This window comes from Dermacentor andersoni, chromosome 9 (assembly GCF_023375885.2).
Source record: "Dermacentor andersoni chromosome 9, qqDerAnde1_hic_scaffold, whole genome shotgun sequence".
Taxonomy (NCBI): Eukaryota; Metazoa; Arthropoda; class Arachnida; order Ixodida; family Ixodidae; genus Dermacentor; species Dermacentor andersoni.
In genome coordinates this window covers 35001833-35289300 of record NC_092822.1, presented here as the reverse complement: position 1 = coordinate 35289300, position 287468 = coordinate 35001833, and the positions used below count along the sequence as shown (strand labels likewise).

The 287468-nt window shown below is 45.5% G+C and overlaps 12 protein-coding genes and 1 long non-coding RNA gene across 38 annotated transcripts in view; 6 read left to right on the top strand and 7 right to left on the bottom strand.

Moving 5' to 3' along the window:
• LOC126527588 (uncharacterized) overlaps positions 1-42345 on the bottom strand; it is a 45757-nt gene extending 3412 nt beyond the window's left edge. The window contains exons 1-6 of one of the 2 annotated variants that reach the window (XM_050175375.3): positions 39760-42345; positions 35883-36038; positions 31805-31894; positions 26397-26588; positions 21773-21865; positions 1-10405 (exon numbers count right to left, since the gene is read on the bottom strand). The exon at positions 1-10405 is cut by the window's left edge and continues 3412 nt beyond it. In XM_050175375.3, the coding sequence (XP_050031332.2) occupies positions 9906-10405; positions 21773-21865; positions 26397-26588; positions 31805-31894; positions 35883-36038; positions 39760-40222 (1494 nt within the window). In that variant the 5' untranslated portion in view covers positions 40223-42345 and the 3' untranslated portion in view covers positions 1-9905. The remainder of the gene's footprint in view (positions 10406-21772; positions 21866-26396; positions 26589-31804; positions 31895-35882; positions 36039-39759) is intronic. The other variant, XM_055068808.2, reaches the window with a different exon arrangement.
• A 2720-nt stretch (positions 42346-45065) lies between these two features.
• Positions 45066-88633, bottom strand: Ddx1 (ATP-dependent RNA helicase Ddx1). The gene is made up of 29 exons (XM_050175488.3): positions 88551-88633; positions 88135-88186; positions 87672-87735; positions 85027-85156; positions 82791-82835; positions 81961-82047; positions 80661-80744; positions 80427-80503; positions 77701-77773; positions 75451-75527; positions 73701-73754; positions 73539-73599; positions 70446-70504; positions 70246-70322; positions 69154-69214; positions 67690-67761; positions 66769-66795; positions 65217-65306; positions 62962-63012; positions 61935-62009; positions 59377-59436; positions 57800-57998; positions 57263-57354; positions 55037-55109; positions 51800-51872; positions 51080-51122; positions 47744-47842; positions 47371-47491; positions 45066-45291 (listed from the first exon to the last, which is right to left on the bottom strand). The coding sequence occupies exons 1-29, from the start codon at positions 88564-88566 to the stop codon at positions 45164-45166; spliced, it is 2220 nt and encodes a 739-aa protein (XP_050031445.1). The 5' UTR covers positions 88567-88633; the 3' UTR covers positions 45066-45163.
• A 250-nt stretch (positions 88634-88883) lies between these two features.
• Vamp7 (Vesicle-associated membrane protein 7) lies at positions 88884-100245 on the top strand. 2 transcript variants are annotated; one of them, XM_055068810.2, is made up of 9 exons: positions 88884-89121; positions 92297-92480; positions 94020-94077; positions 94374-94423; positions 95793-95880; positions 95944-96037; positions 97438-97505; positions 97634-97726; positions 99384-100245. In XM_055068810.2, exons 2-9 carry the CDS (start codon positions 92335-92337, stop codon positions 99444-99446), a joined length of 660 nt encoding a protein of 219 aa, XP_054924785.1. In that variant the 5' UTR covers positions 88884-89121; positions 92297-92334; the 3' UTR covers positions 99447-100245. The 2 variants fall into 2 exon arrangements, with proteins under 2 accessions (XP_054924785.1, XP_050031377.1); XM_050175420.3 differs by having other exon boundaries at positions 92277-92480.
• A 4901-nt stretch (positions 100246-105146) lies between these two features.
• LOC126527665 (DNA mismatch repair protein Mlh1-like) lies at positions 105147-107530 on the bottom strand. The gene has a single exon (XM_050175489.3). It carries the CDS (start codon positions 107235-107237, stop codon positions 105213-105215), a length of 2025 nt encoding a protein of 674 aa, XP_050031446.1. The 5' UTR covers positions 107238-107530; the 3' UTR covers positions 105147-105212.
• Positions 107531-107690: 160 nt separating this feature from the next.
• Positions 107691-127205, top strand: LOC126527599 (threonylcarbamoyladenosine tRNA methylthiotransferase). 2 transcript variants are annotated; one of them, XM_050175393.3, is made up of 11 exons: positions 107691-108076; positions 108675-108776; positions 112024-112254; positions 113137-113257; positions 115242-115345; positions 117612-117778; positions 120679-120824; positions 120970-121030; positions 122922-123041; positions 123987-124133; positions 126057-127205. In XM_050175393.3, exons 1-11 carry the CDS (start codon positions 107920-107922, stop codon positions 126372-126374), a joined length of 1674 nt encoding a protein of 557 aa, XP_050031350.2. In that variant the 5' UTR covers positions 107691-107919; the 3' UTR covers positions 126375-127205. The 2 variants fall into 2 exon arrangements, with proteins under 2 accessions (XP_050031350.2, XP_054924786.2); XM_055068811.2 differs by lacking the exon at positions 107691-108076 and adding an exon at positions 108101-108169.
• Positions 120727-134479, bottom strand: LOC126527672 (transcription factor MafK-like). 2 transcript variants are annotated; one of them, XM_055068879.2, is made up of 3 exons: positions 134304-134479; positions 133312-133624; positions 120727-120813 (listed from the first exon to the last, which is right to left on the bottom strand). In XM_055068879.2, exons 1-3 carry the CDS (start codon positions 134317-134319, stop codon positions 120810-120812), a joined length of 333 nt encoding a protein of 110 aa, XP_054924854.1. In that variant the 5' UTR covers positions 134320-134479; the 3' UTR covers positions 120727-120809. The 2 variants fall into 2 exon arrangements, with proteins under 2 accessions (XP_054924854.1, XP_050031487.2); XM_050175530.3 differs by lacking the exon at positions 120727-120813 and adding an exon at positions 128002-128406 and having other exon boundaries at positions 134304-134470.
• Positions 134480-135163: 684 nt separating this feature from the next.
• Positions 135164-161270, top strand: LOC126527671 (uncharacterized). The gene is made up of 2 exons (XM_050175528.3): positions 135164-135668; positions 157126-161270. The coding sequence occupies exons 1-2, from the start codon at positions 135384-135386 to the stop codon at positions 158374-158376; spliced, it is 1536 nt and encodes a 511-aa protein (XP_050031485.1). The 5' UTR covers positions 135164-135383; the 3' UTR covers positions 158377-161270.
• Positions 161271-163222: 1952 nt separating this feature from the next.
• On the bottom strand, positions 163223-171510 carry LOC129383886 (chitin deacetylase 8-like). Its single transcript, XM_055068878.2, has 4 exons — positions 171386-171510; positions 170426-170738; positions 165604-165855; positions 163223-163730 (listed from the first exon to the last, which is right to left on the bottom strand). Exons 1-4 carry the CDS (start codon positions 171399-171401, stop codon positions 163373-163375), a joined length of 939 nt encoding a protein of 312 aa, XP_054924853.1. The 5' UTR covers positions 171402-171510; the 3' UTR covers positions 163223-163372.
• Positions 171511-171638: 128 nt separating this feature from the next.
• LOC129382269 (uncharacterized) lies at positions 171639-183603 on the top strand. The gene is made up of 2 exons (XM_055065964.2): positions 171639-172752; positions 182281-183603. Exons 1-2 carry the CDS (start codon positions 172471-172473, stop codon positions 183502-183504), a joined length of 1506 nt encoding a protein of 501 aa, XP_054921939.2. The 5' UTR covers positions 171639-172470; the 3' UTR covers positions 183505-183603.
• Positions 183604-185791: 2188 nt separating this feature from the next.
• On the bottom strand, positions 185792-206094 carry LOC126527666 (chitin deacetylase 8-like). Of its 21 annotated transcripts, none has more exons than XM_055068856.2 (18): positions 205899-206094; positions 203056-203184; positions 202896-202994; positions 202736-202834; positions 202576-202674; positions 202407-202505; positions 202247-202345; positions 202087-202176; positions 201918-202016; positions 201749-201847; positions 201580-201678; positions 201420-201509; positions 201251-201349; positions 201091-201189; positions 198114-198423; positions 194789-194974; positions 189419-189670; positions 185792-187511 (listed from the first exon to the last, which is right to left on the bottom strand). In XM_055068856.2, the coding sequence occupies exons 1-18, from the start codon at positions 206020-206022 to the stop codon at positions 187154-187156; spliced, it is 2529 nt and encodes an 842-aa protein (XP_054924831.1). In that variant the 5' UTR covers positions 206023-206094; the 3' UTR covers positions 185792-187153. The 21 variants fall into 21 exon arrangements, with proteins under 21 accessions (XP_054924831.1, XP_054924832.1, XP_054924841.1 ...); XM_055068857.2 differs by having other exon boundaries at positions 201091-201180; XM_055068866.2 differs by having other exon boundaries at positions 201251-201340.
• A 5470-nt stretch (positions 206095-211564) lies between these two features.
• Positions 211565-223677, top strand: LOC129383884 (uncharacterized). The gene is made up of 3 exons (XR_011890297.1): positions 211565-212081; positions 215808-215865; positions 221543-223677. It is a non-coding gene; the product is annotated as an uncharacterized lncRNA (long non-coding RNA).
• A 1651-nt stretch (positions 223678-225328) lies between these two features.
• On the bottom strand, positions 225329-261504 carry Src64B (Tyrosine-protein kinase Src64B). Of its 2 annotated transcripts, XM_050175487.3 has the most exons (12): positions 261192-261504; positions 255720-255844; positions 247919-248242; positions 247553-247646; positions 246348-246446; positions 245247-245350; positions 242969-243118; positions 242050-242214; positions 238239-238498; positions 235350-235503; positions 234531-234662; positions 225329-234070 (listed from the first exon to the last, which is right to left on the bottom strand). In XM_050175487.3, the coding sequence occupies exons 3-12, from the start codon at positions 248196-248198 to the stop codon at positions 233856-233858; spliced, it is 1653 nt and encodes a 550-aa protein (XP_050031444.1). In that variant the 5' UTR covers positions 248199-248242; positions 255720-255844; positions 261192-261504; the 3' UTR covers positions 225329-233855. The 2 variants fall into 2 exon arrangements, with proteins under 2 accessions (XP_050031444.1, XP_054924830.1); XM_055068855.2 differs by lacking the exons at positions 255720-255844; positions 261192-261504 and adding an exon at positions 252941-253250.
• A 397-nt stretch (positions 261505-261901) lies between these two features.
• LOC126527603 (histone deacetylase 1-like) lies at positions 261902-286760 on the top strand. Its single transcript, XM_050175403.3, has 13 exons — positions 261902-261978; positions 264272-264384; positions 265460-265577; positions 267493-267567; positions 272744-272882; positions 275672-275813; positions 276156-276248; positions 276950-277199; positions 278749-278857; positions 280449-280507; positions 282377-282751; positions 284078-284140; positions 286126-286760. The coding sequence occupies exons 1-12, from the start codon at positions 261930-261932 to the stop codon at positions 284131-284133; spliced, it is 1578 nt and encodes a 525-aa protein (XP_050031360.1). The 5' UTR covers positions 261902-261929; the 3' UTR covers positions 284134-284140; positions 286126-286760.
• Positions 286761-287468: the final 708 nt, after the last annotated feature.

The window sequence follows — 287468 nt, the reverse complement described above, 5'->3', positions numbered from 1 at the left end:
TCTGGCACACAGCTGTGCTTAAAGAGACACTAAAACCAAAAATTGTCTAGCTAGAGCGATACATCAATCCTCAAAATATCTCATTGTTTGTCCCTTGCCATGGCAATGGCCATTCCATAGGTTGCACTCTGCTGGATATTATGGCAAGGCTTCAAGACTGAGGCCTAAACACAGAGGTTGGCACACTCGGGCAAAGAGCACCGAAGGAGAAGTTTGAACAGGTAGCATCAGCAAGTTGATCTGTAGGAAATCTAAAAGACTGACCAAAGCGCATTTTCTTTTCTGGTTCAAGTGTGATCAGTTTCATTATTTGAGAGCTTTATCCTGTTCGTAAATGAATTACAATTCACAATGTACCAGAATACTGGAGGTATCGACAGCAGCAGCAGGGCTGGTAGCGCAATCTTGTCATGCTTTCTTCAGCTACAATGCCTTACAAACATTTATTTTTTTTAATGTTTCATCTTTATTCTAGCAAGAGAGGCAGAAAGAAAATGAAATCCAGCAAACGCAAACAATGGTTGCTAACAATCTGTTTGCACAAGCAGACGTGTAGAACATGGTTGCTCTAGTTGATGTCTGCACTACAAGATGGCACTACCGGTGCTGCCACGCCTTCTGTCTCCTTGACGTTCTGGCGTTTCATCAACTGCATACGTTTACGCAAGAAGCTAACACTGTCCATTACTACCGGTTGTTTGCTATTTACCTGTTAAATATATAACGTGTTTGCCCAAGCAGACGTGTAGAACATGGTTGCTCTAGTTGATGTCTCCACCACAAGATGGCATCACCAGTGCTGCCACGCCTTCTATCTTTTTGGCATTCTGGCACTTCATCAACTGCATACGTTTATAGAAGAAGCTAACACTGTCCTTACCAATGGTTGTTTACTATTTACCTGTTATAAGGAGGTCACCAGCCGTCACCAAAAGCTAGTTTCGTACATCACAAACATTGGTGCAACTGCTAGTCCTACGTTTACACCATTTTCTTAAAAGTTCTCTTCTTTGTAAGAATGCCAGTTTGCACATTTAAGCACATCGATCCATCACCTTGGCTTCCCTTAACGCTTGCCTTTAGGATCGCTTAAAAGAGAAACACAGCAGCATGGTGACTGCAATGCAAGGTTCAACACAGTGCCGAGTTAGCAGATGAACAGTCCCGTGCAATGACGAATTAGCACACCAAAGTGTTCCCACAAATACAGGCCACATGTCCAACGGTATTCACCAGCATGCTATATTCTTGATTGTGAGAGTGCACGATGAAGCTCGAACAGACATAACAACATGTGGCAAACATTGATGTCACACATTGCCAAAGTCGATATCTCATGTTTTAAACACCCATCAGAAGTGAGCATGGCAAAGCTTATTTACAGTTTCATACACAAATGTACATAATAATTGTAAGCTGCATTTGTGTGCTAAAGATCCATAAAGCAGAGAACACAACCCCACTCATCTATTACAAAAAAAAAGGAAAAAGAATAGAATCTGGCTCAAAGAGTCTAAGTTTTGTACTGCGACAAAAAAAATGTTCACTAAATTGCAAGGTAACAAAAACGGCGACAAGGTAAAAACTGTCATGAGCACATCTGAACTGTTTGATTAGTCGTGCAAGAACACAAAACAATAACAAAACATGCCACCCTTCCACCTTCCATAACAACTTCAGGTTTCATGAACAAAAACGTGTGTAAAAGAAAGAAAGAGCTGCACAATGATCAATCATTAAATTAATCTTTGATGTTGTTTCCTGCCATGGCAGGTTACCGGTCCCTGTATTGCTGCTGTGGTCGAACCGAACGTGCGGGCTTCAAAATAGAAAACAGCCACAAATCCCAGCTGGCCGGAATAAGCCCGATACACAAGCTGTAGCAAGAACAACTAGAAGGGCATCGACGAAGTGCGCCAACATATACTGAAGCAGCGAAAACATTTGCAGCTGGTGACCGCAAATGTCGTCAACCAGTGGCTTTGAAGCAACTACAAGCCACCAATATCAATCCAAGGTAGAGTGTGTAGGACAGCAATTGTAGAGGTTAAAATTCTGTGCGACAGCTTGCAGTGCAAAGCTTTAAGTATGCCCTTCTCGCGAAATGAATCAAGTTAAGCACCAAATTCCGACAGGAGACAGCAGAAACGGCTGTTAAAAGACAGAATACTGTAGAGGTGCCGTTCCGCCATGGCTAGCTACAAATCAGCAGCTGCTGATGTGATCTCTGACGATGAGCACCGTCGATATCGCCAGCCTTTGAGCAGGCGTGCATCTGGCAACCAACTGCTTAGAAGCAGATGGCCCGGCACCCCTCCTAATGAGTGAGCAAAAACACCGGCACGACAATGCATGTACGATGGGCCGGGACTGGTCGGTTTGACCGTGACGCATGGAAACGGCGTGTTCCGTGCATGGCGTGTAGGCTCACAGGCATGAGAATTAAGCCTAGTTTCTCCATCAGTCGCTTTACAGGACATTTTCAGTCCCTGTGCGACAATGCAACATCCAGTGGAATGCCTGACTGGAGTTGCGGCCATCCTGCCAAACGCACTCCAGATCTACGCCATGTGTGAAAACAATGCAGGTGACATGTCTGCTGTTCCTTTCGTCCAGATGTTCACCGCTTTAACCGATCAACATGCCCTGAAGGTGAGATTCCCGAAAGCAGCCAATCGAGATGCGACCCTCGATCACAGCCGGACCTGTCGGCAAAATGTAAGTGCCCGCACAACACTTCATGTTTCAGAACACTGCAAGCCATGAGGCTAATGTTGCGGGCCAAGTCTGTTTTTCTCTATTCTGCTTTCGGGTTTTCGTACGTGTCTCTTTCTGAAGCCCACTATAACGAGACGCCATTAAAGAAACAACACAGTGCTCATCTTCACTTCCTCAACCACTGAACAATGCAAAGGCATACAGAATGCTGCAGCCGAATACAAGGGCCGTCAAAGCGGAGTTGAAGATTCAAGTGCACACCCCCATTTCCAACCCACTCTCACTACTGTGCGACCCACCCCACACCCATGAAGACGTCCATGCAAAACTATTTTGCACCGGTAACTTGGCAGCTTTTCACCTTTGGCTAAATCTCAACAAGCATACAACAAATGCACATTGTGCCATACATTATTCTCTTCACAACCCAAGGCCCCTTACAGTATCCGTTTTGGATAACTTCTTGACGCACACGCAGACACAACGCATCCACATGCTCGCGTCTCATCACAGCAGCAAGGCCCCTTTCGAAAAGGCATTCGGATATCTTTTTTTTTTTTTCACTCACACAAATGCACACGTCCATACACTGGTCTCACCAGACTCCAAGGCCTCTATCCACAAGGTTGTCTTGCATGCACACGCAAGCACACAAGTCCACACTCTGCTCTCATCACAACCCAAGGCCACTATCCATTTGGATACCATCGTCTCATACATACAGGTCCACACACATTTTTTATCACAACCCAAGGCCCCTATCCATTTGGATATCATCGTCTCATACATACAGGTCCACACACATTTCTTATCACAACCCAAGGCCCCTATCCATTTGGATATCATCGTCTCATACATACAGGTTCACACACATTTCTTATCACAACCCAAGGCCACTATCCATTTGGATACCTCCTTTCACACATGCGTCAGCCGAGGCTGCTGCACAACAATATGAAGCTTCTCATCATACCGAATGTTGCATTGTTTGGAGAGCCAGGTGCAAAACAACTCCCACGGTTAGCTCCCTTCACTCGCTCATGCAACCAGTTTTTGAACATAAACATCCTCTGGTGGTCCCTCATGAGCAGTGCCCTCTTCTGGTGCAATACTTGTCTGTTTTATCTCAAAAATAATTGCAAGTAGGCACCACATGTGGCAGCATAGTAACCAAAAATGTCTATTTCCCAACAACAGTGGTCGTTGCTATGACAATGAACTGCCCATGCCAGAATTTATTAAATGTACAGTACTTTCCCTCTCCCTACATAACATTTCTGTATATGCTCCCACAGAAGAGTTGCACATTTGCTTTCCATTCGCTGCTCATGGTCACGTGGTTCAAAAAAATGCAAACGTGCAGAGCAGAGAAGCGCCACTAAGGCAGAGAGAAACTGAGTCTGTGATGGCAGCACCAGCGCATCACCACAGTTCAGTGCCTTCTTTGATGGCCGATTCCCAGACAACCTCCTACAAAATTTGCCTGCCTTGCTGTCTTTTCTTTGAACACAAAAATTGCATGTTAAACATTCATAGTATCTTGTGCTCACTAACAATTCCTGATTGGCATGTCTTTAAGCAGATGGTGCCGCTGCACAGTGTGCAGCAAAGGTTCCTGCACCAGTTTACGTTTCAGCTCATGCAATGGGATATTTCTATTAATTTAGAAGAAAGTGAATGACTATCATAGCTCACATGTGTTTAGCTTGCATCATAGCAGTCATTGAGTATCCCAGCTTATGCGTCGGTGAGGAAGACATCGTTGCAGACAGCGTCTGTGTTGTCCCTTTTGTGTACATATCTTCTGTGCCTAACCTATCGAATCATGAATCCTTACCAAGCTATCGTTCCAACTCTGAAAAAAATAATAATAATAAAACAGGCAACCACTGCACCCAAAAGTGTCGGTAAACAAAACCCACCACCAAACGCCGCCATGTCCACGAAAAATGAGCGCGAGCGAGCCAGTCCGAGCAAGAAGTCTACGCCTGCCGCGCTGAGCAATGCAACATTCTGTACACCAAGGCCCGTACTTTGACTATGGTAACTGCCAGGCCCGTCTCCCGGCCACACAAGAAACGAAAAATCGAAGCAGAAGCAATGGGGCCGATTCCACTGTGAGGCAAAGCAGTGGCGAACGGCTGATTAATAACCCTGATGTGTCCTGTGACACTCCTATGAAAAGGAGTGCACTCACTCGTCAATGCCTCTGGACATGCGTAGCTTAACATTTTGCACGCGTGGTGATCTTCAGTCGCAGCATAGGCATTCCACAATTAGAACAGACGGTGAAATATTTCTCTTTTTTCTTTTGTTTTCGTTTTGCAAATATAAATTTCTTGCTGGCTCAACACAATTTTTGGTGCTGTTAAATAAATGTAGCCCCATTACAAGGTGTCACTGCAGTTTTTGTACTTACAGTGGCCGTAAAGATTTGATTTTGATTGCAAACAGGAGTCACTGCGAGATGAACTTAGTAACATGTTTTCAGGTTGCCCTGCGTAAGCTTTAGCAGGCTGCAACTGCTTACCACCACGGTTGGCATGGATGGGCTGGACTTCTCGCCGCAGTCAAGCCGGCCCCACAACTACCGCTGCTTCGGCCAATAAGCACTCGTGGCCAAGGGACAGTCTCGAACAGAGACCAGTCAGAATACGAGCCCAGCAACAAGGGCCATGTTTCTGACTGTGGTCGTAGTCGTCGACGAGTTTTCTGGTCAGTGAACATAGGCGTGCGCTTCAGCCAAGTGGAAAACGCAAGCCGGCATTTATCACGGCAGTACGGTATGAAGCAACTGCTACGACCACAGTATGAGAACACCAGCGCGATCACAATCATCAAAAACCGAGGAATGCCTGCGGGAGCAGGCTGTACAATATCACAAGTTACCACTGCACACTCCTGGCCTGTTAAAAAGCAATACCGGGAACGCAGGCTCAAACCCAACGCCTTCAAGAACACGACAAAACGAGTGCATCGTTAAGCACCCAACTGGATGGATGTCAGAGGAAGAACAAAAAAAAAAAGAGCATTACGTGTATTAATGCAGTTGACTGACGTCGATTAACTTGTAAGAACAACATACCTTTTGTCTGAATTATTAGTAGCCTGGAGCACCCAAAATTGAACAGAGTACCATCAAAAACAGATTCATGGGCAATAACCAGCTCAATTAGACACACACGGCTGCGCACAAACATGTACATGGCCAGAACAGGAGTACGAAAAGACACACAGAACATGATTCCGTTTGCGGGCAACCACAACCAGTATTCTCAGTACATCACTTTTAGGGACAGCTTGACTTCTCTGTGAAGTTAACAACCAGCACTGGGACTCGGCGAAAAAATGGGCGCCCTGCCTGCTGGCTCAAGTCAGTTACCTCATGCTGGTTGTGATGTGCCTGAAAGTGATCCATCAAGAATACGACCCCCGATCGACGATGCCATTTCATAGGGGCATGCCCGTCACAATATACAGTGACCACAAAACATCAAATGCGGGCACGTTTCTGAGCAATCGTGCCTTGTGAACGTTCCCTCGTTGGCTGTTTTCCGATGCATGCCTCTGCCCCTACCAGTTGAATTGACTGAAATCCTGGTTGCGTGCATTTGAATTGAGCGGGCTTCAAAATGCACCGAAAATGTTGCAATCAAGCCAGACCGAAAACTTTAGACTAGGTAGAATTGCCTTGATTTTCGAATGATTGAAGTTTGAACTATCGCGAGTCTGATGTACCAGTGGCTGCTAACTCTGTTCCACGGTCCCATCTACCATCATCCCCCATTGGTACTATCACGCCAGAACGAAACTGCAAAGAAGAAGAAATGAGCTTACGTACCAGTTCTTGCGCTTGCCCAATTACTTAAAAACTGCGAAGTGTGATCATGACATAACTGGACACTAAATCCACTTAAGCCCCAAAACTAGGCATCTGTGGAGGTATCACCTGAACGTCATGCAGTCAGGCAAAAAATGAAACGGGCTGTTCCAACTTGTTTTCCCACAATCTCCTTCGGTTCTGGCGTGACAAGTGGGAGCAGTGCAGCGACATAGAATGTGACGAAGCAGGCTGACTGAAGGCAGGTTCCTTACAAGTGCCACGGTGCTCACCTTATATTAGGGGAGGACCACACTCTTACAACAATTTTTCTTTTTGTTCGAACACTTGTGAGCATGAATTGATTAAACTTGCACTCCTTGTGTATCCTGACCTGCTGAACCGAAATTGGTGGTGACATTGTGAGCATCTTTATTTAGACTGAAATTTGGCATCCCGTTTTCTACATCAGAAAAAATAAAATGTGTTCTTTATTTTTTCATTTGTAATATGCAGTTAAGTGTTAAGAGTTTCACTTGGTTCACTCGGAGGAGAGCCAACAAAAGCAAAAAAAATTTGCACATCAGAATTTCCATAAGTATGAAGTGAATGTTCCAGACCTTGAAATATTTGGGAGCAATACTTCTTTGGGGCACTTTAGAGAAGGCGTCTGGTAAAAGAAAACGTTGTATTAGTAGCAACGAACATCTTTGTCTTCTATAACCTTTCAAATGTTCATCTTTCAAACAGCAAAATAACTGCAGCAGTATCAGTAGTAGTAACAGAGCTGTAGATAATGCTCCTTCAAAAATGGACAGTCACCACAATTAAGGCTACGATAAAGAAAGTGCAAATTTCATCAAAGTTTATTTATAAATTTAAAAAAATGTTCTAAGAGCAGGGTCCTCACGCTTCAACAAAACCTTGGCAACGTGGACCGTGTTAAAGAACTTGTGACACTGTGACTTTCGCAGCTGAGTTGCAATGCAGTAATGGGCAGCCAGAATACGTCTGCCAAACAGCAAATACTCTACTGGTGTCCCGTGCCCCACGAACAACCAAACATTTCTGTTGATGGGGCTCACGGCCAAGACACTTACGTACTACTCCAACAACATTGCCACTTACACGCGCACTTCATGGAGCAGACAGCTTTTTGAGCAACGACGCCCACCGTCAGGGAGCGTGCATTCATGAGTTCATTGTGCGGCTATGTAGGTGCTGAAAGATGGGTGTAGATGGACAGGCGTAGACGGACAGGTGCTGGCTGTGGAAGAAGAAAAATAAACTAAGGAGAGGCCCCAGCCAGACCGGCTTGCGTTGGGAAAAGTGTGGTGGAAGTTGTGTGTCCTTTGTTTTTGCAAAAGAGAACTGGTGTTGGTGATCCAAACAGCAATGTTGTCATGGCAACTGTGCCTTGGTCCCCTGTGGTCTTGTGAGCGAATGTAATGTGGGCGGCTTGCAAAATCGTTAGCACACGTGCGCACATTCGCAGCACTTTTACTCGATCGCTACTTTCTGCAATCCTGCCAACGTAAGCTTGACTGCAAAGCGTGCCATGGGAAAGGGCATGGCAAAAAGAGTAAAAAAAAGAGGAGGAAGATGGCTCACCAAGGCAGAGGAGCATTCATATTTGGCTTCAAAGAATTTACATCAGAGCCTCTCCTAGTTTGTTTCTTTCCTCTACGAGTGCAGACAGATGGGTGTACGTATGCAGGTTATTCTGGATGGAAGCAGACAATCAGGTGCACACGAATGAATGCAGACGAATGGGTGTGGACAGATGGATGCATGGATGACTTAATGTGTAGAAAACACAGGTGTTCGTGCAGAAAATAACGGGTAAGACGTAGTGGTCAGAGGAGAGACAATAATGAGTGCGGGTGACGTACAGTACAACCTAGTTCAGACGCTTTTCCCCAATACGTACGAAAAAGCGCACCAACTGGGAAAAGGTGTGATCCAAAGTCACAGGACAATACAGCAGAATCAACCATAGTTGACGTCTATGCAATCCGAAGTGTAGTATGCAGACCTGGTGGCCGATCTGACGGGGCTGGAGCGGCCTGAGACACGCACTGGCGTTTTTGGGGTTTCAGCAAGCTTACATACAGGCTCCTCGAATTCAGCTTGAGTCAGCAGCTTTCAGTCAAAGCATTTTGGTGGGAAGTTTTGGTGTGCCCACTAAATTACTGTAACACAGGAAGCTGACACGCGTCAAGCTCGTGGGGCCTAAGCAACCCGAGATGCGCAATGTTGTTTTTAAGACGGCGATGGGAGACGGAAACGCAATGCTACAATGCCACCAGAGCGAAACAAGACGAACACTTCGTGCCGCCTAAGGTAGAAAACGGCCACCCATTTCGGTTATTGCCTATTAAAAGCCTCCAGTACACTTCGTCAGCCATGCGCTCTATGAAACAGATAGGTGAAGATACTGCTCGCAAAGGGTAGGCGGTGATAGCCGTGAATGGCAATGTCTGATGACCCGTGAGGGGATTTTCAGGAACCGGAATATGAAACTGAGTGCGTGGAAGAATTTTCACGTGGCACACGTAGGCATTGGTCAGAAGTTCACGCAGAGTGCTGCAGAAGTGCGCTGCACAAGCGAGTGTTCATTTCGCTGTCTGCACTATGTGGCCCAGTTTCGGTTACACTGGGAGATTATAGTGAAGTGGTGTACAACGGTGAGCATTTGAGGTATATTGCCTGGCAAAACATGTTCAAGTGCCCGGTTCGAGAGGAAGTGCATGCTAGAAAATCATAGCCACACTCAATGAGCAACGCTGCCAACTCAACTTCACGAGCACAGAAAGGAAACCATGCGCTGCAGAAGCATACCAGCAGCAGATCGGCAAAGCCAGCCACATAAAATATTTGAAACAGAAAAGCCCTGTCAAGGCAGCCAGTATGTTTTGGACCTTGCAGGGAATAACCACAAATTCAGAGGATTGCTGCGAGATCCTAATGACACAAGGTTGCACAAGCGTTACCTGCCTTTCTATGTTGACATCATTGATGTCCTATTTTGTACCATGGCAATGTCTAAAAAAGCCTCACCCCCTTGTGGAAAAACTATGCACTTATTAAGTCAGATAAGTAGTCTTAAGGCAGTACAGCTAACTGCTTTGTGTCGATGTGATCTACATCCTATTCTGTATGGTGGCAATGCCCGAGTAGTTCTTTGTTTCTTTTTTGGTGGAAATTCTTTCCTCTTCCTCAAAGGTGAGTTTAGACACTTCAGCCAGCCTGCTAAGTACTCACATTTCAAATTGACAAGTAAGACGCTCGCAAGAACTCAATGCAATAGCTTAAAAGGTGACACCAAGGCCACATCATAGAAAAGAAGCGAGCCCGTTCCACCAAGCTATCTCCACCCCGCAGAGAGGATTCTGTTGTCGAGGGGCCACATGTCGCTGCCTTCCTGCTTGACCGGCTGGTGCATCGAGTGTGGTGGCGGTGGCTGCATCGCGGTTCCATCACCGCCGTGGACCATGCCGGGCACCGGACTGTCCATCCCGTGCATCCTGTGCCGCACGCCGTCCTGCCCGAGCCCCATCGGGGGCGGCGGAGGCACCGGCTGGTACGGCGCGGGCACGTGCGTGACGGCGCTCTCAAGGTCTGCGCTCCACGACATCCCACTGTCGGGAAGCACCTCGCGGTCGTACGAGCCGGCAGTGGCCGTCTCGAAGTCCAGCGGCTCCTCCTTGATTGTCGTCTGCATGCCGCCGTTGTGGTGGTGGTGGTGCGGATGGTGCGCCTGGTGGTGTGGCTGTATGGGCATGTCCGAGCTCCACAGTGAGCGGCCCCCCACGTTATTACTCACGGTATTGCCATAGTTTGGCGGTGACTGGGTGAACGTGTCAGCTGCAGGAAGAACGGAGGTTCAGGTTCAACAAGCTTGTGCCACCAGAAGCATGCAAAGCAGGGATAATTGTTTCACACAGAGCAACCACTCGATGATCATGATGTGTGAGGTTTAAGTTCGCAATGGTCAGGTCTGGTCAATGAGCACCAAGCAAGCAAATCACGAGTTTTCAGAGGAGCAGTGAATTGCGAAGGGTAGATGTAACATGGCTGTCCAGAGGCCTAAGAAACAGTCGCTGTAACGAGTGTAGAACATATCATATATATATATATATAGAGCCAACTTCTGTTAATTCGATCGTGATAGGTTTGATGAAACTGGCTTAGTCAAACAAAAGGCAGAAACAATGCTGAAACACACCTTTCATTCACTTGGCAGTATTTGACTCAAGTTAGCTCCAGCGCAATACAGCCGTGTTATCAGGTGAAGCATACCAAACAAAAAAAAAAAGGGCTCGCAGCTAAGAGTTTTAGCACGAGTTCTTTAATTTGCACACACACATGCGCCACCTCCGGTCACCATACAAGCACCAAGTCTCCTAACAAACTCACACACCAGGCATTCAGAGTCTTAGAAGGACCCCAGCCCTTTCGTTGCCTTTAAACGTCCCCTTGACTTTCGGAATTTTTAAAATCTTTCCATTTTCCTTCTCGCTAGCTTTCCCAAAACCCAGATGGCTTTTCTTTTTGGTGCACGGCACGTGTAAGTAAGGAGTGCGTACTAGGCCCTGTTAATGGTCTCCTATAAGAGACACCCATGGTAGGCAAAACGAGGGCTCAAATCACCACAGCAACGTCAAACAGCTCTGAATGGCTACCAGTATGCTTATTAGGCGTCTAGGTGCTAGTATTGTGACCGAAGGTGGCGCGTGCACGTCTGCATAATTAAGGAACACGTACCATGTTCTGTGACAGAGGCCCCTTTCCATTCTTGATATGCTTCCTGGCAATAAATTAAGTATGCTTATCCGCATAGCACGGCTGTATTGCAGCAAACCTGACTAGTGAAGTTCGGATTATCCGGCGACGGCCAATTTTTAGATCGAAATAACGGAAGTTTGGGCCCATAGGAACGTACGGGCATCGGCCTGGACATTTTGTCGGAGTTGAATTCACCAAAAAATTGAATTAACCGTTGTCAAATTATTGGAAGTGTACTGCATTAAAATTATGATGACTAGTGTGATGTGTTACAAACATAAAAGAAACACTATGTAAGGGGTGACACAATAAATTAATATAGCACTAGCATTAGTGTCTCACCAGGGCCCTTGAATGCAAGGACATAGAGGCATGTGCCATACAAAACGCTACTAACAGCAGCAGCTTCTCGTAAGAGGAATTGCTAGCGCTGATAACGTGTAATAAAGAGCAATCAGTCGAGCACAGCAAAACAAGACACAGGGAACAAATCTAAGAGGACAAACAGGCGCTAAATTCTACCCTTCTACCCACATTTATTTTTCGATTGAAGCAATGACTGGCACCTAGCCAGTTACTGCTAAGTGCACGGATGCAGACCTCTGTTTAAAAAGTTTGTTGTATTACAACGACGTCCTTGTCAGCTTTACACACTGATCATAGAAGCAGAAAGTATTTTAAAGAATAGGGGGTGAAATGGTGTCGGCTGACCTTCAACTGACTACATTGGAAAAGAGTGCACCTCGACTCTGCTGATGGTTAGAAAAAGACTGCTGATAGGGCTAGGCTTCAGGGAATCAGCTGTGCACGAACAATTTTCTTAATCATTTGCGTACATTATAGCGAACGCAGGCAAAGTAAACTAGGAAGTTAGCAGCTGTGTGTCTTGTCAATTTTCCACTCATTTTTCCTTTTTCCTGCAATAACGTGCTTGCTATTTACGGATTAACTATTTCACCCAAAGACCGTGCCCACAAGCGAGCAGAACATCACAACATTCTCGTGTTCAAAATTAAATTTAAATTCTGGAGTTTCATGTGCCGAAACCACCAACTGATCATCAGGCATGCCATAGTGGGGGATTCATTTCTAACCACCTGTGGTTCAATAATGTGCCCCTCAATTTAGTCATGGGTGCTCTGGGCCTCACTCCGACTAACTTGGTCATCAGCTAAGCTGCTACTCATTGCGCAGCTCGTTGTAGCAGCACAACAGATGATTGAGCAAGCTAGAGTGAATGTCAAGATGTGATGTCTTGCTCCCATGTGACCACCTTCTGTATCATGACCCATTAGACAGCAAAACCGAAATTCGTTCGTAGAAAAGCCATTAGACAGCTTTAGAATAGGGACCCCAACCAAAAACGTTTGGGGCCCCAAAGAAATAGCGTCGAAGTCACTGCATATGCGCGAGATGCAAATGCGTTTGGGTTTTGCGTCGGGCACACTATTTCACTTATTTAGCGGGAGCCCCAAAAGCTGCCCCTAAAGATTTGCATAAACAAGCATGTCGGCACCCATCGAAGCGATGGCTCTAACCTAGCATCAAACTGGGCTCGATTCGTATTAATGCGTGGTTTGCAAGCTAGAAGTGACTGCGGTTATCGCTTTCTCTCAACTAGAGCATGTTATGAAGATTGATTCATTAGACGCCGCTGATTCCAAATTCGATTCTTGATTTCATGGCTCATAGTCCGAACACGGCTTAACTTGGCTGGTGAAGACACGTAAGGTTGGTTACTCAAAACTAAGCACAGCTAATAGAATAACCTCTAAATTGTAATTAAATGCGGAAACATGAATGTCAAAATTACTCTTATCATAAAATGGCATATTTTATTTAATTACTTATAACAGATTTTCTTTGACGCTGCACTGGTGCTGCAAACGCAAGATGATATCCACAAATGCAAAGCCCTATTCTAAAACTCTTCACTCCTGCATGCCCCAATGCTAACACCTGCAAAGCTCTTTGGGGACACAAATGTTCGAGGTCCCTATTCTACAACTCTTAATTATGTAAATTACTCAGGGTTCTTCGAGGCTTGCCAATACATTACTGGAGGTGCGATATCAGTTCGTCAACCATTAGTGTTGTCAGAATGCCGTACAGTTCAACTGCGATGTAAAAAAAAAATATGCCAAATACAAGTTTTTTTACTGCACCAAATGTGATCAAACTTTGCCAGCTTGCTGTGACACGGAATGGTTTAATAAGCAATGCATAATTGAAGCTAAATAATTTGGTGTCGTGGCCCCCCTAACAAATCCAGGACATACGTAATTAAAGAAGCTGATTTTCTTTCTGAACACTTCGGCGACAGAGTGTGTGATGCAGCCAACCTTATGGCATTGAGGTTTGTCACTAGTCAAACTGTGCAGCCACTCAACTTGCTGGAGTGGCACCATAGTCCAAACCCTCCTGTTCAATTTTTGTTGTGCCAGTTTGCGTATCAAGAAAGGCATCAGGCAAGGAGACACAATCTCTCCAATGCTGCTCACTGCACGCTTAGTAGTATTCATGGTATTATACTGGGAAGTATTAGTAGTAAGGATCAATGGCGAATATCTCAGCAAGCTGCACTTTGCAGATGACAATGTCGTGTTCAGCAACACGGGATGAATTACAACAAATGATTCAGGACCTCAGCCGAGAGAGCATAAGAGTATGGTTGAAGACTAATATACAGAAGATAACAGTAATATTCAATAGCCTAGCAAGAGAAGAATAATTTGTGATCGTCTGCCAGCCTGTAGTATCAGTGCAAAAGTATGTTTCTCTAGGTCAATCGCTTACAGAGGACCCTGATCATGAGAAGGAAAATTATAGAAGTATAAAATTGGGTTGCAGCACATATGGCAAGCATTACCAAATTATGGCCATGAGCTTACCGCTATCGTTGGGAAGAACAAGTGCACAATCATTGCACTTCACCAGTACTAACATATGGAGTAGAAACTTGGAGGTTAACAAAGAAGCTTGAGAAGAAGTTAAGGACCGCGCAACGTGGGTAGTTGATAGGGGTAGTTGATAGTCTACTTCACATTAGGAGAATAAAAATTGAGCTGGCCAGGCCCATAATGAATGGGTAACACAGTTAACCGATGTCCTATCAGAGATACAGAATGGGTGCCAAGAGAAGGGATGCAGAGTCGAGGACAGCAGAGAATCAGGTGGAGTGATCAAATCAGGAAATTTGCAGGCATAAGCTCGGCTTTGCTAACGCAAGACAGGGGAGACTGGAAATTGCTGGAAGAGGCTTTCGCCCTGTAGGGGACATAAAACATGGGCTTGCGCTTCATGTGCACGCCGCAGCTGAGTGACAACACCATTACATGCGTTCGTTGCAAAACAACAAGTCAGCCATCAGGGATGACTAAGAAACTTAGTCATCCCTGATGGCTGACTAAGTTTCTTCATTGTATAGGCAAATTTGCTGTAATGGTCTTCACTGTGGAGACACATGGAGTTCGTTGTAAAAGGCGTGCAACTGCACACAAATACTCAAGGTAGCGGAAGGTCGGAGAGCGTCTGTTGTAGCTGCTGTTGGAATCGTACCGCTGGCACGAGTTGTTGGGGTCTCGGTGCTGACGCCCGTTATTGCCAATGGGTCGCAAGCCCCAAGGGTAGCGTTGGCCTGGCGGCCTGGGGCACTGGAAGCATCCGAAGGTCCCGGCAAAGCAAGAGAAGACTGGTAACAGAACAACTTGTTTATTCTAACATAGCAAAAGAGCGGCCGGTCAGGTCGACCGAAGTGGAGAGACGGGAGAGCACGTAACTCAACAGTACAAATCGGAGCCTCTCTCCTGGCGTCCGGGGGCAGCTGCTCTTATACCCTCGGCGTCGCGGTCCAAAAGAGAAGGTCGCGGGATGAAGGTCACGGGATGAAGGTCACGGGACGGCAGAGCATGACCCCACGACGGCGCGAACTGTCGAGCCGAGAGACCTGCTGAACCGAGTGTAGTGACGCATCGCCAACCTTCACTTGGGGAGCTCCGCTCCCCTGATGCCGCGCTTTGACAAGCGTGGGCACACACACACACACACACACGAAGACACGTGGCACTGAAACACGCCTGGACACGCTTGGCGGGTAGGCGTTGCGGCGGCGTCGGACGGGCCAAAATGTCCGCCGCTTTGAACAAAGCCCCGGCGTCCGTTGCATCCGCGCCGGCATTACCGCGCGTTGTAGGCGAAACGTAACAGACCGCCCCGCCGGGGGAAGGAGATCCCGATGGTCAGGGGACTGCATCCGCTGTCCGGAGGGATGTCGCTCGATGATGCTCATAACCGAAGTTGGGCGTCCTTGGGCGTTTCTTGAGCGCAGCGCACAGAGAAGGCCTCGTTCTCACGTTCAGGTGCACACAGGACACTGCAAAGCGACTTCGGGAGAGTTGACATTTTTGTTCTCGTTTCCGGCAAGCGTTAGAACCACGCCAAAAGTCAACCGCTCAGTCAGCAAGCACGGCACAACCCTCACTAAGCCCTGCCAGGCTCTTTCCCCTTTTTTTTTACTGCTGCCTAGTTCCTTACAGTAGTTTAGCAGCACTCAGAACGCGTCCACAAATCGGAAAATTGCACTAGAAAGCGCATCATCACTTTGAAACACTACACAAAAGCAATAGGTTAAAAATCCTGCCTCAGGAAGAAAAACATCAGTAACAAGCAATTTTGAGGCTGATTCCCACGTTAGGGGCTTCGACTTAAGCCATCGGCGTTACCGTTGAGACTCCCCTTTTTGTAACGCACCTCAAAGGAATATTGTTGCAAAGCGAGGCTCCAGCGCAGGAGGCGGCCATTTTTGGGAGAGATGGTCTGCAGCCATTGGAGAGGGCAGTGATCCGTCTCAATGATAAACCTCGAGCCAGCTAGGTAACATGACAATTTCTGAACGGCCCACACGATACACGCACACTCTTTCTCGGTGGCGCTATACGCCTGCTCACGACTGGTCAGCTTACGACTAGCATACAGGACGGGGTGTTCTACTTCTCCATTTTCCCGTTGGCACAGTACAACGCCCATGCCTCGCTCACTAGCATCACACTGAACAACGAACCCTTTTGTGTAGTCGGGCGATCGTAGCACAGGCTGGCTTGTTAGGGCGCTCTTTAGGGCGCTAAAAGCTCTTTCCTTCGTCTCATCCCAGACGACTGTTTGCGGCTCTGTCTTTCTTAGAGCATCCGTCAAGGGAGCCGCGATATCAGAGTACCTGGGGATGTACCTCTGATAGTAGCCGGCGACACCTAAGAACGACCGAATATCGGTCTTCGTGCGCGGTTGCGGGAAGTCTCGCACAGCGGCCACCTTTATTTCAGAGGGGCGGCGACGACCCCGACCAATCACGTGTCCGAGGTAGACAACCTCGGCCTGTGCTAACTGGCACTTGGGAGCCTTGACTGTCAAGCCCGCATCGCGCAGGCGGGTTAGCACTGCCCGCAAGTGCGCCATATGCTCAGGCCAGGATGCGGAGAATATCGCTACGTCGTCTAGATACGGTAAAGCGAATTCTTGCTGTCCCCGCAACACTTTATCCATGAGGCTTGAAAAGCAGTATGGCGCGTTCTTCAAACCAAAACTCAAAACTTTAGGACGGAATGTCCCCATTGGTGAAATGAACGCCGCATACCTACTAGCCTCTTCTGTAAGTGGAACCTGCCAATAACCCCTGACAAGATCTAGGGTGGAAATAAACTGAGCGCTACTCACTCTCTCAAGGCGCTCCTCGATGTTAGGGATCGGATAAATTTGATCCTTAGTGATGGAATTAAGCCTGCGGTAGTCGACGCAAGGACGAGGTTCCTTGCCCGGTACCTCAACTAAAATCAAAGGGGAGGTATAATCACTCTCACCCGCTTCAATAACACCGAGCTGTAGCATTTTCTTTACCTCAGCCTCCATAATATCGCTCTGGCGGGGTGACACCCGGTACGCCTTGGATCGTACTGGCTCTGGGGAGGTAAGTTCTATGTCATGAGTAAGGACAGAAGTCCTACCAGGCCTCTCAGAGAACAGACCTTGAAACTCTTGTAAGAGCTGGTGTAGTTTGGTTTTCTGCTCAGGCGACAGCGATGCTTTACTTATTAAGTCACTAATGACTTGATCGGTGTCTTTCCTGTTCGTCACTGAGCCTAGTCCCGGAAGCTCGACCGGAAGCTCTTCTAACTTTCCCGCATCGGGAATTTCCTCTCCAGTATCTGGTGCCTTTAACGCTACAGGCTCAACTTTATCCCGTTCGGGCGTGCTCTGAATACCAGCTTGCTGCGCCTCTGACCCTTTTTCATCGTTCAACAACGTCGGCCCCGCAACTACCGCCTTTGCAGCGAGCTCCCGAACCTTCGATCTGGTTAAGGCCTGAACGCTAGCCTCACCAAACAAAAGCCCCTTCTCGCGCAGGAGGTGATCGGACCTGTTCGAAAATAGGTACGGGTACTGGGGGGGCAGCATAGATGACACTGCGGCCTCCGTCTCAAGTGCTCCGAAAGGTCCTTCAATAAGCACTTTTGCTACCGGCAGACACACGCTATGAGCTTCCACTGCTTGCTTGATCCATGCGCACTCGCCCGTGAACATATCGGGTTCTACGTAAGAGGGGTGAACTACATCCATTGTAGCTGCGGAATCGCGAAGCACTCGGCACTCTTTCCCGTTCACGAGGAGGTCTCGCATGTAAGGCTCGAGAAGCTTCATGTTCTCGTCAGTGCTGCATATAGACAAAAACACGACTTGTGTTTTTGTTTCTGGACACTGCGCCGAAAAGTGACCCGGCTTCTGGCACGTATAACAAACGCGCGCTTGCCTCATCTCGAACCGCTTTCTGCGTTCGGCTTCGGTTGCCGCCGTCTCCTTACGTTCGGTCGGACTGCTTTCACTCGCATCCGCACTACGTGTGTCCCCCTTTGCTCTCATGGGCGTGAACTTTGGCCTCTCAAACTTGGAGCCAAATTCACCCTTTTGACCGTCCTTAGCTCCACGAGCCCGACGCGTCACAAACTCCTCGGCTAACTCAGCGGCTCTAGCCACCGTACTAACGTCTGGCCTATCCAAGACCCAGTACCGCACGTTCTCAGGTAACCGACTATAAAACTGTTCTAGCCCGAAACACTGCAGAACTTTCTCGTGGTCACCAAACGCTTTCTCTTCTTTGAGCCACTCCTGCATGTTTGACATAAGCCTGTACGCAAACTCTGTATATGACTCACTTCTGCCTTTCTCATTTTCCCGAAACTTCCGACGGAACGCCTCCGCTGACAGCCGGTACTTTTTTAGCAGACTCGATTTCACTTTGTCGAAATCCTCTGCCTCCTCTCTCTCCAAGCGAGCGACTACGTCGGCCGCCTCGCCGGGTAGCAAAGTGAGCAAGCGCTGTGGCCACGTTTCCCGAGAGAACCCCTGCTTCTCGCACGTTCGCTCAAAGTTAACCAGGAACAAACCAATGTCCTCTCCAAGCTTAAACGGCCGCATCAGGTCAGTCATTTTGAACAATACTCGTTCTCCTGCACCGTGTGCCTGACTTCCATTACGAGCGCGTTCCATCTGTAACTCGAGACGCTTCATTTCCAAAGCGTGTTGACGGTCGCGCTCTCTTTCTTTCTCTTGTTGCTCTTTACGTTCGCGCTCATCTTTCTCTTTCTGTTCTTTAAGTTCGCGCTCCTGTTTCTCTTTTTGTTCTTTAAGTTCGCGCTCCTGTTTCTCTTTTTGCTCCTCCCTCTCCTCAATGGTCTCAAGGCATTCCGACAGCTCGTCATCCTCAGCTTCTAACTCAAGAATAGCCCTTAGCAGTTCTGGTTTTCTGAGTTTGTCTGAGACATCCAGACCCAACTCTCTCGCAAGCTCCAGCAATTTCGGTTTGCGCAACGACTTCAAATCCATGGCTGCTCTGAATGCTGCTTTCTCTACTGCCTACTATTGTCTTGCCGCAAACTAACCCGGTAGCAACGACAACCACAATTACCAGCTCTGTTTCTAACACTAACAAAAGCCTGGCAAAACTCAGAAGAAGAAAGTCCCGCACTCACCAAACCTCGCAGCCAAGACTTCAGCGCAGTCGTTCCGCTGCAGGCAACCAGTCATCACACAGGGCTCGTTGCACTGCTCCCGGATGGTCGTTGTGCTGCTCAGCATACAGTCAACCGCATCTCTTCGCTGCTGGCCTCCGTTGTCGCGATCTCACCGCTGGCAACCAGATGTTGGAATCGTACCGCTGGCACGAGTTGTTGGGGTCTCGGTGCTGACGCCCGTTATTGCCAATGGGTCGCAAGCCCCAAGGGTAGCGTTGGCCTGGCGGCCTGGGGCACTGGAAGCATCCGAAGGTCCCGGCAAAGCAAGAGAAGACTGGTAACAGAACAACTTGTTTATTCTAACATAGCAAAAGAGCGGCCGGTCAGGTCGACCGAAGTGGAGAGACGGGAGAGCACGTAACTCAACAGTACAAATCGGAGCCTCTCTCCTGGCGTCCGGGGGCAGCTGCTCTTATACCCTCGGCGTCGCGGTCCAAAAGAGAAGGTCGCGGGATGAAGGTCACGGGATGAAGGTCACGGGACGGCGGAGCATGACCCCACGACGGCGCGAACTGTCGAGCCGAGAGACCTGCTGAACCGAGTGTAGTGACGCATCGCCAACCTTCACTTGGGGAGCTCCGCTCCCCTGATGCCGCGCTTTGACAAGCGTGGGCACACACACACACACACACACGAAGACACGTGGCACTGAAACACGCCTGGACACGCTTGGCGGGTAGGCGTTGCGGCGGCGTCGGACGGGCCAAAATGTCCGCCGCTTTGAACAAACCCCCGGCGTCCGTTGCATCCGCGCCGGCATTACCGCGCGTTGTAGGCGAAACGTAACACTGCCTTATTGGTGGACCATTTCATGCACTGTGTGGAAGCTGCACGTACAACTCCCACCGGTGGCAAGTTGCCATTTCTTCCAACAATACCTTGATTTGGGCGAGCAGGTTCATCTTGAGAGTTTTCATAAAAAAGCGCTAAAGACGATGACGACGTCGAAGACTTACGACAGGACTGACGCTACTTCCAACTGGCGTTTATTACAAACGGTCATCTATTTATGCTCTGCGCATCACATACATCATGCACTCATTATCATACACACAAAGATTGAAATGAATCATATCATACATACGATTGTATGGTCAATCAGTTCAAGTGTCTAGATATTTCCTTTAGTGTCTAGACGTTTCTGTCGAGATACCTAGACACTTGAACTGATTGGCCATACAATCGTATGTATGATATGATTCATTTCAATCTTCGTGTGTATGATAATGAGTGCATGATGCATGTGATGCGCAGAGCATAAATAGATGACCGTTTGTAATAAACACCAGTTGGAAGTAGCGTCAGTCGTGTCGTATCTGTTCCTTCGACTTCGTCTTCGTCTTTAGTGCTTTTTCCTGAAAACTGTCATTTCTTCCACTTTCTATTTCCCCTTTCGACCATATTTCTATGTTCAACTTTTATTTTGTTAAGTGCGCAGTTAGTTTCCTCTATGCTTTTCTTGGCTACACTGTCTGCTGGCTTCGTACATTTGTAACTAACAACAACAAAAAAAATCGAGCCTCTTGGTTACTATTCTTCTTACCCAATGCAGCGACAGCGTAGAAAATGTACCGATTATTGCCTATCTTTTCCTCCAACGATAAAAAAGCTGTTCTCAATGCTTCACCACTGGCAAAACTCTACTGTGTTCCTTCTCCCAACAGGCTTCAAGGCGTCGATAAATGTACAACTGACCACTGGTGAATCACCCAAAACAGTATTTCTGGCTGGACTAAATGAATGTGCATGCATTCTTTAAATTGCTCAAGTTGAAGTTAACGTAAGCTGAATGTGTGGCTACCACTTTTAAAATGGTTAACCTCCTCAGACCCAAAAGGAATTCTAGTGACACAGCACCTTTTAAAATTGATTCTTATTGTCAACCAGTCTGTTGTATTTCTGAAAAAGTACTTGCATGATCAGGTGGCAAAGGCTCATGCTCGTATCAGCACCTCCACTGAGTATCCAGTACTCCAGTTTGTTCACATAAACGTGTATTTTGTTTTCCTAAACACATAGATACAGGTTCCACCCCACATGGTGGTTCCTCGCCTTCCCTTTTCAACCTGGGTTACTGCAGCATCCGGATAGCATTTGAAATGCACAACACATTCATTTTCCGCCAACATCAGTGATTATGCAGCAGCATGTCCCACACAGAAGTATCAATTTTCTAAAAAAATAGCTTACCCCTCGTGGTTTAACTATGAAAAAGATGGAAGCCGTTCTCCACGGGGGGGTGAACACGGGGTCCAAAGAGGTTAAAATCCAACTTAAGTCGTTACAGTGCTGTAGTAATATTGCTAAAAAAGAACCAACGGAGATGCAATATGTGACTTTCACAGCGTAGGTAACAGCGACGTGCGGATGTAGGCGTGGAACGTACGTGTCTGGACTGAGCGGTGGAATTCCCTCTTGCGCCTGTTGGCAAACCAGTTGCTCACGTTGGTTATTGTCATGAAGCCGCACCGGCTTGAGCCTGCAATCAGACAGCCACGCAGAATGAAACACCCCTGATGCACTTCCACTTTCTGCAACGAGGTCCAGGAAAAAGAAACATAATTACTTTGTTACCACATCAATCATTATGGTACTGGGAGAAGCACACTCATTGAAGGTAGCTTAGCGGCCGTGGCATTTGCCCTGCTAAAGGGACACTAAAGGCAAATACGAAGTCAAGGCTAAAGTGGCAGAGTAGTGCTCGGGAATCTCTAAGGCGTCAATATTATCGAGAACAGAGCCCTAATAATTGAGAAATTTAGGTAAATGCAGGACAAGGTTAGAGACTCGCCTGGGACATTCAAGTACTTGCCCAATGACGAGAGCACTCTTAAGTTCAATTCTGTCACTAGTACTCAACCATTCGTTGCAAAAAACGTAGTTGTGTTGTATTATAAGATGAAACAAAATGCTACTTGTCTGGTTCTATTTTATTTTTAGAAGAAAGAACTCATTGAAATTACCCTTCACAACGACGCAGGTGGTCGAAAGGTTTCATTTCCGCTGGACTCTGCGCCAACCGCGCTTTCGCACTTCCCTAGTTTTGGTATCGCGTAGTGCTGTGCTGGTTTTGCTGGCTCACAAAACTCACACAAACTGCACGTAGCAGAGAATTCAACTTCTATGTGACGTCGCGGGATGCCCGAACAGCCTACGCCACTTTACCAAAAAGCAGCTGCAGTGGCGAATCCACCGCTATGTCTTGGCTCGGTACCGCCATCTGTCGGGCACCGTTTTACTCACCGATAGCAGCAAAGTGCAATGATGGCGTATGCAACATCACCACTCCCCAGATGGCTGGCAGGAGAGCTGAATTTCGAAAAAGGTGTTCGGACCCTTCAGATGCAATTTTCTCGTACACTAACTCTTTTCCTGGCGCGAAACAAGCGCTACGAGGTTTCTGGAATGGCATTTAAACAGTGCACATCGACTTAGCATTTGCCTTTAGTGTCCCTTTAATCTCGACGTCGCGTGTTCCATCCTGGCCATGGCCGCCGCGTTTTGACGGGGGCAGAATGCTCTTGCACCATGCTTTGAGCACACGTTAATGGACAACATGAAAAAATCAATCCAGTCGCCCACTATGGAGGTCCTCATAATCAGATAGTGGTTCTGGCACGTAAAACCCCAGAAATTAAGTTGAATTATCTTAACGGTCACAATGAAGTGAAATTCCTTCAAGGATACCTGACCCAATCTACTTTTGTCAAATTTTAAGACCATTTTTCAGCACTGATGCTGTCCAAGAAATGAACGGGGATCATCACTACAGTGTATGGTAACTTGCATGGCAGGCACTACACCGCTACGCAACTCTGCAGCTAATGTAAGCAAATGGGTCGATAATAACTGCTGCCGTTTTGCATCCCAAATCCCAAGTCTGTTTATGAAGGATGGCTCTACACAAGAATGACCACAGAAAAAATGTGTTTTCGTTGTTTTCTGCGGCTCTCTATATACTGAACTGCTGAACTGGGCAAACTGGAACTGCGAATCTGTTTATATCATCGTGAATCTGTTTGATCTGTTGCATATCTGTTTATATACCTTGACCAGTATAGCCAACAAACTGCCTTTTACAAGACAACGTAGACAACTGTTTGCCTATATTTTGGCAGCGGGAGGTTCCAGCTCTTCTAGTGATAGTCCGAAAACTCAAGCAAGACTACAGTGAAAGCCCAGTCTAGATCAGTTAAGAGCAATGGGACAATCGCATGGCCCACAGAACCAGTCTCACTGATGGCCGCCAAAACAAGATATATGTGAAATACTGGAAGCCGGCTTTTCCACATTGTTAAGTTGCCCTAAATAAGATGGCCGACATTCTGCTCACTGCATTATTAAGTCTAAGGCAGGCTTACAAACAGTGGATGCGTAGAAAAAAAAGTAAATCGGTGGCAAGGGCAACGGCACTTGCTTGCACACTCCCACCTTTACCCATCTAGAGCGACGTCCGCCGCCATGTTCGGTTAAAACGAGATATATGGGGAAGTGCATACACAGAATTCCATATATCCCTTGTTACCACTGTTACCACAAAATCGAGATGCCTGTTCCCAGGCGGTACCCACGTTGAGAAAGTTAGGAGTAGTGTTTTTTTTTTTGTGACGTGGCTTGATCCTGGTCCATAGGACGACAACGATGATGAAGCTAAAAGTGCAAGCCACTGCTTACGCGGGCCGCAGCGCTTAGTTCACTAGGCCTAACCAGTGATGCTTTACCAGTAGCCAGTGACCACAGCTGCTGTTTTGTGCCTAGTTGACATGACAAGAACTTTGTTCATAACCAGCACGTTTGCGACATCGCGTGCACAGGTCGTGCCCGAAACAATGTGCAGCATCCGAAATTTCAGTTATTCCCGCTATATACTGGTGCTAAGGGGTAGGTGGCAGCGCTGCAGACAAGTCGCATAATGGGCAGGTTAAAAATATTAGACCACTGAAAAACCTATTGGCGGCTGTATTTTACATTTTTTTCTGGCACAATATATATTTTGAGGCACATGCAAAAAAATAACAAAAATTGCTTCACTTATAACCAATGCAATGTCATATCCCATGTTATCAAATTCATTACCACAGGAAAAATACCCAATGATCACCAAATTTTAGATTTACCTCCTTATATCCGATAATTTGTTATATACATGTTCGATACAAGCTTCGACTGTATTCACAAAACAAAGGATCATCACCACTGAAATTGTGCATTTGCTTTCACATTGTAAGGTGACAAATCCAGCGTGGTTCGATATAACATGGGTAATCAGACTTTCACAGCACCAAAACACACTTGGTCCAGGTTATGCCAGCAAATGTAATACCTTTCTATGATCAGGAGAGGAGAAATAAAAAAATTTTAATCTGGAGTTTTATGTAACAAAACCACAATCTGATTGTGAGGCATGCCATAGTTATGAGGCATGCCGTCTACATGTGTGAATTTAGCCACTGCCAAAGCAATTAATTGTTTTTACTTTTTAAATGCAAATTAAATGTCTGTACAGCAGCACTGCAACTCTGGATTCATTTTGATGACTTGGGGTTCCTTAATGTGCACTCAATCCACGGCAAACAGGCATTTTTGCATTTCGCCCTCATCGTAAACCAGCTGCCGTGGCAGAAAGATAACTCCGCGACACGCTCTTAGTCATGCTAAAGCAGCGATGGCAATTACATGCCACACCATACAGCCAATTTTGGGCACCTATATGTACCTTTTGAATGACAAAGTGCATTGTAGAATGTGATGTTTAAAGCAGCTTTTTGAACTTTGGAGTCTCTAAAATTGTTCTGTTATGCTGCTATTCCCTCCAGGTGCCAATTAACTCTGTCCACTGCAAATTTGGTTTCACTAGATTTCTTGCATCCTCACAATCATGAAATGTGTACAGCTACAGACTGCATTGGGGAGTTTCAATATTTAAGCACATTTTGTCAAGCTTACAGGATTTTCGCTCCCTTCAAGAAGTACTGACAGAAATTTCCGACATGAGAACATAGACTATATAATGTCTAGTGTACTCGAAAAGCACCTACCTATCCAGCCACTTGAAGAATATGCACGGTGTTAAACACCATGAAAATATGGAAGAGGTAAACCCACTACATGATGGCACAGAAAACCAAAAGCAAACACCTTACTGTCTACCTTCCATCTCGTTTTAATGAAGTAGTGCACACATATTATTCAAATTTGCAGTACAGGTCCAATTAAAAGTGTTTCAAGATGAATGCAACAATTTTGAAATAGTATTTTCAGCTATGGTTTCGCTTCTGACAGGCTATCTTGTGCACATGGTGCCTTATAGGGACATGCAACTTTAGCGCAACTCTAGCGTCTGAAGGGGGCATAGCTTTGGATCTAGTTGCAGGTGATGCGGCCTTCGTGCCCAGAGGACCAAGGGCCCCCAAATTATTGTACGGTCGCATGACTCACCTTAAATGAACCTTTATTACATCGATAACAGAAAGCAGCTATTTTCAAACTTATAAGTTCGCTCATCACATCACACCCCTCCCAAACCAAGAAATTGAGTTTTATTTTAAATTTCATAAATTGACTACAGCATATATTCTCATGACTTCTTAGTATTACAGACATTAGATCTAATTTGAGACTGTAGCACTATTTTACTGGATGTGTAAGTGGGGAAATTAATTTTAAAGAATACGCTGAACCGAAAAAGTGAAAATGAGCTTGCGTAACCTTGCCGAGAGATTCCTACGTAATGCTGTCTTAAAATTAACTAACGAGCGGATACCATCAAAACCCATGAAGTCATGGCGATTTAGTGCCAGAACGTCAGGCGCCTTCGCCACCCACCTTTCGCTTTTGCGTCTTTTCAGTCTTACCAAGCATCTTTTCACAGTAAGAGAGGTTATCCTAGCATTGGTAGAAGGGTAAGTTACTAATGCAGTTCAAATAGTTTTTTTTCTTTTTGGCATCCCTTTAACCGATCGGAGCGGGTGTACAGCAAGCAATGATAGAAAGCAACGAGAGCGACGGACCACTCTCCATGGAGTAAGCGTTGCACTCCTCCACGACCCTCTCCTTGTCGTTCTGGCTAGGGTAAGGGTTCCGCTGGTAGTGCCTCTCCAAGATTTCCAGGTGGCCCTTGACAAAGGTGAAGCGCTCGCGCTGCTTGGTAAGCCGCTTCAGCGCGTCCTGGGGCAGCCTTGTCATGTCAGTGCTCGGGGTGGCTGCAACACACGAGAGAGCGTCGCACATTGCACAAAGTGCTGTTTCACGGCAATGGCTGTCGCAAGTTTCTTTTTAACCGGCTTGTTATAGTGTCTAGGTACTGGCATCTATCTTAACATGTTGCACAGATTTCCTTAACACTTTGACTGTCAATTTTATTTTCCCACTGCTCCTCAGACTCTGCCAGGTCTTATTATTTTTTTGCTTCAGTGGACTTTTCACACTATAAAAAAAACCTAGTTCTTCGTTGTCATTGTGTCCAATTTCAGAAATTATAAAACGTTCATACAGTGTGAATATACCTGCGACAATGGCTCACTATGGCTTCCCAGTCAATATTCAGCTCCTGCTGGGTTTTTCTCGCATGTTGGTTCAGTGGAGATGTTATGCTAAACAGCAGAGGTTTGTTCATCACTGCTTTCTCTGAATTCAGAATTCATCAACAGTTTATAAATTATTTCATCTGCCAAAGTGCGGACGGACTTGCCAACTGGTTTGCCGCAGCAGCCCTATTGAGTCGGAGCGACAGGGCACAGAGACATACCTTCCACCTGCTATCAGAAAATTACCTTATGAGTTACGTGTGTTTAGATGTCTTCTTTATAGATGGCACAACAGGCACACACGGCTATTTTTTGCAGGAGTTGAATCGGGGGAGGCGGGAACTGCACTGAAAACACAAAGCGAGTGTACTCGGGAGAAGCAGTACCCATGCAAGGATGGGTTCACAAGTTACCTTCAAGGTGGCAGTCAAGGGGATAACAGAACAGCAGTTTTGTGAGACTATCACATCACAATGCATACGGGCCTGCAATGGTACATATAATATACAGTAGAACACCGTTGACAAATGTTTAAAGGGACCGTGGGAAAAAAATGTACCAGCTGAGAAAACGTAGCCGTGAGCAAGGGCGCAAGCCACCACAGCACAATGTCAGAAGCAGTCCGAGTGGCTGCCAGTGCAGTTAGCTTTCTCGGTTCTCATACTGTGACAAGGAACGACACGTCCGAGTGGCTGCCAGTGCAGTTAGCTTTCCCAGTTCTCGTACTGTGAGAAGGAACGACTCGTCCACGCGAGTATAACTAAGGGACACATATGGTGTTCCGTGACAGTGGCCCCTACCGCAGTATTTTGTGTGTGCTTCAATGCATAACACTGTGCTAAAGCTTGTGAGGTTTCGGGCTCTCGCGGTGGTTGTGTAGGGGGCCATTGCATTGTGTTGTCAGGGGGGCTCCGTGTCCCTCTCCTCCTTGTCTGGACAGTGTGGCAGTGGGTCATAAAACACTGTCGCTCTGCTGTCATCCCGCCCACGGGAAGGTCAACAAGCTTTCCCTATTGGCCGACATTTTGGCGGGATTCGGGCCCTGCTTGCGTGCACTCCGGGTACGCGCGCGCAAAACAGGACCCGAGGAGACCACATCGGGGTGTCTGAAGGTGCGTACGTGTTCCTCTCTGCCGGTGGCAGCCCCCTTTGTCCGCCACCGGCCGATGGTTACTTCGGCTCGTCGGGGTCCCGGCCTCGGCGGGAGCGCGCACTCTTCCGTCGTCTCGATGTCCTGAGGCAGCGTCTTCCGATCGTGCCCCCTTCTGTTGTTTCTTTCTATTTCCATTTTCTCTGCTGTGGGGCCCGTGATGGCAGGCGCTGACCAAAGGATAGGCAGCCTCTTACTGCTGGGTTCTTTGTTTCTCTCTCTGTCGCGGTGCGCCATTAGCGGCCACCGGCGACCATTTGGCCATGTTTTGTGTCTTAATTAGCTTCAGAATCGGACGTGATGTACAAATGTGTGTTTGTATTGAGTCCCAGCTTAATAAATATTTTTTGTGGCTTCTAGAGAGCTTCGCCTAGGGTCTCCCTTGCTGCGTGCGCGGTCTCACCTTCCCCTAAGCTGGGGCCGGCGGGGCCGGCAGATGGAGCGGGCCGGAGCAGGCGCAAACGCGGTGCCCTGCACGCATGGCATCTCGGGGTGCTTGAACCCACAGTGGTCGTCCGGCGCGCACGATACCAGAGCATTCACGCCGTGAGCGTAGTGAGGCAACCACAAGCTGAGTAAAGAAAACTGGCAAATGTGAAATGCAAATAAGACCCTTGCAGGCCCCCAAGTAAATGTAGCCCAGCACTTGTTCCCGGGCAGTTTTAATCTAAGTGCACTTTATCTGGTTAAAATCTAAGCCCACTTTTTCAGATGCTTCACCAACTGCACTGTGCACGCTTTCTCCCAATGCTTGTGCAGCGCCTAGCTTGTGCAACTTTGGTCGTATATTGCAAACTTCTGTCGCTTGTTGCAACGAATTGGTAGCTTGTTGCAACATAAGGAAGCTGATTTCTCCCTGCACTGTTATATGTACGTGATGGCCACTTCCAAATGCAACATAATATGTGGGAACATAACTGGATGGCACTGTATCAAATGGGGACATAATACATAGGAGTCAATGGCATTTCGGTCGGGACCACAAAAACATAACGTAGCAGCCAAGAAAACGCAACAGAGAGGAATGTTGATGAGTGTGAATTTTTGCACATGCCATAGAGCCATACAGTTTTCCACGATAGTACCTAGAGGGAAATCTGGGCACCATCATCTATGGAAACATCCTAGCAGGTGCTGCACCACTGTGGGAATGGTGAGGCACCACCGAGCCTCCAGGTGGGCGTTTATTTGACTACGCATGCTAAAAATGCGTAGCTTCTGCCGAGCAGCACACTGCTCGGCGGAATTTTAAGCCGCCCCTACCCATATGACGGAAATCACCCATATGACGTCAGTGGGTCGAGCTATCCGACTGGCTGAGCAGAGCACGTGATCGATAATTTTTTCAACTTTATGGCAAACAAATGATGTTCGTAACAGTTGGAATGTTAGTTAATTTGTTTTCATAGAAAGAAAGTAACATAAAGAGAATACACAAAAACAATTTTTCAGTACGCTTAAGCACTTCCGGCACACAACAAGTATCATCTGCTTGTGTTACAACATGCTCCGTCTTTGACGAGAGCTCCGCCGTCAGTGTCAGTCTGTCTTTTCGCGAGCGCTATGATTCAACTTTGTTGTGTAGTGGACTGCAAACGTAGCGACTGGCAATATGTCAAGCCACGACATTGTGTCCCTCTGCAAGCAAGTAGATGAGCAGACTGGCTGCAGCGCATCGGACTGCCGCCATTTTACACCGGAAGATTACTAACGCAATAGCATTTCGCGAGTCCGGTATTAGGGCAAACGCAAGCTCAAGGGGACAGGGCCTGGCCGTGTCCCCTTGCGTGTCGTTTCAGGGGATGAACAGAAGCGCAAATGTGAATGGTCTGCATGGTGCAGCCACCTGGTGGCATAGAGCTCAACCACACACAGTAGCAGTAACAAAATGTATTCTTCTTTGCTGCTGGTGTAAATTTTTCGCAGGAGTGTAATCATAGACGATCCAGTTCCCAAACAAACACATGGAGTTGGTCACATATGCACGATAGCTGCTGTTCAGTAAGCTTCTCTCACCTTCGGTAGCTAACGAATTCACTGTCACTACTTAGAACGAAGTAATTTACAATCTGGGCAATCTCACCGTGTTTCGATTCCTTTGAATTGATGTGCAGTGCTGTACACTGCCCTAAGCTCCTTCAGCGAGCACTATGCACTCTACTCGTGAACTCAGTGACCTGCTATTCCTTTCTCTCACTACTATCATTGACATCGTGCACCAGATGTGATCATATTTTCCTTTGTGTCTCACTTACAAGTTTCTCAATTTTTGTTTAAATTATGGGGTTTTATGTGTCAAAACCCCGATCTGATTATGAGGCACGCCATAGTGGTGGACTCTGAAAATTTTGACCACCTGGTGTTTTTTAATGTGCACCTAAATCTAAGCACATGGGTGTTTTTGCCTAGCACTCTTGCCTAGCAAATGTGGCTGCCGTGGCCGAGATTCGAGCCCGTGACCTTATGTTTAGCAGCCCAACACTATAGCCACTAAGCAACCTCGGTGGATTGCTTCTTGGTTGACCTGCCATCCTACTGTTAACAACAAAAAAAAAAGTCATGTGTTTCAAACACTGTAAACAAGCCTTTTGTTGCCGAAGAGACCACACAAAACTTCTCATTTCTATTTCATTTTTTTTAGAAATTGGAAATAATCAATATATGGTTCATTAATTAGAGGCCATAATTCTCGAGTATTTGTATTCAATTTAAGAATTTCACAATTTCCACCGCCCTAAAGATATAAGAAAGCATTAAATATCAAACTCCCAAAAAGGATACACATAGAATAGCACAAACCATATGTGATTAGTATCTAATACCTCAAATTTCTCACACCAGTACATAGATGCAATTTTTGTTTAATTCTGTTCTTTGGTTTACCAATGTGTCATAAGAGTATATCAGTGTAAGCACAATATTACCAAGGCTCTTACAGCATCTTTTAAAGAATGGCACTAGGTGTGAGACCGAGTTCTAAATGTAGACTGGCCCCATTATAGGGGCTCGGAATCACTTTTTGGACATGGCAACAAAATGTTGCCGATCTAACGTAGAGGCTGCTGTTAACATCTGAGCCAAATATTACTGCCCTGCATGCGGTAGAGAATGTACAATCTCCTTTCAAACCCAGCTGGAAACCACTTGCCCTCACTTCTACGATGCCGTCATACAGCGTCACCGAAAGCAGCTAGGCCTATAGATGCTATTGGCTGATTTTGTGACCGCAAGAGCATTCTCAGTAATACATGATTGCTAATTTTGAGCTAGATAAGTTAAAAATATATATGTCTGCAATCTCAAAAAGACAAATAAATAATTTAAACTTTGTGCTGTGCATAGCTGCCTCTGCTGCGCATGGCCTCAGAGATGGCAGCGGCGTGCTGTGTGGCGCAGTCCACCGCAGCCACAACGGGGTGTCACGATGAGCCCTTTCGTTGCAACTTTTGACCAGGGATTTGCCCTTTTTGATTCACTGTGTAGTTTACAGCGGGCTAGCAGAGACAAAAAGAGAACGAACGTAGGGTATCGGTGCAACAACTCCACTTATAGTTGAAAAGATTTGAAAAATGTTTACGGCGCGAGACTTGTGAGATGGCATCCTTTAATATGAACGTCCATTATATTATTAGTTAGATAAGTGTTCCAGGCCTTCTTCTGCAGTGGCCAGGAGACAATCATGCTCAGGTACACCAGCTTTCTAGCGCTTACAAAAGAAATGAAAACTGCAGCAGGTGCTCACAGTGCTTCAGCAGCTTGCTGGCATCCTTTCGACGATTGCAGAACCAGTTGTTCACCATGCTGGCGGTCACATCTGTGGGAACTGGTTCGCCTGAAACGACAGCAATAAAATTAGAAGAAGAGGTGAGTGCATGCTCCAATGTCTTCGTACCAACCACCCCTGTCAGATTTCTTGAGGTTCTATGCAGGAAACAGTTCTGGAAAAAAATATATATATTGCGGAGGGCTACCTAAAGGAAAGCATAAAAGCGCCACTAACAACTATAGCTTTGCTACTGAGAGCAATAACGGATAAACTTTTTCTTTTCTAGCAGCTTTTTTGCCAAGGATGCACCATGTTGGAACCATCTTTTGATTCTTCCTGTAACATCCACTTGCACATGGTGCATTCGCTGACATGCGTAAGTGCAGCTGTTTTTTAAATTAGGATTCCTGCACATTTACGACACTATTCCAAGCATGTTCAATGCCAACTTACACCTTTCGCGTAGAATAGCAGATTGGAATGATACCACACAAGCAAGCCTGCCAATGCCATTTTTGCACGCCGTCTACATGTATGAATTTAGCCACTGCCAAAGCAATTAATTGTTCGTGTTTTTTACATGCAAATTAAATGTCTGTACAGCAGCACTGCATTATTTTGTTGTTCTTTGAACGCTTTCATTCGAACAAGTGGAGACACCTATCTTCAGTATCATAGAACCTCAACAAATATTTTATTAAAGAATAAAGTAAGACTGCACAATAAACCACCCTGCAACCAGCACAGAAGCTTCCAGGTAAACGCCTGCCAACAAGCTCACTTGTCAAGGCCATTTAGTCGTCCAACAAGTTCCGAACTGTGGCACTACATATCGCTGCGCAAGAATCTGTGCTCACTGATTGCACAGCCTTGACTCTGCTGCACGGTACTGCTGCAACAGAGTATGTGTAACATCAACAGCTACACTGTGAAAGAAAAAGACAGGAAATGGAAGAAAATGGATCAGAAGGTGATGCCATCTATCAATAGAGGCAGTTGTGGCATTGAAACTTGACAACAAATTTAGAGCTCGGGAATTGTCAAGGTCATCGGCAAGGCAGAGTCAGAGTGACTACAACAGTTCAGAAGCAACGCTGCCTTCCGCATTCAGAAGTTGACGTGGAGTTGATGACACTGCATGTGTCAGCTACGTAAGGCATTAGGTCTGCGAGATTGGCTGCTGCATCTCTACTTTCATTGTACACATACATTGGTATCACGAGTGCTCACCCTATTACAATGAGTCAATAACAAAACCAGCGGCCAAGACCAGTTTTACTCCTGGTGTGGGGTCACTGATGAGGCACGTTTTCGTGTACCAGCTGTTACAACTTGCCCTATGACAAAAACAAGTTTGGTGCATGACTCCTTTCTTGCATATTTGGGTGTGATGTGATACCCCGCTGACAAAGATTGCTGCACCATTGCGGGATCCTCTAAATTGCTTATGGTCTCCCGAAAGAAAGGAATGGTCTCATGACGACACTGGGCAAGTGACTGACCAACTCACCCACCCAGAATAAAGGAAACGTACGGCCTTATGGTGGCCACGGCAAGGAAAAGATTGCCTCGCCCACCGTAGGAAGACAAACCCTTGACCCCTACCAAACAATGGACCTGTCTTAGACATCTGGGAGAACAATGCGAGTTCTCAGCCTAGGGAACTAGGGACCATCTGGGAACCTCGAGGCTACATAAGAGGCCCCAAACATACACATTGTAGACTCCCTTCCCTCGTCATGTAAATAACCTATCAATATACGTTCTTGGTCAACATGACGCCAGCCTTCATCGTTGCCTCCTTTGTCCTGCAGTGAAGTGCACCTCACTTAGCCGAGAACGTATCAACCTCTAACTTGCCCTATTAGACGTCACTCACCCAAATAACACAGGCGGAGGATAGGTCATAGAAGAAACAGAAAACGTCCACAAGAGGAGCGCAAAGAATTATCAGGAGCGACCAGGAACCAACATGCTTCGTAAGCGTCCGCTAGCAACCCATGCTTGCCACCCATCATTGCCATACATATGCAACAACAAAATGCTGCCCATGGCGACTGCAAGCACCTCATTTGCAAGCATAAGCGACTGCATGGTCCGAGGGGCTTTTCACAACAGTCATCAATTTCCCATTGCGTTTTGTGAAATGGTAAAGGGGAGGTAATAAAACATTTAGCTTGTTCATAAACAAACACCAGTTCCATGAAATACCGGGTTTACCAGAGAAAGAGACAAGGGCAGCCATGCTGGTGGTGCCATCTCAAGGCACAGAGTTCAACCAGAGAGAATGCAAAGCAATTATAGCAGTGATCAACCACATTCAGCTTAGTTGCTTAAGTGCCTGCAAGCTAGATAACCATAAAAATGCAGCTCTTATTTATTCTTCTCTGACAAGAACAACTATGCTAAGCAAAAACGTTTCTAAAAGACGCTGTTTTTAGACAACACGTTACAAGACGTCACCACCGCCACTGTTACTGCCATCCACGTCTCCGGTAACCTAATACTCTGTGAAAATGTACTCCTCTCCAATGATGGACTGTTGATCAATAGGTCTAAGTTGCACAATTTTATTCCAAGGCAGCGTAGGCTCAACTGAAAGACAATCAAGGTGGTAGGATGACGCTCAACACATTTCCTCGTGAGTCTCTATAAATTACACAGTAATTAGACCACTGGCTACCAAAGCCAGTGAACCGCGGAGCCCCACAGCAGGGGCCATATTGCCAAAGCTGGCGAATCGCCGGGTTGGATGCTGGAGGCATAGTCATTAATACACGTCACTACTCGTTCACTACAACATAGGGTGGATTCTTTTTCTTCTTTTTACTACCTGGTATTTGGCGGAATTTGGCACAGTGCCTAGAGGCGGAAAAAATAATCGGCACGGAGGGTTCTGCGGCGTGAATAATATTTGGTAGCCTATGGGTTATCTAGTATTACCTAATTTATGGAACGACAAGTTTCATTGATTTTATATATGCAAGAAGAATTCAGTAACAGGCTTAAAACATGTTCGTTACTTACATTTTGCCTGCAGCTGTTAAGAGAAGAGAAACTATTCTTTCGCCATTACTGAGGGAACGTAACCGCTCAAAACAATCCATTAAATATGTGGCAGTGCCCTCAACAAAGCAGTCACGTGTAGCCATACTCGGCACAGTGAAGTCCAACGGAAGGACACTCAGCACATGTAGAGGATTCAATTTACGCAAAGCTCAATGTCCGTGGTTCTTTCCTTGCCAAGCACTGGACACAAATGGGCAAAAACAATTTGCATACACAAATGCGTACACGACGACTGAAGCAGATATGCATACAGACAAGCCAAAGCTCTCTAGTGACTGAGAATATCCCGGTAGCCTCTATGTGGATATATATGTGCATATCACCCATTTCTTTTTGTCCTTGGCAACGTAAATGCGTAGACAGCATTATGTCACGACGTCAAATGCGAGTACCTTATCTGCATAATTTTATCGTGCACCTTTTTTGAATAAAAGGTGCGTTCAAATTAGCGTGCGTGTTACAATGGTAACTAAGTCTACTAAAGATTGAAAATGAAGGTATCTGTTACTGAAAAAAAAAAAAAAAAAGAAGAAGCTCAATGGAAGGTAGCTAGCCACACTGACATCGAACGGGTCGCCTGAAGAGGGTGACACTCAGAGGCATCTCAAGGTGCGTGGAATGCCCTCCCGCAGACGGCGGTTGCATGGGCCTTCAAAAAGTGTAACATTTCTAATGCATTACATGGAACTGAAGATGACTTTCTGTGGTCGGTAGATAGTGAAAAGGATGTGTCGTCAGAATCTGAGAGCGACTAGCCACTAAGATCCAGCTGTGTGCGTGTCTGTGTGCCTTTGTTATGTCCCATAAAATCATTTAAACATGGTACGCGTCGACTCGGGTTTCATCACTTGATGTGTGCTGTAATGGGCACCAAGTTGCTTCTTCTTATATTTGGGCGGTAGTGTCGCGGTAGAATTGTGCAAGAACAGTAGCTTGCCACAAAATGACAGAAAACTTCAAAGGACGACCGAGACCGACAGCGTACCAGAATTGAGAGCACTGAGGTTGCATTCAGTGGCGATGGCATCCCTCTCGTCCGCCTCGGGATAGGGGTTGACCTCAAATGCCCTCCGCAGCACCTGTAGCTGGGAGTCGGTGAAGCGGAAGTGGTGCCGCCGTGGGAATGCCAGGCCTTGAACGCCTGCGGGGATTCAATGGAGGGGCCAAGAGTGACTTCCTGGGGCAACTTTTACACTAGAAACAACGCAGTCGGCCATCGCGAATTCTACCCGAGTTGAGTTCAAGTTTTCGCTTAACCCTCTCCATACCGACAGGACATCGGGAAAAAAACTAACCGATACCCTGAATGTTCTCCACGTATAACGCCAAGTTATCACTTAACCCTTCCTGTGCCGACAGGACATTGGGAAAAAAGCTAATTGAAATGCTGAATGTTCTTTTTTTTTTCCGAGGGGTTGCTGAGGTTAACAGCAACGAGGACCTATTTCTTCAAAGCTCATCCTACAAGTATTCTCACACTATACATCAGCAAGCCTACAGCCATGGACAACCAATGGGGGTCTCATCACTGCAAAGCCAGGTAAAGTGTCAACGATAACTTGTCTTCTTCATCTCGTCAAAAATGGACTGACGAGGTGGACTAGAAGTTGGTTCACTACTTCTCAAGGATGCCAACAACCACTTGCAATGTTTACATACAGAAAAAAAAAACTCACTAATTCAACCATGGAATCATGTGTCAGCTAATTCAGCACACAAAAAATATTGGTGGAAAGTCGGGTAGAAGTGCAGTGCCTTTGCCAAAGGAGTGCACAGTCAAATTTTCTTTCGAAATGCATAGTTATACAGCAGCAGCAATGAACAACATGCCAGTGTGTGCACAGGGCATTTTGACTGATCAACAGCGTGAAAACTGATGCGGACTCTGAAAAGAAGCGAACGTGAGGAACTCTGCGTGTCCCGAGCATTCTTGTTCCTCGCTCGTCCTTGTCATGCCCATTTGCATCCTTTATTGCACTGTTGATCAGTCGCCATGCAATTCTACCAACATGCCCAACTGACGGGGCGATTTTTCAGCCGGCCAACGCTGCAGCAACCTACACATGCAAAGTGTGTGGGCCACAATGCCCTCTCGCACGCTCCCTTGCATAGAACTTAGTGCTGAAATATCAGTCTCCCCATGCCTTCACCTCCCTTGGCAGCCATTCTAGAAATCAGCCTCTAAACTTAGTTTACTACCTATCAGGAGCATGGTAAGACCACACAGAAACACAGCTCAATTTGAAGGGATTGTTTGTTCAGCATTCATAGCACAGGTCACTACAGCGAGTTAGTTTGAATTAATAAAACCACAGTTTGACGAAAACCTAAAAAGTCACTTTTACATTGGTGTTCAGGTAATGCAAGTATGCCCTGCATAGTCCCACCAAGGTAGAATCGACCGTACCAACATAGGAAACTCACCCAACTATATGAATGGATATACCATGGTCATGGCTGCCAAACTTAACATTCACAAAAATGCCAAAAGAGAAAGGTAAAAGAATACATCTTTTTTTTATGACTGAAGATGTAGAGCGTTTACTAAAACAATTCAGGTGTTCATTCTGTACAGACACTGAGAATGGGAACTATGCTCTAAGTCGCACCTAGAATTATCCACACCACAAGCACAATGGAAATGTTCGCAAAATAATCCATGCAACAGCAGCCAACGCTTTAGCGGCTGTTGTACAACGATTTTATGGAATATCTGACAGTGCTGCGGTTGGCCCGAATAATCGGAAGGTCCGAAAAGTCAGGCTTTGAAAATATTCCGTCACCTGTATTTGTGTGCTTTCGAAATCAATATTGCCCTATAGCAGATGCAAATCAAAAACCTTGGAATTACTGGTGTCATTACGACAATCTTAAATAAGCTCTGAAGAATGGACATTTCACGATAGAATTGTAAATGTTGGCAGGTGTGTATGGTATATATGGCTGCCAATTCATTTAGAACACGGCAACTGTCTTCCACAGCTGCGTTGCAGTCGGCAAATAGCACATCCTCTGCTGTTTCTGCAAACAAAGCGCAACTCCTGTGACCTCAAAAGTAAATGTGACTGTGAAGCAACAGTGCGTGAAGGACAAAAGCTACTATAATAACTGAAGCAATACGCTCCTGCATCCATTGTACTCCACGTTCCGCTACTTCGATATGCCGAACAAACTAGCACATCAACTTGTACCAAGTAAATGTGACTGAAACCACAATTTTGGGACACGGTACAACATAGGCTCACGACGCAGCTTTCCAGGAAACACCAGTGCAGCTGGGTGTAATCAACTGTGCATGGCTTACGAAACGAGTTGCTAAACATTTGCAGGAGTTGACGCAATACACCTTAACTTCAGCCGATCCTTTATAGGGACACAGTAGGTGCGGCTGTAGAGGTCATTGACCGCCATAGCATCAATTCATTTCGTAATTACAACATGTTTAAATGGCGCACACGACAAGTTAGGCCAGATATGTACACTGCCTAACGACTCCTTGTGACTACCTACTCCTTTTCATACTTCCTACGTTGTACCACGTAACAATGACATAGCCGCAACCTGTAATAAATGACATGCTACCTGTATGCAAACGTCATGAAGAGAAAGCACCCAGTGTAATACGGGGACATAAAAGAAATGTAAAAAGAAAAAAAAGAGTGCGGATGAAAATGTGCGTTTCACACAATGCAGTCTCTGTTGACGTTGACACTCGGGACTACAGGTGCAATTACAATTGCTACCTCTCTAAAGGCTAAAAACCACAGAACCACTGAGCGAAATACACACATACATGTAGGGGGCTGATGTGTGCTTTTTTTAAAATGTCAGATTAGATCTTTCACGGCATTGCCGAGACCCACAATCGTAAGCAGTCACATTGAAAAATACCTAGGTATGAAAAAAAAAAAAAAAAAATCGCGCGACCTCTGAGGATTCGCTCGAGTACTTAGATGTAACAAAAACATCGCCTTCTTTGAAAAAAAAAAAAATTGATGTACTCCCAGAAAATGCTAAGCATGTCAAGCTTATCCCAAAGAAAAAGCTGCTGTGCATGAAACTAGATATTCTCTCAATAGAATGACCAGAAACCGGCGTAACGTGAGAGCTCTGCCATCTCTCTATCAAGTCATCAGGCTGATAGACCCGCGAGAAGTAAGTTTAGCCGGTAAAACTGATTCCTGCATTGCTGCAAAAGGCAAGTGGCGAGCACGGCAACTGCCGGAAGAGCTAGAAGCAACAATCACAAACTGCTTGCGCAAGGATTTCAGGCTGCCGGGACCTCCGTTACAGCGGGGGCAAAAATACTTATAAACAACGATAGATTCAAGACTTACTCGGCTAAATGATTCCACGATATCACGGCAAACCGAGAGCAACGTGCTCGAGGAACTGCGACCTAGGGGCAGGGAGGTCAACCCGCCTCGCTGAAGCCGCAAAAGGTGTTGCATTCGCGCGCCGCATTGAGCAACCGATAGACCGCGGTCAAAAGAAAAAAAGAGCCTGTTAAAAGCGTGCCGTCGGACGCAGTTCGAAGACGCTTCCGCGAAGCATTCGAAAGTGTCCAAACTCGCACCGCTAAGGCTTCCCATCAGCTGATCTACTTCCGATGCGCTCCAACGCGCCCGCTCGCCGCTGTGTGTTTTTGTGTTTGTTTGCTTTTTCTACGCAAAACCTTCTGCTCGAAGCTCAGCGTTCGAGCTCCCGAAATATGCGTCTCGCTTCTCCTGCGAAGGGTCACGAAATCCGAGTTTGCGCAGCGCGCAGAGGCGCCAATCAGCTGATAATGTTTAGTACGCACCGCCGAGCTGCGGCCATGCTGTATACAGTGGGGGGCCACTGAAGCGGCGTGCGAAACTCACCTCGGGGCACAACAGCGTTCGAATGTCCCTGCGAGGCGTCCGGCGGTGCAGTCGCCGACCTCTGACACCCGTCTGCAACTGCAGCGACGGCGCAGTCCTGCTGTTGAAAGCCATTCTGCTGCTGCTGCTGCTGGTTCGCCGGCGACTCGGTCGACGAGCTCTCCGAACTCGACGTGCACTCGTCCTCTTCGTTCCTCGGCGCCGCTTGCTCGGACGGCGGCTGCGTCGGCACGCTCGCTACGGTCGTCGGAGGCGTCGCGACTCCGTTCGGTGCCGTAAATCCACCGCCGTTAGCACCGACGTAGTGCTGGGGAGGCGAGCGGCGCTGGTCGGCGCCCCTGCGGATGGTGCGCTCCAGCCGCTCCAACTTGAAGTATATGAGGCCGATCTCCTTCATCGTGATACCGGTGTCTTTTAGCCGGCGAACCAGGTCGATCTGTTCGACCGTAAACTTGAGCACCATCGTCGTCCCGGAGGCTTGGTAAGGTCTCCGGAGATTGGTTTTGTAAGGTTGTTGCAGGCGTTGAGAGAGGCATTCGGTTATCCGCTAATAGTTAGCTTACTAACCGTGCTGGTTAGGTGAGGTTTCGCTCGGCTTAACTAGGTCCTCCGGGGTGGGGACGCGAAGTCGTCGGCTCGCTCGCCGCATTCGGCGTCTCTCGTGCGCAGGGGCATGCCTCGGTAACGTGCCAACGAAGGCATGTTGCGCAAGGTGCACGCTAACGATAACTAAACCAACCAACTAACCCTAACTTAAACGTTACATGTTTCTCATGTGCGCCGGGGGAGGGCGCCACTTGCTTGATTGCGCACTCTAGTGGCTGTAACCAGAACTGTTGGAGACCATGAAGCATTTCTTTTCATTATAAAAACCAATGTTGGTATTATCATTGCTTGTAAGAAATAAAAGTCTACACATAAAGGTTGTTTAATAGGTGAATATATCTATTGTTACCCAGCTAAACCATAGCGCACAAGAAAAATAAAAAAAGAAGCTACACTTAAAAACATGCCGTACATAAAAGCATAAAGTTGTTATAACTAACTGTATGCTTGTAGCGGCTCGGAAAGAGAACCGTTATAACATGGGTTACGAGTGGTTACAAGATCGCGTCTCTTGTTTTATAGCCTTCGAGATCGGATTTTATTACACGCTACCGCGAAGTGCTCTAGGCGCACTACACCGAGAAAACAGTCGCTGGATGGTGCAACTTAGAAACATATGTCAACCAGTAATTTTTTTTTTTTTTTTTGTAGTGGTGCTTATGGTGTCTAAATTGTACCCTCCATCAACGGCTTTCTCAGAGTACCAAAGGTGGTCTCGAAGGTCATGCTTTTGCACACTGCAGCCGTCGGAAGCGGTTGCAGCAGGAAATCGTGGCAACCAATTTTAACCAACGTGCGTTAATTCTCTGGATATGCTTAAATGCAGGTAAAAGAGCTGTAATCTAAACTCTATGGTCGAAACCGTGGTCGAATCTTCAATAAAGTGGCCCATACGCGCTCACACGTTTCGCGGAAAATTTGAATCTGCCGATATCCGCAGCAAAACACAACACCGATCGTTCTTAACTGCTAGCGTACGTTAAAGCTCAAAATAATCTTTAAATCAACCGATGATATCGATGTGTAACTCCGATTATGCCCTTTCTAATGGGCGTAAACATTATTATTGCTTTTTTGTTGCTATGCTTCAGGATGGCAAATGCGCCATATGAAAACATGAAAATCTTTTCCGGCTGTGATCGAGTAAAAAAAAAACAACAACAACAAATGCGAGAGAAATACGTTAACATTACATCGCACCTATTTGGGGTCCCCGACCCATGATTTGAACTATGTTCATCACATAAAATCATGACAGAATGTTGCTCAGTGTCCACTCGACACACGTACTCCTGCCTCTTCGAGGGGCGAAGCATTTTGGTTTCTTGTATATATTTTCTTGTATTATGGAAGTAATGGCCGTCTGATCGATTAATTGAGATCAAGGGTTAGATTTACACTATTTTTTGCCACAGGCAAATAAAAAGAATGGGCCAAGTAAAAAAAAAAAAACACCCCATTGTAGTTTTTATTCGTAGGCTATCTACGCCTATACGTACTCTACCTACTCATAGGCTACCTACTCTGACTGCAGTCAGAGTCTGGCCTTCATCAAGAGAAACATCGAAATTAAATGTTTCTTTCATGCTTTTCTATATGCGCCAGCATTTCTTTCAATTTACTAAAACACCAAATCTGAAGTACTTCTTCCTTCACACACACACACACGCACACATTTTACAGCCTAAATAACACTCCTGCTTCCTGCAGTCAGTATAAAGGATGGAAGGAGAAAATAATGTTTTCTTCTGCCATCCTAGAATGTGTCATAGCTTTTAATTCTTCAATTCTTTCCTTTCTGTTTCATACTACTTTCTGCAGCAAGTTTACGTCATAGCGACTCAATGAAAGACTTCTGCCTTCAATAAAATGGGACTTTTCATCCCCATCACTGCAGCCACAGTACAGCAGACGTCGGGCTTTCATTGAAGCAAATCTTCTTAAAAGAAACACGAAATAGATCGCAACACCACGGCGGCTTGGGCTGGTCGGTACATACTCGACAGGGGAACAGCTCGAAAAGCCGAAGGAAAAGAGGAACACAAACACATGTGTGTTTCTTTTCTTGTCCTTCGTCTTCTTGTACTGTTCCCCTGTCGAAGAAGTAGATAACATGCACTGCTAGACACCAAATTGGACTTCCCTTTTTTTGCGTACTGGGTCCACTTCTGTAAGAATGCAGCCACTGTGTCCAGGATCGAACCCACCTCGTGATCTGCTGCTCGACACCATATAACCACTAGCTGTTACGACACGGCGAGCGATGATGTATATATATATATATATATATATCCATGCAACTGTCTGTATGTTTCGCAATTGGATCCAATTGGAGATCGTTGGCATTAGGGCTTAATATGCCAATAAATTGGCCCCAATTGGGAATTTCAGTGGATGAAAATAGTTAATAATAATAGCATAAATATATAGTGCATCGTCAAATAAAATATTTTTATATATTTGTTGTGATCAATGGAGAGAAGCATTTACCTTTTTGTGAAGTTAAAAATCTCGCTTCAAACATTGCTAATTTCTCTTGAACCACTGGCACCACTTGGTCAACCAAATTTTGCTTACATGTATAGAGCACCTGACAGAGATCTCTCGTGGTGAAGCTGTGAATGGTTACGCTTTTCGAATGGAGTTTCTAGTATATCCGTGTCGTACCATGCAGTGTTAAGACCCATACGCATCTGCCTCGTGTGCAGGCAGTACGTGCAGGGTTCGAACACCGATGCTGTCGGAAACCCATAAGTTTTTTTATGGGTACATATCGGTTTTATATATGTGTCCCCCGGCCTGGCGCTCGGCTACTTAATTGTGGGGGGTTCGCATTTCAAGAGGGGGCCCATAGAGATCTCTAGGCGTGGTCTCCGGGTGCCCCGTGTCCAACCACAGACAGCAATCATACGCTGTGGCTCTAGGAGGCAGACGAGTGCTGCTGCCGGGCACCTAGCAGTAAAATAGGTACAGGCCGTGCTCGTGACCAGGTGATCAGCCATTTTGGGACCTCAACACTTGGAAAGGGGCGTTTCTCCTCAACCCAAGGGCGCCCACACATAATAGATTGGGATACCACATGGGAATTTGCCGCCATGGGAACAGCCCAGACCCTCTTTTTTCAGACTTTTGTTCCCGGCTCCTGAATTTTAGCTTAATTGTTGCACACACATCTCTATGCAGCAGTAGCAGACGGCAGTGACATCGCTTCCACTCGGAACCGGAAGCTGGGGCAATGCAAGTTCGTTTGACCAACGCCTCCTATATAGGAGGCGTTGGTTTGACACTGGAAACTGAGGGGACGAACAATGGAGGTGCTCGGATAAGAAGGGTAGGTTGGCGGTACTTAATCTGGTCGGCAGACACATGTATGGAGGGGTTTTACTCCCAAGCGATCTTAGTTACCACTGACCAACGTCACGAAGCTGCAGCCTATGCCTGCAGATTTTCTAATTTCATCATGCCATCTGCTGGATTTGTGCAGTAGGCAGAGGCCAGTTAAAATGCCAGATTGGCCAATTCCTCTCCTGCTGAGGAAGCACCTTCTGTCATATATAAGCAGGCCACCAAGTGTAGCCGCAGTTCAGTCACAGGTCCTAACGACTAAGTTGCATTCGACGCAAAAATGCCTTCATTATATTTGACATTAATTACAAGCATATACTTGTTACACGATGATATCAGCAAGAAACATCAAACTTACTCGGTTATACAGTCAACGTCTGATCTTTCGGACTTCCTAGAGGCCGCGAAAATGTCCGAAATACGGGCAGTCCGAAAAAACAGATGCTTGCCTTTTACTGGCCCCAAGGACTCAAATCGCCGCAGGCACGTCCGAAATAGCTCTGAAGGCCTGCCAGTACACTTATTAGGCGTATCAGTGCTCGTACTGTGACAGGAGATGGCGAGTTCATGCGCATATAATTAAGGAGTACAGTGTCCCGTAGTAATTGCCTCTTCCTCTCTTGGTATGCTTCACCGCCAATACTTCGCGTATACTTGACCGCGTACCAGTACTGTATTGAGACAAAGCTGACTTTCGGGAACCGGCATTATGCAACACCTCGTTGCTTTCCGAGCTTCGAAGGCATTGGCGATGATTACAAAGGCGGGGCCAACGCCATTGCTAACAGCGGCGAATTGTTTTAATAGAAACACGGCACCGAACAGCAAGAAGCTTGGTAGTGAACGTCTAAGTAGCTAGGCCTAGCGTTGCCGTGGTGGTGGCTACAGCTGCCAGTGGACGCGTGCGAGAGCGCCTGTTCGAGGCGGCGAGATAATCAAAATGGCGGCGGCGGTTGCTTCGACCAATGCCGTTTCAGACCTGCAGTCGTGGCAAAACGTCTGGAAAATCGGACGGCGAAGGGTTTTTGCGTCCGAAATTTCAGACGTTCTTATACATTGACTCTATGGGGTACTCTGGCGGTGCCGTGAAGGCGTCCGAATTATCAGGCATGTCCGAAAAATCGGGCGTTGACTGTACCCGATAATTCGTTATATATATATCTCCGCTATGTTATGGCTCGACTTATACACACTGCTTTCACACGATGCCCCAATGGAATATGTCAGAAATATCTCTCACATTTGTTGTTTGCAATCCTGCAAGCAATCAAAAATGGCTGAAAACATAAGTGCTCGAATGTGGCCATGAACACATTTTTTCAGATGTCTCACAGAAAGCGAAAAAGCATCCAGTGAAGCCAGACAAGTTAATTTATTTGACAATGAACACGCACACGACAAACAAAAAACAAAAAGACCCTCAAACTGCAAAAGCCGTTTCACGAGTGGGTTCCTATCTCAGAAACGACTGATCCTTGAGATAGTAACGCTGGATGAAGATGGACTGCGACTTCTTTTCCAATTGAGCCAGCTCCTGTACAGCTGGTGCCATCTGTGCTGTGTGCGTAGCATAGTTGCTCCCTACAGGAAGAAGAAGAAAAAAGATGAGACGACTCAACAAGGTAAATAGTTGTCAAAGCAACATTTGCCAGGCCCAATAGAGAATTGTTTGCGCACTGGAACTTGTAAAGTGTCATCCAGGGAGCATTCTTCCACAATAATTTTTAAATAGGGCTTAGTAGCAGCCGCGGTAGAAACAAATTAAATGTTACAAGTCAGTGGTGTGAGAAGGTGGGCTACCCTCTCCACTGCAAAGGCTCTCTCCCACAGCCCCTGATATATGGCCCCTGCCTTCTCTCATATGAGAGCCGAGGGACATTTATGTCCCATGACCCCCTCTTTCCCCCTTTTCTCAACTTTATTTTTCCTCTCCCTTCTTTTCATGCTGTGCAGCCCATTTCCATACGTGCAGCGCAGGTATGCAAATTTTCTATGCTGCAGGCAGTACACATAGACATGCAAACTTGCACATTTGGCATTTCCATGCACTTGGGCCGTTTTCCGTGCCTAGTCTTTGGAAGTTGTTGGCATCAGTCTCTACTCACGTCCGGATGCTGCACAATCTGTCTTTACTGGTAACCATTTAACAAGCACTGAGTGTAAGCTGCCAAAATTTGTGACATCACTGGGAGACAGAACAGGACCTTCAAGGTAGTACTTCCATCCTTCTTTTTTTTGTGTGTGTGTGTTCTTTTCGGTTTGTGAAGCCTCCGCACAAGGTAAAGGCTCGTTTATAATCTGTACATTTTTACGTTTATAGTTCGTACATACAGTCCATATATAGGCTGGCTAAAAACTGCCCCATCAGGCACATTCACACTGTGAACTGCGGGCAAATTTTCATAGTCTAACGCTGCCCATCCGTGAACGTTGTCGAGAATTCAGCGATGGATGGGCAGATGCACTGCACACTCTTTTTCATCAGGGTGCCAGTGCGTGAGCATGCTGGTATATTTTTTAACCATATTTATTAGAATATAGGCTGACTTCTTTTTTGTTTTTTGCTAACTATGTTGTCCAAAATGAGCTATCGAACTATATTCATGAACAACGCTAACAAAAATACAAGGCTACTGAAGTTCCTTCATTATGCAGGCCCTAAAGTGAGCCTGGAGATTATCTGGACTGGCGTTAAGAAATGCTGCATATGCAATGCACTCGACGGCAACGAGAACGACACCATTTGCTGCTTCTGCCACTGCAGCTTCATCTACGCTCTGCTGCACGCAAATGTTGTTGGTCATGTGAGCAGAGCACAGCGGGTAAGGCGAGCATTGTAGTCTTCTGGCGATCTCTACGTCGATAGCACCGGCAAGCGCCAGTGCATGCCGGTCATGCTATGGTGACATACTTAGCCATGGCGACATACCGAACTGTAGAGCAGTCACCTCCACACAGTGTAATTTAATGTGCGCACGTGCGCATGACTATTACTTTGGACTATAGACGACCCTTAAGACAGGTTTAATGCTATTCCAGAGACCCAATCCACGAATTTATTGCACTAAACATTTACTTTTGCCGTCCTTTCTGGCTTATGAAGGCTCTACTCATGGTAAGAGTAAACTAATTGCTCTTCCAGAAGTCTAATGTAAGAATTTATCATTAGCGTCTGTTTCGACTGCTTACCGATTCCTTGCTAGTGGTAAGTCTTCTATGCATGTTAAAAAATTCTTGCACGAGTGCCAATTTCAGCAGGTCAGTACATTTGGCAAATTGAGAAATAGAGTCCAAATACAGGAAGAATGATGCGGACGAATGAAACACTTCGTTTGTACACCTGGTTCATTCTTTTCTCATGCCATGTTCCCACTCTACTCATGGTAAGACTAAACTAATTGCTCTTCCAGAAGTCTAGTGTAAGAATTTATCATTAGCGTCTGTTTGAACTGCTTACCGATTGCTTGCTAGCGTGGCAAGTCTTCTATGCATGTTAAAAAATTCTTGCACAACTGCCAATTTCAGCAGGTCAGTACATTAGGAAAACCGAGAAATAGAGTCCAAAAACAGGAAGAATGATGGGGACGAATGAAACACTTCGTCTGCCAACCTTGTTCATTCTTTTCTGACTTTTCAAAATAGGCCCCATTCAGCACTCACCCATCTCCCGGCGCTTCTGCCCGTAGACCACCTTGCCATCAAACTCATCGGCAGGGATCTTGAGGTCAGGCTCTACTTGTTGAATTGTGACATTAAGATGGTCCTCGATATCTGCCAGGTACTACAGCAGAAAAACGAGCAGAACGTGTATCATATTAACGTATAATCCCTTAAGTTGCCACTTTCCCTTGACAAATGCAGAAATGAAACATCTGCCATTCAAAAACTAATTCAAATTAGAGCAAATACCAAAGGATGCACAGAAAAACACAGAGAATGCAGGAATGATGCTACTGCAGGTGGGTACAATGAAAGCCGTCACTTAAAGTGCGCTATAAAATCTCAACGGTTGCTCTGTTGTGCATTGACTGACCTGCGGCTCATTGTACCAGATGCAGCAGCCACCGCGGTCTGTCAGGTTTGTGTTGAAGCAGTTGCGACCCTTGCTTGAACAGTTGGAGTGGTACCACACCTGCAAACCATGGCAGAAGACACAAGTTAAAGAAACAACAGAAAGACAAAGAGAGAGGGAGAGAGAGGGGGGGAGAGAGAGAGAGAGAGGGAGAGTGGAAGACTGTGGACACACGCAAACAGACATAATCACTGTCCAATAAGCAAAGGTCGACACACTCACTCACAAGCACATTGACTTTTACTCACTCCACGCTCATTTAACAGGCACGACATAGAGTGTTAGTGAGTCACGATTGATTTGAGTGTACGCGAGTAGTATAAAAATGAGTGAATGCCTGTGAATTTGACTGAATACGAGCAGGCATGAATTTCGGTGACAGGGAGTTTAGGTGCGCACAAGTACAGAAATAATCAAGGAATACAGGAAGCATACATGAATATCTTGGGAAATAGCTATAAAGATTCCACAGCTACGTTGGTTCTCCACAAGAAAACTAGAAAGTCTCCTGTCAGGAAAGGAGTCAGGCAAGGAGACATAATCTCTCCAATGCTATTCACTGCATGCTTAGGAGAACTATTCAAGGTATTAGACTGGGAAGGCTTAGGAGTGAGGGTCAACGGTGAACATGTCAGCAACCTTCAGTTTTGCAGATGACACTGTCCTGTTCAGCAACAATGGGGACGAATTATAACAAATGATGGAGGACATTAACCGAGGAAGTGTAAGAGTGGGGCTGAAGATTAATATGCAGAAAGCAAAGATAATGTTCAATATCCTTGCAAGGGAACCAGTATTCAGGATCGCCAGCCAGCTTCTGAAGTCTGTACAGGAGTATGTTTCTCTAGGTGAATTGCTCACAGGGAATACATTGTTTAGCGCAAAACGACAGAGACAAGAAAGATGACAGGACAAGGTGCTACTCTCAACTGACATCATTTTATTGCGTCACTCCTTTATAGACCGCTCAAACCAGAGGAACATGCGCAGTGAGCACCATGCGGTGGAGCCACCAACATCCGATCCTTAGTTATCAATCCGAGAGTTATCGGAAGCTTTTTTCATTCAGTCATTGGGGTCACAGTGCATTAGTGTGCCTTCCTTAACCTTGTACAGCGCTGAATTTGGTTTTTTGGATTCTGTCGCATGAGTGCGCTCTTGGGATCGGATGTTGGTGGCTCCACCGCATGGTGCTCACTGCGCATGTTCCTCTGGTTTGAGCGGTCTATAAAGGAGTGACGCAATAAAATGATGTCAGTTGAGAGTAGCGCCTTGTCCTGTCGTCTTTCTTGTCTCTGTCGTTTTGCGCTAAACAAAGTATTCATGGATTCGCACCAACTAGCCCGCCAACGCACTGTGCTGCTCACAGGGAACCCTGACCATGAGAAGGAAATTTACAGAAGCATATAAATGAGTTGGAGTGCATACAGCAAGCATTACCAAGTCCTGACTGTGAGCTTACCACTGTCATTGAAAAGGAAAGTGTACAATCATCACATTCTACTGGTGCAATCATATGGGGCAGAAACTTGGAGGTTAACAAAGAAGCTAAAGAACAAGTTAAGGACCGCGCAAAGAGCGGTGCAATGATAAATGTTAGGCATAACATGAAAATATGGGAAGAGAGCAGTGCGGATAGCCGGTATTCCAGCTGACATTAAGAGAAAAAAAATGAAGCTGGGCTGGCCATGTAATGCATAGGGTAGATAACTAGCGGACCATTAGAGTTACAGAATGGCTACCAAGGGAAGGTTTGTGCATTTGAGGATGCCAGAAGACTAGGTGGAGTGATGAAACTAGGAAATTTGCAGCTGTAAGTTGGAATCAGCTAGCGCAAGACAGGGGGTAATCGCAGAGAGAGGCCTTGTCCTGCAATGGACATAAAAAGGAGGATGGCGATGATGATGATGAGTAAAGACGTGAACGACTGTCGGCGAGCGTGAGTGGACGTGAGTATGTATGTGAATGCCAGTGGGTCAGTGTTGACGCTAGTATGAGAGTGAGTGGGTGCTGGTAAGTATGAACTATGAATGTGACTATTAAGACTGACTATGAAGATTTCTACGAATGCAAGTCAGTTCTGGTGAGCCAGAGTAATAATGTGAGTGAGTGCGCATTAGTATAACTGAGCACATAGTGTGCAAGTATAGTGGTTAGTGAGTACAAGTGATGATCCACGTATTCTGCCAACCTATGCATCACCTGGCGCACACGCATAGCAAGGCCATAGGAAGCATTATCCTGACCACAGGAATGCGTTGCCATTTTATAGAAACTTATTAAACTTAAAGAAAAAAAATTCAGTGGTGCCTCGTGTTGCCATAAAGATGGGTCTAAAGCTTTTCACGTTAGTTCAGCCGACCTCAGCGATTCTGTCTGCTTGATCTTTCCCGTGGGTTGTGGCTCCCAAAGGTGGTCACAAGCTTTTAAACTATTTTTTTTTTAGCAATAGTAGAAGCATCATTCATTCGGAATTTGCTGCAGCTCTGATTTGTTATGAACGTGTGTTGGCAATTCAGCATGAAGGCAGCAGAGAAGTGGATGCGTTACATCTGCCAGGCTGCACGGTGCTACATTTTGCAGACCTACACTTCAGGCAGTATCACGGGAAATGAAGAACTGTTGTTTAAGGATTCTGAGCCACAGAGGGGCATCCGCAGTGTTCCACAGCTTCTGGAGTAACACAACATTTGTCTATATATCTTTTATACTTCCCGTTCAAAACGAGCGTCAGGCACAGCGTGGCTTCAGACGTGAGAAAGGAGACTTATCGCATCACCTAAAGCAGATGTGGAAGGTATACTATCACAAATAACTCAAGAGCGAACCAGTCAGACCAGTGCTGTAGTTGAAGCCCATATAACGAATGTATTGCGCAAAGCTGCCAAACTGGTCCATTCAATAGTACGGTTCTCCCCCTTGGAAACGCAGGTGAAAACCGCTCTCCCCTTTTGTCCTGTAAAATGCTGAATGAACTCGGCTTTTGGTAGCATGGCATGTGTGCACGCATGTGTGCATCCATGTCAGTGGTATCTGGTATTGCTAGACCGCCACAACAGGTTACGCTATGTGACAAGTCTCCGTTCTCACGGCCGAATCCGCACTACACGTCACGGGTTTCCCACTGGTCTTATTAAAAGCTAAAGTAGTCAAATACTAGCTGTGCTCTCAAAGAGTCTAAGCTCTAAAGTGTAATTACTGGGTCACCAGTTATCCAATAAACAAGTAAAATTTACGCAAAACTTTTCTGGCGGTACTCCTAAAAAATAATAATAAAAACAGTGTAAACGCACTTACCTTCTCAGGAATAGCTGCAACAAGAGAAATGGCTAAACCCATCCTGGCAGGAGAGAACAACAATATTGAATTGAGTAAAATTGATGAGAGCGACTAGTCATCATAATCATTTTCACTATGAAGCAGAACCTTAATACGTGTAGCTTATAATTGCAGAACACACGGTAGCAAACATTTGTGAAGTGGCTGGTGCCTATGGGCTGTCATGCCAGCTACGATGTCATTGACGAGGCATATTGGAGGTCATAAACAATTGCCGAATAGCTGGCGTCTATGGGCAAAAGATTAACACACGGTTATAATAAACAATCGTGCAATGGCTGGTGTCTGTGGGGGTGTCACGCCAGCTATGAAGTCCTTGACAGGGGCACAATAGAGGGGGGGAGGGGGCCTCGAGAGCCACAGGAGACAGCGAGCAATCTTTTATGAGAGGTTATGCACTCGCTGCTGCTTGCAGCTCAACAATATTTAGCTCATGTGTTCGTAAAGGCATGGCTTACAGAGATCACTAACATTTTCCTAGCATGCTTAAAAAGTGACACAGTGCCCCTTTATTGTGCACACAAATATACGTACATTAGCATTTTCGCATTCCACCTCCATCAGAATGTGGACGCCATGGCAAGGAATCAAATATGTAACCTCAAGCTAAGCAGCCAAATGCTACAGCAATTGGGCCACAGTAGAAAGCTGCCCATTAAGAGCAAAACTGAGACCAACCTTTCAGCTCGTCCAACCCTGCCAATGCGATGAACATAGTTTGACTTCTCATCCGGCAGGGTCACATTGATCACTGAAAATAGCACAAAAATTTAGACATCATGTGTATTTTCTTTCTTGGCAATTAAGCTTCTTATGTTCATGTCAGACAGGTACCTTCAGGTAGGCTTGTGTCTATACTTCATTTCATAAGAAGCAGGCAATTCTATGAAGGTAGCCTTTTCTAACTGCCCGCATTTGCGACCAACAAATAGTGCCTTGTATATGAAAGAAAGATTAAGGTTTGCATCATGTAATTCGACGTAGCCTTAACCTCATACCTTTGTCACAAAATATGATGTAATTACAGTAAAACCGAGATATACTGAACCTGGGTACACTGAATTATTGTTCAATATCAAACACACAAATTATCCTGTAGAATATCCTGTATAATGGCATACAGCGCCGTACACTTTCATTGAACAGAACTCCTGCATTCAATATATTGTTATGAAGCCAACACAATCCGTGAGAGACATTCTGCCTGGAGCAGACGACAAAGAAGACAGGTCTGTTGAGTGTGCAGGCTGTCCACCATCTTGATTGCTACTGTGTACCTCAGTGCAAATACATTGTAAATAGTCACGCCTTGCGTTGTTTCATGTAACACCTTTGTGGTGGAGGTGCTGAGTACAGGGAACAACCACCAACACCACAAAGATGTTTTACGTCGTTTTACATAACAATATTGCATGCTGCACCTCGCCGCACCCCTGCAAGCACACTTCTCCTAACAGGGAAACAATCGCCTTTTCATGCCATCGAAAATATTTCATGCCAAAGAATACCAAGCAGCATTGTCTTGGCATATGCTGTCAAACAAAACATTGACTCTGAAGGGCAGTACACACCACAGCACGCCGCATCTGCGCTTCGCGGAGATACCATCGCGGAAGCGCAAAAGACTCATCGCTGTGGGATGAGTGAACCAGCTGAATTTGTTTCGTTCACGCTCGCAGGGTTACATGTGAGTGGGATTGGACTCTGGATTGTTCTGCAAGCTGAAAGTTACTTTAAAATCTAACAGCATTTGTGTAGTGTTGGTGGGCACCGATGCGGCGCAGCCGCAAGGGAAGTGCCGCGAACTATGAGACCGCGAGGCCTCGAGCGTGGACTGCACGAGTAGTGAGGACGACTGGTTCCAAAGGGAAGTTGGTTGGACTCGAAATCCGACATAACTGTGTCTGCCAACTGTGTCAGCCAGCTGCTGATTGGCCAGATCGTGCTTTAAATGGTGTATTGTAAGGGACATGCGGCCAGGCATGTTCACTGCATGATTCGCAGTACAAGTGTGCCGATGGCAGCAATGCGCATATCTACACAGACAGGTTTGCTTCCGTGCTGCGTTCATTTCTATTTTATTCGGAATAAAAATGTGCAACAAGAACTTTGACATATGTGAGGCGCACCGCGGTCTCACACCTGAGTGATGCAGGCTTTTAGGGTTAGTGCTGCGATTAGTATATCAAAGACCATTCCCAGTGCGAGCGACTTGGGGCATTTGTATGTAAAACAAGTTAGCAAACTTTTGTGTTTTCAACATGCCTTTGGAGAAGCAAATCGGTAAATTCCCGTTTTCCACTATCTCTGGAAACTATGCGAGACATGCGGAGTTTCAGGTAGGCATAATTTATATTTTGAGTTATCAATAGTATATAGAACAATTTCGCAGTCCCAGTGGAGTTCGATACTATATCCGGGCTTGACAGTATCACACAGAGTGCGTTGCAGACCTGAACTTATTTACCAATGAACGGGCGGAGTGACAGCTTTTTGCGACCAGCGGCCAAAGGGCACTGCTTGCACTTGCAACCAAAACAAAGTGTGTCGCATACTCGAATCACAAAGGTGCACAAATAACACGCGACGTGACGTAACCTTGAGTTCACATGGTGTAGTGATGATATGTGAACCAGCTGTCCTGCAGAAACTGCGGCAGTTCCAAAACAATCACACTGTGAAACGTGCGCATTGAGACTTCTATTAATCTCACTACTAGCATAGCTTTCCCTCAGCAGACAGACAGTTACAATCAGCAAACCGTACTGCACAATTAGCTGACAAGCAGCTACAGGTAAGCACCCCACTACCAGCACTTGTGCTACAGTCGAACCCATTTACAACGAACGAGGCGTATGCAATAATGATTACTCGATATGTCGGGTAATTCTGTATACCCAAACACGCCCGAAACGAATTCAACTTTTGTGATACATTCATTACAAACGTATTTGTTCCAGTGTAGAAAAGAAGCAAGAATGGAACCTATTTATTAAAAACACAACTACGCCTATAGCTAGTAGACAGACATTTTTGCCTGCACATGCCTTGAACTAGTATTTCTCAGAATCACTAGGAGTGGCATTCTCGATGCACAAAGATTGCACAGGAGATTGCATAGGATTGCAGTACTGTGCCAATGTTGGCACAGTACTGGCGCAGCACATTAACTTTTACAAATAAATAAATAAATAAATAAATAAATAAATAAATAAATGTAGGAAGTGTGACCATCACACAAAAACACATCTTCTGAAAGCTGCGTTTGCGGCATGCAAGCGGCCTTGCGGAACTAGCAGCAGATGCCACAGTGCTATATGCATTCTCCCGCTCATTATGAGCGCGCTCTTTTACATGATTATAGGCCCAGCACATTTCATGTGTTTATATCAACGATAATTCGCACTACCGGAGCACGTTATATTTGGGTTTAGTGTAAACTAATTTATTGAAACTAATGCGTTTTGCATGCCCCTGACTAGACCCCTAGAGGGCTTGATGACTGACTTACTCACAATCCTAACAAAAGGTTCACAAGAGGAAAAAAAAAATTGTCATCCACCTGACTGTAGCACAAAGCTACAGAGAAAACCCATACAGCTTTCTCAGAAAGCTTTGCAGATGAAGAAACATTCGGCCTGGTCTGAGGATCAAACCAGAGAGCAATGCCTTTTCGGGTCTGTCGTTCTGCCATCTGAGCTAACCAGAAGGCTATCAGATCGCAGAGTGAGGGCGAATTAATTGACAGCTCGAAGCAAAGGGATACTGGAGATGGCAAACCAGTCATGTTCAATCCTCAAGGCGGAGGAAGGTTCATGATAAGAAAAAAGTGTCATTTATCTGAGTGTAGCATGACACTACAAAGGAAACTCTTACAGGGTTATCGAAGGAAATAAAAAATTATGTGCAGCTTACCAAACGGCACACCTGAAATGTCGATACCACGAGCAGCCACATCAGTGCAGATAAGGAACTTGGCGCCACCCCTCTGCAGCAAATGAAGAAGCAAAGAAGTGAATTAACAAATAAAAGAAGAGACGGCAGGCAGGCTTGCAAGCACTGATAGTCGCTTGTCATCTTGTAATGAATTCAATGCATAGCATCGGCAATTGTAGTTAACTGCCTGACTCGTGGGTACATTAGCCCTTTGAGGGTAGAATCTTTTTCACAAGAACTGTGCTCCTGTGGTCAAGCTTTTTTATCGCAGTTTCCAGTAGTAGGACATGATTCAAAACTCATGAATATGGAACAAATTTATTGCAAGCAATATTTTGTCTCAAGGACGCTTTACTCGCACTAATAGTATATGCACACACAAATACGTTGTACAGAAGAGAGGGAGAAAGGTGCCTAGCAAAATTTATGGCTATCAATATGTTGCCACTAAAACACATTTTATCAGAAGAAATGCTTGGGCAGTTACCACGAGACAAGACACTGAACGTGGCAATAGCACGCACCTCAGGGAATACGTGAATCGCAACCAAGAGGGGAACCGCAACGAAAGAAAAAAAGAAAACTGATTAGTACCTCTGAATTTTGGTCATGCCAGGCTTTCAGAAATGCGATAGCGGTGGCCATACAAAAATGGCAGCATCTCCTCCACGCATCCCTTGGAGGTAGCAGACGATGTGCGCGGGACCATGTGATTAAGCGCTCAGAGGTAAACAAGTCTACTTGTACGCTCCGGCGAGCACAAGCACAATTTCAAGTGACTTTAGGCGACTCCACAGAGATGGCAACACCTCTCAACAAGTGGTGTCGAATACGCATGAAATGTTAAACACAAGATTATTGGCACCAAACATGTGCTTCAAAAACCATGCGGGAGGAATCACCAATGCTGTACATGTACAGCAAAAACCCTCGAATGGTTAGATATTGTCATACGTATATTCTCAAATTTTGTACTGTTTTTCACCGGTGAAGTCCTGCCATAAAGCCATATGTGGTTACCAAACGAGAACACTGCAATCTTCACAGAGGAGATGACTCGCCTGTTTCACCACGTCAACCTCAGAAAAAAAGAAATTTTTCTAAAATGTATGCAAGCACCAGCGATTACGCTGGGGTATACAATGAGTCATATGTAAACAGCGGATGCATCTGACCCACGGGATGACGACAACCGTCGTGCAGTCCTACGGGTAGCCTCCACATCCTTCTGCACTGTGTACGGGTGTGTACGCATTCTCTCCATACGGATGTGCTGTGCACTGTACTCCAAAAGGTGCTAGGCTGTCTGCTATGGATACAGTGGGTGCTCAATGCAAGTGCAGTAGTCTGCTTCTGATGGCCTCTAAGCGAGGCCAAACAGCGGAAGAATCATGTAAACATTGTCACACGTAAGATAAAAGCAAGACAAAAACGTGAGTGTGCTTTCACCAGTGTCGCAAGTACCAAGGAGTGAAAACATCAGTTGCGAACGAGGCGACAATGCCTCCAAAAACATTGTATCAAATGTGCGCCACTTCGAGCGTTGCTAATCAGACAAATGCGTATTGACTTTAACAAGGTTTGACACTCATATTTCAAGCATCGCTTAAGTGTGTGTCTGAAGCTGTGCCGTGAAGTTTCAACAGTTGAAAAGCCCCGTAAAAACCCGCAAACATCAACACGAGCAAGCAGACAGGCAATTAGTATACACATGAGTCAAGTCCACAAGAAACAAAGATTTTTAAACATTCAATCCCGCGTGTTGTGTGAATGAATGCATTGCATTAACACAAGATTCCCACATCGTATGAAATCGTTTAAATTCTTTTTCTTCACCGCAATCTTTTCTTTCGCCTCTTGTCATCTACGGTACCTGGAGTAGTATGCCAAGTCTGTCACCTGAGGAAACCACACTGGTTATGGTCAAGCTTTCTTTCTCTCTCACGTGTGTGGCTTTCGTGACATACTGTTCGGTCATCCGGTCTACTTAAGGTTCATTTTGAGACCATGCAAGTTGCGCAGACAGGCTACGTCGTGCCAATAATGTGCCAGTGAGGGATCAAGAGTCTAGCGTCCAAAGCTAACGATCTGAGATGACGCCAGTGCCACCTTTATGAGCAGTTAAAACTCTCGAGATCGAAATTGCAAAATATTGTCCACCGCTGTACATGCTGGCGGCAAGCGTGAAAGGTGTATGCAACTCACCTTGAACGTTTCCAGGTTGGCCTTCCGTTCCTGTGGTTTCCGGTCACCATGGAGGCAAACGCAGGAGAATGGGTTGTCCTTACCACGGGATCCTGCAAGATCAGCACAGGTGATAGCATGTGCTAGTTAAAGTGTTATAGTAAACGTTGTTGGAATTCAGACAGCTGGGGGTCTGCTCTCGGTGTCAACATGTCGCCATAAGATGGGTTCACTTTTTTAGATAGGTGCTTTCCAAGTGTGCTAGATATGGAATTGTCAATATTTTTATATCTCGCACTTCTCTGTAGAGTTCTCAAATGGATCCCACATTCTATGAACTCCAAAAGCTCGCTGAAGAACTGAAAAATTCTGAATCCATTCTGCAGATGTACGCTTTTCGTGATTTTGAAGATGCAAGAAATGCGTGTGAAGTAGCACTCTCAATCGACAAAATGAACTGTCAGCTGACGCGGATGCACAGTAGACACCTCCATTCATTATCTTGAGGCTCAGCTGCACCAGTTACCATGCCTGCTGAGGCGCTCCCTTGACACCTACCCTTGCTCAGGTGGTTGAGGTAATTCTCGAGGTTGTCGCAGTCCAGCTTGGTGCGGCAGAAGATGATGCCCTGGTCCATGTTCTGCTGCTGGATGGCACGCACCGTGTACTCCCCCTTCAGGATTTTCACAGCCTCTGACAGGGTCTCGGGGGTGTTGGCACCGGGTCGCACATTGTCTCGCTCATGGACTCCATCCGTCTGGCAATGTCACAGAAGGCACAGGGCACTAGCTTTCTTTTTTTTTTTTTAAATCTTGCCAACGGAACCTCTCTAACGCACTACAGTCAGCACTTCATAAACTCCTCTTGCACTGAATTTCGTTTCTGAAGTAAGAAAGGCTTATTCTGAGTAACTGAAGGAGAAAAAAAATATGTACATACGATGCAGATCTATCGCTTCAAGAAAGCGAGTAGTGAACGAAATGCTGTACAAGTGTTAATCTTCTGCAACACATTTTGCAGCATACAGTGATTACGTGGCTGCTCGCCAAATCAGCAAAGGCTCAGCAAACCCCCCCCCCCCCCCCCCCCCCTATTCGACACAAGTGATTCACGTGACCACAGATTACACCGTCTCCAGAATCGGCCTAGTTTACTATTGCACTATTTTAAGGTTATTGCAACCCTAATTACTCAGCCAGAAGCCGACCAAGCAGAGGTGTCGAAACCCAGGAAAGAAGGCACAGAAAGCTTCAACTTGTGCGTTTGAACACGTATGCTTGTTGCAATGAGCATATTCAGGGTACAGTGTGTTGTTTTAGTAGTGCGTAACTCCGTAAGGAACAGATCTGGCAGTTGTGCTGGATTCCAGGTACAAAGTAAATAAAAAGTCAGTGGCCGGGAAATGGAAACACGGCGAAAACAAATTTAAGATTTTATTTATTTACCTATTTCAACATCTAACGGCTGACACAGGTATGATAAACAATGGAGTTGGAGGCCCTGGATTTATCTCCTATAATGTGCTTAAACCAAGTACGATACACGACTAAAAGGAACACCATACTAGAACACCAGTGCTGATTAGAGATTACATTTCGCATGAAAACCCGTGAAACAATCTTCCATCAACGGATGCAAGTCTAAACTTTCACATCATCCACTTTCTTTGCAAAAAAGTTGAAGAAGTGAATGTTATATTCTATTGTTACTAGCTGTCCCTTTAACAGTGGATGATAGTGTACAGTCCACAGAAAAAGTTTGCGAGATGCGGTTTCCCCTTCAAATGTGAATTCCTGCACTGTTAAAGCATGCCACTTCGTATTTAATGAATCACTGCATAGGTGGCGAAGGCTACTACATGCTGTAACATTTAATTTAAGACTGTGTGACTACGCTTCGCGAGAATTCAGCTTCTTGGCAGATCCTGCGTCCCGTAAACTTTTTCAGTTGACTGTACATGAGAATCTTAGCATATGGTGATTTTCATGTATAACCATAGTCCGATTTCACCACAAATCTGCTAGCAGCATTGAAGAATGCATCATCTTGATGGCAGCATTTCAAGCACGAAAGAGAAGTGTGCACAAATGACAACTAGGAGCAAAAGAATGTCAAACGTTTGACAAGGTACGCACCACAACATGCCTGCTCACATTCATCCAAGAGGTGTCCTTTCTCGGGTCCACAACGCACACCTGATCAAGAAAATCAATGATACACAAGAAAAAAGCACTGGCATTTAGAAGTTGCTCACAAAGTCGTAGCAATTGAACAGCCAAGAAAATCTAGGGAGAAGCTATGAACAAATCAAATCGAATCAAATTGTGGTGTTCAACATCATTGTTAGTCAAGCTTGTCAGTATGACAACACCATACGGTAAACAGCGTAAGAATGGGACTAAGATAGCAGATGCTTGCCTGTGTTGTCCATGTCTCCCGTGTTAGTCCTGTTCTTTTATTATTTTGTGTTAATATATTATGTTGTCTTAAACAATTATGCTGCGTTTAACATCCCAAAGCTAATCAGAGGCTATGAGGTGTGCAGTAATAGGGTCTGCAGATTTTATTTCGATGACCTGGAGTCCTTTAATTTCACCATGAATTTAAGTGTACAAGCGTTTTATAGGAAAGCTGTTTAAGGGGAGTTTCGCAGCTATCTATGAGCAACGAAGGCAAATGTGGAGCAGCGTGCCCGGTATCAATCAGCAGTGCAACCTGCGTCGAAGTCCCGAATTTTTTCACTTGGAGACGTAATTATCAATGATTATACCAACATAAAAGTTACCTTGCATACACCTCACACGAATAGGCAACACCTTCCGTGTGCACTTATTTCAGTCAGTAATTGATAACATTTGTTTCTCACATCTCGTTTTACCGGCTTCATGTTGGAGGTCAACTAGGAGTCTGTATGGCTGCAGTGGTAAAGAGCGCCAGCAAGCGCAGGCCTGCATGGGAGCCACGAAGTGGTTGTATGACCAGGGCGTCGGTCACAACAGGCAGGCGGCGTCAGTAATGAATCATCACTAAGAACAGCCAGCTAATAGACCCACAGTACTTCTGAAGTGTGCGACAACTAGCTTGTACGGTTTCGCTGTGTCTGATCTCTGTTGCTCAAATCGGCATACATCTGCGAAGGATCTTTTCTTTTTTCCATTCGTGCTCCATCAGGATGAAGCCACTACAGCTGAAAATTGAACCTGCAACCTTATGCTCGGCCACAGAATGCCACAGCCACCGAGTTACTGTAGTGTGTTGGCTGCATTCTGCCATGCCAACGTGCCACGACAGCTGAAAGCAAGCAGTACAGTTGCAGTTGCAACATGTGCACGTCCCTTAACCAGGCACTGAACAGTGTGTGTGCTTTGTGGCTGATTCCTGTTATGTTGACTAAAAAAAAAAGCCAAGACAGATGAAAGAGTGTTCTTGCTAAGAAAGTCAGCTCTAAACTTATACTAGTACAGTAACTGCTGAATGTCAGCATTTAATATAGCTTGTACCACGCTCACGGAATGAAACACTAAATGCCGGCCATTTAACACATCATGCACAGAGGGGGCCCACTGCTGAAAGGAACACTTGAGTGCAGAGCATGTCTGGAGTTTCCTCTCTTGCCATAGTATGATCGCCTTGATTTGCAGCAGATAACTTGCGGTTGGTCGCTCCGACTTCTTTCGACACACCTGTGCAGTGCAGTGACATTGCTTCCAGAGCCACTTGCAGCTGGAATGCCAGCAAAGTGAGAGGTGCACATTCGAGTGCTACCTTTAACAGCCGACTGCACTGCGCAATGCTCATGGATGAAACGTGGGAGGGAAACTTGCAGCAGAATGCTCCATATGTGCAATTACTTGAGAGCACCCTATCATGTCGCTATGAATCTGGTCACTAACGGTCATGCAGGCTCTGATCTAAGTGTACGAGCCAAAATTATGCCAATGTCACATTAACTGCTGACAGTGTAAAACAAAGTATGCACATTAGTCAGCCATAAACTGACATGTTTCATTCTGTGAGTACATTACATAAATAAAACAGTGTTTTAACAGTAAATCTTTAGTACCAGTTCAGTGTTTGTTTTGTCTGTATCTGTTTGTCAGTCTACAAGTGTGCTGCTCCTTACAACAATGGCCAACCAACTAGCCCACTATTATCTCCTTGCCAAGTCCATAGCACAGTAACCTGTTCAGTTTACGAAACGTGACATGATAAGTTTCAGGATATGTACAGCTTGTGCCATGTCATGCAACGTTCTCACTCATGCTTGCTTGCCCGTTTGTCCTGTCTCCCAAAACTATGCAGCACTGTTTACCTCCAGCATTCTCGCACCTGCCACAGTGGTGTGGTTCGCGTGCACGTTTGCAGACACTTCCACTGGCAACAATTATGCCGGAATTTGGCATTGACATTTTCAACCAGTTGTTACAGGCGCACAACTTGTTGTATACCTGTAAAAATTTGTACAAGTTGTACAAATGCTTGTACAATGCCTGTGGTTGCGGACAGTGAAGTGACAGAACACTTTGTGAAAAGTCAGGCAAAAATGTCTGCAATAGCTTGCACAGTAACGCTAATAATGCCTTACGCTAGCAACATTTTTTGAAGAGTCATTCATGCACGCTAGAAACAGCTCAACAGTGCTCACATGTTGATGAAACATTCTCTACATGCAAAATTGATGAACATTACTCACCACATGGTGCACTGTTTCTGGAACGCTGTCCTCGCCCTTCAGATCCACCCAGGTAGGAAAGTGCATCAGGCGCTCCTACATCACGTATAGAACATTTAACAAGCACATTGCTTCATCACTGAACTTGAGAGATTTACATGCAAGATAGACACCATGACCACACAAAGACGCTACTAGAGGCTTTAAGCCAAAAGACAAAATTGTACAATGTTAGCCAAATATTGCAATGACTTATTTTATAGTAAGGTATGTAAAGTGGCTCACCAACTTCTCATGAACGGTTGACATGTAAGATAGACATCACTACCACGCAGAGACACTAGTAGAGGCTTAGGAAGCCTTAGGGCCCAAGGACACTTGCATACTTCTAGCCAAGCAATGTAATGACTGATCTTACATAAAGTATAACAAGTGGCTCATCAACTTCTCAATCTTATCTCCCTCTACACCTGTTCGTTGAAGCTCATATTTGACTCAAACAACTCAGTGCAGTTTGCCAGTCATATCCAGTCATATCCACTACTGATTTCATTATCCCCCATGCTACAACACAGGTAGTTCTGAGAAGATCACTTGCTGCTGATTAGCATAATAGTAATAAAAATAACTTAACCTCCGCTAGTTTAGGCTATTAACAGTTCGTTGTGCAAACTTATGTGATGATATTGTATCAGTAAACCAAATGAATAAAAAAAATAAGCAAGACAACCCAATTCTCACTTCACATTTGCCTTTCTGTGCCTTTCCCATACTTTCAGTATGCCTCGTCCAAAGCTTCAGTTCAAATCCAAAATCCCAAAGATTGTACCACACCATAAGTACATGGTCATGTGACTTTGTAAACATGGTCATGTGCCCTCAGAATTATGCTCAAGCAGATATCAATGAAAGTCGGAGGGCTGGTGGACGTATCGTTGGCAATAACTTCGTAATTTGCACACGCAACACATCCACACTCACATACACATGCAAACACTACACACGCGCACCCACAGAAGCTCTGAGCAAGAGACAGCATAATACTCACGGCAAGTTTCTTGACTTCAAAAGAATGAAGGGTCGCCGAACACACCACCATCTGAGAGAAGGTAAAAAAAATGCTGGTCAGGCTCGTGGACAGAGGCTTCCTTGCAGGTTTTAGCTGACTGCAAGCCAAGCATAACTCTATCCCACAGAGGCGTTCAAGTAATCTCACAGACACGCTTCACCGAGCTGCCTTGCGTGCTGCCATGTTTAATCATGTGTGGACACTTCCACTGCTTGCCTCAGCCAGTTTCGGCTGCCTCTGTTTACGATGGCCGTAAACGGTGCTAGTCCAGTGCAGGAAGTTGCCGTTTTGGTGGCTGTCATCGACAGTGACCAGGTCAATGATGCAAATTTTCAGCCAAAGCTTCAGAGGACATGCAAATCTTGCATATGTCTTTCCAAGCTCATTACGGCCAGTCCAAATGGTGTGGCGACTGCCATATTGTGTGTGCAAGAACACAGGGCTAGAAACTGTGTTCCAACATGCAGTGGTGCATACTTTTCACCCCAGAATTAAATCAGGATCACTGTCCTTTGTTCTTCTTTTTATTCTTTATCTGACAATCACTTTGAAACCCCAGCTTGTCATGTCTTTGGTTCAGTGACTTTCGGTGCGATGCCATTTGACTGATCATTATCTATGCAATCACTCGCGAATGTATCCAGCTGCTTTAGGTTTGTTCATGCAGTGTTCTGGGCTTTTAACATACATGTTTTTAAGTTTTGTAGTAACTTGCAGAAAAAACTTAATATTGCTTGTCGCTTGTTTACACTGTGGCTTGTGACAAAACATTCAGCTTTGAACATTCGCATGTAAGCGATTTAAGGTACCCATTGGAAGGTATACTCAATAATGAGTGGACTAATATTTAATACATGAACAACTGAGTGGGTGGGGATGGACGTTAGCGGATACTAAAAGAAAAAAAACAGACGCATGTGTGTGTGTGTGCACGTGCGTGCGTGGTTTATATTATAAAATAAATATGTATCGATATATAAAGAGACTGCTGTGAGAATTCACTGTACTCTTGAAAAAGGTTGTTCCACCGACCAAGACTGTTGAGTAAATAAACCAAAGATAACTGCGAAGGTGTGCTTCTCATCTTTCTAAATATGCTTGGCCCATTGAAAAAGCTAGTTACTATATATCTGTAGATATATATACACGAGCATGAGTGAGCGCCCACTTATTCTGCATAGCTATCTGGCAACCATATTTTTTCTTAAATTTTGCCTTTGATAAAAAAGAATGATAACAATACTCCCAGTAGCACAATCTAGGCTTGAAGTATATGATGGTTCTTTGTTCCAGGTTTGTTGCGCTAAGATACAAGGTCAAAGGACATGTAGCAGGGCAGAAGTTCCAGTCAATCGGAGTGGGCAAAACATCATTCACGAGTGGTCACGAGTGGTACAGCCTTCGTCAAAAATAGACGAGTCATGCTCCACACTTTCACATTATGTGTTGTTTGGCTATGTGGTGCATTTCCTTTGGTGCTCAAGACACTCCAGACCACTCCATGGAGAGCATGAGCGTTCTTGTAATGTTCCAGGGTGTTGGAACTTGTGGCGCACCACAAGCCTGTAGACAGCCTGGCGGTCACAGGCAACATGACACGTATATACTTCTGACAAAAAAAGTGTACGTCTTTTATCAATGCTTCTTCACTGTCATCACAAAACACTGTGAGCTGACCAGTTTTTGACACAAAGATCTAAGTGACAATGCCGCAGCTGTCAGTCCACTAACCATGAAGCAGCCTTGCTCAAGTATGTACATACTGCACATTTAGCAGATTACTTTTAGCGCATTTATGTATACAGACATCGTTTAGGTTTGAACTATCAGGATGCAAACTGACTAGTAGGGCTGCCACCTAGAAGTATTCTCTGCACTGTAATCTTACAGCAAAGCTGCTAAAGAGAATTTTGCAGATGTTTTTGTGTGGAGGTAAAGGACAGTGAATAGTTAAAATGCATTCTGTTATTATTTTTTTAATATAGAACAGTTTCACCATCTTTTTCACAACTACAAATCTTGGAACCACATATCACACACTGGAAGCTTCAGAAAAGAAATTTCACAAACCAGTGCAAACATTAGGTTTACCTTGCTGTTGCAACTTTGATTACCCTTCCTTTCTTTCCTTTTCTCTCTATCACAAGTAATAAAACAAAACATGACGGCAGAATTGAAAGCCATCAAGCAAGGTTTGACACCCTAGCTGCACTGCTCCATGACGTGAGGCCCACCTGCAGACGCCTTCCTTCGGCTGTTATCTGGGGTATCTGCCGGTGGATCCGGTTGATCAAGTCATTGTTCCCTTGGTTCAGCAGGCCGTCCTGTAATAAAAAAAGCAAGCAAGACATGGACAAAACGTTAAGCATGGTGCAGGCACCAGATGGCGCTTTCACTTCGGGCTGATCCACATAACAGACAAAACTGCAGGTTTCAGTACAGGCAGTGCATCAAACGACTAGAATGTTTATTGCATCATCATCATCGTCAGCCTATGTATGTCCACTGCAGAATGCAGGCCTCTTTCAGCGAAATCGAATTACTCGTCTTGCACTAGCTGATTCCATGTTGTGAATTCAAATTTCCTAGCTTCCTCACACCATCTAATAGTACGCTGCTGCTCTCGATTGTGCTTCCGTTCCCATAGCACCTATTCTGTAGCCCCAATAGCCCACGGGTTATCTGCCCTACGTATTACATGGACTGCCCAGCTCCATTTTGTCATCTTAAAGTCAACTAGAATATCGGCTACCTCCATTTGCTGTCTAACTCGCACCATTACCTTCCCCCACTGGCACTTTACACCTGCCATTTTCCTTTCATCGCTCACTGCAGGGTGCTTACCTTCTCAAACTTAGCCTCCAGGTTTCTGCCCCATATGTTAGTACCAGTGAGATCCAATGATTGTATACTTGCCTTTTCAAGACTAGTGATAAGTTGCTAGTCATGACCTGGTAATGCCTGCCATATATGCTTCAGTAAACTTGTATTCTTCAGTAAATTTCCTTCTTGTAAGATTAAAAATGGTTTGAAGCACCTAACGCAGCTCAACTGAGGCTGAAGGCACGTGAAACGGGAAATCTCCATCCCTGGATTCTCTGTCACCTGCTTTTTGGTGAGCTTCCTATTGAGGGGTGTGAAAGGCCACACCCAACTTCTATAGAACCACATGGTACCACATTCTACATGGAGAGCTGTTCTGTAGCATGCTATATAAAGCCAGTCTAATGCTTGTCGTCACGTGATGTTTTTGCCACACAGGTGCATCTGGTATTTACATGGAGTGTGTTGAGCACGTCCAGGTCCTTTTGTGCGACAAGCACTCTCTAGGTTATAATTTTTGCAGTGTTTGAGCATAAGCTTACAAGGCAACAACCTTGAGTACCTTGCACTGCATACACACTAATGAGCCCTACGGGGTCAAAATTCATCCGGAGTCCTCCACTGCAGTAAGTCTCATGGTCAGATCACGATCTTGGCACTAAAACCCCAGAACTTAGTTAAAGCAACGTCTTTGTCAATGAAAACTTCGATGGTACTTGTACAAAGACCTCAACTTTCTTGTGCTAGCAGTAAACAACTAGACAGGCAAATGTAGGCATTTTCTACCAAATAATGTCCTGCTGCTTATATAAAAATCATCATCAGCCAAACAAATTTATCTGTTTGCCATAAGAACAGTTCCTTCTTTAATGAAGCAAGAAATAAAATTTTTCTGCTGAGAGAAAGATCCTTTGTGACGTTCTGAACACATATATATCAGAGTAAAAATGAGTGTTCACGTACCGCTTCATCAAGGACGAAGAACCGCACCTGAAACAAGCAACAGAATCAGTTACTTTTTGTTTACTTGTTTCCTTGGTTCTTTCTTTTTATTTGCAGATGCTGCCATTCCTGTACGCAGCATAGCAGGAATGCATACGTAGAGCTTCCTACATAAATCACCAGAGGAAATTGTGGCAGTAGTGTCTATGACAGCTGCAGGGATGGTGATTTAGTCAGCATGTGGATTTGCCTAAACTTCGTCCTTCTGCCTTCAAATATCTTTGCGACTTTGCAAATTAACCATTAACCAACAAGATATTGTGTTAAAAATGAAACAATTTACAATGTTTATGCATGTGCGCGGAAACTTATTGCCTTCACTCATTCAGTAAAATGGGGTTTCACCGAAATTTAGAAAAATTAAGTTTAGTAAAACAAGGCTACAAGGACATCTGAAGCCACAAGCCTAAAGATTACACAAATCCATTGAACTACGCTACAGTCCCACAATAGCTGAACAATTGAAGACCAGAATTCCATCACGTAATTTATGTGGGAAGATCTGTGCATGGACACACAAATAACTATAGTAGAGCAGATCATACAGTAAAAAAAAAAAAAAAGAAAGTTACCAGTTGGAAAATGGTAAGGTATTTATTTGGCAAACCTTCTGAATGACAGATTATGCAGTGAATTGCATGAGACATACCAGAGATAAGAGCAAAAACGAAAACTTGTCAAAAAAACCATCGGGCGATGATGACGAAGCTATTGACGAACTTCGTCGTGCACGTTTCCCCGAACATTACTTATTTTCGTAAAAGCTTGACGCATTGTTCATAACATCACAAAACGAGATCAAATTCTAAACTCTACTGACAATTCAGGAGAATGTGCAAGTATGTGGCTCTGAAACTGGCACAGTTTTTTTAGTAGCCATACCTGGGTAAGGCTAAGCTCCCCCGTGCTGATCAGGTCTTCAAGACGACCAGGCGTTCCGACCACGATGTCAACCTGAAACCAACCAGCATCAGATAAAGCAAGGAAATCAGTCCAACTGACATGACCAGCAAGAAATTAGACAAGATTAGAATCAAGCTATAGCCTCCTCAGACCCAATATAGTCTTAGTGACACATTTACATAACATTTACAGTGGTTCACATTGTCAACAAGGCTCTCACAAACTAGAAAATTTAGCTGTTAGATGAGATTACATGGACACATATGCACTACAGCCCTATCAAAATATATATATTCAGATATGATAAGAGAGCACGTTCTGTTTTTTATAAATGCATACATTATGCTCGAACATGACCTGTTGGTTTGTTACCTTTACTTTTCAATCTGGATTGCCACAGCATCTCATGACATTTGCAATGTACTACAACCATTCCTTTTTTGTCATCTGTGAGGATGCAGTAGTTCATCTTTCAATATACACATTTTTTTTAAAAGCAATGGAACATAACGACTAAGCGCTTGATATAAACTGTTACCTGCATCTAGCTTCAGGTTGCACCAGAATTTATATTTTCGTTTTTCTTCTGGCCTAATAACGAAAAAGATAAAAGTAGATGTATACGAGCATGAACAGCGGGCCTGAGGAGTATTGAAGGTGTAAAGCTTCCTACTCAAATTACTAGAGGGAACTCTGGCGCTGAACTCTGGCGCTAGTGCCTACGGGAGCTGCGGGTGCTGTGTTTCAGCCACCATGGGAATGTTGAGTAGTCTATGGATTTGCCTAAACTTCATCCTTCTGGCTTCAAATGGCTTGTTTTTACTTTGCAAGTTGATCACATTGAACAAAATACTGCATTATAAATGCAGTGATTCACAATGACTATCACTGTACGCAGAGTCCTACTGTTTAAAATTCATTCTTATGCATTCAAATGACCCATTGATCCATTGATGCATTGACCCATTGACGCATTCAAATTACTCAATGACCCAAATTGATCACATTCAACAAAATATTGCACTATAAATGCAGCGATTATGTGATTATGCATGTATGCAGAGTCAGGCTGCCTGAACTTCATTCTTCTGGATTCAAGTGGCTTTTCTGAATTCTTAAGTTGATCAGATTCAACAAAATACATATTGTGTTATAGATGCAGCATTTCTCAATGATTGCACGTGTTTGTAAGAGTCATACAATACCTTCATGGATTTAAGAAAACATGACTGCTTGAAAATGTAGGCCAATAGAGGCAGATAAGGCGTATTGAATAATGTCACACGAACGTCTGACGCCACAATCACAAAGGTTAGAAACCACACACAAACCATCATTTCTGTGGTAGGTAGACAATTGTAGTGCCAGAATTCCCTCTAGTAAATTTTATAGTAAAATCCAAGATAGGAAAAGGTCTTGACTGGCAGGATGCCAATGTCATACCCCATTCCTCAGCGTTTCGATCTGCTCCTTTGCAGCGACACCTCCAATGACAAGCAGCTCCCTGCGTCATCAAGGTCAGACCAATGATGTGATTGACCATTTGAAGGGAGCGACAATAAAAAGAGGCAATAAACCAATTCAGATCGGTAAAACTTTGTTTCAACATGCCGGTTTCATTAATGTCGAAATAAGAGGTTCATTACTAGAAGCAAAAACAAAGGCCAAAGCTTCCGTTCTTTAATTCCGTGCCTGGATTGCGGCAGCAATATGCTGACGTGAGCTCACAGGTTTCAATGAGCGAGATGAATTAGAGAAACCAAAGGGCTTAGTTTGTTTATTTATTAAAGCGGTAGCTTTCTTTAGATATTTCGGCCAGTTTGTATGGTTTGACAATATGGCACAGTAAACAGTGCACATACCCAGTGACACAAGTTGTATAAAAGGTTGGGCCACTAGGTGCGTGCTGGCTGCTCTACTACCGAGCATACAATATGGGTTGCTGGGTATGCACCCAAAAGGCACTTTCCTGTTTGTGCACATCGCTTTCCTAAGCATGCGTATTCTGTTTTGCCTAAGCAGCCCTCCTGCTTACAGTTTCACACACCATCCACATCCATAGGTCTTCAACACAATGGTAAGTCTTGCTAATCGAGCCTGGTACATCTGACTCCATTCAGCTGCTCCTCATAACAGCACTTGTCTATGTCGTCTGCTTGTTAGACGGACAGCAAGGTAGTCTGCATCATTGCAGACTTCGATGCTGTCTCCTGCAAGCTGCCTTCTTTGCCATCTACGTCAGGGTTGAAAGAGGACTAAAGATGGCGGCTGTTCAGCGAAGACGGCAGTGTAGTTGTCTATGCATTGATTGGAACACACCCTAAGTTATATCTGAAAACGAGCTAGGCTGAGTGTAGAAGCTAACGAGGGTTCAAGAGAAGGAACTTCGAGACAGTGTCACCCCTTGCCTTATGTCTTCAGAATGAAGTGATAAAGAATTCCATCTCTTCCAAAAAAAGAACTTGGCTTGCTAAATGAAAACAGGATCAACACAATGAAGAAGTAAACAAGAACGAGAGTGAATGAATTCTTTACCTGATGACAGGATCCTTCAGGTGCTTCTTAAAGCTTGTGATGCACTTCAGCGTCTGCTCGGCAAGCTCTCGAGAGGGCTAAATAAAATGTCAGAACAGGGCAACATACTGCTTTGAAAAAGAAGGATAAAAGCACAACAACAGTAATTAAAAAGCAGCACACAGTATCCTTGAGGGCAGAAATATTGCAAAAGCTCTCACCTCAATGATTATTGCTTGGGGCGCATTCTTGACACTCTTGGGAGCACCAACAGACGCTCCTGAAGTCGGACATGGGAGTGCAAAATGAGGACTTTTCATGCCTTAAGCACACAATCCTTCACCATAATGAAATCGCACTTCACACAGTAATTTAACAAATGGAGAGCAATCACCGGCAAAGAAATAGAAAGTAACACTGTAGCTGTTTCTCTAATACAGTATTACAAAAACATACTATATTCTGTAACAGATACCGTAATACCATATGCTGTATTACAGAAATGAAATTGGCATGATTTATTTGGTTTGAGTGGTTTGTGGGGTTTAATGTCCCAAAGCAATCCTGGGGCTATGGATTAAGGGCTCCAGATTAATTTTGACTACGTGACCATCACCATGTGACCATCACCGCAAATATGCACAATCACTACACGTGGCTGCCACCAGGAACAACCACCATCAACACAATGTGATAATATACTGTATTTATTCGATTACAAGGTTGTCACAGTCATAAGGCAAGAATGCCCAGTTGGGGCACCCAAGAAAAAGAACTTGAGTATGCACACTTATATATAGCAACATAGAGTAGCTGATGGATTATTCAGATTCAGCGGGAATTGCTCGAAATGTAAAATAACTGGAAGCCTCCAGAATAATTGGATCATCGGTGTGGGTAATAAATGAATTTTGGCTTGAAGCCACATCCTAAGCGAAACTCACACTGCTGTGAAGTCACACCTCAAGAACACTTCACAGCTGCGCAAATTTCGCATATGGTGTGGCTTTAAGGCCCCAAGTAATGTTTGTGCTGCTGTGAAATCATAGCTCAAGAAGAAAGTCGCATAAAATTCAACTTTTTTTGATTATCAGAGTGAGTTGTTTGAGTGAAAAATATGGTACTGCCTCACCTGTCAAGGCTTATTATTAGTTGTTAGGATTTTCACTGCAATGTAAAATCTGGATCGCCAGAAATGTGGCGCTGCTGTTGCCATATTGAAATAGTAACCGAATCTGTCAGCCTAGCATATAGGAAGGAGAATACCAATTATCGGAAAAAAAACCTCGCCTTATATTCGAATAAATACCATATGTACGAATGTCTTTCCAGTTCACCCCCATTTAAATGCTGCCGCTACAGCTAGTAATCGGAACCATGACCTTAAGCGCAACAGGACGATGCTATAACCACTAAGCCATCAAAGCGGCACAAAAAGGTACGTCACAATTGTCTAGATACATGAAAATCTGACATGTCGTCATCAAATCAATGGCTTATATTTCATCGCAAGGCATAGCAATGCATGCAAGACCTCGTACTACACTGGGGCCATATTCTGAAACGATCCACTTCGGCGAAAGTTCACCGTCAGGCACACACCGATTGGCTGGTTGAGCAAAATCGGATGACGTAGCTGACTGTCACCGAAGTGGATCATTTCAGAATTGCCCTTGCATTACGTATCAGCAATTGCAGATGCACACCGTGATAAGAAAGGAATACAGCACAGAGAAAAATGTTACCTCACGTTCGCCTTGAGTACACTCGTGCCATTTCTCATGTGCCTGTGGGCTGTGTCTGTGTCTTTTTTTATTTCTGTCCTTGTCTTAGCATGCTCTCAAGTTCCTTATAGTAGACGGCTTTTTTTTTTTTTTGTAAACATAAAATTTTAAAAGATTGCCTGTGGCTGTAGCACAATTCTAACCCTTGAGCTGGATTGCTTGAATAGATGAGCACTACTTACATGAGAAATCAAATTGCATAACTGATTACTTAACAAAATTTCACTAATCAAGTTATTACCTGAGCCCTTTACAACATACAGTGCAATTTATGAACAGTAGGCGGTGAGTTTGCAAGGCATATTCATTTGTAACGAATTCTGAGGATGACACCAATTTCAAGACATGAACAGTCAAATTTGCAGCAAAATGTACTGTTCCACTTACAAAACAAATCCCTTTTTATGCATTGCAAGACCATAATAATGCAACAGTGCATTTTGTCACACACTATGGGAGTGAATGTCTCAAAATGGTCCCATTCTCAGAATTCTTCCCAGGTGAATCGTCTTACGAACTCATCGGCTAGAATTAATCAATTGCAATATGTGCCATGAGGTAATTAGTTTAATTTTGTGAAATTATGTTAATTACTGGATTATATGTTTCAATTTCTTGTGCAAATAATGCCTGCCTCTTCCAGTAATCCAGCTGAAGGAATAATTGTGCAATCTGCCAAAAACAATTATTTAAAATTATCTTCAGTCTTAAAAAGACTTTAAAAAAGACAGCCAGTATAATTTTATATTTTCACCTCTCTGTGACACTTTGCTGAGGACGACGCACCCTACTGCTTCAGTCTTGTCGTCCAGTCTTTGGAAGTAATGTCCAGTGGAGATAATGCCTGTCACACAATGCTATCTGACGACCTGCTTGCGCGGGTCATTTCTAATCAATGTTTCCAAGCAGCTTCCCGCTCCCTTTCTTCACCTTTTGCTTCACGCCTTCAAACACATTACCTTAACTGATGACCTGTTCCCAATGGCACCAGTGGGCATCATCTGGGCCATTTTGGAGTAATCTACATTATGGTTATAGTGACTTAAAGGGGGCCCTTCAAAAAAGGTGAGGTAGAATTTGCAAAGGCAACAGGAGCATGAAGGCACCTCATCGTTTTAGGGTTTCCACTAAGCAATGTAAAACGGTGCAACTGTCAACTTTCGCTGAAAACGTTCTACGGCAACTGCGCTGTTTGTACTGAACTAGAAGACACCGTGGAGGAATTTCTTCATGAGCATTGCGCACGAGTTGACCTGGTAATGACAGATTCGACTCATTGCTAAGGCAGTTGAATTCACTTGTAAGCATGCAGCAGCCAACTTATCACCGGAAGGGTTGTTAATGGTTTCTGATCAGACCACGGCAGAACAACAACTGTGTTGCCATTTTTCGCTCGTTTTGAAGGGCAAGTCCACATATACCAAACTACTGAAATAAGGACCACTTTTTGAATAACTATAAAGTTTGTTACAAAAGAGTTTGGCTGAAGTAGAACGCGATGAGTGAAGCAGAGCGTGTGAGGCCGCTGACCTGTGACTGTGGACTCGGCGACGCACTCTTTTGGTGCAGACGAAACTGCCACGTAGCCATCCTGGTAAAAGAGGTGGATAGAAAAAAGAAAGAGCAAAATCAGGAGAGTGAACAGGTAGTCTTCCCCAGCTGTGAGAGCCACCAAAACGCCTCCACACTTACAAGCGGCATATACTTGAAAGGTGTGGCACCAAAGTTGAACTCCATTTCGGCATTCTGAAAACAAAGACAGAAAACAGGGAGGAAACAAGCCATGCATACACCACTTAACATACGGCGTGCCTAAAATGCAAATTTACTTTTCTTGGTGAACTGATTTCACAATGATTTTCGCTACGCTCCCCCGCTGCTTCAACGCATGCCGGCAGTCGTTCTCAGCAGACTGAGAGGCAACTATGGTAAGATGTGTCTCATGTTTGTGACATTTGATATTTTATGTTATTTATGCAAATGATCTGCAGCACCTAACGAAAGGCAAACCATCTTAGCCCTCTAGATCAAAAGGCAGGAAGGCGAGAATAAAGATTACACAATAGGTGTGGGGCCGAGGAGATGCACCCCCCTCACCCCCCTGCAACTTCCTTTTAAATTCACTGGAACAAACCACAATGGCATTGTCTTTGGCATACCCCTCAATGTCACCTTGCACCCAAGTACATACCACAGCAAAAAAAAAAAAAAAAAGTGCGCAGCTTGCCCTAGTAGTGCAAGGCTGGAGTTAACAGCGGAGCTTGTGATCACCTAGCTTTTACATGGCTTGCCTACCTAAGTTGTTTGTAGGTTTTGTGAGGTTATGCTAGGTTTTTCTAAGTTGTTGGTAGGCTTGGCTAAATTGTTTCTAGGTATTGCAAGGTTATGCTAGGTTTTGCTAAGTCGTTGTCTCGGTGGGCTTGACGCTGGAAGTTTTCGAGCAGCCACAGACCAGGATCGCTTTCTTGGCGACATCGAGTGTTCAGGCGTCAACTCTCGCATTCCCTGGACTGAAACTCGGGATCCTCGACTCGGTGTCGCCTCTTCTCAGCCGCAGCTCCGGCGCGGTGTTCCAGATCAGCTTGACAGTGACGCATCGCTTCTCGCTTGGCAGTACGACGCTCTTCCTGGTACGCCGCTTCTTCGGGCGTCCGGACTTTCTCTGGTCTTCCCATGGCAGCAGCACATACGCACGAAGCAGAGGAGGTGAAAGGTGTGTCGCCACGCCAGCTGTTCCGAGGCATGTGACGTCACAGCTCCATCTTACACACATGAAGTGCGAGAAGGCTATGTGGTTCGGTGCTCTCGCAGGTGGTTGCTAGGCAACGCGAGGCGGCGCACAGCTGGGTTGAGTTTTCTGGTAACGCTCCACGGTGGAGCAAAAGCTTAAACAGCTCCGCTGTTAAAAAGTGGAGAGGACTACTTTTCTCACCCTAGAAGCATCATGGCTACTGCACATATGCTCTGAATGCGATCAAATCATTGATCCATCAATATAAAAAAGAAGCTAAGGTGAAAGTCAAGTCAAGGGTCATTTTTTGTAACGATCCATTTCATTTTTCAAACTTTTCTTACTGTCTGCTGCACCAAGTGGCCAACCAGAGCAATATTGACATCCAAGCCAATGGCAATAGGGCAGAAAGAATTTTCTAAAAATTTAACTGAATCATTACAAACTACTGACCCAAGCTTTAATCACTGCGGTTGTAAGCTAAATTGAGGAGGTTATAAGTTCCATGACTGGATGTTGCGCTATGAGCGATGCCACAGCAAAATGCCTTGGGCTATTGATCATATGAGGCGGTCAAGAAAAGGTCAATATTCCATGTGCACATTCCTGTGCACATTTTGGTTTCAGCCAGTAAAATTGCGGCCACAACAACTGGGAGTTAAACCCTTGCTAGCAGGCTAATAAATAATGTTCCATGCTTAAGTGACATACCTTGAGGACAACAGATGGAAATATGGGGCACCGCTTCAGGTTTTGTGGTATCTGGAAAGCTTCCTCAAAGACGGTACCTGCATGACGATTCAGATCATGTTAATTACGTAATTCAAATTAAGTCCAGCTTCTTTGAACCTAAATGGCTGAAACAAAATAAAGCATCTCGTAGCTCAAGCAGAATAGTCTTGTGGCCATTCCCTTTTCTTGCTTTTACTGTTCTTATACTGTTATTATTATTCTCAGCAGCAACAGTGTTCGAAGCATAACAGTAGTGCTAACAATAATAATGGTGGTCGTTATGATATGAAGAAGAGAATACAAAAAACATGGATAGGTAAACGACACCGGAGGAATTAAAGCTTGCACTCAAACTTTACAAACACAAAAAATAATGCGTTAGCACTAAAATAAGCGTTACACGTGGATGCAAAAAGTTTTAAAGATGAATATTTCTTTCACTGCTCCTGATTACAATGTGTGTTGTAGCGTACAAAAATACAGATGCTAAGCCCAAGGAGATGAAGTGGCTAGAATAGATGCCAGTGGTCATCATAACTTGGCTACATTCTTGACTAGATTTCTCATCACTGGCCAAAGTTGTCCAATGTTTGGCTGCTATTGGAAACTTCGTGGCTGCTATTCAGTACCTGGAACCTGGCATCCACGACTGAAAGAGCAAGCAAAAAGCCCAAATTAAAAAAAAAAAAAAAAATACTACAAGCTCCAACTGTAGGCAAGCGCAGGAAGACAGTGTGCACGAAGCCACCAGCCATGTTGGCTTGCCCTCGCATGCCCACTCTTGCATTCCCTCGCACACTTGGCAGATGACGTTCAACATAGGGTGTGTTCCAATTCTGGCCAACATCAGAGACAGTATACATGGACAGCTAAGAAGACAGCTTCAAGCCCAGCTAATGAAACCCTTCTGAAACCGTCTGGAAGACGTCTGCGCGACGTGATGCCCTCTTGCATTGACAAGAACAAGCAACGAAAAGCACATATCACAGCTTTACTTAGTTAAAACATTGATGTGCAAACCTACGAAAAAACACAACGTTGCTTACATTAAGCACACAGGAAAACACGACTACATTTTCCTGTAAGCAGACAACCTTGCTGTTGAGCTTTCAAGCCTTCGGCTCAGATGACGTCTCGTTTGGACAGCAAAGTAGCCTGCATCATTTTTTACTTCCATACTGACTTCTCGAAGCTATCCATTTTGCTGGCTTTGTCAGAATTGGAATCAATGAGACTTAAAGGGGCACTAAAGGCAAATATTAAGCCAAGCTAGATTGAAAGATTGTGCTTCTGCAATAACGAATTCTTCATTCGTCATAAAAACAGAGCTTTTGCTAGCGAGAAAATGACGAAAATTGAAAATTGGAGTAGTGTCACTTGTTGTCGACTATGATACCTTTTACGTGTAGCGTCAGCACCTCCGATTCACTGAGAGTGGCCGCGACCCGCCACTGCAAACGGCATCGCTATTCTCAGTTTACAACGGCCAAGGCGGCAACGTATGGCAATTGACCACCCTGCCGGCTCCGGGCAGTAGAGGCTCAAGTGACCGTAACATCGTAACCTGAACCTAAGCAGAGCCACAGAGTGATTCAAGCAAACTGAGCACCTATACCCATTAAGCAGTACACTTTGTATATAGAGCTAAATGAAGTCTACAAAACACATTACAATGGCATAGAGGGCCGTCATCACGTGGAGGTGACGTCAAGTCCTCCGCATTGGAGTGGGCAGTTCAAATTGAGAAGCAGTAGCAGGACCTTCTACCACAATATCCTAGGCAAAGAAATGTTATACTGGCATGCAGAAATTGATTGACTTCTAGATCTTAGCTCGACTTAACACCTTCCTTTGGTGTCCCTTTTAAGATGGCCGTTGTTCCCTTGGCTGCCAATTCAGCCACCTGTGGTGTACGTGCATAGTCGTGAAGGTTGCCACGGGCAGCCACAACGGGGTTAGGGGAAGAGACTCTTCTTGATCCCAAGCCTGGCCTTGAGGCAGCGCGACATGTGACTTCCAAGACCGGGTAGTGTGGGAAGACCACATGCATCAAGCCTACATCTTTCTCAACTCATTCTCACACCAGCAGTGAGCGTCTTCCTTTTCCTCACACTTTGAACTTTATATGGGACAACAAAGTGGCAGCGGCAACGGCAGTGAAAATACGGCACGAGTATTTCTACAATTACCATCGGAATAATAAAATGCAAGTTTATTCTCTACACGTACCATTCTTGGAAAACTTGATGCTCCCGTTGTCCAGGTCGAGGTAGCACCCAATCACGTCATGCATTCCAAAAGGCTGCACAGGAGATGAAAACCACACACACAAACAATGTTTTTGTTTTTCAGCTGCAAGTTGAGCACTCTTCTCGCCAAACGAAAGCCACAACTTCCTAACTCTGAATAGCCGGCCAGTAGAGGCAATAGAATGAGACCTCAAATTCACTTATATGCTCAAAGGTTTCATGACAAGTACAAAAAAATGTTACAAAGGCATTGTTGAGCCTCCCAAAGCATGCCTAGAAATGTACCATACATTCCTGCACCACAAATTCAAGACATTTAACCTGTCCAAACAAAACCCACTTTTATCTATTGACAGATTTCTTTTGCGCACTCTTCACATTATTAAGGTGCCATTCAGAGCAGATGACAGAAGACCAGAGCTAAGTTTCATCATTTTCACAAGTGTACGATTAGTACAGTATAGTTAAACGTTGATATAACGAACTTCAATACAACGAGATTCTCAATATAACAAAGTATCTAACTTTTTCATAACCTCTTATTCATAGAACACCAAGTATTTAGAACCTCAATTTAAGGAAGTGTGTTTGTACGCAATTGAAAATTGCGTACGTAAAGCCCGTGCACGAGCCATATTGAAGAAAGTTAGAGATGATAGAGACTCCGCGGTCTTTGTCGATGCGCCGCAGTACGGGAACAGGAGAGTGTTCACGTTGTCGGTTGTAGACGGGCGGGGGTGCTTCACTCCTCGGCCTCGGTCAGAGCGGCCACCGCGGGTATAGCAGAGCAAATTGCGGTTGCGCTGGCCTTGTGTGACCCAGAGCGTTCCTACATTTACACCGACTCGAGAGACCCAATCAGAGCTTTCGAGTCGGGTAACCTCGCACGAGAAGCGGCCCCTATTTTAGAGAAAAGGGCTTGCCCCGGTTTTCATTATATCATGTGGTTCCCCGCACACATGCGGACGAACGTTCTCGAGGGCTTCCCAAACCTCAACGAGCTTGCCCACAACCGTGCGCGAGAACTCGCGTGCCGCGACGGTCTGGAGGCTCCGGAGGGGCAGGAAGGGACTCAGCAGAACGATCCACTCCTCACATTTAATGAAATTACTAAACATTACCAACTTGGTCGGAGAATTTATCCTCTGCCTCACCCGAACCTCAGTAGAGGTCAGTCAGCTACACTTAGAACGCTGCAGACGGGATCTTTCCCGTTGCGGGGATTCCTCAGTAGGATGTACTCGGATGTGGACCCTATTTGTCCCGACTGCACTGAAACCTTTTGCTCAATGGCTCACGTGCTCTGGCGATGTCCCGCGTTGCCTAACGACTTCCTCTCCAGCGAAGTCAAATGGGAGGAGGCCATCAGAAGCACGGTACTCCGAAAGCAAGCCCAGGCTATCCAGAGGGCCCAGGAAAGAGCGGAGCGTCACGGCGTTCTGTCCTTTACGTGGGCGCGGCCAGCGGCTACAATGGCCTCCCGTTAGGAGGTCCTGACAGTAGCTCCTCAGGATTAAATAAAGTTCGTTGTCTGTCTGTCTGTCTGTCTGTCTGTCTGCCACAAAGGAATGCCAAGACAACAAATGGAAACTTCCGTGGATGCAGATGGCCAGATGATTAATTACAGGCGGATGCCCGCAAACGCAAAATCGCATGTGGCGCTATAAGTGCAACCACCAAAGTGGAGCCACATCGTGTTCTGTATAAAGTCCAAGTGCGATAGGGGTCCTATCGCGCCACACGCACTTTGCGCTTTAGGTGCCAGTGAAAGTGTGTGACGGTGAGGCAGGAAAGACGGTGGCTTCTCGAGTGCCACCTTCCTGTGCGATCAAGCGCGTGCGAGAGGGGTGGGAGAAGGGAAAGTTAGCACACATCTCGGCCACGGCTGCGCATGGCTGTAAACACGGCTGAGTGCATATGAATCCGTGCACCCTGCTTTAGAGGCAACCTGCCTTGTGTGTAAAGAGTGGGTGCTCCAAGATGTGGCATCATGTAAGCTGTCTTACCGCGCATTTAGTATTGGAGGTTGTGTAATCTTGAGTGTCGGTGACCCGTTGGAGTGAGAGGCAGATGAAGCATTCGCTCCCAGCTGCCGGTGCTTTTCATGATGGCGTCGTCTCAGTGCGGGCAGCACTATCAGCTGCGGGAGTGGAGTGCATGCGAAAGCGTGGCTGACTTCACTTAATTCATACCACCGATGTGAAGACATCGTGATGTGCATGGCATGAAACTATCATTCGTCGCCGACTGCCGAATTCATCCAAAATGATTTGTTTTCTCATTCAAATTTGCTTTTTTTTACTGCCCAATAATTCGGAAAATTCTGCGGACCCTTTCTGTGCAAGAAAAATTGTTTAACGACTGTACTTATTTGCATAAAAGGTCGAATTTCAATACAACAAAATTTCGATATAACGAAGCAAATTGTCAATTTTACCTACTTCATTATACTGAGATTTAACTGTACACTGAAACGTGACGGCTGTGCAATTTAACCCAGCAATAAATGACAACCTCTCTGGAGCTTGGGTTTGTACTAATAACAGTGTGGAAATGTTCTTGCAGAAATGTGAGGGTTGTTTAGCACACTTATTTGATGAGCTTATCCGCCAATACGCAAGCCTTGACAAGTTGGCCGCAGAAGTCATGTCCAGCAACAAAAAGTCCACTGCAAAAATGAAAACCCGGTCCGACGCAGTCACTCACCTCCCCGTACGAGTCGAACTGCTTTCCGAAGGACTTTTTTCCAGTGCCGCCAAATCCAAAGCCTTGTTTGTCGGTTCCTGAGTGAAGAAGTGAAATTACAATAATGTAATGGTTTGGAAGGTAGCTCTAATTGCCGAGACTTTAGTGAACATCAGCCTGCGCTATGTCTAATACACATAAACTAAAGAAAAAGACACCGAACAACTTTTTAAAACGAAGGGAACCTCTCCTCACCAAGATCAAGAGATGCAGCCTGCGTAGACCACCCCACACGGCAGAGGCCTTCATCAGTGACCTTGGCTTCGTAATAGTACTTTCCTGGAGTGCAGACAATCAATCAATCAATCAATCAATCAATCAATCAATCAATCAATCAATCAATCAATCAATCAATCAATCAATCAATCCCTGCTGTATGCAAGTATAACAATCACATGTACGCACATAATGGCACAAAAGCACTAATAACGTGCAAGAAATCCAATATCCAGGTCCTGTATCTATATGCAGAAGTGAAATATATGTAGAAGCCAGACTTGTACACGTTACAGAAAAAAAAAAGTAACTGATTACAATTACAATTACTTGACTTGCACGCAGAGTATCCGGATATGATTCCGGCTGGAACGTAGGAACATTTCTTTTTCTTTTACACTAGACGATAGCTGCTATGGACACTGGTGGACATCGCCACCAAAAACGGCTATAGGCCTCGTGCCCTGCTGTTTCGAATTGGACATTCAGCGCCACTGTGGCAAGTGCTGGTGAAAAAACCTGTGTTCCCTGCTTGTCGCCACGCAGAGGTGAGAACGGTCGCTAGCAATGCGAACATGTGTTTGCAGTGAAAGGAAGATTTTACTTCTGTCTACTGTTGCGTGCATAGATGTCTCAATGGCTTTAGATACATTGCCCGGAAGCTGGCGAAAGTGGAATTTCATCAGTTTCTCTAGAAATGGTATGAGGCAGACTTCATTTAATTTGTTATGTACAAGTCTGGTAGAAGTTACAGGCATGATAATAAAAATTTTAAAAAAGAAACAGCTTTACAATTTCAACCTGCGGAACCTGTAGAAGTCGAGGGAACCTGTGGGATTAAAAGATTACAGCCAATAACTTGCAATCACAAGAACAAAAGCAAGCTTGCCATTAAAATTATGGGGTTTTGCATGCTGAAACCATCATCTGATTATGAGGCACGCCGTGGTGGGGGACTTTGGATTAATTTGGACCACCTGGGGTTCTTTAACGTGCATCTAAGTCGAAGTACACAGGTGTTTTCTGCATTTCGCCCCCATCGACATGCAGCTGCCGTGGCCAGGATAAGATCCCGCGACCTCGTGCTTAGCAGCCCATTACCATAACCACTAAGCAACCACTGTGGGTTGATGCTTGCCATGACTCAATGCTTTAACATATATCTATACATAATAAGGCACAGGACTGATGCAGGCAGTAAGGAATTGAATATTACTCATGACACAAGACCAGAAAAATTTTCACCAAAGGGTATTTATCAAGGAACGGCACAGCCTACCTCTGTACTGGACTCCCTTGGTGCAACGGCATCCATGCCAGCCTTTCTGGTCCCGGCTCTGAGTCGTCAGACCATCAGGGCTCACGGCTACAAGGGATGCACATAGCTTGAAAACTCTGTCTACATAAATCGCTGCGCTTACTCAAGAGAGCATTTAGCATAAAGTTATAAACGCAAGAAATAAGAGAATGCGATGAAAGTGTGAAAAAAAAGAAGGGGGGAAGCGGCAAGATAAAAAAAAAAAAGGCACCAGAACTTAACAAATTCGTAACTTTACAACAAAAACAGGTATTGCAGTTCTGTAAACTGCATCTGTTGGAGCATTTAAAGCTGTCAAATTTGATATATAAATTTACAGCTCACATTAATTTGTGACAATGTTGACGAGAGTTTTGCAAAAGCCTTACTCACAAATTAGTGGTATGTTTCAGGTCAGTGTATAATGCATCAACTTTGTACGCTTTAGGTATATTGCTAGGTGCATTTGACAGAATTGTGATATTATTTTTCATTGCTGAGCTAGAGTTGTAAACTTGATACCTGCATTTTTTTAATTAGCAGTTTTCAAGGATTTTCCTAAAAAAATTATGGCACAAACTGAAAATCCAGTTTCTAGAGTTATAAGATTTTGCTTCTTTTATTTTAATTAAACCATTCTGACAAATATTAGTACAGTGGTTGCCGAGAAACACTATCTCTCCATTCCTATATATTCAATCGGAACTTCAGAGCTAAAGCTTCCTCTTAATGCTCAAACTCGGCTCCCGAGGAGATCATTGCTCTGCGCAGTGCATGAAAACCAACATTGAAATAGTAAAGATCTTTCTTACCGAGCGCCGATCCCCGGTCGAAGAAACTCATGGCCCATTTTGTGGCTGGAGGAAAGTGAAAACCAAAAGGAACTATCAGCAGGCCATTAAAATGCCACACGAAAAGGAATGCTCAAAGTGCAAACAAATTTTTCACCACTGTCACACTGCCGACCCATCTCTCACGAGAAGAGACTGATACCAGCCCCACCACAAAGACTTGCATAAAACAAAGAATTTCTTAAGGACCTGCTTCTAAGTAAAAAATTTGTCACACACACAGGTCATCCAAGTTTTGAATCTGCATCAATAAGCAACTAAATGTAATTTAGTACTAAATCAAACTAAGGGGATTACTTACTCTTCCAAAAGTGTGTTTGCACTTCCTAAGCAGAGAAATGTTGCTTAAGGGGGCACTTGAACACTATTCCCATCTCAAGTTACTTGCAGCAGTTGGAAGCTGCAGGACTCATTGCAGGTCAAATGCCCCTCGAGATGTGTTCATCTGTGTTGCGTCGCCTGATCACAGCCACAGTAAGTCGTGGTATGTGACATCATGTGCAAAGGTCCTGACATGTCGCGTATGGCTGTAACGTATCATGTTCAAAGTGTTCCAAGCAAACATAAAGCCCTTTAATCCTGCCAATAATGAGACAATTGCGCCCGGAACTGTATTCTGCTGTATTAAGATATTACCACAGCAAACCTAGTACCTTTGGCAGTGCTGCAAACGACTTCAAGTTAACTTAGTCTGCTAATTTTTCTGTTTTATGACTGGATTTGCATTTATTCGGGAAAATAAGACGGATTACTAGGGGAGTTAATGAAGGTCATAATATCATCCATGATCCACAAGCTACGATGTCAATGTGACATCACATATTTCAAAGTATTCCTGCATGTACGGGCCTGTTCATATGAAGAAAAAGAAAAGTTCTCAAAGTCTGTCAAGTTGAGTGTTTGGTTTCTCTAGAAGGGAATGCAGATCGGGTTCACCAGTAAGCTATAAGCTAGTCTAGAAAAGACATTGCCAAAATATCATGATGTCACGAGGAGCTGGCACAGGAACTTAATTTGCATCTTTTTTGGTTTACCAAGGCTCTGCACAGGCTAAGACTCACATTTCTGGTATTCCAGGCTACATTATGGTATATGTAATGGTAAATAAGATTGCCTTGCCAAATGTGTGGAACAAAGTTCTTTTGCTTTCTTATTTCACCTTGATTAATCAGTTTTAGTTTGAGGTAATGTTCCATAACCTAAACATGTGAAAAGTTTAGGTTCAACAGAACTTGGTTTAATATTATTCAAGTTTGACCACATAAACAGCCACATCAAGTTGCAAACATACACAACGCTGAGTACGGTTTAGCTGGAACAAAAGTGCAGACTCAACTTTGCATGCTGCTAACAGCCAAGCACCCTGCATGCTCTAGATCCGTAGATTCAAGTGGCCGCTCGATGTTTCAATGATGCAGGCCACAGGAATGGAGTTGTCTACTTATGTGCCCAAAAATAGCATACAATGTGCCTTCTAGTTTGGTGCCAATTGGAGTGGTCTGCTAAAAGCATAGATGATTGACTGTGCTATTTATTTAAAACAAAAATTGGAACAGCGCACTAGTTGATGCTTTAGTCTGTGGGGTGTTTCAATTTTTGTGCTAGAGATAGTGCAGTAAGTCATCTACGATGAACAACCAACTTGTACCGGTTTCAGCACTAATGCTAAAACTGCCTCATGCTAAGAGACATGATTTGGGTACTTGTAACCCCCCTCCCCTTCCCTGATTTGTCTTACAAAAACGCTTATTTACTGTAGTTGATGACAGGCTAACCAGTTCCCCACCCACAAGCACAACATTTCGGCCAGAGATACCAACAAAGTTGTTGTGCCAATGAATGACTGACAGCACACACTACAAGTGCATGCAGATTTTTTTTTTTTTTTTACTGGACACCCAGCAAAATGAATGAAGATGCTCAAACCACATTTTTTTCTTCTTTGTACCTTCCTGACACGAGCATCCAGCCTGCACAGTTATGGCATGAATTTTAATATTTAATTATTATGATTATTACACTTAGTACACTTGCAGTTCAATATTTGGAGGCGTTCTGCATTTTTGTTTAAATTTTTTGTCTTTTTTCTCTCACACGAGTGCACACTCGTGCCAACACAGGACATTTTCGTTGCTGAACGTTCGGCAGTATGTATGCCACCGAAAGATCTTATTACAGCAAACGCAGGAAAACTCACAGGCACTGGCCGGTTTGTCTGCGCTGCCCTTCTTGCCTCGGCCAAGCTCGTCGTCTTTCAGTGTCTCCCACACTATTTGCAGGATCGGCAAACAGAAGGCACCCGTCTTTCCACTACCTGTTTCAGCAGCCTGCACGACAAAATGTCACGAAGCCTATCACTTGCATACTCACACCGGACATGCCTCGTTAGTGACTAGTTACCAGTCATTCTCCTTATTCCGTGCAGACTGGAGCAGCAATTGCGCAACTAGGCAGAGACTACACTGCGTACGGTGGCTAGTGATAAATATTAACACAAAAGATTGGTGAAACTGTGGTATGCGGTGCTGCAGCTGACATGATGATACTGCCGAGAAGTGTAGGAATGAGGTGACCATGAAACCATCAATTACTGTCCAAAACCATGCAATTCGTTTTACCCTTTCCAGTTACCCCTGTACTTGTGAATGTGAATTCTACGAAACTCCACCTCGACTTCCCTGACCTTCCTTGCAGTAGGATGAAAGGGTGCACGTTTTGTTCTATTTCGCAAGATCTGCCACACGAACTGTGATCTCAAGAAGGTGTTGTTCTGGGAGCCCTACTACGCCTAACTTTGTGTCAACCCCAAAATCAACGTCCATGTCCCAAGCTCTCATACAAAGGATTGAAAATCGGGCGAGTTGGAACCTATCTATTCCTGGGCAGCGCACACATAAACGAAACACAAGAAGACAGGACAAACGTTTGAGTGTACACTGCCCAAGAATAAACTGTCATAGAAACCTTCGTTCAAACTCCTTCATGCCAAGGTCAGCATCCAGCAGGAACTACCTCCATTGCCAGCAATACCGATTCAACCGTGACACCTACTGAATGTTCCTATATCTACTTGTTCCAGTAACATCCCACGTGGCATTTATTTATAATGTGTAATTTACACATTACAGTGGGGGAGGAGGCATTACATAACAAAGTGAAACAAACTAGAGCACTACGTATTAAACACTTTGTACAACATAGACAAACAAAAAACGAACAAATGTAATAATCTAATACATTAAAATAGTAATGCACATTTCCAACAAAAAAGAAAAATCAGAGATGTGCCTAAAAGCTCTTGTAAAGCAAAAGTGGCATCACGCAACAATACACGGACACTATTCAAATATACAGTGATTTCTACAATACATTACAAGAAAAACGTCAACCGCAGTCGAAGTCAGAAATAAGGAAAACTTAACTCACTTAAATAGCAGTAGCAGAAGCTTCTTTGTCAACTATGCTAACTGTAGCAGGCAGCCACTCAGAAATGGTCTTGGGGGAAAAAAAGTACTTTTGAAATGGTCTGTTCTGCAATTACATTTCCTCACCTTGAGCTCGTGATCTATTCATCTGGATACATGATGTGGCTGGGATATGTACTTTTTGCAGTCAATTCCAGTCTGGGCATGAAATAGGTTATGAAAAAGCTCTTAAGTGTAAAGTCTGTCTTCTTTTTTTCTACGAGCTTCCATCCTAATGTTTGCTTTGCAGCAGTAATACTAATGTTTCTTGTGTAACTATCTATTACATACGCGCTTCTCTGCTCTGGACTCTCTCAATTTTTTTTCCCAGCCATTGCCCCAACGGTGGGTTCCATACACGTGCACCCACACTCTAACAATGGCCTGACGTGGCTTTTGCACAGATCACAGCCTTGCTGAGGGAATAGCTTCGCGTTTCAATGCAAAAAAATCCAAAACCTAACACTTCGCATTGTTTTGTTGTAATGAAATTGACATGCCTGTGCTAATTCGTAGATGGTGTAAGAAATATGTTTAGGTAACTATGTTAGGAAAAAGTTTGCAGTGGAGAGTTACTTACTTTATATGTTGTTGCTGGCACATCCTTCTTTCTTGTGAACGTTTTTTTGTGAGTTTATTTGCATACGCGATTCCATACACCAGTTTTCTATTTTAGCTAAATCATTTTGTAAAATAATGGTATCAATATCACTCGTAATTTCTCCATATATTGTTAGATCACTAGCAAACATTCTCATGGAAGAAGTGACGGTGTCCAGAAGGTTATCTATAAATAACAAAAAATGCAACGAGCCTAATACCGAGCCCTGAGGGACACCGGATGTTACGGCAACAACATCAGATTTTGCACCAATATCACAACATACTGGGACAGCAAGGAAGGGTATTCCTGAATCCATGCGATTACTTGTTCGCTGAAACGTAACTTGTGAGTAAGTAATTTGCGATCTACGACGTCAAACGCTTTTCTAAAATAATAACATTTAAAGAACACAGACACAACACAAGAACCCCTGGTCAATACTTGCCCCATTGAGGGACACCGGATGTTACGGCAACAACATCAGATTTCGCACCAATATCACAACATACTGGGACAGCAAGGAAGGGTATTCCTGAATCCATGTGATTACTTGTTCGCTGAAACGTAACTTGTGTATAAGTAATTTGCGATCTACGACGTCAAACGCTTTTCTAAAATAATAAAATTTAAAGAACAGAGACACAACACAAGAACCCCTGTTCAATACTTGCCCCATACTGCACGTGCATTTACATGCTCACACGTATGAGCGGCCTAACACGTAGAAATTGGACAGCATCATAATGACATGACACATGGGAAACCACTTTATACCATAAGAACGTCGCCACCTCCGAGAATGAGCGGTACAGCTTCAGCCTGCACGTCAGTCGGGAGTCTGGAAGCAAGAAATGACAAATTGTACCTAGAGTATTCTCACAGCAAACATTAATTTGACAACTACGCCAAAAAACATTAAATGATGCTCAAAACCTAATGAGATTTGTATGTGATGCTTCGAGATTCTGGTTGAGTTTCGCTTGCGGAACCAAATGCATACAAACTCAATGCACGCACGCAAAAGGCTGCAGAAGTGAAAACAGACACCTGTCAACAAGCTACCTGCACAATTTTTTACTAAAGTGCTCGCGTGAACTTCATAGCTTTAAAAGACGCTTTCAAAGCGTCAACAAAGTTACAGTGGTCGTACTGTTGAGATTGGCAGGGGTAGGTCTGAGACTCTCACGATCACGAACTTTTAGCTAAAAAGGAAACAGTTAGAACAAGTAAAACTCACGTCCACTCCATGTCCTCGACTGCCCGCGCGATTTCGGGCAAGACGCCCATCTCTGCAAGTAAAATAACGCGAGAAACAATTGTGAGTAGATCATGCCGGCACATCCAATATGACAGCAACCCCACACGCCGTTCCCTAACAGTAAACTTATATTGAACAGTGGAAACACGTAAATAAATTAATCTCAGAAATTGAAAACTGAGAAAGTCACTGGCTTAAGCCACTGACTTAATTATATGTACGACAAACTTTAGGGACTCCCGAAATGCCAACGTGGGCGATCGCTGCCGCTACCGGCGATTCAAACTGCAAGCTAACACGTTCAGTAGATCGTGACATTAGATTTCACAACCACATGCTTAAAGAAAAGTCCAACGCTACTTTCAATTAACACCAATTGTGACTTGAAATATCACCTTCAAACGCAGTCATAATTACTTCCAAGCCACGCTTGCGTTACTGCCGACGCAAAAACGAAAACAACAGCGCTAGCGGATTGACTTGGAGTCGATGCAAGTATGCAAGCCGAAACTATGGTACAAAACCGAAACTGGCGTTTTCGGCTTCAAGGCAAATTGAGGAAAGAGCCAGCCACTAACTGGATTGCGATTGAGGGCCTTTATTGCACGACTGATTATGTCCGTTGCATTGGTAGATTATGGTATTTAACATTAAAAGATCGGTACGCGTGACTCATCCCAGGTCATTCCTCGGAAAGGGCGACCACAGCAGTTTCCGTTCGTCAACACTACTGTCCACGAGGGTTCGTTGGTCGGTTCGTGTTTCTCCTTTCGTGTCGCCGTGATAAAAATTGATAAAATGCCCAGATTCGACGATCGCTTGTGCTTGTTCACGTGATTGTGCGGGCTTGTGGTGATGCGCGGTGACTTGCGGCGCTAGCGAACGCTGGTTCCTCGCGCCGAGCACAGCAGAAGTCGACGTTTGTTGTGGGGTCCCGTGTCCCCTGCCGTAGTGAAAAAGTGGGAGGTGAGTGACTCGCTGTGGTCATGAGTATGCTGCCTTGCTACAGCGACGACACTACTGCGTGTTCGCGCCCGTACCCTCCCACAAAGTGCGTAGCGCGTCGCAAGTGTGTGTGTGTGAGTGTTTGTTTTTGTTTCCGTGCTTCTCGTTATCGATGGACGCGTTTGGGGACCACTTTCTGTCTCCCGTGACGCCGGCGAACTTCTAGAATCGCCAGCGTCGAAGTTGGTTTAGCCGGACATTATCAGTTATCGTGAAGTGGAGCAGCGCTGAGCATTCGCATTGTAGTTGCATCATATTTCTGCAGTCATTGTGTCAAACGTTGATCGGGCTGTGTTGCCCTGTAGCAGACGGTTGTTTCGTGTGAGGATTGTGACGTAACGGCCAGCCCTTGCACGGCACGGCGATTAGTCACAGAAACGGTTCTGGTATTGGGTAGGGGTGTGGACGCTCACTGTATTCTTTTCGGAGACGCCAGCGACGTTCTGATGACGAGCATGTGATCACTTTCTTCATCCGTGACCTGCACGTTGTTCGATAAGTTCGGATCAAAGCAGGGAAATGGGTTCCATCGCACGCAGTCTTCGTGAGGTGTTTTACTTTTTATACCGAGTAACTCTCGCGTACTACGCACAGCTGTTGTGTACTGCACGAAACCTCCCTTCTCGTCTACATTTCGCTCTTTCTTTTCTTTTTCTCCAGAAAGGGACATGAAACAGTTTACATTTGACGTCGCAAACCTCTGGATTCCGCGTTTTGCGAAACCGTTGTCTCTTGCCACGAGTTTTGTTTTGTTTTGCCGTGCGACTCCCGTAACACCTGCGGAATTAGCTTGAGCAGTCGTGCATGCAATATGCAAGTGTGTGGCCTGTGAAAAGGTCGGTGGAGGCCGCCGACATATGTCGTAATGCGATGCTCCGCCGGTGAGTGTTTGTTTTTCTTGAAATTCTTCGTCAAAGGATCGGTGCCTTTACAGGTCTAGGCAGCAGCTGCTGCGAAAAGCATATTTTTTTTATTTTGTGTGTGTGTGTGTATGTGGCAACGCAACAGAATAGTTGCGTGAGTTTGGTTATCTTGGTAATGGCGCTGTTGTGTGAACATCCATTCGGCGTTGCCAGTGAATTATTAGTAGCTCTGGCAGTTGGTGCATTCCTTTCTGTACAGTAGTGCTGTTTTGCTCTGCTTGATTTAAATGCCTTTCACACGTGCTGTAGAGGTTACTGACTTTTTTTTTTTTTTAACACAGACCGAATGTTGACTGTTCTACCACGTTAGAAGTTCAGAAAAACCTTGACAAGCTGTTGCAAAGCGTGCCTTCATTTACATCCACACCATTGTTCAGCTTTCATCGGGGATTCACTTTTCTTCCTGCCTGGTGGCACTTGGCAATGGCTGAGTGGAACAACCCATGTAATACATTTTATGCCATGTGCGCCTGCTCATTGCATGGTTGCAGGTAATATTTTAGTCCAGAGCAGCTGTGTTCTGATGACAGAATGCAAAAAGAAAAGTTCGTGCGCACAGGTCGGGGTATAAATAGAAAAAGTCAAGGTTAAATTGTTGACCGTTATTAAGGCATCTTTCGTAAAGCAGTATGCAGGTTTGAAACGCTAAAGCTCAATGCTTTTATTATTACTAACCGGATTAATGGAAATGTTGCTGAAGTGCTAGCAGGAAGTAAAGTTTGCTGTTGATTGGGAGCAATGCATCGCCTCTGACTGCAAAATGAAGACTAAATTTTCAACATTCTGCCATTTTTGAGCCCTGTATAAAGCTGTAAATTCAAGCTTACATCGGAGTTGAGTATCAGAAGGGCAGTAATGCCACATTTATTTCTCCTTACAGACTTCAGCGGTTTGATCAACAGCAGATGAACAATGGTAGTCTGAGCTGCAGAGTCAACGTTTTCGCAAGGATACTTGCCTTTAACATCTTGGTAAAAACAAGTGCCCTTGCTGAAACGCTGACTTGAGGGCTGCTACTAGCTTCATTTTCCTGCTGTTGATCAACTTTTTTTCCATGTTCATTTTCCCCTTAGTAAGGCTTGTTGCAGTTTTAGTTGATTCATTGTATATTCTGATATTCTTGTATTGAACAGCTGTCGTGGTTTTTTGTCTAAAACAATGGAACGCTGTGCTGCTGATTGAAGAATTGCATATTTGAGGGTAGATTTTGAATTTGAGAGATGGTGCTAGAGCTTGGGGAAACTCGCACGAACCTGCAAACCAACCGTATATCTTTAAGCATCGTGTTTTCACGTTGTAGTGACAGTGAAGGACCAGTCAGCACCAAAACTGCGAGTCATGAGCCTAAAGACTTATTGGGTGAATTTGTGCCCACAGCTAGTAACTTTCAAAGCATAACTATTGTGGCATGCACTCACGTCGGTTGTATAAATCTGGTCTATGGGCCAAGTGCACTGGCTATTTGTACATGACTCGTCATACATTCCAGCACACACTTGCAACAGTGGTTAGCTGGAAAAAAAGCAGGTGACCACAATAATTAAAAAAAAAAGGATTCGTGTCAGTATTGTGAATCTAGAAACTGCTGCGAGATTACGCTTTTTCTTTACAGCGCACTGCTGCAGTGCTCTTGACAGTCATGATAGAGGATGTATTCATCCTATTGAACTCGCCATGCTCTACTTGTGCTGTTTGTATACTGCCCTTCCCTACGTAATACGGTTGGAATAGAGGGGAGAAAAATGAGGGGATCCAGAGGACTCGTCTTTTTTTTTTTTTTCATCATAGCCATATAAAAAAAGCATACAATGAAACCAAAGAAAGCACAGGAGAAATCAGTTATTGCATTCATTTAAGATGTAAAGACAATAAAAAAAGTGGGGGAAGTGGACGAAATGACAGCTTATCGCAGGTTGGAGCAGAACCCGCACCTTCCCCGTTACGCGTGCAGTGCTTGAGTGGGCCTATTACTGTGAAAGCAACGAAAGTGCTTCAAGAATACTTTATTAATCTAAACTGATTCCGTGTTTCTCTTTAGTGTCCCTCTAACATCGCTGGTGTCTTGTTTTTGAGGAAGAAGCAGCGGAGAAATGCTTTCGTGGCAAGGGGTACCTGTGTGTTCCATTGTCTGACCTTATCTCTTTTGCTCCGCATCTTTCTTTCCTCTGACCTCCCTGTCCTGTTTGACTGCAGTGATATTTGAATTGTGGCAGGCCTTGACAGTGTGCCCTAAATAAGGAGGAGCACCGCCATGCCACTGCTGTACTGTGTGGTGGCACGAGGCAGCACGGTGCTGTCTCGGTATGCCAGCTGCGCAGGCAATTTCTCCGAGGTCACTGAACAGATCCTGGGCAAGATCTCGCCAGAAGTTCCCAAGCTTACCTACTCCCACGGAAGGTAAGTAGGATGCAACTCTCGTGCGTTTCAATTTGAAAAGAAACTTGAACTTTGGCTAGTTAATGTCCGTTCCAGAATTGAGGCACATTTCATTATCGCTAAAAAGACAGTTACAACAGCAGTGAGAAGCACAGGGGACATGACACTAATCTTTACTTTGTTGAAATTTAGAATTTATGAGCGCACAGGTTCTTTGAAACTGCACGGTGCGTGAGCACCTATAGCATTGGTCAGCCAGATGGGCAGCAGCTGCTGCAGCCACTTCAGTTAAAGTCCAGCTTCATGGATCAGCTGATGAATGCCACAAATCTTTGACCATTTAACTTGGAAACATTTGTTCTAGTTCTTCATGACCTTTTTCTGCTGATGATACTGCTGGCTGCAATATAGTTTTGGTGTGTCATTGTCCTCTGTGATCTCTTATGTGAGATCTGGAGACCCACCTGCATAATGTTGAGTGCAACAGTTTTCTCTTGGTTGTTTTAGTATACACTGACTTATTTGGCAGCAGCGTGTGTTATGATAGCTTAGCTCATCATAGCATTAATTTAGGAATGTGCTTAAGACACTCTTCTCTCAATGTGTGCATACGTGCATGCATGTGTCATAGCAATGGTGCAGCAAGTAATTTGTGTTCTTTAGCTTGAACAAGCTGGTTCCCACCAAGTGGACCACTTTGCTGTTTTTCCAGTGCATGCTTTGATGCCTGCAAACCTTCACTCCTCTTTTCTGTGTAACTTATGAACGAACTCGTAGTATCAAGATAAAAGTATCACCCCATCATGCATGCTTTATCTAAAGTGGTTTAGCACAGAGCCATGCACTAGTCAAGAGCTGTGTAATAAATGTGCCAAGTTTGGTCATTTTTAGTTAGACTGTAGGTCTGTTCAATTTGCCTGCGCCACCTGAACCAGTTCACGGGGTACTGCACCTTGCCATTCGTGTCGGAAGGTGCAGGGCTGGTTCCCAATTTTGTTGCACCCTCTCAACTGTCTTTGCTGACTTGGTGCAGATGTACAGGTGCAAAGCAGCAGTGGGACACATGGGTGCAAGCGTCATTAAAATCTCGCTTGCACACGTCTGCTGTGTCTACACAAGTGCAGGGTGTATTTGTCTCGGAAGCCAGTCATACCTGCAGTTTGGGACTCTCAAACTTGCACACTCGATGCACATTAGTTGGACGAAACATGACACCCGCACCACGTCTTCACCTCGGCATTCGTTTCGAGTGTTGCGTTGTGCCTGCACCACAAAAATTAAGCTGCACAATTTCGAAACTTTTCATGTGCTGCTGTTAACTGGTTCATACTGGTGCAGGCAAATTGAATGGGCCTTAAGTGTCATTAGCTGTTCAGCATGCAAGTGTCGCTGTGTCACCTCCTAATGGTCAGAAGTTCTTTTGGCCTTAAATATATCTGAAAAGTAGTTAAGCAGAACTAATAGAAGCCCATCTTAACTTAGTGTCATGTCTTCAGTCCAACTTTCTTTGAACTTTGACTATTATGACTATGTTCCCAAGTTTTTCTTTCTCCTTTGCAGCTACTTGTTCCACTACATCCTTGAAGATGGCATTACCTATCTCTGCATTACTGACGATGTAAGAATGTTTTTTTTTTAGTAGTTGTAGGCATCATTTTGGCTGCATGTTGGCTAGTTGTGGCTGCTCGAGAAGTCATAGCACTGTACAATTGTACTTTGTCAGAGGTGTTGTCATGAACACCACATTCAAGTGGGTAGGTGACTACTTAGGCAGCGGTGCTTGTTTTCTTCAGTTAAGTTTCCCGATGTTGTCAGTGCTATTTGTTTGTGTGTTGTTGTGCAAAGGCATTGCTGCATGCATTCTTGCACTGCTCTGGTTTATTTCACTGATTTCTGCACAATCGTCTGTTACAGGAATTTGAAAGGGTAACAGCATTCCAGTTCTTGGTGGACATTCAGGGCAGGTGAGTAAATGTAGCATGAAATGATCCACTGCTGGGTACCTTAGATGTGGTTAATACATTAATCACTGCTGCTATAGAACAGCTTCAATGATGGCAGTTGGAAAAAAAAATAGAGACGACTGCGTTTGGTCTGCAAGCGCTTATCAGTCTAGCAAGTATTTCCTCTGCGAGTGCCACATGCTCTTAACCCTTCAAGCACCACTGATTTACTGGTGCATTTTCGCATTTGTGTCCCGCCATGTTCTTTTCGACATTCCTTTGGCGAGGACCACACCAAGAGATCATTTACAGGAATTACCAAGATACTATTTTGTTTACATTGTCGGTCATACTTACAAACATTAGGAAAGATATCGCATAGTACTGTATAATTAGGAATTACTAACACGCTACATTGTTTATTTTCCGTACTTCATTGTCATGCTTCCCGTTTTCCCACTCCCCTCTGTAATGCCTTCGGGCCTTGGGGACACCATAAATAAATAAATAAATAAATAAATTTGCCATTATACATGTTATTTCCTTTTTTTTTTCATTTCTGCACAACCAAAATAAATCGCTGTGTTCATTTGATAATATGAGGAAAAAAATACCCGCTGGGAGTGAGTCGCCTCCGAAAATATGCGACACTGAAAGGGTTCAAGGGACACCCGAGGACAATTAATAATACCATACACTTCTGAAATATGAAGGAAAAAGAAAAAGCACTTTTAGCACGAGAGGACACTTGATGCAAGATAACAGTTCGCCCTGATTTCGTGGGCTTCAATGGCATCAGCTCCGGCCTAATTATTTTATTGCTAAAGGCGGACTGCATTGAATTCTAAGTCAAAAGAATTAACTTGACGAGTTCTAAGAACACTCACTGCACCACAGTGGCTTAAATGCAAGAAATGTGCAATGTCACAGTGATGCACAGCTGATTGAGTTGTGGCACAAAGTTAAAAAATAATGATAGTAATAGTTAATAAATAAATAAAGGGGGGGGGGGTAGGCCTCACCTTTATTTCTTCTCGTTGACATCATGCCATGAAATTAATTGAAACCTTAAGCTTCGACTATTCACGCCTGTCTATGGCTTTTGAGATAATACCGCATTTCTTAAATGCATTGCCGTCTAGTGAACTTGAGGAGCAAGCACAAAGCTACTGGAGCTCCCATAGCTGCAGTGACATGTGGCTTATATTTCAGAAATTCTTTTAATGCCAATGATTAGCTTGTCAGTAATGCAGTTTTTGTTTCAGACGTTACCTGCACGTTATATTCAACGCGCACATAATTTCCGAGTACATTTAGTTAGAATCGAGTAAATGTGGCAACAATTTCCTTTGAACGTTTTTCTGACTTGATTATTGACTTTCGATTGCAGGTTCCAAGCCAGTTATGGCCGTCAAGCTCATTCAGCGCTTGCCTATGCAATGAACAGTGAATTTTCGCGGGTACTGGCAAATCAAATGGTGAGCTCGTACTCTTGCTGGAAGCATACACTCTGCTAATATCTGTAATTTGCCACATTCCAGAAACACTATTCTGGCATTGGAAAGGATGGTGACAACATAACCAAAGTTCAAGAGGAAATCGACGAACTCAAGGGCATCATGGTGAAGAACATTGGTGAGTTGGCTGAGCCATTGAAGCCTTCAATTTAAAACACCAGCTCTCGGTTGTTGCATAGAAGAGCTGTGGGTCAATTTCATGTTGCAGTTTATGCATATAAAATAATGAGGGGTGCAAAAAATACTTAAAATGTTCAAATTGTGAATCGAATATTGCCTTAATTCAGTCCTTGAATCGAATAGTTAGTTTGCAAGTGCAAGTTACCTCTCCATTTTCAAATCCTTCACATTGCCAGCTGTGCATGATCGAACATGAAAGTGAGGCAAGTTTCACTCTGCCACAGTAGAGCTAAAGAACGGGAAGCTACGTAGAGTACGCCATGTTGCTCATAAGCTACACATGGAAATTCAGCAATAGGTATAGCTTGACACTGCTTATTGAAGCTGCAACTGTGTGTTCTATTAGAATGAAATCTGAATACGTTAGATCGCAACACTTCACTTTATAGTTTCCCAATTTACAGCAACCATTCCCACGAGAGAAAAAAGTGGCTTCTTCACTCTGCCATTGTGGCAATCAAGGCAAATTTGCGCTTTCCTCTCGGAGGTAATCGCAGGTGCTGAAGGACTGACAAGGCAGTCTTGGAACTAATTCACAACCAAAGAAGTTCTGAAGAACCCTGCTTGTTTGTTGCATCCTCGGTGGCTGTAATAGCGCTGGCAGATGTCAGTTTTGCGAAGATTGCTTAGCAGTGCATGTTATTGTAAGGCCTAAAATGTATATTTTATGGCCCTTTAGTTTACTTCCACTCCGAAAACACCTACATCTCTAATTACATTGGCTTGTGGGCATCAAGCCATAAAATGTGCAGTAATTGAAAACATGTTTTATGACTGATTTAGATAAATTCCATGTTTGCTGTGCCAACTCCATCAGCACCTTTAATGTTAATTACACAGGACATACATCTTGCGTTAATCCTGTATTTATACTCTTAGCTAGACTCTGTACGCCTTTTATTTTTTTTTTGCACTGTATATCATCCTATTTTAAGCTATCTCCCTAATCTTTGCATTGGATAAATGTGCAGTTTTGGTGGTCTTTGGTCAGAAAACCTTGTCATCATTCATAATGAGCTGTATAATGACAGAAACTTGCTAATGTAGTGAATGCTGGAATGTCAGCATCATTGTTTTATTTTAATGGTGAGAACAGCTGTTCGATTCATATTTCATTAGGTCTCAAAAATTTCTACTATTTGCACACTCCTAAAGATAAGTAGCTTGCTTTTAGTGAAAGAAGACATTTCATATGTGCTGCAATTGCATTCTGTTCAGACATTAAATTCAATGCGCTTTCTGTGCCCTCTTGGGCATGAATTGGAAAATGTGTGTGTAGGGGGGCAGCTGGAGTGTCATTTAAATTGACTTCATGCGTTGTTTTGAACGCATGTGCAGATACGGTAACGTCAAGAGGCGAAAGGCTGGAACTGCTGGTCAACAAAACTGAAGCCTTATCAAGCACGGTCAGTCATCTGCTGGTTTAGATTTTATCTTGTGGTCTGCTATTGCTCTGCGCCCTTATAGTGAAGGTCCGAGCAAACATTTTGTACATGGTGGCTATCTTCCTGCACCCTTCCTGTGATGTTTGCAGTCTGTGACGTTCCGCAAGAGCAGTCGCAACCTCGCCCGGTCCATGATGATCAAGAACATCAAGATAGCCATCATTATTGCGGTCATAGTTTTGGTGAGTACTTCACTGCACAGCTTCACTGTAGAAGGATCATTGAGGGGACAATTTAAGCTTTTTCAGTGAATTGTGCTTCTAGGATACCAACAAACACACTCTTACTGTGAGAGGACGCACAATAAGCCAGAAACATGGAAGATTGTGCCACCGCCTTGACGCTACTACACCAGGGGTGCCATCTGGGATCGTTGATCGAAACGTGCATTCAGTTTGCGTTCAGTTTCGCCTCGCACGAGTGGCCTAGGCCAGGCCTTGTCATCAGACGCGCCCGGCAGCTGACAACTTGGCAAGGCCTAACCCAATCGTGCAAGGATAAACTGAACGTGCGTTTCAAACAACGATCTCCAGAGCACTTCAATTTTGTGGATTTTGATGATATCTTGTGTGTCCTAGTTACTTCTTCTTTATTCTTAAAGATGGGGCTAAACTGTTGCCTAAATAAGTGGAAGATTGAACTTGGGAAGCTTTGAGAACATTTTCTTTGCCACAGTGACCAGAAATACGAGAAAATAAATGAAAATTTGACATTGCCCTGATGGCACTGATGCTAAGGTTTTGGTGCAACATCCAAGAAATGGAAGTTTGGTCATCATTTTATCTTCTAACTCTTGCTGCAAAATTATTGAAAATCTGGAGGCAATTTGTAAATGGATCCAGGGAGCACCTGGCTCATCGCTTTCTTTATGCTGTGTGTTTTCCAGAGTTGGTATACACTTGTTGTAACACAGTTATTATCCAAGGTAAATCTGGTGTTATTTATCAGAATTAAAGATACCTTATCAAATTCATTATGGGAATTGGTGTTCTTTAAAATTTTGAATAGCGTAATAACTGTATGCTGAACAAATGAATAATTGCAAAGATTTAATATTTGCAAGGAAGTGAAAGGGGTGTTGGTGCAGATATAACTAAACTCAGTAACCAGATACCTTGATCTTGTAAATGTCATAATGGGATTAAGTTGATGGGATAGGAGTGTCCTCACAACATGTAGTATGTGAAACGGCTTTGTATGAAGCTATACTACAATGCCAGTAATGTGAGTTGTATTATCGCCATGATCCTGCTATGGTTCTTATGCTGTTGGCAGTTTCTTTGTGCATTGCAATGCATCTAGAAGCTGTTGCTTTGTTTTTCGTGTGGTCCCGCAATACGGCACTTCAGCTAGTCCAAAGATGTACTGTATTGCCATTTGCGGAATACTAGGTTACCAGATGTATAAATGTGAGCATTTGGTTGATGGCACGTAGTTAACCAGCGATGACAGAGCTGTTGGTATATCAGTAACCAACTGTGTTCTACTTGGCTGCTGGTTGTAGTAAAGTGTTAGCAGTAACTATTTAACATGCAGCAACACGACAAGAACTCATCTTCGACAAGAACAGCCATGTGTGCATGAAAATATGCCTAATCTGTGCTTACTTAACCACTGCTGTAAAGTGCCAGCACCGACATGACCATGAACATAAAGGTTCCCCCCGACAACAGCCATATACTAACATGAAAATGATTCTGGTTGCGGTTGGACAAAGCACCGCAAGATGTCGCTAACAGCACGGTTGCTGCAGTGCACATCTCCAGTGTTCCGCGAAGGATAACACGTTTAGGGACAGGCTGAAGCTCTCTGATAACTGCAACGCTTCCCGTGTTACAGGTGGTAATCTACATCATCGTCTCGTCGGCATGCGGTGGGCTGAGCTGGCCGAGCTGCGTCTGAGGGTCGTCGCCATCACTGCTACCGCCAGACGTGGCTTCGCCCTGCACGTGTTTAGCTTCGTTTACCCTACACGCGTACACCTCAACACACGTTTTCGTCTATCATTGGTTACAAACTTTGCGTGCATGTAGTGTTGGGCTAACTTCGTCACCCGCCATCGCAGTGTCGAATGTGCGAATGGCGAGGGTTGTTTTCAACGTCCCGGCTTCTGGCAAGCTGGTGAATAATGATTGTACAGAGCGTTTTTGTTTTCCTGCAATTACATTGTATGATATTTTGCCACATCTTTAAATTCTTATTATATATATATATATACAGTATGTGTCTATGAATACACACAACCCAACTGAAGATGCACAGTGGTTTACCTTAGGATAATGGAATTTACGTGCAGCTCAGTTTGTCGTCGAGCTCGCGTCTCAATGCCTGCGCACTTTTTTCTGCGACTGCACGGAAGAAATGATTGTGTAATTTTAAGAACTCGTGTAACTGTGTATTGTACTCAATGTTACTCGGTACAATGTTTTCTGAGCTTGTGTCTGTAGTGTAGAATTCAGTGCAACCTCAGTCGCATTTCTTTTTTTTACATTTATACTAGGTACTAATTTCGGATGCCGATTGCCGGAAAAAGCGAATTGATCTGCCTGCATAAACAGAGTGCTTGAATGAAGTGCCAGAAATGAAATTGTTATGCATTGCCTGCAGTGTTGTATATAGCCAAATGGGAACAGTGAGTTTTTCTCTGTACTGTGTATTCGCAATACTTGAAGGGAGTAATAAATATTAGCACTTAATCAGAGTTGCAAAAGCGTGTTTGTTCCTTTTCTTCCTTTCTTTTTTTCGTTCTAGCTGGTGGCATTCTCATTTACCTTGCTGGAACCTTCTACTAGCTAAAACCAACACGCACTGCTTCCATTGCACCGGCTGTTCTTGTGACATAATTTAAGACAAAACCGTGTAAAAGTCGGATGGGAATTTTCAAAAAAGCACTGCCCCTGGTTACTCGAGATGCGACTACAGAGAGAGGTCTACATTGCTCGGGTTGTCCCACTGTACATCTCCATTCTTAAAAAAGATTTCTTGCATGTTGCAATAAGATGATCCCGACCATCATGAATATTGCCTGTTTAGACTAGGTACAGACCTCTAAATTACGACTGCCACCAAAAAACAAGATTATGTCGGTAAGACTTCACAGCACAGATAGAAACTGGGAATGTCTGTTGCTCTGCAATATCTACGTTCCCAAAAATAACAGCTAAAGTTAAGGCAGATGCTCGACTCTCGCACGTCCCATGATGCTGTTTTACCCGCTTGACTCTTGTCTCCTGTAATCCAGCCTTCCCGCGTAGCTAAGCGCCGGCGGTGTGGTGCAGATTGGTATGAGAGGTGGCACAAGTGATGGGATGCTAATGCCACCTAATGGGTTTACTCGGGCGCAAAAGGGAATAGCCTGTTTTTCTTTGGCTTGGGGTCGGTGAGCGGCATGGACATGTCGCGTGCTCGCCTACTATTCGCTTGACCATCCCGAGAAAGGCTTATCAGCATGACACCTGAATGAATGAACAGGATCATTCGAACAGGTCCACAGTTCGTGTGACCGTACGTGAGAATGATTACGCGTTGAAGCCCTGAATGGGAGCCAACATATTTACTCACTATACGGTTGCAGTGAGTCGGGCTTCCTCGATATGTCGCGTGCCCATATGGGTAGTGATTCAGCTGGCAGGCATTGGTGTATAAAAGGTGCAATAAATGCCCTTGTGATTTTTTGCACTATACTCTGTTGTCATTCTTTTGTAACCAAGAGCACATGTGAGAGCTTGCAACATATACGGAACTAACTCTGATCTTTGCAAGTGCCTGGAATACAAATTGCAGCTCAAATTACTTGACCACACATTTCTTTGCTTGGACGACTGCCCACTTTCAGAGCAGATTTTGAGAGCCTGGTTAGAGGAAGAGTACGAGGTGTGGTAGGAGTCTGGTCCGGAACATATTTGTGCAAATGGCCTTGACTGTAGACTGCACTGCTTTGCATGTTTCAACACTGTTCGAGATTTGCTTGTCTAGTAGTACAAGGCTCTCTACATTAGTCTTCACTGCCTCATTACTTTACTGGCGTGCAACTATCGCAGCATACTTATAGCACAAGACATAAGGAAAGTCAGTCTGCGTGTGTCTTGCTTCCTTTGTCTTTTCTGTAATCCCAGCTCATCTCATCGGCTCTCCGTACTTATCCTCACTGCCTAGCTGTACTTGTATTCATACTTGGTAGTCAATGCTACGCGAGTAGCACGGCCACAGAAGTCTCGCTCTGTGCGTCCTGCAGTGCAGTTTTCAAGACTGCAACACTTTCTGGGGAAAAAAATACTTCACGCACTTCAACTACAATATATAGATACAAGTTTATGTCCAATTTCATGTTTGTGCCCCTTTGTGCTTCCGGTATACGACATACTACGCCTTTGTCACAAGTGCAAGCGGTGCACTGCAGCTGCAGGTTGCGAACACGTACCACTGCCAATCTAAACGTTAGATTGGCGTACCACGCCAATCTAAACCTATTTACCACTGGGTGGTAAATAGGTTTAGATTGGCGACACCTTTTATGTGATATAGTCAGACTCATAATTCGGACAGCTCAGTGGCACCATCACTAACCCCATAGACTTAATTTATAAGGACGATAAAAATTTCAGTTGTCTTGTAGGTGTGCTGTGATAATTCAGACTCCAACTGCATGTTTGTGTGTTAATTTGGCCACTGAGTCAAGCAGAAATGGCAATATTTTCGTTTTGATATGTCATCAGCCATGCCGCTGGCGCCTTCTCGAAACCGAAACTAGCGAAGCCTAGTCGACCAAGCAGCCGCCGATAATTCAGTGCATGCATTGACTGCACTTTCATAGCTGTAGTGACAGCGTGACAATGGTCGAGATAGGGGCAGCGATTTTGTAGCGATGCTTTCCACTCAATTCTATGGCACTCTTGTCATCCCGTTCATGGCTGGCTGATCCTGTTGATTATGCGTGTGGAGCGTCGCTCTGACCACCGACAAAACACGAAAAGAACTAGCATAAAAGGCGCTGCTAGAAAATCGCGGCCACAGGTGAGCACGTGTGCTCGTAGCAACGTGTTGACAAACTTAGGCTGTAGTCCTTGATGGTCACTTTTGAAGGTACTCTCATTTTTACGATATTTTGCATGACTAGCAGCAGACATGTCAACAGAGGGCAATGTTTCTGCACTGTGCAATAGATTGCATGCTTAGCGCTGAGCCAAGAATGCTGCAACTCGTAGACGACACCAATGCGTCTTGTGCTAGTGAAGTGAAATTGAAGGTGTACCCTGAAACTGATGATACAAGAATAAGGCACCTTCTTTTGCCGCTTGTGGAATAAAGTTGCTTATTTTCTGGCTAATCCGGTATTTCGGGCTCCCGATTATTCAGACCTCTTGGTGGTCCCTGTCGGGCCCAAATTATTGGCCAGAAGCTTATCTCGCATCTTGCGACATGAAAGTATGAGACTTACTGCATTATCGAATTACATGACACATGTAATTCGACCTGTACCCTTGTTTCGTATGCGAGCAGTAAGAGAAGTCTGTCTAACCTTCGTCGCATTACCTGCCATCTATGAAACACAGTATAGTTGAATGCCTTTGCAACAATATTACTATTATAACAAAAGACTTACTATGTCCCGGTCAAATTTCTTTTTATATGTATGTATTGTGAACGCCTCTATAACGAAGACTACAACAACAAATCTGCCTGTACAATGAAGGAATTTAGGCAGTTGATGACGACGTGATCAAAGTCTAGGGTGGAAAGGATGCGAATGTCAATGAAGGCAACATTGATGAAGAGCCTGTGAATGAACCATGAATTACGACAGTAAGGAAGGCAATAGTGGCATATTTGACAATCTCCAGTTTTACCTTCATGTCGCTTTCCCGTTCTGCTGTGGAGCATGCCGTGAATGTCGGTGCACTTGCATATTCCATCGTACGAAGTTTGCCCCAAAAGAATTAGCATTATATTTCACTTGCTCTGTCTTGGACTTGTGTTAAACAAAGGCTTTGTTTTGTTGAACGTGCTTAGCCTGAACTTGCGTGAGCAGTACGATGCAGGACCTTTACAGGAAAGTGGCCTGTATAACGAAGCATTTTGGAGGTCTCAAGCACTTTGTTATAAAAGCAGTGTACAACCTCAAGTTAAGAGCAAGAGATTCAAGGCACATATTCGGCTTTTTTTGTGCCATCTGTGACAGCTGCCATCTTTTCCTTCTTGCCCTCTCCCTCTATATGGAGTCAGACTTGGCTCCTCAGGACAACCTCTCAACCTCTTTTTCATGCAAAAGGTTCTTTCCCAATTTTACGGCAAAACCTTGGCTTCCCGACAGATTTCAAAGAAAGCAAGAAAAGACCTACTATTACAATAAGATAACGAATGGAGGCCTCATGTGTCGCCCCAAACAGTATTAGTGGCAGCTATTCTCAGTTAACTTTTGGGATACTATATGTCAGTTTAGAACAGGATGTCCCATCTCCAACGATACTGCACACACTAGATGTCACATCGTGTAAAAGCATTATTACAGAAAGTACTCGACCAACCTTAATGCATACCTTCCAATTTTCCCGAATTCCTCATTTAGTTTACAAACGCTACATCAAGTTTTACAAAAAGTAAATGATGTTTCCAAGAAGTTTTAGAGGTGTTGAATGATTAGTCAGTGCAAAATTGCAAGATATGCGTAAGAACAAAACTGTGATGGTATCTGTGCTGCCCTATCATGGCAGCTCAAGGCACCAAACACCATAAAGGTACTTGTTTCAAGCTACTTTATTCAGACAATTTCCTTAAGCAGGGGAAATTGCCAGTGAAATGACTGAAATATCACTGATATAAAAGCAGCATTACTTGTTAGTCTCTGCTGTTCCAAGTTTGCTGCTGCTTCTGGGTTGCATCTAAAGGTAAATAATTGTAACAGAGTGCTTATGTATCACACAAACGAAAGGTGTGAACTCAAGCTAAACGCTAAAAACAATGGGTGCCATACACCGCTGTCATGTCCATGGAATTTTTAGGAAAGCTTAAGTTTGCATGTTGACAGGTATCTAAATCTACAGGCAAGGACAAAATGTTATTTCTTCAGCTCAAATGATGGAGATTACAGGATGCACAGAAACGACAGAACCATGTGCTGAAATTTGTGACCATGAGAGTGTGCGGCAAAATAGTTACTGTAAATATGGCTCCCCTTTGAAGAGCCGTGCTCCTGTTATGCAAGCCAGCGACACCTAATGGCAGGCACCTGGTGCCGAGACCAGCATTTGCGTACTCACAAGGGTGGCAGTTATCGAACTTCTGGCTGCCACATTTCCAACGGAGATTGTAGCAAGGCGCACCTGTGGCGTGTTTGTTAAACAGTTAAATGATAAAAGACGGTGTCGCTTTTCACAGGGCACACATTCAAGGGTACTTTGGCTGCATGCAGGAAGTAATCTGTGCACTGCCTCTGGCTCCTCACACTTGCTCTGGAACATGTGCATCATGAAAAGTGATAGCATTGTTATCTCATTGCTTACACTGTTTAAAAGACTTGCCACTTGTGGCATATGTGCTGCAGCGCTCGCATGACACTAACTGTATTCACACACACATGTGACTACAAACACTTGACACATCCTGCATTGTGGCAAAACAATATATTCAACTGCTAATCATAACGCACCTCCCCCTACCCTCAAAGAAAAATCAACACCTTTCAAACACTTTGTATAGGTTCGGCAAACTCGCCACTTGCAACACGCAAGAGTTCTCCATGTACTCAACAGGCAGTCTAAGCGTTTGCTTCGCTGCCGGAAACACAACATGCTCAGTCACCCATTTCCAGCCATTCGGGTCGTCGGCCTGACCGACGTCTATCGTGGGACCCGCGTAAAACCGTGCCGTCTCTCGGCAGAATGTTTCAAAACACTCCTGCTCTTTCTCCCACTCGACTTCCGTCGCAAGCCGCAAAGCGTACATGGGAAGCCCTTCTACCGGTGGTGTGTGGTCGTTGAGAATTATGGGCAGGGAAGTGATCTCTCCCGACTCGTTGATGCCCAACGAAAAGTAGTCCTCAAGCATCTCGGCCTTTGATGTGAGGAACGTCGACATGTAGCGCGCAAGTTCCTCCTTGGGGCCGTCCGCTTCCGTCCACCCACATTCTTCGAGGCCTAGAGCCATCATTGCGAGATCATAGATCGGAGCGGGCTCAGACAGCTGGTACAGGCCAAAGCGGCCAAAGTTTTTGAGCATTAGCTGGTAGAAGAGTTCTTCGGACACTCTTCGCGTGTTGATGATGTACAACTCGGTCTTGTGTTGAACAAGGGAATATCGTTGGTTGACGCAGCCAACGAATGTGTGATTCCGGAACAGTTCCCGGAGACCTGCATGGCTGTTTTTGATGACTGCCTCCCAGAGATTCGTGACACTCTGCAACTTGACTTGAGGTCGCTCTGCGGCTGAGTCATCGTCGCTGTTGTCATCCGGCTCATCAGGGCGCGCAGGCTGGCTCGAGTTTTTCTTTCCGGCCTGTGGCGAGGGCTTTTTGAGGAAGGCATCCAGTTTCTGCATCTGGGAGTCTGTCCGGACCATGTGCCTCTCGTCGACCGAAGTGGACGTGCCTGCCTTGTCCGCTTTCTTGGCTGCGGCCGAGACAGACTTAGTCGGCACGATGCGCGGAAGGCATGCCTGCGTGAGGAAGGTCCGCGACGAGTTGCAGGACAGGAGTGCGGAGTCGACTGCCTTCTGGATGCTCTCCAGGATGAGTTCCTCGTGCAGGAAGTGCACCTCCCTTTTGGTCGGGTGGACGTTGACGTCCACGTTGGCCGGGTGTATCTCGAGCGACAGGTAGAGCCAGGGGTGCGCGTTCTTGGGCAGGTACGACGCGTAGACAGACTCGATAGCCTTGCGGAGCGTGGCGCTCTCGACGAGCCGGTGGTTGATGAAGAGCAGCATCGTGCACTTCTTGTACGAGCAGTTGGCGTTCGACACGAGGCCCGTCATCTTGAACTTGAGGTTGGCCTCGGCGCACTCGACGGCCAGCAGCTCGCGGCTGACGTTCTTGCCGTAGATGCACTCAATGTTCTGCAGAGCGCTCGCTTCGCTCGCCGTGTTCACGTCCGTCGACGAGTCGTCGGCCTGCCTGACGGACATGGCGATGCCCGCGTTGTGGACCGCGTAGCGGCTCACCATGTCCACGATGCGCCTGTACTCTTCGCCGGGGCTCTTGAAGGCGTTCTTCCTCGTGGGAACGTTGTAGAAGAGGTCCTCGACGACGATCAGCGTGCCTCGGTTCCCGGCGCACGGCCTGGCGGGCCCCGTGGGCTTGCCGTTCAGGTACGACAGCTTGTACGCGCACTTCGAGTCCTCCGTCTTGGTGGTGATGCTGACTCGGGCCACGTAGCTGATGCTGGCCAGGGCTTCGCCCCGGAAACCGTACGTGGCGATGGAGCCGAGGTCCTCGAACTTGACCAGCTTGCTGGTGGTGAAGCGCTCGCAGACGATGTCCAGGTCCTCCTTGCGGATGCCGCATCCGTTGTCCTTGATCTGCAGGAGTTTGAGTCCGCCGCTCTTGGCCACCACTTGGATGCTCGTGGACTTGGCGTCGATGCTGTTCTCGAGCATCTCCTTGAGCGCGTTAACGGGTCGCTGGACCACTTCTCCGGCAGCGATGCGGTTCGTGACGGTTTCGTCGAGTCGACGAATCTTGCCGGGTTCCAAAGTCGCCGTCATTCTTTTTTTCTTGCTATTGACTGCTGACAAAAATGACGCGAACTGCCCTTCTAGCGAAGCTCTACGTTATTCGAGCGACACGCAGGCGTAAGACACACATCCAAACACGTCCCAACGCTTCGGAAACTCTTTCCAACTTACTGCGTCGACGTATCGAATCGAAAAGTCGTGCTTTCTCATTTTTCGTACTTGGCCGCCTTCTTGCAACAGCAGCCGATGCGCGCCATTTTCGCGTGGTAACGCGGCGCCCTTCAGCGGTGTTCGACAATTTGTACGTCAATGGTATGCCAAAGCCTATCAAACCTAAAACGTAACATACAGCGCATAGTTTCCGTGAAAACGTAAAATCTAACTTTTGTTATGTATTTTATTTAATATTGAAAGCACGGCTTTAAATTAAAGGAAATAGTATTGCCGAAAATCATGCCAAATAAAGACGTCTGGCGGCCTGGCATTTGGCTATGTGTACAAGATGGCGGCGCCCATGCTTTGCGCGAGCTGATACAAAACTGCGATGCGCTTTCGATAACAATCGTCACAGTTGGTCTTTATTTAAATGACGTACGCTTGCAAAACATCGCTCATTGTTCGGACAGGTCTCGCAGCTGGGCCACGCGCCCGATCGCGCTCCGTGATAATCGGCTGAAACGTGGGACTGTGTCCGACGCCGCACACATCGGCGATGCCCGAGATTTGCCCGAGCGGTTTCGTCGAAGACATCGAGGACGTCGTCCGATCGGCCGAAGATGTCGTCTCTCCGACAGCACGTCGAGAGGTGGTCCCTCGCGTCAGGAGGCGAAAGGGCCAGCCTGAAGCCTGCGGCGACAGTTTCCTGCCTGGTAAGGGAGTCAAATGTGGTCGTCGAATCGGCGCAGTTTGTGTTCCGTTCCTCATCAGCTTCTAGTACACTTGAAGGAAAAGGAACACAGAAGGTACGAGTCAAAAACGAGCGCCAACTTCCAACTGACCTTCATAACGGAGTACGTTCTATTGAAATTGACGCGAAAGGCAAGACAGACAGAAGGTGACCTTCTCTTCTCGTCCGTGTTCAATTGTGCGCTGGAACGATGTTTCATAATGCCAATCACATCCAGCTAGCCCAGCTGTCCATACTTAGTGATAATTGCGCCGGAAGTGGAAATGATCTGAACTTGTGCAGGAGGTCGTGCGCAACGCATAAGCCGTCACGTACCAGCTCACTAAAAGTCGAGAAATAGCAGTTCTTTGCTCGGTAACGCATTAGGTGGGTGTTAACAAAAAAAAAATCAAATCGCATATTACGAATTATTGGGTACAACGAAGTTTTCTTGCCGTTGTCAGCATGTAACGAATACACGCTTATAAGGAATACTGGATATAACGAAGTTATTTTCGTGTAGGACGCGGCTTCGTTGTAACGAGATCTGACTGGACTTTGTACTTCATTTTCACATGCAGGCACCCACAAGATTCACGTGAAGACATGGGGCTGTGCCCACAACAGTTCGGACAGCGAGTACATGGCCGGACAGCTGGCAGCCAAGGGATACACTATCGTTGGTGAGGACATGAGGTGGCAAGCACAGTGGCTGTGCTCTTTATGGTAACAAGCGACAAAACAGTAACACGTGGCGAAATTTCCGCACGAGGTTGTTTTGCTGGTACTATCAGTTCATTTGTGACATAACAGGCTTGCCTGGAATGTGAGTGTGCGCTTACTGCATTAGCTCTTACTGGCAAGCTAAACCCGCGGTGAGAATAGCACTCTTCACCGATAGTGCATATGTATACTGCCAGCGTCAAATGAAATGTGAACAGCAGCGCGCCCGATACTACCTTGCATAAGTTGTTTTTTTCTGCACACGAGGCATCTCCATCAAGACTGCGAAGGCCAAAACGACAGACGTGCACAGATCTTTTGCAATGCACTTTTGCACCAGTTATACTGTATCTAGCTTTACTGCAAGGACAAGACAGCTATGAGTGGCATCTTGCAAGCTATCTAGTCTAGCCCTGCACCCTACTACCGCAACACTCCATTGTGTTCTTATTAGCACTGCCTGATTGGTGGTATGCACTATGGTGCTAGCAATCAACTGTTAGCCCTCCCACCCCCTTTTTTCTTCTTTTTTTCAACACTTGCATATTCTCTTTTCAGTACATATGCTGATGTAATGCCGTGTTTGTTCGAACATAATGCAAGTTAATATTTTTCTTCTTAGAATTACCAGCTTGAGATGAGATGAGCTCGGCCATTAAGCTGTGTGGGGAAACCAATCTCTCAGTGGCAGGATATGTGGGTTGGCAAATTAAGACAGTAAAGAAAGCTGGCGTACAGGAACTTAGGTCCAGGAGTCGAAATACATTGAAGCACTGCTCACCTATGTCGCCTCCGTGCACTGAAGCTGTGGTCTTGGCACACTTTGCATGCGTAACTACCGTGTTTGTGTAAATACAATGTGTTATCTCCTGCTTACTCATAAACATAAAGAGCGTGTGCATAGATAATAGAAAAAGGACATACAGTTACTCTAAAATATCAGTTACGTCATTATTTTTTTCTGTAACGTCTTTTTTATTGCCTTTATTGGCAACAGGAGTCATGCACCTGTAGTGTTAGACAGTGAGACATACTATGAAATAGTGATACCTTAATTCACAGGCAATGGTTAGGAATTCATCTTGTGATTTGTGCAGCGCTCTCGAAGGACGAATTGACAGAAGAGCAAGCGCACAGGCCCTGTGCTCACTCGCAACTACGAACTGTTAGAAGAACGCTAACGTATACGGGGTGATCATTTTGTAAGTTTTCCGGAGTTTTTAAAGATCGCCTGTGGCTGGTGGCATAATTCTTGTCCTTGAGCTGGATTATTCGAAGACGCGGACATTAATAGCAAGAGAAATCAAAACAAATATTGAACTAACTAACAAAAATTCACTAGTTAACTTCTAATTTAAACACGTTATGGCACATATTGCAGTTTACGAATTGTAGCTGCTGAGCTTGCAAGACGTATCCACTTGAAACGAATCTCCAGGATGACACCAGTTTCGTGATATTATTTGCCAAAGTGTGGGATGAAGTACATTAACGTTCCAGTTACTTCTGTGCTTCAATGCCTAAAAGAGTGTTTCGTTAAAAAGTAAGTAGAGAAGCAGTGCATTTTTATGCCAAGTTTGATGGCACATATCTCCAAATCGGTGTCATTCTGGTAATTAATTCCAGGTGGATACACCTTGCAAGCTCACTGGCTACAATTCGTAAATTGCAATATGTGCCACAAAGCAATTAATTAAGAAGTTAATTAGTGAATTTTTAACATTTGGTTCAGAATGCATTCCAATTTATCATAAAAGCAATGTCTGCCTTTCTGAATAATCCAGCTCAAGGACAAGAATTATGTTATTCGCAACAGACGATCTTTAAAAATTCTGGAAAACTAACTTATGATCACCCTTATATGTTAGCTTTCTTCTAGTCGATCTTAGTTGTGAGCCGGTGCGTGTTCTGTGTACTTCCTTTTCTGTCGTTTTGTGTTTGGTGGGCACTACACAAATCACGAGATGAATACATACCATGTGCTCAGTTTTCAGTCCTAGTAGAATCTCTTTGATGTGTTCCCGTTATGTATGTTTTCCCTGCGCCAATGTTTGCAATCGAGAGCACAAATAATGACTTACTGGAGTTACACTCAATTTTTATCGGTTCATACATTCCCGGAAAACACGATTTTTCGGCCCCAACATTCAGTACGTCGCCAAACTGCAATCATATGAACGTTCAGTACGTCCCCAAACTGCGATCGTATGATACGTTTCCCAGCCGCTAGATCCCATGTAAACAAGAAAATGCACGAGGCGCGCACGATTGCAGCTTCACCACAATACTCGCCCGCCCATGTCACATGAAAACGCCACCGTGCGCTCAGAGAGATTTAGGTTAGGCTACGCAAGCGGCTTGTGCACGCAAGAACTAGGGGCAACGGTACCGCGCATGCGCAGACGCCTATGTCTGGGTGCACGCATGTGCAGTACCGTCGCCCCTAGTTCTTGCATGCGCAAGCCGCTTCCATAGCCTAACCTAAAACTCTCTAATTTCTTATTTTGGTACCAGCAAATCTCCTCCAGGGTCGTCACCTGCAGCATTCACAGCTATCACTGCCAAACCTATTGCGATAAGCATATTCGCCTGTCTGTTTCACAGTGCATGGTGCCGTTGGAAGCGTAGCGCACGCTTTTAATAAGCGATAACCAAAACTCGCTGCTTATCCCTTCTGCAGACTGCGATCGTATATGCTTTCCGGCCGTTGGATCCCATGTGAACAAGAAAAGGCGTGCACAATCGAGAACAGTATATAGCCACCCGTATCGCGTGAGAACGACATGAAGCGTTGTACCTGCCCAAGAATGTGCACCCTTGGCTCTACCTGTTGCTCGAGATACACCTGGCCAACATAGATGTCAACAATCGTTGAGTCTGTTAAATTTTGTTAGTTACTTCGGATCGTACGTTTTCCTGGTTAGTACATTTATTCTCAATCTTCTTTTTTTCAAAGCGTGTTAATGAGGTTCTAATGTAAATGGTTACGAAGTCCAAAGATATAAAGTTAGCAGTAGTCTTTCTGGTGCCAAGTGCCCATGGGCAGTTTTGGACAATCATCACTTCCTGTAAATTTTTGTACTGATTAAGGAGGGCATTTTCTGCGTAGGCGAGTGCTTGTTTTACTTTTGAATTGGATCTAAATTTAAGTCTAAGGTCAGTGCTTTTAAAATTTGAGTCCATCCTTGGGCGTTGCTGTCGATGCAGACGATGCGAACAGTGCTGACCTGTGGCTGCTCAACAGCTGCACGGTGAAGAACCCTGCCGAGGACCACTTTCGCACCGCCATCGAAGGGGGCCTGCACCAGGGCAAGAGGGTTGTGGTGGCCGGATGCGTCGCCCAGGCTACCCCCAATGTGGGCTACCTCCGCGGTCTCAGCATTGTGGGAGTCCAGCAGACTGATCGTGTCGTGGAAGTAGTCGAGGAGACTCTCAAAGGTGCCCAAGTCTTCCTCCACATTCTGTTTCTTAGCTGGCTTTGACATCGTTGTCATTGTCATACCATTGTCTTACCACCATTATCAGTGTCATAGTACACTAAACTAAATGTAGTCGGTCTACTGTTGCCAGTTGTTGTGGTCGGTGGCCAAACTTTCTCTGCAATTGCAAAACAGAGTGGTGAGACGCATTCATTGCCGAAGGCCAACTGGTTCTTTGTAATGCGTGTACTGTCATTCGAGAGCTTTGTGGAGGCTGATGGTTTAGATGCTTTGGTTTGTCGTAGCACCTGTATTGCATTTTCTCACCACCTGGGCCATTGACTGCGAGGCGTGTTTGTTGCCAAAATCCGATGCATGTCTCTTTGTCGAGATGCACCATTTCACCTTGCGAGCTTACTAGAGCTCCGTCTAGACCAAGTTCTGCAGTGCATGAGGTCTACATGATATTAAAGCGAAGGGTGGGAGTACCTGGCCTCCTTGGAATAAACGAGTGGTGAAGAAAGTGCAGATGCCATGCCATCGTTGTCATTCCATCGTTGACAAGTTGCCGTAATGTCGCCATTGTTTTCACATTGTCGTCATACCTTGTCACGTTGCTGTTGTTGTCACACTGTCATAATCACTACTGTCGTCACACTGTCACACCATTTACCAAAGCATATTGACGACAATTTGTGCCATCATCATCAGAGACTGTTATCAATGTCAGCAGCATACTTCCAAAGTATTGCTAGTGCATCCACTTGATTCCTGCAGTTTGCAAAAGCTGTTCGCTTAATTTGACCACTATCTTCGATTATTTCAGGAACAATTTGTTTAGAGCAACAATTTCAGCAGTGTTCACAATGTGCAGGGGATTGAGGGAATGCGTTTCTTGCAGGCAACTCTGTGCGGCTTCTAGGTTCCAAGAAGGAGGGCCGACGGAAAGCTGGCGGTGCCCCGCTGACCCTGCCAAAGATTCGACGCAACCCTCTCATCGAGATTATAGCCATCAACACGGGGTACTCGGAGGCACTTTCACTTATTACAGTCGCCTAGCATTGAATCAAACGACTGGGGACCACAGATTTTGCTTGAATTATTTGAAGTTGTATGTATACAAGATGGTCCTAAACAGAATTACCGATTATTACAGGTACTATTATGGACAAAGAAACCATGAGCAAGTTAGGGATAAGTGTACTTCGTTTTATACATAGCAGGCAATAATATGAAGGTTAGAGACGCTTCTCTAACTACTCGCATTTGCAACCAAAAAATAACATGTCACATATGAAAGAAAGATAAATGTACGTGTAATTTAATTCAGTGTAACATTAAAAGTCACACTTTTATGTTACGAGATATGACATACTGTATTCACTCATGTAAGGCCCGCACTTATATATTTTTTTAACGCTTTTGCTTGTTGTCAGCCTTACACGAGGCGGGCTTATCGCTACTTACTGAAGCCTCGAACTGTGCTCAGACTGCTATTCAAGTAATTGCAGCCACCGGTGGACAACTATGAACATATTTACAGTCGCCGACCAATTTTTCGGTCACAAACTGGCGCCATCTTGTAGCGGTTTGAGGGAATTCCCCAGCGCACAAGTATGTGCGTGACACTTGGCAAAGCTTTTTTTCCAAATTTTTGCTCTCCAGAGTAAGGGTGCAGGCCTTACACAAGTAAATACGGTAATTATTACAGGAGGTACCGAGTGACACATGTCTTTGACCAGCTGTCACAGCGCTGCAAAACGCCCCGAGGGAGACTTTTATGACCGCACCACCTGCACAGCATCCACAGCATTGCCTGCTATGTATGATAATGGAGTACTATAGAACATTCAGTTACACTTTGATCGCTTGATGTAATGTCAGTACAATTTCAGCTCCCGCGCCACGTCTGGGGCTTCCAGCATCTTTGGTGGTCTTATACACAGTGGTGTGAATTTGCACTTACTTTATTGTTTGCATTTCTTGTCCGCGATAGCACTGAGACTTAAATACACGTCCCCCCCTGCTTGTTCCCAGTAGCTCCGATGTTCTTTCTGCTCTTGTGCATTAGGTTGCAGGTTTCTTGAAAACACGAAAATATTTATGTAGCAAGCATTAGGCACACATTCCAGTACAGTGTGTGCAGAAACCCGATGTGGGTTTCTCAGAAAGAAAGCCTCATAGCTTAAGAAAAATATGTCTTGATCCGGGGATTGAACCCGGCACATTTACCTTTCTGGGGCAGTCAGTCTACCATCTGAGCTAACCAAGAGGAAAGCAGATCACAGAGCGAGGCGGAATTAATTGACCACTCAAAGCACAGGGATATTGAATGTGGCAAATGGGTTTCCTTATACATACGTAGCTTTGTGCTACAGTCAGATGGATGACATTTTTTCCCTTCCATGGAACTGAATTGCCAAAATGTGAAACTAAGCGATCAACCTAGATAAACTACACATGGTCAAAAATTGATCTGGAGTCCATGGCTGTGATGTTTCTCATAGCCCATAGTGCACTTTTGTAGTGCAACACTGCATCAGCGTTTGTTTCACCTAGGTTTGTTTAGTTATTGCAGTTGACATACTCAGTGCCTGTTGTTCGAACCACATTACTGCAGTAATGTCTTTTCTCTACGGCCTTGTTTCTTATACGAGTACAGTCATGCCTCATTATATCCAGTATTCATTATGCGCATGTATTCGTTGCGTGCTGATGCTGGCGGGAAACCTTTTAGATTTAATTCGCGACGACAACGTAAGGCTGCATCACGAGTCAGGACACTCCACCATTTCCTTTGCCGCAGTCATAGATGCGTTTCATAGGTAAATGCCTTAGATACACAAAGCACTTCACATTGCAATTAGGAAAAAAAAGCCTGGAATCGGTGGGGGTGACCACTGTCCAATGACAAGTTTACAGTTTTTTTGGTTCTTTTTTTAATGTTTGCGAGGCGCAAAAGAAGTGGAGTTAATGAGATGGTATTAAGTGCCGCCCTGTTTCCAGCTGCCTCAACCGCTGCACGTACTGCAAAACCAAGCACGCCCGCGGGGACCTGGGCAGCTATCCGATCGATGAACTTGTGGCACGGGCCAGGCAGGCATTTGAAGGTAAAGCTGCTCCCATTACCGTACACATTTAGACCCAGACGCAGGCATTTGCTGCATAAAAAGCAAAGGCTGTGGTGAATGCAGTGTTGCCCTGTCCTTGCTTTAACCGACTTGTATTGTTTTCTTTGTGATGAAAGTCGCAGTACTGGTATGTACTGTGACTGTACTGGTAGTAAGTCTGTACTGGTAGTAAAACTATACTTAAAAAGGAAATGTATTCAGTTTTTCATGAGATAGCATCACATAAAGTGTGCCGATCCCAAAGACATTATAATCCAAGGTGAGAAATAGGCCAATCCTGATGACAATACGCAATTTATGTGTCCTTGAAAGTGCGTGTAGAAGCGGCTTCTAAGTGGGGCTGATCCTGCATGCAGTCTAACCTGAGGTCTGGGTCGGCTTATCCTCGTAACAGTGCGTGACGCATGTCCACACAAGCGTGGAGCTTCCCACAAGAATTACTAGAGGGAACCCTGGTGTTGTAATGGTTCAGCTACCATGAGAATTATTGGTCGCACATGCATTTGTCTAATTGTTGTGCTCATGGCTTTAGACATATTCTAGCGGCGTTATGACAGGGGTACTGACATGGTACTTTCAACTAGTCATTCTTTTTTTGTGTTATACGAAGGTCCTAGACTTAGAAAAATAGTGACAAGCAAGAGAGTGCCGTAAATAATTGAAGTAATAGCTTTCCTGCACCCACTTTCAATTTCGTTTCCAAGGAGGATACTGCATTGCGACATCACAACGCAGTATATGGCCACATGAGAACAGGACATTGCAACATTTTGACGCTTGCATCGACTCACCTGGCACCTCATACGCTGCTACTCGTTGTGAGGACTAATGTAGCAGCATAGCAGACAAATGAGCGAGCCGGAGCGAGTGTCAAAACATTGCAATGTCCTGCTCTCGTGTGACCATATACTGTGTCGTGATGTCACAACACAGTAGAACTATAACTGGCTGTAGAACGAGCTGTCATATTAAATTATTTAGGGTTCTCTGAGCCTTGCCAGTATAATTTCTAGGGTTTAGAAGCACTGACCCTTCGTTTAAAGTAAGAAAAATAAGGCTAGAAAATATTCTGTCAGTAGTCTTCCAAGTATTCTTTTTTTTTTTACCCCTCCCGGGTTTGGCATGTATGCTGCTGCTGCTGTCTGCTAACTGCTGTCCGCTGCTGGGCCAGTCAGTATTTGTGACTATTTCATCATCAGCCTATTTATGTCCACTGCAGTATGAAGGCTTCTCTCTGTGATCTCCGATTGCCTCAATCTTGAGCCAACCGATTACACCTTATGCCTATGAATTTCATTTCATCACACCGCCTAATTAATTCTTCTGGAGTCCACGCCTACGCTTTCCTTCCCTTGGCTCCCATTCGGTAGCTCTAGTATAGACCACTGGTTACCTGCCCTGCATATTACCTACCCAGCTCCATTTTTTTCCTCTTAATGTACCGGCTACCCCGTTTGCTCTTTAATCGACACCGCTGTCTCCCTGTCTCATAACGTTACATCCCACATTCTTTGTTCCATCACTCTTCGCATGGTCCTGAACTTCTCAAATTTCTTTTTAACCTCCAAGTTTCTGCCCCTTTTGTTAGTACCGGTAGAATGGAGCGATTGTACACTTTTTCTTTTCAAGGATAGTGGTGAGCTGTCAATTATGACTTAGTAATGCCTGCGTTGTGCACTCCAACCCCTTTTTATTCTTTTGAGAATTTCCTTCTCGCGATCAGGGTCCCTTGCGAGTGCCCTTTGTGATGCCGCCAGGTATGGTACATACCTTTGAAATAGGTACGTGTGTGCTCATGGCCAGGTGTTCAGCCAATATGGGACATCAATGCTTGGGAAGGGCTCCTACCTTTTGGGAAATTGCCGGCATGGCACTGGGAGGCATCCTTTCAAGTGTTGGTGTGGTAATTTGTTTGTCTTATTTATTTGTTGTACAGCAAGCATTGTGGTTTGTGCGAAGCCTCTCCCAAGCAATGCATTCCTGAAAATGCGGACCTCTGGCTTGGGGAGCTGCTTATACCCATCTTGTAGTGTGTCTTGTCAGCATTTTTTCAGGGGTTCACAGGTCTAGGACCTCCAATTACCGTGGGAACAAAATAAAATAAAATGAAATGGACAGTTGAAAATACTATGTCACTATTCCTTGAATTCCCGCTTTACAACTGGTGTTCTTAAGTGGAACTACTTTCAAGGTCAAAATTAATAAGTTAATATGCGGCTGCTCGGGGCCCTCATTAAACCTGCAGAGGGCGTGCGTGAGATTTGGCTGACCTCTGAGGACACAGGGGCTTACGGTCGGGACATCGGGGTCACGTTGCCCGACCTGCTGCGGGAGATGGTGGAGGTCATTCCCGAGGGCTGCATGCTGCGGCTTGGCATGACCAACCCACCATACATTCTCGACCACCTGGAGGTGAGGGGGCCCATTTTCCATCCCTCTGCCAGTTTCTTTTTTTATTTTTCTAAAGCTATACCTGTGAATGTTAGTAAATGTTCAATGGGTTCCATTTCTACTTAAAACAGTTTGTGAGGATTCTCATAATCAGAGACCAGAACTTCAGGCAATATGCCTATCCTTTCCTTACATTCTTATACTGTCTATTTAACATGTAAGCACGATAAATGGGTGTCGAAACATCTTAGTGGTACTTGTATTGGTGCATATAAACACCTATTTTGATGTTGGTGCTTATATTGGATTTTCAGAGCCTAAAAATGCCTTTTTCGTTGTTTTGTCCTAGCCTTATTCTGTTTATTATATTGTCAACTGCTGGGGAGTTTGACTGAAGGCAGCTGATTATTACCGCAAACACTTTTCAGACGCAAATGCTGTTATTAACAACTTTGCAATAGACAAGGGCATCGCTGTGAGAAGGGCTCAACTGTGCTACATGACAGTATATTTAAAGGTGACGTAGCATACTTGTGCACTCAGTTTGCAATATTAGCCTACATCATTGAGAAATTTGAATGCTCGGGCGCAACCCTTACTCGGAATGTGGGGCTCATTTAGGACCTTCAGGAAAGATTTGCCACTGTTCCCAATGGACCTCTTGCTGATAAGAGTCAGTTCAAAACTTCAGTGGCCTCAAACTAAAGTCTCGGCTTTTTCGTACTGAAATAACTGCCAAGAGTTCCAGAAAGTGTTGAATTATCAAAAGTTCCGTAGTACAAATATATGCCCCTAACTTTACTGGATGTTGAGTGTTCCTTTTCTGTTTGTAAACCAATATTCAGTGAAAAAAGGCACGACACGAAACTCGTAAATATTGAGAAGATGCTTTTTTGTCACTGCTTCCACAACTTTTCTTGTGGTGTATACCTATGCAACCTGCTTTATGCCGTTTTATCGAGAAAATAAAGTGAATTTCACTGAATGCGGGCTTAGTGGGCAGTGTTCTGTAGAAAATTATAATTTGTCGTCAATTGCACTGTGGAAATTTTTATTCAAGCTTGTACATACTTAAACCTTGGACAGTATTTGGCACCTATACATGCCTTCAATGACAGTTATAGTGCCTGTTAGGTGCCTAAGACAGTAATTTTTAGCGCCTAAACATCCTGTCTCCATCATAAGTCTGTGTGTTTTTCCTAATGTTTGTACAGGAAACAAATGATACTCGCTCTGTAATACATACATATATATATATATATATATATATATATATATATATATATATATATATATATATATATATATATATATATATATATATATGTACAGTATGGTCCACTCTTAGAGGGAACACGTGAGCGCTTGGCCGGCAGTCCGTGGAACGCTAACTGCTGGCAAGCTTTGGAAGCACAGAGCAAATGCATAGATTCGTAAGGGTGGGGCGTGCTTCATGTCGTGTGCTACTTCTCCGTTCCAGTGCTCTGTATGCACTAGCGAGCGGTGGCCCTACCGGCTTCCTTCTTTATTTTTTTTTCCGCAGTGTCAAGCAACTGATACCAACTGTGCCTCCTGCTTGTTGAATAGGCAGACACTTTATGGTTGGAAAGGCAAGCTTTGTATGCTTGCTACGTCGGGTTTCAGTTGCCTTGTCTGTTATCAAAAGTGGCCAGTTGCTGCAACCAGTATGTGAAAACATATGACTATAGGTTATTGGGGAAAAAAAACAAAAACATTTTTCTCTGCTTGCTGATTACCCGACGAGCAGTAGGTAGAGTGGTGGCTAGATAAATCGCACTGCAGGAAAACTGAAGCACTCTCCAGCGCTTTTTGGGTGCAGGGGTGGGGAAGTACCAGACGAAGTGGGGTACGCATTGCCCTTATGACTCTATGTGCATGCGCCATGTTTACATATCTCGCCACCAGTTAGCGCCACACAGACCACCGGCCACGTGTTCCAAGAGTGGACCGTAGTATTGTATGTACTGTAACAAATAAGAGCTGCCGGTTCTGACTGCTGCACTGAGTTCAACTTCTCGCTCCTTACGTACCTGATCAATAAACACCTCGACAATTTTACTATACATTTTATTTCCATAAATACAAGAGTTCTGGTGGGAACCATTGGCTATAAGCTTTTGCACACAGCTTGACTAAGCTGATGGCCTGTATTAGTGCATACATAACAATACGATAACAGAACTATGTCATATTTCCTGTAGTATATGATACAATTCTTAGATCAAAGAAGCAAACATTGCTTAGATTGGATATCAGAATGCATAATTGAGTAAACACAAAATTTGAATAATTACATAATCACATTAGGGAACGTGTTGCAGTCTACAAATTGGAACCAGTGAGTTTTCAAGGCGCATCCACTTTGAAATTTCTTCCAAAGATGACACCGGTTCGAAGACATGCATTCTGAAATTCTGCCATTGAATGCATTCTTGTGTCCATTAAATTTGTCCAGCCATGCTTAGGGAGGCATTTCGTTCGAGTATTAAGCGGGACAACAGCACATTCTGCCTCAAATCTGAGGGCACATATTTCAAAACTGGGGCTTATTTCAAAAGTTTTCCCCAGCATACATGCCTTGGGAACTCTCTAGCCTCAACTCATCCATTATAGCATGTGCCCTAAAGTTATTAGCTAAAGATAAATGAAAGTGTGCTTACTGGTTGAGTAGTTACTGTGATCTCTCATGCAATTAATTATTTCTGCCTCCACGAGCGGTCCACACCAGACAGTAGAATTGTGCTATCTGCAATAAGCAACTTAAAAGGAAAATTTTTTAATGTGATTAAAATTAGAAAAATGCCTGGTATATGCAACAAGTACTGTGGCCACAGTGTGGACGCTTGCAGAGGGTCTCACTCTGCTTAGGAATTTGAGCGAATCGTGCTCTTTCTCGACAGGACATGGCCGAAATCTTGAACCACCCTCGCGTCTACTCCTTCCTGCACGTCCCAGTGCAATCTGGGAGTGACCCGGTGCTGACTGAAATGCGTCGAGAGTACACCATTGCGCAGTTCCGCAGCGTAGTGGATCACCTGCGGAAAGCGTAGGTATTGCCAGAGCCTGCTTGAGGTATTCCAACTGCTTTGTGGATTATTTTAATGGAGCAAGGACGTGACGTTTTTCACTTGTCATTTTTCATGTGCCAACTCTTTCTTCCTCCCTGTTCTTTCTTTCTTTGTTTCTTTCAGTGTTTCAGGAATCACAATTGCTACAGACATCATATGCGGCTTTCCCACAGAAACTGAAGAAGTGAGTTGAAAGCACCGTAGTATGCTGCGGCTATACTGGACCACAAAATAATCTTCGTCATTGAAATCAAACTCCGTAGCTGTGTAAACCTAAAGCCTATCATTCTTGTTTCTCATTATAAAGCATGTTTCACCTAACAATAATCCACTACCATGAGCTTTTTAGCATGAGCGATGACAAAATGCAGGACTTTTCATTGCCTAGGCTTATTGTTATTTATACCTCTATCATTTCATATTTTCACCGTTACACCTGCCTCCTTTGCATTTTGCATTCTGCCACATTTTCTTGGCTCTTTGAGTGCACCAGTAGTAGACAGCTGCTCTTGGGCACTGTGGTAAACATTTGATTGATTGATTGATTCATTCATTCATTGATCGGCTTGCTTGTCTTAAATTGTAATAATATGGATCTGTTATAGGCAAAGGCTTGCTTGCTTTTAGTTACGTGGAAGGTGCCATGATTGAGTCAGACAGATCATTCACTTACCCTTGAGAGATTGGCAGCTTGATTTACAGTCCACAGCAAAAGTTTGTGGACTACACGAGCCCATGCCAAACTGCCTCTCCACACCATCTACCGTTACAACATTATTAATTGTGGACCTGCCATTGAGAGCAGCTCTAGGCTGGAAATGTATCCTGTTGTCTGCTGATATGTCAGATTTTTTTTTTTTTTTTTTTTTTTAGCTTGGCGCCTCTCTACTTCCTCATTCTCACACAAGGCGCTCAAGTGTTATGTGGCTGATATAAATTCCGATGACACTGCTTTTGAAACAGAAGCATGTTGCCATGGCTACCGAAGAGCATGTTGTGCGAGAAAGAGAAAATACAAAAGCCTCTTGTCGAGCTATGAAAGTGACATGCCAGCGAAGAACAAGAGGACACATCTCCAGCCTAGCATTTCTCGTGATAGCAGCTGACACACCAGAAGTGTCACAAAGAGACTGTTTGGCACCCACTCGCGTGGTCTCCAAAATTTTGCTGTAGACTGTAATAGTCTGTACACCCTATTTTAGCTCGTGCGTAGGTGTGACAAATAAAGTGTCTATGCAGTTTAGTGCTGTGTACGTGTTACTATTTGGACATATCTTGTAAACAGTCTATTTCATTTTTCCTTTACCGTCACCCTTCATCACTGGCTTGGTTTGGCCGTTTCTCACTCTTGATCATTGGCTAGGTTCTGCCTCTTAGTACAATGGATGACAACAAAAGAAGAATGAAAAATGAAAGTGGCCAATCCAAGCCATTGAGAAAGAGCAAAAAGAACTACAAATGGAATAGACTATTACAAAATATGGCTGCCAGCCTCCTTCACTATTTGCCTATTATTGACACAACGTTTTTCACCTTAAATGAAGGTCCTTGTCATTGATACCTTGAAAAATAGACCGGCGAGCCTCGGAGCACCCGAAATAATTTACTATAATAGCTTTTCTATGAACCAGTTTCGGTTTTGTTTCTCGGAAGGTGCATGTGTTGCGACGTGACGCACAAGGTGGTCACATGTGGAGCAGGACATTGTGACGTTTTGACACTTGTGCCGGCTCACTCTGTTACCTCCTATGCTGCGACTTGTTGCGCTACCCAAGATAGCAGTGTATTAAGCCATCAGGCGAGCAGGAATGGGTGCCCAAAACTTCACAATGCCCTGCTCCCGTGTGACCACCTTCTGCGTCACAACGTCGCAACACATGCACTTCCTAAAAAAATAAACCAGGAGTGGCTCATAAAAAAGCTATTATAGTTAACTGTTCAGTGTATTCTGAGGCTTATCAGTATATCTTCTAAGGTATCGATGATGAGAAGCTTCACGTTAAGCAAAAAATGATGTCGAGAATTTCATGTCAATGCTCCTCTAATGTGTCTTGGTGCACATGGTTCTTGCCCAGGATTTCGAGGAAACGATGCAGCTTGTCCGAGACTATCAGTTCCCATCGCTCTTCATCAACCAGTTCTACCCAAGGCCCGGCACCCCTGCGGCCAACATGAAACGAATTCCTACGCACATTGTGAGTTGCTTGATGAGGAAAATTAGTGCAACAAAAAGACAATGCGCATAGAAAGGAAAGGCCAACTAGCCCGACAATTAATTGTTGTTATGAGTCGATAATGATGAACTTGCGTGAACCCTGATAGGGTGTTTATGTTCCACAAACAGCGTCCATGTGCCCCCTCTTGTAAGAGCCATAATCAATAAAGCATGGGCAATTGTGCACACAATTTAGGACCTCCAGGCATCAAGACAGCATAAAAATACATTACTGCAGTGATGTGTCATATCATCTGCTGTTGAAACACAAAAATTTTTAAATCTTTATTCTTTGAGGTATGCTGCTGAAAACTTGTGCTACATGTAACATTATGCACTTGTTTCTAATAAGAGGTCTATTTTTGTTTACCTCCTTTGGTTCTAATTTTATGCAAGCTTCGGTTAATTTTCTAGAAAGATTTGCAATGTACAAGTTCCTCAGATTTTGATAAACAGGGTATCAATGGCTTCTGTATGATTCGAGGAATGTCGTTAAGACTATCCTAGAACAAGAGTTGCGAGACTTCGAAGTTAAGCTTCAGAAGAACACTCCCTCAAGATTAAATTTTGCAGGTGACCCTATTATCACACCAATCATGCCATTATCATGGCATCGTGTTCATGGCTGGAACGGTTACATGTCACAGTGTTTGACAGTGAGACGGCAGCAATGTAGAAAGCAATGTCTCGTGTGACCCGTTACTTGCGGCAGGCATGGAGGCGACTCCGTTGGCAGTTTGTGTTGCCCGATACATGATGCCACATTCGCACTTCTTTCAGGGAGACAAAATTTGAAATTTGTCTTTGACAATGCTTTTACAATGAATATCAAGTATAACAAAGGTATTTTAGTTGTGGATGTCCCTTCTGTCTCATGCTCATGTCTCATCCGTTTGTGTATGTGTGTCGATACTGCCACCTACAGGTTAAGGAGAGGACTAAACGACTGTCAGAACTGTTCCAGTCATACATGCCCTACAGCCATCGAGTTGGCGAGCGACATATGGTCCTCGTGACCGACGTGGCCCATGACCAGAAGCACCTAGTCGGTCACAACAAGTTCTACGAGCAGGTGAGTCAATCCAAGCACATTTATCAGTGCTTTTTCGGATCACTTGAAAAACCTTGCCTTATTCCCTTTAGGCACTTGAGTGAGCAGTCATACAAGCGAAGATGCATCGAAGTTGGACCAACCAAGTAAAATAATGGCATGTAAAATGTGCTGCTTATGTTTTCACGATTGGTCCTGCAGTGAAAAGTCGATAATATGCTCAGCGGGTGGCCACAGAAAACAGGAACGCTGATGTCTGGGCATATGACTTCGGCACCACTGTGTGTTACAGTAGTGCATTGGCTTCTTTTAGTCTTTTCAACGATAATGATTTACAACAGGCAAATTTAGCCAGCCACTGCTTGTTCTTCAAGTACACTTGCAAGTGAAATTAAACTGAATCATAGGGTTTAACTTTCTGGAACTCCACAATGGGTTATGACGGAGAGCACCAAAATAATTTTCACTAACTGTGGTTTTTTAACATGCACCCAAAACATATAGCACAAGTGTTTTTGCATTCCGCCTTCGTGTGAACGTGGCCGTTGCTGCTGGAAATGGAACCCACCACTGTGGCGGGTCACTTGCATGTGAATTGGTCAGCTGTGCTTCCGTAGTTGAAGCGTGTTTGAGAACCGTGGCGTAGACGTTCACACTTGTGTACACAGCAAAACTCGCTGAAAAATTCAGATTCTCAAAAGGATGCTAAAGAGCAAAATAGAGATATATGTTAGTAAATTATGCTTTTACAACACAAAAACAGCCACTCTTTCTGTGAGAAGTAGATCTAAAAGGCAGAAAAGGCATAAGAACGGGCCCGCCGCCCTTAACTTCCCACACTATCTAACCGTGACGTCAAGTAGTTCGATGATGTCTACTCAGGCCTAGTTAATTTTTCATGGGTAAAGATGGTCTACACTGAATTTTAATAGAGCCAAAGACTGAATTTAAAGGGGCGCTGAACCACTTTTTATTGAAGTGGAGAAAGACATCTGAGGTGAAAATAGGCTATTTCAGAACCACTTTGCCACAAAAAGTACTTCAATGCGTTCAGCAGAAGCAGAGTTACCGGCAATCAAACACGGCCTCAGCTGTGCTCCCCTTCCTCTTCCAATGCCTTGCACTGCGAAGGCTACGGCGGAGACGTTACCATGGCGCGCAGTTCAAATTTCCAATTTGGTGCCTTTGCCGCGCTAAACGTAAGCGAAACGCGGCTGTCCTCAGAGAGCCGCAGTGCGCTTATTCACGGGTCTAGTGGGATTCCCGGCCCGTAATGGGTTTCCACAGGTGCCACTACACTGCCCGTATAGAGTGGTGCCAGTGAAATTACGTCACTTTCAGATTGGGAGCGCTAATATTGTTTTACGCTTCTTAATAATTTGAGAAGATTTAAGATAAAAAGCACGTGCTGTAAATGAAATGTATCGTGATGTGCGGTGCAATTCTAAAAAATTCTGAGAAATAATTCAGTCCAGAAGATAAGACCTGGTTTGAGCAACTACTGCGGTTGGATGGTATAGCATGTAACTTGCCTCTACAACATAGGTAAACATACAGCATACATATACATATATATATATAGGACATCATGATGATGACGACAGCAAAAATCTGTCTGGAGTGTTCATATATAATTGCTATCGCAATAATAAGAATGCTTTCTGAAGTGTTGCCTGCTGATACGTTCACTAGTGGACCTTTAAATGACGCACTATTTCCTCACCATAAAAAAAAATTCGGTGTGTGTGTGTGCGTGCGTGTGTGTGTACAAGCACTGAGAGAAGTGTCTAGCTGTAGCATCGCCTGTTATGTATAATTCAGAGTATTCGTGCTTAGTCATGAATATCGGAGCATTCCTGTCGCAGACCGAGCCAAGACAATTGCGTGTATATCTCTAACAATGCCTGCAACAGAGTTTGAAAAGCAGATTTCCCTCCTCCGCAGATCTTGCTTCCCATGGATGACCAGTACATGGGGAAGTTAGTCGACGTCGAGATCACCAGTGTGGGAAAGCACTTCATGCACTGCAACGTCATCGGGATCAACACGTCAATGGACCGAACACTTCCTAAGCCACTCCCCAAAGGTCAGGTCTCGGGCGTCAAGCCAAGCCAAGCTGCCATCCAAAGCAAGCAAGCACAAAGATCGTATGGGGCGAGCTCGGAACACTACTTGACCGTTATTGTGACAGCCATGTTAGTAGCCATTGTTGGCGTTGTCTTAGAATTCTCTATAGGCACAAAAATGCTTGTTTTCAAATAAAAGCAAGACGCATGGTTGTTCATAGCAGCACCATTGGTCGTTGCTGGTTGTATCATATTAGAGGATTACCGACACGAACATTCTCTATCCACTTTTTTGCTTTTTTTACAAAACTGTAGACTTAATAACAGCAGTGTGAAGACACAGTTGTTTGAAAGTGCCACATATAAGCAATTATAAATTTCAGTTGACCAGTTCAAAACGTGCGCCAAGTGCACGGCAGCTTTAGACATGAAGCAGAAGACTATCCACGTCGTTGAAACTGAAGGTAATGGTCACATGGCAAGACAAATACTCATAGGTGCAACATACGAGACTCATACGTGTGCCAGTTAACTTGGTGCAGTGGTTGTGGTTGAAGGCCATACAATAACAGTGTTGCCTAAGGCTGCTAAAGTGACCTTACCAAGTGTGCGAGTCTCTTGGAAATGCATAGAAACCATAGAGTGCTGAAAAGATTCCACTTTCAGTAGCACTGTCACAGTATGTGTTTACACATCTACTTTGGTTTAGGTGCACAGCGAAGAACCCCAGGTGGCTCTCACAATCATATTGTGGTTTTGTCACATAAAACCTAGAATTTATTTTATTTGCATATGCGGCTTCACATCCGAAGCTACGCTGAACTTGGCACGTGTTTTAAACTGGTCGCATTATAAGGTATCGTAATAACTCGCATTTGTTGTGCTCTCTAGAAACTGAACTGCCACAACGTAACTGCTTGATCAAGAGCTACACAATTAAAGCAGTAAAAGTGAGACAAAAAATGTTTGTGTCAGTACTCCTTTAGAGAGGCATTAAAAATAATAAAAAATAAAGTGATTGCCTTCACCGAGAGCCTTGTTTCTTTTCTGCCTAGAGAAAATCGCCGAGAAAAGTGCAACTGAAGGCTGCACGTCTTTTGAGGACAGCAGATTGCAGAAGATGGGCTGGATACAAGTCATCCAAACGTAGGCACAGCACAGGATTGCTGTGCTAGCAATTTCTGATGCCATGCTCTGTAGTGCACTATTGCCTCTTATGAGTCAGGCCACCCTACACAGAGGAAGACACATTCCCGATTCCCGCATGTAGTGCAATGGAGAGGCGATAGCATCAGTGAGTCCTTCTCTATAAAAAGTGTTACAATTCATCAATATATACACTGTCTTTTACATTTGTATACAACATACAGTTATCATTTTAGTGTCAATCTAGCATAGAATCAGTTCAATTGTCATTCTCATGAAGCAAACACTCCAAAGTTGTGCAAGTTAGACTGACTTCACAGAGTGAGAGAGGGAAGTTATTTTGAAGAAAGCCCAGCATATGGATGCGCTAACTAATATGTAATAGCACTAAGAAAACATATTGCAGAGTATAATTTATTATTATTGTGACCACTGAAAACCCATAACTTGACAAAGTTAACAGGGGCAGGATTATGAGCATTCACAATCCCCTATTGAGTGCTCTTCTACTGCCTTCAAGGTGCACTGTTTAAGTTAGCGCTGCCATACAACATGGCAGTCATCTGGCGAAAGTGTTTTATGTGACTCGTGCACCTATCAAGCCACCATAGTGGAACATCAAAGACAGAAAATATACCATATAAGGATGTTGCCAAAGAACTCTGATAAGTGCAATATACAGAACCAGTAAAACTTGGCTATATTTTGGCCACAACTCAAACCACATCATCTGAGCATTGACAATCTTAAAGCTGTGCTCTGCTCAGACTGATGTGTTCTTCGCTCACAACCAAAACAAACAAAAAGATGGCAAAAAAGAAGAAAGCCACTGAGATCGAGTGCTGTTGCCGTCCGCAAGAGCAGTCTACTTTGATTCTTGCCGAGGGCTCTTGAACGACTGGACCTCTTCGGCAGTTAGCATATGGTGTTCAGCACACCAAGTGAGAAGCCCAGTAAAGTCCCGTTGGATGCGCGCAACCTCTGTAGCCAGTTCGCCGTTGTCGGCCTCCAGAGCCTCAATGTGTGCACGGATGATTTCCTTCTGCTCTTCCAAGTAGCTGCGCTGCTCAACTCTGCGTGTCCTATGTTGCAGAGAAATCCCAACACATTCAGCGAATTGAAATGTAGACGCTGGAGCATGGAAGCTTAAGTGCACCGAAGAGCTACTGCCACAGATGTTAAACAGAGAGTGTGTGCACTGGCGCCAAAACCATGCAGTAATGTGTTCAGTCAAAGAGCACGAAACTGCTACTGGAATGAGTGAACATTATTACAATGTGTGAGCTTGTAAGGACTATAGACTGGATATAGTATTACTGAATGACTGCATACAATCATGGTAATTGCAAAAGTATTGGTCGTTTGTTAACTTGAAATCAAGCGGCACAGCACAAAAACTTTCCTGGCATGCCTTGGTTAGTCACATTGCCACAAGATGTCGCCACTGAAACAGCTGTTCTCTATTACCTTCTCCGATATTCTAGTATTTATAAACTGATGAGGGTTTAGCAACCAACTGCAAAAAAGTTTTGTAATGTGTAAAAGGCCTAGTTTCAGATAGTGTAGACATAGAATCGTCTCTGTGCAATATTTTACGTTTGAAATTATGAGTGGGTGCATCACTGAAAGCTTGCAATAATAGACGTTTCTGATACCGAAACTAGACACACTGATTACTACTAGCCAGAAACGATGCACAACTCGGAAAATCGAGAACCAATGCAACTTATCTGCATGATTTCCAAAAATAGGCGGTGCCCGTGGTGCATTAAAATTATCAAAGGTGACGTGCTGGGATTTGCATTATATCCACTAACAACCAGGTGCATGCATCAGTAGAGATGAAATATACACAATACAATAGAGATGAAAGGCAGGTAGGTTAACCAGAGTAAATGTCTGGAGCTTTGCCAAAATTGCATGTAGTATACACCACTAATTTATAACCAATTGATACAAAGTGAAATATTGTTGCAGTTGGCCCATCCCAAAGCACAGCACAGTAGCAATGAGCGAGTGACACTGTAGTGGAGCACCCTGGATTTATTTCTATCACCCAAGTTCTTTTAATGTGCACCGGAAACTTGGTGCATTTGTGCTTTTGCCTTGCACCCCTGCCAGAATACAGCCTCTGAAGCCAGGAACCCACATGCTCACTAACAGGACACCATAGCCAGCCACTGAGTCCTTGTGTACATCTCTCTATTATGCTAAAATTGCCTGTTATCATCATTACTGCACGCTACACTCCATTGCTTACATAGCAAACAACAATGCAAAAGCTAAACGAGTAGTGCAGTCATAGATGTCTCAGTCCCCGTGTTTTGTGGTGCAGTTCTTTTAAGGGCCCCTCACCAGGTTCGGTCATTTTAAACAGACGGAAGTCAGTGTATACATAATGTGCTTGCCACCATGCCTGCAAAGTATTACAGCAATGTACTTCGCGAGAACAGATTAAATTATCAAACCAAATGCTGCGTGCCCTAGCTCTTGAAGAAGCTGCGCTCACGGCCAGAGAGTCACAGTAACATGCACAAATGCCTCTATGGAAATGCACTGCTAGCAATGTCGCTCACCATGAGAAGTGACTTTGGCAAATCATCCAATGCGGAATGTGCAAGCAATCACTTAAAGTGCTCTGCTCAGAAAATAAAATAACAGAAGGAAAAAGGAGACGGGGCTCATCATGCGACGCAGTCACTCGGCTCCAGTGCGAGAGAGAGCAATGTAATGTATGCATTGCATTTAGTTTTACAGCATTCAAGTAACTGCTTCACGTAAGCTTTGCTTCACAGAGGTTCCAACATGTGCGTTAGATCTGTGCAATTTTTCATTTGCAGAAACCTCTATGGAATACATACTTCAAGTAACTACCACGTGTGGATGCAAGATTAGGTCAAATCACATATTGGTGTATCTTTGCGACTCTAGTATGCACTGCAATTGCGCTTCTCATTGTGAGCGGAGGCAAGGTACTGTGAGCACTGGTTGCAGAAACATGCCGCTCCGTTCGTTCAATAGTAAACAGGTTAAATCTGTGATGCCTTCCATATAACAATGAAATTGTATTTTGTGACATACATATAACTGAACGTTACATTGAATTACGTGACACATATATCATTCTTCAATATGTAACAGACTACTTTTAGGTTGCAAATGCGAGCAGTAAGGGCAGTCTTTGCAGCACTGCCTGCTGTGTATGAATTGGAGTACAGTTTCACACATTCGACTCCTTTTCTGCAGCAACACTGTCTACGCGTGGTGATGCAACTTGCCTTTGCTTACAATGGCCAATGGTGCAGAATGGAATTTGCACGCTCTGCTAACAAAAAGTACTACACAAAACATATTAGCATGGAAAATTTTCCCCAACCAGCATCATTTTAAAAGAGATGCTGCTGTGACGGGCGCAAGCATTGACGTTTTCTAGTGCGGTCAATGCACGACACAAGTATAACAGGATTGAAGTCAAATACACTTGGAAAGTGTGTTGAAAGTGAAACGCAGCAATGCTTACTTAGCCTGTATTCCGGCACAGACTCGAGTGTGCTCGAGAGCGCCTGTGTGACTAGGGATATAAAGTCTCGTTTCGCATTTAAAAACACCCATGAGAGATCATTGGCCTGCACTCCTGTTTTCAATTAAGATTCTGCTATACTCCTTGATAAAACAGCACAGCACCATTGACACTGCTGATGAAAGGAGGTCCCACAAAATATGGAGACCTATGTTTCGTTTCCCTAAAACTCCAAATCTGTCCCAAGTGACAGTATTCACATTTTGCAACATGACCTTGTGACACTGTGCAGAGGTTGCACATTTCTTTCTCTAGTTTTAGACTTATCTCGAACATGTTCACCTTTACAAGCCTTGATTTTTTTTTTTTTACAACCCTGAGAGCTTGCTAGTAGCCATAACGCACCTTCGAGGCTTGCAAGAGAAAAGAAACAAAGTTCTTTATTTAAAGAGAAAGCTTCCAAATAAAGCAACATATTCTGAGTGTACACAGTATAATAAGAGCACTCTTGCCTGATTAATCAGTACATTTTAAATGGTGAACTAATCAATTAATTGGATTTGTAGATTTACATACATAAGTGGAAAAAGTCTGTGCCATTGATTTTGTGCAATACTTACTTTTAGAGGAAAGAAAAAAAGATATATGCTGTATGAATCGACAGGTGCCTTTAATATTACTTGAACGAAACTCTGCGCAAATGTACATTCAAGCATGTCAAACTTGGTGAAATGCAACTGCAGATCCAGCTGCGGAGGCAAAGAAGCTTGTTAATGTTATCTCAAAGTTTTTTGGCAGTTTGTCAGTTTTTGGCAGCAGCTTGTTGACATTCTCAGGCAGATTTAGGTCATTTGAGCTTAACCAACTAATTGCAATAAAAAATTTGTTGCAATTAAAATTTTTGTCAATTAATTCGAAGGGTAAGCGATCCATTGGTCAGCCATAATGATTACAATTAAAAGTGCAAAGAATCACACCTGGAGAGCAGCGGAGAGGAGGACAGCGCCAATTTTAAATTGATTAATTTCTTTTCGAATTATGACATGCATGTTTCATGCACAATGAATAATAAGTTAGCCGGAGGCGAGGACTATCCTTGTCTCTATTAGCCAAGTTTGTTCTTCATAGCAGAAATTACTTGCAGCAGAGAGTACAAGGATGCAGACAAATTATACTCCGTTTCATACATCAGGTGCAACACTGTGGAAGCTAGAGATACTTTTTGCAGTGGCTGCGTTTGCACTTAGAAATAGCTCGGTGTTTCTTGACCCGATTTTCGTGAAAATTTTCTTTATGTAAGCTGTTTTGAATGAAGGAAAGAAAGAATTTACTCTTAGAAACAAACAAACAGTGTACTCATATGGCTGATAACACGTTGTTTTAAATAAATTTGCGTTTCATAGTTTCTTTTCGTTAGCCGTAGCGGCAGCCTCACGTGCATGCTTGGACAAGCAAACGCCTCCTGGCGCGCAGTGAAGCATGGATGGGAATGCGCAGAGTGATCAATTTTGGTGACCAGACTTCTTGCGTAGCTTCCACAGCGTTGCACCTGATGTATGAAACGGGGTATAGCTAGACACACGACGTCTGTACAATAATTTTGATAACGCATTCACTCAAAAATGCACAACACAAATAAGAGAGACGCACAAGCAGGTATACAGGACAAAGCTTGAATGAATGAATTGTGCGGTTTTATGTGCCAACGCAACAGTTTTATTATTAGGCATGCCGCAGTGGGGGACTCCAGATTAATTTTGACTAGCAGGGGATCTTTAATGTGCCCCCAATGCACGGGTGACAAGTGTTTTTGCATTTTGCTCCCATTAAAACGCGGCCGCCTCGGCCGGGATTTGATCCCGCGACCTCGTGCTTAGCCATAGCCACCACGGCAGGTAAGACAAAGTGTGACTAGCAACTAAGCTGCACTTTGTCCTATATATTTGTGCATTGGTCTGTTAATTTGTGTTGCGCTTCCAAGAGTATGTTTTCAAAATGTAACATATAACCTGGGTAGCCCGATTTATTGTATGTCTGTAAATTTAAACTGTCTTACGGCATTCCTCTGTACGTGTTCATCTCAACCTACATCTTTGTCTTTTGAGCTGCAAATATATATATATATATATATATATATATATATATATATATATATAAAGGAGGAAAAGAGAGAATTGAAATCTATGTTCTTCATGCTGTATACCGAGTCGACTAAACAGGCATTCAGCATACCTGCAGATCGCTGTGGTTGCTTAGAGGCTATAATGTAGGGGTGGCCAAGCACAAAGTCAAAATGCCAAATGCGAAAACACCCGTGTACTTTTATTTAGATGCACGTTAAAGAACCCCCAGGTGGTCCACAATTTCCGGAGTCCCTCACTACGGCGTGCCTCATAATCAGATCGTGGTTGTGACACGTAAAACCCCATAATATAAAAGTATATATATTTTTTTAAATTTAGCATACCTGCAGATCGCCGCGTAGCCCCGGTTCTTGAGCATGCGCCGTAGGTGCTTGACGGCGCGGGTCTGATGGACGCCGAGATTGGCCGTGCGCACCCGGACGTTCAGCTGCCGCACCGACATGCTGACGAGCTCGCTTCTGGAGAGGCCCAGGGCTTGGCAAATGGCGAACGCGTCGCTCACAAGTGCGCCGCTTCCGTCCGTCTGAGCCTGCGAACGCAGACCCACTCCGACGGGCTGCTCCGGCTCTCTGCGACCGTCGCGGGCCTCGGCGGCTGATGCGGCGTCGTTCGAACCGAACTTTGCCACGTCGGGATCTGCGTGACAGCGTCGAGGGAACTCAAAGGGCGGCTCGTACCGTTTACGTGCGGTCGCCAAGTCGACGTATCTATCTTTTCGTTGAACTGCACGACAAACAGTGCGGACACGGGACAGACAGACGTGCTCGGTCATTTGCTCCCGTCGTCTGTTGTTCTCTTGTCCCGCCGTCTGCACTGCTCGCCATGCTCTGAACAAATGCGTAACTAGTCCAGCTCAGAACTTGCGCGCGTCGTTCTCAGATACAGATCTGTTCACCGCCCTTCAAAAAAGTGTTGTGTACTAGTTTCAAACTGCTTTCGGAACAACCTACTCTGCGTGCGAGCAGTTGGTCATCTAGGGTGAACTGAAAAGAAAAAAAAATTGATTAAAGCATGTGGTAAAACGAGCGGTGGTGGCCAGCTGGTGGCCGTCTAGTCGACAGAAGCGGGAGTGAAATCATAGAATAAAGAACAAACTTGTGAAATGAAGATGGAAGCTGTCTGCAACAACGGACAAAACAAATATCAACTGAACTCCTAGTTGTCAAGCGCTTCAAGAACCGCACGCTAGCTATATTGCTAACACTTCTCCAATTATACAGCACTTTTAACTTTATTATACTAACACCCTGTCAAACTTTCACTGCAGATAGACAACAGAAACCGAAGGCGACATTCCGAAACCTAAACTACTCACTAGTTATAGGGTTCATGACACTCGACGTACGGTCAGGATAGGCGAATGGCGTTTTGCAGTCTTGCTAAAAATTGCCGTGTACCGCCACTCGACCTTTAACTTCTGTAAAACCGGAGTCCGCCGGCGCGACCAGCTGCTGCTGCTGCTGCTGACCAGCACCATGCCAGCACATGCCAGCACGAAGACGTGCAGTTACAGTCGCACCAGCCGCACGGTGCGCCACTTTCGCAGCCCCTGTTCAGGTAAAGAAATTAATCATTCGCTTACAGCAACTTTTGAAGCTTCCTTACGCTTCCGATAAAGCGACAACCATATAACATCTGATTTGCTGCAAGTTATACTCGGACAGTTTTGATTTTGTTCTTTGTCTCATTTACCTTTTCATTTTTTCATTCGTCCGCTCGCTGTGACACCGAAATTCGTGAAAAGAATACAAGTGTGGACTAAAGTTTACCAGGAATCTCTTCAACTGAATGTGAAAAGACTGGAGCAGTGCTAGGAAGTCATTCGTACAATATGTAGTATTTCGCAACACAACGCACTAGCATCAATGTGTTATTATATTTCTGAAGGAACAAATAATACGAACGCGAGTCTTGCAGCGCACGAACAAGTTCTCCGGGCTGCATAAAGGTATTCCTGCGACTTACTGCAACCATGTTTATGACTCACGTTTACGGGCATCATCATGAGCCCCGTAACAACCCAGGACAGCTGTATCTCTGTTTAAAAAGAATTGCAATCTCTCTTAATTGTATCATCAAATGAACTGTGCTTTCTGGGGGGACTTTGCTGTGAAGATCGAAAACGAAACTGCCAAGCTATCGCACGCCGGCCCAACGTACTGAGGGGTCGCCACAATATAATTTTCGACGCCATTTGCGGGAAAACGCGGGGTTGAAACGTTAAAAACTTTGGAAGCTCCAAAACCATGCGGTACACGGACGTGGCGATCTAAGGCGGAGTTCGAGCCTTCGGTTTATTTTCCGTCATTCGCCATTTTAGACGTTCACCTACCAGTGACGAGAGACTTCAACGATTCGTGTGAAAAAGACGGTGCGGCCGTTCTCTTATACGGATATGCCGGGGTATGCGTATCGCCTCTGTGGCTTCGCCAGCGGAGTCGATGGGAGACCTGTCAACTTCAAAGAACCCCTGCCCCACGCCCGTGTCTGCGGTTTGTGCGGCTTCGTGCCTATGGAACTAGCAGTGCTACCTTGCCTTCACCTCTTGTGTCGTTCTTGCCTTGGAGGCTGTGCACAGGGCGACGGCGCTGCCTGCTGCCCCATGGACAACACGTCCTTCCAGGTGGACAAAGAAGTCCAGCTTCTGTCGCCCCCTCGCGTCCACTTGGCGAAACAGCTGGTAGGTGCGAGTGCCCTAACGCCGGTATCATTTTCTTACGTCTCCCTCGGATTCGCTTAGACTTGAAAACGTGAGTCAAACGCTACAAGGCCTCCTGTCACAAACCGCGAAGAACTCTGCTGGGTTCAGCCAGAGCTCGCAAAATTGTGTTCTGCTAATGTGCAAGCGTAAAAATATCGTAGGTGACAAAGGGCGTAGTAGCTACCAGTGGCCTAAGCAGAAATTTATTTCGCGGGGTGAGGGGGGGGCGTTCTCCGCCGAGCATGGCCCCCCATTCTCTCTCTCTCTCTCTCTCTCTCTCTCTCTATATATATATATATATATATATATATATATATATATATATATATATATATATATATATATGTGTGTGTGTGTGTGTGTGTGTGTGTGTGTTTGTCTGTCTGTCTGTGTGCGCGCGCGCGCGTCGAGGTCGTACACCACGCAGACACTCATAGCACTCCCCAGACAAGAATGCTTTAAAACAAGGATGTGCACGTTTTTGCATTGCCGAAACAACACTTCTAACAAATTTTTTTAATTGCTAGAGCATGCAGCCACTTCGCATCAAATTATGCTATCATCCTAATGCTATATATAAAAATGATAGTTAAAAAAACTAAAATTAACTTTGCTAATTGATGCATTTCTATAATGTATTTCCGTGACTGAGCTGGTACATGACTTGGAAAACAAAACCGCTAAAACGGGACCAAATGAAAATAAGGCGGCGCACCATCATGTCTCTTCTTGTTTGCAGGTGAGACTTGTTTGCAAGTCGCCTATCACTCAATTGCGCTTTCGGCGTTGTGGGCATGCTATATTCTATACATATATAGACTTAAAGATACAGGAATGAAGCCTCGTGCTAGAACTTCGATAGTATTTTATGATGCAAGTTTCACTCACTTTCAGTGACATGCTGTCCGACTTGTGAAGAAGAAGCTCGAAGCGTGCAGACGTGCTTTGCATTGGCTCCGTGATTTCAAATTTTCCAAGCGTCCAAAATCTCCTGTTACCACTGGGATCAGCAGAATATATTTCTAAACATCAAGGTGATTCTACGGAACCGAACTTCGGTGAGCCGCAGTTTTAAGACCAACGAGAGCCCTATTCGTATGGCCACGCCGACGGTAGGGTTAGCCCTGACACCGAACGCTGGCGCGCGGGAGCTCGGAGACCCGCAAGCAGCCACCGTGTCTACGGTGAACTGTGGGGGCGACCCAGCCCGCAACGCTACGATCGTGGGAAACCCAGGCACCATTGACCACCAACCCACCGACACCGAAACCATGGAAGTTGTATCCGAAAGTCACCCGAGACCCCTGCCTGACGAGGCCTTGCCTGGGCCGTCTCCCGTCCTCGGAGCAGCTCCACAATCAAGAATCTCAGTGGCAAATGGTCGTTTCCCTTCATCGGAAACGCCGTCTTCAAAAACAGCAATCCACTGGTGAGGAAGACCCAGTCGGGCAAACACCGCCATCGAAAGCCACACCGTTAGGGCTAGCTTTAACCCAGGCACCAGCCGCCGCCGCGAAAGCCATGTCGCAAGCTACCTGCGAAGAGCGCGAAGCCGGAACAGCTATTTCTGAAGACGCGGCTGCAAGGAGCAGGCCTCGCCGACGCGCGCCTCCACTCCCGCGCACTGACATAAAAATCATTATCCGCCCGACCCCGGGCCTCATAGTTCGAAAACTACAGACCCACCAGGTGGCCAAGGCGATCGTCCAAGCCACCGGAGGTGCGCCGACCTGCAAGGGGGATGATTTCATCGTCCGCCTGCGACACGGCTCGAACATCATCATCGTGAGCACCCCTCACGAGGCCACGGCGGCCACCCTCATGAAAATTGTAAGCCTCACCTTTCATGGACGATCACACCCTGTGAAGGTGTATTTATCAACACCGGAGGGCCTGCTTAAAGGTGTCGTACACGGCATCAACGCAGGTACCGGCGAAGAAGAGCTTATGGCGAATCTTCGGGTCCGCACACATGGAGTCCGCATCGTGTGGGCTCGTATGCTCGGACAATCCCAGACAGCCCTACTCCACTTCGAGGGACCCCAGGTACCTAGATTTGTGTAGTACTACGGCGGGGAGATGCCTTGTCGAGACTACCAGCCGACAAGGCAGTTCTGCTCCATCTGTAGAATCACCGGACACTGACCAAACGTCTGCCCCAACCCAACGGTTCGTGCGTGCAACGTTTGCAACCACATTAACCCAGACACCGGACACACTTGTATTCCGAAATGCGCCCTGTGTGGAGGGGCCCATCTCACGGCCGCAACAGAGTGCAACAACAAGCTCAAGCGCATTCCACCCAGATGGAAGCCTGCCTCCACCACCACACCCAAAACCCAACGACAGCCCCGCCCGGTCACTCAGTCGACCAAGGCGGCTGACCTTCGCCCGCGATGGTTCAGCTCCGAGCGGGAAGACTCCGACTGCCCGGAATCTTCGAGCATCTACGGATCCCGGTCCGGTTCCAACCCAAGGTCCAGGTCCCGCTCCTGCTCTCGCCCCCGGTCTCACTTTCGGTCGCCCAGACGGCGATCTCGGTCGACGCCCAAACAAGGACAGCAGGCAGCACCAGCCACCGCAGCACTCAAAGACAAGGGGCCCCAGCAACACCACCGAAAGACCAAGGAAGCCTCACTCACGAGGACTACCACCAAAGAACACGAGGTAAGCTGGGCAGCAGTAGCCTTCCCCTCGTATAAAGAACCACAGACGCCACCATCTGTTAAATTGGAACAGGAACTCGCCACCATGCGCTCACAGATACAAACACTCACACAAGAAAACAGACAACTCAAACAAGTGATACAGCTCACACAAATACCACAAGAAATGGCTTCACACAAGGACATCATTGACCTACAAACCCATGTCGATGCCATCCGCACCCAGATGCAAGCCTTCATGGACGCTACACGCGCCCAGTTGGAACAAATAACACAGCCTGCAATACAACGCACAGATGCAGCAATAAAACACATGGAAGCCACTGTAGACAGCAAGCTTAGGAACCAGCTTCACTCCACAAAACTACGAAAGACGCTACGACAGAACCTTTACAAGGCCACACCTGTGGCAGCACCGAACCAAATCATAACATCACTGACCACAACGTCCAACAATGCCTAGACCATACAGGCAAGTCAAAGAAAACTTAGAAATTTGGCAATGGAACTGCCGTGGGTACTGGAGGAAGAAAGGGCTGCTGACACAATTGATCGCCCATTCCTCAAAGCCACCGGGGGTCATAGCCCTACAAGAGCCCGGTACCCGACCAACACTACATGGCTACGAGGAATACCACACAAGTCAAGACGACAAGTGGAAGGTAGCCACACTAGTAGACAGAAACATCACAACCATACAACACAAACTCATAGACGACGTGGACATATTACATGTACTTCTCGAAATAATATACAAAGGCAACCAGAAACAGAGCGCCTTCATCCTCAACATTTATTTCCCCCCCAGCCAAAGGCGGGCAAACAGGAAAACTCTTTGGGGACACCCTCTGCCTCGCTAAAAACAGTCCCTTGGTAATCATAGGCAACTTCAACGCTCAGAACACGCCATGGGGGTACCAGAGGCAGGATTGGAAGGGTCTCCAGCTACAAACACTAATTGAACAGTGTCACCTCACACTCATCACAGACCCGAACATACCGACGAGGGAAGGGAACAGCGTAACACGCGACACCACTCCCGACCTCGCCTTCATCGCTCAAACCACGCGAGCCGAATGGCTCAACAGACTCGAAAACCTAGGCAGCGATCACTACATACTAAACATAACACTACAGACTGGACGCCTATGCAGGCAGATCGGCACAGATAAATTCACTGACTGGAGAAAAATCAGGGAAGCCCAAGAACAGGACGCCGACACAATCACGAACCTGGAAGACTGGTGCAACAACCTCCGTCGACATAAACAACGCCACACAAAGGAAATCGCCAGAACGGAAGAGACCCCAGAGGTGGATCCCCACTTACTACACCTGTGGGATGCCAAACGGGGCCTTACGCGCCGCTGGAAAAAACAAATATAACAGGAAACTGAAGACGCGCATAGCACAAATAACAGCGGAAGCAGAAGAATATGCCATGCAACTCGCCTCAGCGAACTGGTATAGATTCTATGACTCCTTCGGTGGCACGCTGGACACGGCCAAGACGTGGCACATCCTCAAAGCCATCCTGGACCCCACCAAAACCAAAGGAGAAGGACACAGGGCTCTGGAACGGTTACTACACACCTACCCAGGCAGCCAACAAGACCTCATCGATGCTATCAAGACCAAGTGCTATGGAGATCCCACTCCCACACAACCATGTAGGACACCCTACACAGGACAACCCAACCCACCAATGCATGAACCTATCACCGAAAACGAATTGAGAGCAGTCATCGCAGCCACCACCCGTAACACAGCAGCGGGCACGGACCAAATCACAAATTCGATGATCAGAAACCTGAGCGACAAGTCTATCTCCGCGCTCACGGCTTTTCTCAACCAACGCTGGGAACAAGGTACGGTACCGGCGATGTGGAAACACGCACGAATAATTATGATCCCTAAACCGGGCAAGAAATTGGCAGTTGAAAACCTCAGACCGATATCGCTCACGTCCTGCCTCGGCAAGGTGTACGAAAAAATTATAAACACGAGACTACAGAGACACTTGGAAGATAAGAAACACCTGCCGGACACCATGTTCGGTTTCCGCGCAGGCCTGTCCACACAAGATGTACTACTCCAAATCAAGGAAGAAGTCCTCAGTAACGTTTCCCGCAGCGGCGAACACGTCCTTCTAGCAATCGACATAAAAGGGGCTTTCGACAACGTCAGCCACCAAGGAATCCTAGAAGGGCTGGCCAACACCAACTGCGGCGAGCGAACGTACAAGTATGTTCAGAGCTTCCTGAGCCACCGCACGGCGGAGCTGAAGATGGGAGAGATCCAACAAGGGCACACCACCAGGTGCTGTCATCTCTCCCATGCTGTTCAACGTCGCCATGATCGGTCTCGCAAGCAAACTGCAGGACGTAGCAGGTCTTCGGCACGCAATCTACGCAGACGATATAACACTCTGGACCACAACAGGGTCCCTCATTGAAAAAGAAGAACGGCTGCAAACTGCAGCAAATCTCATCCAAGATTACGTCAGCCAACGGCGTCTACAATGCTCCCCCGAGAAATCTGAGCTCCTACGAGCCTGGCGAGGCCGGGGTAACCACACAGTCCCCACAGACCCAACAAGAAGAGTCGAGGTACACCTCAACGGGGGCCTCATACCAGAGAAGCCATTGCTGAGCGTGCTGGGCATGTGGCTGCAGTCCAACCAGCGCGCCACACACACCCTTACCCTCCTCAAAAGCAGTGTCAAGGCGATATCGCGCATGATCTCCCGCGTAGCATCCAAGAACAGAGGCATGAAGGAAAGGGACACCTTCCGACTGGTCAGTAGCCTGGTGGTGAGCAGAATAACATACAGCCTGCCTTACTACCACCTCACACAGTCCGAGACAAAGCAGGCCGACACACTTTTGAGGATGGCTTTGAAGACCGCTGTCTGCCTGCCGATGAGCACATCGACTGAAAAATGATTGGCGCTAGGGTTGCACAACACCCTCAGCGAACTGACAGAAGCCCATTACGTCTCGCAACAACAGACTTGCGCGGACTCGCACGGGCGGGCAGGTCCTACAAACCTTGGGGTTCCCAGCAATAACAACATGAACCCAAGAAACCTGCTTGATTCCTCGTCACGTCCAGGACAGGTTTCACGTTGCCCCGATACCACGCAACATGGACCCTAACCTACACTCCGGCAGGAGGAGAGCAAGGGCCCAGTACATGGAGAAAGCGTTCAGGTTCAATACAACGGCCCGTTTTACGGACGCCACCATGTATGGGATGAACAACAAGGGCACAGTTGCAGTGGCATGCGACCACCGAGGCCACGTTACCTCCGCGGCATCGACCCGCCCCTGCACGATTATGGAAGCTGAAGAGCTGGCCATTGCGTTAGCCATCCGCGAGAGCCTACACGCAAACCAACCACTGACGATCCTCACAGATTCCCAGCAGGCCTGCCGCAACTTCCTACAGGGTAGAATTGGAAGACCTGCTGCACAAGTCCTAGCCGGAATACTCAAGGAGGACTCTGAGGACTTCACCACCCAAATCATCATCTGGATACCGGGCCACAGTGGCGTCACGGGCAACCTGCAAGCCGACAGAGCAGCTCGAGGATTTGTACATAACCGAGCACTCATCATGCCGGCTGCAGAAGACCTGGACCCTGTCGACCTCGAGTATTCAGCCATTGTGAACTACCACAGAGGGCGTCGTTTGCGATATCCACCACCCCATCGAAACCTAAAGACAGAAGATGTGCCTGGCGTAGGCTCCAGACAGGCACTGACACGAACCTACACATATTACATCGGATGCACCCCACAGCCTACAGGGACGAATGCCCATGGTGTGGGGCCACACCAACCCTATACCACATTGCGTGGGAGTGCACACTACACAACATAGAACACCCAGACACGAACACCACGAGGGAACAATGGGAGACACTGCTGTCCAGTTCGGCCCTCGACGACCAGCTCAAGCTGATAAAGAGAGCTGAGAAGATGGCAAGAGCCAGCGGAGCCCTGGACTAAGGGCCTCGACCATTAGTGGTTTTTCTGATTATTCTTTTAATAAAGTTTATCTATCTATCTATCCATCCGACTTGTTTGAAGAAATGTATGGAAGTAACTTGTGATCATGGTATTGTAGTCATCACGTGATGCATATCGTTATTTGACCACACTCGGGAATTGATGAGGCACACAGTATGAAGCAGGGTTGCTTCCTCTTTAGAAGCCTTGGTGAAAATTATGGCATCTATAGTTCGCAGTAAAATAAGGGCCAGCTGGTAGCTCCCAGAGATTTGAATGCGTTGTCTCCTGACATCTGTCAATTCTGAAAATGGCAGGACGTTTAGTTAGGATGAGCTCCCCACAGCAAGCAGCACATGTTATGACTCGGTAGGTGTGCCTCAGCTAGGCAACTGGCCACGGCCGTATGGTGTTGAGCGATCGGGCAGTGACGAGATGCTCTATGTACATAATTATCCACCAGCTTCATTCTTGACAACCTTCATGCGCGTCCCCCCTCCTCCTCGTATCCATTACCCCCCCCTTCTTAAAATTCTTTTCTGTTGGTCATTGTCACACTCCTCAACATTCACTGGGTTGTTGAATGGCATGGCAGCTGCTAAGATTCCTATATTTCGGTTTCTGCATGGACTTTTAGGGCATTCACCTACCTGCCCTGCCACCTGTTTGTTGCAGCAGTTTCTTAGCTTCCCTGGCCCAGCACCTCCCCTCCTTGATATAGTTTGCCTTGCACAAATCAGCATTCTGTGGGTTTTCCTTTCTTATCCTGATTCTTGCCCTGTTCTAAAGCAAAGCTTCCTTTGCCTCTTTGACTTTCCCACTGCTGCTGGCGTGGCTGTCTGGCACACCATGTCGTGGGGTGGTTCAGAGCATGTGTATACATGACAGGAGTGCGGCAGAGAGGAAAGGTGATGCGAGAAACTCGTTTGAACCTTTGCGCTGCGTCGAATATACACAATGCCCTCCGGAGCTCTCTGGTCATAGCCACATTAGCCTCTTGACAGCTGTAATTATCCGTGACCCCCTCGCAAAAGCATTGATGAAATTGCAGTGCTCACCTTTCTACTAGCGTGCAAGCCTATAGGGAAACTTGATAAAATGATAGAGAGGAGGGGAGAGAAAGCAGAGAATCGGTATAACCAGTCTCAAATATATGCAGTTTCGAAACGAGTCAATAACAGCCTTGCCACTCTTCGCTTGCAGTTCCCATAAAGGGGGGGAGGCGATGACGTGAGAAGGCAAAGAAACGCTGCTACTTACACACGACAGCGGTTGCAGGCAAACAAGATAAATTTAAGTTCAAGGTACGGTACGGTGCGTTTCTGCCATTTTTGAAAAATAAACACTGTGCAAATTTGTCAAGTGGACAGCTTGTGCTGTGCATGCAGAAGCAGAGCTGCATTAAAGTGCACTGTAGTGTCTAGACGACCCTCCTGAAGTGGTCACACATCAAATCAGTACTTCAGTACATCAAATCAGTGCCTGCCGTGGTAGCTTTGAGGCTATGGCATTGCTGGAGGTTGCGAGTTTGATCCCGACCGCAGCAGCCGCATTTTGACAGGGGCAAAATAAAAAACACTCATGCACTTAGATTCAGAGACTTGTTAAATAACATCACGGTGTCAGAATTCATCCGGAGACTGCCACTATGGTGTGCCTCATAATCTGATTGTAGTTATAGCACGTATAGGCTCATAATCCAATTCAAGTTTAATACTTCTACCACGATGCAAGGTGCCATGTGAGGTAATAAATAAGCTAAACCCTCTCAGAAGTTATGACTATGGTGCACAACGCCTCCAGCAAACACCTCTCCCTGTGTGTTCCGTGTATTATGCAGATGAACAGCAGTGGTGCACACAAGGTAATGTTTAACATCAACTCGCCACTCTCATGTTGGAGTAAACATTGAATAAATTATGTTTGCCATCATCACTGCTAATTATCATCAATCAAAGCAAACAGCACAGAAAGCTTCACTTACATCGATTCCCACAGTGCATGGGATCCGCATATTTTTTTCATCCTTAACAGCGTGTACAGACTTGCCTAACAGCAAGCTCTTCTCAAGTTTATTAACTTAATGAAAGTCAGAGATATGCGGAAGAAAAAGCCGAAAAAAGGAGGGTGCTTATTATGCGTATCCTAGACAAGCAAGTCGCATTATTTTTGGAATGCTTTTTTTCTGTGCATTGTGGTCGACTATTTGGTCAAATTCCAGAAATTAGAAGCTCTTCGATGACACGACGGACTGGTGGTTGAGGGCATTCCTCAAGTTTTATGCACGTGCTCATCCCACCTTTATCTGTGTGTGGAATATTCAGCACTGATTCACCCTCAGCAGTTATGGTTAAGACGATCTGGGATGAGTTGGAGGCGCACCATGAGTGGGGCCGCAATGTTCTGTACATTCAGAGCACGTCGAACCACAGCCGGCCTGAAGTGCACGCATACGTTCTGTGCATGTACCCCAGACCGGCCGTGTTCAGACTTGTCACTAATTTTTGGTGCAAACACATGGCTTGAAAATTTATCTGAGTGGCTTGATGCTAATCGATTAGTTTTACACATATTCAAAACAAAATACATTGTTTTCTTTTGTATTAACAAGCCAGTGAACAGTTTTTGCAGTTGAACATCATTAAGTCAGATTGTACAGCATGTTTCTGAACGTAAGGTTCTTGGAGTACTGTTCCATGAGAACCTGAAATGGACATCACTCATTAATCACCTTAGAAGTAAAACTGCACAGGCGATTCTTTTTTTTTAACAGATATTTCACATTGTTGCCAAAGCATCTAAAATGACAACATTTTTCAGTACCATTAATTCCCAGTTGAATTGTTTTTTAGTCTTGGGCCTGTCATCTGCAGCTGCATCGCACAGCTTGTACATAACATAAAGAAAGGCATTCGATTTAATGAAAATTTTTTTAGGTATGTCCATATTCAGAAATCTTAAGAGCTCCACTGTACTTTATCTGTTCAAGCTTTATATAGCCTATGCTTGTCAGAAGTAATATTTGCCCAAATAAAGAGTAGTAACCAAATAGTTTTTTTTCATATTGACACGTTGTAGTGATGGTGAATAACACAGCAGCAATAAAAATTGGGCCCCTCGGCTAACCCCCTTTCTTCTCGTGTACAGCAGCAAAAATGTATCGCGAGGCTGACTCTTATTGGGCAAATTTGTGCCCCTAAAAGCAAGCACAACGATAGCTGCGAGCATAGTTGGCAATGGTCAAAAATCCGATCTGCGGCTCAAGCAAGTTACATGTACGCATGGTAACAAAACTCCCATAGAAGCCCATACATCCTGCAAGGGAAGCTTGATAATGATGATGATTTGTTGGTGTCTTTGAAACGGGGCAGAGACAGATCGTCGCCTAGCCTCCTTGAGCCATTCAGGCAATCAATGCTTCTCCTTATAGCATTCTTGCATACATCTCTTTAATCACTATCTACCTTGTACAGCTTCCTACGCTTGTAATGGATCCGGTCATATCAGTCTCTTCCCTGCTTTTTTTACACCAGTACTCTAAATGTCTCTTGCTTACCTCAACTGCCGACTGGTTGATACGTCTGTCTGCTTTAAATCCAAGCGCTTCAGGAAGTTGTACGTTATGTACCGGTCTCACTGGGTGAATGCCTTCGCATTACATTAGGATGTGCTGAGTGGTCTCCGGATTTTCGCTGTAGCAGACGCATGCCTAATCTAATTTCGAATATTTGCTCCGGTATGTTTTTGTCCTTAGGCTATCAGTTCGAGCCTCAAATAGCAAGGTGGTGTTGCTGTGAGGCTCTAAAGTCCTAGGGTCACTTTGCAAAAAAGCTGCTCCGCATGTGCAAGCGTACTGCTTGCGTGCGCCCCCTATATAGTTGGAAAGCTAGCAGACGTCTCCTTGCCTGGCTGGGCATCCTGGCATGCTCAGGCAAGCTCCCGTGTCCGCGTTTCTGAATGCCATGCCAGCACAGTGCGTTGCGTATGGATGTATGAACTATCACAGCAAGAATAATGTCGGTATTTATTGTTTTCGGTCTGAGTAGCGGTACCCCCTAACAACGTCATGGGGTGAATGCCATAAAGTGATCGAATGCGGACTCAGTACGGCAGGCACACGTGCAGTCAAGGATTTGCAGCGAGCACTTCATGACAGGTATACGTCATGAATTTTGGTCTGTATTGAGTCCTCTGTATTAATATTTTCCCTTCTTCAATTTTAGGCCAGCCTTCAAACTTTGCTAGCCACCCTGACTACATACAAACTGTTTTCGCAGGCACCCGAACTTCCAGACAGGCTGCAGTGCAGCGGTACGGTCGTTCGATAAAGAGGCATGCAGCAACATGTAAATGGCAGCAAAATAGAATTTTGGTGTGGCATGCGTGCGACGGTATCGGCTGTTGGTTTCAAAGCATGCTCTCGCACTCGGTATATGAGCTCGTAGCTCTCGACATCTGAACACAGGCATGCGCTGTTGACGTCTTGCCGGCTTAATACGCACGGCAGCTTCGGCTAATGGTCACAGAGTGTGCTCTTCGCTCGCTGTACGCTCATGCTCTCTGCATGCGGGCTCATCCGTCAGCTTACACCGAGTGCATTTGTGCACACCAGCTAACGTGCATTTTTATTGCGAGAGGAAATGAAAACCAAGGGCTGTACTTGCTAACAATTATTTTTAAAAATAAGCATGTCCTGCCGTCTCGCAGACCTCTATACGTCCAATAGCAGATAGATTGGCTACTTGATGCGACAAGTTATATGACAAATGCAATCTGTTGGAAAAAATGGTGCAAAGTCCACAATCATTCTATGCTACCTCTCAAAGTGCGAGATGAGTGAGTGATAAGAAGCAAAGGCTAGCCGACAGAATGCAGCCTGCTCCGACAGCTGGCGATGCGACAGGTTGCGTCTATCCAAGCCACTCCATTTGATCGCTGGGCTTCATTTTAGCTTTGTTTTTATAAATACACGTACGTTTTGCACAGGAATAAATGCGATTGTAATGCAGGTTGTTCAGCTTCTACAACACTGCAGGAAGAGAAAAGCAAGAGTCAATATACAGACGTCAAATCCAATGGGGCTGCAAGCTGCCCAAACAAAACCTACTTGCGGGTCACTAGCCCTCGGATTGAGCATAACATTTTTCATACAACCATCTTGTTTAAATACCCAACCACCATGGGCCTGACAGATGGTTGCGGTTGTTGAGTGCAGATAGCTCAACACATGGGCACTGGTGATCAAGCATCACAAAAAGTCACAAGTCCATCCCATGTCCATAAAAAATAGAATACAGCCTTCCTCCATTATTTTGACGTAAAATGACTAAACAAACAACGTAAGCCGAAATTCATGCAGTCAAACTCTGTCGCATAGGTAGCAACAAGGCGACGACGGGGAATGTTTTCCACACAAATACTCTCGCACCCAGCATCCCGAACACTTCCTCAGGCCTATGGCAGGGGCGCTCACTTTTTTGCAAAGTAAGAGGCGATTGGAAGATTGCCGGAAAAAAAGAAGTAGGGAAGCGACAAAAACAGAGACGTGCAAAAACAAATTTCCCAATAAGGGGTCAGAAAATTTAGTTATGGGAATTCATCGCGTGTTTCTTTTTCCTTTTTTTTTAAACCTAGGTATGACATTAGGCAGTAACAAGATCACGGGACCATGGCCTCGCATGTCGCAGCTACAAAAGGCCACAAAAGCACTGCTGCGATATTTGGATTGAGTCAGCGTCTGTGATCCGGACTGAATGACTGAACGATATCCCCAGTGGACTTTCTCTTCTTCTTTTAATCTTTCCGTTCCCTTTCCCCAGTGTAGGGTAGCCAACCGGGTTCAGTCGTGGTTAACCTCCCTACCTTTCATTTATCATTTGCTCTCTCTATAATAGAAATATCTTGGTGGCACAACCTACTGCCTCGTTTCAAAGGGGACGCTCATCCATCCATCCATCCACCCAGTAGAGTGAATTTAATTTATAAAGGTTAGGGGGAGAAAGATTGAATTCACTCGTATAGACCGTTGACTATTACATCGGTAATATACAGATTAGAAATGCAGACAAATAAGTTAAAGCTGTGAGCATGGGTAGAGAATAATGGCATTTTGGGAGGACTTCAGAATGGCTTCAGAATAGGTAGGTGTTTGGATAATATCTTATTCGTCCCTACTCAGTCTATTGAAATATCCAGAGTAGAAAAGAGACCGTTATATGTGGCCTTTTTAGACATTAGCTGAGCGTATGACAATGTAGCCCGCAACGTTTTGTGGGATATTCTGGAAGTGGAAGGCTTGGGCGACAATTGTATGCAGCTTTTGACAGAGATTTACCTAGAAAATACCGTTTGCATTGAAGGGGAAGGGATGAGGAGCGAGGAGTAAGTTGATATCAACAAGGGACTGAGCCAGAGGTGCCCTTTATCCCTACTGCTATTTATGATGTACATGGTGAGGGTGGAAAGGGCACTAAAAGGAAGTAATGTGTTTAATCGCTCATACAAACAGGCGGGTACAGTAGTAGAGCAGCAGCTTCCAGGTTTGTTTTATGTGGACGACATTGTGTTGCTAGCTAACAAGCAAAGTGATTTGCAACGTCTGGCTAACATCTGGACTGGAAGGCAAGAATTTAGGTTTGAAATTTAGTGTTAGAAAATCAGGTGTTATGGTGTTCAATGAAAACAGTGAACAGACAGTTGCAATACAGGGCCAGGAAATACCTTGGGCACGAGAATATAAATACCTTGGTATATGGATAAATGAAGGCAATAAATATATGGATGAAGGAAAAAAACCAGTCAAAAAACACAAAGGACAAGAAAAGATGCTCACAGATGTGAACATCTCTTCTTGTCCTTTGTGTTTTTTGACTGGTTTTTTCCTTCCACTATGTACCAACTGGCCTGGATTTCAGCCCTTCTGCAAAGATATATGGAAACAGGAAAAAATGATAACAGTAAAGGGGAAGAGAAATGCAGCCATAATGAAGCACAGAGCACTATGGGAATACAATAGGTACGAGGTGCTCCGGGGTATGTGGAAAGGGTTCCAGGACTTACTTTTGGAAATGCGGTTGTTTGCTTTAAATCAGGAGTACAATCAGGACTCGATCGGAAACAAAGGTCAATGGGATGCCTTGCATTGGGTGCTCATGCTCACGGGAAGACAACAAATGAAGCTGTGCAGGGTGATATGGGTTGGACTAGGTAGTTTTGAAGTTAGGGAAGATCACAGTAAAATTCATTATGAAGAACGACTGAGGAATACGAAAGGAAGTAAATCGGCTGGGAGAGTGTTGAGGTATCTGTACAGGGAAACATTGATTCACAGTGGAGGAAAAGAACTAGGAAGCTTACCAACAAGTATGTGGCCTGTATGGTGAGCAACATGGCAACAAAGAACATCAAGCAGAAAGTCAGAAAGACTGAGGTAATCTCATGGGTGACGGCAATGGAAAAGAAACCTGCTATGAGTAACCACTCAAGAGGAAAAACCAAATAAGGAAAGAAACAATTTATGGTAACTCAAAGGGAAGCACATTACTTTTCGAAGCGAGATCAGGATGCCTTAGAGCACACACTTATAAAGCGACATACAAGAAGGAAGAAGCATGTGCTTGCTGCGATAAAGCAAGGGAAACAATGGAGCATGTTTCATTAGAATGTGAAGATATCTGCCCAGCGGTCGATTTAGGCATCTCTCACCTCCTAGAAGCCCTTGGGTTCTGTGAGAGCAGGGGGAAAGTAAACATATCCACAGTAGATCTTACACTCTAAGAACAGTTTACACCCTTTGGAGTGCCCCTTCTGCCACACAACAATAATCGTCATCTGCCCTGATGGGTTTGCTTTCTTTAACGCTGCGAGCCCGGAACTTTCCAGTAAGGGGCACTCCAAAGGGTGTAAACTGTTCTATGCTGATAACGCGCATGCCGTTCGTTATTGGAAAGTTCCGGACCCGCAGCGTTAAAGAAAGGAAACGCATCAAGGCAGATGACGATTATCGTTGTGTGGCAGAAGGGGCACTCCAAAGGGTGTAAACTGTTCTTAAGAGTGTAGTAAGCTGCTGTTGGAAGATTGGTGGAAGTAGGAAAACGACAAACTACGGAGGCGTGCACAACAGAAGTTCAGAATAGGGATTCAAAAAGTTTGGTTATGGGAATTCGTCGTGGTTACTTTTTTTTTTTTCGTTTTTAACGTAGGTAGGACATTAGGCAATGTAATAAGAGCTTGGTGGCACAACCCACCACCCCGTTTCAAAGGCGACGCTTATAGCATCCATCCAACGAGTATCCAGTGCGATAGTACATAGAGTTTCTCACTACATTACATAGAGGGAAATCTGGCGCTGCTGCGCTGTGGTATGCATGGGAATGCCGGTATATTGTGGATTCGGATTGGCATCGTTCTTGTAGAGACAGGACACCTTGAAGACGCGCTTGTCAAGTACCGTTCCGTCTGTCACAATGATTCATTTTCTACTAGAACAGCACGTGAAAAGCTGTTTTAGCTTTATTATTACGCGAAAACATGTTTTGTTTAACTATGAGAACTTGTTATTGTGTGTACGACTACATGTTACGTAAAAAGTATCAGCGGGCCGCTAAAGTTGGAGGACAGACGACAAGGTTCGCGCTCGCTTTGAAACAGTTGGTCGTCTGTTCTTGATTTTCTTCGCTTGGTCATGCATCGTGGGTGAGTAAAGATGTAATATGCGTGAATGGAAACATTTTATGAAGATTTTACTTTGAAAACGTGTTATTTGCGTAGCCATATCCACGTTTTAGACGAAGCCTCTTACAACACCAGCCAACACGAGCCTCGCAGACACATATACCGTCATTCCCATGACGGCACGGTGCCCCCTTAAGAAACTCCCATAGACGGTGGCGCCAGATTACCCTCTAGGTGTTATAGTGAGAAACTCTATGCGACAGTATGCTATCGCGCCCCGCACGCCAGATGTTGTAGTTGAGAGAGGAAGCGTGCGAGGTTGAGGGTAAGCCGAGAAGGATGGTGGCTTGATGCGCGCGCGTGCGTGAGAGATCACTTGATAAATCGCACGCACACGGGTTCAGGGAGGCGGGGGGGGGGCAGGCGTTTCCACTAGTCCGGCCACAGAACACCTATGGTCCGGCTGTTCGCCAGCCGCACCCTCCTTTAGAAGTGATCCCCGGCGGGCCGAGATTGCAAACGGCTGCATGTTCATAGCTGTGTTCGCGCGCGCCTGGCGCTGGAGGTCGCGTGATCTCAAGTTGCGGTGACGTGTTGGAAGTGAGAGACAGCAGACGCGGCCGTTTTACGCTCTTCCCGCCAACATCGGAAGAGCGAGTGTTCGTGGTCTTAATTCCACTGAGATGTGTTCTTGTTTGCTCCTGCGCACGTGACATCCATGCGTGCTTTACTGTAATTACTGTAAGCGAATGTTTACTGTAATTTATACGAATACAACGAAGGCGCCAAATAAAACAACGGACGAAGGAAGGCGACACGGGACAACCATTAACATCTGGGCGTCTTAATTAGTTCTTGACACAGGATTAAATAGTTGCTGCCAAGGACCAGAACAACAAGAAGAAAAAAAAAACAGAGCAGTCATCTGTATCGTACAACGAAAACACGATACAGGGCAGCTTATATATAATTGCCGCTCCCAAGATACGTCAGTTCCTTTGTCGATAGAGAAACTGAGGGTTCACTGATACAAGCATCACCACGCTTCTTGATCTCAAGCGCTTCCAATATCTCCCTTATCAGTTGATCATCTGCTCTGTTCAAAACACGGGTTCCATTAAAATCTGGAATGCACTTGTGAGCCCTGCAATGCGCACTAATGTGACCGGAGAGCTGGTTTTCCATCCTATATCGATGCTCATACAATCTGTCATTTAGACATCTGCCCGTTTGGCTTACGTGTTTTCGTTGTGCGATGCAGATGATGGCACTGTTTTTTTCTCGTTGTTTTGATCCTTGGTAGCAACTATTTATTCCTGTGTCAAGAAATAAAATGTTGAGTTAGTGCGCCAACGCGGTTGTCCGGTGACGCCTTCCTTCGTCTGTTGTTTTATTTGGCGCCTTCGTTTTAATCATGTATAACCAACTCGCCCACCAGCACGTGCTCAGTGTAATTTATGCAGCCTATGAAAGTACGAAGCTTGCTTCGTGTACCTATGTATACTTTGCTATCACTATCGATGCTACTTTTGGGCGAAACAGGAACTCTTTTCCTTCCTCCACGATTTCAGGTAATGTTTCATAATTGTATTTTGACCGAATTTATTGTCACGTGGTAGTGACGAAGAAAGCAACAAAACTGTGAATGGCGAAACTAGTGTCTTATTGGGCGAACCTGTGCCCTCAAAGACAGGCTACACACTAAAAGAACAACGGTAGCGGCAAACACAGTCGGCGATGGTCGAAAATCTGATCTGCCGTTCAAGCGTGTCGGCTTTTATACATGAGTCACCAAATGTTGCAGAGTCCCACATGTAATCAGATTACACAAGCTTCGGTGACAACAGAACCATCGATAACATTCGAGAAACATCCGATACATGCGGGCACGTCCCGCGCTGAGCGATAACATTTGTTAAGCGGTGAAAAGCGCTCCCCCGTAAAATATATTTTTTTTTATCACAGTACCTACCGCGCCAGTTTGGCATTACGGGGGTGGGGGGGAGGGAGCAGTTAATACAGAACACATGAAGATAAAAATTGCAGTTCAGGGCAAATCGCTGACGCAAAATAAAAGATAAGCAGACCATAATTGTACATGCGTAAAGCGAAACAGAGCAGTTCTGGTGACTCAAGCACAAAGTGCAAAAAAGAAACACAAGATAAGTGCACGTGTCAATATGACGCTCTGCTCTTTGCTCGCGGGTGTGGGCAGGGTACGTTGTCACCCTAGCTTCCACAGCGTTGCACCGTAAGTACAAAACGGGACTAATGTGTTCGCTCACCTCCGAGGTGCTATCTGAACACCCTTTAATTCCGCCGTGTTGTCGAATTCGATCAGCGATGGTGGCATTTTAAGCCAATCGGAGAGGCCACGCAGCAGCCCTCTGGACCAATCGGAGATGACAAGATGGGCCGGAATTTGACATTATGGCAAGATTAGCAACCCTGCGACTTCATTAGAAAATTACGGCAAACTATGTAGCACTTTTTCTCTTGCGCTGTGACGAATTCGTATAATATCAATACAATTTCGTCTTGTACGTGCGGTGCGCTTTGCGCGAGGCATAGACCACCTTTGGCGACCGAGTAAGTGGCGGTGCTACATCGCGCAATCGAGTTACTATTTGGGAAATGCATTAATTGTAATTCTCATCCCACCTATATCCGCAATTGTACGCTCTATTTATTCGTGCTTTCCAAGAATTGGCGTGTAGATATGCCAAAAATTATGTTAACAGGTTCGGCGCTTAGGTTGGCGTGTATACTAGATTAGGGGTATTACATAATTCCATCCTTGCCTGCTTTTGTGCTATTTGTCCAGTGCGTGAATTTCGAGCGCCTTTAGGTGGTCGCCATGTTTTTATTATGATGATGATGACGGTGAAGGGGACTGTCGGCCACAGCGCCTTTGCCGTTATCAGTCGCCTGTGGTGGCTGGTTGCGAAAACGCTGCAGCTGTCTTGTCTTTGAATGCCGGTAAGATCACAAAAATCTACCACGGAGATAGTTCAGCGGCAGCTCCCTGCGGCATAGCATCATCTACTTCAACAGAGCTACAGCGTCGTCTGCTTCACTGCAGTTGCATCATTCAGTTGGCCAAGATTTTTTTTTTCTGCGAGATCTGCCGAACTATACATGTCTTTTAGGGCTTGAGGCATTGTATTAAAAATACTAGACATCTGGTGCGCTAACCCTGCTCTCTCTCCCACTCACATTTTTTTTTCATGACGTGTATCATATTTGTGCCACGCGCGTCACCACCGTGTAATGTCTACGCTCGTTACAACGAACCCGCGTACAGTAGACTTTTTGATATAACGGACCATATTTCAACCTTAGTTTGCTCTAGCTACCTATTTTATTTATGCAACGAAAGAAGTTCACTTTTAACAGACCGTGCTACAACGAACTATTGGCTACAGCGGACGAAATTAGCGGCAATGTTTGTCAAAATCGGGCGTTTAAAACGGACTTTTGCCCTCTCGACAGGGGCTGACAACTGACTTGCGAGGGTCAGCCGACGATCGCGGCAATGCGCCGCGCTGTCCTTCGCGTGCGAGGCACCGGGGAGGGGGGAGGGTATAGGTGAGAGAGAGCGGGGTTCGGCTGCTGTTTACGGCGCAGGCGCCGTATCTTGAAAGCGATCTGCAATGTGGACAAAGTGTGCCCAGTGCCGGTAGCTTCGTATGCGCTGTGCTTTCGACATTTAGAAGCGAGAGACAGCACGAAGGTCAATTCTCTCGCATGCTGCTACCGCGCTTCCCCACTCCAACGACAGCAACTTTCCGCGGTCATCGAGCGAGATGCGTTCATGTTTACCTGTGGGCGCGCGACACCGTGTTTGTTCATTTAGTTCAGCTTTATACGGCCGATGAAGCTATCCCTACTTCGCATAGCTGTCTACTAATTTGCTATCGCAATCGATGCTTCAGGTCTCGGGTGAAACTGCTACTCTTTTTTCTTTTTTTTTCCTTTGGACATTCATCGCTCACTCTTTTCACTAAGGTTGTTACAAATAGCAACCAGTTTCGGGTGTGAAGCGTTTCAGATATTATGGACTTCGGATAAAACAGACATTTTTTTATCGGATTATCAGCGTCCGTTGTAACGAGAGTGGACTGTACTATGCTGCATTTTTGCCCTGCTTTGTAATCTGGATCGTCGTGTGATTTTAGCAAACCATGATCAATATGAGCGCAATAAAGTTATTCTCTATGTTTGGCAAGCTGCATGCAGTCGTTCGGGAAGCTTTAGCTCCTATGTGTTTACGTAAGACTTCGACATGAAGCAAGCATGAGCAGCATTTCACGCTGACAACGAACACACTCAGCAAAATAACCAATTACTAGTCCAGTGCAGTGTGCACGAGATAAAGCATTAAATATTATGTCGCATATGTAGCCAGTTACAGGCGCTTCATTAATAATTTTCTCCCTCGCAGCAAGTAGTAGGGAACACACTATTATTTGCGTATCCATTTACCACGTCGCTCAAAGGAGCACCACCTCTGTTAGGAACGGCTGAATATGCTTCTCACGGGGCTGACTGTGGGCATCGCACACTTAAGCAGTTCAAGCACCCATATATCGTGCGAAAGAAGAAAAAAATTCAAGCGAGGAATTGACGCGTGCGCAGCCCCGTTTTCGTGCACACTAGCCAAATGCTGTGTTGTCTTTTCGAGGTCACGAGTACTCGAATGCGGCTCATTTGATCATGTGCCTGAATAACACACGGCACGAAAACCGTCAAGTTCCGTGCAGTCTTGTTTATTTGCCATAACCTCTTCAGTCACGGCGTACACATTTGTGGACGCGACTTATTTTTGCCATTACTGTGCCGTGGTTGCAAGGAATAGACAACGAACATTAAGCATTGAGTAAATTGAACGTTCTGCTTTCCTCAAGTGCACCCCCTTCACTTCTGAGAGAAATTTATCGCTTTTGACGACTGCTTCGGTGAAGGCAATACCGTGTTTCACGGGACGTTTGAAATGGGGTGTTTCGGTAGTATTTTCGAAAGGTGTTTTTCCCTTGTTGCAATGCTTGTGCCAAATAATTAACCTGTGCATGTAATTTGAGCGGGTGATTAAATTTTTTTAATAAAGAGACGTAGCATTACTGACTGTACAATAAATGAATATATAATTACCAAGTAATTATAGCAGCTCTCTATAAAATGCACCATCATTCTCGTCCCGCCTTGACTTGGTTTCTATGGAGCCTCCAGCCCCTTGGCATAAAATTATGTAAATTTTACATGTTTATCGACAGCCGAACATAATTCGTGACTTAAGGGGATAATAGAACATTCGCTGCTCAAGTTGTGAATTCGACATGCGCACCCGAAAGCTTTCTGCTTACGTTTCTTTCGTATCCAAAACTCAGTTTTTGGTAAGGGTTGATCTCCATGGGCTTTTCGTTCTGAAAGTGATTTGAGCAGACTCAAAACAGACTGCCGAAACATCGTAGACGGCACTGTTTTATGCGTTTATCGCAGGCCCGCAGCACAGGTGCTCTAAAGGCACACTACCGCGTAGTTCACGATAAAATCAATATGCAACCAAGTAAGGTTGATGGGCACTAAGTCTCTTCTATGTAAAGCCACTAACCTATAGTTTCGTTTCTCAGGCACAGCAGGACCCTTGTATTCACTTCACACCACACCTTCACATCAACTTCACACCAACTTCTTGTGTCTTCCGTGAACGTTGAATGAGGGGTTCTTGCATGAACAGCTTCCTCGCTTTCTCATTGTTGGTGCAGTCAGCGACAGCACACTGCTGCTCGGATGGTTAACCTTGGTACATCCCGCTCAGAAGATGCGGCAAGAACACATCCAAAGCAGTAATAAGCAGATGCGGAAGTAATACGTCTGAAACACTACATCCATACATCCGAACATGCACTGCAAGTACAGCCAATTTCTCCTGTGTCCCACAGTTCTCACCATAGGGCAGCACCTGGTGCCAAGAGTAGCGGCGTGGCTGAGACTGGCAATGTGAGGCTATAAAACAATTTGGCCTATATGATGTGCAAGTGATCTCCCCCTTCCCCCTCCTTTTTTTCCATTTCCCTGTTATAGGTGAGCTGTTGGAACGCCAGCAATGGCTGTGGCTTCGAGGGTCCTGTCGGAGAACTGCTGGAACACTTTGAGAAGCACTGCTCCTTCCATGCCACCACCTGTCCCCGCTGCCAGGAGACTGTGACGCGCGGCAACCTGCCAAGTCACTACGTTGCTGGATGCGACGTCGTCTCCAAGCCGCGCATAGACGGCGGAGGCGACACGGCTGTCCTGACGCAGACGGACGAACTGCTGAGCCAAAAGGCAGGTCAATGCTCGTACCACGACTTGCTAACTTCCATACAGAGCCAAATCAACGAGCTGGCGGAGGCGCTCACTGGCTTCAACGCTGCGATCGTGGAGCGCGACCATCGGGAACTAGAGCTTCTTCCCGGCGCCACCACTGAACAAGGAGCACAGCTGGGCACAGATCTAGACACCATCCTGGCGGCGTTTACAAAAACTAGCGCTGCACTTACTGAGCGTTTCGACAGTATGAACTGCTCTCTGCTTCAGGAAGTGGCCTCGGCCCTTACGCGGGCCCCGGGTGGCGAGACACTCTGTGGTAGTCCCACTAGAGTAGCAGTGTGGGAGCAACAGGGATGCGGGGATTCTGGCGTGATTAGTGGCGCTGTGTCGGGCGTAGACGTGGGTGCCCTGCTGGCGGCGTTAAGCGAGAAGATTACGCAGCGCCTAGACAACTTGAGCCACTTTCTTTGCCATGAGGGGACGATCTCGCGGTTGCCAGCAGACGGAGCTAAAAGCAAAACGGTCGCGGCTAAAAGTGTACAGACTTGCCCGGACGAGAGTGCGTTGTCACCAGCCGTATTCAGCAACAGCAGTGGCCCCAACAAGGAACTCGTGGCTCTCGTTGTAGTTCTGGATAAGTGGCAAAACGATCCTCTCTGCTATCAAATGACGAGTGGCATTGATGTCGTTATTGGCAACATTAGTGCTAAAGTGGAGGTGTCATTTTATGTGTTGAGAGGGGCAAACCTGGTTGCGGTGTACGCAAAATTCTACGGGAGGGACGTGGACAAAGTGTACAGAAACGTGCCGCTTATACGTAAACTTTGCTCTAACGACCGCCACTCACCTCATGTCAAGGCATGGATTATGCGACGGGCATATTACCAAACTGGATGTCCAAATTTCAATTCGATGAATGGGGTTCTCCTGTTTGTGTGCAACCTGATGGAGCCTGGAGAGAGTGATGAAAAGGGAAAGATAGAATTCATCATCGAATATGATTTAACCACTGAAGAACAATGAACCACCATTTATCATTCGGATGTCTCATGCCTTTTCAAGGAATAAAGCAAATACAAAGCTAATAAAGGAAATATAAGACCAGCCTATTATAAGTGGTTATTGCTCTACTGCCGTTAGGAATCTTACAAAATGTTTCTTCCTATAAAGCCTTTTCAAACGACAAAGCTAATGCAAACAAGTTTAGCTTTCGATGCAAAGTGGAGGTTTGATCTAAGGGCCAGGATTCTGTGTAGTGTTCTCAATTATTTGAAAGTGTGCAGAGAATTGTGATCAACGGGCAGTTCATTTCTTTGTGGAAATCTTTATTTGCAATAGAACACCATCTCATGTAGCTTCTTCTCCCCCCCCCCCCACCCACACACATACATCACTCACCTTTTTATGTATTGTGCGAAATATTCATTCACTAAATTTTCCGAATGGGATTGGCAACACTTCAATCAGCCTGAAACGCAGGCAGGATTTCAAAAGGCGTATTCAGGAAGAAATAGCAATCAAGTAATAAATTAGGTGTTAGATTCAGCAGAGATACAAGCAGTCATAGAGACAATGCTTAGTCAAGGAGTAGATCTATCTTATCTTATACTGATCTGTATAGCTATCTCAGTACCTATAAAGATTTCATGTACAATTACCTTATTTCTCCTGAAGAAAATCAGGTAAAATAAGGATGTCGGGCAAGGGGACAAAACGTCTTCATTGCTGTTCTTGGACTCCAATGATATGTTATTCAACTTATCTTCTTGCGGTGAATGAAGGTCCCACACCTCTTAATTCCAGAAAAAATGCTGACAAGCCTCAGAGCAGGCCTAATAAGTTAGCTTTCCTGCAGCCAATTTTGGCTTCGTTTCTATTATGTCACATAGCGACTTGGAAGTTAGCCTCGTTGGAGTAGGAGACTGCACCATTCAGACACTGCGGGGTGCTCATTGGCCACCTATATGCTGCTGCTCACTGGGAGGGCTGATGCAGCAGCATAGCAGACTGATTGAACATTCATGAGCCAACTGCCAGCATTGATAAGGGTGCATGAAGTATATTCTAGACCAGCTCCCAGCATATGTTGATCATAAGATATCCTAGCGATTGCTGTGATGTCACTGTATTCTCAGAACCACCTCAAAGCATAAATCTCGGGATATAAGCCTAGAGTTGGCATCATTGAATCAAGGATCCCCGTGAATCGAGCTGTGTTATGTTCATTCTCTCGCAGTATAACGGGAATTATGTAAATGATGTAGACCATGTTGTGTTACAAGACTTGGTAAGATGGCGACGTCTGCTAAGAGAAAAGTTCACTGTGTACAGGACTGTTTATTCTATGTTTTGCCCTGCTATCTGCGTTCCTAATTTATAACGTGATCTTATGTGCGCACACAAGTGTTTCTTGCATTTAGGTCATCTTTCATCACTTCAGTGAATTTCCGATCCGGATGATACTTGGCTGGACTGCATTGAAGAATTACCGGCATATTTCCGACTATTCACATTTCGCGCTAGCAAAGACAAGAGATTCTCTTAACCCTAGATAATGTACTGGCAAGCTTATCAGAGCACCAGATATAGTTTCATAGCTTTTCTACAGCCTGTTTCGGTTTCATTTCTAGTGCAGAAGGTAGTTGCGTGGCGAGCAGGACATTGGCAGGATGTCAACATGCGCTCCCGTTCACCATAGGAGTCAAGCGAGGGATTTGGTGTGAGTGTAAATACCCCGCAACGTTGAATTGAATTCTGAGGTTTTGTGCCGAAACCACAATTTCATTATGAGGCACACCGTATATAGTGGAGGACTCCGGATAACTTTGACCACCAGGGGTTTTTAACGTGTCCGCAATGCACGGTGCATGGGCGTTTCAGCATTTTGCCCTCATCGAAATGCGGCCGCGGCCACCGGGATTTGATCCCGCGACCTTGTGCTTAGCAGCGCGACACCATAGCCGCTAAGCCACCACGGCGGGTGCTTCGCAATGTCCTTCTCCCATGTATGTGTTTACCTCCTGCGTCATGATCGCCAAACCCTAGAAAAAACACTGGCAAACATAATTTAATGTAATACTTTCTCTGCAGCTAATTTTGGTTTCGTTTCCCTGGAGGTCATTACAAAAAAAAAAAAAAAAAGCCATTCCACTCTGTGAAGGCGGTTGACCAGGCAAGCTGTTTAGCATATGACACGGAGGTGACACATAATTTTGAAGAAAGGAACGAACTGATTTATTGTCTACATGGGTGGCCATCGTGACGAAAGGTATGCACACTAATTTATTGTCTTGCTCCTTGGTCATTATTTCACTCGCAACTGCAATCGCATTTTTTGATAATGTCAAATCAGTTGCAAGTACGCCGCTGGGTGGTCGGTTGGGCCGGATCTGTGTGGCATCGCAAATGATGTCTGCAACACGGAATGCCTAAACCGCTCCATTTTCAATGTGACGACAGTTTTCGAGATGCTGTTCTGTATGTTGTATGTGTGATGAAATATGATTTAAGCACTTTTCACTTCACTTTTCTGAGCGCTTGTAGCCTCTGCCTTACAGGGCAATGAGCCATTGCATTTTTTGCTTACATAAGGGAGCATGAATGGTTACGGGGTTATGACTCATTGATGATGATAGTTTTTGTTCGCACAGAACAAAAATGTACGTAACCCTAGCCGTGTGCAGCTTTGCTGTAAAACAGGGAATTTGTTGCTGCCTGTCCAATCTGGTGTTGTGACCGACCGCATACATGAACGCTAATTGAATGCATAGTAAGATCACTTGCGGATGCAGATAGACGGCAAGACGTCACATTGCCGTAATTTGCGACATATAAGCCTAAGTTGACCAATGTATTTCGTGATCTTTCTACAGGCATCCATTAAAGCACCTCCAGGACGTTTTCTGCCTACCACTTGGCGAAGTTGTGTGGATCAAGGGGCTTTTAGCATTTGTGTTTTTGTCACGCCTCATAGTGTGATGCGTGCCAAAATTGTAAATGATGTATGACGCTTGGAAGCAGTCAGTGGTTCAACTGGAACTTTCTTCTAAAACATGTACACGAATGCAACGCCGACTTCTTAAAAGGTCTTTACTGAGTGCAGATTGATATGGGGGTTTGTGGGATCTGGATATATGGCCACTTTCATTTCAGTTTGAGGCCTTCTGGTGTATTATAAGGAAATTTCCATCAGCCAGTCTCGAAGCGCTAGTTGCCGTAACAATTAATTCCTGAATTTTTGGATATATCTCACGGGAGCCACTTCGCGATGCAAAGTCCCCTAAAGTGTGTCCACGAAAATGGTGAAGAGTGAAACTGCTACGAACTGCCGAAACTGCTAGAGCTGTAGTTCAGAGGAGGCATGGAGACATGGAGGAAGAAATGCAAAGCACACTGTTTGTGGACGATGATAATTCCTTCTTCCAAAGAAATATGTATGAGCTGCATATTCGCGACACGTGAGTCACAAACTGCTGTCAAGAAAATTGAAGCTTTTGTAAAGAAAAAAAAAAGCTAACGAAGAAAAGTGCTAAAAACGCGCCACCCGCCAGAGCACAAGTTTCCCCGCTAGGCAGTGCAGAAAACCGCTACATTTGGTGGGACAACCGCTAAATTAGCAACACTGGTTGCAATGCTTGTCAGGGCAGGCACAAGGCTATATAGCATAAATCCTGCTGTTTGGCATCAAGGAACTATCAAGTCAATCAATCAAGTCAATTTTATTTTAGCATTTCTTTTGTACAAACAGAAGAATGCTAGGACAAGCACTAAAGGCTGCTAAGCTGCAGCTTGACTGGGTGCCTGCCTCATTACTTGGCAGAAACAAGAGACAGAAAATACATGAGTGGAAAAAAAATATTTACAGATTTCAAATGGTCGTGTAAAGGTATGGGAAAAAAAGACCCAAAGCACATCATATAAAATACTCAAAAATATGTAGCGACTGCTCTTTTATAGTATGTTACTGAAAAATGTATAATGAACAGCAGCCCACAGAACAGCAGTCTACAGAAAACGCTAAGCACATGACGTAAAATAATTAGAAACCTCTCTACAAGAAAATTGAACAGACTTACAACATAAATATTTCAATTCGATGAAGTAGTCTAATCATACAGTCAACGAACAGTCTATATGTATTTAAGAGCACCAGCGATTTAGTAGAAAAGTTTCCCATTTTTTTCGGGTTAAGTTATCTATGTCGATATTGTCTTTCTCCAGGTCACCTAAAAGGGTAGCTATGCGCGATTTTACCCTGTTTCTTCCATGACATGTTCTTGAAAAGGGAGTCAGCCAAGTGCTTCTATTTCTGAGTGTATAGGGTATGTCGGTTGGTTTTGTTAAGGTGCACAAAGCAAGAAAGGTGGTTTCGTTTTGCTTAAGACTGTCCTTGTATTTCAATAGTAGTAATCACAGCATCCTTTAAAACGTTCACCAGGATAATTTAGGTATATCTTGATGTCGCTATGCTTCGAACACAGCAAAGAGCTCCCCAAAGAAACTGCAGAAGAAAAGGCAGTATTGGCTTTGAGTAATTTTGTTTTAATTCGAACAACTTCCCCATTAACACCTATGGATATCGAAATGAAATTGCACCGACCTTCTTCATGTAGGTATAGAAATGGAGGCTCCTAGAACGTGTTGTTCATGAGCTAACACATAGAACCCGGCTAGTTTGTCGAGTCGGTAGGTTTGCATATCTCTGCTATTTTTCTCTCGAGTAGCCCGTGTTCCTTGCCAGGTATTTATTTACTTACTTATTGTCATACTCTCAAGGCCCGGGGGCATTACAGAAATAGTGGTGATAATTGCAAATAAATTCATTGACAATATCTTTTGGCGTCAGGAATGGCAGTGATGTAGGCAGGGAGGTGGTTCCAGTCATTCTTTATTTGTGGTTAACAGCAACAGGTGGTCAAGAGCTACATCACAGCAACAGGTAGTCAACGTCCATTTGTAGGTGCTGGACTGCTAAAGCGCGGTGTTCACTTCAGTCATTGAGTAGCAGGTGGCACGTTCACTAGTTGCCCATGGGATTTCCAACCCACGGATAGTTCTTGGGGCACTGAGAACAGGTCGTCATGTAGTGGTCGCCTCCCAGTGATGTATTCTTGTAAGCACACGTGTTCGGCTTGGGACAGGTGCTTTGCACGACGCCGCCAGGGCACGTATGCTGAACGTAGGCTCCCAGCGGCTTCGGGTCCTGCATGAAGCGTAGCACTTCGGAGATGGTCACGAGAAAGACGTCGTCCTTCTGCAGTAGCCAGTCGACGAACTGCAGGTAGCCCTGCTTGCGACTGGGTTGTTGCAGGTAAGCCTCATGAAGGAACAAAGGGAAAGGTGCTCGGTTGGTCGTGTAGAAGTCCTTGAAGTTGGACCTGCACGGATACAAGTAAGCGCTAACATATATACTGTGTGCATCCATCCAGTCTTCCAGTATTCATGTAAAATCTCAGACTAAACATAGATTTAATGACCGAAAAGCACCCTGTGGACGTGTCGTAAAGCAGAGTGGAATGCCTAGTGTACTACTTTCAACCTACAGCAATTTCCTTTATTTGTGCACGAGTTTCCACACAGTGTTATCGTACTTAACAGGTCACTAAAGGGAAATAAGTCTGACTAGGTTGACAGATTAGGCTTCTGTAATAATGCATTCGCCCTTCTTTGCGAGAACAGCTGCTGTACGTGCGACAGTGACAAAAATGGAAAATCAGAGGGAAATCTTGCTTATCAAGTGACGTCGGCATTAGCTGATCGCAGAAAGTGGCATAGAGGGAGGTCACATGGGGATTAGTCAACACGTCCATTTTGGCGTGGGCGGTTCAAATTGAGCAGCAGAGTGGTGGGACCTTGGTGGCAATTTTCTACGCAAAAACAAAAGTGATATGATGGCACACAGTAAGCAATATTATGGATTTCTAGACGAATAATATATTGATCTAGCTCGACTTAATATTTTTCTTTATAATCACTTTAGATAAATGCATGCAGGCCTTCATGAAAAAATTGTACAAGTGCTTCGCAATCTAGTTGCCGATTACAAGCAAATCGTGAACTTATACATAACTCCTCGTAGTCTGCAGGCTGGTGTTTCCGCATCTGTGTGCGAATGAATGAATCAATAAATCAATCGAATGAATGAATGAGGCTTTATTTACTACTGAAAAATGATGCAAGGAGGTGGCTTGAGAATACTCAACCACTGTACATTTAAGCATCTCTCTCTCTCATGCAGTCTTTGTCCCTGGACACGACACAGTCACAAATGAACATCAACTGACCACTGCAGATGCTTTGGGCGGTCAGTGTCGATTGCGGTTGTGCCTCAAGCACCAGCTACACCACAAATTTGTTAGCATTTTTAAAGCTAACTAGAGCCTGTATGGTTTTACCTTTAAGGACTGATGCTTCACTGAGGTGGATGTCCAACTTGCCCTGTTACGAAACTTCATCAGATCCTGTTTGGTTAATAATTTGTGCAACGCTTCGAGTTTTCAGAATTAATTGTGTCGGGCTGAATGCGCGGAGTCGCCACAATGGGGAATGCACCTAACAGTATTATATTACAGGCCCGCACGCTTGATACATGACCTCATGCGCGTAGAGCTGCAAAAATAAGGCAACAAATTACAACAGAAGCGTTGTGCTATTTTTCATCTGCTGTTTGTGACTGTGGAGTGCCTGCCAAATGCAGTCAGACTTTTTTCTCTTTTTTTACGCTTGGACCAATGGAGAGAATAGCTCTTGACGTAACATGCCATTTTTGGTTCTGCAGAGTTGCTTATGTGTACCCATATATTGTCATGTGAAGTTTATTGGCGCAAAGAGACCATTGCGCGTTTGTGAATGTTGCGTGAATGTTCTCTGTTCGGTATGCGAAGAACAGTGCATCCGCCCCGCGCTCGACATACTCTACAACAGTCTATGTGAAAAGCAGAATCCTTGGACTGTGGTTGCAGCCGACATCAGCCTAAGCTGCTTCAAAAACGGTGTTTTTTTTTTTTTTAACATCGATACTGTATTCAATTGTGGAGAAGTCTCTTCTCGCATTTGTGCATGGGCAGATTATTTTTTTTCCTCTCCATCTTCTTTATCCCCTCCTCCTCAGTGCACAGTAGTCAACCGAACAGGTAATTCTGGTTATAACCTCTCTCTCTCTATGCGCAGTTATCTTTTATTCTCTCGTTCATCCATTCATTCACGCGCCAGCCATCCCGCTTACTTTGCCTCGTCCACTTTCTCGCCCACCTGAGGTACTCGAAGGTCTCGTTGGCTGTGATTGGCTGCAGCACACACATGTCTGCCATGGCACACGGCAAGTCCTGGCCCGCTCGCTCATGGAAGACCACATTCATGGGCACCACCCAGAGTCCCGGGTAGGTGCGCTCGGGACACGGGTACACCATGCAGCTGCGTCGGAAGCCGAAGTCCATGGTGTACGGGTAGAAGGGGTTCTCGGAGCCACGTCTGACGCGCTGGTGGACCAGGGTGCAGTCGTACCTGCAGGCGTATTGTGACAGTATCGATATATAGCAAAAAAAAAAGTGTGTTATATGCGGGTTCGATAGGGAATGCGCGCTTGGTTTATCCGATTGCGATATTAGAAGTACACCTTTTTCAACAACCGTTTCGAACGGGTCAAGCGAAATGGCGTAAGGATTCAGATGTAACACTTTCTTTTACGAGGGTGTTATGCTTATCAGCAAGGGTGCTTCATATACTTCGCACCATTTGCTTTACGGCGGTTGCTGAAAGGGCATAAAGATTAAAGGCGTGTAGTAGTCTACTAAGAGTGTAATGCCCTGTAGGTGCAAGCTGCCAAACTGTGCACCTTTCATAGCAATGGCAGTTATAACATATGCTCCACTGCTTACATAGCAAGCAACAATGCAAAAGCTAAACAAGTAGTGCACTTATAAAAGTCTTAGTCCCCGTGTTTTGTGGTGCAGTTCTTTTAAGGGCCCCTCAGCAGGTTCGGTCATTTTAAACAGACGAAGTGCAGCGTATACGTAATGTGCTGACCACCATGCCTGCAAGGTATTTCAGCGCTGCGCTTCGAGAGAACAGATGCAATTATCAAACCAAATGATGCGCGCCCTAGCTCTCGAAGAACCTGTGCTCCCGGCCAGAGAGTCACAGTAACATGCACAAATGCCTCTATGTAAAATGCACTGCTATCAAGCAATGTCACTCACCATGACAAGTGACTTTGGCAAATCATCCAATGCGGAATGTGAAAGCCATCACTTAAAGTGCTCCACTCAGAAAATAAAATAACAGAAGGAAAAAGGAGGCGGGGCTCATCACGTGACGCAGTCAACCGGCTCCAGTGCGAGAGAAAGCATTGTATGCATTGCATTTAGTTTTACAGCATTCAAGCAGCCGCTTCACGAAAGTTTTGCTTCACACAGGTTCCAACATGTGCGCTGGATCTGCGCAATTTTTCATTTGCAGAAACCTCTACGGGATACATACTTCATATAACTACCAAGTGTGGACACAAGGTTAGGTCAACTTGCATATTGGTGTATTTTTGTGAGTGTAGCATGCAAGGACACCATTGACAGTAGTGATGAAAAGAGGTCCCACAAAATATGGAGACCTATGTTTAATTTCCCCTGAATGCTAAAATTGCAAATCTGTCCCAAGTAATAGTATTTACATTTTAATGTAACAGGACCTTGTGACACTGTGCAGAGCCTGTTTCTGGTTGCAAGCGGAGGCAAAATAATGTGAGCACTGGTCGCAGAAACATGCCGCTCCGTTCATTCAATAGTAAACAGGTTAAATCTGTGACGCCTTCCATATAATAATTAAATCGTATTTTGTGACATATAACTGAACGTTACGTTGAATTATGTGACGCATACCTGTATCTTTCTTCAATATGTAACAGACTACTTTTAGGTTGCAAATGCGAGTAGTAAGAGAAGTCTGCCTAGTCTTTGCAGCACTGCCTGCTGTGTATGAATTGGAGTACAGTTTCGTACATCCGACTCCTTTTCTGCAGCAACACTGTCTACGCATGGTGACGCAACTTGCCTTTGCTTACAATGGCCGATGGTGCAGAATGTAATTTGCACGCTCTGCTAACAAAAAGTACTACACAAAATATACTAGCATGGAAAATTTTCCCCAACCATCATCATTTTAAAAGAGATGCTGCTGTGACAGGTGCAGGCATTGACGTTTTCTAGTGCGGTCAATGCACGATACAAGTATAACAGGATTGAAGTCAAATGCACTTGGGAAGTGTGTTGAAAGTGAAACGCAGCAATGCTTAGTCTGTATTCCGGCACAGATTCGAGCGTGCTCGAGAGTGCCTGTGTGACTAGGGATATAATGTCTTGTTTCGCATTTAAAAACACCCACGAGAGATCATTGGCCTGCACTCCTGTTTTCAATGAAGATTCTGCTATACTTTTGCACAAAACAGCACAGCACCATTGACACTGCTGATGAAAGGAGGTCCCATAAAATATGGAGACTTATGTTTCGATTCCCTAAAACTCCAAATCCGTCCCAAGTGAAAGTATTCACATTTTGCAACATGACCTTGTGACACTGTGCAGAAGCTGCATGTTTCCTTCTCTAGTTTTGACTATTTTGCATCATAGCATGAAGCAGCTTCAATTAGCTCGAACTTGTTCACCTTTACAAGCCTTGATTTCTTTTTACAACCCTGAGAGCTTGCTAGTAACCATAACGCACCTCCGAGGCTTGCAAGAGAAAAGAAACGAAGTTCTTATTTTTTTTAAAGAGAAAGCTTCCAAATAAAGCCAACATATACTGAGTGTACACAGTATAATAAGAGCACTCTTGCATGATTAATCAGGGCATTTTAAATGGTGAACTAATCAATTAATTGGATTTGTAGATTTACATACATAAGTGGAAAAAGTCTGTGCCATTGATTTTGTGCAATACATACTTTTTGGGGAAAGAAAAAGAGATATATGCTTTATGAATCGACAGCTGCCTTTAATATTACTTGAACGAAACTCTGCACAAATGTACATTCAAGCATGTCAAAGTTGGTGAAATGCAACTGCAGATCCAGCTGTGGAGGCAAAGAAGCTTGTTAATGTTATCTGGAAGTTTTTGGCAGTTTCTGTCAGTTTTGGTAGCAGCTTGTACACATTCTCAGGCAGATTTAGGTCATTTGAGCTTAACCAACTAATTTCAATAAAAAAATAGTTGCAATTAAAGTTTTAGTCAATAAATTGGAAGGTTAAGTGATCCATCGGTCAGCCGTAATGATTACAATTAAAGTGCGAAGAATCATACTTGAAGAGCAAAGGAGAGGAGGACAGCGCCAATTTTAAATTGATTAATTTCTTTTCGAATTATGACATGCATGCTTCATGCACAATGAATAATAAGTTAGCTGGAGGTGAGGACTATCCTTGTCTCTATTATCCAAGTTTGTTCTTCATAGCAGAAATGGGGAGGATGAGGACGCAGACAAATTATGCTCCATTTCATACATAAGGTGCAACACTGTGGAAGCTAGAGATACTTTTTGCAGTGGCTACGTTCGCACTTAGAAATAGCTCAGTGTTTCCTGACCTGATTTTCGTGAAAATTTTCTTTATATAAGCTGTTTTGAATGAAGAAAAGAAAGAATTTATTCTTAGAAACAAACACAGCATGTACTCATATGGCTGATAACACATTTAAAATCAATCTGCCTTTCATAGTTTCTTTTCGTTAACCGTAGCGGCAGCCTCATGTGCATGCTTGGACAAGCAAATGCCTCCTGGCGCACAGCGAAGCATGGATGGGAACGCGCGGAGTGATAAATTTTGGTGACCAGACTTCTTGCGTAGCTTCCACAGCGTTACACCTGACGTATGAAACGGGGTATAGCTAGACACACAGCGTCTGTACAATAATTTTGATGACGCATTCACTCAAAAAAAGCACAACACAAATAAGAGATACGCACAAGCAGGTATGCAGGACAAAGCGTGAATGAATGAATTGTGGGGTTTTATGTGCCAACACAACAGTTTTATTATTAGGCATGCCGCAGTGGGGGACTCCAGAATAATTTTGACTAGCAGGGGATCTTTAACGTGACCCCAATGTGCGGGTCACGGATGTTTTTGCATTTTGCTCCCATTGAAACGCAACTGCATCGGCTGGGATTTGATCCCGCGACCTCGTGCTTAGCCATAGCCACCGCGGCAGGTAAGACAAAGTGTGACTAGCAACTAAGCTGCACTTTGTCCTATATATTTATGCATTGGTCTGTTAATTTGTGTTGCGCTTCCAAGAGTATGTTTTCAAAATGTAACATATAACCTGGGTAGCCCAACTTACTGTATGTCTGTATGTCAACGTTTTTGTCTGAGCTAGCTGGTTCGTGGTTACTGCAGCAAGCACCCCGAAGTTAGTCTGTAAATTTAAACTGTCTTACGGCATTCCTCTGTACGTGTTTGTCTTAACCTACATCTCTGTGTTTTGAGCTGCAAATATATATATATATATATATATATGAGGAGGAAAATAGAGAATTGAAATCTATGTTCTTCATGCTCTATACCGAGTCGACTAAACCTGGCATTCAGCATACCTGCGGATCGCCGTGGTTGCTTAGAGGCTATGGTGTTGGGGCTGCCAAGCACAAAGTCGAAATGCGAAAACACCCATGTACTTATATTTAGATGCATGTTAAAGAACCCCCAGGTGGTCCACAATTTCCAGAGTCCCTCACTACGGCGTGCCTCATAACCAGATCTATATATATATATATATATATATATATATATATATATTTATTTATTTATTTAGCATACCTGCAGATCGCCGTGGTTGCTTAGTGGCTATGCTGTTGGGCTGCTAAGCGGGATCGCGGGATCGAATCCCGGCCACGGCGGCCGCATTTCGATGGGGGGCGAAATGCGAAAACACCCGTGTACTTATATTTAGGTGCACGTTAAAGAACCCCCAGGTTGTCCACAATTTCCCGAGTCCCTCACTACGGCGTGCCTCATAATCAGATCGTGGTTTTGGCACGTAAAACCCCATAATTTAATTATTCTTTCTTTTTTAAGATTTAGCGTACCTGCAGATCGCCGCGTAGCCCCGGTTCTTGAGCATGCGCCGAAGGTGCTTGACGGCGCGGGTCTGGTGGACGCCGAGATTGGCTGTGCGTACGCGCACGTTCAGCTGCCGCACCGACATGCTGACGAGCTCGCTTCTGGAGAGGCCCAGGGCTTGGCAAATGGCGAACGCGTCGCCCACTAGTGCGCCGCTTCCGTCCGTCTGAGCCTGCGAACGCAGACCCACTCCGACGGGCTGCTCCGGCTCTCTGTGGCCGTCGCGGGCCTCGGCGACTGATGCGGCGTCGTTCGAACCGAATTTCTCCACGTCGGGATCTGCGTGACAGCGTCGAGGGAACTCAAGAGGTGGCTTGTACCGTTTACGTGCGGTCGCCAAGTCGGCGAATCTTTTTTTCGTTCAATCGCACGGAGAACAGTGCGGACACGGGACAGATGTGCTCCGTCATTTGCTCCCGTCGTCTGCTGTTATCTTGTCCCGCCGTCTGCACTGCTCGCCATGCTCTGAACAAATGCGCAACTAGTACAGCCCAGAACTTGGCGCGTCGTTCTCAGTTACAGATCTCTTCACCGCCCTTCAAAAAAGTGTTGTGTACTAGTTTCAAATTGCTTTCGGAACGACCTACTCTGCGTACCAGCAGTTGGTCATTTAGGGTGAACTGAAAAGAAAAAAAATTGATTAAAGCATGTGGTAAAAAGAGCGGTGGTGGCCAGCTGGTGGCCGTCTGGTCGACAGAAGCGGGAGTGTAAAATGAAGATGGAAGCTGTCTGCAACAACGGACAAAACAATATCAACTGAACTCCTAGTTGTCAAGCGCTTCAAGAACCGCACGCTAGCTATATTGCTAACACTTCTCCAATTATACAGCACTTTTAACTTTATTATACTAACGCCCTGTCAAACTTTAACTGCAGCGGTAGACAACAGAAACCGAAGGCGACATTCCGAAACCTAAACTACTCACTAGTTATAGGGTTCATGACACTCGTCGTACGGTCAGGATAAGCGAATGGCGTTTTGCAGTCTTGCTAAAAATTGCCGTGTACCGCCACTCGACCTTTAACTTCTGTAAAATCGGAGTCCGCCGGCGCGACCAGCTGCTGCTGCTGCTGCTGACCATGCCAGAACATGCCAGCACGAAGACGTGCAGTTACAGTCGCACCAGCCGCACGGTGCGCCACTTTCGCAGCCGCTGTTCAGGTAAAGAAATTAATCATTCGCTTACAGCAGCTTTTGAAGCTTCCTTACGCTTCTGATAAAGCGACAACCATAACATCTGATTTGCTACAAGTTATACTCGGACAGTTTTGATTTTGTTCTTTGTCTCATTTACGTTTCCATTTTTTTATTCGTCCGCTCGCTGTGACACCGAAATTCCTGAAAAGAATACAAGTGTGGACTAAACGTATGACTAAAGTTTACCGGGAATCTCTTTAACTGAATGCGAAAAGACTGGAGCAGTGCTAGGAAGTCATTCGTACAATATGTAGTATTTCGCAACACAACGCACTAGCATCAATGTGCTATTATATTCCTGAAGGAACAAATAATAACACGAACGCGAGTCTTGCAGCGCACGGACACGTTCTCCTGGCTGCATAGAGGTATTCCTGCGACGTACTGCAACCATGTTTATGACTTAGGTTTATGGGCATCATCATGAGCCACGTAACAACCCAGGACAGCATTATCTCTGTTTTAAAAAATATTGCAGTCTCTCTTCATTGTACCATCAAATGAACTGTGCGTTCGGGATGGACTTCGCTGTGAAGATCGAAACCGAAACTGCCAAGCACGCCGGCCCAACGTACTGAGGGGGCGCCACAATATAATTTTCGACGCCATTTGCGAGAAAGCGCGGGGTTGAAACGTTAAAAACTCTGGAAGTTCCGAAACTATGCGGTACACGGACGTGGCGATCTAAGGCGGAGTTCGAGCCTTCGGTTTATTTTCTGTCATTCACCATTTTAGACGTTCACCTACCAGTGTCGAGAGCCTTCTGCAACGATTCGTGTGAAAAAAACGGTGCGGCCGTTCACTTATACGGATATGCCGGGGTATGCGTATCGCCTCTGTGGCTTCGCCAGTGGAGTCGATGGGAGACCTGTCAACTTCAAGGAACCCCTGTCCCACGCCCGTGTCTGCGGTTTGTGCGGATTCGTGTCTGTGGAACTAGCAGTGCTACCTTGCCTTCATTTCCTGTGTACTTCTTGCCTTGGAGGCTGCGCACAAGGCGACGGCGGTGCCCGCTGCCCCATGGACAAGACGTCGTTCCAGGTGGACGAAGTCGCGATTTCGCCGTTTCATTGCGCCGACTTGGCGGAACAGCTGGTAGGTGCTAGATCTTGAACGCCGGTATCATTTTCTTTCATCTCCCTCGGATTCGCTTACATTTGAAAACTTGAGTCAAACGCTACAAGGCCTCCTGTCACAAACCGCGAAGAACTCTGCTGGATTCAGCCAGAGCTCGCAGAATTGTGTTTTGCTAATGTGCAAGCGTAAAAATATCGTAGGTGACAAACAAAGGGCGTAGTAGCTACCAGTGGCGTAGCCAGATATTTATTTCGCGGGCGGTGAGAGGGGGCCGGTGTTCGCCGAGAACTACCACTACACCCTCTCTCCCACCCTCTCTCTCAATAAAAATAGCAAACTTCGCTTCCGGAGCTATGCGGTGCAAAAAAGGCACTTTTCAGGGCAGCCTTAAGGCAAGATACGTAAAGGTCTCCACACTTAATCTTTTTCTCAATATACTTCAGCTACTTCTACTAGCAGTGCTAGCAGTGCTATTGGAGGAACTAGAGGGCAGTAAATGGGATATAATAGGGCTCAGTGAAGTTAGGAGGACAAAAGAAGCATATGCAGTGCTAAAAAGCGGGCACGTCTTGTGCTACCGGGGCTTAGCAGAGAGACGAGAACTAGGAGTCAGATTCCTGATTAATAAGAACATAGCTGGTAACATACAGGAATTCTATAGCATTAACGAGAGGGTGGCATGTCTTGTTGTGAAACTTAATAAGAGGTACAAAATGAAGGTTGTACAGGTCTAAGCCCCTACATCTAGCCATGATGACCAGGAAGTCGAAAGCTTCTATGAAGACGTGGAATCGGCGATGGGTAAAGTCAAAACAAAATACGGTATACTGATGGGCGATTTCAATGGCAGGGTAGGCAAGAAGCAGGCCGGAGACAAGTCAGTGGGGGAATATGGCATAGGCTCTAGGAATAGCAGAGGAGAGTTATTAGTAGAGTTTGCAGAACAGAATAATATGCGGATAATGAATACCTTTTTCCGCAAGCGGGTTAGCCGAAAGTGGACGTGGAGGAGCCCGAATGGTGAGACTAGAAATGAAATCGACTTTATACTCTGCGCGAACCCTGGCTCATACAAGATGTAGACGTGCTCGGCAAGGTGCGCTGCAGTGACCATGGGATGGTAACAACTCGAATTAGCCTAGACTTGAGGTGGGAACGGATGAAATTGGTGCGTAAGAAACCGATCAATGAGTTAGCGGTAAGAGAAAAAATGCAGGAATTCCGGATCATGCTACAGAACACGTATTCGTCTTTAACTCAGGAAGAGGACCTTAGTGTTGAAGCAATGAACGACAATCTTATGGGCATCATTAAGGAGTGCGCAATAGAAGTCGGTGGTAACGCCGTTAAACAGGAAACCAGTAAGCTATCGCAGGAGACGAAAGATCTGATCAAGAAACGCCAATGTATGAAAGCCTCTAACCCTACAGCTAGAATAGAACTGGCAGAACTTTCTAAGTTAATCAACAAGCGTAAGACAGCGGACATAAGGAACTATAATATGGATAGAATTGAACAGGCTCTCAGGAACGGAGGAAGCCTAAAAACAGTAAAGAAGAAACTAGGAATAGGCAAGAATCAGATGTGTGCGTTAAGAGACAAAGCCGGCAATATCGTTACTAATATGGATGAGATAGTTCAGGTGGCTGAAGAGTTTTATAGAGATTTATACAGTACCAGTAACACCCATGACGATAAGGTGAGAGAGAATAGCCTAGAGGAACTTGAAATCCCACAAGTAACACCGGAAGAGGTAAAGAACGCCTTGGGAGCTATGCAAGGGGGGAAGGCAGCTGGGAAGGATCAGGTAACAGCAGATTTGTTGAAGGATGGTGGGAACACTGTCCTAGAAAGGTTGGCCGCCCTATATACACAATGCCTCATGGCCTCGAACGTACCGGAATCTTCGAATAACGCTAACATAATCCCAATCCATAAGAAAGGGGACGCCAAAGACTTGAAAAATTATAGACCGATCAGCTTACTGTCCGTTGCCTACAAAGTATTTACTAAGGTAATCGCAAATAGAATCAGGAATACCTTAGACTTCTGTCAACCAAAGGACCAGGCAGGATTCCGTAAAGGCTACTCAACAATAGACCATATTCACACTATCAATCAGGTGATAGAGAAATGTGCGGAATATAACCAACCCTTATATATAGCCTTCATTGATTACGAAAAAGCATTTGATTCAGTCGAAACCTCAGCAGTCATGGAGGCACTACGGAATAAGGGTGTAGATGAGCCATATGTAAAGATACTGGAAGCTATCTATAGCGGTTCCACAGCCACCGTAATCCTCCACAAAGAAAGCAACAAAATCCCAATAAAGAAAGGCGTCATACAGGGAGATACGATATCTCCAATGCTATTCACAGCGTGTTTACAGGAGGTATTCAGAGACCTGGAGTGGGAAGAATTGGGGATAAAAGTTGATGGAGAATACCTTAGCACCTTGCGATTCGCTGATGATATTGCCTTGCTTAGTAACTCGGGAGACCAATTGCAATGCATGCTCACTGACCTGGAGAGGCAAAGCAGAAGGGTGGGTCTGAAAATTAATCTACAGAAAACTAAAGTAATGTTTAACAGTCTCGGAAGAGAACAGCAGTTTACGATAGGTAGCGAGGCACTGGAAGTGGTAAGGGAATACATCTACTTAGGGCAGGTAGTGACCACGGATCCAGATCATGAGACTGAAATAACCAGAAGAATAAGAATGGGCTGGGGTGCGTTTGGCAGGCATTCTCAAATCATGAACAGCAGGTTGCCACTATCCCTCAAGAGGAAAGTGTATAACAGCTGTGTCTTACCACTACTCACCTACGGGGCAGAAACCTGGAGGCTTACGAAAAGGGTTCTGCTGAAATTGAGGACGACGCAACAAGCCATGGAAAGAAGAATGATAGGTGTAACGTTAAGGGATAAGAAAAGAGCAGATTGGGTGAGGGAACAAACGCGGGTAAATGACATCTTAGTTGAAATCAAGAAAAATAAATGGGCATGGGCCGGACATGTAATGAGGAGGGAAGATAATCGATGGTCATTAAGGGTTACGGACTCGATTCCAAGGGAAGGAAAGCGTAGTAGGGGGCGGCAGAAAGTTAGGTGGGCGGATGACATTAAGACGTTTGCAGGGACAACATGGCCACAATTAGTGCATGACCGGGGTAGTTGGAGAAGTATGGGAGAGGCCTTTGCCCTGCAGTGGGCGTAACTAGGCTGATGATGATGATGATGACTTCTACTCACTCTAGGCAAGTTTTGTAGCTAGCTCTACACTTGGCAGATATTTTTCAATATGGCCTCAAAATTGGCCGAAGTTCAAAAACATAAAAAATGGCAACTTTGACTTGGATTTAAAAAGGAAACAATCGAATTTCATTAAAATGTGCGCGAACAGTCCTCAATACTCGATAATTATAAGGCACAAAAAGCGTTGCATTATATTGTTTAAAAGCATGAAAATAAATGCAAAACAGCCTTCATGATTTCAATCCCTTCGACTGCTCAGTATTCTCTCTTAGGAAGCGCAATCGTGAGAAGCTGGATTTAGTATTGTTTTGTTTTTTTTTGTGTGGGTAAATTTTAAACGCTACAGTTGCTGAGTTCATAAGTGTAATTTGTAAGTGTTTTTTTTTTTCTCTTACAATGAAAGGTCTGAAGCTCCTATTTGCTTTCGTACCCTTCTAACAGTGGGACCTAAATTACTGTAAGCATATTTTAGCATGTTATTTTGGAGTGACATGTGGTTAGTGGCAGTTTATGCAAACATTTAATGCACCCGTCGCTACTCTCAAGATGCCTTTAACGAGCTGCCGCCGCTCCAGGGATGAACCGCGCTTGGCAGCCGCTCCTGTAGCTATATAACGCCCGGCAAGACCCTGAATTTCATAGCACCATGTGTGCCGCCACCGCACCGAGGCTTTAGCCGCCGCTATCATCTTTCCATCGCAACGCACCGAACGCCTGGCAGTTATGCCTCAGCCTTCGACCGAGACAGCCCCGATGAGCGGATGTTGATCGGATCTCGAGTTTCGCGCGTCGTTTTGCTGGCCTGGTAGACGGTGGGGTCGTTTTCTGTACTCACGTGTTTTCTCTGCGCTGGAGGGCTTCCACGACAAGCATACTTGGTATCTCCGTCTCGGCTGGTACGCCAGACCGAACCAGCGTCAGTGTCGACGGCGGGCAGCCTGTCTTAAAAATCCATCCATCTGTCCATCTCCTTTTTTTGGAAAGGCAGCCCTGCGCCCTGCATCCGTCACCTGCTCTTCTGCCCCACGATAATCTTCGGAAGCGGTGAGCCTTTAAATTCATGAAGAGATTTCCGCGGCGAACATTTTGTGCCGACTACTCAAAAAGGCACAAGCAGAGAATTGAACGAGGACGTAATTTTCGCAGTGTAAAGACACTCAATGTTGCTGCTCTCAAAAACGTTTTACTTCCCGAAGAAACTCTCCGATTACGAGAAAGCGACTTCATCTGTGAGAATGGTTACCGTTGGTTCAAGGAAGACATAGATAATATGCAAGCAGAGTCAACTGAAACATTCGAAGAATTGCGCCCTGGGGAAGAAATCGTAGAAAATTTAGCCTCCAGTGTCAGCCTTACCTCCGAAATCTCGCCCCTAAAGCCACCGAGCGCTCTAAAAAAATGCCTCAGACTTTCCTATGCAAAGCGAAAGCAGGAAGAGGTAGGTGGCAAGGGCTATGGTGACGAAAATACGATCAGGGATACAGGTAGCATATAATATCCCAGAGACTTCGCGTGCGTCACAAGAAAAATGTGCGCAATGCAGCAGCTGGGAAGACAACCTACTTGCTGCGTCCTTTCAAGAGCGTTGCCAACTGCTGACACTGCTATTACGCAACCCAACCGTGAAATGTGTGCAGGAAGTTATTCCAGGGGCAACGAGGTACGCTATCCAAAAATCGAAGAAGATGGCGGATAAAGAAGGCGTACAGGAGAGATAAGGCGCCACAGGAGAGATATACAAGATGTAAACTACAACACGAAGACATTACCACCGTTTTAGAATATTACACCATGGATGAACTCGATCGCTCTAGACAGACACCGAACAAAAAGGATGTTGTGAGAATCGAAAAGGAGGGAGAGAAGGAATGGGTACCTAAACGCTTCATGACGCGGTCCTTGCGAGAAGCATTCCGCCTCTACAAGCAAGCTCACCCTGCCTCCCAGGTTGGCCTCGCAAAATTCATATCCTTGCCTCCTAAGTGGGTGGAATGTTCGCCACAGTGGCAAGTGTGTGTTTGCGTGTGCTGTGCAAACTTTCAGTTGTGCCGCGTGGGACTGCAGAACGCCTCCGGAAAGTCGCTTTCTCCCGATGATATGCAGAGTCTCTGCGTATGCCAGGAACCTACTGGGTCATGTTTCCTCGGGAATGGTGAGCACTGTCCGCAAGATGGCATTTTCACTTTGGAAAATTTTGAAATGAGCAGCGAGGACGAGGTGTTGATTGCTTCACGGGAATACGGTGAGCTAGTTAAAAACTCTGGCCGCTTCATCATTTATGAGAGAATTTCTAAGAATGACCATGAAATGGATTCCCCACAACTATATCAGATCTGTGCAAGCAAAAGCAATATATACATGAAGAAAAACCTAGCTGCGAGAGAGGTGCAATTGTTTTGCATTTTGATTTCGCCGAAAACTGGACAGTTGTGCTTCCAGACGCAGTATATACTGTGCGCATACCGAAGTCAACTGCTGCTGTTTATTTCTTGTTACGATTTTCTGAATTGCAATCTACACATAAAGTGGCATATCATTTGTAAATTGCGTCCTGATTAAAACTCCTGCTGATTAAAAACCTTGCAGATAAATTGTCCCTCTCGGAAGACGTTTTGTCTCCTGACAGTGCCCTGTAGAACCATTGAACACAGAGGTAAACAGATGCAGGTACGGAAACGTCGGCTTCAGAAACATATTAATATTAATTCTTATATATAAAAATTTTTCTAAGCATCGAGAAATAATCTAATATTTTTAAAGAATTGATTACATACCAATGTAACTTAGCATGATAAATTAGAGAATACAAAAAGAAACGTTTCACCGCCACCAGCCAGTTCTTGAGACATCAGGTGAAATAGCGAATTTATTCCCATTTTGACGCATTAGGAACGCCGCTAACAAGCGAGTAGAAGCTCCATAAACATTGAGGATGGTTCGGGTATTGTGGTAAATAAAATGTAACCAAGTTCAGTGAGTGTTAAAACAAATTTCTGACTGTTACTACTTCTAAGAGGCAGTAATAAGCAACTCTAGATAACAAAACATGAACTCAGTTTTGTATTCATTTTCATACTTTAAAATATAATGCAACACTTTTTGGTACCTTAAAATTATCGAGTATTGAGGATTTTTCAGGCAAATTTTAATGAAATTCGATTGTTTTTTTTTAAATCCAAGTCAAAGTTATCACTTTTTTTGGCGTTTTTGAACTTCGGCCAATTTTGAGGCCATATTGAAAAATATCTGTCAAGTGTAGAGCTAGAAAACTTGCCTAAAGTGAGTAAAAGTAGCTGAAAAATATTGAGAAAGAGATTCAGTGTGGAGATCTTTACCCATCTTTAGGCTGCTCTGAAAAGTGCCTTTTTTGCACCGCATAGCTCCGGAAGCGAAGTTTGCGATTTTTTATTTAGAAAATTGACACAGCAAAAAAATGTTTTTTTTTGTTTGTTCGTATATACAAGTTGCAAAGAGGTGACGAAAAAGTACTTATGAGCGGAAAAAAATTTATTGTGCATGCAGTGAGGCTCCAAACTTACAACACTTAAATTCTGACAAATTTTTCTGACAATTTGCGATGGCATGCGCGCAGTCTTGACCATACTTATACCAGCCTGTGCTGGGACATAAAAAAATTGCACTTCCAACACAACAGATATTTGGTCTCGCTGTACTGACTTTGTTTGCGAAAAGAAAGATTTTTCTTATAACGTGGCGTGATACACGCTCAAAAAATGAACAGAAGTGAAAGGTGCATGACATATACAAGAGTACTAAACACAAAAGTTCGGACAGTGAAGTAACAAAAAAAAAAGCGCCACGAAACACGAAGGCCGTTTCATGTACACACACATATAAAAAAAAAATAAGATTTTTTATTTCGTATAAACGCATTCTTTTAAAAAAATGATAGCCCAAGACACAAATGCCAACATCACCTGAGAGCGATGCAAATACTATGCGCACGCGTTATTAACAAAATATTTTCATGGGGCCAAACGACGGGGAAAATATGGCGATACGCATTCCTCTTGGCCGCAGTTGCATATGGTTGCTCATTAGCATAATTCGCGCGGCTCATCGCACCACAAATTGTGGCGGAAAATCTCTGCAATGGCGGCCCAGTGCAACGTCACGCATCGTCAAAATGACGTTTACGAAACGGCCCTTCCTGTGACGCTCCCCAATATTCCTTCAGTCAATCAACAAGCTGCCATGGCGCATATCTTGCATCGCCACCGCATTCGCGAAATTGCAGATGCATTGCACTGGCTTCTGTACGCTACTGCCCACTTTCTTTTTGAAGCCTTAACGTCGCAATGTAGCTGCCAAGGACCAAAAGAATGTATTAGTGAATAAAATTTGCAGCTCCACGTCACGTTTCGTCATCTTGATGGGAACGCAAAATTGCATTTTGCGAAACTTCCGTTTCCCGGCACAAATTTCAAGGCACGTGAGCTCTCCACAGCCAATCAGAGAGTCAACATGGCGGATAATGGCGGTCGTGCAGCCGCCATGCGTGTCGAGAATAGCGCCCCAGTGCGAAACAAATAGACAGTTTTAGTTACACGTACGTAGAGGCTTCACGTACGCAAACGTGAAAAGCCTACGTACCTTACGTGCACGCCATCTGAAACGCTTTTAGCTACACGTACGCGACGCACGCCAAGAGGGACCCCGTAGCTCCATCTATCGGGAAATGTGAACACGGCGGTAGCCAATTCAAACTTGTCGCCGTGTTTCGATGCGAGCCGTCTGCGCGCGCGCGGCCCGCTATCGCTTGTTCGTGATCTTGCGGAACTCTTGCGCGAAGCTGTCTACGTGCGCAAGAAACGCACGCAAAGAATTGAATCTCACGTACGTCCGTGAGACGCGTGCGCGCCCGCTATGTTCTACGCATGCGCACTGCTCACACGTAGAAGCTCCACGTACGCAAAGCCTCTACGTACGTGTAACTAAAACTGTCTACTACTACGCGCCCCGTTGGCCCCGCACGCCGTATGTTGTGGTTGAGAGGGGAAGCGTGCGAAGGTAAGCCGAGAAGAATGGTGGCTTGATACGCGCGCATAGGTCACGTGATAAAGCGCACACGCATGTGTTCGGGGAGGCGTGGGGGGGGGGGGGGGGGGATGAGGCAGGCGTCTCCTCCTCTATTCCGGCTGTGCGCTACGCGCACTCTCATGTTAGCTGTATTCGCGCGCGCCTCGTGCTGGAGATCGCGTAACCTCAAGTTGCGGTGACGTGTTGAAGTGCGAGGCAGCAGACGTGTTCGTTTTTTACGCTCTTCATCACGCCGACGTGAGCATATTGCACCCTTCTAGCAGTTCAAGCACCCATATACTGGGCGAAAAAAAAAAAAATTCGAGTGAGGAATTGACGCGTGCGCAGCCTTGTGTTTGTGCACACTAGCCATATGCTGTGTTCTCTTTTTGAGGCCACGAGTACTCGAATGCAGCTTATTCGCGTGCTTGAATAACACACAGGGCACGAAAACCGTCAAATTCCGTGCAGTCTTGTTTATTTGCCATAACAGGACAATCACTGCTCTAGTTACGAACTTGAGACGCGCGCTCGAAAGTTTTCTGCTTACATTTCTTTCGTATCCAAAACGTAATTTTGGTTAAGGGTTGACCTCCGTGGGCTTTTCGTTCTGAAAGTGGTCCGAGCGGACACAAAACACTGCTGAAACGTCACAGCACTGTTTTATGCTTTTATCGCAGGCCCGCAGCACGGGAGCGCAGAAGGCACACTACCACATAATTCACGATAACAGTATACCCACCCGAGCAAGCTTGATGGGCACGAAGTCTTTTCTATTTAAAGCCACTATCGTATAGTTTCGTTTCTCATGCACAGCAGGATCCTTGTTTACACAGCGAATGCACTTCGCACCAACTTGTCTGTTCCGTGAACATCGAATGAAGGGTTCTTGCATGAGCAGCTTCCTCGTTCTCTCGTTGGTGCAGTCAGCGATGGCACAGTGCTGCTCGGATGAATAACGTTGGTACGTCCCACTCAATAGGCGCGGCAAGAACACGTCCAAAGCAATAATCGGCAGATGCGAAAGTAATATCTCTGAAACATAGCATCCGCACATCCGAACACGCACCGCAAGTACAGCCACTTTCTCCTGTCTCCCACAGTCCTCACCATAGGGCAGCACCTGGTGCCAAGAGTAGCGGCATGGCTGACACTGGCACTGTGTAGCTATAAAACAATCTTGTCTATATGATATGTGCAAGCGGTCTTCCCCCTCCCCCTCCTTTCTTTTTTATTTCCCTGTTATAGGTGAGCTGTTGGAACGCCAGCAATGGTTGCGGCTTTGAGGGTCCTGTCGATGAACTGCTGGAGCACTTTGAGAAGCACTGCACCTTCCATGCCACCACCTGTCCCCGCTGCCGGGAGACCGTGACGCGCGGCAACCTGCCAAGGCACTACGTTGCTGGATGCGACGTTGCCTCCAAGCTGCGCATAGACGGCGGAGGCAATCCGGCCGTCACGGCGCAGACGGACGAGCTGCTGAGCCGCAAGGCAGGTCACTGCTCGTACCACGACTTGCTCACGTCCATGCAGAGCCAGATGAACGATCTGGCAGAGGCGCTGGCCGGCATCAGCACTGCGATCGCGGAGTGGGATTGTCGGGAACTAGAGCTTCTTCCCGGCGCCACCACCGGACGAGGAGCAGGACAGGGCGCAGATGTAGACTCCATCCTGGCGGCGTTTACAAAAACTAGCGCTGCACTTACTGAGCATTTTGACAGTATGAACCGCTCTCTGCCTCAGGAGGTGGCCTCGGCGCTTGTGCGAGCCTTGGGCGGCGAGACGCTCGATGGTAGTGCCAGTAGGGTCGCAGTGCGGGAACAGCAGGAATGCGGGTATTCCAGCACGATTGGGGGCACTGTGCCAAGCGTAGACGTGGGCGCCCTGCTGGCGGCGTTAAGCGAGAAGATTACGCAGCGCCTAGACAACTTGAGCCACGCTCTTAGCCGTGAGGGGACTGTCCCGCGGTGGCCAGCGGTCGCGGCTAAAAGTGTACAGACTTGCCCAGACGAGAGGGCATTGTCGCCAGCTGTGTTCGGCGCCAGTGATAGCCCCAACAAGGCACTCGTGCTTCTCGTCCTAATTATGAACGAGAAGTGGTGCAAGGTTGACGGCTACTATAACGGGGTGCGTGGCTTTCCTGTCATTATAGGCAACATGCCTACTGGATTGTCCGTGTCATTTTATGTGTCGAGAGAAGCAAACCTAATTGCATTGTTCGCAAGATTAGACAAGAAAGGAGGCAACATGCACAATAAAAGTGACACAAACCTGCCGGTCGTACGTAGGCTTAGCTCCAGCGAGCTCGAGTCGCCTGCTATCAAGATGCGGTATATGCGACAAACAGAAGCAATCTGGGGAGCAGGTGACTTCAGTTCGGATGACAAGTTTCTCCTGTTTGTGTGCAACCTGAAAGAGCCTGGTGAGGAGGATTATAAGGCAAGACTGGAATTAGTCATGGAATTCAATTGAACCGCTGCAGCACAATGAACCACCATTTATTAGCCAGATGGCTTGTACCTTTTCAAGGAATAAAGCAGATACAAAGCCAATAAAAGAAATGTAAGACCAGTCTATTGTAGGTGGTTATTTCTCTACTGTCGGTAGGAATCTTGAAAAATCTAAAGCCTTTGGGAATGACAAAGGTAATGCAAAGCAGTTTAGCTTTCGATGCAAAGTGGAGGTCTGATGTAAGGGCCAGGATTCTGTATGGTGTTATCAACTATGTGGAAGTGTGCACGTAATCGGGATCAAGGGAGAATCGATTTCGTTGTGGAAATCTTTGTGTGATAAAACACCATCTCGCGTACCTTTTTCTCACCCCCCCACCCCCCACCCCGCTCGCTTTTTTATGTATTGTACGAAATATTCATTTACTAAATTTTCCGAATGGGATTGGCAGCACTTCAATTAGCCTGAAGCGCAGGCAGGATTTAAAACGGCATATTCAAGAAGAAACAAAAGTAATAAATCAGCTGTTGGATTCAGCAGAGATACAAGCAGTTATGGAGACACTGCTTAGTCAAGGAGTAGAATTACGAATGCGTGAATATCTGGGTACCTATAAAGACTTCATGTACAACTACCTTATTTCCCCAGAAAAAAATCGGGCAAAATAAGGATGTCAGGAAAGGGGGCGAAACCTCTTCATTGCCATTTTTGGATTCTAATGATATAATATTCGACTCGTCTTCTTGCAGTAAATGAAGGTCCTAGACCTCTAAATTCCAGAAAAAACGCTGACAAGGCTCAAAACAGCCTAAATAGTTAGCGTGATAGATTTTCTACAGCCAATTTCGGTTTTGTTTCTGCCATGTTGCATCGCGACTCGGAAGGTAGACTCGTGGAAGGAGGAGATTGCAACATTTAGACACTCCGGTGTGCTTAGTGGCCTCCGATATGCTGCTGCTTGCTGGGAGGGCCGATGTAGCAGCATAGCAGACCGACTGAACAGTCATAAGCTAAGCTACCAGCATTGATTAGGCTGCATGAAGTATATTCCAGACCAGCTCCCAGCATATGCTATGGTACGAAAAACTTTACTCAGGTCCTTCAGGTCGCACTAGATTCCTAGCACGAAGCGGGCCGCTCCCACGTCGGGACCGAAGGGCGTAACTCCTAGCATATGTTGATCAAAAATATCCTAGCGATTGCTGTGATGTCACCGTATTCTCAAGACCACCTCAAAAAGCATAAACCTCAGGATATAAGCCTAGAGTTGGCATCATTGAATCGTGGATCCTGGTGAACCGAGCTGCGTCACATACATTCTGTCGCAGCATAACGGGTATTACGTAAACCATGCAAGTGTTGAGACTTGGTAAGACAGCGACGTCTGCTGAGAGAAAAGATTACTGTGGGTGGATAGGAATGTTTATTCTGTGTTTTTCCCAGCTATCTGCGTTTCTATTTTCGAACGCGATCTTATGTGCGCATGCAAGTCTTTCTCACGTTTCGGTCGTCTCGCATCACTTCAGCAAATTTCCGATCCGGATGATACTTGCCTGGACTGCATTGAAGAATTACCGGCATATTTCCGACTATTCTTATTTTGCGCTAAGCAAAGGTGTGGGATCCTCTTAACCCCAGATAATACACTGGCAAGGTTATCAGAGCACCCGAAATAGCTGAATAGTTTTTCTACAGCTTGTTTCGGTTTCAGTTCTAGTGCAGAAGGTAGTCACGTGGGAGCGGCACATGGGCAAGATGTCGACACTCGCTCCTTCTCACTCATGGCCTCCAAAACGTGTTGCGGCGTTGGAGTCAAGCGAGCGATCTGGTGCGAGTGCAAATACGTCGCAATGTCGAGTTCAATTCTGGGGTTTTACACACCAAAACTATGACTTCATTTTGAGGCACGCCGGTTAGTGGAGAGCTTTGGCCACCAGGAGATCTTTAACGTGCCCCCAAAGCACGGGACATGGGCATTCTTGCATTTCGCCCCCATTGAAATGCGGCCGCGGCAGCCCGTATTTGATCCTGCGGCCTCATGTTTTTAGTAGCTGCTAAGCCACCACGGTGGGTACCTTGCAATGTTCTGCTCCCACATGCATGTCTACCTTCTGCGTCAGGATCGCCAAACCCTAGAAAAAAAACACTGACAAACATAATTTAATGTAATACTTTTTCTGCAGCCAATCTTGTTTTCATTTCCCTGGAGGTCATTACACACACACAAAAAATATCAAGAGCCATTATACTCTGCGAAGGTGGTTGATTAGCGAAGCTGTTTAGCACACAACACGGAGGTGACGCATAATTTTGAACAAAGGTACGAGCTGATTTATTGTCTTGATGGGTGGTCATCGTTACAAAAGGTACGCACACTCTTTTATTGTCTTGATCCTTGGTCATTCATGTCTCACTCGCAACTGCAGTCACATTCTTTGATAATGTCAAATCACTTGCAAGTACGCTGCTGGGTGTTCGGTTGGACCGGATAGGTGTGGCATCGCAAGGGATATGTCTGCAACACAGAACACGTAAACAGCTCCATTTTCAGTATGATGACAGTTTTCGACATGCTGTTCTGTATGTTGTATGTGTGATGAAATAGAATTTAAGCACTGTTCGCTTCACTTCTAAGTGCTTGTAGCCTCTGCCTTACGGGGCTACGAGCCATTGATGATGATAGTTTTTGTTCACGCAGAACAAATATGTGCGAAACCCTAGCCGTGTGCAGCTTCGCTGTAAAACAGGGAATTTGTTGCTCCCTGTCCAACCTGATGTGACCGACCGTATACATGAACGCTAATTGAATGCATAGTAAGGTCACTTGCGGATGCAGATGGCCGGCAAGACGTCACCTTGCCGTCATTTGCGACATATAAGCCTAAGTTGACCAATGTATTTCGTGATCTTTCTACAGGCATCCATTAAAGCACCTCCAGGACGTTTTCTGCCTACCACTTGGCGAAGTTGTGTGGATCAAGGGGCTTTTAGCATTTGTGTTTTTGTCAAGCCTCATGGTGTGATGCGCGTCAAAATTGTCGTAAACGATGTATGACGCTTGGAAGCAGTCAGTGGTTCAACTGGAACTTTCTCCTAAAACATGTACACGAATGCAACGCCGACTTCTTAAGAGGTCTTTACTGAGTGCAGATTGATATGGGGGTTTGTGGGATCTGGATATATGGCCACTTTCATTTCAGTTTGAGGCCTTCTGGTGTATTATAAGGAAGTTTCCATCAGCCAGTCTCGAAGCGCTAGTTGCCGTAACAATTAATTCCTGAATTTTTGGATATATCTCACGGGAGCCACTTCGCGATGCAAAGTCCCCTAAAGTGTGTCCGCGAAAATGGTGAAGAGTGAAACTGCTACGAACTGCCGAAACTGCTAGAGCTGTAGTTCAGAGGAGGCATGGAGACATGGAGGAAGAAATGCAAAGCACACTGTTTGTGGACGATGATAATTCCTTCTTCCAAAGAAATATGTATGAGCTGCATATTCGCGACACGTGAGTCACAAACTGCTGTCAAGAAAATTTAAGCTTTTGTAATGAAAAAGAAAGGTAACGAAGAAAAGTGCTAAAAACGCGCCGCCCGCCAGAGCACAAATTTCAGTGCTGGACTGCTAAAGCGCGGTGTTCACTTCAGTCCTTGGGGACCAGGTGGCACGTTCACTAGTTGCCCATGGGATTTCCAACCCATGGATAGTTCTTGGGGCACTGAGAACAGGTCGTCATGTAGCGGTCGCCTCCCAGTGATGTATTCTTGTAAGCACACGTGTTCGGCTTGGGACAGGTGCTTTGCACGACGCCGCCAGGGCACGTATGCTGAACGTAGGCTCCCAGCGGCTTCGGGTCCTGCATGAAGCGTAGCACTTCGGAGATGGTCACGAGAAAGACGTCGTCCTTCTGCAGTAGCCAGTCGATGAACTGCAGGTAGCCCTGCTTGCGACTGGGTTGTTGCAGGTAAGCCTCATGAAGGAACAAAGGGAAAGGTGCTCGGTTGGTCGTGTAGAAGTCCTCGAAGTTGGACCTGCACGGATACAAGAAAGCGCTAACATATATACTGTGTGCATCCATCCAGTCTTCCTGTAGTATGTAAAATCTCAGACTAAACATAGATTTAGTGACCGAAAAAACACCCTGTGGGCGCAGCGTAAAGCAGAGTGGAATGCCTAGTGTACTTCTTTCAACCTACAGCAATTTTCTTTATTTGTGCACGAGTTTCCACACGGTGTTATCATACTTAACGGGTCACTAAAGGGAAATAAGTCTGACTGGATTGACAGATTAGGCTTCTGTAATAACAGATTCCTCATTCTTAGTAAGAACAGAGCTTCTGTATGTGCGACAGTGACAAAAATGGAAAATCAGAGGGAAATTTTGCCTATCAAGTGACATCGGCATTAGCTGATCGCAGAAAGTGGCATAGAGGGAGGTCACATGGGGATTACATCAACACGTCCATTTTGGCGTGGGTGGTTCAAATGGAGCAGCAGAGTGCGGGACCTTGGTGGCAATATTCTACGCAAAAACAAAAGTGATATAATGGCACACAGTAAGCAATATTATGGACTTCTAGACAAATAACATATTGATCTAGCTCGACTTAATATCTTCCTTTATAATCCATTTAGATAAATGCATGCAGGCCTTCGTGAAGAAATTGTACAAGTGCTTCATAAACTAGTTGCCAATTACAAGGAAATCGTGAACTTGTACATAATTAACTCCTCGTAGTCTGCAGGCTGGTGTGTCCGCATCTGTGTATGAATGAACGAATCAATCAATCAATCAAATGGATGGATGAATGAAGCTTTATTTACCACTGAAAAATGATGCAAGGAGAAGGCTTGAGAATACTCCACCACTGTACCTTTAAGCATCTCTCTCTCTCATGCAGTCTTTGTCCCTGGACATTACACAGTCACAAATGAACATCAACTGACCACTGCAGATGCTTTGGGCGGTCAGTGTCGATTTCGGTTGTGCCTCAAGCACCAGCTACACCACAAGTTTGTTAGCATTTTTAAAGCTAACTAGAGCCTGTATGGTTTTACCTTTAAGGACTGATGCTTCACTGAGGTGGATGTCCAACTTGCCCTGTTACGAAACTTGATCAGATCCTGTTTGGTTAATAATTTGTGCAACGCTTCGAGTTTTCGGAATTAATTGTGTCGGGCTGAATGCGCGGAGTCGCCACGATGGGGAATGCACCTAACACTATTATATGAAAGGTCCGCACACTTGATACGTGACATCATGCGCGTAGAGCTGCAAAAATAAGGCAAAAAATTTCTCAACAGAAGCATTGCGATATTTTTCGTCTGCTGTTCGTGACTCTGGAGTGCCTGCCAAATGCGGTCAGGCTTTTTTTTTTCTCTCTTCTTTTACACTTGGACCCATGGAGAGAATAGCTCTTGACGTAATATGCCATGTTTGGTTCTACAGAGTTGCTTATGTACACCCATATATTGTCGTGAAGTTTATTGGTGCAAAGAGACCATTGCGCGTTCGTGAATGTTGCGTGAATGTTCTCTGTTCGGTATGCGAAGAGCAGCGCATCCGCCCCGCGCTCGACATTGCTCTACAACAGTCTCTATATGGAAAGTAGAATCCTTGGACTGTGGTCACAGCCGACATCAGCCTAAGCTGCTTCAAAAACGTTTTTTTTTTTTTTAACATCGATACTGTATCGAATCGTTGAGAAGTCTCTTCTCGCATTTGTGCATGGACAATTTATTTTTTGTTCTCTCCATCTTCTTTATCCCTTCCTTCTCAGCGTACAGTCGTCAACCGAACAGGTAATTCTGGCTATAACCTCTCTCCCTCTATGCGTGGTTATTTTTTATTCTCATTACTTTTTTTTAATTCTCGTTCATTCATTCATTCACGCGCCAACCATCCTGCTTACTTTGCCTCATCCACTTTCTCGCCCACCTGAGGTACTCGAAGGTTTCGTTGACCGTGATCGGCTGCGGCACGCACATGTCTGCCATGGCGCACGGCAAGTCCTGGCCCTCGCGCTCGCGGAAGAGCACATTCATGGGCACCACCCAGAGTCCCGGGTAGGTGCGCTCGGGACACGGGTACACCATGCAGCTGCGTCGGAAGCCGAAGTCCATGGTGTACGGGTAGACGGGGTTTTCGGCGCCACGTCTGACGCGCTGGTGGACCAGGGTGCAGTCGTACCTGCAGGCGTATTGTGACAGTTTCGATATATCGCAAAAAAAATAAAAAATAAGTGTGTTATATACGGGTTCGGTAGGGAATGCGCGCTTGGTTTATCCGATTGCGATATTAGAAGTACACCTTTTTCAACAACCGTTTCGAACGGGTCAAGCGAAATGGCGTAAGGATTCAGGTGTAACACTTTTTTACGAGGGTGTTATGCTATCAGCAAGGGTGCTTCATATGTACTTTACACCATTTGCCTTACGGGGGTTGCTGAAAGGGCGTAAAGATTAAAGGCCTGTCGCAGTCTACTAAGAGTGTAATGCCCTATAGGTGCAAGCTGCCAAACTGTGCACCTTTCATAGCAACGGCAGTTATAATACTGGACGCTTTAGGCGCGTTCGCACCGCCGCCATTGTCGAGTGCACCTCTACGGTGGCGTATGCTCGGCACGCGCTCAGGGTTAGTGCGAGGGCCTCCAGAGACGGCGGAGTGCATTTGGCTGCAAAGACGACCAATCTAATGGCGTGTTTTTCACTGGTCGATCTGGAGCAGCATTTTTTTTTATCTCTTTTTGCCCAAAGACGGCGAATCCACATTTCACTGGTCTGTCTGGAAACGGGTTCGCGCTCTCCACTGGTCGTGTCGGATCAGTTCGGTCCGCGTCGGGATCGCTTTCACTTGCACCGCTGCCGATCGAGGCGCGGATTCGGCGGAAATAGGGCGAGAAGCGTAAGTGATCACTTCCGCTAGCTCGGTGACATTCGTTGCCGTGGAAACGCACCCAGCGCGGAAGTCGGTTAGTGTGACGTGGGCGCGCAGACTTCCGGTACGGAGCGACCCACCGCGGCGTATTTTTCGCTCTCCCGCTGGCAGCTTCGGATTGGTGAACTGCGAGCACTCGCTCCGCGATGTCGCCGGCCGCTGCAGATCGACCAGTGAAAAACATAAAGTGACCAACGCACTACAAACTCCGTTGACCGCGAGGACTGGCTATAGGTGGCAGCACCGTCGGCGGGTTTCCTTAGAACATGCACGTATAAGGCGAGATATAAGAAGGAAGAAGAAGCATATGTGCTTGCTGTGGTAAAGCTAGGGAAACTATGGAGCATGTTTTATTTGAACGTGAAGACGTCTGCCCAGCGGTCGATTTAGGCACCACTGGCCTCCTTGAAGCCCTTGGGTTCAGCGAGAGCAGTGGAAAAGTAAACATGTCCACAACAGGGATTAGTAAGAGGCGATTGGAGGATTGGTGGAAGAAAAGTAGGCAAACGACAAAAAACGAAGACGAACAAAAGCACAGTTCGCAATAGGGGATCAGAAAATTTGGTTGTGGGAGTTCATAGTGTTTTTTTTTTTTCTTGTTTAACCTAGGTAGGACATTAGGGAGTATAATAGCAAGAGCTTGGCGGCACAACCCACCGCCCCGTTCCAAAGGAGACGCTCATAACATCCATCCATTGTGGGGATCGGTATTCGAAGGCGCGCATTGAAATGTACTCGGTGGCACTTCGCTGTGGGCGATTTGGGCCGATTGTCTGGCGAGAAAAACGCGCTGAATGCAGTGAAGTGATAATTATATTGTCCTCCAATGCCACAAAAGCAGTTCCTATTCCAGTACGTCGACGGTACTCCTTGCGTTCTGCGCATTCTGTTCACGCTGTTGTTGCACAACTCAACTTCCTGCTATTCTCACACTGGTTATACAAATGCAGGTATTCCTATACAGTGAAGTTATAGTAGCTAGTTATTTTTGACTCCACTTCACCACTTGTGTACGCTACTTGACTACATTTGACTTCTTTTTCGATGATGTGTCAAATACAAGACATTTACTAAGTGTAGTTAAAGGACACGCAGCTATGAGTGACTGCACCGTGGCAGGATCGCCATGTGGCTTCACACGCATTCTTTTTTAATAGTAGCTGTAAAATGCAGTTTTTTAGCACGAAGGATGCTTTAAAGTTTTACGTGCATGAGATTGATGCTAACAATATTCAATTATTTTTAGAGGCAACCTCAATACGTTGCTTTCTGTACATTTGAAAATAATGGTCGATACCACCCGTCAAGCTAACAACACACTAATGAGTTTGTTACGTTGGTCACCAGCAACTCAGTTTTACGACGTCTGGTGTCTAGCGACGGTAATGTTACACATGATCCTCTTGTAACACTATATTCCCCGTTCCCTTATGTAGCAGATAAAGTACAAAAGCGCAAAAAGACACTTGCGATGAAAAATTAGTTTGCGTAGTGCGATGTCCACATAATAAAAGGGCACCTCAGGAACCGCTAAGGGAGGTCGCGTAACCGCTAAGCAGCAGTCATGGAATTATACGCCTATATCAATTGTGTCCCAACACATGAGCGCTTAAGATTTTCTTCTGTTGAGTGATGTCACGCCACCTCGTTCATTTGTGATGCCATCACAAAGATTGCGTAATTATCAACACATCGCTACAAGGAATCACTAAAGCGCTGCCTTCAGGTTTCGAAGCGCCCACTTAACTAATTTAAAACGACGCCAAGTATTTTTTGTGCTTAAATCACAATGCTGCTTAAATCACAATGCAGCTATCGCACGTCGCGCACTCGACACGTGTAGTCTCTAATTTTATTGCAACGCAAAGTCAAACGAGCCTCTACATCGTAAAAAAACAATGCATACCACAATTTACGACTGCGATATGATATCTACGCGCACACGTAAACAAGTAGCGGCTGGCAGAAGACGCGATGCGCAATCCGCACTATGCACGTTCAACCAGTGTCCGCCAGGCGGCGACTCTGCTCGATATCACGGCCAATACGCCCAAGCGCCTCGGCGGCGTAGCCCGGCTATAGGGCAGCGTTCTACCTTCCGCTGCTGGCATGGCGATGCTGAGCTGCTGCGTCACTGGTCCGAGCGGAAAGGGTAGTAAGCAATAGGGGGCGGTTGTAGTTTCGGCGGATTGCCGGATGGGCGGGGGCGCAAACGTGAGCGGTCGGAGCGGTGCAGCCGCCTGGCGGCGTAGAGCTCAACCAGACACAGTGCTGAAATTGCAGTAACCTACCATATTCTGCTTCGCTGCTGGTGCAAATTTACGACAGCGGCGTAATTGTGAACGCGATTACGCCATTGTCGAAAATTTACACCAGCAGCTAAGCAGAATATAGTAATTGGCTCTGTGTATGTGTGGTTCAGCTTTACACCACCAGCTGGCGCCACCAATCTGACCGCTCACGTTTACGACCCCGCTCATCCGCCAAACCGCCCGCGCATGCCGGAATACCGGACGCACTAAAATTCTCTAATTAATAGACAATTTTAGTGTGTCCGGTATTACGGCAAGCCCGGGCGGTTTGCCGGTTTAGCGGGGGCGTAAACAAGAGCGGCCAGATTGGTGGCGCGAAGCTCAACCACACAAACACAAAGCTAATTACTATAGTTGGCTTAGCTGCGGGTGTAAATTTTCGACAGCGGCGTAATCGTGTTCACGATTACACCGCTGCCAAAAATTTGCACCAGCAGCGAAGCAGGGTATAGTGGGTTACTGCAGTTTTAGCTCTGTGTTTGTCTGGTTGAACTCTACGCCACCAGGCGACTGCACCGCTCCGGCCGCTCACGCCCCCGCAAATCCGGCAATCCGCCCAAACCACCCCCGTTTGCCGGATCAGCGGACAGGCTAAAGTCTCTATTCTCTATTACAGGAAACCGGACCCCAGACGCACGCGCCAGGCGTCTCAAAGTGCCACTTAGGCGCGAGAGAATCGAGCACGCTTTCGAGGCTGTAGTAGCAGTTAGAGCATCGGGCGCTGGAAGACGGAGGCTGTGATCCCACCGTAGGTCACGCGTTTATATTATAGCATTATAGGCGCACTTTACCCACTTTGGAGCTATCCAACAGTTAAGACTCGCGAGGCATGTAGAGGGTACGCGGTGCGTCACCGTGTGCACACAAAAAAAAGAAAAGCAGATTTGTAAAAGATGCAAGGTATACAAACGTCACTTTGATAGAGTGTGAAGATAGCCCGTGACGCACGCGCGTGATGCTGTCGTGACGTCACAATCATATTTATTTATTTAACAATGCCCTTACAGGCCTCGTATGAGGCATTGGGTAAGGGGGGCGTTACAATATGATTTGAGTATGATATCGCATATTGTTAGAGCGTTAGCGGTCCTATGTTCCGGCCTATTTTTTTTCACCGTGGTAGAATATGGATGTCGCTGTGTTTTCGTTTACATAACGGGAAAGTAGCGACTGTTACTGAAGGAAGGAAGTGTATATATATATATAATGCGGTTTTGCGTGCCAAAACAACGATCTGATTATGAGGCACGCCGTAGTGGGTGATTGCGGAATGATTTCGACCGCCTGGGATTCTTTAACGTGCACCTAAATCTAACTACACGGGTGTTTTCGCATTTCGCCCCCATCTAAATGCGGTTGTCGTGGCCGGGAGTCGATCCCGCGACCTCTTGCTTGGAGGAAGAAAGTCGAACTTATTCCTTTGAATACTTAATACGGCTCGGTAACATTAGCCCCCCTATACATCAATGTGACGGGGGGGAATTTCGAAATAATTTCCGCCATTTGCGTCGTTGTTGACGGAGAAAATGTCGAGATTCGCCATGTTTTGCCTCCGCTGCCTCTGGACACGCAACGAGCAGCTGCAGCAGCCTTACAAACGACTGAACAAGCCGGAGCGAATGCGAAAACGTCACGATGTTCTGCTCCCACGTGACCACCAACCTTTATCTGCATGAGGTCCTGACTGAATGAACACTTACTGGAAAACGAAAGCGTAACTGGTTCCATATATATATATATATATATATATATATATATATATATATATATATATATATATATATATATATATATATATATATATAGAGAGAGAGAGAGAGAGAGAGAGAGAGAGAGAGAAACTTATTTAGGGTGCTGCGAGGTTTGGCAGTATTTTGTTCTCTAGAATTTCGAGATTGAGGACCTTCACTTAACACACAAAACTGAAAACTAAGTAGCGTAATTTCAGTACTGTTTTAATTTTATCTGTTTATTTGTGCCCCCTTCCTATGTGTCAGAATAAGAACACAGGACACCGGATATCCACTTTTCTGCTTAACAATTCCTAAGCTTTTCTTACCGAAAATGTAGCGCTTGCATGCGGAAGAGCTGGTCTCCTCCGGTGTAGAGGAATGGGCCCCTGACACCGGTCACGTCCGACGCTGGCACATTCGCAAACGTCTCCATCATGACCTTTTGATCCAGCATCTCCCGTTCCCACTGGGTGCTGTTGATGGTGTTCCAGTAGTCCCAGTCGGTTCGGTGGCTGCGCGACGCGACAAAAAAAAGTGCGCAGACTGAGAGAGAGAGCGAGAGCTTACAGAAAAGTTATGCTTGAGCAACACACTGTGGAAGTCAGTGTTTTGCGAAGAAATGCCGACAAGGGAACACTCTGTTCCAAGGGTAACCGGTCCACAATTGACTACTGTCGCATACCGAGAAACTCTTCTGAATGTCTTGTTGGACACGCCATGACCTGCGAAAGTCTCTATCTTCCGGTGTATACCTCTGTGTTGTTTGTAGTTGGTGCAGGTTACGATGAAAAATCTGGCGTTGGGTGTCAGATCGAGCTCATAAAAATTTGGGGACGAACAGTTCAAAACTGGGGCGCTATAACGTAAAGCTATTCCAAACTTTTCTATTCTAATTCTGCAATCAGAACTCCGCGATTGGCCAAAAGCTTTTTTTTGGGCCACCCCCACTCCGCCTGTCAGTCACGCGACGTCACGCAAACCGCGATAGCTCCCCATCTGATACGACGTGTACACTCCCATTATGCATGGTTGGACTGAACAAAAGAAATCGGGAATTATGACCTTTAATGGAGAGACTGCGTAATGACGTGGTATCAATTCAATGGGAAGTGGTGCCCACTGTCAAGCAATACATATGCCTAGGTTAAGCATAAACGGATGAAGCTCGTGCTCAAGCGCCCACCGAGATAACGTAAATATGAACGTGAAGGGGAATGCAGCAGTAATGAAACACAAAGCACATTGGGGCTGCAATAAATATGAGGTGGTGCGTGGAATCTCGAAATTAATTATGGTACCAGCGCTAACGTTCACTAGTGCCATTCTGTGCTTAAAATAGGATATTTTGTGGCGGTTAGAAATTAACCAAATATCGGCAGGCCAGTTGGCTTTGAGGGCCCACGGTAATGTGCCAAATGAGGCAGCACAGCGGGACATGAGTTGGGCCTCTTTTGAAGTCAGAGAAGCGCAGAGCAAAATTAGTTTTTAAGAAAAACTCGGGAACATGGATGAACATAAACGGGTGGCAAAAGTGCACAAGTACCTTCACTTGAAAAGCGTGGACACAGAATACATGGAGGAGGAGGTCAAGAAAGCTGGCAACCAAGTACAGGGTAATTGAAACTGTGAATAAGCAAAACCAGGTATCACCAGAAAGTAAGTGAGAGAAACAGAGACAGTGAATTGGATGCAAAGAATGGAAACAAAGAAATATCATGGAGCATTATAAGAACGCATGGGAAGAAAGAAATTAGAAGGGACAATCTGTACGATAACACGAAGGGCAGTGCCTTGGCATTTAAGGCTCGAGCTGATTGCCCAAGGACAAACACCTACCGCCGCTAATATTCGCAACAAGATAAAGCATGTGTATGCTGCAGCAAAAAAAAAAAAAAAAAAAAAGTACAGCGGCTGGGGTTCAACGCGTCTTGAACCCAGCTATACGAACGAAAGCTCTGTTAAGCATGTTTAGACACGGTCTTGCTTCTTTTAGTGTTTTATTGCACATCAAAGGCTTCATCACTGTATTGATGTGGCTTGACTAAGGTAAGAACTGATTTACGGTCTGTAAGGTAGTTGCGTGCAGTTAGCACTTGGGTTACTATAACGTTCAGACTCAGCCTGGCGCATATTTACGGCGAATAGTTGCGCTTGCACCGACGGATTCTTCGTCCATGCCGAGACTGAGCGACCCAGTCCCGGCGAAGCCGCTGTTAAACCCTTGCCTAATCACGTGGCACACGGCGGCGAGGCCCGAGCGAGCGCAGCTGCGCCTCCTCTCCGCAGCGGATCACGTGACGTGACGTCACACCTTCACGCTTGCGCGCCGGCGGCTGAAGGTCAAATGCTCGCCGAGATTGACCTTGGGAGTTGTACCTCGAGAAATGAAGCTTTCGCTCTAAAATCCGGAGGCCACTCAGCACGTCCTAATTGAATGTGAAGGGATTCGCCCAGTGAGACCCGTAGGTAACGTACACCTTCGAAAAGCGCTTCGATTTAAAGTGGACGGAAGGCGGCCGGTCAGCAGTCTAGATGAGCAAGAGACGTTTGGAGTACTGGCGGAAGAAAAGCAGGGTAGAGATTGATAGAACCGGAGTCATTGCAGGCGTAGGTAATGGTATAGTATAGTGATGCAGATTTTAGATGCTAAAGGTAGCATCAAGACCAGATAGGCGGAAGGCTAGATAGCGATAGGCGTAATAAAACGTGGTTAAACCAAGCAGGCTAGGGGACTAATTGTCCCCGCCCCGTTTCGCAAGGCATGTCAATCATCATCATCATCATGGATTTCGACACCACTTATAGTTACGGTGCATCGATATCATGCCAACCAAGAGAGCGCGCAACAGACATCTCGGACCCCCCACATCTCCGGCATTTACGGTGATTGGGACAGAAACGCAGTGCCCTGTGCTGCGCCGTTTGAGGCATAGAGTTTCTCACTATATTACTGAGAGGGAAACCTGGCGCTGCTGCGCTGTGGTGTGCATGGGGATGCCGGTATATTGTGACTTCGGATTGGCATCGTTCTCGGAGAGCCAGGCAAGCACCGTTCCGTCTGTCGCAATGATTAATTTTCTACTAAAACAGCACGCAAGAAGCTATTTTAGCTTTATTATTACACAAAAACATGTTATGTTTAACTATGAGAACTTGTTATTGCATCTACAATTATATGAAACGTAAAATGTATCAGCGGACCGCTAAAGTTGGAGGACAGACGACAGGATTCGTGCTCGCTTTGGAACAGTTTGTCGTCTGTTCTTGCTTTTCTTCGCTTGGCTATGCATTGTAGGTGAGTAAACTTTACTGGAAGATGTAATATGCGTGAATGGAAACATTTCATGAATATTTTACTCTAAGAACGCGTTCTTTGTGTAGCCATATCCACGTTTTAGACGAAGCCTCTAGCAACACCAGCCAACAAGCCTCGCAGACACATATACCGTCATTCCCATGACGGCACAGCGCCCGTTAGGAAACTCCCATAGACGGTGGCGCCATATTTCCCTCTAGGTGTTATGGTGAGAAACTATGGTTTGAGCACGGCCGGACTCGACTCGCTCGCTCCTCCGCGGCGGAGAGAGTCGAGTCCGGCCGTGGTTTGAGGACTGTGAAACATACGCACGTGACCTCTGCCCGCCCAGTCACCTGATCGAGTGCACGGCGATCTCGTTGCCCCAGGAGTGCAGTGCGTTGACGGCCGCGTAGTCCGTGTACTCGTGCGACACGAAGAAAGTGGCCGCGATGCCGCAGCCGTTCGCCTTGTTCTTCCTGGCGAAGCCCTCGAGCAGCTCGCGGTAGAAGGCCATGTTGGTCACCGTCACGGCGTCGTCGAACGTCAGCGTCACGAACTGTGGCACCTGGTCGGGTCGCATGCCTGCGGGGGGCTTGTCGGAGGCGCATGCGCAGTGCGGGCGCGAGCAGACGGCCTCGTTGCAGCCGGCGTCCAGATCCAGCGCTATGAGGTGAAAATACGGTGGAGACACGATTTTGGTGGTTCTTTTAGCAGGCTTTATAAGGCCCTGATTGCCGTCTACATCAACCCCCCCCCCCCCCCTCCTATCCTTTTCAATCTCTGAGGTTGGCCCGCTTTATTGGGCGAGAATACGGCGGAGTAGACTCGCCAAACCACGGTGAGATCTAGCACAGACAGCTTAAAAAAAGATTATGGGGTTTTTACGTGCCAAAACCACTTTCTGATTATGAGGCACGCCGTAGTGCGGGACTCCAGAAATTTCGACCACCTGGGGTTCTTTAACGTGCACCTAAATCTAAGTACACGGGTGTTTTCGCATTTCGCCCCCATCGAAATGCGGCCGCCATGGCCGGGATTCGATCCCGCGACCTCGTGCTAAGCAGCCTAACACCATAGCCACTGAGCAACCACGGCGGGTCACAGACAGCTTTAATTCTGAAGAAAGGGAACTACGCGTTTGAAGGCGCATATTTGTGCAGCACGATTTCCGCAATATATATATATATATATATATATATATATATATATATATATATATATATATATATATATCTGCAGTAGCTTCTTTTCGCATTTGCACTATATTTTCGCTCCTTATTTTAGATTCAGCTGAAAGATCAGGTATAGAGGTTGCAAGCATCTGCTACTAACACGCCTTGGTTTCTTCCCAAATCATCATTAAAGCGAAATTTTGTTTGTGTGTTTGGGGAGGAGGGGAGAGTTTGGCGTGGTTGTGTTTCTCTTGGAGTAGATGACGTAGGGGTCAGGTGACAGACTCCGTTCTTCACGGAATTACCCAACAAAATCAAAAACAACTGTAACAAAATCTCGTTACTGCAACAACCACCCACCTTCAACCAAGTAATTAGTAGGAATTTTTCGGTCTGTGCTCACCCCAAAAACAGGCGTCAAGCGGCAGCGGGAAAAGGGGGTTTGTGTTTGAGTGTCCGTGCGACAGAATTATGTTTTCTCGTATATTCGAATTACCATACCACACTATCATGCCTGCAGGTTGCGTGTGAGTCGTACTTTAATCATTTCCTGACGCATTTCACTTAGAGAAATTCAATGAGCTCATTAACGAACTTGCGCCAGAGGTAGGGCCAACAAAAATGAAGGCTTATGCTGCACCTCCGCACACGGGTGGGCGCGCGTGATGAACGTGTGCCCACAATGTACGTGTCCTTGATGCGTGGCCGCTCTACCCTTTGCATCTGTCGCACAGCGTGTGCTGCGACCGTAGTCGACATTATGGCGCACACTGGATGGATGTTACGAGCGTCCCCTTTGGAACGGGGCGGTGGGTTGCGCCACCAAACTCTCGCTATTATGCTGCCTAATGTCCTACCTAGGTTAATAAAGAAAATAGAAACACTATGAACTCCCACAACCAACTTTTCTGACCCCTTATTGCGAACTTTGCTTTTGTACACTGTACAAAAACAGTACCGTCACCTAGCGGCCGCCGCCACTCAGACAGACCTCAAACAGCATCTGGAAAAAAGGCTTTGGCTCTAAGTTTGCGCGTGACATAATCATATGTCATCTCGTATATTCGTATTTCAATGCGAAGCTATCACGTCCGAAGCTCGTGTGCAAGTCGTACTTTACGCATTTTTACAGCGAAGCTGTTAGCCTCTGGTTGGTCGTCATTTTTCGTGTCCCCGTCCGTCAGCAAAAAATGCGGGCCGATCCTGTCGGCAGTGTAGGGCCAGGAGCGGTGGCTCGTAGCCCCGTAAGGCGGAGGCTTCAAGCAGCCAGCAAAGTGAAGCGAACAGGGCGTATATTCTTTGGAATCACGCGTACAGCATGCAAGACAGCACGCGTTTCGATAAAGAACAATGACGAAGCAATCATCCGAACCACACAATTGATGATAAGGCGCTCTTGATAACAATGCGAAGCACGTAGCGCTTCCCGCACACGTTTCCCGGTAAAGATAACCGTTGGTCAGGCTGCCGCCCCGGCGGGAGCTTGCGGCGTGGGGAGTGACGTCTCTACCCCCACTTTCGTATATACAAGAACCAGCCTTGCAACTGTTTCAATGTTGTTTTGGCGTGCTGTCAAAATTACCGTTACTCCCATTACTAATTACTCTAAATTACCATTACTACCATTACTCTAAAGCAATAAGGCATTGCATACCCTCCTCAGCAGTTGTATAGTGGTGGTTTTCGACAGCTTCGCTGGACATCCACATTGGCAGGGCCGAGAGGCGGGGCCCCCGAGATCCCCTCGGTGAAGCGACCAAGGATGCGTCACAGCGGAGATCTCGGAGGCCCCCGTGCCTACTTGGGTCTAATATGTAGACAGCAATATATTGTTATTTTGTCCCTCAAGTCACGATATTTTGGAGAAGAGACCGCCCTCGCTTGACATCGGGGCACGTTCTCGCACACATTCGTCATTTGTACAGTCGGCCACAAAAGTTTACAAGTGAATTCCCCTGACGCGCGGTCACATAACCTCGAACCTCGAAGTCTGTAGCAGTTTTTGCTGCCTTAATAGAGTACAAAGGGACATTTGTCGTGGAACACACGTCTATCAAACTTTTGTCCCGTAAACGTATGCAGCCTCCGAGGTTACATTTCGAACCTGCAACCATTAATTTCTACTAACAAAGCCGGTGGAAAAGTTGAGAGTCAATACCTGCTGTGGCATTGCTGATTGCGCTCGCTGTAGACGTACTGGGAGTGGTCAGAGGTACCGTTGCTGTGCTTCCTTGCGTGGAGACGGCTCCTGCAGTGGTTACGGACCCCATTAACTGCTACGTACTAACAAAGCCGGTGGAAAAGCTGAGAGTCAATACCTGCTGTGGCATTACTGACTGCGCTCGTTGTAGAGGCACTGGGAGTGGTCCGAGATACCGTTGCTGTGCTTCCTTGCGTGGAGACGGCTCCTGCAGTGGCTGAAGTGGTTACGGACCCCATTAACTGCTACGTACTAACAAAGCCGGTGGAAAAGCTGAGAGTCAATACCTGCTGTGGCATTACTGACTGCGCTCGTTGTAGAGGCACTGGGAGTGGTCCGAGATACCGTTGCCGTGCTTCCTTGCGTGGAGACGGCTCCTGCAGTGGTTACGGACCCCATTAACTGCTACGTACTAACAAAGCCGGTGGAAAAGTTGAGAGTCAATACCTGTTGTGGCATTACTGACTGCGCTCGTTGTAGAGGCACTGGGAGTGGTCCGAGATACCGTTGCTGTGCTTCCTTGCGTGGAGACGGCTCCTGCAGTGGCTGAAGTGGTTACGGACCCCATTAACTGCTACGTACTAACAAAGCCGGTGGAAAAGTTGAGAGTCAATACCTGCTGTGGCATTACTGACTGCGCTCGTTGTAGAGGCACTGGGAGTGGTCCGAGATACCGTTGCTGTGCTTCCTTGCGTGGAGACGGCTCCTGCAGTGGCTGAAGTGGTTACGGACCCCATTAACTGCTACGTACTAACAAAGCCGGTGGAAAAGTTGAGAGTCAATACCTGCTGTGGCATTACTGACTGCGCTCGTTGTAGAGGCACTGGGAGTGGTCCGAGATACCGTTGCTGTGCTTCCTTGCGTGGAGACGGCTCCTGCAGTGGCTGCAGTGGTTACGGACCCCATTAACTGCTACGTACTAACAAAGCCGGTGGAAAAGCTGAGAGTCAATACCTGCTGTGGCATTACTGACTGCGCTCGTTGTAGAGGCACTGGGAGTGGTCCGAGATACCGTTGCCGTGCTTCCTTGCGTGGAAACGGCTCCTGCAGTGGTTACGGACCCCATTAACTGCTACGTACTAACAAAGCCGGTGGAAAAGCTGAGAGTCAATACCTGCTGTGGCATTACTGACTGCGCTCGTTGTAGAGGCACTGGGAGTGGTCCGAGATACCGTTGCTGTGCTTCCTTGCGTGGAGACGGCTCCTGCAGTGGTTACGGACCCCATTAACTGCTACGTACTAACAAAGCCGGTGGAAAAGCTGAGAGTCAATACCTGCTGTGGCATTGCTGATTGCGCTCGTTGTAGAGGCACTGGGAGTGGTCCGAGATACCGTTGCTGTGCTTCCTTGCGTGGAGACGGCTCCTGCAGTGGCTGAAGTGGTTACGGACCCCATTAACTGCTACGTACTAACAAAGCCGGTGGAAAAGCTGAGAGTCAATACCTGCTGTGGCATTACTGACTGCGCTCGTTGTAGAGGCACTGGGAGTGGTCCGAGATACCGTTGCTGTGCTTCCTTGCGTGGAGACGGCTCCTGCAGTGGTTACGGACCCCATTAACTGCTACGTACTAACAAAGCCGGTGGAAAAGCTGAGAGTCAATACCTGCTGTGGCATTACTGACTGCGCTCGTTGTAGAGGCACTGGGAGTGGTCCGAGATACCGTTGCCGTGCTTCCTTGCGTGGAAACGGCTCCTGCAGTGGTTACGGACCCCATTAACTGCTACGTACTAACAAAGCCGGTGGAAAAGTTGAGAGTCAATACCTGCTGTGGCATTGCTGATTGCGCTCGCTGTAGACGTACTGGGAGTGGTCAGAGGTACCGTTGCTGTGCTTCCTTGCGTGGAGACGGCTCCTGCAGTGGTTAAGGACCCCATTAACTGCTACGTACTAACAAAGCCGGTGGAAAAGTTGAGAGTCAATACCTGCTGTGGCATTACTAATTGCGCTCGCTGTAGACGTACTGGGAGTGGTCAGAGGCACCGTTGCTCTGTTTCCTTGCGTGGAAGCGTCTCCTGTAGTGGTTGCAATGGTTACGGACGTCGTCGAGGAAACTGCAATTGTCGAGGACGTTTCGGTAATCAGATAGGGATGTGCGAATATTTGAAGCTTTCGAATAACGAATCGAACAGTGTCCCATTCGATTCGCTCTTCGAGTCGAGTAGTCACTATTCGTAAGGAATATATTACGAACAGTTTTCGGACATTTCGAAACGCTAACAAGCGTAAAATTGGAGCAATAGTACGATAAATTTGAAGCCCTACGGACACGCGGTGCTATACCTGCCAACTCTCGCGGCGATTTGTCCGGTAGACTCCCTCCCGAATTCCGACCAATTCTCCCGGTTGTACGGCCGCGGCTATAAATCTAAAAAAAACTGCCCCCAACGCCACCGCGCAAGAAAAAAAAACAGAAAAAAATACATACCGCGTCATGAGGACAGTCGCATAGCAATTGCCATAACGTGGCTAGCTAGCAGAAGTCAGATTTAAATCGAAGCCGTTCATGTGTACGCAGTGTAGGCTTCCAACACTAGGGCGCTCGGGAAGACAGCGCGGACGAAGCCATCAGCCAGCTCGGCTCCCCCTTAGACCTTGCACCCGCCACAGATCATTTCCATGACACGGCTCGCGGGCATGCGTACGCGCTAAGCCGCACAAACAGCCTTGGCCATGCGCAACCCCGGACGGGTTGGAGGAGGAGATGCGCGCCCTCCTCCACACTTCCGCATAGGCAACACCTCCTAAATAGCGCAAGGCCTGTTGACTCCAATCCATGACGTCACGCTACTTGGCCCGAAATTTCTATTGACAAGGCTGGTGTGCTAAAAGCGGTGAGGTCAAAATCCCCGTTGCCTACTTTGAGAGCATCCCCATTAGATTCCATGGCAGTCGGGCCAGGCATAGAGTTTCCCAGGGCCAGGTAACATAACGTCATGGATCGGAGCGAGAAGGCCCTTGTGCTATCTAGGTGGTGTTGGCATAGGTCGCGCTGGAAGACGGGCACGCATAAGAGTGACGATAACTCTCGGCTCGCCCTCGCACGCTTTCTCTTGCACCAAAAGCACGCGGTGCGCGCGGGACGCTAATTCTTATCGCACTTGGGCTTTATGCGGAACATCACGCGGTGACAGCGAAAATTCGAATAGATTGACGATGTAATTGCTCTCGCAATTAAAGAGTAAACCAACGGAGCATCAACATTTGCCGCGGTGGTTGTGTCTTAGTTAATGCGAAAGCGTTACGTGGCTCGTGAGGCGGCAAGTCCGGCGTTAGCGTGACCACACGACTGTCCGAAAGGGCTACAAACCTTCGACCTTTGGTGGCCGTCCAAACCCACGACCAGTACAGTTAACTCAAATATAGTTAATTATGACACTCGGGCCCACGACTGGTGTTAATTAAGGTACAGTTAATTAATGCATGTTTATAAATTAAGGCGCTCGAGCCATCGACCTTTGGCGCGAGCCGAACCCACGACCTTTGTTGTTAATTAAGGCGAAGTTAAATTAAGACGACTGAAAGGGCATAGACATCGCGCGGTGGTCGCAACGCTTTGGCATTCAGTGCCCCTTCAATTTTTGGCGTTCTGCCGCTGAGCACGAGGTCGGGGGTTCGATTCGCTGGCAATCGCATTATCCGATGGGAGTGGAATAGGAAAAAAAAAAAACAGTCGTACTGTACCGCGCTTTGTGTGCAGGCGGTCAAAATTGTAGCCGGAGCACTTCGCTGTATACGACGTCCCCCAGAGCAGACGGTGCATTCGCAAATTGGGAAAGACAACGCTTGTACAAATAAGCACACGTGAAATACTATAGCGCATGAAGGTTATGAAAATCTACGCGGAGCAAGAATACAGCACTGTGAAGAACTGAAAAATACGTATGCACAAGTATCTCATGAAACAGAACTTCTGGAAATGTGTTAAGGTTCCGCGCGCAGGAAATGAAGTCAGTGCTGATACTTAAGTAAATATCAGCTTGACAGCTCGTCATTATTGTACACCACTGCTATTCTATACTGCCGAGTATAGTGCGTGCCACTAGGTTGGCAAAACGAAATGACGTCGACATGACGAGAAGTATAGGGAAAACAGAGACAAAGTAACGCGAGCTAGTTATCCCTAACCTGTTTGCGCTCTATTTCTCCATGATCGTATACATGAAAGGGCACTTTATATCAGGCTTTCAGTATTCGTGATGCACGTGACACATATGTTCTTACTCGCTGCTATTCCTGCTGAACTGTCCTAAATGGGAGATTTTTTTTTTTTTTTTTCATTTTGAAACGGAAAGGTAAATTCTATCTCAATTGCTGGGAGCGCATGTCTCATTCAGGTTTTCAGTTTCTAGAGAAGCGTTGCCGAAAATCGGAAAACTTACGGGGAAAAATAAAGCTCATTGAAGATACGCACCTCGTCAGTCGAGATCGAGCATTCCCCCCTTACCATTTCACATGCTGATCCTGAAACCTACGCTTTGACTTTACACCGTGCAGTTCATATATGTTCTCGATCACGTGTTGCAAGTCGTCGCCACTGCCTTGCAGAACGTCGTCTACTGATCGCAGCTAGGTTGATGAGACATCCCCCGTTGATTATTTGTATATATATACACACACACCTGGCCAACCTAGCACGTTGACTATTTCTTGGTGCTGGCGGAGAGTATATATATCGATATATAGGGATGGGGACTGAATACTCTGAGGCAAACAGACGGCTGGACAGCGAGCATGAGGCGACGTATGCGAGGCGGCGAAGCGTTACCTGACTTCTGGTAAGAAGAGGGTGTCGTCTGCCCCACCGTTGCGGTACTCGCAGCATCGGACCCGAGCCATCCCAATGCCGCCAACAAAAGGACGCACTGAACAAGGAGCTCTTTTCGAAGCATCGCGTCCGCTCGGAGCCGACAGCTGTGGATCCGACTGTTTCCCCGATCGACGCTCGGAATGGAAGTATATAATGCCTCCAAATGCAGGAGATAAGAACCCTTGTACTGATAGATAAGAACAATGGCTTTGTCGGAGGAGGCGTGCAGTTTCCTCGTTCCACTGATTCTGTGACGGGCGTACAACGTCCACCGACCTGATTGCTCGATGGCGAGCGTCTTAATCAATGTCTATATTTAATCGAGTTTTTTAGCAGATAAAAGCAGTTATGAGCTATGGTATGCTCTGATGATCATGCGAAGGAAATTTGCAGAGGAATGAAAATCGGCTGGAGCGCACACGGCTTCAGACATTACCAAATCATGACCGGGAACTTTACACTGGTGTGATGAGGAGCGCCCGTTGCAGGCGTCGCACTTAGCAGTGTGCGCGGTGCCAGAGGTTTGAAAACAAGAGTATGTAATTGAAATGCTTGCAGTAAACAGGGAAATTTGGACGCGAACTAAGGCATGCAATTAGTTTTAACCCTCATTGACATCAACCTAGAAGTGCCCCCAGCAGGCCGCGAAGGCGCTTTTGTGTGTGACGGGATACATTTTAGTGAAAGTGTAGCAACACCAGTTGTATACGTCGACTCACGGCGCGGGTAATAGCTTTTTAAGCAGGCCCCAGGCAATCTTGAAGGAAGATGAAGTATTGAATGTAGCGGCACACCTGCAAGGAGCAGAATTATAGACCACGAAGAGTTAAGAAAATACGCGCAAAGGATAAGTATAGAGACTAAAATTTGTTACGTAAACATGCCGGGTGGTCGCAAGCAGGAAAAAGGGCTGTCGTTGAAGAGTGTGCAATCATTGCATTCCACCGATACACACTGACGAGGTAGAAACTTAGAGGTTAATAACGAAGTTTGAGAATAAGTTAAGAACCGCGCAACGGGAGGGCTGGTACGAAAAAAACTCACCGACGATTACGATACTCCCTAAATTTCGCGATATATTGACTGGCGCGTACAATCCATCTCGTGATCTCGTGAGGCACGTTTGCAAACGGAGCGAAGTGTGGCGTGACTGCCTCGCTAATTGGGAGATCGCGAGAAGAAGCGCGTGGGCGACGCGTGGGCACGATTCACAGCAACCGCTGCAGACAACCTTCACTCATGCAGCGCTTTGTTTCTATGCAAGAAAGCGCTTACAGAGTGTTGGCTCTTGAAACTGCCGAGCTCTACACTTTAGTGCAAGTAAACAGCCACCACATCACATTTCAGTGGATTCCCAGTCACTGTGGTATACACGGCAATGAACTGGCCGATGCCGAAGCAGAGAAAGCACTCGAAGAACTAGAGTCACTGCTTGCAATTCCTTTTTCAAGAGCGGACGCCAACTGCATCCTCTCCAGTGTCATCCGAAAATCGACAGAAAGGCACTGGGACAATCCGGATAATCGCCACAGACGACTCCAGAGATTGGACCCTACCATGAAAGTTAGGCTGCCACCGAAAATTCAACACAGCTGTGCCAGTCCTCTGCACAGACTAAGGCTGGGGGTGGCGTTTACCCGTGGATACGTGCACCTCATGCGACGCACTGAGTCTCCAGACTGTGAGTTGTGCAATGTAAATGAGACTATAGGTCATGTGCTTTGTGACTGCCCTATAAGTACGTGCAAGAGCGTCAAAAGTTGAACAATGACCTTACGCGTCTCGACAGCCCACCGTTGTCGGAGGACGTTATTTTAGGCCCTTGGCCAGACGCTCAATCGAGTTTCAAGGCCACCCAGGCGTTACTGAACTTTTTAAAAAGTACGGGCCTGGACTGTAGGCTTTAAGCATGCCAAACTGCTTGCCATATGTTTTACATCCTCCCTCTATCGTCATCGTCACCCATCATGCGCCTCTTTCTTCCCTCTTTCTCTCCCTCTTTCCCTTCCCCCAACGCCGAGTAGCTGGCTAGAGGAATATACCTCAGGCTGACCTCTCTGCATTTAGTAACATTAAACTTCTCTCTCTCTCGTTTCTATGCAGACGGCGCGCGCTACTCTGGCGCCATCTCGTAGCCATCGTGGCCACAAAGCCCCTCGTGCTTGGCACTACCCTAGTGACACTGCGCTTTTCTTCTCACACTTCCGCCATACAATCCTCCTTCGCGCTCTCTTCACTCTCGCCGCGTCATTTTCATCCCCCGCTGCCCTCCGCGTTCGCTCCCATCTTTCTCTGTACTTGTTCACTCGGTTACGAGGCATAACGTTAAGAGACAGGGCGAGAGCAGTGTGGATCAGAGAGAAAACGGGCATAGCCGATATTCTAGTTGGCATTAAGAGAAAAAAAAATGGAACTGGGTAGGCAATGTAATGCATAGAGTAAATAGCCGGTGGACCGTTAGAGTTACAGAATGGGTGCCAAGGGAAGGGAAGTGCAGTCGAGGACGGCAGAAAACTAGGTGGGGTGATGAAATGAGGAAATTTGCAGGCGTAAGTTGGTAGAATCAGCTAGCGCAAGCCAGAGGTAATCGCAGGGAGAGGCCTTCGTCCTGCAGTGGACATAACAATAGGTTGATGGTGATGTTGATGCTTCGGTGTATCCATTCAGTCGTCCGTTTCCGTGTCCGCTATAACGACAGCCAGGTGCGCGGCCACTCGATCGTTATGCTCACGTGATCACTCCGCGCCCTAAGCGTTCTTCAGTGCATCTGTAGCGGCAGAATGCTTTGTCTAAACCACATTTATTCGCCTACAAGTAGTGGAATGATACGTAAAAGAGGGACCGCGTGGCATAGTTGATGGGCAATACTGGAGTTTTACATTGTATTGCAAAGCAGAAGGCCGCGTTCGCCGATTTGGAAGTTTCGCGGCTCTGCAGGCTCGCTTGCCCAATATTGGTCACTAACATTCTTGGTTGGAGGCATGCCTCACCGGCAGCGACCGGTGAGGGATGAGGACTGGTTTTCAAGTTTTAAGGAAATCTTAAAAAATCGGCTGTGGCGGAATTCTAGTCCTGAGGTGGGTTACTCAATGAGGCGGACGTTATTCGCACGAGAAATCGAAACACATCTTCAACCAAAAATTCACTATTTAACTTCCTAATTAATTACTTTACGACACATTGAAATTTACCAATTTCAATGTGCCAATATGCCTATTTTCAATTAAAATATGCATAACCACTTGGAACTAATTTTGAGGATGGCATGGGCGTCTAGATGTGCGCCATCAAACTGTAGCGGTAAAAAAACGCTGTCGTTCGACTTACTCTTTTAACAAAACACTCGTTTTTACTGTGAAGCACAAAAGTGACAATAGCAATGGATATCTCGAAAATGGTGTCATCCTGCAAATTCAACTCGCCGGCTACAATTCGTAAATTGCAATATGTGCCGTAATGTAATTAATTAGGATGGTAATTAGTGACTCTTTCCATCAGACGGATATGCGTGTTTCGATTTCTCGTGCAAGTAATGTCAGTCTCACGGAATATTCCAGCTCATGGAATGGACTTATGCTAACTGCAGCCACAGGTGATTAAAAAAAAAAAAGTTCTGCAAGAACCTGTGGCGTCAAAGAGTCGCACCGCGGCAGCAGTGCGTCGTCTGCACATGGCTAACTGAGCTTCTGACACGGCACGTAAACAATTACGACAATCACGTGAATTGTTTCCGAGTATTCCCGAGTGCGGTCGCACTGCATGACCTTGACGAAGCTGCAGACGACAACGTTCGCCCGAGTCGTCGGCGAAAAGCGTCGCTCAAGTGCCACTCTGCCGAATCACTACGCAGACAAAGACATTGGCACGATATGCACGCGATATGCACGCGATATGCACGCGGGTGCCTTCTGCACGGCGCGGAGACGGGTTTTCACAAAGCTCAAAGTACCACTCTGCCATATCACTACGCAGACAAAGACATTGGCACGATATGCACGCGGAAGTATAGTCGTATAGTTGTGTGGGTGCCTTCTGCACGCCGTGGAGACGGGGTTTTCACAAAGCTCACCCTACGAGCGACGGTCAGGAAACGTCACGACGCCCCTCCACTCCGAAACGAACAAAGGCGCGCTGTGTGGCAGGGGTTCGTCGAACCTCCGATACGGCGCAGAGAAGGTTCCGCAATCGGAAGAGGGCCGCCAAGGTGAACGTACCGCGTGCTGTCGGTGTCGTGCGCGTAGAAGGTCAAGTCCATATGCCAGGGGGTCTGTGGCAGGAGCGAGGGCGGTGAAGGGGCCTGCTCTGACACCACACCGAAACCGAGATGGCCGCGGTTTAGCTGGAGCTGCACCACAGTGCGACAGTCACGGCGCTTGCGGGCAAAGTCAAGAACGATCGAGCATATGCGCACCCGTTGCACTAGGCCTAACCGGGTGGTGCCGTCCACCAAGCACGAGAACGAAGTCGCGGGTACAGAGGTCTCATGTTATACGCGGGGAATTAGCTCCGAAGCTCTAGCCGGGTCCGCCATGTTGCCACTGGGGCGGCCGCTGGGTGACCACACTGGAGGGTTACTTAACGTGCGCCCAAAGCCCCGGTACAAGAACATTTGTGCATCCCGCATCGACCGAAATAGGGCCGCCGCTGCCCGACACCGTATACCCGCGACCTTGTGTTCATCACAGAAACGTCAGAGCCACTGGTATACTGCGGTGGGTCGCGGAAAGTTTTAATTCCCGCTATGGGCGAGCGCCGACTGATTTTGGAGGCCATACGTTTCCTTTGTGCATACGCTGCTCTTGGAAGGGCGGATGTCGGCAGTGGATCTGTGCAGATGTTGCTCAGTGGATCCCTGTCGAAAATTCTTTTTTTTTCCGGCCGGAGGCTTTTTTTCCGTGCCACGGGGCTTGAATTGTAAGGTACATGCGGATTAATTATCTAGGCAATGTTCATCGTTCCAAAACAATATAGGAGGACTATGAGATAAGCCATATGGACGTATGCAACGTTACTAGATTATGCAACGTTACTAGATTATATGCAACGTATGTGGTTATGTTTGGCCGTACCCTCCGAGATTAGGCGTCGCGCCCTGATCAAGGAGGCCGCTCCATCTCGGAGGCCGTGGTTTGACTACCTGGATCGTTCTTTTATGAGCACTCAAAGCTTCGAGCGCTTTTGAGTTTCGTGTGCGTCGGTAGGCTGCCGCTGCTGCCGAGGGGATCGAACCGAAGACCTTGTGTTCGGCATCAAAAGAACGCGCGCGTAACGCGGGTGCGCGGGTTATGACTTTCGCGGCAAGAACGCAGAATGCACTCCTGTCTGCATAGTGTGCTCAGTCACCAGTTACCGTCGCTCCTGAGATTGGACAAGGAGTCATGCTTTCGACGTCGACGTCGACTCGTGCGTATTTAATTGGTAATAGTTACTTTGTTGTTGTTTTAGCTGAACGAGAAAGGGCTGGTGCAAGGTTGCTCTTGCGCTTTTGGATTGCGAATCGGAAACGATTCCAAACGCGGAAGCGCTGCGCGATCATCATCATCATCATCGACGTCGCGTTGAGAGAGAGAGAGAGAAGTGGTTCTTGTGGGAAAGGAGGAAAGGCTGGCACTATCTTCTGCAACTCGCGCGGTAGCACGACTCAGCGCCAGCAGGGTGGGGGAGATGGGATTAAAAGAAAGAGAGGGTAGGGGGGAGAAAGGTAGAGGGTCGTCCCAGCAGCATCAGAGCAGCCCGGCCGGGAGGGCCCAGTGGGTTCGACCGGAGGAGTAGGCTGGAAGTAGACCGTACAGGAGGTGTCGCGTTGACCAACCTCCTATATGCTCAATTAACTCACGCCCTTTCACTCCCCCATCGCCCCGTGTGGGGTAGCAAAGTGGAAAAAGTCTAGTTAAACTCCCTGCTTTTGCTTCCTCCCAAGGGATTCTCTCTCTCTCTCTGTCTACGCCACTCGATTCTTAGCCAGTCATCCTTAGCGAGTATGCTACATGTGATCATCTCGTCATCATCATGATCAACATCATCATCATCATCCCCCACGTGAGTGCACAAGAGCTCACCAGTGGCGAAGAAGAAGCACGTCCTCGGCGTTCGATCTGGTCTGCGCCTGGTTCTGCTGTTTTGCGCCAGGAGTTCGCTCGGGTGAGCTCGATCGCAACGGATAGAATCACGCGTTTCAAGTTCAAGGAGGCGGGCGTTGCGCTGACAACGTATTTTGTTCTGATCAAGTTCCTAATTTAGGAGAATCGTGCTTTGCGTCGTATGCCGTATGTGCATGTACAGTCGGCGACACTCTTGTGTAGAGCGCCGGAACGGCGGCTACCGCGTCGCCGAGGTAGCGTCACTGAATAAAGGAGCCAGCCAGCGACGCCTAACGGTAGTTTCTGGTCCCAAACTTGCACAGCAGCTACCGTTGGACGTCAGGCCCAGCAGCTAGCGTTAGACGTCGATGGCTGGCTCAGGAGCGCCCCGGAGTTCGCCGTTCTCGCGTTCTACGCAAGGGTGACGCCGACTGTACTCTCTGAAACGGGCAGCACTCGTGTAAGGGCCGCACCCCCAACTTGACAGACAAAAATTTGCGCAACGTGTACTCTAGAACCCTGGCAAGAGTGCCCAAGCATGAATATAAACGATTCTCGTAATGACCGGCTCACATGTAAACAAATGATCTGTGAACGAAGGATAAGGTTGAATATTGGATTGACTGAAGCTCATCAGGTTGGTCTTAAAGAGCACTGAGACATTTTCGTAGTTGTGGAGACGCTATAGAACTCGATTTTCTCGCACGTTAGACTTGGCAAGTACGAAGTTTCGGAAACACTTGAAGGGTCACGTGGTGGTTACGTGGGAGCAGGACATAGCGACGTTTTGGCACTAGGACGTCTCGTATGCTGTTACGCGTAGCGCACGAGGCGACCGAGCGAGCCGGAGTGAATGTCCCAAGACGTCGCAATGCCCTGCTCCCATGAAACCACCGCATACTGGGCCGTGTCGTCGTGGCACAGTATCCTCTTGGGAAACGAAACCGAAACTGGCTCGAGCAAAGCAGTTATATCAAAATTTTATTTGCGCTATGAGTCTTGTCATTGTATATTTTTGTAGGGTATGGCTCCAAAAGACAGCCAGATGCAGTAATTCTACCGAGTGTTGCGACTGGGGGTCCGAAGATGTGGGAATGCACTTTGCTCGTGGAGGATTAAGGGAACGTGGGGCTGGGCTCGACATCCAGGACGTTTTACAAACAAGATTATATTTACATATTTACAAGAAAATTCAAAGTAGTACAGAAGAGTTCATGAAGCAGTTGTAGCAGCCGATCACTACCGCCGTCCGTCGCTCTTTTTATGCCCTGCGTGGTCGTTGTTCAGCCACTTCCCCCAATCCGGCATCAGGGTACCGATGACATCAGGTCCCACCAATCCGGAGTTCTGTTGCCCTTTCCCTCCGAAGGGAGCTTTGTCGGAAACACGCACATCACTGGACACAAACCGGGTAAGGGGGCTCGTACAGTGACTCCGATCGTACACTGACTCCGTCCCCGGCGGGGACGTGCCAATTTGGGCGGCTGACAGGTGACGGACCGTATCCTTGCACTATTTGCCCAAACCTCTCTTGACCGAGGTACTCCCAGGATGGCCATAAATCATCCGTTTTGAGAACCATTTTCACGAGGCCGTCGGCCCGTTCCCCATAATTGCGCTAGCCGTGGCCGAAGGTTGTCGCGGAGTGAACGCCCGATCATAACACCAGAAACATACATCTTCGACGTCTGTCCCGCGCAGCTTCTTAAAAGCCATCTGCGACAAAATTTTGGACCGCGTGTAAAGCCTACTTTAACATAGTTTAGTTATAGAGGAGGGCCTACCGTGCAAGATTTGACGTTTGAAATTGGAGCAGAAGAGCCACAGAAGCTCGCAAAAATTGCCGTTTTTGATAACGGAACTTCTAAAAAACGCCGCCAATAGCGTTCGCTGGGAGTGACGCATAAAGCGCGATACACGTGGTGCGATTTTGCGTTCGATTACGTCTACGCTACGCTGTTCGCACAGGCGTGTTTACATGCCATCGTTTGTGTAAAACGAGAGGGCTGTGAAAAAAGCTGTTTTTACTTTATTTGCGAAGTTATATCGTCCGTGTAGGGGCGTGGGGTTCTGGGTGGAGCTACACGCCGCGCACACTCATTCGAACCACGTGTCCCGAACCGTCGCATTCATCGAGTCGGAAACGACGCGCCGTACGACGGATCGTACGCGAAATCGCACCATGTGTCTCACGCTTAACGGGCGGCTCCTTGGCATGACCTCAGAGATAAGGCGGAGCCCGCGGTCGCCACGGCCCGCTGAAATATATCTCGGAGGCAGCGTGTTGAGATTTACGTCATAGCGACAACCACCAGGTGCACGCGTCGTCTGCTTAGGCGCTGTTTAAAGTCTGCCAACAAAAAAAGCTATACAATTACCACCCCTGTGGCTTCGCCAAGATTGCCTTCAGTGGTATGCACTACTCATTTAAAACAGATTTAGCCGAAGTGAGATTTTGTTCCGGTCGGCCCTTTATGCTAAAGTTGGTCTGGAAACGGCGGTCTTTGACGTAATTGACATCGTCGTGATGTCGTAAAATCGCAAAATTTTGCTAGGTATGATGTCGTAGTTTATGCAAAAAAAGGTACTTTACGTTTCGAGCTTTCGGTTGCGCTTGCGTGTGGCTGCCTCCGCGGGAACGGAGTACTCAGCCAGTGTTTAACGAGGTCATGACGCGTGCACCTTCTGGGCGCAGAAACCGAAACTATAGCTCTTGGAAACAAGTATTACAGCAAATTATTTAAAACTCTCTGGCGCCTACCAACATTTCTTCTTTTTAAAAAAATGAGTTAGTTTTCTTTAGACCTTTCGCCGGTTTTCGTGGTCGGAATTTGGGGGTCAATGTTCCTGTACTTTCGCCCCCGATGCACGGGCTTCACTGTCCTGCTTTCAGTGTGGAGCGCACGGACTTGTGTTCCTCATATCGGCGTCTGGGACTGCCTCGCGACACGACCAACGCGCTGCTTTTTCCTGCAGCCCACTCCTCTATCGTCAAGAGTGCGCTTGCCGCACTACTTGACTTTTGCGCTGTGACGCAACTAAGAGCGCGGCTCTGAGCCCCGCATTCGCTTATGTTTTTTTTTTCGCCTTCTCCTTTCCTCTCTCTTCAGCTTTTTCCCCCGACACCCTTTTTCCCCTGCAGTGCTGTTGATGTGTCGTCCTGTGAGAGTTACGGCACTGCACTTATCTCTTCCTTTCTATTTAAAGGTCACTTCGCACACACGCTGTCGCGCTACCAAATTGCAAGGCCGCGTTCGTCGCCAAACACCAACAGTAAGCATGTAAGACTAAAGAGCCGAACGAGCGGAGTTCTCACAAATTTAGCATTTGCTCCAGGGATATCGCGTATGTTCCGCAAATTGGCAATGGGAGACGCGTCGCACAAAGCTAGTCCACTCACTCACTCACTCACTCACTCACTCACTCACTCACTCACTCACTCACTCACTCACTCACTCTATCCGGAAAGGTCAAATCGAAAGGAGTGCTGGACAGGCATTTTGAGACAACTTTTGCATAAATTAAAATACCTTGTTTCTCAACCTTCACACTTGCGAAGTGTTATCCTTTTCAGTTTGGAAATTTTGTGGTCGAGTCTCTGTATACATCCCTAGAAATATGCCACAGTAGTGCTTTAGTCTCACAGGCCTACAACGGCATAGAAATGTCGGTCCTTATGGTCAAATAAGGGACGCAATAAGTGCTCATTAGATCGCGGTTGGACTGATCTTGAGCGACATATATCTGTTGTTCCGATCGTCAAATACACGTTCGTGTTCTTCTGCAGGCTTTGCGCGGAGCAGAAGACTTCCGCTTATCACCCTGATGAGCAATGGCGGATACTGGTAAGTGAGTAGTAGTTAAACTGCCTGTCCGCGTAAACGTAAGGGCAGCTCCGACTGATGCGCTCTAAACAAATTTTTTACGCCAGTTGGGATATTTTTGTTTGTGTCGCTCTCGAGGGGATCGAGGCTCTCTCGCGTGTAACTGCTAGGTCGACAGCTAATCAGTGAAGAAGTAAAAATGAAACAAATGTTTTTTCTCCGTTATTAAAGAAATGAAAAAAAAAAAGAGACTGAAAATACGCTCTAGAAAAGTTGCCACCGTTGGGGCGTATTTTGTGCCTGAAGAGTAATCGTCGCCCCCCTGTCCTGTGTGCCTCTCCTTTCTTTAACGTTGCGCGCCCGGTGCTTCCAGGCCACAAACGGAACGCGCGTTATCAGCGTGAAACGTTATTGACAAGAACTTAGCGATAGCGCTGAGTTCGCACAAAGGGAACGAAGGCACGACAGGGGACGATCATTGTTTGGCGATAAGTAAATATACGCCTCAAACGATAAATATTTAAAGGTTGAAGGACACGATAAGCCCTAAAGGGTCATGTTTTTTTAGAGCGTAGTGCAAAAAAAGGCCTGGTTACACTGTAAAATGATTTACACCCTTGAAAGTGAATAAGGGTGTAAATCGGTCTTTGACTAGCAAGCTTACACCCAAGAAGGGTATGTGGTATAGACCAATTTATACCCTTTTGACATCTAAGGGTGTAAATGATTTTACAGCGTATAGGCCGGGCGTAACAAGGCCGTACGCAGACGCGCTCTAAAACACTTTGGACCCGTTGGAGCGTATCGTTGTCCCACAACGACAATCGTCGTCTGTCTGCCTTTGCATTCGCTACTTTCCTATGATGCCGATTACGCGAATGACGTTGTCAAGATGGATGCCGGTTATCGTTCTGTGACAGAGGCTGTGACAAAGCCGAAAATGGTGCAAGCCGTTCTTAGAATGTGTAATACAGGGCACACGATCGCACTTACTTCCCTCATCTTTGATCTGTCGTATAGAGGTTGCTGTGAACATGCGAGCCGAATCTTACTGAACTCCATGCAGCAGGGAACTTGTAATGTCGTGTCAGAAACAGCCAAAAGTCGCTCGCTCTTGCTCTCTCGACGCCCAGCTTTTGGCTGGGGTGCTTTTGCCCCTGTCGGCTTCTCTGCGTAGCTTCCAACACGCTGGCGTAGACGAAAATTAAGCTGGGTGTCAGCGCGATAACTCCACTTAAAGTTGAAGGACTCGAAAAATTATTCCGGCATGAGGTTCGTGAGGCGACGTCCTTTAGTGGTGAGGCCACTCTATGATTGGTTAGAAAAGTGTTTCAGGGCCCCTTAAGTATTACAAAAAAAAAAAAAAAAAAATAGGGCGAAGTGTTTTACAAACGCGTTAATTGCGGCCACAGTATCGTCTGTGGGTACTCTTTGGGGCCGCGACGTCTGTTTTCCCTGCACCGGAGCAGACGCAGCGCCGCCGCATCTTGTGACGTCACGACCTGTAGCTTCCCCCGTATGTAGCGGCCGCACCCGTATTAACGCCGTTGGCCCAACCGTCATATGCTGCCGTGGCGAGTTCATGTTTTATTGAAATGTGTCGCTATTGCAGAGATGCAGTGTTTTCCTGGTACCAGAGTGCTTCCGATCTAGCGTTTTAGGCAAAAACCCAGTTTGCTAAGTAACGTGCTCTTTTTATTTGTCCCACAGTTGACTATATGGGTGCAAGTTTTTGATGCGCTCAAATATAAGAAACACGGTACATGCATAGACATCGCGCGCGTAACTTCCTCGTGCATTTAGCGGTATATAACTAATCTTGAAATAATGTTTCAACTGTGTAGTAACACTGATGCGAACCGGAGGGTCCTGTATATTTGCATGTTATTGTAACTTGTGATAAGTCTCACGATTTGAACATTTATTAGTGTTTACGCTATACCAAGTTAAAAGAAAGCTTTATCAACTCTACGGTACGGCGGAGATGTAGCCACACAAAGCTGCAGTGGCTCCACAATATATTGATTGTATACCGATGACGTACGTTGACCTATAGTTAATGTTAAGTTAGTACAAAAAATAATCAGTTCATTCTTTACCGCATGTATGTAATCAACAAATCTGGTTCATCCAATAAATATTCAGGAGGGGTGGCACTATTTATTAAAAGTGACATTAAATATGTTACGCTCCATGAAAGCTCGATCTGTCAGTCACATGCTGAAATTCTATTTGTTCAATTGAAATGCGGTGTCAAAGTAGGAGTCGTGTACCGGCCTCCTTTTTCAAACATGAATGATTTTGTTGCAAGCATGGAAAAAATATTGGTACCCCTTATTTCCACAGATGACACTATAGTCGTTTGCGGAGATTTTAATATTGACCTTTTAAAACAGAATTGTTATGATTACATCTTCTTACTTAAATCACTCAATCTAAAAATGTCATTTCTTCTCCGACACGTATTACAAACCACTCCGAAACTCTTATTGATCACATCTTGTGTAATTTTGAATTTAATGTATTAGCTGGTGTTTACGATGTTACCATTGCGGATCACAACCCCACGTTTCTCTTTTTACCTCGTAAATACATGTCCTCCTTGTGTAATACATGCGATAGAAGATGCTCCTGTATAAATTATGCAGAAGTACGACGATTGCTCCAATGCGTAGACTTTAAGAAAGTATTTGATTTGTGTGATGTTCATACTCAATGTGAAAATTTTATTCAATGCATCTGCAATGCTATTAAGCGATCTACAAGGGTATATGTGCGCCACAATTATGAGCGACCAGTGTGTCCTTGGATAGACAACACTATACTGGAAACATTAAAGCAGAAAGACTTTTTTTACCGTAAATGGAAACGCATCAAATCAAATTCATATTACAGGGAGAGCTTTAAATACTTTAGAAATATCTCAGTTAGTATGATTAGAAAATCGAAAAAGCAATGCTATACTAACCTTATTAAGAACGAGAGTGGTAATACGAAAAGGATATGGGAAATCGTAAATGAAGTTATAGGAAAAAGCAAAACACAGAGCATTCAACCTGATAAACCATCGACACAAGTAGCTAATGATTTTAACTATTATTTTGCTAACGTAGGAACGAATTTGGCTAACCAGATTTTATCTTGTAATATCGTACCTGCCCTACCTAGAATAGTTGACGACTTTCAGCTAGAAGAAATAACTCATGATGAACTTATATCATCGATAAATCAACTGCATCTAAAAAAAGCGGCTGGTCATGATGGGATATCCACTAGGATTTTAAAAGACAATATAGACATTCGCTGCAGTCCCATATGCAAAGTATTCAATCTAGCGTTAGCTTCCAGCTCGTATCCAGATATATTAAATACAGCCAAAGTCGTTCCGGTATACAAGTCCGGAAATTCGAACCAACCAGAGAATTATAGGCCAATTTCTGTTCCGAGTGTGATAAACACTGTTCATGAAAAACTTATTTCCAAGAGATTGAAGCGATTTCTAACTGAAAACAATGTAATTTGTCCGCAGCAGCATGGTTTTGTTCCCTCCAGATCGACATCAAAAGCAGTCCTAACACTTTCGCAATTAATAAATTCTGCACTTCATCATAATAAAATAATTGTAGCAATATTTTTGGATACAAAGAAGGCATTTGATACCGTTTCTCACTCTATACTGCTGCAAAAACTTGAATGTTATGGTGTCACAAAGGACTCCCTAAAATTTTTTTCCAGCTATTTATCCTCACGGAAACAAATGGTAGTAATAGGTGATTATTATTCTACATACAGCACAGTCACCAGCAAAGTCCCACAAGGTTCAGTGCTCGGGCCTGTGTTATCCTCATTGTACATTAATGACCTCCCTAATGCTCTTCAGAACTCAAACGTTCTAATGTATGCAGATGACACAGCTTTATTATTCACAGGAGACACACTTTCTGCACTGCAAACGCATGTGACGTCCGAGTTATCAAACATTTCTTCATGGTTCTTAGAAAACAAATTGACTTTAAATAGCAATAAGACAAAATATGTAGTTTTTCGATCGAGGAGAAACAATGTTGACACCAGTCAAATAAATATCACGTTAAATAAAATCCCCATCCAAGAAGTTGATTCGTTTAAATATCTGGGCGTAATACTTGACCAGCATATACATTGGGAAGCACATATTCATAGTGTATGCAAGAAGGTCGCATATGGATGTTACTCCCTAATTAAAGCGAAGCAATATTTCCCCCACGATGTACTCAAATCCCTTTACTATGCGTTTTGCCGTAGCCATATTAGTTATTGTTTAGAATCATGGGGCGTGACTTACATGACATACCTACAACCTTTACAAAAACTACAGAAAAGGGCCCTGAAAATAATTAGTCCTTCAAATTATGCCAGTGATACATTTAATGATGTTTTCCAAACACAACATGTGTTATCCGTTAATGCACTATGTAATCAGAAGATCTCAATTTCAGTTAATAATATTTTATGCACTAACTTTCCTATTCCTCGAAACGTCTTTTCATTTCCAACTCGCAGTACAAGACATGCTTTAAAAGGTAACCTCAACTTACCAAAGTGTTACAATGTATACGGTGAAAGGTTAATTGAATTCATTGGCACAAAAATCTGGAATATTTCACCCCTAGAAGTTAAAACCGCACGTAATTTCAAGCAATGTAGCAAATTCTTTTTTCTTGATATCCAGAATCTCTAACTTACATTCATTATGTACGAGTATTTTCAAAATGTTTCATCTGTATAACTCATGACATGTTCCGGAATACTGTGCTGTTCAAAACTGCGCCTGACCTGTCTTTTGTAATTTGTCACTGGACCGCAAACTAGCCTTCCCTGGCTATCGGTCCAGATATCTGTATAACCATGATTATGTAAAAAAGATAAAGCACTTGCACTTGAAAAAAAAAAAAAAAAAAAAATACGCCCGTGAAGCGATCGCACACGCCGACCACGCGCGCCAGCTCGCCCGCACCCGTCTCGAGGCCTCGCAGGAGCATCAGAGATGCCTCTATGATTGCCACCATCGCGACGTGCATTTTACTCCGGCTTCTCTGGTGCTTCTCTGGTCACTTATTCGACGTGTGGGTCTTTCCAAAAAGCTGCTGTCGTGCTACACTGGCCCATACCGTGTGGTGCGACAAGTGAGCGATGTCACGTATGAAGTCATCCCCGCCAACCTCTCAGCGTCATCGTCGACTGCAAGTGACATCGTTCATGTGGCGAGACTAAAGCCATACCACACACCTTTCACCGCGTATGTGTAGATTAAGCACCAGGACGGTGCTTCTACTGCCGGGGGTGATGCTACGGAACAGCCGCCACAGTGTGGCTTCACTGAGGAGAAAGAAGACGACATGGCCCCGCTTGATATAGCGTCGCCATCTTTGCCACTGTTGGTCTACGTGTAAATATATTGTAAATAGACTTGTACATATTGTATCAAAACTGATGGTGGCCTGCTTCGGGCCCCCATCAATTGCACTTCGACTCTGGAAGAGGCAGGATGTGTGTCGAGTGAGCTCCTGAACAACACTTTACAATGAGGTGAATGTGGTTTAAATCATGTATCCATGACTTCAAAAAGGTGTGATGTACGTAATGCTAACACATTTCTTTCTACCATTGAATTTCTCTCTCTCTCTCTCTCCTTCACACGCAATTTCTTTAACTACAGATGACACATGCTTACAAGCTCTACAGCGGCAAGCGCCTCGGATGGGCCGTTGATGATGTGGAGTTCGACATGGAGCCCAAAGCTTGCCGCAAGACCCTTCCGCTCGTTTGGCTGGTAGCCCAAGGCAGGCCCGGGCGCACACCGCATCTGCCCTGAAGAGCGCCACGCGAACATGCCGCGAATTTTCATCACCCGGGACTGAGCGTGGTGCACTGTTCGATAGAGACTTGCGCGATACCTTTCAATTGACGAATGCGTATAAGGTGCAGTACGCACTTCGCGCGACATAGTGGTAATAATTAAAGCAAAAGCGCCCACGCAAAACCACATGCATGCCTGTAATGTACAAGAGGTGCCTATGCACTGTATGCATGATAAACTGAAATACGCGATATTTATTATTGTTAATGACAGCCACCTGCTTCAGCCCAATTCTGAGTTCCCGCTTAAGAGAGTACTGACATTTTTGTTTACTTATCTTTTGCTTGTACTGGCAAGCCCCAACGAAGGCAACTTTCCTTGCCAAGATATTAGCTATACAGCGACAATCCTTGTTCAATCACTGTCAATCGTGGCAAACCTCACAGCGCACTAAATTGCTTTTCTGCAAACTAGTTGCCTTGCGTTTCTCAGGAGGTGTACATGTCATGATGCCATAACACAAATGATGGTCACTAGGGAACAGGATGTTGCGACTATCTAGTTTCCGAAAATACACTAGTATTGCATGAAACTCTATGCTCGCGGCAGTTTGACACTAGCTCCTGCGAGCCTGTGTGGACGTACCATGGTGCCATCTGCTGTTATCTCTCCGTGACATAGAAAGCGATATCAGGTGATAGCGCCTGCGAAGTATTCGGCATCTCAGGTACGGTTCATGTAGCCGAGGCTACTTCCGAATATTTGCATGTTTTAAGTGTTGTATGTGCAGCGTCTTGACTGCAAGACCTAGCACGTATACATCCCAGTCTGGTGTGGTATAAGGCAGCAACGTTTTTTAGCGAGTGAGCAACCCGGCAGAATTGCCGCATCGTCCACTCTCGTCGGAGCGTGTGCACGTAGCGCTATGGTCGAGAAACATTTAGAGGCCACTCGTGTAAAAGGTGAGTTATCATGAAATTAAGATACTAAACTACCACAGGAAGTGCTCACACTTCGCTCGATTTGTGTTTACCGAGGCATGAGCAAATGCGTGCACCTCTGCAGCTGTTGCGCGGACGGTTTGCGTTGACAGCCACACATGGCTCACAGCAGCGCTCCGCTTTAGTTTTGAGCTTGTAATTATCAGCCAAGCATCTCGTCTCTTCGTTTTTGGGGTACGCATGAAAACTCGCACCGGGCACCGTTGAATACGTCCGACAGTTGCTGCAGCATCGAGCAGCAAAGCATGCTGTGCCTTGGGCATGAATCGCATTATCTACAATCCAACAATGAAGGCTTCAGTTGCCAGCGAGCTGCGGTGGCAAAGTCGCGAATGCGGGTCCCGTGATGCCACTTCCTACGTCATAGCAATAGCAGCGCCGGTCTCTCCAGTGGCGGCTCTCAAGGCCGCACAGCAAGATCGGGGGAATCAAGAGTGCGTGCAAACATGTCTCTATATTCTGCTCCCATGTGACCACCTTCTGCGTTGCAATGTGCTAATCTTCAGGGAAATGAAACAAACTGGTTCATAGGGAAGTTATTTAGCAAATGATGATGGGTGCTCTGAGCTTTCCCAACATTGTTTTAAAGGCTAGGATTTTCACCTAACACAAAAAAATGGAAAGTCAATAATATGCCTATATACAGTGGTAGCACGGTATAGGAGTGCTTTCTCCCCCCCCCCCCCCCCTTTTCTTTTGCATTTCGCAAAGCTGCATATTTGGCAATAAACAACCACTGCTCGAAACTGGGGATGCGATTCAGGAAGTGAATCATTCGCTTGGCCTTTTGTGATTGGTCAGAATGACGTTTTTGACACAAAAGCACGATTCTGACCAATCAAGTGAGGCCAAGCAAGTGGTTTGCTTTTCGAACCATTACAACGTCGCACCCTACGCTTGTTCTATCCGTCCGTCCATTCTGTTACGCCCACCTCATGTTCTGGCTTCACATTTGCTATGCGATGAATAAACCCTAGTCCCTGTGACAATGTGCTAATCAATGTGGAGATGGACGTGGTAATCACTCGGCTGTAGTGCAGCTTAGATGCTTGGCGATTAATTCTGGAGTTTGTGCACCACTCTCATCGTCTTCCCCATTCTTTCTTTCTACACCCTTTCCCCTTCCCCGAACGCCGAGTAGCAGGTCAGAAGATTTATTCAGGCCGACCTCTGTTTTTCTCTCGTAATAAATACTGCACTCGGAGTGGGGACGACGGAAAGCTATAGTGGCATTTGTGCATGCATTTCCGAGGCCATGGCATTTATAATACTGTAGCAATCGGAATGATGTTGGATGCGTCGCAAAGTATTTCTTGAGGCAGCATCCACTGTTGTAGCAATAGATGTGATCAGAACCGCAGGAATCTTTGAAAGGAAGCTCTGCCTCGCATTGAAGGAAGCTCACATTAAAATAGATGCACTAAGCGTAGAAATCGGGTTGCTCGGTATCTACTGTACAGAGTTTGGTTTGCAAATTCGTCAGCAATATCTTATTTTTTTAGGCCGCAATTTTTTTTTCTTTACAAGAATTGCCGAAAACCCACAACGGCTGCTGTAGGAGTAGCACTTCGTACTTAATCAACCCCGATCGGAGAGCCTACTGCTACCATTATGCTGGGTACGCTGGAACAAGATTGGTTGGTTGGTCGGTCTCTGCATGGAATGATGCAAATCACTACTAAAGGATCAGCCATGAATCGAGTGGTAAAAGAAGAAAAAATGAGCCATTCCACTCCGTAAAGGTCGACTAGTGAAGATGTTTAGCACACGACACGGAGGGGACACACAATTTTGAACGAAGGCACGAAGTCATTTATTGTCTTGATCAGTGGTCATTATTTCATTCGCAACTGCAATCGCATCCTTTGATAATGTCAAATCGATGCCTGTATGCCACTCGGTGGTTGGTTGGGCCGGGTCGGTGTGGCATCGCTAGGGATATTTCTGCAACATGGACTGCGTAAACCGCTCCCTTTTTGGTACTGACACATCCACATTTAAATCACCGACAATGACAACAGAGGTAGTATCATCGCAGCTAATTCACGCAAAGTGAGTAGCCATGAACCTTACGGTACGAGTCATTGCATTTTTGCTTGCTCACGGGGGTATGAGCCATTGATGCTGACAGTTTTCCACATGCTGTTCTATATGTTGTATGCCTGATTAGAAAGAATTTAAGCACTGTTCACTTCACTTTGCTGAGAGAGAGAGAGTGAGAGAGAATATGTTTATTTGTAATGAGATGGGACGACTTCCTTGTAGGGTGGAGCCCTCAGTTCACGGCCCCACTGGCTTGCGCCACTCCGCGTGCCCACCGGATCAGCCGTCGCTGCTCTTGCGGGTCCAAGCTGGTCAGCGCAGTACTTGTAGCCTCGGCCTTATGGGGCTATAGGCCAATGCATTTTTTGCTTGCTTACAGTGGTATGAATGCTTATGGGGGTATGAGCCATTGATGGCGATAGTTTTTGTTCATGGGGAAACAAAAATGCACGGAACCCTAGCCCTGTACGGCTTTGCTCTAAAATAATTTTGTGAGATTAAAGAAGATACTAAAGGTATATGGATAGTACACCAATAAACGTAATGAAGGAACATTATGAACTGCTACGAGAATGGTATAATGAATAAGGAATCGAGTAAGTAAAAGAAGCATTTCCTTTATTGTACACCAGGTGTTGCTACCATTGAATGCAAATAGGAGTATGGCTACACTGTTTGGCAGACAAGGGGAAAGAGAATGACGTCACCAGATTGAAACAAATAAAAATATAAACAAATAAGCTCCAACTTGGGCCACATGTCTGCTCCACGCCAAAACAACCATGAGGAAAAAACGAAAAAGAAACGACACCCAAGAAGATTGGTCGCAAGTAACCCGGCGTCACAGGTTATATGCATAAGTAGTGTGAGCTCGTGCTTAGTCACAAAGATTACACCAAAGGCCAACTTCAACAAAATTTCCCTGACTAAATTGGTTATTAGTTATACTATCAAAGCAATCTCGGAGATAAGTTACAGGGCTGGTTGTCCATCTTAAAATAATTCTTTAAATCACACCTGGTGGTTAAGCGTGATTTCTGGGATGTCGCATAAGGGCACTGTGCTAGTTCTCAACATACTGGGCTCTGCGTCATTTCTGACGTTTGGTAATAGCAACATCATTTTTCAGTTTTGGTATCACAAAAAATTTCACGTGGAGGCTGCCCTAAATTTACACCATCTAGGCTTCGTATGCAGCCCGAAAATGTTGCTGCAGTTGACCTTGAACCTAAGACAAGCACAAATAAAGAAATTTCAGCATATGTACACGTGAAAAGGTTTGATCGCAAAAGATAAATATAAATATGACACATTCGGTAGCCTGCAAGACAAACACAAGTGCTCTTTTTTGGCTCACGTCGACAACACACGCTTCAGTCCAAGCATGCTCGGGACTGTTACGTCGATAATGAAATCACACCAACAAAAGTCCACGCACTTCAATGTCGCAGTCTCATTCGTTGCAAATGCTTCTGTATAGTCCCGGCACCGGAACATCCAAAAAGTCCGTGCTACATCTATGTCCCGGGTATCGTAATATGCCTTGGCTAGCTTGTGGAAGCAGTGAAACAATACTGTGCAAGAGTTTACTATATCGCCCAAAATCGATCACTCCTATGAGCAAATCGTATGTCTCGGTTACAGACATCACAATGAGGTTAAAAAACGTGGGTTTAATGCACTGGCCATGAGAGAGACATGACTGCAAATCTGTTATGGTCGCGCGGTCCTCCGGCAACACGCTTGCAAGAAGTACCAGATGTTGCATAAATAAGCCACACAGATATAAACAGCTCTTCTGACCAAACTATTGGATTGATGGTGCTCGAAATTCACATGGAGGTAGCATTTTGTGGTGCAGTTTAAGGGGGGACGAGACACTTTAAATTACAGTAAATGTATTTTTACCAGCCGATTTCAGAAATGTTTTTTTTTTTTTCATGATAAAACTTTTTTATGATATCGAAAACAGCATGTTCTTTGTTTAGGGCCTAATTAGCAAATTAACAGCAACTTGTGTCGTAACGTACAGCTCGCAAAATCGATTTTGAATGTTCATAGCGCGTCGTAAATTATAAATCGCTGTTTTAGTATAGGCTGTCAAACTTGTTAGAAAAAAAAGATGCCCGCCTGGATAATAGAAAAAATATCGAGTTGGGCATTTGTTGGGCGCAAAAGCTGAGCACGGACAAGCCAATAATTTTGTTGGAAGAGCAGTTTCATTTACATAGCATTCAGTATATCCGAGCAGCAGCACTGTCAAAAACGTCAAGTACCGAGGCAAGAATCACAGTCTAACACGAGAAAAGTACAGCACCAACAATAACTTCACGTAAAAAAAAAAAAGCAGGGGACAGAATACAAGTGGATACCTTTCATCAAGTTTGTAGGGCTAGAGTTGTGTACAAGCAAAAGTTCCGTAATATATATGTATATATATATATATATTTATGTATATATGTATAAAAGGCAATAGACCTATAGTGATGACAGAATACGTTGAGACAGCTTGTACATGTTCTATTATCTACTCATAAATGTGCGGGGTATAGTAACTAAGCTGGGCAGGGCAGGAGCTGTTACTTCGATTCGACAACACATAAACGAATAAAGCTACTGTGCAATACAAAAAAATGGCAGTAAAGTTGCCAGGGATGTAAAAAAATAATGGCCTGTGAAAGTAGGGTTGCACACAGGCCCCCTCCTTTCACACGGCCACATTTATTTTGGAACCAGGAGAAGAATAGCATAAATGCCGTACAACTCTAGAGGACCCTAGGTAGTCCTCGGCAGTAAGAACTCGCTATGTCATCTGAAATTTCAGCACTGAGGGAAGATGATATGGTCATGAGGATTTAAGGGGGAAATAGCTGACAGACAAACAGCAGTGGCATCAGTAACTGTGTCCAGGTATTGAAACACTACTAATCTCATCAAGTGCTGTTGCCTTGTAGTCGCTATACGCACCAGAGACTTTGCACAGGGCTGCAAGAAACCAATGTTACTATTATTTTCCATGGAACAACGCCATTAGCCACCCACCATGAAGCACAGTGCATGAATTTAGCACTCTCACGAGCTTATAACAGGCATGGTTATTACCACAGTGACATGGGCACCTTTAAGCATGCTTGAGTCTATCACAATCAAACTCAAAGCACATAGTGGGTTGATACATGGTAATGTTTGAGCATGCTGTTTGTTCCGTCACATGACCACGAATCAGTCGCAATCAAATTGCTCAATCAGAAAACAAAATTCTCTTGTGAAATCGGAGACTGATATGCCTTGGCTCAGTAAGTTAGCTCGCACAAATGCAAAAGAACCAAAATTTATCCTACAAGTATCTTAAGAAAGGCATATATCTGAAGTAAAATATAGGTTGTGTTAAGATACTTGCACAATATAGCACATGTCTTGCAAATCCATGCTTGCAGTTGCTAGTGCAGATCACATCAGTAAGGTGCAGCCCACCCTATACCTAGAACCAGATAGATAAAGTAGGTTTCTTGAGAAAGGAACTGTCTCCGCTGCTAATATTGCTACAACAGAGAATTGGTAAACTACTGTTTTCTGTTGCAGATGTATAAAGTAACGTCTGATATGTGGGAAACAACCAGGATCAATGTCCCGATGAGCATTGCGCCATTGTGACGCGCTTTACTGCAACTAAGCTCAGAAATGTTCGATTCATTTTAATCGGGTGCCCGCCTATGTGACAAGGTCACAAAAGTCCTGCATCCTAGTTCACAGAGAAAGAAAAAAATGATTGCTGTACAACCACAACCTGCATTTGGCTTGTTAAAGCTTTCTGTCCACCATGCAGTAAATTGAGCAATAAGGTAACATTTTCAAGTTCTATTGCCTTTTATTTTTGTTTGAGCTGAGCAAAGAGGAAATAGTCAACCATGCTTTTGATATGCACAGGCTTGGCCTAGTGATACGCATGTAAGTGCTACTACTATTGACAAGTGAAGTGTGAATGGGACATTTCAAATGTTAACGGTAAAAGCCAACAACCATGGTTGAGGTAAACAAAAGAAACGCGTGGTTTTTCGAAACTTGCTGCAAGGTACACCGCTGATTAGAAAGTGAAAACCAGTGGCACCATTAATTGACCTTTACCAAGCATAACCTTGCCGTCTTGTCAGCGTTTGAAACTGTCCCGTTCATGTGCCATTTATCTATGACAGTAGTTCCAAGTAACCCAACTTATTGCTGTGTGCACCCGAGTGAGCTAAAGGCTTGTCTATGCACAAAATGCAGTGAATTATTTTATACATGCAATACAGCTCATGTTAAACTCAGACGCTAAAGTACAATCTTTCATGCTGCAAGCTTTACAATGTGCCGACAGACATCACATGGTGCGTTTGGGCACAGATGTTAAAAGTGAAGTGGGACAGTGGGTAAACCAAGGATAAGTCTTACATGATGAAACACTGGTCAGTGCATATCTTGTACTATCAGCGAAGCACTCATCTTGTATGTCATGTGGTCATGAAAGCAATTCTTGATATGTTATAAAACCAGAGAAGCCTGACCAATGGCTTCTAGTAGCGATTAGCCTTCCAGCACATCAACAACTAGCCTGATATTCTTTTGTTCTTTGCACAAAGTTGTTCTGGACTACGAAAAAACTAACAAAGTGATGAGGCACCGACCTGCGATACGTCATGTGCATATCGTCACGACTACTGTCACATGTGACATGCATCATGTGGCAAAAGTCTAGGACTGCAAGGCCTGCTCATTGAAGTGAACATCGGGCCCCAGTCAGCCAAACGACACATCGACCGGTGCATGACCACCATCACATCTGACACGCGCATTGACATGTGACATCAAGCAAATTCTAGGGCTGCAAGGCGTGTTTAATGGATTAGGCACCAATCTGTTGCACACCATACTACTGTCGCAATACACCTGTAACATGCCATGAGATTTGCCATAAATGTCACATGTGACAAGGTCTAGGACTGCAAGGCCTGCCCAATGAAATGAAGGTGGGCACCAATCTGTGACAAGATACACGTCTATCACATGACTACTGTCAATGGATCTGACATGTATGACATGTCAGCTGTCACATGACTACTGCAGCACCTGTCACATGTGACAAACATATTGACGTGTGACATGTGGCAAGATCTAGGACTGTAAGGGTAGGTTAATAAAGCAAAAATTAAGTACTGCATTAAGATGTCCACTATAAGTAGCAAGCTTTGTTGAAGCTTATTAAAACAGCACAACATTAAGTACTCGACAGTGAACTGAATGCAGCTGGCTTATTTGCATAAAGCTGATAGATAGGCTGCTGAAGTTCTGCTTTAACCTATTGGAACGCAGCATGAAACAGCGACACAAAACTCCATAGCAAAAATGAGGTTGTACATAGTATAACACAATGTAAATGTTTCAAAGAATGAGAGAACAAAGTGACAAATTTTCGCAGCACAACCATGTCATAAAAATAACCTTCACACTATTATACAAACTTCCAAGTAAAGATCTACAAAAAGCACTGCAGGTCTTGAAAAAGGGAACATAAAAAGATCTACAAAAGTATTGCAATTCTTGGAACAGGAACCAAGTTCAGATGAAAGTGGGCAGTGCCTCTAACCCTCCAACAAAATCTGGTTAATTAAAATTGTAACGCAGTACAAACTAGTACTAGAAGAGTCAGACAGATCCTTTCACCGAACCTGTGGGTGCTCAAGCGGACACAGCAAGAAGAGCAAACGGCCACCGCTGAAGAAAATATGTGAAAGGGGAAGGTTTGCCTAATGCAATGATGACTGGATCAGCACAGGCGCAGACACCTTATCACGGTGACCTCAAGAACTTCTTTGGGCGCTTCAAAGACTTCATGTACAGAGCGAAGCATTCGAGTGAGGATTGATAAGAAAGCATCCCTCTTGAGGCAAAGCAATGCAAAGGACCTCTGCAAGAATGCTCCGCAAAGCGATAATACGAGGTTAGCAATAAGTCTCACGTGCATTACAACGAAGCCTTTACATGAGAAAAAAACTTTGACTGCACTCTGAAAACAATTCACACCCTTTGGGGTGCATTGTTGTTCCATAAACAATAATCATGATCTATCTTGAATGCCTTTCCTTTCTTTAATGCCAGGAGCTAAGTATTCTAGGTCACGAATGGCATGTGCATTATCAACATGACATCGCATTCTTGACAAGTAGCAAGCGCAGAGCTTTGAAGAAAGGAAACGCAAGCAAGACAGATGATGATGGTTGTTTTCAGACGACGATAGACCCCAAAGGGTGTAAACAGTTAAAGTGTGCGGCATGACTTGTCGGAGTTGCAAGTCCACTAATAAACCTATCACTCTAAACAAGTCTGTGATACGATAGCTGTTCAGGTGCAGTATTATTCCAGCAGCCAGCTGCGTTATCTAGCTATAGAAACTTCACGAGCCTAGGCCAGGGCATACTTCCACAGTCCTTTCCTTTTTGAGAGAGGGACCAAGGCTGCAAGCGGGAGGAGAATGGACTCTAACATTTTGTAAAAGCAGCACTAATGGACGGGTCTACAAAAAGTAGGGCAAAGCACAGACGCAGTGCTATCTATCTTTTGCTTTGCTTTACTTGTGGTCATGTTTGTTAGCACTGCCTTTCCAATGTACAACTCACCCCATTAGTCAGCTTGCTGACTGAGTGCCCACCTTCTGTCAATCCCAACAGCACAATCTGCAGGGGTTACGTCAGCCTAATACTAGGAGCGAAGTTTACTTTTTACTAGTTGGGTGCGAATATTCAATATTTCTAATACGAATCAGACAGTTCTCGTTATTCGATGCAAGAGTTAACTATTCAAGTTGTCGAATATTCATTTCATTTGAATACTAAGGCGCAGAAAGAGTAGGCAAGACTAGTCAAGCGGAGAGTCCTCCGAATGATTTTGCTACAGGAGAACCGTGGTTGCTGGGCAGACGCACAGGTTTGTGATATGAACGCACGGAGGAAATCATTCATGTACAACGGTTTCCAGTAGTTATAACATGACTGTCTCACCTTAGGCAGACTACGAATTCTGCCTCCAACTCTATCTTCCAATTTAGGCAAATCTAGTTATTATTTGGGCAATGTCACCACGCTTGGATCTCTTAAAAAAATTTGCAGTGGCTTAGCTCGGCTATGCCAGGATATATGTAGCGTGAGCCAAGGTTCATGGTCGGGCACGTCGCTCGGCCTCCTGGCGACGCCGCTTTACTAGACGTTCCTCCCTTTGCTCAGGTGTCTCCGCAGCACATTTAGCCTTCTGTTCGTTCTTCCTACGCTCAACCGCTAATTGCCAGGCGACTACTTCAGGATCCGATGAGTTAAGCTTCTCCACTCTTCTGTGCCGCTGAGCAGCAATTTTGCTCTCCTCCTCTCTGACTATACCACACTGGCAAACGACCCGCTACATGTATACCCCCACTGATACCTCTGCGCAAGCGCATAAAATGAGAGGTGCTATCAAGCAGCTCCAGCGCAGCGTCTGCCGCGGCTACTGCGCAACAGAGGCACACAGCTTGGCACACGCCAGCGCCAGTGCGTCTGCCGCGGCTATGATGTCACTCCCCCGGAATGCGCAGACCGGCGAGGCGCGCGGCGGTGGCTGTGCGCCGTGTGACGTTACTGCTCCTCGCGCATGCGCAGCGCGGCTTTCCAGGAGCCGCACAAAACTGCTCAACGTCAGCCAGTGTAGCTCACGCTACAAAACAATGCATAGCATTGTGTGGCAATGCGCTTAATGCTACAGTTCTATGTGCATCTGACAACATGCTTTTTGTTTGCTGAATTACTGTCATTGTTTCAGTGTGCCAGATAGTCACATTTGCTTTGTTCTCATTTACAAGGTATTCAAATGAGCTACAATCCATTTGATGACGGCATTAAATGTTCAAAATGTAAATAAGCCTTTTGTTGCCAAACAGACTGCATGGGAGTTTTTATATCTTACTTTGTTTAGAAATCATAAAATATTCTATATTCAATTCGACATTCGAAGCCCCCTTCTTTTTCTCGGATATTGGTATTCGATTAGAAGATTCCACTATTAGCATACCCCTAGTTCAGTATTGCAGGAAAGCGCAACATTTACAGTAACAGCACAAGACTGACCGTTACTCAACAATTTACATAGATGAAGGGTATTCAGGTGAGCATGCATCATGCATTGATTACTCACAGCGCGAGGTTCCTGTGAGAAATTCAGATTTTCCATGGCATTCCCACTCTGTACACTTAAGCTCGCGAATGTTCGTACACAGCGTACTTCATGTGCCCGTCTGATTCTTTCGAATAAGACATTTTATTTTTTCGCATTAGCTTCAACACCATCTGGATGATGTGTGAAGCTCAAACCAAAGTGTGTGAAGTATACACAAGGGCCTTTGGGATCACCATTACAAGACTGCTTATAGTGTCTCCTGGTTGTTACATCTTAGAGCTGAGCCAACAGAAGCCTAGGTTATAACAATATGAAAACAATGCACTCATTCACCTCCATCCGGTTGATGTATCAGGTCTTCACGCAAACCGAGGCAATCTACACATTTGCAATGTCCACGCCAAAAGCCCTTGACAATATACAAGAGTGTTTCTAATGCCTTCTGGCCGTCTCACTCTGATTGAGTTGATGGAAGCCAAAGTCATACCAATATAAGACCAATGCAATTACTCACTTCCATTCAGTTGATGTACGAGGCCTTCACACAAATCAAGGCAACCTACAGAGTTCGCAAAGTCTACACAAAGGCCATTGATTATACAAGATGAGACTTGCTGATGTGTCCCGACTTTCGTTTAGGACTGAGCCAATGAAATCCAAGGCTGCATTAATGTAAACACAGTGCATGCATTGAACTTCATCTGGTTGATGTATGATGAGTTTGTGCAAACCATAAAGCACGCGAAAGCCCTAGAAAATACACAACTAGACTGCTTCTGTTGTCTTCTGGCTGTTTCGCTCTAGGATTGAGCCGATGGAAGTCCGTGCACCACTGGTGCGACTCACGTTCCTGCTGTCTCATGACCTCCGGGCAACTGTTGGTGCACCGACCTCCGAAACGCACATTACAGATGTCTCCCGCACAACTGCACCTGACACTCACTACCAATTCAGAAGTCCTCGGCGTCCCTGTAGCTGGGCTCAGTGGAGACGAAGTAATCGTCGAAGAAGCCGAAAAGGTACTCGAACGTGGGCCGCTTCTCGGGGTCGGCCTCCCAGCAGTTGAGCATGATGTTGTAGACAGAGTCCGGACATTCAGAGTTGGTCGGCTTGGGCATCCGGTAACCCCGGTCCACGTACTCTATCACCTGCCGGTTGGGCATTGCTGGAACACAAAAGAGGTCGCAAAGCTTCAGAAGAATGGCGGTTAACTGCAGGGCAGAATGGTGTCTGCTTTGCGATTCCACGGTCCGTGTTCTTGATCGGTTACCTACCGCTGTCAACGAGTTGATTAGGGCTATGCCAGTGGGAATGAATGTGACACCTTTCATCAGCCTTATTTTTATGTTTTGTCTGTCACAAGCATGACCTCCACTTTAGGGAGATGTCGTGGCAGTTGTTTGCACCACGCAAAATGGAATGCAACACCAAAAATGACCAACTCAGATTATGCCTTAACGTAATACACAAAGGACTAGAATAAGATCTCTAAAGCAGTGCAAAGTAGCCTTTTTATTTTTTTATAGGGCACTTCTATTTTCTTTGAGAGTTGCAAGTGCCTGGTGCAGTAAGATGTTCGTAAAATATGTAATGACAAAAAGAAAAAGAAAAGGGGGGGTACATACCCGGGTAAGGGATCTGCCCATGGGTGATGAGTTCGTAAAGCAAGATGCCGTAGGACCACACGTCGGACTTTATGGAAAACTTGCCGTACAGGGCTGCCTCGGGGGCCGTCCACTTGATGGGGAACTTGGCACCTGCGTATGTAGGCAGGGATGCAGGTCCTTCATCGAGGGCCAGATGGCTGGTCAATGCAGTAATCGCGAGTGTTGTAAAGTTCAGTAGCTGTAATGGATTCCTTCAGGCCTTGTCCCCCCCGTATGCACATCCCCATGCATTTAACTTCATAAATCTATACTTATGTCAATGCAGCAGTCACAAGTGTTTCAAACTGCAGTGGATGTTATGGATACAAGTCAAGTCAAGTCAAGTCAATTTATTTCAGCATTTCTTTTGTACAAACAGAAGAATGCTAGGACAAGCACAAAAAGCTGCTAAGCTGCAGCTTGACTGGGTGCCTGCCCCATCACTTGGCAGAAACAAGAGACAGAAAATACATTTGAGTGAAAAAAAAAATATTTACAGATTTCAAATGGTCATGTAAAAGTATGGGAAAAAAAAACACAAAGCACATACCGTCAGCTCTTGCTGCGTTCACATGCCCTCCTTTTAGTTATACTACAAAACTAGCTAACCTAGCAAAACCTCCACAAATTTATGTGACATGACAGGCACCAATGGCACTGGACATATCCAGTCCGAGTAAGTCAACAGTCCATAACAACTACTGCTGCAAAGTAAACTGCACGCAATTATGCAACGCTTACCTTATCTCAACAAAAACTGTGATAACACAGGTGGCAAGGTCACAGGCCAACACCCACCTTGCCTTGCGGTGTACTCGGAGTCTTCGATGATTCTGGCCAGTCCAAAGTCCGCGACCTTGACCACGTTGTTCTCACCGACGAGAATGTTACGTGCAGCCAGGTCACGGTGGATCAACTGTTTGCTCTCCAGGTAAGCCATGCCGCTGGCAATCTGCACACAGCACGGGAGTGCTTCCAGCTCAGTCTTCGCTTCACTGAAGAATGGCATACAGTGCAGTCCACTTATAACGATACCACATATAACGATATATCGGTTATAACGATGGGTCGACATGACAGTGTCATTTTATGCATTAGGTCTATGGGGAAAAAAACCATTTATAACGATAGGTTATTCACCGCATATCGGATATAACGATCAAAATTTTGCAGTGTGGACGGCGTTTTCCATGCCAAATAATTGTAACGTTTGCGTTGCTTAGTTCCCTGAAACGAACGATGTCGAGACGAGGCGATGTTTACCTCCGTAAGTTCGTATCTGCCGCCATTACCGCGCAGCGCGTCTCGCCCCGCCCGCCACAAGATGGCGCTAGCTGCTTCATGCGCGTCGGCCACAGTCGCTCCGAAAGAGAGAGAAAGAAAAAAAGAAGCGACAAGCAAAGCGGCGCGGTCGCCCGTCCCGCGTCTCTCTCGCGATAGCAGGCTGACGCCACCGAAGCAGCGTGCAACCAACGGTTCAACTCAGTTCGAAGATGGCGCCGACAAAGCGCAAAGCTGTGTCGCTTGACACGAAGATGGATATTTTGCAGGACTCTCGATGCGGCTTCAAGGTGAGCGCCCTCGTGAAGAAGTATGAGCTCGTCCAGTTAACGATATCAACCATCTTGAAAACCGGGAGCACCGCGATTGTGAAGGCAGGAGCTATCGGCGGCCATTCCGATCAGCGGAAAAGGGGTTAGAGACCCTTTGAACGCCGACGTTGAAGAGGCGCTTTACCAGTGGTTCATCACCAATTGCTTCAAGAAGGCGGGCTTTGTGCGTAAGGACGAACTTCCCCAACCTGCTGAGACCGACCCGGCGGAAGTCGCTGACATAACCGAGCTCTGGGAGCTCGTTCCTACTGGTGACACAGGTGGTGTGTCGAAGGAGGAGTTTTTGACTGCAGACAGTGCTGCCTCGTTCTGCGATGAGGTCACCGACGAGGCGATCGCCGAAGATGTGCTGTCTCGACAGACGCGAAGTTGTGCGACGGTGGCGACGGCATCAGCGACAGTGACAACGAGATCGACAGTGGCTCCTTGACCCCGACCACGATGTCCACGCAAAGTGCACTATCGTCGATCGACTCCTTAATTGATTTTATGCATGCTAAAGGATTGCCGCCAGTGTTCGCGCAGCAGCTGGAATCCATGCACACCGCGGTTGTGAAGCTGAAGCTGCCGCAAAAGCAAGTGCAGATTTCGGACTATTTCGGCGCGCCTAATCCTTGACACGGTCATTGGCGCTAGAAATAAAGTTTGTTTTTCACGGCCTACTGTCTACATCATCTATTCTTTAGAGCAAGTAGCGAATTCGAGTTCAGTGCTGCAAAGGTAAAGAGCGCAAACGCGTTTAATTTTTTTTTTTTTTTTTGATAACTGCAGTCCAGATATAGCGATCATCGGTTATAACGATCATATTTTTCGTCTTTCTCGATATCGTTATAAGTGGACTGCACTGTATAACAACTTCCCGAAGGCTTGCATATGGCTCCACTGAGCTTTTCCAAGTATGTTCACGTTATAATTGACTGACTGGTTCATTTGTTGTGAATTGAAAACGTTGGCAACAAACACAAGGTGCTGGTTGGTGGCTTTTCCACAATGTCAAATTGTTATATGAATGAATGCCAGATGATCAGTGAAGTGAAATGTTTCAGTTGCTTAACAGTTCGTAGCCAAATGTGGGACAGTCATCACCTAACCTCTTTCAACCATAACCACATTGAAAGCATCATAGCTATGAAGGCCCATTTCTCTTCAGCATCTCAAAATGGACTTTTTCCATATAATTTAGCTTCTCAAGACGTGCTAACTTGTCATACTTTGCAACAAGTGCAACGTGCTGCTATCATGGCATACATCATACAACATTGCTGATAAACCATCAAGTTCCAGACCTTTGTTGAGCTTCCTATGTACTATTCAGTCCAATATTTATTTCGGGCAATGCTATCAGCAAAAGAAATTTCCACAGTCCCGTCGTGTGTATTATACAGAGGGAGTCTGCTGTATCCCAATCCTCATCGTCACATAATTGGGCCATAGGGTATCAGTTGCAGCAAGTTATCGCTTGGCCCATGACACACTTGCCGAAACTTCATGAACTCACTCAATGACAGAGGAACGTATAATCAAGTCACATGTGCAATGAGAACACTGCTGTACAATTTAGAATCTACGTGAGTGCCAGTGACAACTTTTTAACAACACATGGAGAGACCATGTTGGCATGACGCCGTACACACGGTAGCTGCTGCTGCAAAGCAAGAACACAACCCCGTCAGCTACCAGGCATCTCACAACGCTGGCATGACAAGTGCCGCCAGTGCCTCACAGGCATCTCAGGTTGGTGGCGCACGAGATGAAAGAGACAGAAAACTGTTGGCATTAGTCAGTGCAAAGCATTAGACAGCTTTAGCTTGACATTTGCTGTCCATCTGGCTCACACCAGCGTATGCACACAGATGCTTAACAGAACGGCAGTGCATGTACACAATGCTCACGTGAGCAACAGAAGCGCATAACGGGCTGCACTGCTGAGTAATGGTGCATAGACTTGGCTTTGTTGTATTTGCAGCCAAATGTACTGCGCGTCTTGGGTAATTGCGCCGCCAACACCAGGACAGCACAACGGCGTGAATGTGTCGCGGGTGTTCGCATAATTGCTATCGCAGCAAAAGCTGACCTGTGCGGCCATGTCTATGAGTGCGGGCAGCTTGAGCCCGCGGCCATCGCGTCCGCGCAGGTGCTCGAGCAGCGAGCCGTGGGCCATGTACTCGGTGACGATGTAGATGGGCTCCTCCTTGGAGCAGACGGCATACAGAGAGACCAGCTTCTCGTGGCGGAACTTCTTCATGATGGCCGCCTCCTGGAGGAACGCCGCCGGGTCCATCGTGCCCGGCTTTAGAGTCTTGATCGCCACCTCCGTGCTGCCCTTCCATAAACCTGCGAGCAAGTTTCGAGAGCAATGACACTTCCACTGTTGGACCGGTTTCCGTACGCAGCGACACTGCATCGGAAGAACTCCTTGGACTTATAGGCATTTGCAGAATTATGCATACGTGAAGCTAATAAGGGGCACGCGGAAACGTAAAAACAATGACGGCAACACAGCCTGCACTTCCAACTCCCTTTTTTCTTATCCCCCTGTCAGCGGTGAAACTGACTGGACAGTGAGACTGACTGGACAGCCTGGCTCAGGTCCGGGGACGTTGACCAACAGCTTGAACTGGTGGACTGGGCGGATAAGGCCAAGCAGGCCCAGGGTCTTACTTGAGCTCGATGCCTCGGCCACCTCCCCCTTTCCCCTTTCAATAAAGTTTACCGCCACCACCATTTAGCGTGCACAAAATAATAGCATCCAGTAGGGTCACTCAAGTATTTGAGACTCTGTTGAACATCTGAATATATTTAAAATATTTTTCAAATGCTTTGCATTGTCAAATGTGCTGAATCAAACTTAAATTGAAGAGATATTTTTTTTTTCAGTTATGATGCGATCATTTGCAATTAAACATTGCTTGGAGAGGACATTTGACAGTAGGCATTTTAACCCTGTTTACAGATGCTGCACTTGTGCATTCTGTTGAGATTAAATCTGAATGCGCCTTATTGCAACATTATTTGCATATACTAGTATCCTCGTGTTCCACAGCTATTCCAACTATAGAAAAATACTTCCCATTTTTTTTTTTTTAATTTCTGCATGGTTTCAAATGATGTGCACCTTCAATTTAGTCTTGATGGTACGCACAGAAGCAAACTTATACACAGGACTCTTCAAAGTGCTATGAATAAACCATGCTTCTTACTATTCAATATGCAATCACAGAAGTACCGTATTTACTCGCGTATAACCCGCCCTTGCATATAACCCGCACCCCTAACTTTGAACCCCATGAAATAAAAAAAAATATCCTCGCGTATAACCCGCACACTTACCTGAAAAAATGAGGACTAGGAAGTTACAACTGAGCAAACAGTCACCATTTTAGTTTTCAAAACAAATATATTTGAAAACGACTGCCGCAACGTTGTCAGTGCTGTCGTTCAATTGTCAATCGTCGCCACTCTCACTGCTGCCGTCTGAGGCTTCATCGCCGCTCTCAAAGACGTAATCATCTTCGGTACCATCTAGGCTGTTGCTTATGGCACACTTCTTGAAACTCTTGCGTACCATGTCGGCCGGGATCATCCCCCATGCATCTACGATCCACTGGCACAGCAGTGCAATATCTGGCCTTCGCACGCGTCCCGTCGGCGTAAGGGCGTAAAGGCCATCGGCCATCCACTGGGCATATAGCCGCTTCACGTGAGCCTTGAAAGGCTTATTGATGCACACGTCGAGTGGTTGGAGCATGGAAGTCATGCCGCCAGGTATTACGACAAGGTCTGTGCCGTTGTCAGCGAGGCGAGCTTTCACCGCGTCAGTGCAGTGGCCTCGGAACGAATCCAGCACCAGCATCGAACGGCGTGCCAACAAGGCACCTGGTCTTTTTTCCCAGATTGCTTGAATCCAGTCAATGACGAGGTCACTGTTCATCCACGAGTTATCTTCCACTCGCACAACAATTCCTGGGGGAAGTGGTGTACTCGGTAGAGTCTTGCGCTTGAATATTACATACGGGCGCAGTTTGGTGCCGTCGGCCAAAGCACACAACATCACTGTGCAGCGCAGCTTGGTGTTGCCGCCAGTCAGCACACTAACAGATTTTGCGCCCTTTTTTTCCAGGGTCGTGTCCATAGGCATCTCGAAATATACTGGCGTTTGGTCAGCATTTCCCAGCTGAGATAGCAAGTAGTTGCGCTCTTTCCTCAGTCCGATGACGTAACGTTGAAAGTTGAGCAGCTTCTCCTCGTAAGCGTCGGGAAGCCGCTGGCACATGGTAGTTCGCCGCCGCATCGAAAATCCATGCCTGGCCATAAAGCGCTGCAGCCATCCGCGGCTCGCATGAAACTCGCGTGGAATGTGCATTTCCCGGGCCAGCTTCAGGGCTTGCATCTGCGCCATCTCTGTAGACACAGCGTGGCCACGACTCCTCTGCTCCTCGATGAATTTTGCAAGCTGCGTCTCGAGGTGAGGGTACGCGCCAGTCTTCGGGCCGCGAAACGCTCGCCTGTCCTTGTTCGCAGCTTCGAGAGAGTCTTTTTTCTTCCGCCAGTCGCGAATGCAAGATTCGTCGACATCGTTCTTTCTCGCAGCAGCTCTGTTGCCGATTTGTTCAGCAGCGGCGACGATCCTGAGTTTCTCCTTCGCCGTGAATGATTGCCGCCGAGACACACTCATGATGCCTAGACAAGGCTGGCGAACTGTGCAAACTGGGCGTACAAGAAACGGCACCTTACTCAAGGCCCATCAACGTCTGAACAAAGCGTATGCAAAGCATGCGAAACGCGTGGCTGGCGTGGGACTAAACAGACTATGGATGTGGATCTGGCTGTGACCTGCGTTGGCCTCTTGTTGGCTGGATGGATGGATCATAGTGGCTTAGCCCTTTGTAACGGTGGTGGCTTGCGCCCCCTAGCCTAGGATTCCCCCCTTTTTTTTCCCCCGTAATTTTGTTCGTATTGTGAACTGTAATTTGTCCCTCTTTTATAGACTCACTCGTCCCTAGCCCCTTTTGCACCAATCTTCCAACCTACTCTTTGTCACCACTACCCTTCTCTCATCCACACGTCCGTCCTCCCCTGCAAATCCCAGGGCACCCTCTATATCTATCGCCGCGTCTTCGGCAATGTCCGGACGAAGTGTTCTGCACCGCAAAACGATATGCTCCATGGTCTCCGCTTCCACGTGGTCTTCTTTCAGTCCATACTGGCCTTCGGTGGTCAAAAGGTTGGTGCAATATTAATATGCACTGCAACACACGTTGATGTCGATGGGGATGCGGACTCTGCACGGCAGGCCGCGCGTTGCCGTGAAGCCGACCCGCCGAGCCCCCCTTCTCCGGAATATTCGCGTATTACCCGCACCCCCACTTTTTAAACACATTTTTTCAATTTTTGGTGCGGGTTATATGCGAGTAAATACGGTAACTTGCCAACATTTTCTATGCCAGGATGTGAATATTAGTATAGATTTCAAATATTACTGTTTGCACTCCCCTAGTACTCCTTTATCCAATGTAGGAAGCTATGCTGTAAGTTGTCTAAATTGTACTTTTAGATGGAGATACTGAACTGCTTATAAGAGTGACTATACATTTTTCTGTTTGTCCCTATCTATTTTATTTATTCATCATGATGCTAGAGACAAAATTGAAATCTACGGTCTCCTGACAAAGCCTCCAAGCACAACAATATTCATTCACCACATAACGGCATTGCAGAGATAGAGGAAAAAAAAAAAAAAAAAAAAACGTTATACATAAGGGTTAACAAACAGGTTGTTCATGAATACTTAGTTCAGGATTGAGCCTTCTTTAGTAACAGGGCAAAAGTAACGAAAAAAGCCAAGCGACAAATAAAAAAAATTGAGATGGGCGGGCAGCACTTACCGTACCAGACCTCGCCAAAGTTGCCACTTCCCAACTTTCGGATGAGCTGCACCGAGCTGCGTGGGATCTCCCACTCGTCGCGTGTCTCTGGCGACAGGTCCCAGACCACGGGCTTGGGCTTGGGGCACGCGATTGTGAGCTTGTGGCACAAGCCATTTGCACCTTCTGCACATGCAAACGACGAGATGGTGAACACGATGAAGTATTCAGAGTGCTCCAGAAGAGGGTGTTAGAGAGGTCTCCTCACAAAATAACCTGTGTCACTTATCTTTCTTGCCACAAAATTGAGAAGTGTTGACCTGCCCGCATTGAAAACTGATGATGTGTTTTGGACACCCTCGTACCATGAGCGCAAATTTAAACTTGAACAGAAGAATGTCGATGGCGACACCTTTTACGCGTGATTACAAGAAAGGGCAATGTGTAGTTGCCCTGCGGCCAGTGTTTCTTAGCGTAATGTACTCCCAAATGCAGACTTTGGAGCCTGAATTAAGCCGCTGTTACAAGTGCAGGTGAAGATGGAAATACAGCAGTGCCTATCAGTTGTTCACAACTTGTTCACGTTTTGAGTTATGCTGGTAGTGCCTTGATTTGCTAGATTTGTCAGTGTGACGTTTGTAGTTAACATCAGAAGTGTGAATACGTGTACAGGATGTAACTGGCAATTCCTTGCATGTTCAAGAAATTCTGGCATGACACTTTAGTGACAGAGTTGACAGCTATCGGATAAAGAAAGAAAAAGCGGGATGCAGTACCCCTTTAAGCACTTCTGTGTCTATCTACCTTCTTTCTCTTCCCCTTCTCCCAGCGGAGGGTAGCCAACTGGACTCTTGACTGGTTAACATCCCTGCTTTCCTTATATCCCTCTCTCTCTCTCTGTCTTGAAATGTGGGGGCAGAGGCACTAATGTGGCACTCACCCATGTAGTAGGAGATGAGCTCTTGGAGGGTGGAGAAGGTCTTCTTGGTGGTGACAAAGAAGCCACCATTGTCCATGGTCTTCACCTTGTAGTGCTTCACGTGGTCCCCCTTGGTTGGCTCGAAGTCGCGGATCGACAGCGAGAACGCCCCTAGGTGCAAGACAAATCCAGAGTCTTAACGATCTGTACCACACGGGCAAGATTAGCTGCGCTGAGTGCACGATGCCTTTCTTTCTTCAATGCCAATATTTACAAGGCTATGCCCCGCGCCCAGATTACGCTTCCCCCACGTTACAGTGATGGAAACCGCAAACCACTTGGTTAATTTCCAACGCACTCTTAAAACATTTTCGTTTGTTTAATCATCATCTTCATTAGCCTATTTTATGTCCACTACAGGACAAAGGCCTCTCCCTATGATCTCCAACTACCCCTGTCCTGCATCAATCCATTCCCAACTTGCACCTGCAAATTTTTAATGGGCAGGTCCAAGTCCAAGAACTATTGACCGCGCAATGATCATTTTGCAAGGGCGTATGGTGCGAAGCGGTAACAATGGGACACAACAGACAGGGACGAGCGATAACTTCCAACTAAGGTTTAATTGCGAAAATGCTGCGTTTTATAGTACAGGTTACCAGAAAGTGGTATAGCAAGAAAGCAGGACGCCAGACAGCGTTTCTACAACAAACCCTAGCTCATTTGTATTTCATGAGGTGGGCGTGGTTGTAGGGATGAAACCATGAGCAACAGAAAAGCACTGGCACCCACAGTTTGAACTTCATCACAAATGAACTGAGATTAGTTGGGCAAGTGTGCAACGCAGAGAAGCAGACTTGAGAATCAGAAAAAGGACCTACACCCACGGACAACACTTTTATGGCAGTGAATGGAAAGCTGCAGAGGCAAGGCGCGTACAAATAAGAGCTCTCCTGAAAATAGTCCCACATTCTCATTAGTGGGAATAAGTTTCAGCTGGGGAAGAGAAAAGACAAACATTGTATTTACAAGAGCAACATACGACAGAATGTATGCCACTCAGTGCTAAACTTGAGCTGTTCCCCCTTCCTTCTTTTCTCCCACGTATGGGCAAATGAATAACTGCGGCACGTGAATAAAAGCGTTGCTGCATGCTGCTGGAATACTTGTTGCAGTAAGAAGTGCAGATGCTCCGGCCCTGCAGTATTCTCTTCATTGTCACAGAAAGTTGTCCGTGAGTATAGTACAGCTTGAGACTTTGCCAAAAGAAGCCTGAAACGTAAGGGGCGCCATGATGGTCGATGTACAGGCGTGATAGAGTGCACATTTTGCCTTCAGGATGCACGGATTGGTGGCAAGGTTGCAAGGTTTGGCTATGTATTGTGCTATACTTGGCATTTTTGTCTACGGGTGAGCTTGAAATGTGACATTAAGCCACCAGTCGAACAAAGTCACCTGTAATACTTTCATTGCTACTTTGTGGCTAACTGGATACTTCCGGAGCTTGATAGCTACAATAATTTCGTCTCTGAACTGCTTGGATATTTTTGTAACCAATAACAGATGCCATAGACACACTGTAAAATTCCAGTACTATCATTGGATCTTGCACAAACGGCCATGCCTTGCACTACAAAAACAGCATGCAGCCAGCTACACTTTGTGTTTCTGACTTTGGCAATGGTGAAATGCAACATGAAGTCAGCAACCCTTTCATAGTGCCTTAATGAGCACATAATGAGGGTTCCTATGATGACCACTTTTTTGCAATTTGCCTACTTCCTTCTTACCTGAGGCTTAAGTTGGCTAGTTTCTAGCTACTTTGAGGATTTGGTGATTATTTTTTAAATTTAGGATTGATGTGCCAAGACTAACGCATGCAAATATGTTCTTTTTTATCTTCACAGCTCCACTGAATAAAAATATAACACATAAACCGCATTCAAGTGATTTTGCTTGCGCCAGCGACAAATGGTGCAATGGCGACGGCTGCTGCATCTTTTTATTGCTCACAAGTCACACCTCATGCGAGAGATGGGGACTCAAAGCCAAGTTTGAACCGCTGTCCTCAATCTCGAGTTACGTTCACAGGTGGAGGAGAAAAACAAGCTTTATTATGCAATGTCTGATCCATATACTTTTGGTCATGGGTGTACAACCTGTGCTGGCTTGGCCTTATTGGCTAGTCTCTCATAGGATTTCCGGGCGACGAATTCTAGATTTCAGGAATCAAGCGATCAAGTGCACAAAATCACTCGCATGGGGTTTAGGCAATGGCAATAAAGGTGACGGTGCAAACCTGTTGTCTGCTCGCTGTTTCGAATGAGGAACGTGCCCCTCGGATTGGAGGCGAGCATGAGCATCTTCTCGGCGTCCTTCCGCGATACCTTGCCGAAGAACCAGCTGTAACAGAAGAATTCACAAGCATGAAGCAAGAAATGGCATGCTGGCAAATAGAAGTTAACAGCCAAAAGACCAAACGATAAACTATTGTGCAGAATTGGGGCTGCAAAACAGCTATTTGATGAACAAGACTCTGTAGGCACTAATAAGTGCACAGATCTGCGTTTTTCTTTTCGTTTGGTCAAAATAAAAAGCACAGTCAGCAGATATCTTCACAGCTTAAGTGCTGAAATTTAGGACACAAAAGGAACAAGAAGAACAATGAGAGGGTCAAGAATAGGATAGGAGAACGAGAAGTACAAGAAAAATTGCTCAAGAGTTCAGCGTATGCCCTCCGAATCGAAGTTAACACGGTGGAGAAGTAAACGTAAAGTCATAAAATGCCCAAGCAATGCCGAACTGTACATGAGCTGACGGTTTGTCATGGACCATAAAAGGAGTCTCGATTGATGACAAGGTAGATTGATGCTCCCCTGTTACAAAACTGTTTAAGAGGTAGAGATGAGCATTAATCATAATACAACAGTATTTCTTTGTTTCTGGTGAAAGAGTGTAATTATGTAGCTTTCTGGTTAGAAGAAGGGCATTAATGAGATGACACTGTTCATTGCTCTGGATTTTTTTCTTTCCTTGCCGGAGCCCAGCTAGCTCACAGAGAGTTAAATGATGGCTTAGATTTGACAGCTTAGCAAGATAAGAAAAAGAAATGGACTCGCTTCAAACTAGTCAGGTCCTTGAGTAAGATTCTACACTTGAACTCTTTAACTCTTCTGTCAGCACACATTTGCTCCGAATGTTTGAGAAGGGCACACAACTCGACAGTTTAACACCAGAGGACCCAAGGCTGGCATGTGCTACCATGGAACCTTACCACAGCAACTTACGTTTTCACATCTTCTTTCAAGTGTTACCGTCTAAATTTCAATGCACAGAGAAAGGGAATTACAAAAGTGACAAGAAGAAATAGCATTTGAAGGGAGAGAAAATCAAGACTCACTCTTCACTCTCTACGGTCTTCTCAAATGCCACGTAGTTCTGTGGAATGTAGCCAGTCTGTGGGCCGTTGAGCTGTTTGGCATGCCACCAGTCCGGATCACTGGAAGACCGTATCAATGACATACATGTTGATCATCCACAACAAATGTGACATTCATGACTCAAAATCGTGTACAAGTTCTTTGTCTACAAGCAGAATGTAAACACAACAGTGAGTGTTTGCATGCTCTTGTTTGCGAGTCCAAAGCCACACTAATGAAGAGTATATCATGCACAGTGAACATGACGTTCATCACTCGGCGTCCAAAGCCGCCTTTGTTTCTGAGTAGCATGTTAATTACATGTTTATCATGCTTTGTGAACGTGACATTCAGTGCTTAACTGTGTTCACCTCTGGGCCCATATTCTGAAACGTTCGCCTTCTGCGAAACTATCACCTTGGCTACGCCTCCGCCAACGGCGCGCGCTGGTTGGCAGCTTTAGCAAAACTGGAAAATGAACAGCGCCATCTAGTAGTTCTGGCCTACGTAATTTTAACGTCATGGTGTCGATGGGTGCTCTTGGCATATATTGCATTAACGAACATGTCTTTTGGCGTTCGGTTGGTGGTGGAGTGTAGTAGAGATAAGGTAGGTGGTAGTTTATAGTAGCCTTGTCGGTGGGGCCTTACGCGCATTGTTTCGAGGCGATATTTGTTGATTAATTTAAAATAAAACATTTCACACTTCCTTATTCAATTTATTTTACCTAGAGCAGCCGTAACCAACCATAGTCAGTGTGCAGAACCCGTACTGCGGCCACTACACTAAAAAACCACACACCTGAGCCACTCTGCACTCGCACGGCGCGCTCTTTCATGCGATGTGAAGCATTCGACAGCGCGCGTTGGTAGTGCACGTTGACGTCACGGGTAAGCAGTCGCTTGATTTATTGAATGTGACTATCGCGGCAGCGAAACTATCACGGAAGGCGAACGTTTGAGAATACGGCCCCTGTTTATGAGCACCGTGAGAGGACTAGCGAGTGTTTGGGTGCACTGGATTGATGGTCCCCTCTTGTTGGGAATCTGAAGCCACATCAATGACATGTTTATCATGCACCGTTAACATGAAATTCATGACTCAAAGTATGTCCAAAGCCTTTGTACGCGATAACTATGCCAGTACTATTGTAGCGTGTGTTACAGTTCACTTGACTACTGCTCACCTGTCGTTGAGAATCTGAAGCCGGTCTCCCTTCCTAAAGCTGAGATCACCATCATCCCTCGCATTGTAGGTGTAAAGGGCCACTACCACCTTGCCTGCAATGGAAACAGGCGAGAGCATGACACATTGAAGAAAAAAATACAGAATGCACTAGTGCTCTAGGAGTGTTTTGACTGCATACACGAATTCGCATATATTAAGTACATTAAGCTCCTGTTTAGCACAGATACAGACTGAAAGCAAGTAGAAGAAGAGCCATCCTGCATTCCAACATGACTGTCACATGAACCAGGCCTTATGTCAACCCTTGTCTACCAGATAATTTCGTTTCATGGATTGCCCATGCAACACAACACCATTCGCTCACCCTGAGCTGAGCCGGCGATGTTGGGCACCCTCGGGGGCAGCCCCTCGTGGTGCAGGTGGGGCCCGTTTGTCGGCAACACCGCCACGGCCCCCACCGGTGCCTTGGTGTAGCGGCCGTCGTGCGGCCGCAAGCCGCCGTTGTTGTCGGCAGTGCTGCCCGAGACCTGGTGCATCGCTGTGCTGTCGACGCCGGTCTTGTCCAGGCCGTCGTCGCCGTGCCGCGAGGTGCCATCGTGTGACACCCGGGCATCTGGCGACGTGAGGCAGTTGAGGTTGCCCATGCTGGTGGCACACTACGGGCTGCACCGTCACTCAGCTGGCGTGTCTGAAGGGTAGATGAATGAACGAACAAATAAATGAACAAACAAATGTATATGATTTGAATAAAATGCATATATACCAGTTGTAGAAAGGACCTCGCACAAATTATGGGAAGCAAACAGTAAACTACTAAAATTACGAATTTTTGTAAAGAGCACGCTGCTATAATTGAAGTGGTGCAAACAAGTATACAACAACAGAGCACTTGTGTTGTGGAGTCTCGCCCATGTCTTCTTTTTATTTTTATTTTTATTTTACTATATACCCTGAACTAACTATAACTAGCCCATAAGCAAGCCTTGTTAAAGTATACCACTGCTCGGATTTCAAATTAAAAACTCGATCACTTTCTGATTCTGACGAAATTCTGCTTGGCTATGATTAACTGTGTACTGCAGCCTGTCGTAGATTTGACCTTGCTCTGTCTCTTGCCTCCTTTTGCTCTTTATTCTGTATTGTCTGTACGTTGAGCAGCAGCTATGCTTACAAAAAGTATGAAATGTTGCCACATTAATTAGTACCTGTGGCTATTATGTACCCTGAAATTATTGCGTACCAGGTCTAAAGAACATTTTCAAGTTACCTCAGAACATGTTTTTATAGAAATGAACACTGCTGCTGTTACACCCAGCACAAGCAGGAGCCCATTAGGAGGTCGATCACCTCGTCGTGTCCCGACCTGCAGGCAATGCCATTCATTGTCCAAACAACAAACTAGAAGATGCTTCCTATGCTCCATTTACACTAATCCCTCGTATAGTTTCCTGCAAAATTGCACTTCTATCGTAGACCTATTACTAACCAGCCTTTGGCTAGTGCTCGAAATTGAGGCTGGGCATCGATCAAAATTTTAAACGCTATTATTGGAATCTTTTGTTCAATTCCTTGGACTTGTAGATTTATGTATGCAGCCTTAAAAAAAAAAATCTGAACTGATAATTTTTGTACATAATCCTTTTAATAGAAAAGCCATGCCACGCGAGCAGACAGTATATAGTAACACATCAGCGGCACCTTGCTTGAGTGTACATACATCAAGTGTATAAAATTCACTCAGATGAAACTATAAGGCCAGACACAGTAAGGCTATTTACTTAACCAACTCTCCCACTGGTTTGAAGTGCAGCATGCATATGTGGTATTTGTTCCCAACACTGAGAGACATGCACGCAGGCACGGCCTCAGTTTGGACACGTAGTCAGTCAGTAGTTCCATTCCTTTGAACAAATTAATTCGGGATGCCGGTGCCAAGGCTTGCCTGATTTTGTTCACATGATCTGACTAATTGTGGTTAAAAAAATGATTTTTGAATAAACATTATTTGAATAATCGAAAGATTAATAGATCAATCTCCCAGTCCTAGTCCAGACAGCTTTTGTAATAGCGTTGTATGCTTTACACGAAATAAAATGGAACTGAATGAATAAGGATGATGTTATACAAGTGGCAGAAAGCACACTGGCAAAGTGCATGATAAAACCTTAACGATACTGTCTCTCTACACTGAGAAATTTGCTAACCTAAACCGACTTAATGTAAAGTGCCTATTGCAAGAGGAAGGCCGAGCCTACCTTCTAAAAAATATTTAAGCAAAAATGTTCTTTAATCTTAATTTTTCTAAATTGTTTCTTGTAAACCTTGATGAAGACCGATCCACCAGTCAAAACTGTTGAAATTAACAACTTTGAAAGGTAGTCTGAAGAATTTTGCTTCTTTATATATACAGTAAAACCTCATTCATACGTTTTAGAAAGAAATATGAGAAAGACACACTAACTGAGAAAAGGTACAATCGGAGGTAACTGAAAAATGACAGACTCAACTGTAGTTGACATGTACGCAATGCGAAGTGTTGCGTGAATTGTTGCAACACCCGACGCCGATGCGAGCCGAGGGGGCTTGGGCGGCTCCGAAATGCCCCTTGTCCTTTTTACAGCTTCGGCAAGCTTACGTTTGCGCTCCTCCAATTTGGCCTGGGTAAGCAGCTTCTTTGAGCAGGGCATTTTGGCGGAAAGTTTTGACAAGCTCACTCGGCAGGAATCGTGGCAGCACAAAACACAGACGCGGCGCAGCCCCGCTTTAGCTGGTAGGGCCTAAGTGACCCGACACGCACACTGTCGTTTTCCTGTTGCATGGTGTTTTGAGACTGCCACTGGAAATGTAAACGAAATACAACCGGTGGGCGACACTGGAACACGATGCCTACAATGCTGCCAGAGGAATACATGACGCTCCCTTTGTGCCGCATAGAGTGAAGGACGCGGGAGTATCGCAGAGAAGCTGCTGGGATGGGTGGCTTATTATTCTTGATCATGCGTGCCTTGCGCCTTTTCTGGTTTACATTGGATCTAGAGGCCGGAAAACGTATCATACGATTGCAGTTTGGCAATATACTAAACGTTGGTGCCAAAAGGTGTTTTCTAGGAACATGTTAACCGGTAAAAAATAAGTGCAACTGTATTAGGTCATTTTTCGTGTTCTCGATCACGAACGTTGGCACCGGGAAATCGTACGTAACATGATTGTATCAATGTGGTTCTACTGCATATAGAAGCATTCTTGCATTTCGCCTCAATTGTAATGCCACCACCACAGCTGGCAATAAAACCCACAACCTCGTCATGAGAAATATAACGCCATGGCAACATATCCATTGTGGCAGCTGCGAGCATAACAATGCCCAGGCTACCTCATGGCATTCATCTCACTTACTTTGCAACCAAGGGCTTTCACAGCCCGAGTAATAATGATTAATAATAAGAAAAAGGTGCCTGCAGACCAACGTCGGAAACAACAGCCACATTATGCAGACTTCCTACGTGAAGGGCACAATGCTACAGCCACCAACCAGGAAGTTCCATATCGCTGGCTTTTTCCAATTGACATCATTCAATGTGCAATACACAAGGCTCCCAAGTGAGGCAGTGCATTTTGTAACCTCTTCTGCACATTGCAAAAAAATATTCTAATCCCTCAACCACTCTAATCATTGAACATCGATGAATTTAGCAGATATGGCCACGCCTTTTTCTTAATTTTTGTGGGAACAAAAAGTAATAATTCGTACTCGCTCTCTGGTCCATGCTTTGTCTGCATTTCTTTAAGTTCTTGTGTATGCTTAAATACTTATGCTATCCACCATATACAAACTTGTGCACTGTATAATGACTCTGCAAAAAAATTAAGCCTGTGCATGACCAGTGACTGTGTTGCAAGATCACTACTCTATGAATTACGCTTTGAAACGTAGTGCTGCTTTTACCGTGTGTGAAAAGATGCACATAGGCACATGTTATGAATGTTTTTTTTTTCTTCTCTCTATTGTGCCCACACTGTAAAGGCCCAAGAAGGGACAAATAAATATAGATGTATAAATAAATAAACAAAAATCAAACAAGCATATCTACCATCTTAGATGCAAAGTTAAAGAAGTAAAGACACATTTTTGAAGTTGTAGAAAACCTGCCACGTGTTCCTTGCACAAGAAAGGATGACACTTGGCAAGTATATAAAGGTTGGGAGACATATATTCCAACTTGGTACTAAAGGTGTTCTCGTTATGCCAGACTTGGCGCAAATGACCACCTGGAAGTACCAAAATCGAAAGCTTTTCATATGAACAATTAATAAAATTAATTATTTAGAGCATACCCCAGATGCTTGTTAGTATTCTTTTTAGGATTTACTGAGCATTTGGACGTCATATACCACACAAAAAATGACGAGCCAACAAAGCCTTGTCAGTACTCCGACAAACTGCCTGTATTTAAAAACAATTCTAATAGTTAATGCGCTGGAAAACTGGCCAATTCTATGCATAAATAATTACAAAATGAGTTGCTGGAAGATAGGCGAGTCTTGGTGGCGGCGATGCCAGTACCTGGCCTTGTAAAAGGTTCTCTCACGTTTCCCAAGATAGTTGGGCAATTTTCAAGTACGCATCTCACGTGATGCTGTGATACATGATTCTGTCCCCATAACTGAAAAAGCTTTCAAAGTTGTGGCACAAAGCACAGAAGATTCGGAGACAGAACTACCAGAGACGGAGAACTAACTGAAAAATCCAAAATTTCACGCCTCTTCTAGTCTCAATTTGTTGCTAATGTTGCTGCGCGTGCAACATATCTTTCAAATGCTACTTCTGAATAACATTACTAATAATTTATGGGGTTTAACGAGTCCCAAAACTGCATGGCGAGTTATAAGCAGGGCTCCGGTTACATTTAGAATGCCTGGAGTTCCTTAATGTGCTAGAGTGGTACATGAGCATGTTTGCGCTCTAACCCCATTGGAATATGGCCGAGGCAGCCATGAGTCGAACCTGCGACCTTGAGTTCAGCAGCAAAACACCATAGCCACTAAGCTACTATGACAGATGGTAACATGATTCGGTTGAAGCATGTGACAAAATGTCAGTGCCCCCCCCGTAGTTGCATACAATGACAACATTCATTACCATCAATATAACTTTATGTCCCAAGTAGTGGTAGTCCACACTGTAGCAGGATAATAAGGAAGCATAGTGCGATGCAACCAGCAGTCATTTTCTGCTATTCCAACCCTACATTCCATCCAAACACAAAATACAAAATAACCTATTCAAACTGTGCAGTCTGGACACTGAACTCTTGTTCTATACCGGGTGCAAGCGCTTCGCCAGCGATCTTCGTTCAGGGAACAAAAAATGACGACGTAACCATACCTAGTGGCGAACAGAACTCGAGGACGACCACACCTGGCGCAGCTGACGAGTTTCACAACACATGCTCACATTCTCGGCACATCCTAAACACACAAACGTGTGTCAATCACAAATGGCACAAAGGGCAAGTAACCCGTTCCAGGTAAACGATCACAGCCGCTCACGTCGACTTCCCCACCTAGTTGAAAAAAGAGCGCAAAGTGCTTTGGATGCTGCCAACCAACGCATGTCGATCGTGACACCCGAGACTGAAGTACCAAACATCAATAATTGATAGGAGGCTATTGCCGCATGCCGACAAAGATAAGCTTATCTCCTCTGCATTATTGAGGTGCTCCCCATTCAAGTTTGCCGTTAGTCATCAGCTCGGCAAGGCTACGCAGTTCGTTTCATAGATGGGCGTAATAACAATGGAAATGGGAACAAAATGGGGGAAGCTCATGGAATCTCAATAAGTCGGAGGTGGGGTGCAAGAAACAATGCCAAGAGTACAGACCTTAACAAGAACCAGAGGGCAGCACCCACACGACAACTAATAAAGAGTAAAGATAAGAGGGTGCCCCAATAAAATGGCATATTACAAATCAGGATGACAATGACAACATACAGATGGAATTAAAGGGACTGACAACTGGCAAAAATGTGTTGCGAGATGATGGAAATAAATTGACCATGACTCATAGCGATAGAACCTAGCATGCTGTTCGCGATTTAAGTACGAATTATAATTTTAAACTGCCAAAGAAAGTCTCAAAAACCAGTAAGTGGTGCAAACTCGCGGTGAAGCCTTGGCACTTTGGATACAGCATACGAGATTACTGTATGCAAGTCAGCTGTTATTAGGTACTGCACACTTATTGTTTAAAATTGCAGTTCGTATGTTATTAGGCTTTGGTACTTTGTTCTATGTGTATTGCGATGTAAAAGAGAAGTCCATGCTAACGAGCAGCGCGCACATGATTGCTGTTGTACTTGCGTGATATTCTGAACACACGTGTGAGCTAAAATCCTTTGTTCCAGCTTGCTCAAGTCTTCAAGAGGCGACATGCTTTGGAAACCAAAAGCATTTGCGTGGATACGGCAAGACGCTGAACTGTGTATATCACTTGTAAAAGCATAATTTCACTTTAGAGAACTTGGCTTGGCTAAAAAACTCTCGACTTGTTAATGACCAAAGCTGCCGGGACAAGAAAACACGAAAGCACATAGCTATTATTGTAGAAATAATTTAACACCTCGAAAAAAACAGGGATCACAGGAACGTCGGTTTGATAAACAAAATAATACTTCCTCGCAGCTACGACCGCACTTGTCTGCCTCCCACCAATGCTGGCGTATAATTGCTATCGTGCTCACCTATCGCCGTTTCCAGCATGCCTCCAGTGAATGACTACATCTTCGCTGCAGGTCTGAAATTTCTGATAAAGAATGTTTCTAGGCATTTGCTGTGCTACCACTGCATGATTTGACACTCTGACCGATAAACTTTCCACTGGACGAAAAAAAAAAAAAAAATGTACCACATAAATGCAAGAATTATATGAGCTGCGTTTACAGTTTTCTCCTCCCCAGCATGTGCCACTTGATTATAAAGAGTACAGATAAGAAGACACATCAATTGCATGGCAGATGGCGAATTATAGCCACAATTATGATGGACAGCCAGAATCCTTTCGTTCAATGGATTTCCGAGAGACTGGTTTCACACTCCTTGATTCACATGCAAGCTATTTATGAAACATAGTTTCATTCTCAAGCGCATGTGATAGGAGGGAAGATAAGCTATATGAGCTTTGCAAGAGATATCGCCTGTTCTGCTGACCCAAGCAAGCAAAGGTGACAGATGTAATTTTAGTCAGAGACATCACACAGGCCGATTAGTTTTTACCATGCCACGAGAACAAATGGATGATAACACTAGCACAATTTGTTTGGCACTCCAGCACTCTTAACACTCACTCACTTACACAAGCCAAAGAGTAAACTGTGTAATGCAATAGAGGTGACATCAAAGAGCAGTGGCCTTTATAAAGACAAGTTCTCCTGTCAAAATGTTGGCTCGAGGCTAGGTCAGGCTACTATAGAAAGTACAGAATTGAACAGGCGAAGCAAGTAAGATTTCTGACCTCGCACAACAGCTCGCACGTTGTTAGATGGAGAAGGCATTTAACTAGCCCGACATGATGTCATACCAACTGACTAATTTGACCTCAAGCGTAGGCTAGATACAGATAATTGATGAAAACCAGACATCACAGTGCATGCCATTCCGACTACAAATAAGTGGTTAAAGGAATCTGAACCCCGATAATTCTTCTTTTGTTTGTACTTACTGAAGTAATGTCCCTAAATTGGAACCCCTGGGTCGGTGTATAAATAGATAAATGAAGTATGATACAGACACCTCAAGCCAAACATGAGCAGGTAGGTATAAAGCAGAACACCTCTTATAGGCAATAGCTTTCAAAGCATGATTTCAAGCTGTTGCACACAATAGGCAGACATCACAGCAAGTGGCATCACACACACACACAAAAACATGTCGCAATGCTTGGACTGTCTTCGTGTTGCGCATGCGCGAAAATTATTCATTCTTTTGACGCCTCACTTTCAGTAAACAGTTTGGTAGTGGCGCTTGTGCATGTTGTCTTCTCTGCATGATGTCCGTTTTTGCACCGTTAACAGAAAGCATAGGCAAGCCCTGGCCATTTCAAGAGGCAGTGAAAGTGTCAACTTGATAAAAAAAGCAAGCAAATGCAGCAGAGGAGGCTTTCCTCACCTGGCTGTCTGGAAGTGGTGACAGCTGGCGTGGGAGGCTGGCCAGTCCCCATCCATGCCCGCCCTCCACGAAACACAGGCCCCCTTGAACACTGCGATGACGTGCGCCGCCAACGAACGCTCGCCCTGCGACGGGGGCAAAGGAGGTGGCGGCGAGGCCCACAGGCTCACACGAGGAAGTATAATCGCAACGAGAGGAAGTTGGCTGCTTCCTGTCACCACCCCCCTCCGCGCGGAGACGCCACGAAAGCAAGCTGAGAATGTGCGTGTGTGTCAAGATGTCAACGCAGTCATGCAAGAACCATTTCCTTTGCAGGCAGGCTGGATGGCTAAGATGCTGGTGCAAAGATTGCAGATCTCGTGTGGGTCACGGAAAGTCCAACAGCATGAACGCCGAGGCGGGGAAATCGTTTGGTTTGTAAAAGATACCAAAGGCGGAACCTTCGCAGGGATATTTCCCATAGTTGTGTTTTCATATCCTCCCAGTTTCTTCAGGCTGTCTCCGACTAATTTGATATAGCATCTTTTTATAGTTCATAGTATTGTGGTTTTAAGTGGTGGGGAGGACTAATGGATTTATAAAAATGCGCTAACTTTATTATGCTGGCCAATTATTCGCGATATTGCGAGCAAATCTCAAGCTAGGTTGGAGCCCCCCCCCCACATTTTCTGGGCTGGAATTCACAAACTTCTCTTAAAGGGACACTAAAGGCAAATACTAAGTCGATGTGGACTGTTAATATACCACTTCAGAAACCTCGCAGCGCTTGTTTCATGCCAAGAAAAGACTTAGTTTACGAGAAAATTGTGTATGAAGGCTCCAAATACCTTTATCGCAATTCAAATCTCCCGCCACCCAATCAGGGAGTGGTGACGTTGCATACGCCATCACTGCCCTTTGCTGCCATCAGTGAGTAAAACGCCGCCCGACAGATGGCAGTATGGTATTTTGCACAAAACGCAAATGCGTGGCCACGGAGAGACTGAACCAAGACAGAGCAGTGGATTCCCCGCTGCTGCTGCTTTTGGTCAAGGGGCGTGGACTGTTCGGGCATCCCGCAACACCACATGGACGTGCAGTTCTCTGCTACTTGCAGTTTGTGTGTGTTTCGCGAGCCAAGAAAACCAGCATGCCAATACGCAATAACGAAACTACTGAAACTTGAAAGTGCGGGCGGTGCAGAGTCGAGCGAAAACAGAACCTTTCGATCACTCGCGTTGTCGTCAAGGGTAATGCCAATGAGCGCTTTTTTTTCTAGAAATGAAATAGAACTGGACAAGTAGCATCTTCTTTTATCTTATAATGCTGACGCTAAACAATGATGTTTTCATGATGAGCGGTTGAGCACAAGTGACAAATTTTAAATGAGGAGTGCCTTTGTCATTGAGCAAGTGCTTGAATGTCCCGGGGGAGTCTTAATCATGTCCTCCACTTAATTTCTAAGGCGGGAGGTTCGCAATAATAATGACGCCTTAGAGATTCTTGAGAATGAATCTATCATTATAACTTGACTCAATATTGGCCTTTAGTGTCTCTTAAAGCGTCCTGCATGATTGGCCATTGCCGTGGCTGTCGCCCTGTTATCATGCCAGTCAGTATCCCATGGGCAGTGGCAATTGGCGATTGCTATGACAGACATCCTGTTACTGTGCCAATCGATATCACAAATGGCAGGTGCCCAGACTTCAACCAATGAGGATATGCTCTTTAGGGGGTCTTGATGCTGAATAGAACCACATATGTAGTTTTTCCTAACCACTAGGTCACTTGCAGCACTTACGTAAGTTATCAGATGGGTTTGAGCCATCGATTTCGTGTGTTTGGGGGAAAATTTTATTTGTTTTGTGTACCCCACTGACGTTACCATTAATGTTAAAGATGGATTTCCTTCACTGTGGAAAACAGCAGTCTAAAAATTTTGCTGTCCGTTCCCCGACTCTTCTAGAACTGTCAAATGTCCCAACAATTCTTGGCTTTTCCTGATAGTGCAGGCACACTCTGACCAAGTGACTAGGGATATTGTGTTCTATTGATTTTCATAAGGCCAGAGGTTTGGGTTCTAGCTATGACAGCCACGCAGTGGTGGGAACACAATGGGGAAAAAGATGGTTATGAATTTAAATTTAGGAGCATGTTGAACTTCAAGTAAATAAATAATGATAATAATAATAATGAAGGCTTTGTCACATCCTTTAGATATGACATTGCAACTCTGCGATTTTTATAATGTTTCTCATGTTGTTAAATCAGTAAGTGCTACCCACACTCAAAGTGCCCCAATGTGTCGATGCGACTCTGATCGTGCGACAGTACTCATTACAAGAAATTGTTTCATTTGTGCTTTCATTATGATGCAATTTTGTAAATCTTTATTTGAACATTTTGTTTTTAAAGCATTCACCTATGCCAATGAATTTTGCGATGATTCACAGATTAACATAAGGATCTTAAAATAAGGTAAACAACTGTTCTCTGAAAGTCTACGCCCATGAAAGGAGACCGAACACATTTCAAATGTGATGACACCATGCCTGGAAACAGTCTGCGTGTCTGCAACTTGAGCTCAGCAAAACAATGATTGTTCTATGACGACAACAAAACAAATCACTTTTCGGTATGCAGTGCTTGCAAGTACCATAAGGCACAGAATGGAACAAATGCGAATACAGTACCTGTTTGCGTCACTGACATTAGTAGCAGAACACAAATAGCTTCTTTCATGGGAGCCAACACACTGAGACCACCTAAACACTGCATGTTAATTTCCATCCCATATCCACTACCTTTATATTCTTTTCTGGTGATTGCATTATGCCACTGTACTAGAAAAGTCTGTTGCATAACTCTTTAATTTCTTTTTGCTTCAATTGTATTACATAATGCAGAAGTATATTTATGTATGCATCATATACAGAAGGGGGTCTCAAAATCAGTGACCATAAGGCTGTATCTCCAGTTAATACTAGCAAGTAGAAAAAATTAAAATTACCTACAGCAGTGGCAATGTGTTGTATAGATGTGAGCGTAAATATGTGGATGAACAGAACAATGTAACCACGCAAACAGAAAAACTACATAAGGATACTAAATCAAGCTTATGAATATTGCAAGGAAGCATGAAACTTGAACTTAAATGACCTAATGGCAGAATATCCTTTAACTTAAGTTCTGGGGTTTTACGTGCCAAAACCATGATTTGATTATGAGGCACGCCGTACTGGGGCAATTTAGACCGCCTCAGGTTTTTTAACGTGCACCTAAATCTAAGTACACGGGTGTTTTTACATTTCACCCCCATCAATATGCGGCTGCCATGGCCGGGATTCGATCCCACGACCTCGCGCTTAGCAACCCAAAACCACAGCCACTAAACGAATCTTGTAGAAGCAACATGTGGGAACTGACATGTACCAAATTTCGTTAGACTCTGTGATTGCCACATTTGTATCTAATATTACCAGCTCATCGCCGAATCCTGTACGTACTACAGCAGTACTTTTAATTTTGAGGCCTCCTATAAGTCTGTCAATCATGTGCTTGACACAGTTGCCCTTTAGGAATATAATATCAATAAACTTTCAATTCACTTGCGCAATAGACACGCTAGCTGTTATCACATGGGGCAGGCACACCACAGTTTCCACGAAGCCTGCGTCGCAGTGATCTCATTGCCCTACATTTCATGCTGTCATTTCCCTATGCCACGCAGGACAAAGTACAGGCATGTCTTGAAAAATGTGACTGCTAAACAATGGCTACAGGAGCCACTACCAAATAAAAATGCCTTGAAAATAAATTACGACAATTAAGCACCATTAACTGGAGTGGTCCGTTAACTGGACCAAGCATGCCTTGTAAAACATGACAGCTGGGCAACAATCACAAAAGCAACATTTTAACAAGCATCTCTTGAAAATCGTGACAGCTGAACACTAGTAAGAGCTGCACTACTCTAACGAGCACGCCTTGAAATTTGTGGCAGCTGGACAATGTTCACAACAGCCACACTTTAGCAAGCATGCCTACAAGTGAGACTAAGAGCCGTCTTAATTAACTGCTTTTGAGGAGGCAAATACTTGATTGGCACTCTACTAAGCAGCAAAGACTGCTTGATCTGACAGCTTCCCAACTGTTTTCCAGTGGAACTGAAGAGATTGCGAAGGGAAAGGGTCAAGACAGCTTCTTTTTAACGCCTTCACAAACGTCATAACTGAGCTGTCAAGGCTGCGAACGCTTTCTAATGACCACAGAAAAAAAAAAAAAAAGGCTCATGCGAAAAAGCCCTGCTGCATCCAAGACGGGGGTTTCCCCGACAAACAACACGCGAAGGAACAACACCGACCGTTACTGGAAGTTTTAATGATGTACACGAGGAGAACTGTGCCGTCGGCAACCCCGTCGAGAACCGCCTGAACACAAACAAACACAAACAAACCCAAACAAGCGATGACTAAAAGCTGCCGGCCGTCAGTAAAAAAGGGGAGAACGCGTTAAAGCGAAAGACGCGGAGGTCGGTGATGGGGGGGCAAAATAATGATCGCCCCGCTCAGGAGCCGCAAACTTCGCGCTAAACCGTGACCTGGCGTTTTTCCAAGAAACAGACCGCCGCTATTTCATCTTCTCCCGTTGTATAGTCGTCTGGCCAGTTTATACACACGTATGCCAGCCGTCTCGTCAGGTACGCGCCCACCCCCGTAACACAATAGAGCGTCCTTCTGCGCAACGTCATATCATCGGGGCCGCGTAACTGAACGTCTGAGCTCGATTTGATGATGCGACCAGCAGCTTGTTACGCTTTGATCACTTGGTACGCCGCGACTATACAACACGAGCTGCCAGGGTCTTCTTGCAAGCGAGCCACTGTGTTGTCGGATCAAACTCTCAAAACGACGTCCGACAACCAGAAAAAGCGATGAAACGAGACGTTTCAATGCACATTAGAAGCTACGCCACAAGCCATCAGAGAGAAAGTTCGGCCAGCGCACTTTCAGAAGTCGCCCGTTTACAAACTGGTTACACGCGTGACTGGTTATTCACACCAAAAAGGTCTCGTTCACACAAGCCGCGGCTTTTGGCTTCATTCGGGTCGACGCGTTTTCTAAAAATAGTCCCCCGCTGAGAGAAAGAAAATAAAAGAAGGCAGAACAGAAACTTGTCGCACTCTTCGAAAGTTGCCCCGGCCTGCAAAGGAGACGCGGCGGCCCGAAGTGGGGGTCCGCGAAAACGGAGGTTTGTTTTAGCACCCCCAAGAGAGCAAAGTCCCGACCGACCGCGTAAACGAACGTCCAGCGAAGGACGGTCCCGGAGCGCGCATAAGAATGGGACGACGCATCTCCGTGACCCAGTCGTGGCGATGTCACTTTTATAACGGGCGTCCTTCCTAGCCGAGGTGATGGTGCACTGGTGGCCCCGTCACAAACAAGGCACGGTTTGCGCGCGTGCGTGAATGAGGCCTACAGACAATACACTCACCTCGCCACGATGATCAGCTCATGACTGAGCTCCCCCAAAAAATCGTCTTCCAAAGCGTAGTGGTGTTCAGCCGAGCCGGCGGAGATCAGAGGAACGGAGGTAGGGGGGAGACGGCGAGGCTTTGCGGCGATTCCGGCTCTTCGCTTTCTTTTGCTGTTGTTTAGTTTCCCTCGCTCCTCGCCGCAGCGACGGGACCTACATGCTAAGCGAGTACGTTACGGCGAGAGCTTGCGGGGAGACATCTTGACAGGGCATCGACACAGAAGGCCACCTTTGCGGTTGGCAGACCTTGCAGAAAGCGGCGGCGGCAGGCAATCAAATGTTGATGGTGGTTGGTCTTTTTTAATGTAGAGGACGCTGTTAAACGCAAGTACAACATTCTTTAATTTTTTTTACAACAATATTATGTAAATGTTTTTTGCTTCTGTATTGTTCAAAATAAAACTAAATATATTAATCATGACGCATTAGTTGTTATACAGTTTGATGTCTCTCATTCAACGCGTCCCACAAGCTAGCGCCACATTACTATTGTTAGTACTCTAGCGCCATCTGTGCAATAAAAGCAATAAGCAAAATTTTTATAGGGAATCGCCATTTACATAGTTAGATAATTTTTGGATTCTATAACATGCTCCTTAAAACAATTTAGAAGCTTTACTTTATACCGACTGCATTTAGATTAAGAATTGCCCCGCTTTTGTAACAACGCTAAGCAACACGTGACCTCCAACAAATATGGCCGCCACGATGCACTCAAAAAAGCGGGTTTGTTACTATTACGATGGTAAGTTTAGTTAATTTTTGTGAATAGTTAAACTTCCTGGTGTCGCGAAGAGCCGTAGCAGCGTTTTTTACGTACGTGCGATTTTATTAATTGTGTCAAACGACTACTGTCGCGCGAGCCGGCTGAAGTTTGCGTCAACAAGCATCGGCGGCTTTGACAAAACGTTTCGCTTTGTTCACGATGGCGAATTTAAAAGTATTCCGCCTGCATTAGAGGAAAACTCGCTCTTAAGCTTCTCAAATAGAATGTTCCGACCGTTGCGTTTCCTGACTTAGCTCGTGACAAAGCCGGCGGTTGCAAAAACGTCAAGCCGGTCGAAAAAAAACGCGCTTTTGCGGTGAAAGTTCGAAAAATGTGTGTTCGCCAGTTCGCCTAAGTTCGTCTAGGGTGTGTAAACATTCTTAGTCGGTGTTAGGTTTACAAATTATTGCATGCATTGTTTACAGTTTGCAGCTGGCGCACTTTTGTTACTTGGAATGCTGCAATTACTAGTGTTGCTTGTATTTCGCTTCAAAAACGGGGCTGGGCGGTTCGGTTCGCCCGAACCGAATTTTCGAAACTGTTTTCGAAACCATGCTACAGCGCGATCGATTGGTGTTCGTAAGTGCCGTTTTTCTTTCTTTTTTCGTCCCCCCGATACAGAACTCTAAAGAAAGCATTCAACAGCAATGTTCACAGCGCGAAATTTTGTACCAATTCGCGTAAGATTTAAAGCGTGTCATGGGGCGGCATTCTCGAGTAGTTCGCACAGGTACAATATTCGGACTGGCCCCTGCACGAATTTTTTTGACCGCGCATTATGAATGTAGTTAACGCGCGGTGTTGACGCGAAATCAAGTTTTTAAACCGAAGTTAACGGAAGTTCGCCGTAGATGTTTTCTAACGGAAATATTTCGAACCGAAATTTCATTTGTATTCTGTCATCAATAGCTCCCCGACCCGTTTAATTGCGAAACTGCAAAGCGAAGCTTTTTTTTCCAAGAAAACAAACAAGAAAAGGTTGCACAACGACGCAAGCGGTCTTTCTATTAGAAACTCGGCGTTCGTGCTTGCGCAGTTGTAATGCAGCCGTGAAAGGTATCGCCGCGAAGGTTTGTGCAATGTGTAACCTTAAAAATTGCGAAATTGCTATTTTAATAAAGGAATCATTTAACGCTGAGGGGCTCGAGCTTGCTTTCCTTTTTATTCTCTGTTTTTTCGCCGGTCGCTTTTACCGACAGCTCGCGAAAGCGGTAAGATGACGCAATTCTGTGAAACGTCAATCTTTCTTTTCGAGTAGTGAAATTAAGTTTGGCTAGCACTCATTTTTGCCAGTTAGCAGGCAAGATAGGAATCAATGTGGTATATATATATATATAGGCTTGCATTGCAATTAATTTTTGTCGCTTAAAAACAATTTTGTTGACCTGTCAGAGGCGTGCTAACACATTATTGAAGTTTGAAAACTCTCACGCATTCGTCGCAAGTAAGGGGGTGACGCTTGGCAAGTACTAATTTTAGGAAGCACCTGTAAGATATTTAAGTTTCATGCTAAAGTTGTTCTTGAAATGCTGTACCTGGTCTCACAGATGTTATTGTGACATCATAACACGGAGCGAAATTTCCTGATGTGCAGCTGTAAGCCTGAGTAGGACTCGTGCCTACTTAGGCCTAAGTAGGACTCTGGTAAAAAAATAAGTGTTAATACAGTGGAGTGTTTTGGTCTATCACACTTTCTTCGGAATAATAACTTCATATATTACAGCTACAACTCACGGGCGCAAGGTTATGTCAGCTCGCGTATAGTAATACACAATCGGACATTTATTTTTGTGATCTGACATTACTTCTGCATCTTAGTGCTTCCTATGTGATGTACTATGCTCTGGTCGCAAGTGCAAGTAGTACGCCGTGGCTGTTTGGTCACATAATTGTGTGAATTGGCAGTAAATAGGCTTATATATGTGACAATTTCTGTGTAACAAGTATGTCGTGCTTTACGCTATAAAGGTAGACACTTAATGTTGCTTTGAATTACACGGCGCAGATTTCCCTCTTTCTTTCATGTGGGGGCATATTGCTTTGTGGTTGCAGATGCAAGCAATGTGAGAGGTCTCTCTAGCCTTTGTAGCGTTGCCTACCCTGTGTGGAACGTAGTGTAGTACATTCAGTAACGGGGAGGGATATATTGTGGCAGCAACTCGATACACTCGAGGTGGCACACTGTGTTATCTGTGTATGAATGAGTTTTAATGCAGAAGCACATCTTGCTAGAAATGTGCGCTGACGTTGTGTTCTCATTTCATGACTGCAGGGGACATTGGAAACTACTATTATGGCCAAGGGCACCCCATGAAACCCCATCGCATGCGGATGACACATAATCTGATTCTTAATTATGGGCTCTACCGGAAGATGGAAATCTATGTAAGCTGCTCTACCATTGAGTGTATTTTTTCTTTCTTCTTCTCTCTTTAATAAAGCTGGGTATTGTGCTAGATGTGTTCCATCATCTGGCTTATGAATCGCTGTAGTGACAAGTCGTTCACTTGAACTAAGAAGTTGACAGCCTAGAAGTACAATGGCAAATGTACTACTGTTCAATTCAAAGGGCATGTGTTTGGATGTGTCAGCCTATTACGTTTGCTCAATTCCGTGATGTCATGGTGGAGGCAGGCTTCTTCGAACATTGGTATCCCTCACAAAATGTGTTTTGGAACATTGAGCCACCGAGGGCATGCAAGCACAGGGAAGTTTTGTGGGTTGAGCTCATGCGAAACTCTTGGGCTGTCACCAAGAATGGTTGATGTTTATGAACTTGCATTGTCGCTGTAACTTGAGAGAGCTAGATGAAAGAGGGTTAATTGGAACACCGCGGCAATATGCATTACAGGCAGTCTTGGGAGGATGTGGGCTTCCGTCAAGAGGCGATGTTTTAGGCTAGACTAGGTTGCCTAAAAACAATAACACAAACCGTCGAAGAAACCTGTCTTTTGTTTTTTTTTCTATGTGAGTGTGTATATGCATTTTCGTTTTTAGACAATGCCCTTAGGTGTTTTCACGCCTTTTCTTGACGTAGCCCATATAAAGGGCAATGTTTCAATGAAATTAAACATTTGGTAGTTTGCGCTTCTTTGTCTGATGTATCCTAATCTTTTTATTGGTTTGTCAGTAGCACGCACTTCATTGCAAATTGAACTGCTTGCTATTGCATGCAATTCTTAAACCAAAGAAAGAAAACATTGCTTTTGGCGCAGGTTTTACACCTATGAACCTTTGGAGCTGTGCGTTGTCACTGAATTCAGATGTGTGCAAGAATCATGCGTGCAAGGATGGATGCGTAATTCACTGTGTGCAAATGAATATGCATGTATCAGCATGCCTTTGTGCTAATTCTGTATTTAGAGCGGAATAGTCATTGCCTCTGTGTTGAAAGCATTGTGATGAAACCGTTCCGTTTTGGACATTGCTAATCTTTTGCCTTCTTATCTCGCTCGTACAGCGGCCACACAAGGCAACACAGGAGGAGATGACCAAGTACCACAGCGATGACTACATTCGCTTCCTGCGTAGCATCCGGCCCGACAACATGTCCGAGTACAACAAACAGATGCAGAGATGTAAGTGCCTTGTCTTACACTTTGTCTTTGTTTGTTTACCCGTCGCTGCTTCACTGTAGTCCGAAAACATTTTTTTGTTTTGTTTACTTTCCATGCTTCCCTTGAGGAAGCATTATTATGTGCTGTGTTGGCGGAGCATCCATGTTCCCATGGGGGAAGAATGCAAAAACCAGAAGTGCTCAAAATTAAATCGGAGCCTTCCATAATGCATCTTTCCTAGGCTGGTGTGTTGCTTTGGGACGTTGAACGATGCAATTTAATTTCAGTTTTCAAGGAAGCATTACGAGGGATGGGGCGGGGCTATCATACAGTTGAAGCTCGCAGTAATGAAGTTGGCAGGGAAAGCAAAAAAAAGAATAAATTCACGTTTGCGTAGATTTAGATTGTTGTAGAATGAGACAGCACAGATGAGGAATGCATTGCAAAGTGAAACTTTACTGTCCAAATTCTTAACCTGCTTTGGCAAGCCTTGCTCAAGGCTGCGTAATCCCACAGCCAACAGAATAAAACGGGCGTTTGGGCGACTTGGTAAGCCATATTGGAAACAGAACAGTGCGGTTTTGACGGGGACAAGCAGGGAGAAACGACACGGACGAGCGCTGACTTGCAACTCGGTGCTCGTCCGTGTCGTTTCTCCCTGCTTGTCCCCGTCAAAACCGCACTGTTCTGTTTCAAACAACAGAATAAAGAGTGTGCGCCATGCATAGGGTTAGCAATGGTCTCACAGTGATGTAGTGGTGTTCTCAGTTAATCGCTTTTGGACATATGCTCGCTGTGACGAGATTTTGCTGAGCAATCGCTGACGCACTGGTAGCGCCAGACACCGGCTGTTGTCGGGCCGGCAGAGCAGCCACGCTGATGCATCTGTCGCATTCCTGTTGCCGAGGCGACCTCTGCCGCCCTGCCTTGACTCCCCTCCCCCCCCCCGTGCCCCACTCCATAAAGAAGTTAATATTTTGCTTTGTGCAATATCATGCAACTTGTTGGCCGTTTTTAGACACCTTGCAAGTTTATCGGGAGTCAGCAATCATGCAACCCATTTTTGCCACGTCTGCAAGATTGGTGGCATTCGCTTCCATGGGTAGCCTTATCTCTGTATTCCATGCCCTCCGTCATCTTCGGTGCCCGATGACAATTCGAAACTTTTCTACTTTAGCACACATCAGATTGCACAATATGTAGTAGCTTCGCTGCCTGTGCAAAAGATGTTTTTAGGGGATAAGAATTCTTGCACCGTCCCGAGAGGTTCGTATCATCGAGATTGCACTCTAGGAAAGCTATGTTGGCAAGAGCAGGGGCAAAAAGACATCACTGATCAGAAATAGTTGAACCTCAATATAAAATAGTGTCGTGTCACTTCAAAATAACTTTATTATATTGGATGTTCACCATAGGCATATATATTCTTTACATACTGTTATCAGTGGAAAACATTTTTGATTTACTTCGATATATTTTACCCGCCGTGGTTGCTTAGTGGCTGTGGTGTTGGGCTGCTAAACACGAGGTCGCGGGATGAAATTTCGGCCACGGCGGCCGCATTTTGACGGGGACGAAATGTGAAAGCACCCATGTACTGGGATTTAGGTGCACATTAACGAACCCCAGGTGGTCCAAATTTCCGGAGTCCCCCACTACGGCTCATAATCATATCATGGTTTTGGCATGTAAAACCACATAAAACTAAAAAAAAAAAAAAAAAAGCTTTGATATGTTTTCATGTCAGGCTGTATTGTAGTACTGTAACTTTTATAGCCACCTCGTTTAATTGCTTTTTCGTATTTTCTTTCATTTTAACTTGTTTTTTAGTCACTTTAACTCTTTTTATTTTTAGTTGCTAAAACTCAATTTTTCAGTCCCCATTTCCTTTGCAGATTGTGTCATAACTTTGTATTTCTCTTGTTCTTGCTTGCAGTCAATGTTGGTGAGGACTGTCCTGTTTTCGACGGCCTGTATGAATTCTGCCAGCTCTCCACAGGTGGTTCCGTAGGTAAGTTGGGGCTTGCAAGATCATTGTGCGATTTTGGCTGTTTTATTTCAAAGCTGATTGTCCTGTTCTGATTATTACTTCCTTCTTTCTTTCTTTCTTTGTATTCTCTCTCCTACTATTATATTTAATATCTTGTTTGAGCGTGAAAGGACTACAGTCGCCGACCAATAATTCAGATTCGCTGGGGACCACTGAAAATTTTGAATGATTGGGAGATCAAAATATTAGATTTGCCAGAAAATGAGTGATCTCATCGTACAAGTTGCCAGAAAAGATGTGCACATTCTTGGATGGCCCCTTTCTGGGATACCTTCCATTGCACGACTAGTGCAAGACGCATGAGCGTCTACGAGCACCAGCATTCTTGGCCCAACCCAGGAACACTGTTTCCCATAGACGTGGTTGGGTCCTAGTCACGCAAAATATTGTGAAAGTAAAAATGCCACTTACTTGAAGTGATCGTCTGAGAATGCGACCCAGGTTTGTTATATGCATTGATGCATGCACATATGCTAGCCTTTGCCTTTATGCAGTCCGTACCTCGAACTTTGTCGTGCTGCGACTACAGATAGATGAAAGTAAATGCGTGCACAAAATTTCCGTCCCCTGCCGACACTAGAAACATCTACAGTGCTGTGATATCCAAATGATCACGAGTCTCTTCGTAACTCTTGAAGGCCAGTGCTTCTCTTGCCGCTCTTGTCACCGCAGACATAGAGTTGGTGCTACTTAAAGCTGCTTCAAGTTGCTTGGGACCGTTTCATTACCGTATTTACTCGCATAATGATCGCACTCGCGTAATGATCGCACCCCGAACTTGCCGCAGCGATATGTCATGTGCCAAGTCTAGCTAGTAATGATTGCACTTACCATTTGTCGAATGCTACACGAACAACTCTTCAAGACAAACCAAGCGGTCTGCAGACACCAAACATTCTTAAGTAGATGCCTCATTTCATTACTTTCACCACTTAGGTACAAAAGAGGTACAGTCAAACCCGGCTATATCGAACTCGCAAAAAAACGCCTATCAGTTCGATATAGAGCATAATTCGATATAAGCCTGCTAAATAATTGGATGTCATAAAAGCACATCCCATTTATAAAATCACTTTATTGACGAAACTAGCTTAGTTTCGCATAAATTAGTCCTGCATTTTCTTCTGCTTGGGCAATTTCGCTGCCTGCGACGCACGCACTTCCCCACGTTGTCTAAGGAGTCCGAGCAGCTGAGGCCGCAACCTTCCGCATTCGCGCAGAAGCACCGGACTAATGCGAGTGCACCAATCACTTCGGAGGATGTGGGCAAAGGACCGTAGTTGCTTTCCTCAACGTGCCTACTTTCATTTGTGCTCGGTACGATGTCGGCGATGTAGTCTTCGTTTCGGGATCTACCGTCGTCGCGACACCATCATCTGCACTCACAAACTCGTACACCGTTGATTCGAATGTCCCGGAAATTTTGACAGCTCGCTCCAAACTTCGGCAACACCGGCAACGGCTTCGTCGCATTCATCAGAATTTACAGTCATCACCGAGCACGCGGAAACCGGCACGTATGAAGAACGCCTCGTACACGGCCGTGCGTACGCGTCGGGCGCCATGGGCACCGGGTTGCGAGTCTGGCCACTTTAGCCCTAATCGTGCTGAGAGTGTTCCTCGGAATCTTGCACGCTGCGGGGATATCGCGTTCGACGCGATTTATGATTTCGATCTTCACAACGAAAGGCGAATTCTGCCGTTTCATCACGGCAACACTGCGGGAGAAGGCCCACAAGGCGCAAACACGATAAACCAGAGAAGCAGCCAGATAACTCGCACTTTCGCCATCTTGCATGAAGAGCGCACAAGAGCCTCTGGTTGGCTGTCTGAGCAAGCGCTGTAGGCGGGCCAGGATCATTTTTGCTGGGGAGTGTCGATAGATAGTGATCTAAAGAAAGGAAGGACGCTTGATTCTGCAACCCGTGAGGGAGCACGGCGAAGCGTCGTCAGGGGAGAGGGAGGGGAAGTGAAAGATGATAGAGAAAGAGGGAGGATAATAGACTTCACTGTGCGTGACAGGGGGAGTGTCGACGGCTCGCCCGAACAGCCCGAGGCAGCGCGGTCACGGTAGGGAGAGCGGTTGGATGGAGCCGCGCCGCCGGGTTTCCCCGCTATCGCGAGGGAAAGCCAACTTCTGGGGGCACTTTTCCGCGGCTTGACGTTCGATATATCGGGAGCCACTGCAATATTTGTTCGATGTAGGCGTAATTTTTACTATATATACTCATTGTAACTATACCGTGACCAGAAATTGTTCGATATATAGAATAATTCGATGTAAACGGGTTCGATATAGTCGGGTTCGACTGTACAACCAAGCTTGCCTTATTATGTGTAGGCTTTATAATGGTTGTGGTCAACAACAAAAAAGGCGCCTTTCGATTCTTCTCATCTTCACTTGTGGGCACGCAACGAATCGCAAGCGGCAACGATAGTATCCACATTTACACTGATATGTTGGAAGTGTACCCTATTCATACGCCGACGCTTGTAACACAGCTAAGATATTCGCCCACCCTTAGCAGAAACCAGCCGTATTAGGATAGTAGTGAGGACAGATGCCGCAGTTTCTGCAGCATGTCGGCCATGTGTTTTTATGTCACTGGCAGCTAAGCACGCCCATCTGTTTCTGTCCCCTCAAAGTGGACATGGCTACGTTATTGCTGCAAACTTACCGACGTTAACAATATTATTCATTACTGATACGGAAGAAACTGTTTCAATGCATGTAATGTACTCACGAGAAGAGTGTTAGTGAGTGAAAAACTTTATTGAGCTCTAGATTCGCTGGTCTTCTGCAGTCTTCAGATGGCTTCGTCCATCTTCTTGCACAACGGTCGGTTGCCCTTAGTCCAAGGCTCCGCTGGATGCTGCTGCCAGTTGTGCTCGCCGAATCCGACCTTTTTGGTCGACCCGGCGATCGCTGGAGAGCACTCCCTCTTATTGCTCCGCACTCGGGTTTGGTATAACGGGTACCACGTCTATCTTCTGGAATGCCCACGTTATGTGATACAGCGTGGGTGTTTTGTGGCACCAGGGGCATTTGTCATCGTATTGTGTGGGATACATTTTGCTGAGTACGTTTAGGTTCGGGTACGAGCCCGTTTGTAGCTGCCTCCACGTCACAGAGTCCTCTCTGCTAAGGGAGTTGTGCGGTGGTAAATACCGCTTTCTGCAGCCCTTGTAGTAGCTTAGTATAGCCGAATATTCTTGGGGTACAGGTTCGGTCCCCTCGAGGTCGTCTACGTTGGATGCTCGATAATAAGTGTACCCTCGAGCTATCCTGTCTGCCTCTTGGTTCCCTGCCACTCCCATGTGTCTTGGCGTCCATACTATCGTATGCCTGATTGGTTCTTCTTTTGGTTGTCATTGTGTTATATGGTCTCCGGAGCGAAGTATGCGAAGCGCTCCGTGCCCTATTCTGCCGCGTCGGTAGTTGCGGCACGCTGTTTGTGAGTCTGTAAGGATTGTTAGAGATCGTTTAGACCGATATCCCTCCGCTGCTGCTAGAGCGACGGCCGCTTCTTCAGCCTCGACTATCGTACAGTCTTGTAGTGATGCGCTGGTGACCTCGCACAGGTTCGGATCAATCATCATTGCTACCGCGTTGCTGTTGCTCTGCCCCGCTGCTGTGGCGTATGTGGCTGCGTCCACGTATACCTTCGTTACTTGGGGTGCTAGTGTCTTTTGTAGGTATTCAGTCCTCGCCTCTCTGCGTGCTTTGTGTAGGTTGGGATCCATGGGTATGGGTGCTACATTTAGTGTGTTCCGATACTCGTCCGGAATTGTTTCAGTTCTCTGTATCTCTTGAAGTTGATCGGCGCAGCCTAGTTTCTTCAGAAGCTCCCTGTCAGATGGGGTCTGCTGTAGTCTGCGCAGTTGGGAGACTAGTTGCGCCTCTCTCAATTCCTCGGAGGTGTTGTGTAGTCCTAAGGCTAGGAGCTTTTCAGTTGAGGTGTTGTGGGGAACGTGGAGTGCGATTTTGTAGGTTTTGCGTAGAATCGCATCCACCTGTTGTACCTCACCCTTGATGGGATTGCAGTAGGGGAGGCTGTATGCCACTCAGCTGACCACCAGGCTTCTGACCAGCTTGAATGTGTCCTCCTCTCTCATGCCGTGGTGTCTGTGTGAGATGCGCATGATCATGCGGGCCGCTTGTAGGGTGGACGCCTTGAGTAGGGTGAGGGTGGGGGTGCAGCATTGGTTTGACTGTATCTACATCCCCAGAATTCTGATGAGCGTCTTTTCCGGTATTGGCTTCCTCTCGAGGTAGACATTGAGCTTTAACTCGTCACTGGTGCGGACTGTGCGGTTTTGCTTTCCTCTCCAAACTCTCAGGAGCTCGGACTTCTCAGTGGAGCACGCGTTTGGCTTGCTCTGCCGGCCGCCATTTTTGTGTTGGTGTCCCGCACTACACACAGCAGCAGCCACCTGTTTGTTGACCTGTTGTCATCCTGCAGCAAACACGGGATCAAAAATTTGTTTTTCTTTTTGTGGTGAATTTAACCCGTGTAATGATCGCACCCCGGAATTCGCCTCAATTTTTTTTACAAATAAAGTGCGATCATTATGCGAGTAAATATGGTATTTAACACAAATTAACAAATGCTGAATGTGCGGAACTTGCTTGACAAATTGCAAATACTGCCGTTGTAACTTAGAGGCTTGGCTTAACTTCTCCTGAGGCTTGGGCGCAGTAGGCTGAATTGAATAGGCTTCGCTGGTTCCGATTTTGAGAAGGTGCCGGCGACCGGGCTGATGATCATGCAGGCGGCACATCAAAACCAAAATATCGCTTTCTGCTCAACTTGGTGCGCAAATTTGCACAAGTCAAGCAGTTGGAGTCCGAATTATTGCGAGGCCCACCTATAAGGTGTCTGAAATGTCAGTTGTCTTTGTACATCAAGTCTGTAGGGCGAGTGGTGTTGCTGCGGAGCTGTCCGAATAATTGGTGAGCAACTGTATTCACTGCTCTCGTTAGTAGTGTCTCCTGCTTCTTCGCCATCCCTACGGTTGGACAATATGAAACACTGTAAGATGAAAGATGCAACATAGTTGCCTTTACAGAAAGGGAGCTCATAGGGATTTGGTTTCCTTATAACGCCTCTTCTTTTCCCCGTCTTTTTCTCGGCAGCTGGGGCAGTGAAACTGAACAAACAAGCGACAGACATCGCAATCAACTGGGCCGGTGGCCTCCACCACGCCAAAAAGTCGGAAGCGTCTGGCTTCTGCTACGTCAACGACATTGTCTTGGCCATCCTCGAACTGCTCAAGTGAGTAGCTCGGTTCTGTAGCCCCTTGCCAAACTGCCTCTTGTCATTTGTCTGTCTGGCAAGCCAACCCCTTGTGACCCTGTTGCAATCCAGCTGAAAAGTGCATTCACTTTTTGCTCTCCGGCAAAACGCTTATAGCACCGAGGGACATGGACACACATAACTGGTGGATGTCAAATATATATATACAGTCGCCGACCGTTTATTCGGACCTCACGGGGACTGCGGAAATGTCCGAATAAACAGGTGTCCGAAAAAGCAGATTAAGAAAAAAAAAAAATGAAATCCTTTATTTCCACGCGCTTATTCGGGTTTGGCATTAGGCTTGGAGAAATCGCGAGTGCGCCGTTGCACGCTGTTCCGTTTACGCGCAATCAGATAAGCCTGAATCTCGGAGAGGGTCGCACGGTCACTATAGGCGGCTGAAAGCACAGTCACTGCTTGTGCACGCTCCGCATGCGACGGCAGCGTAGCACATGGTGCGTCATCTTCCGACTCGGAGTCATCGTCCGGCGGTGCAGCATAGAGAATGGGTGCAGCAGAAACCTGACGAATGATCTCGCCGTCGTCGAGTTCTGCGCATGTCAGTACAGCAGTGTCAGCACCTGTGAAACTGTCAAATGAGACGGTGTCCGGAATCGCAATGCAACCACTGAGCAGGTCTCGGCAGAACATTTTCCGCGTCAGTAGGGAGCACATCGGAAGGCGGCAAATCTTAGGCCTCCCGGCACACGCTTGCCGGCATTCCCCAGCGCAGTCTGTGCGGGCACTGTCGGCGCCATTAGACACTCGACGCGATGTTTCCGTACGCCGCGTTGGAACACCGAAACCTCGACACAGCACACAAAGCAAACACCACCGTGCCGACGCCAGTCGCACAAACGAAAAACGCGGCCTGCTCGCAACGTCGTGCACGAAAGAAACAAATCAGCTGCTGGATTGTCTTGTCATGGCTTACTAAGCTGAAACCGGAACTGCTGTACGGCCACTATCGAACCAGGTAGAAACGATGATGATGAGAGGGGATTTCCAGTAGCGCCACTTCGTGGGGCAGCAAGGAGGCTCCGTTCAAAACAAAAATGGCGTTCAGCAAGTCGAACTATGCGCCGGTCAGAGTCGGTGCATGATGCCCTCGATCGAGTTGGCTCAAGGAGTGTCCGAAAAATCAGACGAGAGGTTGCAAGGTGTCCGAACTTTCGGCAGTTGTTATACATTATGGTCTATGGGGAGAACGGCGGTGCCGCGAAGCTGACCGAATAATCGGGCATGTCCGAATTTTTGGAGTCCGGAAAATCGGTCGGCGACTGTATATATATATACAAGCGAAGCAGTTATTTCTGTTCTCTGCATTTTCTTTGCTATCATAAGAGAGTGCTGTCTCCCATTTCAGGCTCACGCCGTGGTCAGGTAAATCCCTTTCTTGCAATGCCATTGCATTAAATCCATATGTTTCTGTATAATTCTTACGGAATCTATACGGATTTCGTAATATTTCTGTAAGAATTGTGTATAGATTCCGTAATATTTCCATAAGAATTGTACAGAGTTATTGAAATGCATACAGAATGTTTCAATAGGGATGGTACTCTTTGCAAACTTATCAGTTTGATACATTTCGAATACTTCAACTATCTCTTGCTCAGTTTGGTACTTTGACTGTGTTATCATTTTTGTATTGCTGAACTGTGGCTCACAGGCACACATTGCGCAGTGTATGGCATGTCTTCCCAGCTACGCAGCTTGGTGGCACGCATGAACGGGCTTTCTAAGCCATTTATTGGCGTGTCTTCCAGCTTGGCCTATGCATTTATGCTTCTCACTCAGCTGGGCATGTCAAGCCCATGTGACCACTTTGTTGCTATCTTAGCTTCCTGAGAAGCTGGTTTCATATCGTAGTGAAAACACAACTACCTTAGTGATCAGTTTGATGGCCTGTACAAAGGCTGGTGCTTGTGAAAAATCACAAGTCTTCTCTAACAAACTCGAGTGTGATGCCTCTTTGACAGCACAGCTCACAACACTGAACAAGCACAGTCGTCGCAAGAGTGGAAAGAGTAGATATCGTAACACAAACACTATCATCTTGTAGCTATGCAGGGCTGTCAAAAACCTGAAATATACCTCAAGCTTGAGAGGCGAAGGAAGAAAATGATATTTTCATGCACACTTCAAGCTTACATTAGTTGGCGTAAAATAACAAGCAAACGCCCTCCCTCCCCACTTGGGGATAATACAGTGGAACCCCGATTATATGACTGAGGGGACCATGCAAAACCATCGTATAATCCCAAACTATGAATATAGTCAGTGACGCTCAGTGTTGCCCAAAAAAATGGGTACAGGTCACCTAAATAAGCCTGCGGCACGAACCTGCATTGCTCCAAGGAAAATAGATTAAGTTATTTTGAAAAAGAAAAAAAAGTGACAACCAAGCATTTGATTGGAGGAGGTGCGAGCGAATCTTCATTCCCACCACTAAAAAGAAATTCAAGAGCTTTATTAGAGGGCAAGCCTTCTGAACACTCTAGAAGCTGTTATAAGACTCCTCAACATCAGAATAAAAAATAAGAACGGATTAACACATGTAGCACCACAAAGTCGTGATACCAATTGAGGGCATGCCATGCACCTTGCCATTTTTGAAATAGTTCATCACATCAGAGATGCGCCGCATCTTTTAACGACAGTGCACGCAGCCAAATTGACCAACTTGCGAGGCAGCCAAATCAACTTGCTGCGGTTGGAGGTGTTCACCTTGGTCTCTGTTCAATGTTTCTTCAAATCCGCAGGTACCACCAGAGGGTGCTGTACATAGATGTTGACATCCACCATGGTGATGGCGTCGAAGAGGCCTTCTACACAACAGATAGAGTGATGACGTGTTCCTTCCACAAGTATGGGGAGTACTTTCCCGGCACGGGTGATCTGAGGGTAGGTAGCCCTGCAACAGGCTGCTCAAGTTGTGCGTTTTCTTTAAAAACTTGAAAAGGGCTTAGGTGAGGTCAGTTCGTTCATGGCCAAAACTGCTTTTACACTCTGTTGTTGGTAAGAAATGTAGGGAATTTAATGTGCTATATCCATTAATACATTTTATGCGTGTTCCTGGTATCAATGCTTCACTGTAGCTGCATAAATAGTGAAAGTAGTTATAACTGCAGCATTCCCCCGGTAGCCGAAAGTAAAGCAATGCACTGGTAATTACCATGTTCTGCTCATGATTAGCCCTGTTAAACGATTGTCGCAGCTCTGACCACCGCCTTGTCTTTTGCCCAGGACATTGGAGCAGGCAAGGGCAAGTACTATGCCGTCAATTTTCCCCTCAGGGATGGCATCGACGACGAGTCGTACGAGAGCATCTTCCAGCCGGTAAGTTCAGGACGGCCAAACTCTGGCATAATATTCCAGAGGGCCATATCATTAGATAACGGACAATGAATTTGCTAACTTATCGTCGCAGAACCTGCACCAAATGGGACGTCATTCATTTATTCGATGTCCGTAAAGAAAAATTTCTAAAAATGTGGTGAATTCCCTCAATGAAAAGAAATAGTCATACGTGATCTCTAGAGGTTGGTGCCAGAAATGAAGTGCATTGAGCGCTCGGTGGGATTAGAGCAGTGCTGGCTGATTTTTGTGGACAAAGCTTTTATGTTGAAGCCAAACGCTCCACATATGTAGTGAAAAGTCTCTAAGTGACGGTGATAATGACTTTTCATCATCATCAGCCCGGTTACGCCCACTGCAGGGCAAAGGTCTCTCCCATACTTCTCCAACTACCCCGGTCATGTACTAGTTGTGGCCATGTCGTCCCTGCAAACTTCTTCATCTCATCCGCCCACCTAACTTTCTGCCGCCCCCTGCTTCGCTTCCCTTCCCTTGGAATGCAGTCCGTAACCCTTAATGACCATGGGTTATCTTCCCTCCTCATTACATGTCCTGCCCATGCCCATTTCTTTTTCTTGATTTCAACTAAGATGTCATTAGCTCGCGTTTGTTCCCTCACCCTGCCAATTTTTATTTATTTATTATTATTATTTTCTTTATTTATCGTTGCGGTGCCGTTGCAGCTCATCTCGAAGGTGATGGAGATGTACCAGCCCAGCGCGGTGGTGCTGCAGTGTGGCGCCGACTCCCTGTCGGGCGACCGGCTCGGCTGCTTCAACCTGACCCTGAAAGGCCACGGCAAGTGCGCCGAATTCGTGCGCCGTTACAACCTGCCCCTTCTTCAACTTGGGGGAGGCGGATACACCATCCGCAACGTGGCACGCTGCTGGACCTACGAGACGGCCGTCGCGTTGGGCGTCGACATTGCCAATGGTGGGCGTCCACTGTGCATTGTGGTGGTCCGTGCTGTAGTCCCTTGAAACCTCTTAAAAAGGAGCTAAAGGAGCTAATTGAGACATCCACCCAAATGTAGCTATGGGCTACAAAGGTTTGCTACATGTCTGTCTCAATTTGCCTTTATTAATTACTTCTGTCCACCTTACGGGTTTCCACAGAACTATTACGTCATGAGTATATTTGCTCGAGTGTACCGCAAATGCAATTGTAACACGAGGTTTGACTTTTCAGTCATGCAAAATATAAAAAAAAATAAAACTGTGAATGTAACGGTAGTTGAACAGAAGAAGAAGAAATGGTAGCTTTATTCAAGGAATTGCAATTTGTGAACGAGTTCTCCTACTTACCGTCGTCTGAGGAGGAGGCTGAACTTATTTTTGGGTGGCATTCTTGGGCGATCAGTTTTGGATATAAGTTTCACTTTTCCGAAATTTCACCTGACTCTGCACCGAAAGCGTACCCGGCAAATGTTTCTTTTAATGTGCCAAGCTCGCTATTAGTGCCAAGTGCGCTGTCGGGTGTATAAGTCGAGGGGCGCGGTGCCCAGGGATTCGCTGCCGAATTAATGAAAAATAGAGCGTTGAAGGAGTACCAGTTAGTATAAACTGACTGTTTCTCTTTTGTGTTCCTTTAAATGGGACAGCACTTCTTTACCCACTGCTGCCAATTATTCTGAATATAGCTAGCTACCTTGCCTTAAATCTGTACCAAGCAAAGGAAGAACAAGAATTCTAGACTTCTATTGATTTCGAACCAACGACACTTAAGTTTGTATGTTTTGTTAATTTCCTTACTAACTGCAAGTTGTGGGTATAATGACAGTTTATTTAATGACTAGAATTGTTTAATCACATAAGTGATTGTACTTGTTCAATTATTGTATTAATAATTGTTTCACTGCTGGCATTATGTTGTAACACTTTTTCTTATCATTATTCTTGTTTACTGTATGGTAGTTTTACATTGCATGTAACACATCATAGGAAGTCCCCCGACAGTGCTTTCACTGTGGGATCTCCTTCTGCATGATATCATGCCCACCTTTGTACATGCATTTTTACCAGAATAATCTTCAAACTTGAAAATTATTGTGTCGGTGTTGAATTTAGTAATTGCACGGAAATCTCCTCATTTAGTGGGCTTTTGCCAGCTTTCGACTTAAAGATGTGCACTTTGTGGCGTTCACTTAGATGCACTGCTTGGTAAGCTGTTTCCTGCAACAATGCAATAAGACATGTTGCACAGCTCTAAGTACGCATGCCAGATAGTCTCCTCCAGGCGATGGCTACGTGCCCTCTAAACAACGCTGTACCATAGCATGACTACTTTGGGTGACGTACCAAGCTTTCCCACAGAGGTTTTGTGACGAGAGAAAAGAAAAAGGTCTTGGAGGACTTTACCAGTACCGTGTGTTGTCGTGTACTCTCACTGTCTCTTCCTGCTTGACTTGTGAAGTTCCAGTGTTCATATTGTCACTGATAGGTTGTTCAAGTGCGCTCCCTGCTTTTGTGCTGTCCTTTTGCAGAGCTTCCGTACAATGACTACTTCGAGTACTTCGGGCCAGACTTCAAGCTGCACATCAGTCCTTCCAACATGGCCAATCAGAACACACCAGAGTACCTTGAAAAGATCAGGTATGGTGGAGCACTTTTGAAGTAGCTTGTTAAATCGGTTGTGGTGCAGGTGTACTTCACTCACTTTGGGAAGTATCTATCATCTAACATTAAATCTGCCCTGACTCCTAAGGCAGTGAAGTCTAACAGAGCGTCTCGAAGCACTACAGTGAAATCTCTACATAACAAACTTCAGCGGACCGTGGTGAATTGTTCGTTATTCTAAAAGGTCGTTAAATTGAAAGCCCCAAAATTATCCATTCTGCCCGTCAGGTTATCAGTTGATGCCGTAAGAGCTATCCACGGAAACGCTGCTGTTGACTCTCAGCCTGTGCCGTTGCTATTTTCCTTTGATTCCTCTACTACACACCAATGAAGCACCGTACAGTAAGAGTGGTGCTCACAAAAGAGACAGCTGGTGCCCAAAAGAAAACAACTGACAGAGGGAGTTCCATATTGCCTTTCAAAGTGCAATGTTTCTTTTTGTTTGTTTGTTTTTCACGTACCTTGCCATGCACGCCGCAACTGTCTCGCTCGAGGCGGACACTTGAACTATTCTAAAGTGCAAGCGTGTGTAAACGGCACCATACGGAAAGTTCAATGACTCACGGGACCGTGTGGCGACCCGTGAGCATCAAGGTTACATTTCTCAGCACGCTTAGCTAGTGCAGTTGCAGAAAAAGGAAAGAGACGTGCCTCCGTTGCTAGGCAACGCTTGTCTGGGTGGAGCATACTCTCACAAAACCTGATGCTTGGTCGCCTCCACAATCAAAAAAAAAAAACAAAAATTGTTTTCCGGCGCCGTCTCAGGTTTTCCAAACCCATGCGCTGTGGCACATGATTTCGTCATGTCAACTTTCCATGGACCTCCCAATTTGAGAACTCTTTACCGTTTACATCGACCACAGTCGATGCGTGTGGAGCCGATGACTACACAGAGCTGGGCTGAGTCACGTGACAGCTGCATTCCTCACTTGTGTCTGTCGTGCAAATTGGTCTTAATAAGCTGACCCACGGAAACAGCCTTCCATAGAGAGCGAGACACCCTCGTTTTTATGAAAGAAAACTGAAAAGAAGGCCTTCTTAAGCAACAGAAACTTACCATAAGCACAGTATGGCCCACCAGTAAACTGGAAACCCCATTGGTACTTAGGACAACTTCGCTATTTCTTCAATTTCTGAGGGGAAAGAAAGCTCTTGATTCTGTTTGACAGCCATTCTATCAATAAAAAATATCTTTCAGACCTTCGTATACGAACTCAGTTGTTAACATTGCACGAATACTAATTTGGGGTTCCCTTTAATAAGAGTTCAGCATACTAGGCATCACGATTCCTAACTACCTAAGTTTATGATAGCTAGCAAGGTTCTGGTTAAGTAATGTGAGTAGCCTCCTGAGCATGTGCAGCCCCGAGGTTTCTGCGCAAAATTTGTAAGCATAAAATATTGTGTTAAATTTTCTGATATTCGATATTTGATTCAAAATTTACTATTCAGTATTCGCACACCCTTACTATCAGTGATTCTTTGCCTTTCTGGTGAAACTGCAATCTTTTGTTGTTTTTTCTTTTACTAGAACTGCTACATACTGTGTCCTTGCCTTCTGTTTCAGGACACGGCTTTTCGAGAACCTCCGCATGCTTCCGCATGCACCTGGTGTCCAGATGCAACGTGAGTTGGCAGATGCATAATTTTGCTTAACTGCCGCCATTTTAATGAGTGCTAACTCCTTACTTGTACAGCAACTGGTTCTGCATGAGCAATTTTTTACGATAATTAAAATTTATATATATTTTTTTTGCTAAACTGTTGGTCGCCAGGCCATTGCAGGGAGGGCAAACAACCCTAAAACAAACTCTATACAGTGAAACCTCGTTAAACCATAGTTGGCCAGAGCTCGAAAAAAGTATGTGCTAAACGGTAGCCGTGAGATACCGTGAGATCACCCGTGTCAAACGAAACTCAGCGAGAGTGCAATGAAAGCGAAAACAAAATGTGCAGTATTTATTCACTTCGCATGACAAAAGTCCTATTTTCTTTTGATGCCGCGCCGGCCTAGCAGCAACGACAGCAGCCTCAAACTCGCTTAAGCTGCGAGCCAGCTTTCACTCCAGCCCCCTCTTCTCTGCAAAACAGCCGCATGAGGCTGACGTAACACGCAGCTTCTGCCACTGTAGGGGCCTGATTGCCCGTGCTGTCGCTTTCTGTGTCGTCCTCATCACTGTCGCTAGGCAACACTTTGACAACAACAGAGGCAACGATGCCATAAAGTCGAAATCGGAAAAGTCGAAACTCGTAGCCGACATCTTTTTGCAGTCGCAGCATCACTGCCGACCAACTTCTCCTTCACATTCCAAATGCCACGCCCCATAGTAAACGGTAGATCCCTCTCGCGTGCCAGCGCCGACTTCTTGCCACGTTCTATAGCACGAACAATGACCAATGTTTCTTCTATGCTGAGCACCCAGTTTTTGTCCAAGCTTCGGCATGACGCGAATTCTAGCTTGCATGGTGCCACAACAGTCTCTGGCATGGCGCCAAAATGGTGTTGATGTGGCTTCTCCCTTCCAAGCGCCCTTTGTGTTTGCGCTTGGAGGCCGTTCTGATATCGGAGGCTCGTTGCTCTGCCGGGCCGACGTACCCCTGTGATTGCACAATGAAAAGTAGAAACACTACGTGTTAACTGATGCGTACGCAATAGGCTGGTATGCTTTATGCGTATACAAAATGCATTATGTTCAATGGCCGCTGAGTGGGAGACTTGACTTTACTACGTTTAAAACAAAACTGCTGTTTAAGCGCTACCAGTTTAATGAGGTTTTACTGTATGCAAGATGACGGTATAAGCAGTAGATGTAGTAATAGTTGTTGTAGTCGTAATATTAATAGACAAATTTTGGCACGAGGGCTGCTTAGGCAATAGCCTGCGAAGATGAGTCGTGTGTAAATAACTCGCCTGGTAATAAAGAGGTTAGGGCAGAGCTCACCTACGATGACTGTCTAGGTAATGTGAATAGTATTATCTTGAGATGAAAATGAAATTATTGTACACTGAATGGGTTAGACTCGCTCGTCAGTCAAACACGCAGTCTCCAGAAATCCACATGTGCCTAGGACGGAGTGAGCGCAGCGTGTGACTTTGGAGCATTGTGGGAGCAACATGCCCAGAACAGCATCACACTTGAGTGGGCCCTCACAGTGTCACAAGCTTTGGTATTTTTTTTTTAGCGTAAATCGTCACTCATGCTAAAGTCAAGTCTTACTTCAGCCGAACAACAGAAGCCATTCCTGTATGAGGGTCCCTTATTCAAATTTTCTTTGAAACTTCGATGTCAATGCAAAGCTTTGCAGAACACAGGTGCTCCCATTAGTTCTGGGTGCTTCGCGAAAACAATTAGACACAAGGAAAGAAGAATTACCTGACAATGCTAAAAATGCTATTTGCATTTTAAGTCGTCTACAGTAACCGCTTAGCCATCACTACGGCTCTTCAATTACGGCACACACTAAAATACAGCACATATGATTTCTAATGTGCAGCCATCCCCGAGGACGCCATGGATCAGGAGAGCGAGGACGAGGACAAGGTCAACTCAGACGAACGCATCAGCATCCGAGCGTCGGAGAAGCGCGTTGCTTGCGACGAGGAGTTCTCAGACTCGGAAGACGAGGGCGACGGTCGCCGCGACAACCGCTCGCACCGACCCAAGAAGCACCGCAAGGGGCCGGCGCCTGGGTCAGCCGGCGCCGCGACTCCTGGCGCCAACGCAGCCGCAACACCTGGGGGCGGAGCCGCGGTCGCCCCTTCGCCCACGGGCGGTGACGACGAAGCCCGGACGTCACCTGCCGTGGACGTCAAGGTGGCCGTGCCTGCTGGTGGAGACGGACCACAGGCACTGAAGAAAGACGTTGATGGTGAGTATTATCATTATCATCATCTATATTATGTTCAGTGCAGGACAAGGGCCTCCCAGTGATATTTCATTACCCCGTCTTGTGCTAGCTGATTCCAAGTGGTGCCTGCAGGTTTTCTAAGCTCATCGCTACACCTGAACCTGCAGGCTCCTGTTGATTAGATTTTCCAGCTGACCCGACCCCCACCGAAGGTCCTGGCCGGTGCCCGTGCATTTTTATGGGCTGAAACTTCCGTTATTTCAATCCTAAAATCTCACCAGGTAATGAACTTGACCAGTCAGCACGCACACGCACACCTGACCCCTATAATGACCCCAATAGTGGCCCCTTAACCAGGTTAGCCAACCTAATTGTCGTGCTGCACCGTTCCGGCACCAATATACGCCAATCGATGTTAAGTGGCAGCGCCTGTCTCGGTGTAGTTTAAGGGGCAGTGAATATGTTGAACACACGTCATTTCTCATCGGAAATGCCTATTTTCGACCTGCACTAGGAAGATTTTCAAGCAATAACAATAGCTCACAGTGTCTGATTACAGTATTTGCAATATTCTAACGGGTGCCTTTTTCTTCTTTCGAGAAGATTGGACCAAAATTTGCCTGCATGGTGCAATTGGATACCCAGCCAAAACAGCCTTAGTGGTATTCGTGTGCTTTGCCGCCTACCAGGGATGCATTGCGGCGAAGCTGACTAAACAAATCTTTGTGGCAAAGCTGACTTTAGAAAACCAGCTGTCATTGTGCCACACACAACCCTTGCCAATTTTGCTTGGCCAAAAATTGGGTACGTGTTAGATTTCTACCTTGTTTAGGGGCTTTAACATCATTTATACATTGGACACATAGAAAGCGGACATCCGTTTGATTCAAGGGCTTGTTAGAACTGAGCAAATACTTTCAAATAAATCAGCGTTGTGTTCTGCCATTTTTTTTCTCCATCTTGTTTAATTCGACCCGCCAGATAACTCGATCAATTTCGTCGGGCCCGTCAGAGTCAAATTAACGGAAGCGGACTGTAGACCATCGGTTACATGCCCTATGCATACATTCCCTGCCCAACTCTTATACTCAACTATTGGGGACCCGGCCCCTGCTTGATAATCTACACTGCTGTCTTAACGTTGTGCCTTATTGTTTTCGTTCCATTGCTTCATTGCACGGTCTTTGGCTTCTCAAGCTTCCATGTTGAGTTTCCACATCATATTTTAGTACTAGTAGAATAAATAGGTTGTGCAGCTAGCTTAACAGAATGACAGCCTAGCTTAAATTATTTCAAATGTCAGATTGTTGATGATGCCTGGTTCTCTCTTCATTTATTGCTTTGCAGATAAGGACGACAAAAAGATGGACACCTCAACGTCAGATAAAGATGCAAAGCCTTGAACTGGAGGTGAGTGTGTGGTGTGACTGCATGTAGCTTAGTTCAACGCTTTGTTGTTCCCCTTGTTGATTTGTTTTAGACCCTCTACTGCATGTTTTACAGTGCCAGATATTAAAGAGTTCATCCACACTTTGCTATGTCACCCTTCCCTTTGTGTTGCTGGAGGTTACCAATGCGTATAACCCACAACGAAAAAGCAAGAAAATTTAGCAGTAAAGTAGGTGTGTGTGTTATATACGAATTCAGCCTTGTAAGTGTGGCTTCACGGTGGTGCGGCACACGCCATTTTTTAATTTTCTTTTATCTTCCTTTTTTAATTTATCTTTATAATCTATTTATTTTATCTTAATTTTCTTTTATCTTTTTTTTTTTTTACTGATACTCCTGGCCATCTTTGGGCCCATGCAGCAGTGGGTACCACAAACAAAACATAAAATCAAGTACAAAGGTACAAAGCTGGGTTCTCTGCAATATAGTTTTGTTATCTCCTGGGGAACTCCACCTTCTCCCCACACTTACATGTTGGTGCTCCCCTCTTCGTAGTCGCCCATTCTCCTCTTTACGGATTGCCATTTTGCTTTTAGTAATTAGCGAATAGTGCAAACGGTGCCGGCAAACCGTGACCCAGATCACGATGAGCTGTGCTCAACAGCCGTTCTAGCATAGCAGAAGTTGATGATAGTTACGAATGGTGCTTGCGAATTGCATATATCACGGGATCGTACGTATGTCACCAGTGCCCACGGTGTTCCCTCGGTCTGCGCAGAGTGCTTCACAATACGGCTCGGTCGCGTTTGCTCCGTTGCCTGTGCGAGAGCTGCTCTTATCGCGCCGTGATACTTTGTCATGTGAACGTTAGCTGCAAAGTTATCTGATTCACGTCACATGTCAAGTATCTGATTCGTCTGGGATCGCACTGTTGTGACTCCACCTTTATCGGTATCGCCGAAGAGGTGGGGGGAGACTTTTTGCAAGAACTTTAGCGTTGCTTTATGCAGGGTATATGGGAGTGTTTTTTTTTTCTCCAGGGCTTTTCTAATTGGTGGTGTGGGTCTTCTGCATCTTAACTTGAGCCCCATGCTTGACTTGATGTAAGTTGCACCTTATGTGAGCACACCCAATGCACTCATTGTGTTTCCTTCGACGCATTCATGACAGGCATCATTTATGTCGTCAAGCATGGGCGTCAAGCTAAAATGCATTTATGAATGCGGGGGTAAGTCTAGTATACCAAGTATAGTAAGGAATATGAAGTTTGGCATAGGTAGATGTAGCAAAGTATAGTCATTATTTGCTGGCTGTTTCGTTTTTTAAACTCAGAAGAAATGTTTTAAGTTGCCTGTGGCAGATAGCAAAATTCTAGTCTTCAAACTTGAAGTAGTAGCTTAGTGCGAATAAAACCACGGACACAAGAAAGACGGACAAGGACAAGCGCTTGTCCTTGTCCGTCTTTCTTGTCCGTGGTTTTATTCGCACTAAGCTACTACTTCAATTATGGACGACCGACTAGCCCAACAGTCGACTCTTCTAGAATTCAAACTTGAACATCATTTGCACGATAAATCAAAATGCATAATCTACTAATTAAAAAAAGATGTGCTAATTAAGTTGTAAGAACTGTAAAACTAACCTATTGTAGCATGTAGACGCTGCATTAGTACAGGTAAACCTTGATATGATTAACTTCTCTACTACTACTAGTAAATCCCTTGGAAAGTTTAGGATAAATTGTTATATAAAGCCCGTGATTAACTTGTTTAAATTAATCCTTGGCAGAGCATTTGGAGTGGGAACAGTTGTTGTGCCTTCTCAGTGTTTCCAAACTTCGGCAAACTTGAGAAAGCTTGAGTGAATACTCCAAGATCAGCTGAAGATTGTATACAGCAATCCTTGCTGGCCTTTAGACGTTCGTTACTTATTAGCTTATGGCTATTGATGTGTGTATCGATTAGTTTGCACTGATCTGCTAAAGGTTGTTTTCACTTCTTTTGCAGGGAGTACGCCTTCCGCTCACATTTCATGCAAGGAGGAGGGGACGCAAACAGACATATTTTTTTTTTATCCCACGCTCCATCATAGCCTGCTGAGAGGATGGAAACAGCCACTCCCAGCGATGGTGCAAACCCTGGCGAAGAAGCCATCGCGTGTGTGGGAACATAGTAGTTGTATTTATCAGACTCTTCAAAAGAAGAAACAAAAGTAGTTTTTATCGTCATGTCACGCTTGTGCACCCTACAGCCCCGAACATGTGTACCCCCCACCCTTTGCCTACACCTCCCCTCCTTCCTTCGTCTGTCTTTGTCATCTCTCTCTCATCAAAACGCATTTCTTCTCTTGCTCGTGTTCCAGTCCAACCATGGTGCATTCCCATGTGTACAAAGTGTTCAACTCGTCATCTAAGTGCCCCCTGCACCCGTCTGTTCTCCGTTATAGGCATTTTCTTTCTTTTTCCCCCCGAGAGGGTGTTGCGAGTTTTAAATGGAGGTCTTAAAGAAACAAAACAACCACCCCGACTTGCATCTGCAGTGGCTGGCAACAAATTGAGTCTCTAACGCGATTGAGGGTTCTTGGTCTGCCCTGTATGATTGTGCTCCTGTCTATCATTGTTCATTAAAACTTTCGGGATGGATCTTGTTTTCTTTTTTGTGTGTGTGCTTTTTAATAAATGAATAAAGCTTAATAATAAATAAACCCTATTTATGCGCTAGCACATAAATAGGCTTTATTTCGCACAGAGTGGAAAGTAGGGTTGCGCAATGTGCTGGGTAGTTTAGCATGGGATGCTGCAGTACAGCCGAAACTCGTTACAAATTTTCACCCGGCTCTAAATAGGTGAACACGGATATGGTGAATTATCACATATAGCAAAGTAAATATAATATCTGGTTGGCCGTTCTTTATTGAAGCCAAGAAGGCGGGCCCTCGCAAAGTATTGCTTATAGTGAAGCGAAGCAAACTTTTGCTAGTATGTGGCTCAAAACATGCACTACGGTAGTAAAAATACAGTCTCCGAAAACAGTTCTTATCCGTATTTCTTAATACAGGAAAGGTGTGCAGCATAATGTGGTGTTATGTGATCCTATGAGACCCATTGGCAATAGGCATCCACAGGAATGCTAAACGTTGCGGACAGCTACTTGCACAAAGGTGCCTTCTGGGTCAAATAGGCACTGTACTGTCGAATTCATGCAGGGCCCTGGTGTACCTCGGGGAGGCATGCTCGGCAGTACACACACTATCATCGAGGTGAATCGAGATGAATCCACTCTGAGCATCATTACTTTCAACCATATTCTGTGTATGTCGACGACGTACAGATGGGTCACAAATACTGTAA

What these genes read in the sequence shown, in the direction of transcription:
- LOC126527603 (XM_050175403.3), top strand. Translation starts at nt 261,930, where the DNA reads ATGGCCGCCACGATGCACTCAAAAAAGCGGGTTTGTTACTATTACGAT. An exon ending in CTCCACAGGTGGTTCCGTAG is followed by an intron (nt 267,568 to 272,743) that starts GTAAGTTGGGGC and finishes TTTTCTCGGCAG; the next exon opens with CTGGGGCAGTGAAACTGAAC. An exon ending in GAGTACCTTGAAAAGATCAG is followed by an intron (nt 278,858 to 280,448) that starts GTATGGTGGAGC and finishes CTTCTGTTTCAG; the next exon opens with GACACGGCTTTTCGAGAACC.
- Src64B (XM_050175487.3), bottom strand. Translation starts at nt 248,198, where the DNA reads ATGGGCAACCTCAACTGCCTCACGTCGCCAGATGCCCGGGTGTCACAC. An exon ending in TCATAGACATGGCCGCACAG is followed by an intron (nt 235,504 to 238,238) that starts GTCAGCTTTTGC and finishes TGCTGTGTGCAG; the next exon opens with ATTGCCAGCGGCATGGCTTA. An exon ending in TGGGCAGATCCCTTACCCGG is followed by an intron (nt 234,071 to 234,530) that starts GTATGTACCCCC and finishes TTTGTGTTCCAG; the next exon opens with CAATGCCCAACCGGCAGGTG.
- LOC126527666 (XM_055068856.2), bottom strand. Translation starts at nt 206,022, where the DNA reads ATGCTTCGAAAAGAGCTCCTTGTTCAGTGCGTCCTTTTGTTGGCGGCA. An exon ending in CTCTTCTTACCAGAAGTCAG is followed by an intron (nt 203,185 to 205,898) that starts GTAACGCTTCGC and finishes CGACAATTGCAG; the next exon opens with TTTCCTCGACGACGTCCGTA. An exon ending in AATCAGCAATGCCACAGCAG is followed by an intron (nt 202,835 to 202,895) that starts GTATTGACTCTC and finishes TGGGGTCCGTAA; the next exon opens with CCACTGCAGGAGCCGTTTCC.
- LOC126527672 (XM_050175530.3), bottom strand. An exon ending in GGCTACGCGGCGATCTGCAG is followed by an intron (nt 128,407 to 133,311) that starts GTATGCTAAATT and finishes TCTGCAACATAG; the next exon opens with GACACGCAGAGTTGAGCAGC.
- LOC126527665 (XM_050175489.3), bottom strand. Translation starts at nt 107,237, where the DNA reads ATGACGGCGACTTTGGAACCCGGCAAGATTCGTCGACTCGACGAAACC.
- LOC129382269 (XM_055065964.2), top strand. Translation starts at nt 172,471, where the DNA reads ATGCCGGGGTATGCGTATCGCCTCTGTGGCTTCGCCAGTGGAGTCGAT. An exon ending in CCGACTTGGCGGAACAGCTG is followed by an intron (nt 172,753 to 182,280) that starts GTAGGTGCTAGA and finishes TCCCTGTTATAG; the next exon opens with GTGAGCTGTTGGAACGCCAG.
- LOC126527671 (XM_050175528.3), top strand. Translation starts at nt 135,384, where the DNA reads ATGCCGGGGTATGCGTATCGCCTCTGTGGCTTCGCCAGCGGAGTCGAT. An exon ending in TCCACTTGGCGAAACAGCTG is followed by an intron (nt 135,669 to 157,125) that starts GTAGGTGCGAGT and finishes TCCCTGTTATAG; the next exon opens with GTGAGCTGTTGGAACGCCAG.
- Vamp7 (XM_055068810.2), top strand. Translation starts at nt 92,335, where the DNA reads ATGCCACTGCTGTACTGTGTGGTGGCACGAGGCAGCACGGTGCTGTCT. An exon ending in ATCTCTGCATTACTGACGAT is followed by an intron (nt 94,078 to 94,373) that starts GTAAGAATGTTT and finishes CGTCTGTTACAG; the next exon opens with GAATTTGAAAGGGTAACAGC. An exon ending in CTGAAGCCTTATCAAGCACG is followed by an intron (nt 97,506 to 97,633) that starts GTCAGTCATCTG and finishes TGATGTTTGCAG; the next exon opens with TCTGTGACGTTCCGCAAGAG.
- LOC129383886 (XM_055068878.2), bottom strand. An exon ending in GGCTACGCGGCGATCTGCAG is followed by an intron (nt 165,856 to 170,425) that starts GTACGCTAAATC and finishes ATACGCCTGCAG; the next exon opens with GTACGACTGCACCCTGGTCC. An exon ending in GAGACCTTCGAGTACCTCAG is followed by an intron (nt 163,731 to 165,603) that starts GTGGGCGAGAAA and finishes GTATCCGTGCAG; the next exon opens with GTCCAACTTCAAGGACTTCT.
- Ddx1 (XM_050175488.3), bottom strand. An exon ending in TTGAAGTCAAGAAACTTGCC is followed by an intron (nt 62,010 to 62,961) that starts GTGAGTATTATG and finishes TACGTGATGTAG; the next exon opens with GAGCGCCTGATGCACTTTCC. An exon ending in GCAGAAGCGCCGGGAGATGG is followed by an intron (nt 45,292 to 47,370) that starts GTGAGTGCTGAA and finishes TTCTTCCTGTAG; the next exon opens with GGAGCAACTATGCTACGCAC.
- LOC126527599 (XM_050175393.3), top strand. Translation starts at nt 107,920, where the DNA reads ATGCCCGAGATTTGCCCGAGCGGTTTCGTCGAAGACATCGAGGACGTC. An exon ending in CAAGGGATACACTATCGTTG is followed by an intron (nt 108,777 to 112,023) that starts GTGAGGACATGA and finishes CTGTCGATGCAG; the next exon opens with ACGATGCGAACAGTGCTGAC. An exon ending in ATTATAGCCATCAACACGGG is followed by an intron (nt 113,258 to 115,241) that starts GTACTCGGAGGC and finishes CCCTGTTTCCAG; the next exon opens with CTGCCTCAACCGCTGCACGT.